The sequence below is a fragment of the Saccopteryx leptura genome, chromosome 2, assembly GCF_036850995.1.
Source record: "Saccopteryx leptura isolate mSacLep1 chromosome 2, mSacLep1_pri_phased_curated, whole genome shotgun sequence".
Taxonomy (NCBI): Eukaryota; Metazoa; Chordata; class Mammalia; order Chiroptera; family Emballonuridae; genus Saccopteryx; species Saccopteryx leptura.
The window spans coordinates 231,068,678-231,320,291 of NC_089504.1; the positions used below are offsets into that span (position 1 = coordinate 231,068,678).

Consider the following 251,614-nt stretch of genomic DNA (forward strand, 5'->3'; position numbering starts at 1 on the left):
TTATCCACTGTGCCACCACAGGTCAGGCTGGGGTATCTATCTTTTGATTGTGGATGGATTCTATCTGCTGTTGTCATATTTGGATATTTGAAAATTCTTAAGTTAGACTGAACTATATATTTAGTGCTGTCTTTGTCAGGTTTTGTCATTCAAGTTATGCTGGCCAGCTTCGTAAAAAGAATAAGTATCATCTCTGGCCCTGTTCTCTGTATCACACTTTAAAATTTTTCTCTTTGGGGCCCTGGCCGGTTGGCTCAGCAGTAGAGCGTCGGCCTAGCGTGCGGAGGACCCGGGTTTGATTCCCAGCCAGGGCACACAGGAGAAGCGCCCATTTGCTTCTCCACCCCTCCGCCGCGCTTTCCTCTCTGTCTCTCTCTTCCCCTCCCGCAGCCAAGGCTCCATTGGAGCAAAGATGGCCCGGGCGCTGGGGATGGCTCTGTGGCCTCTGCCTCAGGCGCTAGAGTGGCTCTGGTCGCAACATGTCGACGCCCAGGATGGGCAGAGCATCGCCCCCTGGTGGGCAGAGCGTCGCCCCATGGTGGGCGTGCCGGGTGGATCCCGGTCGGGCGCATGCGGGAGTCTGTCTGACTGTCTCTCCCTGTTTCCAGCTTCAGAAAAATGCAAAAAAAAAATTAAATAAATAAAATAAAATTTTTCTCTTTGGTTTCTTCTCCTCTCTGTTCCCCTCATGCTGAGCTCCACGCAGCCCTGCAGATGAGGTAGCCTTAGGCCTTTTCCCTGACAGTCTGTTAGGAGCAGTGATTTGGACTCTAGAGTTTGGCAGAAGAAGGAGTTTCCTGGGTCCCTAAGTTCAGCTCTTACTAGTTGTCTCTGAAGCCCCCTCACAATTTGAGGCTGCAGCCACACTCCTCAGCTGCCTTAGGGGTGTCTCCCTGAGCCTTTGCTCTAGCTGGGTTTCCTGGCCTAAAATTAAGTCATTCAGTACCTACTAAGGAGCATCTACTCTTATGTCAAGCACTGGGGATGCTACAATGTATAACACAGACAAGATCCCTACTCTTAAGAAGTTCACAGCACATTGGGAGTGGAGGAGACAGTCAACAAGTAAAATGCGTGCTCTGCCAGATGGTGCCAGAGTGCAGTGGAGGAAGAGGAAAGCAGTTTGTTGGTAGTTTTCTAGCATGTTTGAGCACATGCAGGTGAAGTTCATGTCTACCACACCCACCCCACCCTGTTCTTCTTTTTAAGAATTGCATTATCTATTTCTTGTGCATTCACTTTCCCATGTAAATTTCACAATCAGCTTGTCCAGTTTTTGAAAAAGATTGGTAGAATTTCGACTTGGACCATATTGAATTTGTAGATTCAGAAAGACCTGACATTGAGTTTGCCAAGCATGGAGATGGCATCTTTGCTGTTAACTCACGTTTTCTGTATCATTCAGTAATGTTTTAGAGTTTATCTATGAAGACCTTTTGGATCTTTTTTGTTGGATGTATTCTGAGGCTTCTTATGTTCTATATTGCAGAATCTTTCTGTTCCATTTTCTATTCAGTGATGCTGCTGGATAGACCATTGAGTGTACGCTGATCTTGTGTCATGCTGGTCACAGTGGTTTCTTTTTCTTTTTTTTAAAGATTTTATATATTGATTTTAGAGGAAAGAAAGGCAGGAGTGGGAGTGGGGGTGGGTTGGGAAGCATCAGATCGTAGTTGTCGCTTCTCATATGTGCCTTGACTGGGCAAGCCCAGGGTCTCAAACCGGTCTTCTCAGCATTCCAGGTTGATGCTTTATCTACTGCACCACCACAGGTCAGGCCACAGTGGTTTCTAAAATGTCAACTAGGTATCACTCCCTATTCACAGTTATGTCTGGCTCCACTCCAGGCTCTTTGATTCCTCACTTTGTCTCAGTGGACTGCCCTTGGTCACTTCTGCACTTTGCCCATGCAGCCCATCCCCAACCTGGCAGATCCAGTCCATTGCCCCTGGGTCGGGTTTATCCTGGGGTTGCCTTACCCACTCACCTTCTAACCAAGGAGAGCTGCCCCTCCAGCCCCTCCACTGGGACTCACTAGTGCCTGCCTCCAGCCAGATGGGAAAGCAAGACCCTGGGAAAGAAGGAGTTGTGCGAGGCCAGCCTGGATCCCACAGCACCCACTGTTGGGACAGATGCAGTGGGAAGAGGATCCACTGGGCTAGACCAACTGCCCGGTTGCTAGAGATACAGTTGCTAGGTTACCATTGTCAAGCAGCTGTGTAATTCACCAGAGCAGGCCTTCCCTTGAAGATGGTGGTGGACCTTAGCTTGTCAGGAGACATCTCAGGTAAGGCTGTGACCCCATCCCTAGGTGCTGACTCAGCCCTTATATGTTTGTCTAAAAAGCCCTTTCTGGCCCAGACCACATCCCACTATGTCTTCCACCTCCACCCCACCACATCCCTCCCCTCCCCTTCAGACCAGCCTCCTGCTGCCTGCTCAGAGCAGGCAGAATAAAGCCCCACTGAGCAGAATAAGTGCCTGTGCTCTTCCCCCATGTCACCCTGGCTGTCTGTCACCTGTTCTCTTGCATCAACCCTTCTCCACCCAGTCAGAGAGATTCAGGGACAGGACCATGGAAAACTGCAAATCCAAGGTTTTTATTACCAGTCAGAAGGTGCTCACCACAAACAGTGTTGAGAAGCGGTACACTGCACAGCTCTGCTGCAGGCCTGCTGGGGCTGCCTGCCCCCTGGCTCTCCTGAGGGGCACCCTAAGGCATTTCTTAAGTTGGTGTTTTCACTTTTTTTCCTTATAAAAACAAAACCAGTCCTGGAGTAGAAAGGAAACCCTGTGATGAATTTTCAAACCGAAGTGGGAAGGGTTGGAGTGGGCGTACTAAGGGTTGAGACAGTGGCCACAGTGGCCCAGTCCCGTACTGTTGGCAGAAGCCTTTGGAAGGGGGTCCATGGATAGGGCAGGGCACAGCTGACAGGAGGGCCAAACTCAGACAGGAGTGCCCTGTCTTCATCATTTTTTCATTTCCACATACCATAGAAATTTAAGCAAAATAGCTATCTTATATATATTTATATATTATATATATAAATCAGGCAAATAAAAGAGTTCAGGGGTGTTGGGTTGGGGCACCCCAGAGGTGCTGAAGCCAAGGCCAGATGCTAGGTCTCTGGTGCCCAGGGCACCAACCAGACTGAGCTGAGGGTTTGTTCTTATTGCTGATTTGGGGCCTGGTTCTCAGGCGTGGAGTACCTCAGGCCCTGCCCCCAGTCCTTCCTAGCCTCTTTGGAGCTGGGGAGTAGCCCCTGCATGGCCAAGGCTAGACTGCCCTCAAATCTACATGGGGGCCCCTCAGTGGCCCCCTCGCCCATGGTGGCTGTAGCCCCAGAGATTACTTGTGCTCTCCTGAGCCCAGTGGCCCCTCTCAGTCCCTCTTCTCTGGGGCTCTGGGCTCCAGGAGGCAGTCTTGCTATGCTGAACTACAAAATGCTCTGGACTCAAAGGGTGTCTGGCTTCCTGATGTCTTAAAAAGAAGGGGCTCTTGCCAGGACACTTTTGTGGCAAGAAAGCACACTTAGAAAGTTGTTTACTAAGTGCTGTACTAAAAATATTTACTAAACATCTTGGCTGGAAAGAGGTGATCATTTTTCTAAAAAAGTCAAAAGCAGCTCCCTAAGAAGGGTCAGTTCTTCCCTGGGTGGGGCTGGTGATGGGGACGGGGGCAGTCCAGAGCCTGGGGCCAGCCTGCCTGAGTTGTGGTAACTGGGAGCTGGGGTCCCGATGGGTCCCAAGTCTATAATGAAGAAGTCCAGGTGGCCCGGGGCACCTGGGGGCGGGAGAGAACCGGGTCAACCTCCTCCTTCCAATGTGGGAGCCCAAAAAAAGTGTTAAAAAAAAAAAAAAGAGGGAAGGAAAAAGGTGGAGGGAGAGAGGGCCATTAAGTATACTAAATTGAGTGTTTTCAATAAAAAGGGGCCTGGCTGTGCCGGGCCTGTGTTTGTAGGAGGGGGTGGCGCTCAGAAGATGTTGGGGCACATGTGCCAGTCTTGCTTCTCCTTGGCCTCCCAGTAGCCGCCCTTGTACATGCAGGCCATCTCCCCTGTCAGCGGGTCCAGCCTCTTCTCGAACCACAGTGGCTTGTACACGTCGGCCTCCTTCTCTGCTGGGCAGGCACAGTAGGCAGGTGGACTCCCGAGTCCCCAGGCACCCCTTCCTGCTCCCTGACCCGCCCCCGCCCTTCCCGGCCTCACCGTCCTCGGCGCTGCAGCCCCGTGCGCAGGCCTCCAGCCGTCTGCGCCGCGACAGGCGCTGCTTCTCCTCCAGCCGCTGCTTCTCCGTGTTGGCCTCGTCCCAGTGCCCCTTCTCCATCAGCCGCTGGTCCGGCCGCAGGCGGCTGTCGGTGGGCGCCACTCCCTCTTCGTGCTCGTTGAGGGTTAGGGCCAGCTCCGAGAAGTAGTACATGTTCTCCGCGTTCTCCCTGCATTGGTGGTCACGGCATGAACAAGTCCCCCCACATCCCTCCGAACCCAGAACCCCCCTGCCCCAGCCTGACCTCCTCTTCCAGCATGAGCATCCCAGGAGCCTCAAAACCCAACCGCTCCGTTCAACTGCTCTTTTCCTCCCTGCACCGCTATCTGCATCTGTTTCGCTACATTACACTTCTCTGGGAATTCTCCCATTTCGTGTACTTTTTCAAATTTGTTGGTGTAAAGTTGTTTCATAATCTCATTATTACTGTTGTGATGTCGGTGATATAGCAGCATCCCTGTTCGTATCTGTGATATTGCTTATTTGTGTCTTCTATTTTCAACTGTCAGGTTTATCGATTCTCTCCATTGGTGGAAGGTGAAAATTTTGTTAAGTCCTGTTTTACGTTTTTCTGCTTCATTGAGTTTGCTTTTAGTCTTCCCTGTGTTTTGGCTTATTTCTCTGTCCTTTTTCTAACTTCTTGAGATGGATGCTTAGCTCATCTCAGCTTTTCCCCTTTTCTGGTATGTGCATTTGAAGACTACATTTCATTTCCAAGTTCTGTGTTAGCTGAATCTGGCAGTTTTTGATGTCTTTTGCTTTCAATATCACGCAGTTATAAATATTTTTTAGTTTCCATTATATCTTCTTTGACCTATGGATTAGTTGGAAGTAAATTTCTTAAATTTATGAACTTACAGAAATTTTTCTAGTCACTTTTATTTCTAGCATAATTGCCTTGGAGTCATATAGTATTCTTGGTATAATTTCAGTTATTTGAAATTTGCTTTATGGTCCAGTATTATGGTCAATTTTTGTGAATTTTCCATGTGTAATTGAAGAGAATGTGTTTTATAGAGTTGTTCAGTGTAGTGTTATACAAATGTCTATGGCTCTATTGTTTACATTTATCCTTCATTATTATTTATTTTTGCTGTTTTTATCCCTCTCTAAGAGAGGTGTGTTAAAATGTCCCATGTTGGTTGTAAATTAGTCCATTTCTCCTTATATTTCTACCAGCTCTTGCTGTATATATTTTGAGGCTGTGTTATTAGGTATAAGGTACATTCAAATTTAAAACTCATCTTACTGGTGAAGTGAACCATTATCATTATATCCCTCTTATCTCTAGTCTTACTTTTTGTTTTAAAGTTTGTTTTTCATTATTAATATAGGCTACAGCAGCTTTTGTTTGGTATTTCTTCTTTTAAGATTTTATTTATTGATTTTAGAGAGAGAGGAGAGAGAGAAAAAGGCACGGGGTAGGGAAGAGTGGGAAGCATCAACTCACAGTTGCTTCTCATGTGTGCCTTGACTGGGCAAGCCTGAGTTTCAAGCCAGCGACCTCAGCATTCCAAGTTGATGCCTTATCTACCGCGCCACCACAGGTCAGGCTTGTTTTGTGTTTCTATGGATCTATCTTTTTCTATCCTTTCATGTCAATCTTTATTTTTTAAGACCTATCTCTTGTAAACAACATATAGTTGGACTTTTAAAACTTGTCTGAAACCTTATGCCTATAACGGAGAAGCGCTTAATTATACTACGTGTTGGATTAAAATCTATCTTGTTTTTTTGTTTTTTACTCCTTTTTTGGACCTCAGGTGCACAGTTGTGGATTAGTCATAGTCCTTGGTACAATACTCTCTCTTTACTGGTTCTTGTATGGCCTGCTTGTATTAATGAGTCCTCACCACCCTAAACAAAAGATAATCCTGACAAAACCTACATCTAACCATATGGAAAATTCACCAGTCCATCCCCTTCTCAGGTAGCTATCAGCAAGACTCCTGGGTTCATTAGTCCCTTGCTTTCCTTTTAATATAATTTTGTTGCACCTTTAGTTGTAAGTGTGTATGTGTGTAGAGGTATATTTTACATACTTACTTTTTTTTTTTGACAGAGAGAGTCAAAGAGAGGGACAGACAGGAAGGGAGAGAGATGAGAAGCATCAATTCTTCGTTGCAGCATCTTAGTTGTCCGCTGATTGCTTTTTCATATGTGCCTTGACCTGGGGGTGGGGGGCTGCAGCAGAGTGAGTGACCCCTTGCTCAAGCCAGCGACCTTGGGCTTCAAGCCAGCAATCCATGCTCAAGCTGATGAGCCTGCGCTCAAGCTGGAAACCTTGGGGTTTTGAACCTGGGTCCTCCATGTGTCCCAGTCCGACACTCTATCTACTGCACCATCGCCTAGTCAGGCTACATACTTACTTTTAATTGTATATAAAGAATATCATGCCTGACCAGGCGGTGGCGGAAACCCTGAGGTCACCAGCTTGAGCGCGGACTCATCTGGTTTGAGCAAAAGCCCACCAACTTGAACCCAAGGTTGCTGGCTCCAGCAAGGGGTTACTCAGGTCTGCTGAAGGCCCGTGGTCAAGGCACATATGAGAAAGCAATCAGGAACAACTAAGGTGTTGCAATGCGCAATGAAAAACTAATGATTGATGCTTCTCATCTCTCTTCGTTCCTGTCTGTCTGTCCCTGTCTATCCCTCTCTCTGACTCTCTATGTAAAAAAATAAATAAATAAATAAAGCATGAGCTTCTTTAAAAAAAAAAATCATGATTTTTTTTAACCTAGGATTTTTTTTTTTTTTTACTTATGCATTGCCTTAATTTATATTGTTGCATGTTGCTGTGGTTTGTTTCAACTACTGTATAATATTCTCTCTGTGAATTTACCACAGTTATTCAAGCCCTGGCCAGATAGCTCGGTTAGCTGGAGTGTCGTCCTGGATTGCCGAGGTTGCTGGTTTCATTCCCTGGTCAGAGCACATGCAGGAGAAGCTTGAGGTTCCTGTCTCTCTCTCCGTGCCTTGCTCTCAAAAAAAAAAAAAAAAAAAAAAAAAAAAAAAAAAAAAATTCCAGATACCACAATTATTCATCCAATAAATTTAGGCTGTTTCCAAGTTTTTGCTATGGAGTTATCTTATGCATGTTTCCTGCTGTACATTTACAGGAGTTTCTCTTGAATACATACCTACAAATGGAACTGCTGGACTATAGAGTCTGTGACATTCTCTTTAGGAGGTAAGGCTGACCTGCTTTCCAATGTGGTTGTACCAGTTAACACTCCCCCCAGCAGTGTCAGAGAGACAGCAGATCCACGGCATCTTCAACACTCTATACGCTCAGACTTTTATGGTATCTCATTGTGGTTTTGATTTGCATTTCCTTGATTATCAATGATGTTGATCATTTTCATATGATGTCTGGCCGTGCATGTTTTTTCTTGTTCATGACTCTTGCACTTTTTCTTGGATTGTTTTTTATTGATTAGAAATTATTTATATATTTAAAATTATTGTTTTTAATTGTGGTAAAATACTTTTTATGTATATTGATACTAATCCTTTATCAAGTATAAGTATTGTGATTACCTTCTTCAAGTTTATATATTCTTTTCATTTTTTATTTTGTTTTATTTATTCCTTTTCTTAAAAATTAGATTTGATGGGGTGACACTGATTAATAGGATCATATAGGTTTCAGGTATACTTCTCTATGGTACATGATTTGTAATTTGTGTTCTGTGTCCATCACCCAAAGTCACAACATCTTCCATCACTGTACATTTGGCCTCCTTCACCCCTACCCCTGTTCTTTTCACTTTTTAAAATTGTCTTTTTTTTTTTAAGAGTTTATTGATTTGAGAGAGAGAGAGAGAGGGAAAGGAGTAGGGGAGGAGCAAGAAGCATCAATTTGTCATATTTGCTTCTTGTATGTGCCTTGACCAGGCAGGCCCAGGGTTTCAAACTGGTGACCTCAGCATTCCAGGTCAATGCTTTATCCACTGCGTCACCACAGGTCAGGCTAAAATTGTCTTTTAAAGAACAAAAGTATTTTTTAATATAGTTGAATGCATCAGTGGTTTTTGTGTGTGTGTGTGCCTTGGTTAAGATATAATTCCTTATGGTCTAAAAGGTATTTATATTCATCTATATTTTTTACTTACAGTTTAACTTATTGTTCAACAGCAAGTCAAACAATTCTTACCGGGAATCTATTTTTGTTATAACATAAAGAGATTCAGTTAATCTTTTTCAATATGGATAAACATTTTCTTCTAGATCCTTTTAGTGAACAGAGCCATCTTCCCACATCAGCTGATATGCTACGTATTATATTCCCAGAAATACCGACATCCATGGTTGTGTTTCAGGGCTCACTATTCTGTTCCACTATAGCTACAAAATAAGTCCTGAGAGTTGGTAGAGCAAATCCTCTTTTCCCCATTCTTCTTCTTCCTGGCCCTTTATTCTTCATTATAAATTTAAAAATAATAATATCAAGTTCCATGTAAATCACTATTGGGATTTTTACTTGATCTACTGACTCCGGATTATGAGATCTTTATAATACTAAGACTTTTTTTTCCCATGAATGTGGTATCTTTCTTCATCTATTTAGCTCTTCTTTGCTATCTCAGTAAAGCTTTACTTTCAATGCAGAAGTCTTGAATATATTATACATTTTGTTAGATGGTCCTTGATGTTCTCTGATAGGATAATTGATGTTTTCTCAAGTTGTATTTTTTAGTTGTTTTCCTTTACTGTGTAGAAATGCAAGTGACTTTTGTATATTAATCTTTTATTGAGGCACCTAAGATACTTTTTTTCTGAGTCTATGGGGAGCTGTTATTGTCATGAATTAATTTATGTATTTTCTAATATAAAATCATCCTTGTATACATAGGACACATTCAACATAATTGATGAATGTTATCTTTTTTATGCACTTGGATTTTCTGATTTTTTTTTTTTTTTTTTTTTTTTTTACAGACAGAGAGAGAGTCAGAGAGAGGGATAGATAGGGACAGACAGACAAGAACACAGAGAGATGAGAAGCATCAATCATCAGTTTTTCATTGTGGCACTTAATTGTTCATTGATTGCTTTCTCATATGTGCCTTGACCGTGGGCCTTCAGCAGACTGAGTAACCCCTTGCTCAAGCCAGCAACCTTGGGTCCAAGCTGGTGAGCTTTGCTAAAACCTGATGAGCCCATGCTCAAGCTGGTGGCCTCGGGGTCTCAAACCTTGGTCCTCCGCATCCCAGTCTGTCGCTCTATCCACTGCGCCACCACCTGGTCAGGCAAGTAGTTTGCTTTTTAACTAGTGAGTTTCATCTATTTATTCTTAAATCTATTTCTACTATATTATTTTACCATTTTTGTCATACTTTTTAATTTCTTTTATTTAAAAATAATCTTATATCTGTCTCTTCCTTCTAATAAGAACTAAGCATTCCTTCACATCCTGGTGTCCTCCTCCATCTCCCCAAACCTGTCATGTTAACATCTATACTTTCAATTTTGGATTATTTATTTATTTTTGTGAGAGACAGGAAGGGAGAGAGATAAGAAGCATCCACTCATAGTTGTGTCACTTTAGTTGTTCATTGATTGTATCGCATATGTGCCTTGACCGGGGTGAGGGTGGGGGAACTCAAGGTAAGCCAGTGATTTCTTGCTCTAGCCAGTGATCTTGGGTTCAAGCCTGTGACCCTGCCCTCAAGCCAAATGAACCCACTCTCAAGCCATTGGGGTTTCAAACCTGGGACCTCAGTGTCCCAGGTTGACGCTCTCTTCACTGCACCACCACTGGTCAGGCAGTATTTTCTTTTTTATTTAGTTTCAGTAGTTTCACTGTATAGAGTTATGTGGAAATGTTCTGCTGTTTTCTTTTCAGATAGGTCTCTGGGTTTCTTCCCTTCCAGACTAGATCCCACTTTTAACTGGACATTAGTAGGGATGCCCTAGGGGTCTGATGGAGATTGTCACTCCCACAATAACGCTGCTCAGGCCCTTGCTCTGGCTCTGGGTCACTAGGTGGTAAGCCTTCTCACAGTAGCTTCTTCTCTTTTTCAGGTTTTATCTCTTTATCTGGTTTTTTCTTCTGACCTATATTCAGTTGATGGATTCCATTAAACCTTCCTACAGAGTTCTCAATTTCAGTTATTTTTCCTTTGTAGAATTTCTGTTTTGCTATTTTTGGAATCTGTTGTGCCACTGTTTATAGTTATCTATTTCTTGTTTTTCATTCTTTGGAGTATGGGGACTCTGTCCCATGAACCATTTAAGTCTCTGCATAGGACTTGCTACCACTGGGTAATGTCACTAATTTTATAGTTGGGTGTTTGGCTCTCGGTCTGGGATGTCAACGACACACCTCTCCTTTTCACCCACATGTGGGTTGAACCCTTCTGACCCCTATACCTCTTGTTTCCTGCCTGGCTGGGCTGGGTCCCCTGCCTGTTCTTTACCCTGCCCCAGTGCACTCAGAGGTCCGTTGCAGCCCCACTCACGGCAGCGGGTACTTCTTCCACAGCAGCTTGGCTGGCAGAGTCTGGTACACTGTCTTCTGCTTCCCGTCCAAACTGGGGCTGCTGGGGCTGCTTTGCACGATCTTGGCGCACTCCATCTGTTCATCCCATGAGCCTGACAGCACGTAATGGGCCTTTCCCTGGCCATCACTCACCACGCCTGTCACCTGTGGACGTTGGCAGGACTACCATAAGCATATAGGCCTGCTCTGGGCTGGCCCCCAAGGCTCTGAGAGGTGGCCTCGCTTACCTTCCGGGCCACCTCTTTGGAGAAGTAGCTATAGGGCAGGAACTTCAGCTGGCACCGGTCCTTGGTTTTATGGTTCACAATCTCAATGTCCCCTGTCTGCTGAGGGAGAGAGTGGTCGGAGGCTGATCCCCGGGCCACACCCCCCACTGCTAGGCACCCTCTGACCTGGTCGATCCAGAGCTTGCCCACAATGATATTATGCACAGTTGAGGTGCTTTTCCTCCACACGTAGTGATTCCCACTGTCCTGGAATTCCAAGTGGATGGCACCTGGAAGTGATATAGAGGGTCAGACGTCATAGTGGGCCCACCATGCCGGGCCCCAGGCAGTCTCAGGTTCCTGACAGTTGGAAGTATTTATACAGACTGGGGAAGAGACACACAGGCCAGGGAGGCATCCAGGAAGCCTGAAGCAGGGGGGCAGGAAACATACCTGCAGAGAAACTAATGCCACCTCTGGAGGGCCCAGGCCAGCTCTGAGGTTAGTAAAGCCCTCCTCCTTATCCAGAAAGTCTCCCCGCCTTGGGAGAGCGCAGTGGCCAGCTCACCTAGCGGCATGATGGAGAGGTATTTCCCCCGGAACTTGCTAGCGATGGTGATCTCCTGCCAGAGGCTCCAGCCATTCTTGGAGAACACGTAGTGCGCGGCTGATGGAGGGTGGTGGCTCACCTGAGAGCAGACCCACGGGATGTGTCTGCTGGACACAGGCCCAGGCCTGCACCCAACCAGCTGGGGACAGCCTACCCTGTGCCCAGTAGAGCAGTTCTGTGGCCCTGACAGCAGACCCATGGAAGGCCCCCCAGGAAGGACAATGCTCCAAGGGGAAAAGCAAGGGCATGGCAGTGGGCGCAGCCTGGGTCGCTGTCCTGGGCCTGTCCCAACGCGCTATGGTTGTGAGACAAGGGCTGAGGCGTCTCTACGTCTAACTCTTGGGCTATAAAATGGGGGTGATAGCAGAGCCTGTGCCTCAAGGATGTCATGGTACCTGTGATAGGCTGCGCTGAGGGCTGATAACGTGAAGGTGTTCCTCTCTACCAAAGCTTCTGTGCCCACTTTCTAGTCAACCTCCCCACTCCCCCACAAAGGGGCACATCTGCTGGCCATGTTACACTGATGAGGCCCGACTGAGGAAGCCATTTTAACTGAGCAGAGTTGGGCCCTGCCTCCTGGCTAGCCTGGCTCCAGGGTGGGCGTCCAGGTGGGCGACCTGTTCTGGACCTGACTGATGGTGCAGCGAGCTCTGCTCATGCCAGGGCTCCCAGCACTTCCACCCCTTCCTCTCACACCACTGGGCACCCCGATCTCTGTCCCTTGCCGGACACCATCAGCTCTCCCAGTCTGTTCTTCCTTGTTTCTACGGCTCCTTTGGTTGCAGGGTCCTAGGGCTCCGCCACTCCCCAGCCCCCTCATTCCCCGGGGCACCCCGTTACTATCTCATGGCATCAGCCAGGCCCCTGCCCAAGCCTTTCCCCAGAACTGCCCACTGGACACCTCCATTTAGACAGTTTCTCAGACTGACCAGAGCTCCTGATGCCCCACCTGCATCTCTCATCTCCGTAGTGGCACCTCCACTTCCTTCCTGCATCTCAGCGCACAGGCCAAACCTGCCACCTACTCCTGTGCAGCCAGTGAGTGTCCTGAGCCTGCCCGCTGCCCAGCTCGGGGCACCCCCATTCACACGCTAGCACACTCAGATGTGACCCCAGGGCTGGCCCTGGGTCTCTGTGCCATTGCTTCCTTCTCAGGTGGCAGCCTGCTCTTTCCTGCTGCTCACCCCAGATGCCTCAGGGTCAGCCCTGGCCCCGTTTTCTCAGGTTCCTAATTTAATCCTAAGAAAGTCCTAATTTAATCCTAAACAAATTCTTCAGAACGCCTCCAGGATCTGTCCCTTCCCTACCCCCTGTGACCCAGGTCACAGTGCATGGTCCAGAGGCCTCCCTGTTCCACCTTCACTGTGGCAGCCGGGGGACCCCATAAAACAAGTGAGGGTGTCATGCCTCCTCCAGCTGCCAGACCCCTGGCTGCTTGCCCAGCTTCCTCTCTGCCCTCCCTCAGCCTCTGTGGTCAAAAACAAATAAACAAATAATTCCTTGACCAGTCCCTTGCAAAAACAAGCAGGAACCATCCGACATACACAGTATATGTGCCCCACCTGGCTCTCTGCCCATGAGAATAGTCACTTCCCAGCTGGCTGTAACCTGAGTGCCTGAATAGCACCTGGCACATTGTGGGCACTTGATCAACTCTGTTGAACAAAGTAATGCATTCACTCAGTAGTTCAGGCCAAGAAGCTGGGACCATCCTGCTGCCCTCCCCTGCCCCGCACCTCTCCCCCACAAGCAGAGCACCCGCAGATGCTAGGCTCCGCCTTCTGAACATGCCTGGGCTCTGACCTCCCCTGTCCGGCCAGCACAGCCACCTCTTCCAGGGCCACACTGCAACAGAGCCTGCCTTTTAAACTCGCCACCAGACTGTGAACCATCTGCTTTCTAAGCTCAACCCCAGGCCCAGAGTCAGGCCCAGCACACAGGAGATGCTCAGCGCAGCCCAAGCTGGAAGCTCTATCTGGGGTGCCTTTCTGCACATCTGTCTGGGTCCACTCGGCACCCACTGAGGTGCTAACAGAATCACCCCTCTTCCCACAAGGACCCCATGGATCAGTTTAAGGTGCTGAGGCTCATGGCCTGTAGGCCAGGTTTTGGCTCTGCCCCATAGGGAGACTGTGCCTCTGCTCAGAAGGCATGGAGAGGATGGCAGTGAGCTGAGCCCATGCCTCAGGGAAGGACACTTAGAGCTCCTTCCACTCTACGCTTCCATCAGTGAGCCTAGGGCTCCTCTCTGCCAGCTCAGTGGTGACCCCACGCTCCAACCCCGTCGGACTCCCCAACAGTGCTCTGCAAATGTCCCCTGACCACTGCTCCTCAGTACCTGTCCATGAGAGGCCTCCCTGCCCTGCGCACTGTCCTCGCCAAGTCTCCTCCCACGGTGTCCCTCACCATGGCCAAGAGGCCTGTGGGACAGCATGCCCCTGGGCCTAAACCTGCCCCTGTTGTTGGAGGCCCAGCTGCCTGACAACACCACTGTTTGACGGCCCCTTGGGCATGGGCACATCAGGATTAGAGGCTGCATCCCATCTGTCTCTTTTTCTTTCTTTTTTTTTTGTATTTTTCTGAAGTTGGAAACGGAGAGGCAGTCAGACTCCCGCATGCACCCAACCGGGATCCACCCGGCACGCCCACCAGGGGGCGATGCTCTGCGCATCTGGGGCGTCGCTCTGTTGCATCCAGAGCCATTCTAGCGCCTGAGGCAGCGGCCTTGGAGCCATCCTCAGCACCCGGGCCGACTTTGCTCCAATGGAGCCTTGGCTGCGGGAGAGGAAGAAAGAGACAGAGAGGAAGGAGAAGGGGAGGGGTAGAGAAGCAGATGGGCGCTTCTCCTGTGTGCCCTGGCCGGGAATCGAACCCGGGACTCCTGCACACCAGGCCGACGCTCTACCACTGAGCCAACCGGCCAGGGCTCCATCTCTCTCATTCTGACCCCCAAGCCTGGCAGGAACAGCTTGGCTGGAGTCTGAGCATGCCTCACCTGCTCGCAGAGGGAGCGCAGGCCCATTTCATCAATGCGGTCCAGCTCGAAGGTCTCTCCCAGCATGGGGTTGAAAGGCTTGGCGATGCGGTGCACAGTGGTGGAATAGGAGGACACAGAGAAGGCAGCCACCAGGCACATCTGCTCCACCGAGCTGGTGCAGTGCACCGCCTTGTCCAGCAGGTGGTGGTACTCCAGGTCCTCTGTCAGCCGCTGGAGCATGGACAGGGGCTCATTGAAGTTGACCTGTGGGAGGGCTGGCATCAGGCTGGGGTGTCTAGGTGAGTGGGCTGCTCCTAGCACAACCATGGGCTCAGCACAGTACCCTTCTTTTCTTAGATGCTCAGGGACATTGCTGTTCAGGCGACACCTTCAGGGAGGTTCCTCTGACGACCTAACACCACAGCCCTGCCTGCTTGCCTCCCCAGCTCCTCTTATTTCAGTTTCCTCCACAGCCTGCACTGCTTCCTGGCTTGCTGTGTCCTGCACACTTGTATTATGTTTGCTGTCAGTCTCCCATCCAAGGATGTAAACACCAGGAAGGCCAGGGGCTTCTGACCGTTCAACACCGAGTCATAGAGTCAGGGAATGAGTGAATAATGGACAGAGTGGGTCTTTCTCAGATTCTGAGCTACTACACGAGTTCTCTCTTGAGAGCTCCGAGGAGAGGGCCCCATCTCAGCCTCTGCAGGGCAGAGTCACCTGCCCCCTGTGGTGCTAGGCTGTGACTCTGGGCCAGTCATCCATCATAGTCTTCCCTGACACTCAGAAGTGGGTGCTCTTATTTCCCCAACTTTGCAGATATGAACAGAGGCTGGAGGTGTGAAGGGACTTGTCCTAGGTCCCACAGTGAAACCCAAGTCTGGCCTGGAGCGCCCAAGCTCTTCCGGTCTGGAGATGCCATCGTGGCCTGGTAGCAAGAAGATGCCAGCTCTGCCCTCAGCCCACTGTGTGACCCTGCTGGGGGGAGGGGACCAGGGACAGCTCCTAGCATGGAGGAGGGTCTACCTGTCTACACATAGAGCCAAACTGCCATTCCCCACCTATGAGGTCAGGACGGTCAGGACATTGTGAAGCCCTGTCAAGTGCAGTAGCACTCTGGGGGGTCCCCAAGTCTCTGATCAGTGCGGAGCCCCTCCCTGACACCTTCCCTCAGGGCCTGAGACCTCTGCTCTGGGGAGACTGCATCAGTGCCAATAAATAAGACTCAATAATTCACTACATGCTCCTCAGGAGTCATTAAGAACATGACACCTAGGGCTGCTTGTGCTTCACACAGGGCATTACTTCTTGTCTACACGCAAGAAAGCCCCAGGGGACCAGTGAGGCCACCTCGCCTGAGCCCCTACCGGCATGGGGATCTTGGAGAGCTCCCGGCCAATGCAGTTCTTCATGATGCTCCAGAGATTAAGGCTGTAGTTGGGCTTGTCAGGGATGCGGACACGTCTCTTAACTTTGGGGGGGTCCTTGGGCACAAGTGAGGCACCATCCAGCACCTGCCAGAGAAGCAGAGTACGTGCATCAGCTGAGGCCAGAAAGCATATGCTTGGCCCTCCAGACCTCGCGTCCTCGCCTGACCTGGGGAAGTCTGAGGACCAGCTGCTGCTGGGACCCAGAGGCAGCCAGAGCACTGGGCCCGCCCCAGGCACCCGGAGCTCAGAGTGCCAGCCTTCCCCCTCAGCCACCCTCAGGGTCTCCCCCTCACTCACATGGTCTGACGAAGGCCAGTCCGCAGAGCCTGTGGTCCCACTCTCAGGTTTTCTGCAGGCAATACAAAAGGGGAGGCAGATCACTTATAAATTCCGAGGCCTCCCCAGGGTCCAGCCACCTTCTGTACAGGCCCTGCAGTGAGGTCCAAGGGGCAGCCCACCCAAGGCTGCCTCTCTGATATCCTGGGGGGTTCAGGTACAGGAGGGGTGGGCAGAGAGCCTGAGGAGGACCCCTCTGGCTGCAGAGCCCAGAAGGTGAAACTGCTGGTGATAATCAAGTGGAAGGAAGTTTAGAATGGCCAAGGCATGATCACTTTGAGAGCAATGTAAATAATTTTAAAATACTGGCAATTGAAAAATTATTCCAAGCTGGAAATACACTGCTTATGGGACTGGAAACCCCCTGAGGGGTAGAAGGGATAATAGCCCTTTCCCTAGAAGAAACCATGACAGGTAGGTAGTGAAGCATCCAGGAGACAGCAAAGGAGTGGCTAGGTTCCCACCAGCCTCCTCCCCTGGGCTGGGCTTCAGGGGCCCATGGAAGGTGGGGGGGGGGGATGGCTTCTTTCTATCAACAGAATAGACATGGGGAGTGCCTTGCTAGTGGTGACACAGTGGATAGAGCATTGATCTGGGACGCTGAGATCTCAGGTTCGAAACCCTGAGGTCACCAGCTTGAGCTGCAGGGTTGGCTGGCTTGAGCAAGGGGTCACTGACTCAGGTTGAGCCCCCTCCCTGGTCAAGGCACATATGAGAAACAATCAGTGAACAACTAAAGTGGTGCAACTACAGTTGATGCTTCTCATCTCTCTCCCTGTCTCTCACCAAAAAAAAGAAAGAAAAAAAAATAGATGTGGGGAGTGAGGCCACTGGGAAGCCTGCAGTTCCTCATCCACTCCCGGACAAGCATGGGAGGTACTGAGCCCACGAAACGCCCCATGGGTAGAGGTGGCAGTGACAGCACAGGCTGTGGTTACGTCACTGTTCCCAGGACTCAGCTCCTTCTAGGCATAGCAGGGGCCCCTGCCATCCTTATCACCAGCCCTTCATTATTAGGACCTTGACCAATTTGATGAGAATAAAGATCTTAATAAGAACAGAACTCCCAATTATGTTAAGCTGATATTCCAGCCCCAGTGTGCTCCCCTCTGGCCACAGCCCAGCTGCAGGTTAAGCCCACCTGCCTCCCTCGCTAATGCCTCCGCTGTGCACCAGCAGGTCCCCCATAGGCACTTCCCGAGGTCCCCAGAGTGTCTGACAATGTGACTTTCAGTGGTAGTCAATGTCCCAGTTACCACTGTGTGTTCTAATGTGCATTTAGAAACATCCTGAAAGCAGGCTTTTATGAAAAATGAAACAGAGGCTTGGACCTAGAAAACAGACTTCCTGTGCCTCCGATCTGTTCTAGAATGCTGCTGTGGTAGAGGAGCAGTTGGGACCCTGTGCAGCCCTGAGGTGAGACTCGTGCCCCAGCCTTCCAGGCCTCAGCCCTTAGGTCCCAGGCTGGAACTGTATCCAGCCAGTGCCCTATTTCCCATCCCCATTTAAAGTGAAACCCTGATACAAACTCGATTTGGGCACTTTTGATTTAAAGAACAGCAGAACTAATCTAAGCAAAGATAACATCTGAAACAAGACTAAAAAAAACCCCATGTACAAAGAGGAACAGATGGAGCACAGGATGAACAAGGCGGGATGGCTGACCCGGGAGAGGGTCCTTCCAGGGCAGGCCGCCCCCACCGGAGAGCCTACCTGTCCTCCTTGGCCTCCGTGATCACAGTGATGAAGGACGTGGAGTCTTCCATGGCATCGAAGTACTCGGTATCCTCATCTTCCTCACTGTCCTCTCTCGGAGTCAAGAAGCTTCCTAGGGACGCACGCGGAGCTGCTGGTGCCTGAGCAAGTCCAGAGCCTGAAGGGAGCCCAGCCCCACACTCTGACACTGCCCTGTCACCCCGCCCTACTTCAGTCACCTGCTCCTGATTAACCTGGCTGTGGCTGCCCTCACTCGATTTTCCAGAATGTACTTTCCTATTGGCGCTCTGGCTCAGAGGCCGCCTTCCTTCCAGAAGCATCCCTGATCTTTCAACATGCTGGTCAGTCTTTCTGTGGCCTAGCTGCCCTTTCTGCCCTTCCCAGGGTACCCAGGACTCCTAGCCTGAGGTGGCCATCTGGTAGCCCTGCCACCAAGGGCATAGTTGGGCTCATGAAACTTGCCTTTTGAGACTCGGAACCTACGAACAGGAAGACTGCCCGACTGTGGCAGGCATGGGAAACAAACCATGGAGAGGCCAGCCAGAGCTAGCCGAGGCAGGCCCCAGGTGGGCACGGTGAGGCAGAGCCTGCTGGCCCGGGGGGGGCTGAGCGTGGCGTGGACAGAGCACTAGCAGATGGACAGAGGCCACGGGCCTGGCTCTCACCCTCGCTGAAGCTCTTGCTGGGGTTGGAGGTCCGGCCGGGGGCGCTGCGGAAGGCCCGCTCGAGGCTGTTGTGCTGCTTGGCCAGCTGCTCGATGGTCTCCTCCAGGTGGACACGCTGCTCTTGCTCATACTGCAGTGCACGCTGCCATTTCCGGCTGTGTGTCTCTGCTAGTTCCAAGAAGTCCCTGCAGGCCTGGAGAGGGGAGCAGTGGTCTGTGAGCACAGGCCCTGTCCGCCCCCCCCCTCTTTCTGCAGGGTAGTGAGGAAAATCCTGGGGTACTCTCTCCCCCCTTCCCTGCGTAGTTGGAAACACCTCTGCTGCCCCCTTTGGCTTTCATGGGGACATGGGGACCCTGATTTTCTCAGAGCCAGCCTAGGAGCTGTTCTGTCATCCCATAGTCACCATGCCATTTTGAGAGCACCAAACCCAGAATGTTGCTGGCGACTGGGGATGCTGGCTTTTCATTACAACTGAGGCCCAAGCCTCACTCCTGCATCCTCACTGTGTGCTAGACCTGATATCTGTCACGATCCTGGTCCCCACTGGACCCAAAGTGCCCCAGGCAGCTCAGGCCAATCCCTGGCTTTGGCACAGAAGGAGGGAAAGCCACCACATTCTGCTATACTGCCCAGAACTAGGACTGGAACTTTCCGCCAAGTTATCTCAAAGTCTGTATCATACAATTCTGCTTTTAAGGTTCCCTCTTCAAACTCGTGGCTTACTATGACATCCAGATTCTCTTCAGCTTCCACCACACTCTTATGAAACAAGGATCGGTCATTTTGCCTGCCCCTGTCATCACAGTGGAGAGGAGGACCCAGGCCTCAGCTGTCCCTAGAGGCCCTCGAGGTCCAGCCAGGGACCTCTGGATTTGCACTTTGTGAACTCCTTCGCTGGGTAAGAAGAGACTTCCTCGGCCCAGCCTCCTGTGTCGGTGGTCCTGGTGGCTGCCCCCTAGCACTCCCTTCCCACTCCTGTGCACCAGCCGCTGGACTCCACACACATCACACACTGTCTGACCCTGAGGGTTAGAGACATGCTTTTCTGGAATAAGAGGCACCCAGCCCCTCACCTGTGACACAGGGACAAATGCAGCAGCACTATCTTGAAGGAAGGTGATGTGGAGATTCCATTGTCAGTCTTTCGGGGGCCACCACCAGCTGATGCTGGTGGTACAGCACCCGGTGCTCATGCCTATGCCTGCCTGCTACCTCCTGCTGCTCCTCAGACCTCTCACATGCCCCCCCCCAGGGAAGCCTTCTGATCCCACTCAGGCCCTTAGATACTTGCCTCCCCTGCAATCTCATGTCGGCAAGTTAGCTTCTCTAGTGACTGCCTGTTTTTCTTCATCCCATAGAATTCCCAAAACTCAGCAGCTGCTCCAGCATATCTGCTAGATGCCTGAGCACCCAACCAGGGGTGATGTCCTGGGATGGGCCAGCACCCACCTGAGCGGCAGGCTCCTCATGCCTCTGCCAGGCACCTGCCAGGGCTCGGCTGGCTTTCCCACCCCACGGGGAGCGCCGAGTCCCAGTGGCCTGATGGCCTGGCTTAGAAGAAAGGGCCCCCCAGCACAGGACTCGAGAGGGCTGGCTGCTCAGCTGGCCCAGACATACCTCTCCTTTAACAAGTCCTCCTTGGGGCACCTTCCTTCCATCACACATCTCACCCCCCAGCACCCACACAAAGTGTGCAGTGCAGGGGCTCCTCGCCCTCCTTCCAGTCTGAAGATGTGGAAATGGAGGCCCAAGGAAACCAGCAAAGTACAGCGGAAAGGGCAGAGTATCAGGTGTCGGAAGGCCTGGGTTCCTGCACAAGCCACCCCACCCTTCTAAGCTGGGTGCTGTCTGAGACAATGGTAATGTCTGACATACCCTGTGCTCATGGCGCCCGTCTCACCTCGCCCAGCAAACTCCTCCAGGTAGGAGGCGTGGGATCGTTCCTATTGACAGATAAGGAAACGGAGGCTCAGTTCCTAGCAGCTCCCCTGCAAGACCCTAGGGAGGAGGTACCTTCACTCCATCTCAGATTCAGGGGCCTCCCCACCCTCTCTAAAAGGTCAAGGTGCTAGTCCCCGTGTGGCTACACCTAAGCCACCATAACCCGCTTCTCAAGAAGGGGCAGAGATTTATACTGATAGGTGTCCTGGTACAGGTTGGAGGCAGAGAGACCTCAGGGAAGGAAATAAATCTCCTTATGCACTTAGATTCTGGGTCCACGGCAGTTGCAAGTCTGGGGCTATTTTGAGTTTGCAAATTATAGATCTGTAAGGCTCACCCGCTGGTGTGGAGCCGCACTCACTGACTACTATGCAATTTGGGGACCCCCGAGGTGGGTCTGGGTGAGTCCAGAGAGACCTGGCTCCAGGCCTCACTACTGCTCTCTGGCTTGTGAGCTGGATCCAAGCCTTTATCACCCTGGGTCCTGCAGTGGCCTCTACCTGCTCCCAGCCCCATCCCTTCCTCACCATGGCAGGCCTCAGGGCGGGGGCCCCGACAGCAGCCGCAGTGACCACCTACCTAGTGGCGCAACTAGAAGGCACCTCTTTGCTGGGTCTGTACCAATGTCTGTAAGAGGCGGTAGAGGGGAGGCAGGCAGAAAATCACTCTGGGCAGACACATTCCAGACCCTCATGGGAGTCCTGGGAGATGGGCTGGCAGGGACCCCCAACTGCATTCCACAGACAGTGAAACCGAGGCTCTGGGGTCACACAGCAGGAGGCAGCCAACCCAGAGCTTGGTCCATCCTGAGCTGCCGCTTCCGCGAGACTCGTGTCCCACATCCCCCTTGTTTCCCAGAGCCTAGTCAAGTTAGCCTTGGTTCCTGCTACCTGTTTGCTGACCAAGGAGAGATTCCTAATACTGTGGGGCCGCTGGTTGGCTCTACTGCTGGCCCAGGCAGCCCGCCAGGCCAGGTGCACAGTGCATGTCAGAAACTCAACAAGAGGCCTGGCACTGGTGGAGGACAAGCATCCTCACGTCCCTAGGCAGGCACCAGGCACCAGGCACACTGCTTCAGGGAAGCTCCTTGCTAGGTCCTCCTGTCTCCTCTGAGATGGAGGCCCGGGGAGAGGGACTGCCCAGGCCAACAAGGGGCAGGTGGATGAGATCCTGGGTCTGTCTGTCCCCGGAACCACGCTCCTCCCACATAGCCAGGTCCTGTTCACAGAAGGCATGGCCCCCTTGCCCACCTGCCTTGTGGTGAGGTTGCAGAGGCTGGCCAGTGTCACACACCGAGTCTTAATACAGGTGAGACACATGACGGGTGCTTCCTGGTTTTCCGGTTCTTAGCAGTCTGTGAGTGCCCTGAAGGTCCCCAGACTGGCCTGGCAGAAGGTTCCCTGCTGCCTCTACCCTTGCCCTTCCTTAGCACCGCTCCGTCGTGTCTGTCGCTATCGCTATCACTACCTCCCAACCCTCCCAGCTCCTGCGGTCGTGTCAGTGATTTTAAGATATAGGTGCTTTGCTTTCACACAATTCATGTCATTTAAAACAAGACTTTGTAAAAGAGCCACAAACAGCAGTAGAAAATAATAGTCAAAGGTCATGGTAAATAATTTCCATGACCTCCTGTCAGAGAGTGCAGTACCTCCTCTGGGATTCCTAGCAACAAAAGTGAAGCGGGAAAGACGATTACACTGTTAGATAAAACAAGGGTCTCAACATCTGGGCAGTTTTAAATGTTCTCAGTAAATGTTATTCTGCCTAAATATTAAAACTAGCACAGTATTTTGCAGGTGCAGCTGTAAACAGGATGAACTTGACAGAATTCAACCTGGAAATTTAGGGAAAAAGAAATCAACATGTAATTGACCAAATACTGTACAATAAGCAGTGCGTAGGCCTCCCCTCTGGAAGACAGAAGATTGGATGTGAATCCTATATCCTTTACTTGCTGCAAGTAATAAAACTACCTTGCGACAACCACATCTCATCTTTGAATAAAGCACCTCAAGCAGCAAACTCCTGGAGTTCAGTAATGCCACAGAGATGCATTACGTTCTCTACCTCCTACCCTCAATGTTCACAAGCTTTAAATACTTTAGAAATGACCATTTTCTCTTCCAAGGGAACTTGTGTTTGCTGTATTCCCAGCTGACAGCCTCTCACAGAACTGCCCCTAAATCCTCCTCTCCAGCCATATCTCCTAGAGCCCCATCCGTCCCCACACCCTCAAGTATGACCCAGGCTTACTGTCTTCCTCCCCTTCGGCTCAGTCACAAACACCCCTGCTTATTCTGATGCACCTGCCGTGGGTCAGGGCTGTCCGGGGCATTCTCACAAGTGCTGAGGTAGCTGTTTTCACAGTGTGACAGAAGAGGGAATGGGGGCTCAGGGAGACCAAGTGACTTAGCCAGGGCCACAAAGCACTATGTGTAGCACCCAAGTGCAATTCCCCATGGATCCCACCGGCACGTCTCCCAGGCCATGGGGCCAGTGCTGTCACATGTGGCTGGGATGGGTACACGAAGATCACCCGGTTGCTTGAGGAGGGGGGCAGGGCTGAGGCTGCTGTACCACAGTATCTAGGAGCTCGTGTGGCTGGCCCAGGGCCTTTACCACTGCCACGGGGGGGGGGGTCATTTGTGGCAGATGGAGAGCCTGACTGTCCCCTCCACCCCAATGCACCTACCTGGTGGGTTTCCTCTGGCGCTGCCACTCCTGTCCAGGCCCCATTCTAGCCACACAGCAGAGAGAGGAATGCTGAGCTGGGCTGTGTACTACTGTTTGCTCACTAAGCTGGATTAGGCCTGGGGCCCAGCAGGGGGGCTGACAGTGGGTGGCTCCCAGGGAGGCCTGGCTGATCCAGGCTCTGAACCCACAGTCACACTTCCCCTGAGCTTCTCCCACACTCTCAGAGAGCTCCTGCCTAGCTCTGAGCGGAAGCAGGGTCCAGGGCACTTGGAAGCCCCCTACCCACCACTATACTTGCTCCTAAATCATGCAAGGGGCAGGGCTCAGGCAGAATAAGGAGCCAGTATCTGGGCTCCTCATTGTCACTGCCCACTCTGGGCAGGCCTGTGACCTTCTGGGCCTTGGCGTCCTCATGGGACTCCATAGGAGTCCCCGATTCTATGACCTGTCAGGGTGATTGTCCGTAGGCTGGGAACAGGGGTCCAGGCTTCTGGCCCTGCCCCTTCCTCCCACCCCCAAGGCTATTGAGAGGGTCCTCCAGGTGAAGAGGTGCAGGCAGTGCACTCCGCCTCTGCGGGAGAAGGGGAGCCTACTGAGCCACCCAAGCCGAGGGAGGACCAACAACCCCAGGACAGAAAGGTGGCCCCCACACTGGGCAGGCCCCACTCAGCAACAGGCTGGGGCCAGCAGGCCCTGCCTGCCTGCTGGGGACTCCCCTCCCAGAAGCCTGGCCTGGGAAAGGGGGCTGTGAGAACTGCCCACCCAGAGGAAACTGTGTCCACAGGAAGCTGCTGCTGGTCACCCTGACGGGTGTCCCCATGGCATAAGAGCAGTTTCCCTGAACTGGAAGCCTTTGCCCAGCTGTGCCCAGGAGGCAGGAGGACAAACTCTAATCGCTTTTGCAGTTCCTAATCCTAATCCCAACACTGACCTTGCTGCTCCCCAAACATGGGCAGGCGAGCAGGGCTAGGGGTCAGCTGGCCTAGGTCCCCTGCCCATCCTGTGCGTGGCCTGGGGAAGCCCCTTAAACACTCAGGATGGTTTGCAGAGCGAGGACCCCTCCAGTGGCTGCTTGGAAACCATCAGTCACTCTCCTGCACTGTCCGTGCCCTCTTGGAGGCATGAAAAAGGAGCTAGAGAGTGGCTGGACATGGTGGTGGGCAGCCCTGGGACTCACAGAGGAGGTGGGAGACAGGGTGCCCTGAGCGACAGGACCAGTTCAGTGACTGGCTTTATGTCCAGCCATCAGTACAGCAAGTTCCAGTTACCCTGGATGCAGGGAGGATGGGAGAAAAGGCTGTGTTTCCACCTGCAGCCAGCCAGGACCTGCCAAGGTGTCCAACCAACACACATCTGGTTTGCAGTGACTCTCAGGCTTTGGGGATCCCAGGTGGGTGCGTGGCTGGACCCTTTACTTTCTCCGTTGCTGGGCTGAGGTTGCCCACCCACCATCCACCCCACCACACTGGTCCTCAGGTGGCCAGCACTACTGTGGACCCGCCCACCCCTCACTGGCCAGTGGTCCTAAAGGTGAAAGATTTGAGGAAATTGTGCAGAGTCTCCCTGAGCCTCTCTCTCTCCATGGCCAGAAACTTACATCAGGGGTCACATTGGGGTCAACAGGGTCTCTCCTTCCCCACCCACTGAGGAACAGCACCTGGCCTCAGCACATACTCCTCAACGCAGGAGGGGCGGCATGCTGATCAGGCCAGGACTGCCTGGCTCGGAGGCTGCCACACTAGAAGTACAGCCATCTCAGGCCTCCAAGACCAGCAGTGGGGACCCCTGAAGCTGTGATGAGTGCTGGGCTCAGATGGGCTGATCCTCTGACTCAGGACCAGCCAAGCCACCATAATGCTTATCTGCCACCCTTGAGGCCCCTTGAGGCTGAGCAGCTCCCACGGCTGGGCTGGACATCTACCCGTGTCCACTCCTTACATGGCATTCAGCATAGGCTGCCTGGCACACACAGGGGCTAGCCAGCCCTTCCCCAACACTGAGGGGACAGTCACAGCTTCTCCTTGATGTGACTCACAGTATCAGGGAGGCAGCTTTTCATTTTGAATCAAACTTTAAAATAGCCCTTTCCACGTTCAAAATAGCCTACTTCTTGCACACAGGAACCAGCACCATCTGGCTGCTAGTTTGCCAACTGACTTTAGACAGTTCTAGAATCTATTTTTATTCTTCTCCCCAGGACCCAAATGAGCAAGTTGTCAGCAGCATACCAGTGGTCAGCTGGGCCGGAACCTGCCCACAAGCCCGGAGGAACGAGGTGGGGCCGCTCTGGGGCCCTCACCCCTGCTCTGCTTGTGTAGGTGCAGGGAGCCCCATGTGATTTCCAAATGGGGCTCAGAGAAGCCTCGGGGTGTTTCTAGCAGTAAACAGCTCCTTCTGATCTGGGTCTTTATTTCTCTGGTGTCCCACATCTGAGGCCTTGGCTCTAAATTACTGCCTCTGCATCTGCAAACTTGTTACACCTGTCCCCAACCTGTCCCCACCTGCCCGTGTCCCACTCTGGCCTCCGCACCTCCCCATGCCTCTGGCACCCCCACTAGCCTTGCTCTGCGGCTCCCTTCCACTGGAGTGGCAGCCAGCTCCCTCCCAGCCTGGCTGTGCTGGCACTGCTCCTGCACAGGCTCTCCTGAGTCTCTGCTGCAGGCCCAGCCCCCCTGTCCAGCCCAACCGGCACTGAAATGTGGTAAACCAAGGGACCTGGAGAACAGTGTCTGTTCCAACTGGGCCCTTTGAGGTGGGCCTGGTGGGCACTCTCCCTCTGTTGGCCACCACCCTTGCTGCTTTCGGTCCCCACTGGGCACCTCAACTGTCTTTGGTCTCTAGTGGGGCTTGCCCACCAAACAGCTCTGCTCACCGGTTAGCTGTACACAACCGGTTCCTGGGAAAGGCCCTCCTGCATCCTGCCTGAATGCGCTGGACCAGCCAGTGCGCCCACATACAGCGTGTGAGGGCTGGGCGGGGTCAGACAGCACGCCCAGCCCCCCTCTTCCAGCCACCAGGCCCATATGTTGCAGTCCCTTCCTGGTGACCCTGTTCTCTCACCCCCCACAGCAACTCCGCTGACCCTTCCCTCAACACACAGCAGTGGACACCGCTTCTCCAGCTCCTCTCTCCCAGGCCAAGCTACCACTTACCCTTAGGTGACAGCAGGGGCCTCCTAAAGGGGCTCCAATTATGGGCCCTGCCTCACAATAGCCTGCTTCCCAATCAGGGATGAGCTCTTGCTAAAATGTGCATTGGACCGTTTTTCTTGGCTGCAGGAGCCTCCCCAGAGTGGAAGTGAAAGTGCTCTCAGTGACCACACGTAAGGTCTCCTGTGCCCCAGCTCCTGATTCCCCAGGTCTCCCTCTAACAGCCACCCCAGCCTGCCTGGTTCAGGCTCTTCTCCCCACCTTCCTCCAGGTCCCCCTCTCTTCTCTCCAGCCAGTCTGTGTCCACGAACTCTTGCTCCACCCCACAAGCCTGCTCTGTTCCTCTGAAGGTCTTTGTGCCTCTGACATACCCTATCATCTCCATGGTGACAGCATCCCAGGCTCTGCTCACTGTGCACCCAAGGCCTAGACCAGGACCTGCTGGACCATGGTAAGCCTCCCATGCCTCAGGGTCCCCCAGCAACCACATGCTGCCCTGTCACAAAGTGCTTGTGTGGGTGGGCTGACCTGAACTCACGGCTCCTAAGGGCCATAGGGATCACGTGGTTGGAGGGACCGAGTCCTGGGCCCTGCACGTGTCACCAACTCTGAGGAGCCTCTCCCAGCGCCACTGCCGGGCCGTGTCAGGAGCAGTCTGCCTCGCTCAGCCCCACCACCTCCAGGGCCCAGAGGAGCTCCTGGGGGGAAACAAGCCTACAGGCTGCCAGCCCAGCAGGGGGCCCAGCACTGCACAGGGTGACAGCCACCACCACCTGCCACACAGCCCCCGGCGCCTTCTAAGTGCGGATATGGCCACCTCCCCCAGGCTGGGCACAGAGGAGATGTGGGGGAGAGGGCTAGGGAGGTCCCAAGGGCTCAGGGGCAGGAGAGTGGAAGTGAAAGTCACAGAAGCAGCACTTCCCTGGCCAGGCTCGGCCACCTGGGCCTGTAGACAGAACCTTCCACAGGTCAGGAAGGGGACCCTGGCACGGGCTTGGGGGTACACCCACATCACCCCAAGAAGGCTTGCCTCAAGAATGACCATGCAGTACCATGGGTTCTTTTGCTCAGGGCAGAGGCCATGAAGCCAGAACTCAAGGGCAACCCTTGGAGAGCCCAGGCCACCCAGGAGAGCCCCCATATGCTGGGTCTGGTGACAGGTGATATGACCCCGGTCCATTTACACAGACACTGTGACCAGCACTGGGTATGACCCAGGTGCCCATGGCTGTGACCCCAAGTGCTCATGCAACAGCTTGGCCTGTGACCCCCAGCCAAAATGACCACTCTAGGCCTCAGGGTGGCACTTGAATGATACAAATGACAAGGACAAGAAAGCTGTAATGACACCAACCTCATGTGGCTGTTGCGAGGAGCAAACAGAGTCATGGGAAGGAAGTGGGGCAGGCTGCTGTCACATCACCAAGGCCTGTCCTTCCATGCAGGTCGCACTGCTTCCCCATAGAGCATGTGATAGTGATACGTGTCAATTCAATCATGCTTCGCCTGACCAGGTGGTGGCGCAGTGGATAGAGCATTGGACTGGGATGCAGAGGACCCAAGTTTGAGACCCCAAGGTCTCCAGCTTGAGTGCGGGCTCATCTGGTTTGAGCAAAGCTCACCAGCTTGAACCCAAGGTCACTGGCTTGAGCAAGGGGTTACTGGGTCTGCTGTAGCCCCATGGTCAAGGCACAGGAGAAAGCAATCAATGAACAACTAAGGTGTCGCAACAAAAAACTAATGATTGATGCTTCTCATCTCTCTCTGTTCCTCTCTGACTCTCTCTCTGTCTCTGTAAAAACAAAACAAAACAAACAAACAAACAAAAAACCTATTCAATCACACTTCACCTCAAGCCATGTGACTGAGCCAATGCTACATCAGCCATGTCCTGGTTCCCAGGACGGCGACACAACTGTCATGGGTGTACTACGGTTCAGGCTCAGTCTAGGAACCAAAACCATTTCCAGAACTTCCTCCTAAATGACAGGTTAATTCACAGTTACCCAAACAGTAATCCAACCAGGGAACTGCTGGGCTGACTTTGATCAGACTCACAAAATCACCCGCTAGGGAATTCTGCCAGACACTAAGCAATTCATTTACCGCTCCTGTGTTCTTTCACAACCCGCTCGCGCACTCTCTCACTCGTTCCCTGAGGCATGGTGCCAGGAATGGAAGCTCCAGGCTGATGAGACTGCAAGTGAGACTGTCCTGTTCTTGCAGGGGGCAAGGAGGACCCGCCAAGATGCTGCAGTACACACAGTGACGGCTCCGAGAGGCCACAGTTAATACCTTCCTTCCCCGCAGGGGAGGAATCCTCCTTACCCTTCCAGACCCAGCTCTGTGGCACTATTTCTGCCCCCAGTAGGCTGTGCCCTGGCTAACAGGACACACAGCTCGCACCCCAGCTGTGTCATTCTCCTGCTGGGCTGTGGTTAGCTCAGGCTGCAGACCTGAGCCCACCTCCTAACCCCTCTAGAAAGTTGGCCTTCAAAGGTGGGTATGAGCTGTTGCCCTTGCATAGCTACACCTTGAAAAGGCCACCCCGCTGAACTCACATGTGATGGAGTGTCACTATGAGACTCCTCTGGACTGTGAGCTCCAGGGACAGGGCCAAGTCCCTGCCTGGCATGGGCCTGGGGCAGCTGCTCGAGTCTGGGTTCAATTCCCATCAGGCAGAACCCTCCTAACTGCATGAGCCATGTGGTCATGGCTCTGCTGTGTGAGGAGAAGGGACGGTTGCCCTGAGCTCACTTCTTTGCTGTTGACCTGCTCAGAGGCCACCCCCAGAGGTCCCATCCAAGGCCACCAGCTGTCACACTCCAAGTCCTGCCAACTAAAACCACAAAGGAGGGAGAAGGCCAGGGCTCAGTACAACATTCTCGTGAAAAATGAAATCATGATTTAATTTCATAAAAGCACTGTTCCTACTTCTCAGCGACTAGGCTGGGTCACTTCTCTGCAAGGCAGGGTGGCCAGGGTGGTGGCTCTGCAGCCTGGGGCCATGTGCAGAACCTGTGCTTTCTCACTGTTCAGGTGACAAGACGGAACTGGAATGGCTCTGCAAACGGTAATGTAGCAGCAAATATGAGATGTGGATTACTTAGATGTTTTTCTTGAGAGAGGAGACCCGCTATAAAATATCACATACTGGGCACTCCCACTGGGCCACGGCTATGGACACAGAGAAGACCTGAGCATGACCTCAGGGGGCAGAAAGCCTGGTGAGAGGACAGGTGTAAAATAACAGGCTAAACGCCACATAGTGGGCTCAGCATAGCACAGCAGTGCCCCTGGGTTCCAGGGATTTCTAGCCAAGGGGACCGGCTTCCTGACAGAGCTCAGAGAGCCTCCAGGCCACGGTGACGATCAGGTGGTGTTTCTGAAGGATGAAAAGGGAACCTCCAGGTATCTGAAGGGTGAGGAAAGAGTGTCCTAGAAGACACAGCATGGGCAAAGGCATGAAGGGATGAAACACTTCAATATTCCTGATCCAGAAACCTCCTGGGTGCATATTGTTTCCAAAAATACCTACAGAGGGCGCCACCATCCTCTGCTCCAGATGAGATCACCACACAAGGAGCAGTGGCCCTGCAGCGGCTCATTGCTAACCCTTCTCTGCTGGGAGCCAGGGATCTAAAGGCTTATGAATAGACAGCCCTTCCTAAATCTGAAGGAGGTTTAAAAATCGTCCCTCTTTTCTCTGAAGGCTGAACAGCCTGATTCCTGGCCGTCTCAGGAAGAAGTGAAGATGAAGCAGCCAGGCTCTCCCATGTGGGAAGGGTGCTGTTTGCCCAGGGCCCTGTGAAGGATGCGTGTCCCTGCAGGCTCTGGCTGGCCAACAGTCTCTCCTTTTCTGTTCTACTTGCATGACCCAGGCTCAGTTAGAGCCCGTGAGGTGCAGAACCCATAGTCATTCACCATTCACAGGAGGCGGGGACCCAGAGCCTGGTGGGGATAGATATTCTCCAAGCACAGGTATGGGGGCTGCTGGAAGCTTCCCCACAGTTGGGGGCTGGGGGCGTTCAAATGGTCAGGTGGGGCAGGGGTGGAGGGGTGTGGTTGCTGCCAATCTGACAGTGGGAAAAGCAGCTCTCTCTCCTTATAATGAGACCAGGAAGGATCTAGGATCTGACTGGTGCCTTCTAGGGACAAATGTGGGTGGCTTTCCCCATCCTGCATTCCCAGCTTCCCCGAAGGGGCCCTGGTGGGGCTGCAGCCTAAAGGTAAAAGGCATACCAGGGACTCAGGTCCCTGCAAGTAGAGGTTCCTCACGGCGGGCTTCAGGCCACCCCTCTGTATGCAGACCTCAAAGGGGGGAGGGGCCTCTGCATCCCTTGGGGGTCTCACCCTCATCAGCTCCTCTGGAGAGTGTGGGGGCCACACAGACCTGGGCTTGCATCCAGGCTCAGCCCCTTACTAGGTGACTCTGGGCAGCTTGGGTGATTCCTCTGAGTCTGTTTCTACTCCGGCACTAATAACAGCTAATGATACTACGAGGTTGAAGGGAAGACAAAGTGGTCCTGGGTGTAAATGCGCTCTCTCTGGGCCTGGGGTGGCAAGTGGAAGCCATATTGTTGCCTTAGTTACAGATCCCCGGTCCTACTCCCTGTTTGTGTCAGGGGTGGAGGTCAAGGCCTGGCCAGGGGTGAGGACACTTTGCCTCAGTAGTGTCTGACAGTTGTGCAAACTGCTGCCCTCAGTACTGACCTAATTCCTTCCAGGTGAGTAGCAGCTGTCAGGGCGGGTGCCCAGGAGAAATGCTGGCCGCTGCACTCACCGGGGCTACCAGCATAGCCCATCAGGACCAGCACCTAACTTCTGAGCACCTGTGCCCCAGTGGAGGTGAAGGGGGAGAGGTGCCCACGGCAGCAGGTGGGAAGAGTCCAGCCCAGAGCGCCACTCTCCGGTCACCCGTCTGACTCTCCTGATGCCTGAAAACAGGTGTCCTCATCAACCCCAGGGTCTGTGCCTCCCATCAAACAATTCATTATGCACTTAGATGGTGAGCTGTTTTTATGGCTTCAAAAACACAGATGAGCCTCTGATGTCTGATAAAACACTCTGCTCGAGACACCAGCTGAGAAGCTCATTATCTGGGAAAAACCAAAACCGTTTACAAACGGTTGTAAACAAAGTGGCTTAAGTCTTGACAGGTAGGGAACAGTGCCAGGGAAGCTGCGGGCGGCATGGCTTCTGGGATGGATGGGGAAACATCATGACGTCATTAAATGCTTCATATATGTGCAAGGAAAGCAGGGCCCTGCACCCCTAGAGTCCGGGGGCTGTGAGGTACTTACGTTGATCATAGCATTTGACGTGATGCGGAAGAGGGTAGCCCGCTCGTTCACCGCCTTCAGCTTCTCGCTGCTGTCGTAGGGGATCCTGAGGCTGTCCAGCTCGTTCAGGGAGCGCTGGAGCGCGGCGCCATGTTTGGCGATGAGGTCATTGTACGTGCTGAGGTCATCTAACTTTAACGAGAGGTTCTTGATGGTGCTATGGAGTTCACTCTTGTCAGCTGGGGAGGCAGTCTCGTCGTCGTCGTCCCCAGAGTCATCTGTGGAGAGGAACAGGGTCGCCATAGTCATTACTGACGGCATGAGAGGCCTGCCCGGCCGGGGCCCAGGAGGAAAGAGTAGGTAGCACCACTCAGAAAGGAGAAAGCCCTACGGTGCCAGTTCCCGCTTCCGAACACTGGATCATTTCTGGGGTGAGCTGTCCACCAGCCTTTCCCCCTGACCCCCCTGAGACCAGTGGGAGGGTATGGAAGGGGGACCAGCTTGAATGACAGGACCTGGGCTATGCTTTGGGGAGAGAGGCCTACAGGGACTCTTCAGCAGCAATGTGCAGGGTGAGTTGTGCTGTGGGAGGTGGAGACTGCTGTGTGGGAGCAGCTCTCATCCAGGGCCAGAGACCCCGAGTAAAGACCAGCTCCCTTCCCCACACTGCAGGCCAGGCCCAAACCGACCCACACTTCCTCGCCAGCCTCACTTAGCTCTCTTTGCTTTATGCCTATCCCCAGCCACACCTACTGCCCCTGTTACCTGCAAACACGTGCGCGCTCAGAGTGCTGTACGTAGGGCCTTTCCCTCTGTGCCCCCTCCCCCCTCTGCCTGGAACCTCCTCGTTTCACCTCCGCTGGACTTGTTATTAAGCAGTCCACTTTAGTAAAGCAGCTCTTAGGGTCCAAGTTCCAGTTCAACTACCGGGGACACCTTCCTTACATCCTCAAGAGGTATCACCTCTACCAATGCCATCATGTTTTCAAACCCTGCCTGAAGACCCCAGGCCAAAGTCCTGGCTCTGATCTGCCCAGTGGTCCTGCTGCCGGTCATCCCCCACCTTCCCTGCAGGACCAAGGCCAGTCTCCTGCATCGAATGCCTTCTGTTTGTACACACTGTCTGCGGCTTCTCACTGGCCTTGTCAATGTAGGGACTGTGCCATCCTCATGGGAAAGATGAGGTCACTAAGGCTCAAAGAAGTGAAGTCATGCCCCCTGCCACCCAGCTAGTCTGCTGCCTTCAGAGCCACCTTCTTCACACCAGGCTGCTGGGGCGTGGCCAGCCAGCCAGTGGCTGCTCACTCTCCTCCCCTTCCCACCTCCTCTCACCTCTTGCACAGCTGCCTGGGTGCCCTCAGTGTGCCCCTTCCTGGGAGGCTGGGGTACCTTAGATCCTGGCCCATGGCCAGCCAAGCAGTCAGAGTGGGGGCCTTTGGGGGGTTCAGTGGGCAGCTGGTCGGTCTGGGCCCTGCTGCTGCTTTAATGACGAGCATGGAACGGCCAAGAGGCTCCACAGGCCTGTGGGTGCCAGAGCCGGTGACTGTTGAGGGGTTTCTGAAATGCCTTGTTTCAGAAATAATCAGGAAGGAACTTTTATTTTAGATGAAATAAATTTGTAACCCAAGATACAAAAAAAATTTTTTAAAGTACATATTGTGAGAGAACAGATTTCTTCCCACGGTGGGCAGGATGTGTGGGAGTGGCCACAGCTGAGTTGCTGCTTTGAGCATGCCCTGAGCTGGTGGCAGTGCCAGGCCAGCCAACTGAGGGGGTGCTGGGGGTTAGCATCCACTGCACGCCCTGTCCCTGCCGGCCATAAGGAGCCTTGCATCCAGGCTGGGCAGGAGCCTCTCCCCCAGGCCAGCCCAACCACAGCCCCGAAATGACCCAGTGTTTAAAAACCACATGTGTGGAGCCAGGCTCTGGGCAACTGGCTTGAGCAATGTGAATGCCGAGTCCCCAAGTCTTAGTTTGGGGTCAGGGGTTCTTGCAAGGAGCAAACCCACACTGGCAAGACAGGTGAAACTCAGTATTAGAGATGCAAATAAAACTACTTAATGTGACCTTCCTCAAACTGGAATAAAGAATGGGTGGCATTAAATTAGCTTATGCTTTCTGGAGGATAACCCAGCAGATTCCCATCAAGAACCATGAGAAGAGCTCCTCGGCTTCCTCTGCCCACTTTCCCTCTGGCAGGGACTCGACTGGCAGGAGATTTAGTGCAAAGGAAGGAAAACACTCCTGTGTATGGAAGTTGTTAAGGCCTGCAGTTTGCCAGCTTATGGCCTTTGGGTTTCTGGAGCTTTTATCATCCACTCCCCACTGGGAATAAAATTCAAGGACTGTGAGCATCTGAGAGGAACAAAGAACAATCCACACTGCAACAACACGGCAGATACGGATCGTCCCCAGAGGTAAAATCCTGCAGAAAGTTTGCAACTATGTTAATACAAGAATAGCAGCAACTGAATCTAGGGCTGAGACAAAGCCACACTCCCAGGCACAATGGAGCTCTTCTCCCCCAAAGCCCACGTGCAGGCTAGGATTTAGCACACTGAGCAGTGCTCAGGGAGGGGGCTGCCAGGCTGCCCCAGGGCGGGGCGGCATAAAAAATGAGGCAGTCAGAACAGGCTTGCGCGCCCAGTGCCCAGTTCACCAGAGCTCTGCTGCTGTGTGTGGCCTCCTTCCTTCTCTGAGCTTCAGGGTCCTCACGTGCACAGCAAGAGCACCACCCACCTCACAGGTCTGGGAAGGACCCAGGTGCCAGGCAGCCCCCATGAGGTGGGATTAACAGCAGCAGAAGAAGTAGCCGCAGCCACACAGAGGGATTTCTGTGCACCTGTCCTGGGAAACCAGCTCTAATGCAGGAAGAGGCACACCCTGGTTTTCACCCACTGGCTGAACTCAATGCCTCGTTAGAAGATGCTGGTCCGTTAAAGACACGATGGAGGCAGGAAGCCTACCTGAGCACCGGGCGGGTGAAATGTTTCATTGACTGGGACCCAGGTGCAGGAGGGGGCCTGGCCCCAGCCACATTTCAGTGGAGACTGGGAAGGAGCCAGCAGGTCCTTCTCAGGTGGCACCTGTGCGTAAGGGAGGGAGGCAGGAGTGGGGGCTGGGAAAGCAGCTGAGTGCTGAGGAGTGGAGGGAGCCCTGCGGGGCGGTGAGAGGCGGGCTCAGAGCCCTGGCACCCCCAGTCTCCCCTGCCCACCCTCAGGGCTGCTGGGGAGAACATCAGAAACCGTTCCGCGGCCTCTCCTGGGTCCTGGGGCAGACCATCCCGATGCCTAGCCCACCGTCCTGGGAGGCGAGTAAGCAGGGTCACCACTCCATGTTCCTGCCCCCAGAGCCTCCCCCCAGGTGGTGGGCGGCTGACCCCGGGAGCCTGCTATCTGGGTGCTGTGGGGTGCTCGGGTCTGAGGGGGCAGACTGCTTTCCCTCCAGCATAGGGCCAGGGCTCCTGGAAGGCAGGAGCAAAGGGGACGCCAGTCACCTTTGCTGGGAGCGTGAGCCAGGAACTGGTCGGAGGAATTCGAAGTGCACACAGCATCTGACTTCTGCCTGGTGAGGACTTTTCCACCCACAGCCTGAGCATCTCCCCCTCTCCAGGACACACACTGCCCAGCCAGCCCGGCAGACCCCTCACCACCCGCCTTCACTGAGGTCCCTGCAGGCAGGTGCTCCACCTCACTTGTTTTGGGCCCTGGCCAGCCCTGCACCCAGCTGGTGCGCCCTGGACATGCTGCGTAAATCACATCCAGACCCACTCTGGGCCTCAGCGGCCAGAGGAGGCGCTCTGGAAGAGGCAGCTTCCCACCAGTCGGTGACGGAGCACGGGCAGGACAGCAGCGCAGCAGCAGCTGAGGCTTACGCGAGGGGCAGGCACTTTTTAAAGCACTGGACTAATAACTAATTGAATCCTTGCACCCTTAGCATCCCCACTTTACAGGCGAGGAAACAGGTTTAAAGTAGGATGGGCCCTCAGTGAGGGAGTGGTGGAGCCGGGCCCCTCCCTCCATGGCAGCTGTTTGTCTGCAGGGCAGACCACACTGAGGGGATCTTTGCGCATCTGACCTGGGAAATAAGCTGTAGGCCGGGAGAGGCACACCTGGTTTTCCTAAGACTGTGCAGTGACTTCCCGCCAGGGAGTGAGCCCCAACTCTCACCCGACACAACAACTTCTCTTTCCCATGGGATTTATGGGAGTATCTCATCTGGCCCTCTCTCCACTGGCCTGTGTTGTCTCAAACCCCACTGCCACCAAAACTGTCAGCCTCAGCAGGAAAAGGGGAGAATGTTTGCACTGGAGGGGCCTGCAGACACCAACCCCCGTGCCCTCATCTTAGCAGGAGGACTGCGCCTCAGAGCAGGGGCATCTGGGCTGAGACCGCTGGGCAATCAGAGAAGAGCAAAGTCAGGGTGGCAGTCCACATTGCCACACGGCTGATCTTCAAGGACGCAGCCCTGAGAGGGCAGTGACTCCAAGGAACTGTGATGGAGGAAGGACTGGAGATCTGAGGGGCAGGCAGGGGCCTCTGCATTCCCATGCTCCGGCATTGCTGGCCTCTCCTCTGTGAGTTCCAGCCATTTCCCCACTGTGCCTCCCAGCAGGGCTGCCAGTGCCATCTTCCTCAGGGCCACTGGCCTCCAAGCCAGGCCCTGAGCTCGAGATAAGGTACAGGTGACCCTTGGGATGCTGGGACCACATGGGGCAAATGAATATTTATTAGAATATTCTCAGACACAACTATTTCTAGAAAAGCAACAATTCCTAAAATACCTATCCATTTTCACCAACTATATGCAAGAATGAAGTTGTCTTTTCATTAGAAGAGAACAAATCCATAAAACTCAGGTTACCAACGTGTCACAAGGCACCAGTCACAAGAGGGCTCTGTCCATCCTGGCTGGGCTAGCAGTGTGGCAGTGACTTCTCACGTATGGTAAGCTTCCCAATTATATTGAGTTTCCAACCCTTAGTGGTTATACTAGGTTGGTTACTGTTCCCCCAAATTCTGTCCTTCCTGGAGCTTTGAATATGACCTTATTTGTAAGGGCTGATGAAATGTAATTAGTTAAGATGAGGTGATACTGGAATAGGGTGGGTCCTTAATCCAATATGACTGATGTCCTTACAAGAGAAGAAAAGACACAGAAACATGTGATGGCACAGATGGAGACTGGAGTGATACATCTACAGGCCAAAGAACGCCAAAGACGGCCAGCAATGCCAATAGCTGAGAAAGGTTTGGAACAGATCCTCTCTGGGTCTTCAGAGAGCATGGCCCTGCTGACACCTTGCTTTCAAACTACTGACCTCCAGAACTGTGAGAGAATAAACTTTTGTGGTTTTAAGCCACTGGTAATTTGTTATGGCAGCCACAGGAAACTGTGTCTAAAACAACACACTTATTATCTGACAGTTGTGGAAGTCAAAAGTCCTCAAATCAAGTTGTTGGCAGGGTTTTGTTCCTTCCGGTTCTTTGCCTTTTCTAGCTTATAGAGGCTGCCTGTACTCCTTGGCTTGTGGCCCCTTCCTCCAACCTCAAAGCCAGCAGAGTAGCATCTTACAATCCCTCTCTGACTCTGACCTGCCTCCCTCCCTTCCTCCCTCTTATAAGGACCCTTGTGATTATATTGGACCCACCCAGATAATCCAGAATAATGTCCCCATCTCAAGCTCTTTAATCACATCTTTATGGTCCCTTTACCATATAAGATAACTTATTCACAGGTTTTGGGAATAAGGACATGGACATCATTGGGGAGCCCTTATTGAGTGACCACACTGAGCTGAACACCAGGCTGCTTCTCACTCTGTCATTGATCATTACACTTGATTACATTCTGTGATCAAATTCAGGCAGCTTAATAAACCTCCTGAAATCTAAATAGAAGTCACCAAACCTGCTGTAATTAAATGTATAAGGTACTAACACTGCAGATTGGAAATGGCTGGTTTTTGCCAAGTGTGCAGCACCCACACCGTTCTCACCTGCAACCGACACCTGCCGTGTTTGTGTCTCCTCAGAGGCCCTGCAGCGGGGGTCTCTCCGCACAGCCAGGCTCAGGGCTCAGGGCAGCTGGTCAGTTGATGTGACCAGTACCGGGCTTAGGGGAGCAGCCATCTTCCAATGAGAGGGGAGGAGGAAAGAAATCAAGGGACAGCGCAGAAGTGAGAAAGCACCAGGACTGTGGGGTCTCCACCTGTGTCACCGGATGGGCTGAACAGCCAAGAAGCTGAATGATGAGACGCTGGCAGGCACTGTGCCGGCCTTGTTGGGCATGGGGTACGGGGTCTCTGCCTTCTTGGCACCCAGATGTGGATGGGCCATCTAAATGTCCTTCCCTGCTCAGGACCCCAATGGGGCTCCTGTGCTTCTCCCCCTACCCCCCACAGGCCTGTCCTTCTGTCAGGACCCATCTTAGCACAGCCTCCCCCCCCCCAAAACTTGTCCAACCCTGTGCTGGGTGTGGGTGCAGAGGGAGGGGCCAGCGCGGGCTGGCTTCCAATGGCTTTGACCTTGTCTGCCCCGAGGCTCCCCATCAACCAGGGCTGTTCTCACTCATCTGCCACGGTGTGTGAGGGGAGGAGACCCCCCAGTCATCCTGTGTCTTGAACCCTAGGAGGTGTGGGCAGGTGAGGGCAAAGCAAGGTTCCTCAGAGAAACAAGAAAGAGACAGTGCAAAATGGGGTGGCCACAGGGCCCCTGACTCCCACCATCCTGTCACCTCCCTGCTCCTCTCCAAAGCCAGTCTGTGCAGGCTTTTGGGTTCTGGGTTTCAAAAAGCTGCTCCCTGACAGGACTTCCCATCCAGAAACCTGATTCATTTTCCTCCAAAGCTGTAAAAAAGCTCCACTTCTAAAAATAGCTCACCTGGCTCACTGAGCTGGTTGTTTCCATAGCAACCACTCCTCCCCAGAAGTCCCCCCATGAAAGAGGGTCCCAGCCTTGGCGCAGGTGCCCTGTGGGCTCTTCAGACAGAGCTGGCTGTTAAAAGGTTCAAGGAGAGCCCCAAGCGGGAGCAGGGGTGCAGGCACAGCAAGCTCACCGGGGCTCCCTCTGGTTCCAAGTTTCTGTGATTTGAAGTAAATTCAAGGCTGGTTATGTGCAAAAGTGAGCTGCGCCTACAAAGGTGACAGGGATGTCGATGGGCTGATGCCAATAAGGCCCCGCTCTGCAATGGCCGTGCCCTGGGTGCTTCATGTCCTTTCCAGAGCGGGTGCTACTGTCCCCAGTGTACGGACAAGTGCACTTAACCACAGCCACATGGGGCTGAAGCTGGACTGCCGGGCCCAGAACCACCTGCTCCCTGACCAGTCAGGAGGCGTGTGTGCCAAGCTTTGAGGGGAGGACAGAGGGACGTGTGAGGTCTCTCTGTCCAGGTAGGAGTCTCCATGAGTAACTAGGGAGCATCTGGAGACCCCGCTGCAGGGCCTCTGAGGAGACATAAACATAGCAGTTGTCGGTTTCAACGAGAACAGTGGGCACTGCACGCTTGGCAAAACCAGGCCTTTCCAATCTGCAGTGTTAGCACCTCGACCATTCAATTACAGCAGGTTTCATGATTCCCATTTAGATTTCAGGAGGTCTGTTAAACTGATGGAGTGCGATCACAGAATGCAATCAGCCAAGGGCTGAGAAGAGACAGAAAGAGGAGGAAGGGCAGCACGGAGAATGAAGGCTGGTGCCCAAGACCCCAACGCCCCTAAGTGGCAGAGCTGGGATTGACAACATGGTTTTTACAGAAAGCCTGGTGGCACTGGCCACCGCATGGCCTTGGAGGTCAAGAGATTACAGCAGCTTGCCCAGCCCCAGCCCTGAGAGAACCTGACCTGGTGCGGGTGGGCGGGTAGGCAGCCCCACCCAGGGGCCAGTGTGGGTCCTGGGGCTCCTGCACAGGAGGAGGTCTCTGCCTCACTCAGGCAATGGGGACAGGGAGACTGAGAAGTCTTACAGGAGCTCCCGAGAGAACAAGGAGCCCAAGACCATTGACAGGGAAGACCACTGACAGAAAAGGGGCTCAGAGAGGAGCCCCCGGGGTGGGGGTGTCGGAGAGATGACTTCAGGCTGGGGTGGGGCCTCGAGAGGCCTCTGGGAGAAGGTGGTTGCCTCATGGATGCTCACTATGGGAGTTGACACGGTAGTGGCGGCATGGGACGAGGGCGCCGGTCTGGGCGGCGGGGCAGGAGCACCTGGCCAGAGCGCTGAGCCCGGGCACCCCTCAAGTGCAGTGCCTGAGGCAGGTCGGAGGCCTCAGTGCTGGAGCAGGGAGCATGGGGACCACCCAGGGCCCTTGAGAACAGGAGCGGCTCCCCTGAGGCCCTGCCAACCCTTCTTGACTGGGAAACCCAGAAGGAAAGCGGTCTGCCTTCCTCAGAATAGGTCCTGTGTGATGCCAGTCCTGCAGGGGGTCATGCAAAACAGGAATCCGTGATGAAAACAAAGCAAAACAACTTTGGAAAACAGGAAGATGCCGCTCCCCCCAAGGAGGTAGGTGAATTAATGCTGAGAAGCTGGGTCTTGTGGACACTGGAAGGAATGTCAGGATCTAATCTGGTGGAACATCAGATAATAATAAATAATAAATTGTGAAACCCTGGCAGGCAGATGGAAAGCACAAGCCAGAATACCAGCGTCATCTTTGACCTTCATGGCCCCTCTGTGCCCCGTCCCCTCCTCTCATTGGTGGTGGGCACAGGCATGTCGAGGGCATCAGGAACCCCGTGTGACCACACTGGGCTCCCTAGCCTACCCTGCCAGGTGTAAGTCTTCCCCAAGTCCTGAGGTGCAGAGGTGGGCTGCTCCCTAGCCGACCCAACGCAGGTGCAGGAGGGCCAAACCTCATGCCAGCTGGGCTTAGGCCATGATACTGCACCCCACTCTCCGGTGTGACACTGCTGCTCTCACCTGAGCCCTCACTGAGTGGGCACGGGAGGGGCTGGAAGCTGGAGGCCTGATGCTCCCCTTCCCCTGACCAGCTGACCCGAGGCCAGCGAGTCCCTCCCTCCAGTGCCCTGTGCTGCCCCCTGGGTAACCAAAGAAAAGGAAAGAGTTCTCTCCTTGTCCTGACTGTTCAGGAAATTAAATAATTTCTTTGTTTCTAAGTTGAAGACTAGCCTTTGTCCACATAACACACATTTAGTTTTTTGTTTTGTTTTGTTTTTTTTGTTTGTTTTTTTTGTATTTTTCTGAAGCTGGAAATGGGGAGAGACAGTCAGACAGACTCCCGCATGCGGCCCGCCGGAATCCACCCTGCACGCCCACCAGGGGTGAGGCTCTGCCCACCAGGGGGCGATGCTCTGCCCTTCTGGGGTGTTGCTCTGTTGCGACCAGAGCCACTCTAACGCCTGGGGCAGAGGCCAAGGAGCCATCCCCAGCGCCTGGGCCATCTTTGCTCCAATGGAGCCTCGGCTGCAGGAGGGGAAGAGAGAGACAGGGAGGAAGGAGAGGGGGAGGGGTGGAGAAGCAGATGGGTGGTTCTCCTGTGTGCCCTGGCCAGGAATCGAACCCGGGACCCCTGCACGCCAGGCCGACGCTCCATCACTGAGCCAACCGGCCAGGGCCAACACACATTTAGTTCTGTGTGTTGCTTTCTCACCTACTGTCCCTAAGCCTTGTTCCAGTCTCCGTGACTTGGTTACTTGTTAGCAGCTGTCCTATACCCCTTTGGGTTATGAGCTGTGGCCTCCCCGTGGCACCGACTGTTGGGGCCATGGTGGGAACATGGCCGGAGGGCTTCTTTCTGCCTTTACGGGCACTTAGGGAGGCACCACGCCTCACTCAACTCCAAACATGGCAGCTCAGAAACCATTGAACCCACCTCCCACTTCTCCCATCAAGTCACCAGGCACCTCTGGGACCCCATCACTGGGCTGACCAGGCGGGGCCAGCGAGCCCAACCTGTGCCAGCGTTTCATTTCCCTCAGCACAAACATCTGTCTCAAGGCCACAGCAAGCAGGCCTGAGTGCTGCAGTGAGGTCTAGCAACACATATGTAAGAACCTGCTGACCTGCCCCAGACAGCGTCAGCGCTGTTGAGCAGGTCACTGGAAACTGCTAATATACATTTTCCTGGCCTGAAGACAGCCATGGCTGCTTATCCTTGGAAATCATCTGATAGCCATGTAATCACACTCAAGAACTTTCCACGTGCAGCTGCCTCTTGGCATCAATGACAGAGGGAGCTGAGGCGGCAGGGCCCCCGGGTGGGGAGAGGGCTCTCACCACCAGGAGCTGTGGGGCCCTGCGGGGCCAGGGCTGTGTCTGCCTGGTCGATCTTCACATCCCGAAGCCAGGCATGCAGGAGGTGCTGAATGAATGGATGGCAGGAGAGAAAGGGACAGCAGTGTTCTGTGAACAGCAAGGCAAGGTACAGGTGTGAGCAGTGGGGAGGGGTAAGGTGCTCTGGGGTTAGAAGAGTCTGGGTTCATAGCTTTCCTGGTGCCATCCCTGACTCTTGAGCTAATACAGGAACCCAAAGTGAAGAGAATCACGATCAAATAATGTGCGACATGTCCGCCTCAGCCCGACCTGGGCCACACAGTTGCTGCAAAGAATTTCTGTCACCCTGCAGACTCTGGATGCTCTCCAACCTCTTCCTGCAGCGTGGTGGGTGGAGTGTTGGTCCAGGCAGAAGTCTGTGGGAAAGGCAAGGAGGGGGGCCCCAGTCCCTCCTGAGGTGGAATCTCCCACTTTGCTCCACATAAGGCAGACATGCAAATTCGTGTCTTAGAGAAACAAGGGGTTAAAGCAGCCCATTCTGTTTAACAAGCCGTTAGAGACTCTCTCCCCCTTTATGAGTCAAGCAGCCCTGGAAGGTCCACTTCACTATTTATCACCCCTGTGACCTTACACAATCACTGAATATCAACCTTTAGTTCTTCATCTGTAAAATGGGTTAATACACCTGTAAAGTGCTTCACCCCGTGCCTGGCCTGCAGTGAGACCACACACCTCGGCCATTACCACCTGGCTATGAAAATGATCGTGCCGAAGGCAGCAAAATCGAAAAGCCCTGTGGAGAAAAGCTAATAGTAGTGAAGAAAATCAGCAACAGCCCTCCTCAAGATAACCTCATCCATCTGTCTGATGCCAGAGGCAACGCTTCCCTGCCCCCTCGAACCTGCTGCACAGGGTGGGGACTGCCTCCATTGTCCCAAATCCATAACTGCCAGGGAACCAAGAACACCCAAGTAGGCGATCTTTCTGGGGTCAGGATTCCTGTCCCTTGAAAGGCAGGTGCCCCGTGATCCAGGAGCACCAGGGGCCAGGTTAACACAACTACCTGTTCGCTGCCAGTCTGAGCCCCTGCAGTCAGTCCCTGAGCCCTGTCCCACCAGGCCTGCAGAGACAGCCATCTGAAGTTCCACTTATGGACAACTTGTCCCTAATGGCTACACCAGTAAAGTTGGCATAATGTGTTTAAAGTGAAGAGGCCCAGAGTGAGGCCATGAGAAAAAGGGCAGGGGTGAGAAGCCTTTGCGGAGGCTGTTTTGGCTCCTCCTAAGCCCCTCCCATCCCTCTCCTAGTTCTGGGTCACGGTCCCTGAAGCTGGGATCCTGGCACATGCTTCTGAGCAATCTTTCTGGAGGGCACTAAGGGCAGTGGGCAGTCCTCCCTCACGACCCATCATCCTCAGGGCGGCAAAGTGTCCTCAAGCTGCTGGGGGCTGTGAGCCTCACCCCAGAACTGATTGGCAGAGGCCGATAATGAGAGTCAGTGAGGCCAAGGAGGGCATTCCTGTGCCTGGCAGACTTGAAGGCTTTTTCAGGTCCCAACCTAGTCCTTTATTGTCTGTTTTCTATGTTCCCAGGCCATCAGGGAGACTGCTGGGTGGGCAGGTCCTCAGCTTAGGTGCTGGGTCGGCCACCACCAGGCTGTGTGACTGAGCAGATACCCTCTCTGCTCTGGGCCTTGGTGTTTGCCCTGTGAAAGGAAAGGCCTCTACCAGGCGGACCCAGACTCCCCTGCAGGAGAGGCAACCAGCTGTGGTGAACAAAGGCACACACTCAACCCTGGGCCCGGGCTTCCTCACCTAGTCACACTGTGAGAGGGGGAGCAAGAGGAAATAATCCTCTGACCATGTAAGCAACCCCCCTATCTGACAGCTCAACAGAACTGGTCATTTATAAAGAAGCCTTGGAAGCCGGGATTCACGGGACACTGCCATGGAGCAGAAAGCTGCCTGCAGGAGTAGCTGCACCTGCAGAGCAAGCAGAGCCCAGAGCCGTCACCTGGGAACCAGGACCCGGGACTCGGAGACAAGGTCGGGGGGAAGGAGAAGGAAAGGGGCTGAGGGGCTGCAGTGGAAAAGACTCAGGGAGTCCTTGGCCAGCACCCCTGCACCCCCCACCCCCGTCATCAGTCAGCATGGAAGCAGCTCCCGGGGAGGCTGCACCCCCACCCAGGCCCACCATCGTCTCCCTGGCCTGTCTCTTCGTGTCCGTACCTGTTGACCTGCGGTCACTGCCCACAGCTTAGAGGAAACCTATTAGCAGGACCAGTGCAAACACCACTAAGGGTGGATGGCTTCCGAGGCTGGGGAAGAGCTATCTGAGCAGTTGCTGCTAAGAAGGAAATCAATCTGAAAATAATGAAGCTGCAGAAAAGTCCATCTTCGGCAAGGCAGCGGCATGAGAGGAGCCTGGGCGAAGACAAATGCAGTGGAACTGAGCCTGCCTTTCCCCACGAGGTCAGCAGTCAAGGCCGGCCACCTCTCACAGTCCCGCCCAGACCACCTGCTCGCCCAGCCTCCTTCAAAGGACAACTGCCCTCCGCTGGGTCAGGGGCTTCACTCTCAGGCTCTCTGCAATCACGTTTCTTACTGTAAGTTAGTAAATTGGTTTATTTTCTAAAAGAAATGGAAATTCCAACATGTGGTAATATGTGCCAAGAAATTAAAGGTGACTGTTCCCGAAACCTCAGAGGGGCAGTTCAGACTGCCAAGTCTTGGTGACTAGGAGCTTGTGCCCCGTCAGGAAATACTGCCTCAGGAACCTCAGTGGGGAAACGTGGTAGAGATGAGGGCCACAGAGGCCAGGGGAGAGAAGAGTAGGCTGAGATAAAGGGAGCAGGAGGCAAGAGGGTAAGAATAGGAAAGGAAGAACCTTATCTCACAGCAGAGCCTGAAAAGAGGGCCACTTGCCCACCTTGGGCTGTGCCAGTGGGCTCTCTACCCCAGAGTGGGGACCCCTCTCCTCAGGAGCCACTCTGAGCCCACAAGGAGGCTCCTCACAACCTGAGCAGCAACACCCTGCTGGGTGTTGAGAGCCAGGCTGGGACCCTCCCCTCCACTGTGGGGCCACTTCATGCACAAGGACTTCTGACATATGCCACAGGGCCAAGGAAGAAACCTGGACACACCCAAAGACACACACACCACGCAGCCTGTGAGGCTGTCAGAACATGATCCAGCAAAATCCGAAACCCCGTAGTCAGGTAGGTGGGCTTGAATTACAAGCAGTGTGCAGAGATCCAACATCTTTGGGCCAAGTTTCCACCTAAGACCCATTTCAGGCTGGCGCCATAGAAGCTTGGTGGGGCTTTCCTTACACAGGCCACCCTGTGGCTGAGAACTTTCTGGTGCCTTTGCACCAGGTCCATCCATGCTGGAAGGGAGGGGTGGGGCTGACTGAACAGGAGTGGGGGCTGTGCTGAGGAATATTAAAGGCCATTCAGGACTAGGGGGCCTCAGGCCTTGCAATGGCTATGTCCTACAACAGGCCCCTTTTCTGGAGCAGTAAGCCTGAGGCAGAGACCCAGGCAACAGCAGCAGCCACTGTCTGGTGATAACCCAAAGCCACGTTACCATTCATTAAGCACGCTACCCAACAAGTTCCCATCAGGGTCATCACACCCCTGTGCTATGGAGTCCGCTTATGTCCCTCCCAAATGTCAAAGGTGCCCAGGTTCTGTGAGGTGAGGTGCCTACCTACAGTCATCTGGAGGGCAGCTCTGACCTGGACTTTGGCTACTGGGGCCCTGAGAAAGAATGTGGGGGCAGTGGGCATATAATTCAGAAGACAAAAGAACAGTTTCTTTACAGTGATTGGGGGGGGAACCCACCCAGAATTCTATTTCTCATAAAAATGCCCTTCAAAATGAAGGTAATAGAGCCGGTCTCGTGCAGAAACAGACAGTGGGGTCACAAATCTAGGTGCCAGAATTCAGAGCCCCCTCACATCAAACCCTTGCCGCTGTCTGGGCTGTTGCCCCCCGAGAAAAGTCACGGGACCATGTTGAATATGGAGAAACACCTATTTACCTTGACATTTGCTGCAAAAGAACTTAATAGGAATGCCAAGAAATGCTATAAAGAAGAAAAGGCTGAAAGGGCCAAGATTTAAAAGGCTATTCAGAAAGGCAGTACAGAAGTTGCAAGAATACATGCTGAAAATGCAATCCGCCCGAAGAACCAAGCAGTTAGTTTCCTGAGAATGAGTGTTAGGGTCGCTGCTGCGGCAGCCAGAGTCCAACTGCAGCCCCAGTGGGCAAGGTGACCACGCCCATGGCAGGCGTGGTTAAGTCTATGGTTGCTACATTGAGGAGTATGAACCTTGGAAAGATTTCTGCCCTGATGAACAAATCTAAACACCCATTTGAAACACTGGGTGTTCAAACACAACCAATGGAAGGAAGACACAGTGAGTAGCACTATAACCCTAATAATAACACCACAAAACCAAGTAAGCATGCTGTTTCACGAAATGGCAGATGAAGCTGGACTTGATCTCCACATGGAACTACCATAGGGTCAGACAGGATCCCTGGGCACCAGTGTTGCTTCCACGGAACGGCCTTGATTACCATTTACATTTTCTTAGGATTGTTGATTGTTTTTTGAGAATCTAGGCCTACATTTTTAAACCAACAAACAAAAAAGTAATGAAGGAAACAAAACTGAATCAACTCAAGTGACAACTACCATAAGCCCCAGTTAAATGTGTTTGTCCTTTTATCTTAGGCAAAAACTCTTTAACAGCTGGAAGAAATGAAGTAGAAATAAATGTTAGAATAAAAATGTTTTGCCCAGCCAAGCAAATAACATCCTGACCAATGGACATGAAATGGGGTGTACAGCATCAGGGGCGGGGACACAGAAAAGCCCTCAGGTCAAAAGACAACAACTCTGGAAAGCCAGGATCCTTGGGGAAAAGCATCTGATGGACAACTGTACGACTTTCCTTCTGCCCAGAAATAGCTCTGTTTAACCCAACAGAGTTCATTGTTTAAAATGAACAAATGCCTGACATTTTCTGCTATAACAGTTTCAAATGTGGTATATATTTTAACTAGTACTGCATATTACTAATCTAGGTTAGGCAGGGAAGGTGTTTTTTATTACTTATTGCATGATTCATCCATGAAAGAATTTTAGCATTGCATTAGGTTCTGTTGAAGAGCAGATCGGTTCAGAAAATCCTTCCATTGTTAAGTCATGAAGGCATTCAAAGTGCAATGATGGAGACATTTTTGCTTAAGTATTCACTATTCATGTATGTTTCCTACTGTAAGTAAGAGTGTGTATAAATGAAGATTATTTTCACTGGTTAATGAAGTGAGAAATAACTCTTTTTGCTAAGTTTCAGTTAAACTTTTTCAACATTCTTTGTACTTGACTATATGGTATGACCTCAGTGTAGTAATCTTCTTTCATTTTGTTTATAATTGATGCTCTACTTAAAGGGTAAATTTGTTTATAATGGAACATACTAGGGAGGCCGAGAAGAGATCATTGCTGACTAATAGAATAATCTTATTTTCCATTGGTAGGAATTTATAGCTTTTTTTCTTCTGAATTCAATGAAAAATGTTAAATCGTGAACGTGGCTTACTTAAATCTAGAAATATAAATGGTTCTAAAAACAACTGTTCATAGTTTTAACAGCCATATCAGATTTGTTTTTTTAAAAATATTGCTCTTTGAAGCCCTGGCCGGTTGGCTCAGCGGTAGAATGTCGGCCCAGCATGTGGAAGTCCCGGGTTCAATTCTCAGTCAGGGCACACAAGAGAATCGCCCATCTGCTTCTCCACCCTTCCCCGTCTCCTTCCTCTCTATCCCTCTCTTCCCCTCCCACAGCCAAGGCCCCATTGGTGCAAAGTTGGCCCAGGCACTGAGGATGGCGCTCCATGGGCTCCGCTTCAGGCACTAGGATGGCTCCAGCTGCAATGGAGCAACACCCCAGATGGGCAGAGTATCACCCCCTGGTGGGCATGCCAGGTGGATCCCGGTCGGGCACATGCAGGAGTCTATCTGCCTCACCGTTTCTAACTTTGGAAAAATACAAAGTGTGTGTGTGTGTGTGTGTGTGTGTGTGTGTGTGTGTGTGTGTGTGTGTGTGTTAGTGTTAGAATTCATGGGAGTCCGAAAAGACCAGAGTAACAGACTTTATTGAAAGGAAGAAAGGAACCCTGCCGGGCTGACTCGTAGAGTCATGGGGCCAGGCACAGCCTGGGACTGGGTTTTAAGGGTTTGGGGGAGGGGGAGTGAGAAGGGTCGTGGGCATCATTTAATTGGCTGTTGGACAAAGGATTGTCTTTTATGGGAGTTTGCCAGGACTTCTCGGCTTGTGACGTCAGACATCCCTTTGCGGTCAGTCATCTGCTGCGAGCCCTGAAACAGACTTACTGGCAGGGTTAGAGAAATGAAACCTAAAAATATGTTGCTCTTTGATAGTCACCAAATTTTACTTTGGATTTATTATCTTATAAGTATAATAAAAATCTTAAAGTATATAAAGGTAAAGTAAAGATATGTTCAGGCACAAAAAACCTGAGGGAATTGTGGCTGGCTGACCTTTAACAAGATTGGTTAAAGGGAGTTCTTCAAGCTGAAAGAAAATGATACCAAATGGAAACTCAGATCCAGACAAAAAAACAGAGTGCTAGGAAAGGTAACTCTATGAGTAAATATAAAAGACAATGGTTTTCTCACTTAAAATTTCATTCAAAGATAATCGACTATATAGAGCAAGAAAAAAGTGGGGTTCATATCATCTTCAAAAGTAAAACAGGACACAGTAGAAAGGGTGGCAGAAGAGGAAAAGTACCTCGTTGTAAGACTCTTACATTATAGCTGAGATGGTATATATTTGAAGGAAGACTATCAAGAGCTAAGGATGTGTAATGTAAACCCAGAGCAACCACTGAGAAAAGAACGATGTATAGTTATGAGCTAATAAAGGAAAGAACATTAAATACTAAAAATAATACCACAGATGGCAGGAAAAGAGAAAATACACATACCCAAAAATAGATTAGACCAAACAAATAGCAAAATGGTAGATTTAAACTAAACCCAGCCATATCAATAATTACATTGACTTAAAAACTGGTCTCGAATTAAAAGTCAGAGACTATTAAACTAAATAAAAAAAAGCAAAGACTCATTATATTCTATCTATAAACTCCCTGTAAATAAAAGCACAGATAAAGTACCAATCATATGCTTTTTCTATGAAACACACTTTAAATATAAAGATACCAATGGGCTAAAAGAAAAACATTAGAAAAAAAAACCAATGGCAAACAGCAATTACAAGAAAGCTGCACTGGCCTTATTAACATCTGAAAGAAGGTCTAAGGACAGAAAGAAAGAGGGAAATTTCATAATGACAAAAGAAGTCCATTCATCAAGATGACACAAATTCCTGAATGTGAATATATCTCATCACTAAGCTTGAAAGTACATGAAGCAAAACAGAAATAAATGGAGAAAGAGAAATCTACAATTATAGTTAAAAAGTTCAATACTCTCTTAGCAATGAACAGAACTAGACAAAACGGACCTGTGGTGGCATGGTGGATAAAGCGAAGACCTGGAACCCTGAGGTCTCCAGTTCAAAAACCTGGGCAGCTCAGGTGCTGCAATGAAGACTTGATGCTTCTCATCTCTCTCCCTTTCTGTCTGTCTGTCCCTCTCTGTCCCTCTGTCTGTCACACACACACAAAAATACAAGAGTGCATACATATGGAGACTAGTGGCCGGGTATGTGACTACTCACTAAGGCTAGGACCCACCAACTTCTGTCTGTTTCTAAGTCTCAGCTCCCACATTTGCAAAATGAGGTGGACGGACCTCAAACTACCTGGGGCTCAGGATGAAAGAGATCAAGGAATCATACATGCAGGTGTATTGCACCGGTTCTCAATGCACAGTAGCTATTATTCGTGGTTATATCTGTGCAATAGAATTATAGGTACTTTTTATTTTCTTCTAAATGTTTTTGTTTACTAAATTTTCAACAATGAGTATGAATTATCTCTGCAATCTAGAAAAAAAAATCAAATTATTTTAACAGCCAAATGGCAATGACTGGGGATTGTGTGTTTGGCTTTCTATCCGAGTAGTGAACAGCTGGCTTGGTGGCCTCCCTCTGTATGACTAACAGCTTGGCATTCTATGGCTACATGATTTCCCCTCGTGTGGGTAACTGAACCCTTGTCAGATCAATGTGAGAACTTCCTAATTCAAACTCGGAAAAATGTGGGAAAAACCCACAAGTGTAATGCTACATTTCCCATGAGGGTAAGAGCTAAATCAAGACAAAGGCCATTGAAGAAAACTCCAAACTTGGTGCAATTCATGGGGAGAAACTCCCAGAATGCCCGGCAAACTGGGCAGTCAGCCCCAGATCCCCTGCACAAAGCCACCAACACCTGCACCAGGGGTAATCCCCCCTCCTTCTCCAGAAACCCTTCTAGCTCATTCAAAATGCTGCCATGTTTCAGAGCCCCCTGAAAAGTTAACAGTCCCCGGGGAACCTCTGCTGTTTGGAAGGGAGCGTGGGGAGGGGAGACAGCCTGGCATTTCTAATTAACAGCAAGTACAATCAGTCCTTACTGATGGCACTTATCTGCAACCCACTGAGTTACCAACTTCTCACCATACAAGCAGCAGCTCCTCCTAGCCCTGGGCTGGCAAGGAGCAGGTATGGGAAAGGGAAGATAAAAGTGGGTGAGACAAAGGTGAACTATTCCAGGCAGTGAGATGTTTGCTCTTCTGCCTGGCCCAGGAGAAGAGCCTGCTCTCCACTAGAAAGAGCCACCGGAGGTCAAGGTGAGGGGAAGGTGGGCACAGAAATGCCATGGACTAAAAACAATTAACTGCAGGGCTGAGAAAACCAGGGAGGGCACACAACCAGCACAGGATAAGAAGAGCAGGAGCACAGGGTTCTGGTAACCATAACCAGCCCCACGGCAGAAGCCAGCCCATGCCGGGATCTGGAATGGTCCCTGGGAAAGCTAAAAGGTGGACAGAACTCAGTCAGACAGCCACTGCTAAACTCTGTCCACTTCCAGCTAGATGACTCCAGGAGATGGAGGGAGCGTGGCCATCCCATGCATGTGACCCATGCAGTCACACAGGGCTGAAGTCAGAGGGGCGCCAGACTTGGTTTAATACTTAGCTGTCTCTGTCTTGAAACCCTTAATAATTCTTTTTTTTTTTTTTTTTTTTTTTAGATTTTTTTTAAAAAATATATGTTTTAATTATTTTATTTTACTTATTCATTTTAGAGAGGAGAGAGAGAGAGGAGAGAGACAGAGAGAAAGAAGGGGGGAGGAGCTGGAAGCATCAACTCCCATATGTGCCTTGACCAGGCAAGCCCAGGGTTTCGAACCGGCAACCTTAGCATTTCCAGGTCGACGCTTTATCCACTGCGCCACCACAGGTCAGGCTCCTTAATAATTCTTTTTTTTTTTTTTTTTTTTTTTTTTTTTTTCCCATTTTTCTGAAGCTGGAAACAGGGAGAGACAGTCAGACAGACTCCCGCATGCGCCCGACCGGGATCCACCCGGCACGCCCACCAGGGGCGACGCTCTGCCCACCAGGGGGCGATGCTCTGCCCATCCTGGGCGTCGCCATGTTGCGACCAGAGCCACTCTAGCGCCTGGGGCAGAGGCCACAGAGCCATCCCCAGCGCCCGGGCCATCTTTGCTCCAATGGAGCCTTGGCTGCGGGAGGGGACGAGAGAGACAGAGAGGAAAGCGCGGCGGAGGGGTGGAGAAGCAAATGGGCGCTTCTCCTGTGTGCCCTGGCCGGGAATCGAACCCGGGTCCTCCGCACGCTAGGCCGACGCTCTACCGCTGAGCCAACCGGCCAGGGCTTCCTTAATAATTCTTGAACCAGGAACCTAGCAGATCCCGCTGGGAAATGACAGTTTCAGGGACCACTTAGCTGAACCCCACCCACCAAGCAAAGTGGAACGGTTGCCAGGCTTCTAAGAAGTTCTGTCTGGTTTGGATTCCAGCCATATCCAAAATAACACCAACAACATTCATAATACTTCCCTTTGGGTTTCCATCTACGAGCTGAAGATGCAGCTGATGGGCTATGGAAGGACAACCACAAATTACAATGACTTGAGGAGAAAATTCGTCCTTTTTGGTTAGTCAAATGCAAGTAAAAACACTAACAAGGCACAACATTACGCCTGGTCAAAAACACTGTCAGGACAATGAAAGTTTAATGCAGGGGAGGTATCCACACCCAGCCCCTAGAGCAACACGGACCAGAACGCTTTGGCCAAAGGGCGATAGGTGCCACAGGAAAGCAGTAGCACCCTTTGACTCAGTGATCATACTCTTGGGAATCTGTCCCAGAAAGAAACACCAAAGAACATTTTAAATGCCAAAGATGCTCAGGCAACAGCTTGGCTCTGACAATCTGGGAAGAACCAAAATGTTTAACAGAAGGAAAGGCAATCCATAGCCACTCAGTAGATACAGAGTAAGCCTGCGATAATGTGGGAAAGCGCTTGAGATGTACAGTCATGTGAAAATGGCAAAACTTCTCATATCCCAATGATGTAAAAAGGATGCTCACATAAAGGAAAAATACCGACTAAAAATAGAGACCTAAAAACAGTGACCTGTGGGGTACTGGAGCTATGAAAACACCACGATCTTGAACATCTGGAATTGTTGCCTTAATGGTAAATAACCCTTAAAAATATTGAATGTAAAGGGGGCAGGAGGATTGGCCACGGCGAACCTCAGAGTTTGACCAAGAACAAAGCTCGTGTGCATGCATGTGGGTGGGTGGGTGGGTGTGTTGGAGGGGGGTGAGGAGTGGGTATGAGAAGAGAATTTTATCAGGCAGATGAGCCTCTGCCAAATGGTAAATGAGCTCACAGTCCTGCTCCAGGGGTCCCACCCCATACAAACTGTTCTGTTTCTGATGTAAAAATATCCTGGGGGGGGGGGTATACCCAGGGGGCTTGGCTGGCTGTCAGTTCTAGCCTCTCAGGAAAAACATCTGGCCTTTAACCAGAAGTATGCTGGGCATGCCAGGCCCTGGAGGACTGCCAAAGGGCATTGCCAGGTGGGGATCTGTTCCCCAAGTGGGGCCTCCTTCCGCCTCACCACACCGCCCAGCCTGAGCAGCTACTATTTCTGAAGATGTGCGTCAGGCATCATTATTCAACACACACGTCAGAGGGAAGCAGTACATAAAAGGAAATTTATCTCTGGCAGCCCAAAGCCCATTACTTCATCTTTATTCATATTGTTCATCTATTTGATCAGATGCTGCTGCCAGTCTGAGCTGACTGGCACTTGACAGGAAAACCAGGTGTCCGCAGAGGGCGGTGCTACACAACACTCCTTGAGGAGGTCAGAGGGAGCTATACCTAGAGCAAGCCTGTCAGTCCTGGGCTCCAGCCTGACTTTACACCACCAGACCCAGGCTGCCCCGCTCTCCACACAGGCTCTGAGGCTCCTGTCCCCACTTCTGCTGACCACCCCGAGGCCTTCCTACCTGGCTTCCCAGGGCCTCTCCATGTCCTGGTCCCACTTTGGCCTGTGCCAGGCTCCCTGTAGGGTCATTTCTCTTAGCTTGGCAAATGGTCAGCTCTCTCTCTCTCTCTGCCTGGAGGTGACAGAAGTCGTGGATAGTCCTCAGGACCCCACTAACCACTGCTCCTGTTAAATGTTTATCGTTAATAGGGCTATTATATATGGTTGGGCAGGTTACACAACCCTAGCTGGCACCTTTCACAATAGGCACTGTAGATTTATATATATATAAATGTGTCCAACAAATGAAAGAACACTGTTCAGACAAAGTTGGTATATTAAAAGTTTCAAACAGGTGCAAGTAAAGGGTTTTGAGGAAGGAGTACGCTTTTCTAAAGATGGGCACCAAGTGGGCCCACTGCAGCCCTGCACACCAACCTGCCAACAAATGAACCAGCTCCCCACAAAGCACACTACACCCGCAGGCTCGCCGGGCCTCTGATGGCAATAGATCCCTGGCCGAAGCCGCCCAGGGCCTGTCACAGCCTCGCCACCCCCACACCGCTAATCCCCTCCCCATTGACACGCTGTTGCTCAAGAGAATGGCTGTGAACGCATGACCTGCTTCTCCTCTCTGCTGCGCCTGAGGCAGAGGTCACTCCTGAAGTGCACTCGCCACCCGGAGGCTCAGAGTTGGCGCAGACATGAAGCCTGTTGCAGAGGTGAGCTACAGCTCAGCTAGCCCAAAGCACTGGGGAGGCCTGCTCAGCCTACCTGTCCTGCCCCTTCTGTCTCTCCCCTGCCTTTAGCTCTCCCCTCTCCCTACACAGCGACACCCACAGGCACGCACGTGCATGGTCCCCCTCGGTGCCCCCCACATGCTATTCTCCCAATCCCGGACACCCTTGCATGTAGCCCACCCAACCCACCCCCTTAGGTACTGCCCATAGAGGGCCCTCCGTGCTGGACTTTGCTGCCCACCTCTCCACCCCCAGGCAGCTCCCTGCCTCAGAGCCCGTGGACTCTCACGTCCCTCAGGCTGTGTGTACATTCTCAGATCTTCTCTCCATGGCATGACTGGCACCTCCTGGGCTCTGCGTTCCACCAGCCAGGGTCGTGGCCCATCATCTGCTAACAGTGTGGGAAAGATCAGAAGATTGCTGGCCAGGCTTCAGACCTTCTGGGTTCCTGTCACCTGGCTGTGGACACTGTGTGCCCCACACAGCTGCTAGGACAGTTCTCAGCACAGAGTGAATGACCAGATTTTCTGCTAAACAAAAGACACTAATTACTCTGTCTTCTCTTACCGTTTATTGCTCTTCACTCGACTCAAAAGCTTCAAAATATTTGAAACTTCCCTCTGCTATTTAGCCTCTTTCAGCAAGAACCCCCTCCCCATCACCACACTCAACATTCCCCGGGTTCCACCCCAGAAATTGAGCCCCCAAGCCCCTGACTGTGGCTTCCACTCAAGCCGGGCTCCTCGAGAGTCCAGCATCTTCTCAGTCTATCACCCTCCCTGCCCTTTGACCCTCGATTCTGTTACTGTCACATGGTCAGTGCTGGCAGAACGTGCACGCTCTGGTCCTGCTTCTGCCTGTGTGATCTTAGGAAGGTCACCTCTTTTCCTTTAGCCTCAGTTTCCCCATCTGTACAATGACGACATAGCTAAGAGTCAGTGTATCTGCTGCCCCTGATAAAGCCCCTATGTATACATACCAAGGCCTTCCCATTTACCCCTTATTTCATGCTCCACCAGGTGGGGATGCTGGAGTGGCCTCTCCCACATCAGCCCCGGGTCTCATCTGGCTCTGAAGTCTAGACTTGTACCACGCACAAAATCCCACGGATGCCTGGCAGGCTGGCTCACTGACACTCTCCTCAGCCTCTGTGAAAATTACAGCAGTGAAACATGGCTCCCTGACAGGTATCTCCTTGTGAAACAGTATGTATGCATGTAAGTATAGTGGGAGAGATGCACACAGTAATAATAATATTAATACTACTAGTAATACACAGCTACCGTGTGCCAGGAAGAGGCAAGGGCTTTTATATATTATGGCTGTCGGTTAATTCACCAGGTGAATTCTTATCTATAGAATCCTACAGGTAAGCAGACAGAGGGTCCACCAAGTGACATGTCTATAAGAGAATGTCCTATTTTCATATAGCACACCAAGTAACAGCGAACTCTCACAAGGCCAGACGTCCTTCCTCTCCTTGAGCACAGGAAGGACTTAAATGAGGTAGGTGCTACCCTGAAGCCTCCTTCACACCACCTCTAGAGCCAGCAGATCGTACGCCCCTTCTTGCCCTCCTTTATGATCCAACCCACCAGTGGGGCCCACTCCCACCTCTCACCTGTCATGAGACCCCAATGCCTCACTCAAACCTGAGCACTTGTCTGCCCCCATTCTTCACCTGCCTAACCCACCCATCCTCATCCTCCCATACCCAGCTGGGTATCACCTCCCCCAGGAAGCTTTTCATGATGCCTCAGGTTTATCTAAGAGCCTCTACCTCCCACAGCTCTGACCTTTTCCTGTTGTTCCAGGGTAGGCACTCACTATAGTGGGACTAGGAGGGGGGGAAGCGGGACAGACTCCACCCACTGCTCTATCCTGAGTCGGGAGAGTGCCACTGAATCAGGAGAAACCCCAGAGGAAACACAGGAGGCTAAGGACCTCAGCTGGAAGGGGAAAAGTCCAGCTAAGTATGCACTTGCCACTTGGCCTCAGACGGCCCTTCCCTCTGTTCACTTCTATGCTGGTAGGTTGGTTATGGAATAGCAATTATGCAAAAGTGCTGAGTACTGGGGGTGGGAGGGGTGCATCAGACACAGGTGAGACCCTGCCTCCACCTGTGGGAGCACACAGCCTCAGAGGAGACAACTTGTACTCAAACAACCTGGGCTGCAGCAGAAGGGACCCCCAGGAGAGGTCTGAGGAAAGGGGTCACTGCCAGCCTTGGTGGGTGGGGGAGCTTCAGGAAGAGCTGAAATGGGCACTGGGCCTGCAAGGATGAACTTGATTAAAATGTGAGGGATAGGCAAGGACATCTGGCCAGTGGGCAGAGCAGAATGAGGCTGTACCGTGACGCCAGGCCCAGTGAGGCAGAAGATGCGCATCCCCTGGCACTAGGAGGCTCATCTGCACACGCATGCGCGGTGACTGGAGCAGAGAGCCTCAGTCCTTCCTCCCAGGTTCCCCAGCAGACACCTTGGCAAGCCATCCCCAAAAGACCCTGACTGTAACTTTTTTTTTTTTTAATTTTTAAATTTTTTTTATTTTTTATTCATTTTTTTTTTTTTTTTTTAGAGAGGAGATAGAGAGAGAGAGGAGAGAGAGAAGGGGGGGAGGAGCTGGAAGCATCAACTCCCATATGTGCCTTGACCAGGCAAGCCCAGGGTTTTGAACCGGCGACCTCAGCACTTCCAGATCGATGCTTTATCCACTGCGCCACCACAGGTCAGGCCCTGCCTGTAACTTTTTGAAGGACCCTACACCCTGAGGCTTCTTTGAGAATGGCGCCTGTCCTAGGCTTCAAAAATGCAAAAAAAACCCCAAAAAACCCCTCAAAACAAGCCCTCTCAGAACATTCAAGTACCTGGCACTCACATCCCTGATCCCTCCGTTTCCCTGCCACATCACCCAGTCTCTGCCAAGTACAGTTCAGCAATTGACATTAACAAAAAGTGCTGCCAGTCAGAAGATGGAGGCTGGGTGGTGGGCATGCAGGGGCTCTCGGAGGTCCCAAATGAGAAAGTGACAACCTTAGAAATGTGTCAAAGGCAGGGCTGCCCAAGGCCACCTGGCCCTGACCTCTGGTAAGGCCAGAATGAGAGGTCTCTATTTTCTGCAATTTCAGAGCTTTACATTCTGAAAACTACATCTTTACATAAAGAAAAGATGCAGAGGGCCTATATACATTTGTGTGTGCACATGTGAGTGCCAAAGGCTGAGAAGTGAGCTGCCAAGGGCTGAATTCAGAGCTTATAAGACTAAGTGGACATTTCCCCATTTGTGGCACCTGGCCATTTGAAGCAGAGACACACACACACACACATAGATAAATAGATAGAGATACATTTCTAGGTATAGGTACACAGAGTATCTCATTTCAACCTCCCAAACAGGTAAGTAGCCTTCCTATCATCTTTTAGATGAGGAAATTGAGGCTCAAAAAGGCTAAGAAGCTAGCGAAATGTCAAGTGGTAAAGGAGCAATCTGCACATGGCACTGCCCACTGAGGAGCAACCTCCTATCAACAGACCTGTCCCCAGGGCCCCTTTTCATGTGCCCACGTGAGAGAACAGGGGGGAGGCCAGTCTTTCTCAACCCACACCTCCCCTTATTTATGGGGATGGGGACAACTAAGGCCCACAGAGGGGCAGGATTTGCTCATGGCCACCCAGCCCAGTAGCTCTCAGGACAAGAACCCAGATCCCCTGATGCCCAGCTATGCAGAGGGATCCCGAGCCCCAATGCTGTCCTCCACTGAAATGGTCACTTAGTCCCCCCCCTCCCCCCAGGGCAAGCTGCAAGCCCAGCTTGATACAATTTCTAAGGGGAAATTTGACTGGAGTGACCTCTCATTTCAATACCTTTCAATGTGTCTATACACAATGGAATACTATGGGGCCATGAAAAAGAAGGAAATTTTACCTTTTGCGATAACATGGGTGGACATGGAAACTATTATGTTAAGTGAAATGAGCCAGGCAGAAAAAGAAAAATATCATATGACCTCACTCATTTGAGGAATCCAATGAACAATGTGAACTGAGGAACGGAACTGAGACAGAGGAGGGATCAAAGGGACCAGAGGGAAAGGGGATGATAGGATGGGATAAACCTGAAGGGAAGGGGGGAGGGTGCTGTGGGGAAGGGGGCAAGGAAGATGTTGAGGGGAATAGGGGGGAGGGAGATGCATTCGGGGCCACACTAGAATCTATGTAAACACAATAAATTAAAATCAATAAAAAAAAAATACCTTTCAATGTGTCTGAAAAGAGGCCAGTCCCACCCCATGCCTGTCACACCCACAGCAGGAGGGACCAGGAGGCTCCCACCTCTCATGCTGACAGCTAGCCACGCCTCCCGCAGCCCCCAATTCTGCCTCTCTCATGCCTCTCTCTTTAGCTGCCAAGGTTCACAGGCATTGTCCTGCCTGAGTGTTTGTTAAAAAATGTATTTTGGCCAACATTTAAAAACTGAGAGAGTTCCAGTTTCTCCTGAAAACTCCGTTCTGGCCTTCCTAAGCTCACTATTACAAAGGGCACCCAAGGGAGACACACTGTAGCTTGCCCCCGGGGCTACTGACTCTAAGGCTGAGTCCTTGATACTGCTGACCACTGCACTGGCTCCTGGGCCTCCCTGCCAGCACAGCAGGCTCTGCTCCAGGCCCGGCTCTAAGCACCATGCCCAATACACCACCTCCCTGAATCCCCCACCCCCGGGCCCACTGCACAGAGTGGGGCACTGACAGCAGAGGAAAAAGAAGGCCTGGCCCAGAAGTTCTGGCAAAAAACTTGTTACCCTGTCACCACTCTTGAGGTGCAACTGCTTTGGTCACACCTGACAAAGGTGAGCATTCATCCCACAACCAGGCAGAACACAAGTAGATACCAAGCCCAATGCTGCCCTTTAGCAGCAAATCTAGAGAATGACAAACAAGAAAAGCATCAGGCAGGCCAACAGAAGAAAAACAATTTAACTCCTAACTGATGCATATTTTCTTTTCACTATTTTCTACCTCTAAACTTCACCCTCAGAATAAATCCATCCAAACTAAAAACAGGAATATCATTTAAACTAGATAAAGAACATAACTGCATTAGAAATGACACTATATCCAAAATGAAAACTGGAAATGAAGACCAATCACACTTTGGACAAATTCACTTGCAGTTTCTTTAACGGATTCTTAAGACAGAACCATAGGGTCAGCTTCCCATGAAATAAATTTTCAGTGTTTACAATTACAAACACCCTACGACTTCAGGTGGTTTTTTCAGGAGAATTTGCATGGTTGAACCTGACTCCAAGGCTGAGGCTGCAACTTCTAGGATGCCTGCACCAGGGCCTTATGAAGCCATCAGTGTGACCAGTCAGCAGGCAAAGTTAATTGCAAAGTTTATTACAGTTCAGAAGGTGTTCATTTCTAAAAGGAGATGTTTCTAATAAATTAGTAGTAAGGAAATTAACTGCCACTATGTCTTTTAGGTCTACAGGGTCAAAGAATCCCACCCACCCACCACACAAACTTTCAAATTATAACAGAAACACTCATTAAGGTATTCACAGCAAGTTTCACTCATGCATAATCTCCAGTAATGAAGGTTCAAGCATCAGAAATTTGAAGCTAGAGCTTAATGAGTTTGCTTTCAACAGCTAAGCCCCACCCCCACCCCCACCCCCAATGCTGCTAAGGAGCTCTCAGGCAATTGTGCTCGCACACCCTGGTGCTGTCATTCAGGACCACCATCCCTGGGGGCAGCAGCCTCGGGGTTGGCCATTGCTCGAAACCAGGAGGCCATGTACAGTGACTCTCCTGACCTGTCACAGCTTGCTCAGAGGGCAAAGGGGAGGGCCATGACTGAACACAGCTGACACCTTATGTAGCCCCAGGATGAAGCCATCGTGGGCAAAGCAGCAATTCTGCCCAGGCTCCAGGACATGAGGGCCCCAAGCAGACTCTGGACGTAGGTAGGTGGATTAAACACGGACCGTTGCTTCCCCCTTTTCAGAAAGCTCTGGATTATGTTTCAGTTCCTTATTACAGAGGTTAATCAAACGGACACCTCTTTAGCTGCAGCCCACTCTCTAAAAATGCCCCGCGCGTAAAGCGAATCCGGAGAGCACGCCCGTGGGGTACCGAGACAGGGGTTTCCCGAACCTCCCGCGCTCCCCACGCCGCGAGGGAGTGACATCAGAGGCTCGCGTGGATTGATCATGCAGCAAGCCCGGCTCCGGGAGTACGTGCGCAGGGAGCCGGGCCTCCGGGCAGAAGCCGGGCAAAACTGACCCTTCTTCAATTTATTCAGACAGCCGGAGCTGCAGAAGGAGCGCACGGAGGCCGTCTCCCAGCAGCCGCGTCCCTTCATCCCCGCGGCGGGGCGGCCTCCGAGTAGCGGGGCGCTACATGGCTCCAGGCTCCGGGGGCTCGCAAGGACGCACGTACAGCTCGGTGGGCCGCCCGGCGGAGGCGGCGGGCGCTCACGGGTCCCAGCACTGCGTTACCACAATGCACCACTGCTGCCCGCCCGCCACCCGGTGCACGAGCCCATTAACCCCGTCTGTGCCGTAGAAGCAGAGTGGAGCTCGATCTGCGCGGTGTCCGCCCCCTTCTCCTCCCCTGAGAGCGAGAGCGTGGCCTCCTCCCCCCGCCCGCTGGAGCGAACCCCAGGGCACCCTGGGCACCGGGCGGGCTCCCCACTTAAATGTCATGTTCTAATGGGAAAATCCAAGCAAAGGTGTCTCCCCCCTTCAACGTCAGGCTTGGCATTTGCTTTATTTCAAAAGGAAAGTTGCCCTTGAGAGCCGACGGACACGTGGCTGGGGCTCTGAGGATGATTCCAGGAAATCAGGATCACCTCTGATTCTGCTGCGGTGGCAGGTGCACCTGTGACCAGCCACCTGCAACTACCTGTCCACTGTCCCAGAAGAAGGCAACAGGCAGGGCCCCAGGGAACCAGGCTCCCTTGGCACTGCTACCATAGGGCTGCCAGCAACTGGAGACAGACCTGTCTCCTCCGGGACCTCTGTGAAAACAAGAAAACAACTTGCCTGTCCAGCTGCCTACCGGAGTTCTCCATGGGATGTCTGATGGGCATCAAAAACCCAACTCACCAAATCTGAGTTCCCCATGTGCCCACTCCCTTCTGCCAGTCCTCTCCACCTCACCTATTGGCAGTGCCATCCTCCTACTTGCTCCAGACAGAATCCTTGGAGTCATCTTTGACCGTTTTGTCCTTTAGACTCACCTCCAAGTTGGTCAGCATATCCTGACAGCTCTACCCTTAAAATACAATCAAGATCCCTTCCCTTCTCGCAACCCCCCCCCCCACTTCTGCCACCTAGGCTTAACATACTGTCATCGTACCTGTGGACTGGTCCCAAGCCTCCCATCAGGTTTCCCACTTCCACTCTGCAACCCCCCCCCCCTCTATGCTCAGTACAACAGCCAGAGAGACCCTGTTCCAAAATATGTCAGGCTTTGTCACTCTTTTCCTCTGTGGTCTCCAAGTCCCTACAAGTAGGCCCATCCTGTCCGTCCCCCCCACCACCTCTGGTCTAACCACACTGACATCTTGGCTTGAATATACAATTGCTGCTGCAAGGTAGTCCAAGCTGGGACCAGCCCCACTCCTTGGCCTCCGCCCCCACCTCACTCTGCCCTGTTTGTGTCTTTCTGACTAGATTAGACTCTGAGCCCTGGTATTGGGTCCCAGTCATTGCTCCATCCCAAAAAATCTGCCTGCTTCCCCAGATAACCCCTCCCCACCTCACAGGAGGCTCAGTCAACAGAATTTATGAACTGTAATTTACTGAAACTGAATCAATCAATTTTCACCAATTTAAAGGCTTTCATATATACAATGAGCTCCTGTTATAAATGTAACAGATTCAGACAAGATAGTGCTGGGTCAATACTTTCCTTCTGTGACTCTGAAGTAACTGAGTGTTCTTTCCACCTACAGAAATAATTCTTTGCAACTGTGTTAGATTCATTGTCCCAGGGGATATAAGGCAGTTAGGCACTCTAGGCCATGTTTTTTGTTCCTTTGTTTTTACTACAAAATAAAGACCATTATAATGATGCAAATAGCCACTAATGATAAACTACTGATTGAGTGCCAAGTGCAGGGCTGCAAGCTTCACCTGTAGTTCCTCATTTAATCCCCACAGAATAGCTTTGTTTGGTAGGTTCCACCAACACCCTCTTTTACAGATGAAGAAACTAAGGCTCAGAGGTAAAGTGACCTGCCCGGGATCAACATGCTTATAACTGGCTTGTCTGGCTGACCCTGGAGATCACACTAAGAGCCATTCTCTGCAGGGGTCCCTTAAGCAGAAAGTTGCTCCTTGGGCTGCCAGCAACCTCGTGAGGAAAAACGGAAAAACGAGGTGAGACTGGACTAGTGTATTCCATGCTTTGGGGAATGCTAGAGCACATACAGATGACTTTTACAGGGCTTACCTATGCAAGAATAAACCCGACCCAGTGTATTTAATCAGGCACTCAGTATGATGGGATCTAAAAACTGGGAGAATCTTTCTAATTCTGTCTCAGAGCTGAGGAAGAGGAGGGCAGAGGAGCTGAGTGCCCTGTGTTGTTCTCACAAGTCAATGCTGGGGTCGCTGACACTGTTTCCTTTGTCTCCCCACCCTCACCTAGAGCCATGACTGCCTGCCTGCTGTGGCCTGGAGAAAATAGGCAGCAACAAATAGCCAGGAGTAAACTAAAATAGTAAAGAAAAACATGAAGGATCATGTGGTCTTGCTAAGGCAAACACACACAATTTCTCCTATTTGTAATTACCATAATTATTTTACGCTATGTCACCTCAAACAATGATCAGATTTTGTTCATGTGAAATATATACTTAAAAATCTACAACCTAGCTTTTAACAGGTACCCAAACAGGTGCCAATTTGTCCTTAAAGAAGAAGATACATTAGCTGGAAAGCTATCCAGCAGCGAGAAAGCCAAGAGACCGAGCATACGATAACTGGGGGGTAATCCCAACTGTTCTGCTGGCTGCCCCAGGCCCCATACAAGTTTCCTTCCCATCCACATGCAGGTAAGGCTGAACCCCATCCCCCTTCCTGCCCCCATCTGCATCCATGCATGGAGGGCATCTTTTGAACAGCTCCAGGAAAACAGCCCCTAACGCTCTAAACATGACTTTCTAAAACCGAGTGTACCAACTCTGCAACCTTCCTGAAGTCCACTCACCCCAAATACCCTGTGCTGGCAAATGCAAAAACAGCTGTGACCCTCCTTCTAAGGTATATCTGACTACACATTCAGACAAGCTGATTTGGTCCCTTCAAAGTCCTTGGTTTCCTCTCATGTTTATAATGACCACTTCCTTGGCCAGGTCTCACCTGGGTGTTGCAGCTTCCCTGGAGACCGGCCTCCCCACTTCCACTTGCTACCAGAACACTGTTGATCAGACTCAGTTTCCAGGATCTTCCTTCCTTTGCTTAATAATATGGCACACACACAAACTCAAATGAAATTCACATATACATATGTGTGTGTGTGTGTGTTCGGGGGGGGGGGGGTGTATCTGTTGCCCATCCCAGAATTGGAAACTAGTGTGAGGCTGGCCAGGGGGTGGGAGGCACATGAATGCCCCAGAAGAACCACAAGCATGTCCATTCCCTCCAGCCCAGGGTACACAATGGGGAAGGAACACGAGTCCCTGCGTCCAATGTCATTTGTTGCAAAAACCTAGAAGCAACCTAAGAGTCTAACAGTAGGTGAATATTTATTTCACCAACTTTATGAATGCCACAGAGTCATTTAGACTTACATATATGATGGCTCTGCAGAACTAAGAAACTGTGCTTAAAAACAAAATATGAAAAGGAAAAAGGCAAATCATGCGATATAGCAGGGGTCGGGAACCTTTTTGGCTGAGAGAGCCATGAACGCCACATATTTTAAAATGTAATTCCGTGAGAGCCATACAATAACCCATGTATGTTACGCATTATCCAATAAAAATTTGGTGTTGTCCTGGAGGACAGCTGTGATTGGCTCTAGCCACCCGCAACCATGAACATGAGCGGTAGGAAATGAATGGATTGTAATATATGAGAATGTTTTATATTTTTAACATTATTATTTTCTTTATTAAAGATTTGTCTGCAAGCCACATGCAGCCATCAAAAGAGCCACATCTGGCTCACAAGTCATAGGTTCCCGACCCCTGTGATATAGTGTAGGTAATTATATGAAAACTATGCATCTACAGAAATGTTCAAATAATAGGATCACTGGCAAATTTCCTTGAGTCTGGGCTCCCAGAATGCCCTGGGCTTCTTTCTTTCCCAGGACCTAGCATGCCTGACTGTAGGTTCCTATTCATTTGTCAGTCTCCCATGCCAGACGACGAACTCCTTGATGGCAGAGATTGTGGTCTTTCCTCGCTATGCTTAACCTCCAGTGTGGCCCAGCACATGAATGAATGAGCATGAGAGCAAACAAATCAATCAACTGATTAATGAATCGATGGATGAAAGCTAGTTAGTTACTCACCAGAAGCCCCATTTGACCCAGCCTACACACCCAAGGACCTTCTTGCCTCCCCAAGCCTTCTCTGTCACTGCCCCCATCCTAACCCTTCTTGTCCATAACACCACACAGCTCCTTCTGCTCTGCACCACTGCCCTTGACTGGACCTTCACTGGACCACACAGACTTGAACACAGGCTGAGGAGTCCTGCAGGGCCAACATCTGATGGTAGCTTCCTGACCAGAGCTGGCCACAGCTCTCAACCATTGTAGGAATTAAAGACCTTTGGTTCCCCCCTCTGGGCCTCAGGCTTATCACTAATAAGGGGTTTGGGCCCACATAAGAGGCGCTCGCCTTCTCTGTTGTCTAATGAATCAAATTCTCCGAGTTCTGTCTAGCATACAAGTGCCTTGTGGGGATATCTTAAGAATGAAGCCCTTTGAAACAGCAGTGTTCTAAGAATAGCCATACATAGATGCCGACTGCCATCATCATTAATAAATGATTCTGCACTAAAGCCAAAGAATTAATTTGAGAGCAATTTATGATAATGTGTTGCTAGGCAATTAAAATAAACTTCCGAGGGCAGAGAAAGGTAATTTTATCATTGACTACTTTAGATCAGAAAAATGCAATGGGGAAGAGGCACCATTCTAGTGAGTTTGAAAACAGGCAAAAATGAGACAGATTTCACTAGGGATGATGCCAGGGCCTGATTCTGCCCATATGTGCCCTCTGCTGCCAGGGGCAATTGGAGAGGCAGAGGGCACCTCTCTGGGAGCAGAGGCTGGTAGGCTTTGTCCTGGAGCCCTGCACATGTGACTGGAAGAGGTGACCTACCTGAGAACCGGGTCACCTGGAATGCCCCGCAAAGAACTGCCGTCAGGTCCCACCAAGCGGCTCTGAGGACTTTGGCCTCTTCTCAGCCCCATCTGCTCCCAGAAGTGGCAGGCCCAGCTGGCCCTACCTGATGGCTTATATCAGTTATTGACCAAAAGCCATTTTGCTTGTTGAAGTCTAAATATTAAGTTTCATCAACAAACTCCTCAAGATAATCAAAAAAGCTAGGATCGCCCTGGCCGGTTGGCTCAGCGGTAGAGCGTCGGCATAGCGTGCGGAGGACCCGGGTTCGATTCCCGGCCAGGGCACACAGGAGAAGCGCCCATTTGCTTCTCCACCCCTCCGCCGCGCTTTCCTCTCTGTCTCTCTCTTCCCCTCCCGCAGCCAAGGCTCCATTGGAGCAAAGATGGCCCGGGCGCTGGGGATGGCTCTGTGGCCTCTGCCCCAGGCGCTAGAGTGGCTCTGGTCGCAACATGGCGACGCCCAGGATGGGCAGAGCATCGCTCCCTGGTGGGCAGAGCGTCGCCCCTGGTGGGCGTGCCGGGTGGATCCCAGTCGGGCGCATGCGGGAGTCTGTCTGACTGTCTCTCCCCGTTTCCAGCTTCAGAAAAATGAAAAGAAAAAAAAAAAAAAAAAGCTAGGATCCCCAAGGGATAACTATCCATTTGTCACTGGGTGACTTGAAGCAAATGCAGGAGCCTCTCTGACCCTCACTTCCCTGATTCTCATCCAGACACAGTGCTATCTCTCTGTTATGGGCTAAACTGTGACCCCAAAATTCATATGCTGAAGTCCAAACCTGCAAGACCTCAGAATGTGAATGTAGCTGCAGACAGGGCCTTTGCAGAGGTGATTAAGGTAAAATGAGGTCATATAGGTAGGTCCTAATCCAATATAACTGATATCCTATAAGAAGAGGCAATTAGGACACAGACCAAGTGATGACCACATGAGGAGACAATAAGAAGGCGGCCACCATCAGGCCATGCAGAGGCCTCAGAAAAAAACAAACTTGCTGATAACTGGTCTTGAATTTCTGGCCTCCAGAATGGCGAGAAAAAGCATTTCGGTTGTTAAGCCAGCCAGTCTGTGGTGTTCTGTATGGCAGCCCAAACAAACCGATACACTTCCCTTTGCAGAGCCATGAGGTGACTCCAGCTCAGGCAAGCACTCAAAAAACACCTGGGGAAAGTGAACCACGCTTGGGACAGGGCACAGATGCCCCGAAAACCTGCCCGAGATAACGCCTGTGCTGGAGGAGTGGATCTCAATGTCCATCAATAAATTTACTTGGTCGTGAAGTTCAGGATGGCTATGAGGCTTTGTCAAAGCTTCTCCCATGATCCCTGTGGCAGATGGGGGAGAAGCTGGGCAGGGTGGACTGATATGGTTGGCAAAGCTGAAGATCAGTGAAGTTAAGGAGTTTGTTCAAAGTCAAAGAGCAAGCACAGACCAGACAACGGTAAAGAATGCAACATTTTAAATCTCCAAGCCCCATATTCCCCCACTACTAAGAAATAAGCCTCTGATTGGCATATCTTATAATATAAACGTTTAGAAACCCCAAAGCCCCACATCCACCATAAACAGAGTTAAAAGATAAAGCAACAAAAAGAAAATGCTTGCAAAATATATAACTGATGGAGGAAAAATAAACAGAACTTAAAATGAGCTTCTACAACTCAGTATAAAAAATGCGAATATCTAAACAGTAAAATGGACACGGATATAAATATATCAGTCACGAAATTGCCTGGTCAATAAACAGATAAAAGTATATGCAGTCTCAGTAGTAATAAGGGAAATGGAAAACAGAGCAAGGAAATGCCTTTTCATTCACCCATCAGAGTAACAAAGAGTAAAAAGAACGATGGGATAGCCTCTATTGACAACCTACACTGTTGGGAGCGGTAAATTTATGCATTCTGTTTAGCTGACAATTTGATAGTGTCTGCTGATCCCTGTCATGGGCATGCCCTTGTAAGCAATTCCACGCCTAGCAATCTATGCTATGGGGAAACTTACGTGCACAAAGAAGCATGTCCAAGAAGGTTCATTAGTGCACTGTCTGGAACAGTAATAAAATGGAAAGAACCTAACTCTCCATCAAAGAGGGAAATGATTAAATAAATTACAATGCACTACAGGATTGTATGGAGTTGTTTTTAAAATGAGAGCGGTCTATTTGTAGTGACATGTAAAGATCTCCAGACATACTGGTAAGGGAAAAAGCAAGCTCCTTATCCACATGCATGATTTGACTTCATTTACATATATGTAAGTTACGTGTGGGGGAGAGGGTGTGTACTCACATGGCTTTGTAAATGTACGGGGAAGGAGCTGGAAAAGCACCACTGTTAAATGGTGTATGTCTGTTGGGAGGGGAGTGAGGTGGAAGGAGGTGTGAAAAATGACTCATTTTATATATTTTAGAATCACTTAAATATTTTACAACCTTGTGTTTCTTAACTAAAGTAATCTCTTAACAAATTACAACTGGAAAGACAGTGCCTGAATCAACTCCTGCTTAGGTTGAAACCTATAAGACCCTATAAAAGACTCCAATGGTGGAAGGGTAGGCATGAAGGGAGGTGCATAATGGGTGAGTTTTGGGGTAGAAGAGTCCAGAAGTCACATCAGAGAGGCCACCACATCAATGCACACAGACCAACCTGGCAGGCAGCAATCAGAGAGGGGCTGGATCATTTGGCGCACCCGTGGCACAATCCCCATGAGGCGGGGGAACAGAGCCGCCCATGGTGATGGGCCCTGCAAAGAATGGATACAGCTGCAGCCAGGTGTGGGGTCAGGAGGCGAGGGCACCTGTCATCAGGCCAGCTACAGGCCTCACCCTACCCTCAGCCACCAGGCTGCTGGCAGACGCTCATAGCCGTGGACGCCAGTGACCTGGAGAGTAACGGCAATGGCTCAGGGAGGAGGCCTAGGAGAGGCCACTGCTCGGGTGTCCAGGCATCCACCTGTGCTCACCTCACCAGCTCTGCTCTGGGCTACATGGTCCAGACAGATGTCAGGAGAGGTGCCAGAAAAGGAGAGACTGTTGTAAGCAAGTGTAGACAGGAGACACAGATGCAGGAAGTGACAGATGCGCTGCTTCTCAGGAGCCACTCCTGAATGCACAGCCCTGTCTGACACCTGCCGGAGCGCCTTTGCTGTGGGTGGCCTGACTCACGCCAACTACCCCTCTTTGAAACCCCTGCTTCCTGGTGCCGCTGCTGCACACCCATCGTCCTCCCAACTCCTCTGTCCCAGCTCCCAGGCAGCAGTCAGTTCCACTCCCAGGTCCTCCCACTCCACGCTGGGGCCAAAGTGATGGTGCCGTGCCCGTCGCTCCAGGCTCGACCTCCCTCTTCGTGCTTCCCCATCTGCACCATCAGTACAGTCCTCCCCTCAGAGTCCCAGATCTCCACAACCCCCTGGGTGCCCCCGCACTCAAGCTGTTCCCAACGGAGCCCAGCATCTCTCCTCTGCTCCCTCTCCAGACAACTCTTTCTGCCCGCAGGCACCAGGCTGGAGACTAAGGGTCAGCTCCTGTGGTTTCTTCCTCTCCTTGGGCCCCTACATGCAATGATTCCCTAAGTTCTGATGCCATTACAATCAAAACAGTTTGCAAATCCATTACCCTCTTTTCCACCTGGGAGGAACCACTCCTTGGCTCACTTACAAGTTTTCAGCTTCTACTTTTACCCCTTCTGATACATCCTTCATGCCAACATAAGACAGTTTACTGAAAATACCATCTGCTCCCTGTCCCTTCCTTTCCGTGGTTCACTGATACCCATAGCAGCAAGTTCAAGTCCAAACTCCTTGGCAAATCACAGCCCATAAGAGCTAAGCCTGTGAACCTCATTCACAACTCACTCCCTATCCTTAGCTCTACCTGCTGCTCCTCACCCCCATGCCTTTGCTCACCTGGCCTGGGATACCTCCCTTTCTTACCCTTGGCTGGCTCCTGTCATCTTGGGGCACTGGGGCGTGGGTCTCCCCTTCCTAAGGGAGCCTTACTTGAAAACTGCCTCCCCAGAGAGGGGGTAAAAAGCTACTTGGGGGAGGGTCCTTCCTCAGGGTTCTCATCACACTCTTGCATATTTCCTGTTACACTCATTACACGGACTCATAAGGATCTTGTCTGTTTCCCTGCACATGGTCAGCACCCTGAGGGTTAGGACTGGGTTGTAGTCACTGCATTAGTATCCTAGGGCTGCCACAAACAACAGAAATTCATTCTCTCACATTTCTGGGGGTTAGAAGCCCACAATCAAGGTGGGGGCCACGCTCCCCACCTCCAGAAGGATGTAGGGAAGGACCCTTTCTCTCCTGTTCTAGCTTCTGGTGGCCTCAGGCATTCTTTGGCTTATGACTGCATAATTCTGATCTCTGCCTCTATCTTCATGTGGCCTTCCCCTCTGTATCTTCACATGACCTTTTCTCTGTATGTGTGTCTGAGTCCAAATTTCCCTCTTCTTATAAGGATAACAGTCATATTGGATTAGGGACCACCCTCAAGACCTCAACATGATTACATCTGCAAAGGTCCTCTTTCCAAAGACACATTCATAGGTACTGGTGGTTAGGATTTCAACATATCTTTTGGGGGGACACAATAAAGCCCACAGCTCTCACTCTGGCGTTACCGATACCCAGCACTGCACCTGACCCGCAGCAAGGCTCAGCTGGTCCCTGTGAATGAATGACTGAGCCAGTGTGCTCTGGGTCCAGGCATGGGGGATGGGTATCAGAGGGGGAGGCAGCTTGGAGGAGGCAGCTCTGCAGCTGGGTCTGCAGGATGCGGGAGAGGGGAGGGACATGTCCAGGGGGAGAAGCACTGCATGGGAGAGGAGGGAGAGCAGGCTGCAGGAGACGCCCTGGCTGTGTGCTTTGCAATGCAGGGGTGCAGGGAACTGGGCCAGCCTGCAGAAAGGCTTTCCAGGCCAGGCTGAAGCATCTGCCCTCATGCTGGAGGCAGCAGGAGGCCAGGGCAGGTTTGTCAGGAGAGCAACGACAAGCACACAACCAGTGTTCCTGAAAGATGAATCTGCCTGAGGCATCCTGGAGCAAGTCTATAAGAAGCCTACCCAATGCCGATGCCTGGAGACAGCTAGGTCAGAAGATATTGCAAAAAGTCAGCCTATAATGAGGAACTGAGTCAGGGTTATGGCAGCAAGGCCTGGGGGGAAGGACAGAATCCAGAGAAAATGTGGTAGGAAAACAGAGAGGGCATGGTCTCAGGAGGGAGGAGAGGAAGAAGCTGAGGTTTGCAGGGGCTGGGGCTCAAGGCAGGAGACAGATGGAGGCCAGTGACTGAAACGGCAGTCCAGGGAGAGCAGGGTGCCTACAGAAGCAGCGATGAAATGCTGTTCAATTAAAAAAGCAAGTACTCACAGGTACACTCATTAAGTAACCATTGAGGCTCGCCTCTATGCAAAGCAGCTATAAGAGATCTACATGCTTCGTAAATAATTCAAGTTTATGGGTAACAAGCACGTCTTTTTATATCAATGCCTTGTTCCCAGGCTATTAGCAGCAGGCATTTTTGGAGAAAGGTCTCCAAACCAAGGGAACTAGAAACTCAACTGAACAACCTTTAAATTACCTCACTTCCCCGGGGAAATGGAAATCAATGCAGTCTGCAAATGTAACCTTGTGCCAGCAGAGGCCAGATGTTGCTGAGTCCTGGGTAGGGAAGTCAGGGGCAGAGGGAGCTGTGCACCTCAGGGGCATCTCTGAGATCCACAGAGGTCCCTGGATTTAGAAAGCCCTTTCTGACAGGACCACCAGCAACACCTCAGGCTTCCCAGTGAGGCATAGCTGGAGCAGTCCATTAGGAGGGGCTCTCGCCTTGGAGGACAGCATAAAGACCCTCCCCCTCTCCCAACCCACCATGAATAAGTCATTCCCTTTCTGGGCCTCAGGCTCTCCAAATCCTGAGAGGTCAGCCTCATTAGTTTCCAAGGACCCTTCCACCTTCTAGCTCTGCTTACAGCTGTGGCTGCTGTCCCTGTTGCTGGACCACAGGCTCCATCCCTGTGTGAGGGTAGGGTAATCAGGCTGGCCCAGAAGGGAGGATGCTGTCACCTCAATGTGAGGATGGAGCTTTGAAGTGTGGGCCTGGAGATCAGGGTGCTGCATGGCTGTGCCACTTTCTGTGCCGTTGGCTCATCTGTGAGGCCCTCTCCTGTGCTGGAGAGGCAGGTGCCCCAGTCAGACCTTGGGTACATGTGCCCTAAACTCTCTGAGTCTCTGTTTCCTCATTTGTGTCATAGGGATTGGATGGTAATGGCTCATCTCCCAGAGTTGCTACCAGTATGTAATTACTACAGGAAAGTCTGTCCGGAAATAAGCTCTCACCCAGAGCGACCTGCTATTACCACGAATGTGTGGGGCAGAAGAAGACACACATTGCTGGAGGAAAACCCAGCATCAGAGAGAAAACCTCAGGAGAGATGGTGGCAGCCACTTCTTGCTATAAAACCTCCCCTTTTTTGGAAGGGGTTTCTCTGAACAGAGGCCCCTCATGGTCTTTGGCATTTGGGCTCTATTTGTTTTGAAAGGAATAGTCACCTGATCCGTTTGTGCAAACTCTGCTGCTAGCCAGCCAATCCCGGGATGGCAGAAGACCCCAGGACAGTACCTACCTTGGGAACACCAAGACAAGCAGGACCAGGCTACTCCAAGGCAAATTACTGAGTCCTCTTATGACTCAGGTTTGAGTATAAACACCAGTGTGTGTGGATTGTGTCTTAAAACGCTCACATTCCTCTAATCACTAGTGTTGGTAGACTGTGGCAAGAGATATTAAGAATAACCTTGAGTCTGACCAGGCAGTAGCGCATTGGATAGAGCGTCGGACTGGGATGAGGACGACCCAGGTTCAAGACCCCAAGGTCGCCAACTAGAGCGCGGGCTCATCTGGTTTGAGCAAAAGCCCACCAGCTTGGCCCCAAGGTCACTGGCTCGAGCAAGGGGTTACTCGTCTGCTGAAGGCCCATGTGGGAGGGCGGTCAATGAACAACTAAGGTGTTGTAACACGCAACGAAAAACTAATGATTGATGCTTCTCATCTCTCCATTCCTGTCTGTCTGTCCCTGTCTATCTCTCTCTCTGACTCTCTCTCTGTCTCTGAAAAAAAAAGAATAACATTAGGAAGCCCTGGCCAGTTGGCTCAGTGGATAGAGGTTCAATTCTCAATCAGGACACACAGGAGAAGCAACCATCTGCTTTTCTTCCCCACCCCTCCCTTTTCTCTCCCTCTTCCCCTCCTGCAGCCAGTGGCTTGATTGGTTTGAGCATTGGCCCTGGGCGCTGATGATAGCTCTGTTGGTCCTAGCACATCAGCTTTAGGCGCTAAAAATAACTTGATTGATTGGAGCACCAGCCCCAGACAGGGGTTGCCAGGTGGATCCTCATTGGGGTGCATGCAGGAGTCTCTCTCATTCTCTCCCCTCCTCTCACTTAAAAAAATAATAATAATAACATTGGGCAACTATAGGCCTGTACTCAGTTTACATACCAGTCAGCTCTTACTTTCTCTATGTTACAAATGACAAAACTAAAGCTCAGAGAGACTAAATCATAGCATAGTTACCAAGAGGTAAAATGGGAATTTGAACCCAGGTCTTTCAATCTACAAAACTGAGCCTCTTTTCACTCCTTTACACAATGCAGCTGTTGCCACCATCCCTAACACCATTCTACTAGGAACCCAAGATTAATTGCTTTCATCAAAAGGAAATTTGCTCTATTGCTAACTATTCATCACCATATCTATATTTTTTGCCTTGGCCTTGAGAAATCTGGTCAGAAAATTTTTGTTCATATTTTTCTTGCATATTTTACAATTGTGCGTGGATGCAGTTTGCATGTGATGCAGCCAAGTTCAGGACTTCTGCACAGAGACTGTGAGCTGAATCTAGGACTGTGTATCACCCAGTCAACCTCAAATATTATCTTTCTCAGTTACACAGGAGAACTTGAGCTCACCTCAATTATTGAGGAGGTTTTAAGTTGCTCAGACTATAAATAAAAATAAAGAGCTTGATTGTATTACAGGTGTGGAACATGCTATATATATATATATATATATATATATATATATATATATATATATATAAATGTCCATCCCAACTTGATCTAGTTATAGAAAACTTTTTGCTATAAATATATTTTCACAATAAAGAACAAGCAAAGCTCAAAGACATTGTTTTCCAAACCAAAGAAATGGCCTGCTGCTTAGCTGGCCTGCCATTATACCTTTTGGACTTTACAAGTCAGCAAGGATGTCAAAGTACAGTTATGAGTCAGACCTCCTTCCAGACAACTACTCTCTAAAGTGATTTATTCATCTGGCCAAAATACAAAGTGTTTACATGACAGGTAAAAACTTACTCATCCAAAACAAAAATGCTTTTCTTGAGCACAAAAAAAGTGGTCAACAATAACATGTCAAGTATATGTCAAAATGCAGTTATTATACTTTCACCTTTTGACGTTTCATCTCCACAGAACATAGGCCAGAGACCAATGATACCTGGGTACCAAGTGGTCTGCTTTATGCAGGTAAAGCTAGCACATTCTTGGCATGCATTTCCATCAGCACTGCAGCACCATTTACCGTTCACACTGACCCTAAAATCAGCACAACATCTTTTCATCTCTCTCTCATTTCATCAGCACGATCAGACATCGATGATCTAAGGAAGCTGTCCACCAGAGTCATATTTGATGCCCACAGCTTAGTCTAGACAGACAGAACAAAACAGAGCCCCAGTCCTTCAGTAGGAGCCTGTTAGAGATTCAGAAGCTTCATTTACATCCATCAGGTTAGAACAGGCACCTCACAAGGCTTGGAGTCTAGCACAATGAGACCTCTCCAGGGCTTTGGAGGATGGTCCCTCCACCTCCACCCCCCTTCCTTCTACCCCCTTACCTCCCAACACATCAAAAGTCCTTCATCAAGGTAGGAAAAAACCCCAACAGTCTGCCCATCAGGTTCTAGGAGTCAAGAGGTCTAGCTCTGACCTTGCCAGGTGATGGAGATGGGAACCGAATGCTGGTGGGATCGAAGGCAGAGGTGACCCATCAAGTTTAAACACATCTCTCCCTTTCAGTGGATGGCTCAAGGCAGGAGGGGGGCAGCTTTAGGGACCCAGGAGTCCCAAGGTTCCTCTGGCTGGGTAGTTGCCCAGTGTGACCCCAAAGTGCTTACTCAGAGGCACAAGCTGGCTGGAGAAGGGCTTTTCCTGTGACAGGCGCTACTGGAGTTTAAAATCCCTTTTGCGTGCTGAGAAAACACACACACACACACACACACAGGGAGTGCCTGCCCAGTCTCCACTACAGAGCTCCTCTGCCTGAGTCTAGTTCAGTCACAACAACCAGGTGAGTGAAGTGACCCTCATTCCTAAAGCCCTGGTCATGGCAGCTCAGGTGTCTAGGAGACTGGAGGAAGGCAGGAAAAGGGATTTACCTCTGGATTGCAGCCTCAGTGAAGATTCAAACCTGCCTTCCCTGCTAAAAGATGGCTGGCCTCTGGGCTGAAATACCAGCGGGTGGGCAGCCCCCTGTACTGAGAAGGGAAGGTATTTCCCTCATGACACCAGTCTGGGCAAAGAGCCTTTCCCAGTGCCATGCAGTGGGCTGCACTTAGGGTGGGGAGGAGGATATGCCTTATGACTGTCCAGACTTCTGGCTAAATCCTTTGTCCCTGGCTTGTGAGGGCAGAACGGCCTGTTCCCTGTCCCAGGACTGGGGAAGTACCAAGGCAGAGATGTGAACCCTACAGAATGCTCAAGATGAGGGCTGGAAGAAATTTACAATGAGGAAGGAAAAATTTAAAGCCCAAGAGATCCCATGGTCTAGGACTGGTCCAACCCTGCTCCGCCTGCCCCAACTCACCCCAGGGAGGGGCTCCCGGGTGTGGAAATGGGTCCGGCCCCGAGGCTGTGGGGACTCTTGCAGCTGCCGCTGCCGCCGCCGCCTCCTTCCCGTCGCCGCGTTCTCAGTCCATTTCGGTGCAGTGCCGGCTGCCACCGCCGTGCCAAACCCGGGAGAAGGAGGGCGGTCCCCGGATTGGGTGTGTGCTGCCCCGCGGCCCCGGGCCCGCCTCCCCGCCGCGGCCGCCCCTTCAGCACCGCGGACAGCGGCCAGCCCGCGCGCTCGGAGCACAGCCAAGCTGAGAGGAGCCTTGTGCCCAGCTGAACTCGCGGGTCGGTCAGCCTGCGCGCGGCAGGGGCACCGCGTGCTGCGTCCTCATTCCTCTAGCCTCCTTCCCACCCGCCCAACGAGGCCGCCTCTGTCCCCCGGGGATCAGCTCCAAGAGCAAAGGGTGCTGCGAAAGGCCACCTGCCAGTCCCCCGGACTTGCCTCCTTCAGCCCCGTCCCAAGCAGGGATAGCGCTCTTGTCCCGCCCTGCAGGCTAGACAAAGGAGAGCTCTCCGAGGCAGGACAAGGGCGCACCACAGCTCAGCCTCTTAAAATGCGTGAGCATGCCCGAAACCCGACCCAACACTAGGGCGCTATCGTGTCCCAATCGAGACCAAAGAGGGCTGGCCCTGAGCCTGGCCCGGCGCAGAAGCAGCCCTTAGGTAGCCCTTGGTCCCCGCCCTCATTTCTCCACTGTCTTACACCCTGGGGTTGCAAGGAGTTAACCAATTAGCCTGTCTTAGGAGCTAGGGTGGGAGGGCCCGTTGAGATCCCGTTCCCACCTGAAATTCAATTCCTTCCCCCACATCCTTGGTGCCAGAGTGTCAATGAACCAACAGATGGGACTGCTGGAGCCTGGTGACATCATGCAGAACCACTTCCACGTTTTTCATTTCTGTCAAAATCCCTCCCACTGCTCCTCGCTTCCAACCAGGAGAGTCCCAGACTAAGATACAGCTCTGGCTCTGACTCTGTCTCTGCCTCTGCCACAGACCAGAAACAGGGTCTGGGCCACCTTCATCTATGTCCTCAGTGACCCTCAGATTCTCCTCTGAGACCTAGGGGGTGGGATGAGGCACCCCCTGCTTCCAGAAAGGAATCCACAAACTGGACAGTACACTTCATGGCCTTCCCTCAGGCCTTTCTGCAGTCCAAAATGAGGAGACCCTTCCCTTCCTGAACTGAACTAGCAACTCCTGCCTAATTCTTTTTAAAACAACCACAACTTCTCATTAATTAAAAGATACCTTCATTTTTACCATTTAGCTGAGTCCCCAGTTTGACGGGGAAAGGCCAAATGTAATGAGCTCAAGTCGAAGTTAGTAACTGCTGCTCAAGCAGGCATGAAGGACTCTACTCAAAGACCCATGGATCGTGGCCACTACACAAAGAGTACAAGAGCTGAAACATCTATGAAGGGCACAGTGGGAATGGGAGAGGGCATTTGCGGTTCAAGAGACGGGGCAGGGGCTCCTTCAGTTTTATGTTAAGGAAGAATAATCATAATCTGCATGTGGTGACTTAAAAATAAACAAAATCAGTACCTCTATAGCCTTTTACCTTAACATTTTTTCTCCTTTGAAAATTACTTCCAAGTACTTTTTTTTTTTTTTTTTTTTGTATTTTTCCGAAGCTGGAAACGGGGAGGCAGACTCCCGCATGCGCCCGACCTGGATCCACCCGGCATGCTCACCTCTGGGGCGTCGCTCTGCTGCATCCAGAGCCATTCTGGTGCCTGAGGCAGAGGCCTCAGAGCCATCCTCAGTGCCCGGGCCATCCTTGCTCCAATGGAACCTCGGCTGCGGGAGGGGAAGAGAGAGGCAGAGAGGAAGGAGAGGGGGAGGGGTGGAGAAGCAGATAGGCGCTTCTCCTGTGTGCCCTGGCCAGGAATCGAACCTGGGACTCCTGCACGCCAGGCCGACGCTCTACCACTGAGCCAACCGGCCAGGGCTCCAAGAACTTTTATTTTTAAGTAGCACACCATCAAAATCCAGAGACAAGAACTAAGCCAGGTGCCAGGAGCATCAGCTATGTGGACTTCTTGCTGCAATGGCCCCACGCATCAGACAGGAGAAGGGCATGCCACCTTCCAAACACCCAACATTTGCCAAGTAGACATGTTGATACTTATAAGGAGGGTCTCAAATCTTTCTTTGTGCATTTTCTCATTTGGAATAGAATTTCTTAAGAATTTGATGATAAAGGATTCCTTCCATTTAATTCCAATTAAAGGAATTAAATGGCACATTCAGCAATCACTAGCTGTCTGCATCCTCACCTTCCAGGAGACCAGTGAAACCCATTTCTACACACACACACACACACACACACACACACACACACACACCTCACTAGCTTTGTGTTGATTGTCAGAATTTCTACTGATATGATATGCCCACATTTATCCTGAAGACCTCAAAGGATTCAAAATTTGGGACAAAAGCAAGCCAAGCCATACAGCAAGATTTTTAATTTCAGCTCAGTTATTCAGTTATTTTCCAGGGTCTGGAAAAACCTAAAAACTGAAACACATTCCATTGATTCTCATCCACAAAGGTAGGAAGACACTTCTGCCCCATGGCTCAGGTCCAGCTAGCTCTATGACCTTAGTACTCTCTTCCTGATAAGCAGACTATGACTACATTGATGCTAACAACTAGTAAACGACCTCTGACCTGCCTGGAATGCCCCCTTTACTACCAATGCTGCTCTTAAATCTCATCCAATCTATCCTGTGTCCACCCAGACCAGCTGTGCTTTGTCCCCTCTGTTACGCCCTGAAAACACAAGCATGACCCCTCCTCCTCCTCCCTCACAACCAGCTGGCCCCATGTTCTACAAGTGCTTCCTTAGCCAACTTTTTCTTCTGACCCTGCTAAGCACCTGGATGGCTACATAACTCTTCCTAAGACAACTGTTACAGCCTGTTGCTGCTGCTGTTATAAGTGTAAAATGCCATCACTCTGCTTCTGACCAAAGTTCAACTTCCAAGCCTAACCTCCTCTACCCCAGCTCCCAGGCCCCCCTAATCACACCTCTGCCCGCTTCCCATGATATCTCAAGTCTTTGCCTCATGACTTAGTCCCTTATCGAGCCTCTCTGCTCCACTATCTCTCACCTGGAAACCAGGTTTGCTGTCCATCCACTGGAGCTAGAGCTACAGAACCCTTAATTAAGAAGTTCTCTCAAGAGCTGCAGTGCTGGGCCTGGTGCCATGGGCACTTGTGGAGAAGCTTACCATCCTGGGACATGGCTCCTCACCTTGTCCTCTGCCTCTACCTCCACGTCTTTGAGCCTCCAGAACACTCCCTGTCAGTACAATGCACCGGAAAACCATTCTAACCATCTACACGGCTACCTATCTGCTCCATGCTCAGGCATCCTTTCTCCCTAGGAAGTCTACAAGAGTTCTTGTGTTCTCTTTTTGTTGGGGGCCTGTCAGTTCCCAGGAAAGTGTTCATAATACTATTGAGAGGCACACAATACTTTTTGAATGAGCAAATCCAACACAGGTACTATCAGGAATGGCATAATTTTAAATCTACTTTGGAATTTTATCTAATTTATACTCTCTCTCTCCTCACCCCCAGGCCACACCCTGCCAAGCTGACCTTGGGATGGCAGGCAGGGGAGAAAGAGGCTCTAAGCTGTCAGAGAACCCACAGAACAAGTTCCTTGCCAGTAGGCAATAAACACAAGACTGAGAAGGCATTCTGCGGTATGTTATACATAATCATGTTCAGGATCCTCCAAGTAACTTTGCAAACCAAATGACAGGGAAAATCAGAACCACCGAACAGGCTCAGTGATCTATTCTCACCATAGTAATTCCTCAAAAACACAGCTCCTGCCAGTGACTGCTCCACAGCAGTGAGGGGATGAATAAGCCAAAATTCATTTTCTGCCTAACAGAAAATGTGTATTTGCCGCTTTCATCAAAGTGGTAACTGGTATAACTTTATTCTAGGAACAAAGCAAACTAGCAATTGGCTTTTAAAAAGCATCAGATGTAAAGTCAGAGCAGGGATGGACTCCCAGCTCTGTCACACACTAGCTATGAAATCTAGGGCAAGTTGCCTTCTTGTTTTGGGTCTCAGTTTATTTCTCTGTAATAAGAAGGCATTGGATGAATTCCTGCAGTCTCTTTTAGCTCTAAAAACCCAATGGCTTTTCAGAAATAAAGCAGGACCTGGAAGAGATATTTGTATACCATGTTCATAACAACATTATTCACAATAACCCAGAGGTGGAAGCAACCCAAGTGTCTATGGACAGGTCAATGGATAAGTAAAATGTATATACCTATAGTGGAATATTATTCCATTAGAAAGAAAGGAAATTCTGATGCATGCTACAACATGAATAAAACCTGAACACATTATGCTAATTGAAATAAGCCAGTCACAGAAAGACAAATACTGTATTATGCCACTTATAGGAGATAACCAGAGTAGTCAAATTCATTAAGAGAAAAATAGAATGGTGAATATCAGATTCAAGAAGCTCAGTGAGCCACAAGAAGAAGAAATAGAAAACAAACCTTACCTAGGCAGATCATGGTCAGTCCTAAAAATCAAATACAAAGAAAAAAACCTTAAAGGCAACTGGAGAAAAAAATATTATTTTAAAGGAGAAATACGATTGTTGTCTTTTCAATATAAAATATAAAAGAAGACAACAGGCTCTTTAACTCTTAAATTAGAAGGGACAGAGGGAAACAGGGAAGGAGGGGGGAGGGGAGAAGAAGGAAGAAAAGAAGGAAGGAAGGAAGGAAGGAAGGAAGGAAGGAAGGAAGGAAGGAAGGAAGGGAGGGAGGGAGGGAGGGAGGGAGGGAGGGGAGGGAGGGGAGGGAGGGGAGGGGAGGGGAGGGGAGGGGAGGGGAGGGGAGGGGAGGGGAGGGGAGGGGAGGGGAGGGGAGGGGAGGGGAGGGGAGGGGAGGGGAGGGGAGGGGAGGGGAGGGGAGGAAAAGGGGAGGACCGACTGCTAATTTAGAATTCTATATCCAGTGAAAATATCCTTCAAAAAGTAAGGGAAATAAAAAATTTTTTTTCAGGCAAAATAAAAAGCAAAGAATTCACTGTGAGCAAACATGAATCACAAAAAATACTGAAGGAGTTCTTTAGACCAAAGGAAAATAGTCCCAGATGAAAGCAAAGAAATGAAGAAAGGCATAAAAAACATTAAAACGGCCCTTGCCGGTTGGCTCAGCGGTAGAGCGTCGGCCTGGCGTGCAGGAGTCCCGGGTTCGATTCCCAGCCAGGGCACACAGGAGAAGCGCCCATCTGCTTCTCCACCCCTCCCTCTCTCCTTCCTCTCTGTCTCTCTCTTCTCCTCCCGCAGCCGAGGCTCCATTGGAGCAAAGATGGCCCGGGCGCTGGGGATGGCTCTGTGGCCTCTGCCTCAGGCGCTAGAGTGGCTCTGGATGCAACAGAGTGATGCCCCGGAGGGGCAGAACATCGCCCCCTGGTGGGCGTGCCGGGTGGATCCCCGTTGGGCGCATGCGGAGTCTGTCTGACTGCCTCCCGGTTTCCAGCTTCGGAAAAATGAAAAAACAAAAACAAAAAAACATTAAAACTGTTTTTAATGTAGTTAAATATAAATATTGTGTAAAACAACTATTGCAATGCTCTTTAGAATTTTTAACATAAATGAGTAAAATAAAGAACAATAATAATATGAAGAGTGAGGAAATAAATGGAATTTCATCTGTGTGATTCTTAAATTGGGAAGTGGTAAAATTATTAATTTAAAGAAGACTATAATATATCAAAGATCATATTATAATCTCTTATTCAAAGACTCAAAGAAGGTACAAATAAGGATAGAGGAAAGAATAATTAAAAATGCTTAATCAATAATTAGAAAATGGAAGAGGAGCATCTCAGTTGTGATATTTGTCAAATTTCCTTTCTTTTTAAGGCTAAAATCTATTCCATTGTGTGGATACACCACACTGTGTTGATCCATTCACCTGTCAGTGGACACTTGGGTTGTTTCTATCTTTTGGCTATCATGAATAATAATACTATGAACATTGCTGCATAATCTAAATCACATTTAAATCAACTTTGCACCTTAGTGACTTTTCCTTCAGTTTTCAGACAATGTGGTAGACAGAATAAAGCAGAGAACCTGGAGACGAATAGATCTGGGTTCAAAGCCAGGCTCTGCCACTCACTGACTAGCTCCGTGACTATGGGCAGCTTACTGGGAGCATGTAAAATTCCCATGCACACAGAAGTCACATATAGCAGGGATTATTAATGTTATCATGAGCTCAGAGTACCTCTCTGATGTCAGGTGGGCTGGGGAACATTACAGAGTCCAGGCCTTCAAAATGCCAGTGTAGAAAATAACTGAGGCTTGTGCTTTTCACATTGTTTTCACCCTAAGAGACAAGAAAACAACCCAAAACAGCTGCCAATCAACATTTATATAAAATATATTGTCAACCAATGATAATTGGCCAGAGTATTTTACATTTTGTTTGAAATATTGTTTCCTTTCATCTGATTTTAGCTGCCATGTGCTGGTGGCAAACCCAGGTTATGAATGATTCATGCACAGACACAATGGCTAATTAAACTTCCAAAAGGGCCTATTCATTAAGATATATAAATGCAAACTTTTTACTCATGGGCCTGCAAGTAGATATCAGCAGGAAGGTTTATAACCTCAGTTTCTTCAGTAAACAATACTGCAGATGGTCGATGAAAAAAATATTTATAATCATAAGCTATTTCTTATCATGTAGACCACAGTGATTGAAGATTCTCTATGTGGTACCTGAATACTTAGTTTTTTGCTTTTTTTGATAAAGGCTTATGGATTTTTTTCAGTCATGAGCCCTCTGACTATTTTTCATTTGTTCTATTGCTATATTTCAGTGATGTTTATCTATTTACCAATTGACCTAGGGACAGAGTAGGAGGCTAGCTGGGTTCTCCATCAAACTATGTATTGCAAAGGCTCCTGAAACCCTCCCCACCCCCCACCTGGACACAGCCCTGGGAGATGACTGTGACCCTCTCAGTCTTGCTATTTTGTACTAGCTAAGGCACTCTGCCATTCCACAATTTGTTTTTCCCTATGCATAAAGTAGAATTAATTAAGATTGACAATGTATTTCAAAAGACAGTGGCACAGATAGGATAAAGAGGCAGGACTGATCGTATCTAAAACAATAGATATAAAAACTCTTACAACCTGGAAAAGGGTAGTATTTGAAACAGGAATCACCTTGGCCTTCACAGTCAAAGTTCTTCCAAGCAATGGAACTTAAAAACTATATAATTAAACACCCTGACCAGACAGTAGTGCAGTGGATAGACTGTCAGACTGGTACGCATAGGACCCAGCTTTGAAACCCCGAGGTTGCTGGCTTGAGCATGGGGTTGCTGGCTTGAGTACGGGATCGTAGACATGACCTCACAGTCGCTGGCTTGAGCCCAAAGGTTGCTGGCTTGAAGCCCAAGGTCGCTAGCTTGAGCAAGGGGTCACTTGCTCTGCTGTAGCTTCCCCCAGCCCATCAAGGCACATATAAGAAAGTAATCAATGAACAACTAAGGTGCCGCAACGAAGAATGGATGCTTCTCAACTCTCTCCCTTCCTGTCTGTCTGTCCCTATATGTCTCTTTCTCTCTTTCTCTGTCTCTGTCAAAAAAAACCTAATTAAACAGATCCCATTTCCCACTAGCTTTTGGGTGGCCATGTGACACAATGAGGCAAACATAACATACAGATAATGGAAGAAACATCCCTTAACTGATTTTAAATTGTTAATCCAAGAGCTCATCAATCTTGAAATGACCCTCAACCACATTTGCCAGTGGATTCTCAGCACATTACATCTCAAACAAAAACACTTTAATCTATAAAGTATTACCCAACATTTCTCTCTCTGTAAAATATAATTTGTTACATCCCTTTGGGGTTGTTTTTTGCATTTTGCTTAGAGTCTTAGAGTCTTGATGAAATATTGCCTGAAAGCTACGGGCACACAGATTATGAGAGCAAGCAGCGGTAGAAAATGTTTGGAACACACACACACACACACACACACACACACACCCAGGCTCCAAATCCAGCTCCCAAAGTGAGATCTCCTGGAAGTCTCAAGACTAACATTGAGCCTCTGGCTTTGTCCTCTTTTTTCTGTCATGGATCACGTGTTTGTGGAAACTAGACAAGCAGCCAAAACTGCTAGAAAATGGGTGATGCAGTTTCAAGCTATCAAATCTTTTCTTTCTTTCTCTTGCTCTGTCTCCCTATAAACGGGGGGTCAACAGCAGTGCCATGTATTTTCATGGGGCTACATATCCAAAGTCTTTCCTGAACCTGGGAATGCCTGCTGGCCGAGGGTGAAACTTGAGAGGACACAGAGACTAAGCCCATGTGTCATCCAGCCAACCATTTCTTCCAGGGAACCCACACACGATGCAACAAAACTACTTGTCTGCCAACCACAGGGGCCCAGGTCCTCCTTCTGCAGCCCAGTCACTTTGTAGCATGGAGACAGTCACCCCCCCCCTTGCTGCCACCCTGCTTCTTTCTGATGACAGCCATCATCACATGCATAGAGAGGTGCACAAAAAAACAACACATGCTCCCACTAAGATTCGCATTCCTCTTGTCCCCAAATAACATGGCATAAAATAAAACTGAGCTGCACTCTAAAACGGGAACAGAGTTTCCACTGGAGGAGGAGGCAGAGCTGTCACAGAGAAAAGACTCTCAAGGGCAGACCCTGTTCTTAGAGCAAGTGTCACCCTTGTGCTCTTGGGATGAGAACTGAAGTCTGTCCACTTTCTGGTCATTCCTGCTGCCTTCTGGAAAGGCTGCACCAAAATCATCTCCAGTTAAACCATTTCTCTGCCCTTAGGGTCCTCCAGCAGACTCAGGAGCGGGAGCAAATGCTTGTTGCATGTGGTGAACACCAGCGGTAGTGGGTTGTCCTGGGGCTCTTAGGGGTTTTTCCTGATTTTCATGTGCTCCGTAAGTTGATTTTTCTCTCTGCAAGTATCTGAGCTGCACTGGTGGGGTTGGTGGAGAGGAAACCTCACTGACTTGTGTTAGCCACCGGCTCCTGGAAATGGTGGAATATATGCAACCTGGAAAGGTTAGCCAGAGCTGTTTTTAGGAGGAGGCCAAGTTCACTGCCCTGAAATCCTGGCTTCTGAATGAGCAGAGGACGTGGCCCTCCTCCCCGGCTGCCAGACTCAGGCCCTCTTCCTCTGGTCAGGGTTGGACTTCCTTCTAGCACCTCTGCAACCTCCAGGATGCACCTCAGAGATAGCACAGTAAATCCTCCACGCACCTTCATTGAAGCTGAGAAATAGTGCAGTGTTTTCCAGGAGGGTGCAACCATCAAAAGTCACGCTTCCACCTTTCAACATCAGAAGCCAACACTTTGCATCCATGCCTTCCTTCATGGCAGACCAAGATGGTACACCCCTAAATGGGTAACGCCCAGCCACTCCTTCAGTCCTTTTATGCTGTAGATTTGTCCAAAGCTATTAACAATTACTTATTCACCCCCCAAAGAAGGCCTGGATCAAAAATCAACGTTTACAACTCATTAATTAACACGGACCCCGGAATTAAAGACTCATTACACTGAAGCTACAGTGCTAATCTAATTTTACATGAAAAGAGACATGTAATTGTAGGAGCTCTGCAAGTCTGAGCCAAGCAAAATCGTTTTATGCTCCTTTTGAATCAACCAAATTAAATCATACCAAAGGCCTTGGCTGGTTTGTCAGCCACCCCAGAGCACATCTAAGGGTCCCAGGTAAAAGGGAAGTCACTCCGCTAAGAGGCCAGGGCTTGGCTCTGTGCACACCATCCACCACCAGCTCTCCATGCTGTGAAGGGCTAGGGTCTCTTCACTGAGGAATTATCCTTGGAGGAAAATCTTCCATGGGAACTAGGTGGGATTCTGGGCTCAGTGCCTTGGCAGCAAGTTCAGAGTGATTAACATGACACCGGGGAAACAGCAGATAAAGGAGATGGAATCACTCCCCTCCCCTTTCTCACTCAGCATAAGGGGACACTTTGCAGCTGATCAAACTGTCACCACCCACCACCATTACTAATTGTATTGATGCCACAAGGATAGGCACTGGACTGACCCTTTGCATATCCTTGCTACAGCCAACTTCTTCAAATAAAGGAAATGAGAGGGACCTGATCTGTGGTGAGGCAGTGGGTAAAGCGTCCACCTGGAACGCTGAGGCCGCCGGTTCGAAACCCTGGGCTTGCCAGGTCAAGGCAAGTTGATGCTTCTTGCTCCTTCCCAACCCCTTCTCTCACTCTCGCTCTCCCCTCTCTAAAATGAATAAATTCTTTAAAATCTTAAAAAAACCTAAAACCATGAGATGGAAAAGGTGGGTGTGGCTGGAACATGACACAGCTGAGATCCCAGTCTGGCTGGGTTACATTACTGCAGACACTATCGGGAACAAACCAGGTACAGTGCTTGGCTGTGTCCCACGAAACTCCCTCAAATCGTGCTGCTTCTCTCCTTCCCCACTGAGACCACCCTCCAGCAGTGCCACCTGTCACCTGGATCTGCCAGCCTCACTCTGACAGTCTCCACCCTGTACCCAGAGAAGCAACGCTGAGAGTACCAGGCTGCAACTGGCAGCCCTTGGGGTCCAGTGAGAATCTGGCTAGGAAGGCCTTTCATGGTCTATGACCTGCCCTTGCTGGTCTCTCCAGCTCATCTTGGGACAGTCCCAGCCTACCCCTCCCTGCTCCTGCTACCTTTGATTGTCTTCAGCTCCCTGGACAGCCATGCTCTCTCCCGCCTTCAGGCCTCACAGTCACCAGCCCAATTCCTTCTTGCCCTTCTTTCCCAAGTGATCTGAATGACACCTTCATCACTAAGTGAATTCCATAAATATACAAATCTATTTCTAGAGACACCACTCTGTTTTTAAAAATGAAAACCAAGGATTTTCATCTAACCACATTTTAACAGGCAACCACATGCTTGGCTCTGTGAGGCAACCCACTCAGATCATTTCTCGGCCTTGCAGCTAAGATCAAGTATAGTGGGGACAACCCACTCAGGACTGAACCTCAGACACCTTCTGTCAACTCTGGAAACACTGTCCCTGCTTCTGAAGGCTCCTCATGGTACAAAATAGTCATTCTATAGATATTCACGAGCTAAAAACAACTTTCAATTAACACAATACCAAGTGACAACAGGGGACATTTCTGAGATTCAAGCTCTCCTCTCCATCACTTGTCTGGCATTGCTCAGGAAGTTTCCGGGGCGCCAGGGGCAAGGTTGGTGAGAAACACCAGGTTGAGAGGAGGCACATTTTGTGTAAAGATGTTATGGATTTTCTACTTCCAAAAAAAAAAACTCTCCAAAAATTGCTTTCTTCTGCAAATATTCCCCAAGGCATATATTTTCCATTATAAGTCAAGACTTGAAGATCAACAGTATTAGCAGTACTGTGTGTTATTCCTTTACCTTTAGACAGAACTATGTTCTCAGAATGAGCCTCCCAGCCTCTGAGATGTGGTATTTCATGTCCAGGAGGGAATGAAAACAGGCAGAACCTGTGTCTGCAGTGAGCTGTCTTCACTGATTCCCCCGGGGGACCAGTGAACACACAGGTTCCCTACTTCTTGTAACAAAGAGAACATATAAGGCCCTGGCTGGTTGGCTCAGTGGTAGAGCGTCGGCCTGGCGTGCGGGAGTCCCGGGTTCGATTCCCGGCCAGGGCACACTGCTTCTCCACCCCTCCCCCTCTCCCTCCTCTCTGTCTCTCTCTTCCCCTCCCGCAGCCGAGGCTCCATTAAAGATGGCCCGGGGGCTGAGGATGGCTCTGTGGCCTCTGCCTCAGGCGCTAGAATGGCCCTGGTTACAACAGAACAACGCCCCGGATGGGCAGAGCATCGCCCCCGGGTGGGCGTGCCGGGTGGATCCCAATCGGGCGCATGCGGGAGTCTGTCTGACTGCCTCCCCGTTTCCAACTTCAGAAAAATACAAAAAAAAAAAAAAAAAAAAGAACATATAAGAAAGTAATATCTGAGGAAACATAATCATTTTTTTACTTTTTTATTTATTTTGTGACAGAGACAGAAAAACAGAGAGGGGAACAAATAGGGACAAACAGACAGGAAGGGAGAGAGATGAGAAGCATTAATTCTTCATTGTGTCACCTTAGTTGTTCATTGATTGCTTTCTCACATGTGCCTTGACCAGGGGGTGGGCTTCAGCAGAGCGAGCGACCCCTTCCTCAAGCCAGCGACCTTGGGCTTCAAGCTAGTGACCTTTAGGCTCAAGCCAGCGACCCTGGGGTCATGTCTATGATCCCATGCTCAAGCTAGTGACCCCATACTCAAGCCAGCGACCTCGGGGTTTCGAATCTGGATCCTCTGCATCCCAGTCCGATGCTCTATCCACTGCACCACCACCTGATCAGGCTACAATCATTTTTTAAAAGGCAAAATCAGTACTTGTTCATCAGGAACACCTGTGTTGAGCACGTCCTAAGGTTGCCCTGGGATGGCTGACTTGGTGTCCCCCAGTCCTGACTCCCACACTGCTGGTGGCCACATATGCTGTTATAGCCACTTTGGAAGATAGTTTGGCAGTTTCTTTAAATGTTAGACCTATGCCTGACCAGATAGTGGCGCAGTGAATAGAGCATCAAACTAGGACATAGAGGATCCAAGTTCAAAACCCCAAGGTCACCAGCTTGAGCACGAGGTTGCTGGATTGAGCATGGGGTCATAGACATGACCCCATGGTCACTGGCTTGAGCCCAAAGATCACTGGCTTGAGCCCAAGGTTGCTGGCTTGAGCAAGGGGTCACTTGCTCTGCTGTAGCCCCCCAGTCAAAGCACATATGAGAAAGCAATCAATGAACAACTAAGGTGACACAACAAAGAATTGATGCTTCTCATCTCCCTTCCTTTCTGTCTGTCCCTCTCTCTGACTCTGTCAAAAAAAAGTTAGACCTATATCTATCTTCTCTATGACCAGCCATTCCACGCCTAGGTATTTACCCAAGAGAACAGAAAGAATCATGTTCATACAAAGGCTTGGACACAAATATTCATATTTGTGAGGCAGGTGAGTAAGAAACTAGGAAAGTTCCCTGACAAATGGAATGAGGAAACAGACAAATGGTTGAACAAAAGTTGAACAATTAACAGCCAGCTAATAAATCACAAGGCCCTATTATCCCAACTGAAGTGCCTATCAGCAGATGGCTTAAATCACTTTAGTCAGGAAGATAGATAACCAAAAAATACAATTAGAGCTAGACTAATCCAAAACAGAGGTGAAACTAACCAGAGAATGACCCCTGACCCCATTAATATATGCACTTTAATACATCACATCCTAAAAGGCACACCTGGAGACCTAATGAATACTCTGTTGAGAGCCTCCCCTGGGAACTCCCCTAAAATTCCCACCTGTAGTTTCCAGAGGGAGGGGGTGGGGGTAGGGGAGCAAAGGGGGCCAAATATACTGTGATGGAAAGTGTTTTGACTTTGGGTGATGGGCACACAGCACAATAAATAGTTCATATGCTACAAAGAGGTATAATTGAAACCTATGTGTTCCTATGGACCAATCTCACCTCATTAAATTTAATTTCTAAATTAAAAAAAAAAAAGATTTCTGAAGCCACACATCAAACAAGACCCAATGGTTGACTCCATTAACAAAGAAATAGAATTGGGGACAGCAGACTGGGTGGCATTTTGATTTTTATTTTGTCCCCTTCTATATTGTTTGAATTTTATCATGAGCACGTACTACAGTATGTCCGTAAAGTCACGGTGCACTTTTGACAGGTCACAGGAAAGCAACAAAAGACGATAGAAATGTGAAATCTACACCAAATAAAAGGAAAACCCTTCCAGTTTCTGTAGGATGATGTGGCAGCATATGCGCATGCGCAGATGATGACGTAACACCGTGTATACAGCGGAGCAGCCCACGGCCATGCCAGTTGAGATGTGGACAGTACAGAGGAGAGTTCAGTGTGTTCTGTGGCTCGCTAAATTAGAATCCGTGACCAAAGTGCAACATGAATATTGCGTGTTTATAATGAAGCGCCACCACACAGGAATAACATTACTCAATGGGATAAGCAGTTGAAGGAAACCAGCAGTTTGGTGGAGAAACCCCATTCTGGTAGGCCATCAGTCAGTGACGAGTCTGTAGAGGCTATATGGGATAGCTACCTAAGGAGCCCTAAAAAATCTGTGCGTGAGCCCACATCGAACTGCACTGAATAGGTATGAAACTGGGAGAGTTTTCCTTTTATTTGATGAGATTTCACGTTTCTATCGTCTTTTGTTGCTTTCCTGTGACTGGTCAAAAGTGCACCATGACTTTACGGACACACTGTATTATAACGCAAAGCTTAATAACAACAACAAAAGAAAACAGATAAAACCCTCAGAACAAAGAACATCAGTTCAAACTCTTCTTTGAGCATGACCACGCCCACCCGCAACCCCCACCCCCACCCCCATCCTTCCCCCACCCCCACCCCCTGTTCCCCAGGCATGTACTTTGCTTCTTCTATCCTAAACTCTAACGGTTCCCACAAGACTTGCACCCAGAGGAGCAACGGGAGGTGGCAGCTTGTCCCAGGCTTACCCCCGATCCTGTCTCCAGGGCCCCTTCCTTTGCCTCACTGTCCCAAGCTTTAATAAACTTACTTTCATTTTCATCTGGACTTGTGTCTTGAAATTTTTCCTGCACAGTCAAGAACCCAGAGGTCGCCTGACACAATGAAAGTTCCAGGCCTTGTCAGGGCTGGGCCAGCCCGCCACGCAGAATCAGTAGGATAACAACAGCGGCTATCTTTAATAGCTAAAGCCTGGGAAAAACCCAAATGACCATCAACAGGCAATGGGTAATGTGGGGTGCAACCAGCTGTGGAATATCACTCGGCAACCAAAAGGAACAAGCTGGTGATACGAGCAACAACATGAATGAATTTTGGAATAGTAATGCTGTGTGAAAGAAGCCAAACAGAAAAAGTATATACTGTACAATTCCATTTCTATACAATTCTAGAAAATGCAAACTAATCTCTTGTGCCAGAAAGCAAGCTAGTGGTTGCCTGGGGAGGTGGGAGAGGCTGGAGAGAAATCAGGGAGTAGCATAGGGAGCCTTTGGGAGTGATTCTTCTGCCCGTTATCTTGATTGTGGTGATGGTATCACAGGTGCATAGGTATGTCAATACTTATCAAACTGTATTCTTTAACTATATAGACAGTTTATTGCATGTAAATTAAATTTCAATAAAGATTTTTCTTTTTAAAAGACATGTACTGAAGACAAAAAAAAGGAGTTGTCTATCAAAAAACTGCTCCACACGTCCTTCAGTTGGAATAGCCACCAGCCACTGCAAGCCACCAAAACGATAAGGCCTGGGACCATCCTGTGGTCAAATCCTCTACCTCCTGCTGAAAGCCAGCTATTTCCTGGCTCACTTAGGCTGACATCTTCCCCCACTGGCCAGATCCTGCTCCCCAGTTAGCTCATACAAGCCCAGTGCACAGTCCCAAGGTCCAAGCAGAACACCACTCATGTTCCCCAGGGAATCCCTGCCCCAACTGGCTAGGACCTTTGCAGGGGCAGAGGTGTCCCTCAGACAGGATTCCATTTATGACTGCAGACCATCTTCTCCAGCTGCTTTTAGGCAGAAGGGCACCAGTGCCAAGGCTAATAAAAATCCAACTCACATGCTTTATTTCCCTCTGAGGGTCAATGTTATAAAACAGCTGCTATTCCAAGAAAGCTGAGAGCACCTGGATTTTTGCAAAGCTACATTAACTCAAGCTATGGCCTAGAATTCTCCAGGGTCACCCTCTGAGAAAACTCCCCCTATTCCTGGGTGTCCCCTACCAAATTATAAACAAAACAAGCCCAACTTGTTTCCATCTCTCACTATGTTCTCATCCAGGGAATGCAGCAAGGATAAACTTTGAAGTTGCAGAAGTCTGTTTGGATTTTGGTGCCACTATGCATTCACCGGACATTTCCTGAGCAACTCCTGTGTGCCAGGCCCTGCACTTGGCACTCTTTGGAGCAGACAGACTAGTTGAGATGTCAATCAAAGCATCACCATTTCCTGGGTAAGGCACAGAGGTCCTCCTCTGTGAACAGGGGTAATGCTTGCTATCAATATGTATATTCCAAACTGCCCTCATGATGTTCCGCTTATCTGTCAGACCTCACTCTTACCGGACTATCGCCCCTGAGACAGAGGAATTCCAAAAGGCTGACAAGCTGCCCCAAGGAGGGGCTCCAGACATACCAGGACTTTTGATTCAACACCCACATGCTCGAAGCCCCCCAAGGAGGAGCATTCCGGACATACCAGGACTTTTGCCTCAGTATCCCCTCAGGCTCTCGCAAACACTATATTACTCGCCCCTAGTCTGTAACCTGTGCTCTTCTCCCTGGGAGAAGTGCCTGGCAGGGTTCCTTTCTTCCTTTCAATAAAGCCTGTGACTCTGGTCTTTCAGACTCCCATGGATTCCAATATTTGGTGCCAAAATCCGGGACAGGGTACTAACTGCCTGGACAATCCCTCTTTGCCGTCCAAACTTACAACCAGGGAAGCAATGGGCAGCGGCAGCTCGTCCCGGGCTTACTCCCTGATTCTGTTTGGACGGGTAATTGTAGGTCAATTGGCCGGCAGTCTAACCCTGTCCTGAACCCCTGCTGGACCAAAAAGGTAAGGAGTTTCTCCCTTCTCCTTCCCCGGTTGGCCTCCAAATTTCTCTCTAAAAACATCCCTTCCTGGTCGGACGGTTTTGTCTGACACGCCTCATGTTTTGAGGGGTTTGACTTTCAGTCTCAGTGGACTGCATGGAAGACTAGGCGCCTAGCCAAACCTCTCCACTCTCTCGGACTTCTCGTCCTCGGAGCTCCCTGACAAGTGGTGACGACCTCTATCAGAGACCACTTCCCCACACAGAGATTCTCTCCTCTTGGGACAGTGACAAAAGGTGGGGACGCCCCCTGTTGCTCACCTGTCTCCACTATGGGCTCTTCAGAGTCTAAGCCTTCCGACTAGACCCCTCTAGGATGTCTCATAAAAAACCTCACCAAACTCGGTCTCTCAGACCTCAAACCGAAGAAATTAATCTTCTTCTGTAATATGGCATAGCCTCAGTACAGACTAGACAATGACTCCCATTGGCTTGAAAACGGGACATTCGATTACAATATCCTAAGAGATCTTGACAATTTCTGCCACCAGACGGGGAGGGCATTAGAAATTCCTTACATGCAGGTTTTTCTTCTCCCTTCACTCCTGTCCTTAATTTCTGTGCCTTCTGTTCTACACGCAGACCGTTTTGGCCAAAGAACCCTCACCTAAAACCTCTGCTCCTAATCTTTCCTTCTCCGCGGACTCCCAACTCTCTCCCTCCTGCCTGACCCCCGGGGCACTCCTCTCTCGGGACCCCTCTCTAGTCCCTCACCAAATCTTTTTTGCTGGAGTCTCTTCCCTCCAGAAAGCCCCCTCCCTTCACTAAATCCTGTTTTCTCATTCACCAGTCTCTCTTTCTCCTCCCCTGCTGGCCAGGGGCCTCTCCCTTCTCCACTGTGTTCTTCATCCCCTCCTCCCTCCTTAGAAGCTGTGGCTCTGGCTGTGGTGCCTGTCTCATCTCTGACCTCTCTTCCCTCCTTACAAACTGCAGTTCTGTCTGTCTCCTCTCTGACCCCTCCTCCTTCCTTACAAACTGTGACTGTGCCTCTTTCCTCCTCGCCCCCTCCCTTTTCCTCAAAGCTCTAAATCCTTTTGACTCCTCTGACCACGTGGCGTGGCGCCACACCAATACTTTAATCTCCTCTTCCTCCTCCTGCAGATTCTGACCCTCCTTCTTTCCATCCAGCTGCTCACACTGTCCATCCGTCTGCTTTCTCTCTTCCTCACCTCTATGCTGGCAACTCCCTGCCATCTCGAAAAATTTAAAAAGCAGAATTATATTAAGCTGTGTGAGTAAGTAATCTGTCTTGTCTCTTCGTTTGTCAGAAAATATCTCTAGTATAATTTGAATTGGAACAAGTAAAGCACGCTCATTTAAATTCCTTAATTCAGCCTGACCAGGCGGTGGCGCAGTGGATAGAGTGTCGGACTGGGATGCGGAAGGACCCAGGTTCGAGACCCCGAGGTCATCACCAGCTTGAGTGCAGGCTCATCTGGCTTGAGCGGAAAAAAAAAAAAAAAAAAAAGCTCACCAGCTTGGACCCAAGGTTGCTGGCTCAAGCAACAGGTTACTCAGTCTGCTGAAGGCCCGCAGTCAAGGCACATATGAGAAAGCAATCAATGAACAACTAAGGTGTTGCAACGAAAAACTGATGATTGATGCTTCTCATCCTCTCTGTTCCTGTCTATGCCTCTCTCTGACTCTCTCTCTGTCCTTATAAATAAATAAATTCCTTAATTCATAATGTGTATCTATCTAAAGTCTTTGTTTAATGTGTTACTGTGTCTGTTTCTAAGGCCTTAAACCAATAATTACCCACCTCTTAAACCAGGCTTACTCATCTCCACGGACTCTCCCTGCAATACCCCCACCCTTCCTGTTCGAAAACCTTCAGGGGCTTATTGCCTTGTACAAGCCTTAAGACTAATCAATGAGGCAATAGTTCGCCTCCATTCAGTAGTCCCTAATCTCTACAAGTTACTGTCACACATTCCCTCAAACACCACTCACTTCAGGGTCCTAGACCTCAAGAATGCCTTCTTTACCATTCCTCTCTTACTTTCTGTTTGCCTTTATCTGGACACTAATGCAGCCCAGCACTTACATGAACTGTCTTACCCCAGGGGTTCAAAAACAGCCCACACCTGTTTCCGCAGGCACTAGCTCAGGATTTAGCAGCATGCAATCTGAAAACTAGTACTCTCTTACAATATGTAGATGACCTACTCCTCTGCAGCCCCTCCCTGCCTGCCTCAAAGAGACACACCGCCACCCTTCTTAACTTCCTCGCTATGAAGTGATATCGTGTCTTCTCTGCTAAGGCTCAACTTTATTCTCAGTCCCTAGTCTATCTAGGCATCACCTTAACCCCTACCACCTGAAGTCTCACCCTAGATCAAACTCAGACCCTCCACAGTATCCAACCACCTACCACCACAGATCAAATCTTTTCTTTTCTCAGTCTAATAGGCTTCTGTAAACACTGAATTCCCAATTTTGCTCTTAGTCAAGCCCCTCAGTGAGATCTTCTGAGCATGGCTTTTAAGGTCTATAATGACCAAGGAAGTAACAGAAAAGGCAAATAAGGCCCAAAAGAAGTCAGGAAATACCAGCTTTTGGCTCCAGTGCCCTAAAGGGCTTCATAGAATTCCATCAGGGCCCTACTTCAAGAGTGGAAAGAAAGGTCATTGAACTGAAGCCTGCCAGGCTTCCCGGCCCCATCAAGGGACATACCTCTGCTGTGGAAAGAGGGACACGAGAAGGTAAGCTGCCCCCTTGCTCCATGGAGGGAGGGTTCAGTCTCTTCTAGCCCTGCTCCAGCTACCTGTGACCTGACCTTGCCCAGCATGCTAGGAATTGCCACTGAAGGCCCAAGGAGTCATTCACGAGCCTAAGGTATTTCTTCCAAGTAGCAGATAAGCTAATCTCATTTCTGTAAACACAAGGGCCATCTACTATGCCTCGCTTGAATATTTAAGTTTTATTTATCCGTCAAAGATCTCTACTGTGGGTATTGACAGTCTGAGTTTGTTACTTTATTTAATGTATAGTATCTCCTTTATTCCTCTTGTCTCAATGCCCCATGCCTGTTGTAGGCTGGGATCTGCTGCTAATTCCAGCTAGAAGCAGTGGTCACTAGGACTTAAACTCTAACTGCAAAGTGTAGAAATGTAACCACCCTTTCCCTAAGTACTTGCAGGATTTACAGGTTACTCAGCAAACTGTTCAAAGACTGTCCAAGAGGCACTTCCAGCATTACATCACCCAAGGACTGACTTTCACATGGACAGGTCCTCACACCATGATCCTGACAACTCCCACTGCTGCTAAAGTAGAAAAACGGCATGCCTTACTCCAATCACAAACCTGAAGCTGGTTGGTCTACGTATGGCAAATATGTAAAAAAACTAAGGACTCTTTTAATCAGGCTTTGGGAAAAGGGAAACTAGGATAAAAAGAAAGCCAACTTAATTGCTACTAAAGGTTAAAGAATTTTAAATCAAGAGTTCTGACTAGAAAGGAATTGTATGGTTTTGATAATAGAAGGTATAAGGTATGGAAATACTTTTGAAAGAACAAGGAAAAGCAAGTTGTTATGAAGGCCAGTTATTTCTGGATAAGAAAGTGCATGAATGCTGAAGGTTTATGTAAGTTGTAGAAGTTTTGTGCAGGTTGTAGGAGATTTGTACCGAGAAAAAAGAATTTGTACAGTCAGAAAACTGGTTTTCAAAGAATGTTTAATCAGTCACCCTAGCTAACAATCCTCTACCCTCCCCACTTATTAGGATGACTCTTTCCTCCACCCTGACCATCTGGAGCTCAGAAACTGACTCCTTGTCCTTCTATTCTCTATTTACCTCTCAGCCTGCCTCACTCAATCAGGGGTTTTCTACTCGTATAGGATCAACACCTATATATATCTCCCTAATAATTGGACAGAAACCTGTACCCTAGTTTATCTCACTCCAAATATTAACCTAATCCCACCACATGAGCCTCTTTCAATTCCTAGTACACTACCCATCAATCTAAGAACCAAATGAGCTATACAGGTAATCCCTCTTCTTATTGCTTTAGAAATTTCTATAAAAGTAGGTCTAGGGCCTGACCTGTGGTGGCACAGTGGATAAAGCATCGACCTGGAATGCTGAGGTTGCCGGTTCAAAACCTTGGGCTTGCCCGGTCAAGGCACATATGGGAGTCAAAGCTGCTTCCTGCTCCTCCCCCCTTCTCTCTCTCTCTCTCTCTCTCTCTCAAATGAATAAATAAATAAAAATAATAAAAAAAAAAGTAGGTCTAGGGGCAGGGGGACTTGCTACTTCCCTGTCTTATTCCTATTCGCTCTCTCTCTCTCTGAAGCCCAGTGAATTCGTATACATGGAATCAGTGGTTTCGCACAACCTGAGTATCTTGACAATTGCCTTTCATTAGTCCACTCACTCTCCTATTTATTTTTCTAACTTTTAGACCCTGCCTCTTACATTTGTTCACTAGTTTCTCACAGAACCGCATGTAGACTGTCACCAATCAGAAAATTGGAAAAATCTACCTAACCCTACACACTAACCCTTAAACCTGCCCTTGCGAAATAGAAAAATCTGAAACCCTATATCAGCAAACCTCCTAAATCCTATCTTTCAAACCCCTACCTTAACCCTAAAGCTCTCCCGTATACCTGAAGAACTAGGAGAATGAATAGCATTCACCTCTTAACGCTTCTCAGTCTTTTTACCCTTCACATAGTAAGGGGACAAGATCGCTGGGTCTTCTTGGCTGAAGAAGAGCCTACAAACAGACATGAAACATTTCTTTTAGCTCAAACTAACTGCTCTCTCCAGGGCTGCCAGGAAAGAATATCTCTAACTTTACCATGGAAGAACTTTCACCCCCGCTATACAACCCTCCTTATCTCTGCATTCCTAATCTCCAAATACTTGCCTCTTTTTTTTTTTTTTTAATCAAATTCCTACAGGCCCGGATGAGAGAAATCTCTAGGATTTCCTACAATCAAATGCTCCTACACTCCTATTCCCCAATACCCCAAGGAGAACTTCACGAGGGAAATATCAAATAGGTATGGATGACAGCAGGAAGAAGCCGCCCCTCAGCCCGAGAAGTTCCCTCCTGAATATTCTCCAAACCCCCTTCCTTTTAAACACACATAATCCTTCTAAAACTTACACCAATAGGTTCCCTGTCTCTAAAAATCTCCACATGTCCTCCCATTCGAGAGGAACCAGACCAGCACGTCTCATGAGGCTCATCCAGGAAACCATGTATCACCATGTCACTCTGTCCACTTGGCATTCACAGCAAACAATTCACAATTATTTCCTCGCAAAATTTTTTTACTTCCTCAGTCAGGTTTTCAGAGATATCGCCTGGTTCAGACCTTACAGCATGGAAATTGACGACCTCCTTAACTGGATGAGGGACTTGGCTTGGCAAGGTTCCCTTCTTGAGTTCTCGCCAGAAGAAGCAATAATTTTCCAATTTTTTCTCCTCTTTCTCCTCATCACCCCTCACCGTATATTATAAAATTAATAACTGCCTTTCTTTTATATGTAACCACAGAGTTGAGAAATGATAGATATGTGTATTCCAAACTGCCCTTGTGATGTTCCGCTTATTTGTCAGACCTCACTCTTACTGGACTATCACCCCTGAGACAGAGGAATTCCAAAAAGCTGAGAAGCTGCCCCAAGGAGGGGCTCCGGACATACCAGGACTTTTGATTCAACACCCACATGCTCAAAGCCCCCCAAGGAGGAGCATTCCGGACATACCAGGACTTTTGCCTCAGTATCCCCTCAGGCTCTCTCAAACACTGTATTACTTGCCCCTAGTCTGTAACCTGTGCTCTTCTCCCTGGGAGAAGTGCCTGGCAAGGTTCCTTTCTTCCTTTCAATAAAGCCTGTGACTCTGGTCTTTCGGACTCCCATGGATTCCAACAATGCTCCCACCCTCTCAGTGGACGATGCAACTCACTGAGATGTCCCAGATGTGCCCTACACAGAACCCGTGGTCAGCCTCAGCACCTAGGTGCAGGCAAAGGATATGGGGTACATCCTTTAATGGGTCTCCTTACCTCCAAGCAGCCCAAGGTCAGAATGTTTCAATCCACGGTAGGGCATTTTACACAAAGAAACACAAAGGGTCAGCCTGTCTCTGGGGAGTTGAACAGTGGGCACCCTGGCAGAGAGACCTTGAGGCTCCCACACTGGCCTCTCCACACCCACAACTCAAGTTGGGGCTTGAGCCACAGGACAAATGACTTAGGGTGTTGCAGGAAACACGGAGTTAACCAAATGCAGGAATGGCTGATGAGAGAGGAAGGGTGGGGGGCAAACTGCTGCTTTTCAGTATAATACCGCTCTCACTCCTATGTGTGCGGATCAGTGGGATAAAAGAAACACTCCTAATATTAAAATTAGTTCCTCATTTTTTTTACTTTTGGGTCGTTTGAAATGAGGTGAATTGACAAAAGTTGGATCCACAAATGCCAGAGGGATTAAATAAAAAGTTTAAGGGAGGCCCTGGCCATTGGCTCATCCGTAGAGTGTCAGCCCAGTGTGTGGAAGTCCCAAGTTCGATTCCCGGCCAGGGCACACAGAAGAAGCACCCATCTTTTTCTCCACCTTTCTCCCTCTCCTTTCTCTCTATTTCTCTCTTCCCATCCTGCAGCCAAGGCTCCATGGGAGCAAATTTGGCCCGGGAACTGAGGATGGCTCCGTGGCCTCTGCCTCAGGTGCTAGAATGGCTCAGGTTGCAGCAGAGCAACGCCCCAGATGGGCCGAGCATCGCCCCCTGGTGGGCATGCCGGGTGGATCTGGGCAAGGCACATGCGGGAGTCTGTCTGTCTGTCTGCCACCCCTTACTTCTCTCTCTCTCTCTTTTTTTTTTTTTTTTTACACAGAGACAGACAGAGAGAGGGGGGGATAGACAGGGACAGACAGACAGGAACAGAGAGATGAGAAGCATCAATCATTAGTTTTCGTTGTGCACTGCGACACCTTAGTTGTTCATTGATTGCTTTCTCATATGTGTCTTTACCGCGGGCCTTCAGCAGATTGAGTAAACCCTTGCTCGAGCCATTGACCCTGGGTCCAAGCTGGTGAGCTTTTGCTCAAACCAGATAAGCCCGCGCTCAAGCTGGTGACCTCGGAGTCTCAAACCTGGGTCCTCAGCATCCCAGTCTGACGCTCTATCCACTGCGCCACCGCCTGGTCAGGCCACCCCCTACTTCTCACTTCGGAAAAATACACCAAAAAAAAAAGTTTAAGGGGATCCTAGTGGCCCAGGTACATGACAGGGGAATGTGGAAAAAACCACAGTCACAACCCCATGGCATTTATCCCCATCTCACAAGTATTGGGTTACACATAGGCTCTGAGTAAAACTCATGGATGAGATTTTTAAGAACTATGCCACTCACTGGTGGCTGAATCTGTCCCCAGAAACTGCTACTGGAGCATCACTTTGCCACACTCTGAGAGGAGATGGATCATTATGGTATTTTTGCTGCAGAAGCACCAGCACTGGGATTCCAACAACAATACTGGGTGACTTGCACTTTCCCAATAACCACGCCTTCCTGCTCCCCCAAGGCTGTAAGTACTTTAAGGACTGAACATTCAGCCTGAATGATCGTTCAATTCAGTCATCTCCATTTGATTTTCAAGAGACTACAAAGAGATTAAGGGCTTTTGCTTTGTACTGAATGATAATCAACTGGCACACATGAAATACACATCTAAAAAAAATGATGAGCAAAGGAATACTGAAGAGCAGCAAGCGAGCCCGCGGCACAGGGACAAGCTGGTTTCTGTGTGACAGAGGAGCTGGGATGGAGAATGAGGGAGAGAGGAGCAGCAAGGGCAGGGCCGTGCAAGTGGCCGGGAGCTGGCAGCAAGGACAAGCCACTCACAGGGAAAAGAGTGTCCAACCACCAAAGGGGCCACAGTCCTTCTGCCTCGGTCCCCATCACTCAAGCATGAGACTGAACCCCTTACTGGTCCCCTTGGCTGTTTATGTTCCATTCTGGAAAGAAACGGGGAACACTAAATACATTTTTTAAGTGCTTCCTTTCTTTCTGGAGCTCTCCCAGGAAGGGCTGGGTGGAGGTGGTTCCTGTTACTAAGAAGCACTTCTGTCCAGCTCCTATGGCAGTAAGTGTACCCAGGAAGCACAGGGAGGCCAAGGCAGGAAGGCACTGTTTCCTGAGTATGCTGAGGCCCACCCAGTCAGGAGCAAGCAGGTGGCAGTGCTGCCCAGGGCCATCCTTTGGAAGCAGTTGCCAAACATCTGTGAAACGTCACTCTGTTCTGGGTGCTGGGCACAGAGAGTGAGTAGAAGGTGGTGCTGGTCCTCCAAGAACCCACAAGCCAGGTGTTCATGCTCTCAGGATTCTGTACTCCATCCAAAAATAAGTTTAAGCATGTGCCACAATAGATGAATAGTTATTTCTAGATAATACACAGGTTGTGCTACTCAACTTAGGCTTTATGATCTTGTGCCCTCCTAGGGGTCACTCATCTCCGTCTTGAAAACAAGTAGGCTGGAGGACAGTATCTAAAGCTATAATACCATTCACACCTCCTACCCAACACATCTTTCCTAGGAAAGTACCAGCGGAGAGAGGGGAGCTACACTCATGGGCACACGGGGGCGTTATATTTATAACAGGCCATAACTGAAAGCTGCTCAAATGTCCAAGCAAAGAAGAGCAGGGTAAGAAAACTGAGGCCCAACTCTCAACAGGACAGAAGCATAAATGCGACAGCCAAGGTTGCAGAACAGCCTGGAACACTGATGCTGTAAAGCCCAGAGAAAGAAGACCGCGCTGATGGTCGCATGGTGTCAGGTGTGTGTGAGTGTGTGTGTGGAAGGAGTGGGGCTCCGAGGTTGGGGCAGTGGCTGGGATCATGGCAATGTTTTCATTTCTTTTAAATTTCCTTTAATGTCGCTATAATGTTTTTAATAGCAAAGGAAATCAAGTGTAAGTGAATCGTGGAGGATGGTTTTTCTCACCAGTTCCTTTTCCTCCCTCTCTTCCGAAAGACAGAGCATCAATTTCCTCCCAGCAGCATCCCCGGCTCCCAGACTGATGAGCATGTCTGCGAAACAGGCCAGCTCCACTAACTGGGCCTTCTGTCTACCTGCTCTCAGAGGCTGCCGCCATCACTCTCCCTGACAGCTCTGTGCCCTCCCTCCGCTGAACAGCCCTGCGAGCTGTCACTGTGGGCACTACCACATTTTTCTCCCATGTTCAGTTACCAATTGACGGCCTTGAGCTGTGGTAGCATCTGGGAGACCCGGAACCCGGTGTGACAAATGGAACAGTAGTAGCACATTTACATGAGCTATGGAGAAAATATTTCCAAAGAGTACATTCCCTTAACCAAGCCATGCATTTCTGCTAAAGGGAAGTATGAACTGGAACAACCTTTGTTCAGGATAACTTGGCAACAGTATCAAAATGGGAAGCATACACTTGACCCAGTAACCCTTTTCTAAGCTTTTACCCTTAGGAAATAATATCATACCAGTGCAAAAACAACAAAAAAGGTCAAGCACAGAAATGCCGTCCCAGTGCCTTTTCTGATCAAAGCTGCAAACAACCTAGTTTTAAAATGTTTAATTAAAATACACTATTGCCATTAAAAATGACATTATAATTAGATATTTAAACAGGTGATGATATTAAACATTTGTTATTTCAGGTGTCATAGTGGTTTTGAATTTTATGAGTCCTTGTTTTTTAGAGATATAAACTAAAATGTCTGCAGATGAGGTTGCTTTATTTTTTTATTTTTTATTTTTTTAGCGAGTGAGAGAGACAGACAGGAGGAAGAGAGAAGAATCAACTCGTATCGTAGTTGTGGCAGTTTAGTTGCACATTGATTGCTTCTTGTACGTGCCTTGACCAGGGGACTTCAGCAAAGCCAGTGACCCCTTGCTCAAGCCAGCGACTTTGGGCTCAACCCAGCAACCTTTGGCCATAAGCCATTAACCATGGGGTCATGTCTATGATCCCACACTCAAGCCGGCAAGCCCGTGCTCAAGCTGAATGAGCCCACACTCAAGACAAAAACCTTGGAATTTCAAATGTGTTTCTTCAGCATCCTAGGCCAATGCTCCACCCGCTGCACCACTGCCTGGTCAGGTTAAAGCCTTTTTCTTAAAAAGCAGGAATGTTTAGGAACACTCTTTTCAACTCTAGCATTCTGACTGAATGGTCTTAGGTAATGGCACATTCCTAACTAAAGCCACCTGGCTAGCTTGGCACCTGGCACTTACTCCAATGACCATCACACCATGGAGGAGCTGAGGACGGCCTAACTCTATATTGGACAGCCCTGCCAACAACAGTAACCCTGGCAACTCTTTCTCCTCCACACACTCATTCAGCCTCACAGGCCAGGACTGGGACTGCGAAAGCTTTAGCAGGCAAAGGGAGATGCGGTAGGTACCCAGGAAGATGTCCCAGCCCCAGGTGCCTTGGGTTTGGTCATGCATTCTGACCCAGCCCCAGGATCCTCCGCCTGGGGAATTGGCGACATAGAGAGCCCACAGCCTTGCCTGCATGGCAACCTGGAGCTCATGCCTGCAGATCCACAAACAGGTTAACCTCTAAAAGGAAACAAAGCATAAGCTTTTGGAATCTGGTAATTACAAAGGAAAGTGCTATTAGGCTCTTTATTTACCAAGGAAGCAATTAGTCAACAAGGTAATTGCTCTGGCTGGAAAATGATACTTAAACCACCTTAATGGTAAGAATGTATCAAATGTAGACTGACCCTTTTGTCTACTTCTCCTTATCAAATAATTCTGACCTACTGATCCTACTAATCCTCTTGTGAAAGACACCCTGCCAATAAAAAAAAAAAAATTCAGAATGCCTATTTTTCTACTGAAATTAAGGGCCACCTCTGGGCTGGCTCTTGGGCTTAGCAGGAAGGCAGAGGGTCAGAACAGGAAGAGGTGAGGTCAGAACACTGCCTGTCACTCTCCTTGTGAAAATCCAACTCACTTTCTATGAGAACTGAATATCAATCTCCTCGAATTCTGCACATACAGTTGAACTCGCTGGTGACCCATTTACCCTGAGCCTTCAGCTGCCACTGATTTATTTATATGGGTCTCCCAGGGGCAAGCTGCTGCCATCTGTATGGGTCACAGGATCACAGCTAAATCCAAATTGTCAACAACACCTCTTACAGAACAAAATTTCATCACTTTGCTAAGTTCCTTTCTGGTGGCTCTTGCCTTTGCTGATGTGAATACTTGAGAACTGACGCCATGGATGTCTCATCCTTGAGCCCGCAGGGCCCCTGACAAGGCCAAGCCATCAGAAGCCTCCATCCTTCCATGAACTCCTGCGCCCTGCCAAGCCCTGCTTCTTTGGGCAGACTTCTCTCCCAGCTGAGGGATGCTAACTTCCTCTTTGGTTTTTCTGGGCTCGGGTAAAGCCCAGCTTTTCTCTGCTGGAGGCAGCCTGTGCCTCCTTCCTCAGCCTCCACTCCCTTTCCTACTTCCCTTACATCCTCTAGGGCAGCAGGGAGAGTACTGGTTCTTTTCAATAAACCTCATTCCAATTCATGTTAAAATTTTAAATGTAATAATAGTCCTATAGTTATGTTAATTTTTTAAAGGAAGCTTTATCTTTTAAAGATATATCCTGAAACACTGACAAATGGAATGACATGATGTCTGCAACTGGCTTCAACATGAAACAGGATGGAAGGAGACGGCGGAGGCATGGAGACAGGACTGAATTGATAACTGGGTGACAGGTATGTGCAGGCTCCTGAGATGCTCCCGTTCCACTTCTGTTTATGTCTTACATTTTTCCATAACAACAACAAAAGTTTTTAAAATCCCATCCCCAGGTTTTGCAGCATCCTTGAATCCAAATGTCCTACCTAAGGCTTATTATACCTCTTGACCTTTTTCAACTGACATGTTTACTAAGCAACGACGACACACAAGGTTTTGCTGAAGCTGCAAAGTAAAAGCAAATGGTGATACTGGTATGAGTGAGGACAGATAAGAGTTTGAGGAGAAGAGAGCCTGACCCATCCACATGTTAGAGGGTTTGGGTGAGGTCAACCCCTCTGTCGTGCAACCTAAGGGCCCAGGACCAAGGGCCAGGACGTGCCATGCTTCTCACACCTGGACCAGAAGCAGGAAAGAAGTGCTGAAACTGAGACTGGCCAGGGGGCTCCAGGCCTGAACACCTACCTGCACACTGAGTGCTCCCTAATGCAAATGGCTCCAAACCAGAAACTAACTTCCCCTCCAAACTAGGCTTAGAGAACATTTATTTGTTCTGAAGGCTGTGTAGCAGTCTTGGAGAAGCTTAAATTCACAGCCAAAGTGGGGAGGGAGCATCCACCTTGAGCTGCTGACTCATTTACGAGCAATGGCTGCCCTTCTGGGTACCATTAAATGTCCAGCCCTGGGCCACCTTTGCTCCTACTATCTGCTTCACTGAGCAATAATTCACACCCATATTCCCACTCTCTCAGTTCAGATGAGGACCACGAATAGTCTGTGATCCGTGGAGAGTATAGCACCCCCAGTATAAACACAATCCCTCTTCTTAGGAGGAAAAAATGACTGCAACTACACCAGGAAGACAGAGGCCAAGACTTTGGGTGCAAACGCACCTGGTGAACACCCTACACTGTGCTTTTTGTCTCCCTGCATCTAGTGCATTAAAAATAGTACGTGACAGCAAAATAGAATAAAACTCCCATTACTCCATGGAAAGCATGGGATTTATAAATAGGAGAACGAGCTAGCTGCAGCAAGCAATCCAGGGAGTCTAAGCAGATCACACTTCTCCAAATGAGATCCATAGGGGGTTGGCATGAGCCCTGCATGAAATGCTTATTAAAAATGGGGGTTCCTGGGAGCCATCTGACCATCAGATCAGAATCCTGGTGACCCTCACACACCTAAGGATTTTAACATGCACCCCAGGGGACTCCATGCCCACCAAAGTTAGAGAAAAGTTATTGTGTTGTTTAATCCGTGCCAGTCAATCTTTTACTAACTTAATGAGCTCACCAGAGACCTCATTACTGCATATCTTCTGACAAGCTAAGCAAATGGGGCTTCTCCTTGCGATTGAGGGGTCTGAGTGTTCATAGTTTGCATGGGGATATGTTTTCCTTTTGTCCTGAGAAGAGTATATACCGTGTCCCTGCTCAGCCTAGAGAGTGAGGACTAAGGAGGTGGCCACAGAAGAACTCACCATGGCTCAGTAATTGCAGCCATTTTCCAAGTACTAAGGGTCAACTCCCCCCAACAAATAAGAAACCCCACATTTCCGGAAGCCATTCCTTCATAAAGGAAGAGAACAATGTTGGGCGGACCAAGGAGACACCACCACATCTCCAGGCTAACTGCATCCCAAGGCACAAGGCAGCAGGTCTTCCAGGATCTGTTCACAGAGAGAGCCTTAACAACTGCACACTCCCCAGAAATTTATTTCCACCTTGGAGGACCACAAGCAACAAGGACAGGAAGAAAGCCTTCGAAGTCTTACCTTTTAGAGGATTCTCATTTTAGAGTAATAGGATGACAGGCTGCCCAGATGTTCTTCAGAGTTGGCCCCTGGGGCCACCAGGCCCCCCACCCCCACACTCTCCCAATGTCCTGCACAGACCTGAGCCTTGGGTGCTCCAAGGACAGAATCTAGACTATGTGGGAGAATTCCAAGTGCTGGGCTGTGATATCAGAATAGGGCTATGACATCAACGTAGGGGCAGGCCAGCCTGGGGGAGCATGGAATTAAGAGGAAATCCCTGAAGGGCTGGATTAGCCCTCCTCAAAGTAAGGCTCAAGACAGAGAGGTGGCCGGCCCTGTATTCCATTCTCACAACCCTCAGCACCGTGCTGGGAGGTGAACCTGGAGATCTGAAATGATTTTCAAGTATTATACTAAGTGGTATATTGCAAGCCAGCCAACTGACTGGTGCTTCCTTAGACATCAAATTCAGAAGCAAAGAAAGTGAACAAACCATCCTCTAGCTCCCTCTTGCGTCAAGTGAAAGAATACTCTATTTTCTGACTGGGAAGTTCCACTTTGGATCCCATCTGGAGTCAGGAGCAGAGCCCTCAAGTGAACTGGTTGTCAAGCACCCCCCCCAACTCCCTCCCCCCCATCCCAATATAGTGAAATGCAGAACACACTTTATATCCGAATTTCACATACACAATAAACAAATTTTAGTGTAAGCATGTCCCAACTATTGCATGGGACACATTTATACAAAAACATACTTTGTTGTATATTTAAAGTTCAAACTAAACTGGGTGACCTGTATTTTTATTTGCTAAATCTAGCAATCATACCCAGGAAGATTTATTTTTATTAAATGCAGGTGACCCGCCTGACCAGGTGGTGGCGCAGCGGATAGAGCGTCGGACTGGGATGTGGAACACCCAGGTTTGAGACCCCCAAGGTCGCCAGCTTGAGCGCAGGCGTATCTGGTTTGAGCAAAAGCTCACCAGCTTGGACCCAAGGTCGCTGGCTCAAGCAAGGGGTTACTCGGTCTGCTGAAGGCCCGCGGTCAAGGCACATATGAGAAAGCAATCAACAACTAAGGTGTCGCAACGAAAAACTGACGATTGATGCTTCTCATCTCTCTCCGTTCCTGTCTGTCTGTTCCTGTCTATCCCTCTCTCTGACTCTCTCTCTGTCCCTGTAAATGCAGGTAACCCCAATGCTACTCTCATTCATTCAGACTTATCAGGACAGGGAACCTGAGAACCTGTATTATTTTTAAGCTGCCAAGGTGACTATTACCAATAACTACAGCTAACTTTTTTTGAGTGCTTGCCATGCCATGTGCTGAGTTCTTTTTATGCATTATTTAGTTTAATCCTCACAGCATCTCCAAGAGGAGGTTCTATCACTAAGCCTGTTTTACAGAGGAATGAGGCAAAACACAACTTGCTCAAGGGCACATAGTCAGGGAGCCATGGCTTGAACCCACACAGGCTGGCTCCCACTGACCTAGAAATCTTTGAACTGGAAGGATCCTAGAGGCACATAACCAAAGCCGCCAATGGACTGACAAATGGGGAATCTGAGGCTCTGGGAAGGCCGTGTTCACACTAATCACTATGCTACCATGCACAAGGGGCTGAACCAAGTTGCAGAGGTGATTATTTCTGGGCTTTATTTCCTGTTCTAATGATCTACATGTCTCTGTTCTTCCATCAACAACACACTGTCTTAATTAGCTATACAGTAAATCAACATTAGAGTGATTCCTTCCACTTCATTCTTTTTCAAAATTGTTTTAGCCATTCTAGTTCCTTTGTGTTTCTATATAAATTTTAGAGTACGTTACACAAAAAAATCTTTCTGGCCTGACCTGTGGTGGCGCAGTGGATAAAGCATTGACCTGAAATGCTGAGGTCTCTGGTTCAAAACCCTGGGCTTCCCTGGTGAAGGCACATATGGAAGTTGATGTTTCCTGTTCCTTCTTCCCTTTCTCTCTCTCTCTCTCATCCTCCCTCCCTCCCTCCCCACCTTCCCTAAAATAAATAAAACCTTTAAAATAAATTTAAAAAAAAATCTTTCTGGGATTTTGACAGAAATTGTGTTAAACCTATAGATCAATTTGGGGAGAACTGACATCTTTATTATATTGAATCTCCACGGATATGGTATATCTCTCCATTTCTTCAGATCTTTGATTTCTTTTCATCAGCATTTTGTAATTTTTAGCATACAGATCCTGTACATGTTTTGTTAGATGTATACCTAAGTATTTAATTTTGAGGGAGTGCTTATAAGTGGTACTGTGTTTTAAATTGTTCCCATATGTTCTTTGCCAGTATAAATAAATACATGACTGATTTTGGTGTGTTGCTCTTATACCTTATAAACTTATTAAATTCACTAATTAGTTCATCAGCTTTGGGGGCTGTTTGGTTTTTTACCGCTGAGTTGTGAGAATTCTTTATATATTTTTGATACAAGTCTTTGGTTGAATATACGTCTGTAGCTGGTCTTTTCATTCTCTTCAGTGTCTTTTGTAGAGTAAAAGTTTTACCTTTTTGATGAAGTTTACTGTACCAATTTTTTCTTTTACAGATTATGCTTTTGGTGTCATGTTTAAGAGTTCTTGTTTAAGAACTCTTTGAGCCCTGGCCAGTTAGCTCAGTCAGAGCATCGTCCAGAAACAATGATGTTGAAGGTTCGATCCCCAACCCCCAGTCAGGGTACACACGGGAAGCAACTAATGAATGCACGACTGAGTGGCACAACAAATAAATGTTTTTCCTCCACCCATCTCCCTTCCTCTCTCTCTCTCTCTCTCTCTCTCTCTAAAAATGAATCAATAAGTAAAAAATAAAGCCCTGGCCGGATAGCTTGGTTGGTTGGAGCATCGTCCTGATGCACAGAGGTTGCTAGTTCAATCCCGGGTCAGGGCACATACAGGAACAGCTTGAAGTTCCTGTCTCTCTCTCTCTCTCTCTCTCCCCATGACTCTCTTCACAAAAAAAGAGAGAGAGAGAGAGAGCACGAAATTTTTTAAAGAACTCTTTGCTTAATCTCAGGTCACAAGTTTTCTCTTGTTTTCTTTTAAATGTGTTACTCTTTTGTGCTTTACATTTTGAGTTAATTTTTATGTAAGTGAGAAGTCTAAGCCAAGGTTCTTTTAATATATAGATGTCTAATCACTCCAGCATAACTTGTTGAAAAGACTATCCTTTTTCAATTGAATTGCTTTTGCACCTCTGTCAAAATCCAAATTTGTGTGTGTCCACTTCTGGACTCTGCCTTGTTCCATTAATCTATGTGCCTGTCTCTTTGCCAACACTACATTGTCTTGACTATCATTTCTTTATAATAAGTCTTAAAGCTGAGTAATTACTTCAATTTTATTCCTCTTTTTCAAAATTGTCTTAGCTCTTCTAGTTCATTTGTCTTTTGGTATAAATTTATAACAAGCTTGTCTATATTTAAAAATGTTTTGCTGGAAGTGTTATTGGAATTGCATTACATCTATTCATCAATCTGGGGAGAAATGACATCTGAAAGGGGCATGAAATGAAGGAAGGTGAGCCTGAGGCTACTCCCTCAGGGGCCCCAGCCACTCCTGCAGCAAGTCCAGGCTAGCATTCCCCAGGACTGCCTGGTGAGTTAACAAGCATTTTTAGCCAGCTGTAAAAGAAACCCCTCCCACTGGCTGTCCCAGATACTTGTTCCAGAATGACGGATCCAATAAATGCTACCTACTACATTATTTGCAGGACTTCCTAGAAGATGAAGCGATTCATTATTTATTTACAATAGGAGAAGCTAGAAAGAGGAAGCTAGTTCTTCCATGAGCAGCCATGCTCCCACACTTAGCCAACGGGCTGCCTTGAGCCCAGTCACGCCACCTGCCACAGTGGCTTTCCACAGGCATCTCAACTGAGACCACTTGTCCCATGCCTCAGAGATGGCCCCAATATCCTCCTGCACCAGGAAATTGAATGGTAACCTGGGGAGCCCTTGCCAAGCTCAGCATCTTATATGAGTGCTGACCCCAAGGAAAAGAGTCACTGCAGCAGGGGGAACCCATGCTCCAAAGGGGTGAGACTGAAGGATAAGGTCAGATGACATTCAATGACCTCCGATGTACATTGAGAAGTCAGTGCTGGGGGAGAAACAAAGCAGGGGGGTTGGGTATGGGGCGTAGTGACCAACGCCATTAGCCCCTCATCCTGCTTTGCCTTGGGTCTTTCCACAGGACTCACTATCTCCCAACCAGCATATGAGATAATCCTGGAGAGCTGGGGCTGTGCCTCATTCTCACCTAGAGTCCTGCCTCACTAAAGAGAACATACAGGTCTGTGGAAACATACACTATTTTGTTTATAACTTCAGAAGGATCACAGCTTCCCCATCCTTTCTTCTCTATCTGTGTTGACTCAGTTTTCACCCAACAAACACATCTGCTCTGTTGCTCTGGGCAGGCAAGACTGTGGGGAGGTGGGCATCTCACACACTGCTGCAGGCATCTAATGGATCAACCCCCATGAAAGGCAGCCTGACGATCCCTCGGAATTAGAAATGCACACTTCCACTGACCCAGCAACCCTACTTCCTGGAACGTATACTTCATTTCTACTTGTACACACATGAAATAAAATGCAAGGTTCTTCACTGCAGAATAGCAAAATAAAGCAGCTACCTAAGTGATCATCACATCAACAGGCTATCAGTTAAATAAACTATGGTATATCCATACAGTGAAATACTGTACTATTGTAAAAACAAAGAGGAAGCCTTTTAGGTACTGATTGGAAAACATTACAAGATATATTGCTAAATTGAGGGAAAAAAGCAAAGTGGAGGACTGCATTTATTTTAAAATAAGTACGTATTTGAATACATATGTAAAGACACAAGACACTGGTAGCCCTGGTTGGCTCCGGGTAGGAGAGTAGGGTGGGCAGCTGGGCATAGAGCCAAAGGGAGAATTCACTGCATACACTTTTGAAGCCACTGGTTTATGAATCATATAAAGACATTATATATTTTTTTAAATAAATGTATTAAAGCAAAAAATAAAATGTCTTATACAGGCTATCTGAGCTGGCTACCCACTTTGGCAAAGGCAGAAGCTCTGGCTAAATGTTATTCAATCTCCACGGTGGGCCTGGGAGAAAGTCTGGCCTGAGGCACAGGTGCCCAATCCTAGATCCCCACCCCTGACTGCTGCTTCTGGAGCTGACCCACCACAGCAGCTGAAGGGTCTCCTGAAGTCCAGGAATTGGACTCTTCCAAAGAAAGGGACACAAGCCTTGTCCACCACAAACATTTCCATCCTTAGACCTGCCAGCCACCTCAACCACACAGGCATCTTACTTCTGAGGACGCACGAAGCTGAGTGGGAAGGGTGAACATACACCTCAACCTTCCAGGGTTGGTCTGGAGTAGACTGGGTCTCCTGGTCACCACCATTGCCCAAATGCTTTCAATTCCCACTTTCTCCAGACCTACCATATTGCACGTCCACCCACTGCGCCAAGTGCTCACTACCTGAATGGCTGCTCATCATGCGGACAGCCTTGGCCTTGGCCAGCTCCAGGGCGGTGATCCACTGTTGCCGCTCCACCTCCGAGCTGGCCTTGAGGTGGTAGGTCCTTGCCCCACTGGTCAGCAGGATACCGCAAGAATCCTCCGTGTCAAAGTGCGCAGTGGACAGGTTGATGGTGCCACGGCAGGTGTGGGCCATTTCACCATGATTTCTGTAGGATGCAAGAGAAGGTATGGGTTGAGCCTCCCAAACTCAATAGCTCCAGACTGAAGAAAGCCTCAGGGCAAATCCTCAGAAACTCAGACCCTTGGAGCTGGAAGAGGCCCTGGATTCAGAGCTGGGAGATGATGCCTATTGGGGCTGACTGGCAGAGACTTGGTTGAGGGGCACTCAGGGGACAGAGAGGCAGAAGGAGGAGGGCCTTCAGTGATGCCACATGCAGGGCGTGCCTGCTGTGGTCTGAGCTCTGGCAGACACCAAGAAATGAAAAAGGGTGCCTGTCTATGGTCCTGCTAGGCAGCACAGACCTCTAACTCCATTTCAGGCTCTTTCCACTAAGTCTCAGAGCCACAGAGATGGAGCAGGGTAGGAACCTGCCGCTGAAATTGAGATTAAAGACCCAGCACTCCCAAGGGTGGACTTGTAGGCATCCCCTGCCAGGAGTGACCTGGGAAACAAGATCCACAGAGCCATGATGCCACCATTCTCCTCTTAGCCCCACAACAAAGGCAATGACTGGGCCAACACATGCTGCCTTGTGGTAGGGGACTGATGACCCTTTGCAGGTTACAAGATTATGGAGCTAATAGTACCAAAGTAAGGGGAAGTGGAGGTGACCAAAATGTGGGCCATTTCCAATTTTGACCAGTGCCTAAAACTGAGATCCAACTATCACTACTTAACTCACTCTCCCTTAAAGACTCAAAGGAAATTCAGAACCCCCAAGATATACCAAATCTCCTTCCACAAAGGGCATTAGAAAAGAGCAACTGATCACCGTGTGACACTGTCAGCGGTAGGAGCCCATCTGACAGTTCTGATGCCCTTCAATGCTCATTTATTTTCCCTAACTGTGACCATCTGTCATTTTCTTGATCCTTCTACCAGTTCTAAAGTCAAACTGGCACTCAGTGAGACATTCGTCTTGCATTTAAATGGCTGCTGCCTTTTCTGATTTCCTCCTGCTTTGGTTATATTCCTTAGAGAAGATGACATGGTTTATACCTGAAGAAAGGTCCAGTTCTTAGGTGCTGACATCTCCTACTTGAAGGAAACTCATTCAGTTTACAAAACTGGCAATGCTGGGCATGCCTGTTAGAAGCCTGCTATTTTAGATATTTCAGACTAGAAATTGTTCAGGTGTTAAATAGTATCATGACTAACCAGAAAGGACACTATGGCTTACCTCAGAAAGAAGAGGGAGGTGGCGGTGTTCCAGCCAGAGGGAAAAGCAGGGGCAAAGACTATGAGGCAAGGAGGAGTTTATCGCTTTCAAAGAACAGAAAAGCTTCTGTGTCCCTGGAGCATTAGGAACAAGAGAATGGATGAGAAAAAAACAAGGAAGCTAGAAAATCAGCCAGGGACCAGATGGAGTACCATGCAGGCCACAGACTTTTGATCCAAAACTAAAATAGTGAGGCTCCTCTCACTATTAGGAAAAAAACAGAGATGACCAAGAGTTCCAGAAGTTTCTACAGAAAATGGAGAATAAAAGTGCCTTATGTAAGGTGGGAGATGGAAGCCAGGCCACGGTGTGAAATCAGCGCCGTGCTGGAAGTCATCCAGTGGCTACTGTTCTGGATTACAACTCGGCGACTAAAAGAAATACCCATGAGTCCACACTGACTTAAGTAAATAATTGAAAGACTAAATAAATGGGGAAGAAGGGACAGATCTTCTCTAATAAGATTATATGTAATGGAAATAGAAAAATTCCTAAATGTGACATGGGATCCAGAATTGAATTATAAAATTTTAAAAAGATATAAGGGAAAAACTTATGAAATACAAATAAAATTTGAAGTTTAGTTAACTGTAGTATAACAATGTTAATTTCCTGGTTTTGATCATTTTACTTTAGTGAAATAACATGTTAACATTAGGGGAACTAAATGAAGAGTTTATGGGATACTCTCCATACTATATACAACTTTTCTGTAAGTCTAACTTATTTCAAAATAAAAATTAAATTTAATGCTGCTATCACTTTCTGCTCAGGGTCATAAATGATATGAAGTTTTATGGCCAAAACTTGAACACCGCTGCCCTCAGGCTCAGTGACTGAGCTGGAGATATTTCCAATGTCACTGAAGGACAGAAGCCACAAGCCTCCATCATAAAGCCTCATTCTGGAGTGGGCTCTCCAAGGTAGAGGCGCTATAAAAACCACTGGACTTAGAAGAGTAAAGTGCTGGGTGAGGCTGGGGTGGGAGCGGGGGGGGGGGGGGGGGGGGGGGGGAGGCAAATCTCCCAGTCAAGACAAGCCTGGAAAGCAAAATTCAAAATCCCTGAAGCAAAACACGGTCAATCCTCAGAGAATGAATCACTTTAGACAGAACAGAACTATCAGAACAATACGGAAAAGAATGAATGTAAGCACACTTAGGATTCTTAAAGAAGAAGAATATCCGGCCCTGGCCGGTTGGCTCAGCGGTAGAGCGTCGGCCTGGTGTGCAGGGGACCCAGGTTCGAATCTCGGCCCAGGATGGCCCGGGCGCTGGGGATAGCTCCTTGGCCTCTGCCCCAGGCGCTAGAGTGGCTCTGGTCGGGGCAGAGCCATGCACCGGAGGGGCAGAGCATCGCCCCCTGGTGGGCAGAGCGTCGCCCCTGGTGGGCGTGCCAGGTGGATCCCGGTCGGGCGCATGCGGGAGTCTGTCTGGCTGTCTCTCCCCGTTTCCAGCTTCAGAAAAATACAAAAAAAAAAAAAAAGAAGAATAACATCCACTAAACAATAACTTGTGAAACAAAAATAGGTAAAATGAAACAAGAACAGGTACACATGAAAAAGTAACAAAAGAATTTCAGAAAATGAAAATATAGCAGATAATCTTTAGTATCCAAATCTAAATTTAACTTGAACTTATTGTAATTAGAATTACTTTTCATTTAAAGACTTTAAGAGCTCAATTTTTCAGTTTTGCTTTTCTGTGTTATTTGGAAGAATTTTATATAGAGGCAGATATGAATTTTGGCTTAAAGCCCTCTTAAAATGATCAATGTTCAATGCACTTGCTTGTCTTAGAATTTAGCTCTGCTCTTTTTTCTTTCTTCTAGATGTTTTGTAGCCAATCCATTTTCTACCAGTAGTCAAAGTGATATATTTTGTCCTATTGATTGAGTTAAAAAAAATTTTTTAATGGCTCCCAACTCAGTCCTGAAAAGATCTAAAATTCAGGGACATATCTTAAACTTGAGGTTATTTCGGAGTGGTGCACCTGCCCATGTTGCATGTAAAAGGTTCTGTGTCCCCCATTGTGAGCTATGGCTGAGGAAACACAATGAGCATCTACCTTCCAGAGCCACCGCAAATCTCAGATGGTAGAAAAGTTCAAGCCCCACTCATGACTCACTGTAAGCTGCAGTGGCAACTCCTCTTCCTATGGGGCCTTTGGAGGTGCACAGCTCAGAACCATCTATTTTCATTGAGCCCTGGGCAGCTTCAGTGCCCTCACTACCACAAGACAAGCCACCCTAGGTACCCTAGGGCCTCCCTGTTACATCAGAGCTCTTCTATGCCCCCCCCCCACTCCCTTCCCCTTTGGTAACTGCCATACTATTGTCTGTCTCTATAATTTTTTTGTTTGTTCATTTGTTGCTTTCTGCTTTATATCCCACCTAAGGAGTGAAATTATATGGTTGTTTTTTTCATCTGATTTACTTCATTTAGCATGATATTCTCAAGACCCATCCATGTTGCACAAATGGCATCTTTTATTCTTTTCTTACGGGTGAGTAGTATTCCATTGTACACATGCACATTTTCTTTAACCAATCATATATCAAAGGACACTTGAGTTGTACATGTCTTGGCCACCATGAATGCTTCAGATGCTTCAATGCAAGGATTGCTGAGATGTGTTTGTGTGCTGAGCAAGGATTCCCTTGTTGAATTATGGCTGTCCTACTTGTAACTTCAAAAGGAGAGACCTGGAGGACCTCTCATGCCACCATGCTGCTCTCTTCTGCCATTTTTTTTTTCTTCTGCCATTTTTTAAGGAGAGAAGATCTGAGGCATTACTTTACACCTGGTTGCCATAACTAATATCCTTCTACATGAGTCACAACCACTCTCAACCCCAAAATACTCAGCAGTTCTGATGGCCAATGTCCTTACCAGAGACAAGGCTATAACACTGGCCTGGATCCTTATTCATTGGCCTGGACTCCCATACAACAGACCTTCAGACCAAGTCAGCCATTTCAGCCAAAGAGGTGCACCAGTGGCTCCTGACTGGTCTCACGATGAACCTTGCCATCGCTGAGCAGCAGCGAGTCCAACAGAACAATGAAATGGCCTACTGAAGACTTAGCTGAGGCATTGATGGGGGCCATATCTCATGGGCTTGAGCTTCTGTCCTCCAGTATGCAGTATGTGCCTTTAACTGACAACATCCTTATTGCTGTATCTCGTATAACTGCAGCAGATGAGGCCAAGAGTGCCCCTGCTCACTGTCCAACAGAGTAACCCCTCGCAGAGTTTGTGCTTCCCATTCCCATACACTCAGCCTCAGCTGGGTTAGTGGTAGTGGTTCTAGAATCCAGGGTGAGGGGAGAATGTGACACAATAAGGCTTCCCACTGAACCAAAAGTTCTCTACCACTTGGTCATGTTTGACTCCTCATACCAGTGACAAACAGGTCAAGAAAGGAGTCACTAGCCTAACCAGGCAGTGGCACAGTGGATAGAGCATTGGACTGGGATGCAGAGGACCCAGGTTTGAAACCCCAACATCGCTGACTTGAGGATGGGCTCACAAGCTTGAGCACAGGGTTAATGCCTTGAGCATGGGATCACAGACATGACCCTATGGTTGCTGGCTTGAGCCCAAAGGTTGCTGGCTTGAGCAAGGGGTCATTTGCTTTGCTGTAGCCCCCCCCCAAACTCCCACCAAGGCACATATGAGAAAGCAATCAATGAACAACTGAGGAACCACAACAGAAAACTGATGCTTCTCATCTCTCTCCCTTCCTGTCTGTCTGTCCCTATCTATCCCTCTCTCTGTCCTTCTCTCTGTCTCTGTCACACATAAAAAAAAAGAAAGAAAGAAAGGAGTCACCATACTGTTGGGGTCACTGATACTAATTGCCACAAAGAGTTAGTTAGTGGGTGATAGATAAAATGACTACTACATATGGGTGATAGATAAAATGTCTACTCAGCCACCATCTTTCTTAAGAACAATGCAAGCCTGAAGGAGGAAGAAGGCCTTGCCTACTCAGGAATCCGGCTCAGACCTTCCTTGTAGCTGGATGCTGACAGGGACAATTGGATCAGGGAGCAGACAATTTTGAGGAAATGTGGCGCCACTTCCAACCACAAAAGGAAGAAGTTATCTTGCAGCTGCCTTTGTCCAAGGCCCTTTGACAAATCCATATGACACCCCCCACCCACCTCTACCCACTCCCACTCCCATGTCCCATCCTTCCCTCGGGGCTGACACCCTTTGCTGGTGTCAGCCCACCTGCACCCAGGCATTTTTTAAATAACTTTTCTTTTGGAACACACTAGCCTTATGTTTTTGGCTCGGTTAGTAGTTTCTGCCTGTGAATGGGGATAAGAGAAGAATGTCTGAATAGAGCCTATGAGATGAGTTGGGTCCTCCCTTAAAACGTCCATGTCTGGTAATGCTTGTTAATGGGCAAGGCAACAGGCAACTCAGACACCTCAGGGTAAAAACTTCATAGACCAGCCAAAGTGCTAAGACAGAGTGAAGAGGATCTAGACTAGGTGGTGAAGAAGGATGATAACGAATTATCAGTGACAGTGTTAGGACACAGCAGCAAAGAATGAGCTTGTTTCACAACCTTCTTGTTTCAGTTCTCCAGGCAACCCCAGCGGGACACCAGGAAGGGGACTCTGATTTGTCTTCTCAGGAGAGTGCAGGTCCCCACACCGCAGTAGGAGAACTGGTACCATGGGAGGGCACGAGCGGACCTGAGTATAGCAAGGTGTGGGGAGTACTGGACACAGACCTTGTGTGCTTTCTCAGCTTCCCTCAACTGCCTCCTTCTCTGTCTCTCTCAGTGGGCGCCTCATCCTCGCCCAGCTGTCACTCTACTACTGGACTTGCATATAATGTCACAGTGAGAAATGGGAGATGGAAGTGAATGGGGCAGGTAAACTCCCACTCCCTTCTTCCCTCTATGGACTGACTGCTCAGAGTATACCTTCTGAGCAGCTGCACCAGACCTGTACTCTGTGTTTCTCTCCAGCTCTCTGAAACAACATCCAGTGAAGTGATGCACTGTGCTGCCTTGTCACTTATCTTTTGTTTGCTTAGTTTCTGTTTCTGTCTCACCACCTTGGGATTGCCTTTCCAAGCAAACATTGCCTTAGGCTCTGTTTTCTAGACAACCTTCACAGAAATGTGGATGGGGAAAAAAAAAGAAGAAAAGAAAAATTGACAGGGCAGCAAATTTGAATCCAGAAACGTGGAAAGACAAAAGCTATTAACTGAACACAACCAACAAATGGTGGTTTATCCATTTGGTGGTTTCCAAATGGCGGGCTATTATACAAGCAATGAGAATAAACGCATTAGAACTACATATAACAAACAACCTGGAAGAACCTCTCAAATACAATGTTGAGCAGAAGCCAGACACAAACAGAATGTATTGTGTGGTTCCACTTATAGAAGTACAACAGACAAAACTAAGCCCTGGGTGAAAAGACAGCAGTTACCCTTGAGGGAACAGCAACTAAAAGGAGCTCGTGGGGGGCTGGTCATGTTTTATTTCTCTAATAGGGGTGATGGTTATTCAGTGTGTTCACTTTGTGAATACTCCCTGAGCTGCACACTTACTTGCCTACTTTTCTCTATGCATATTGTACTTTGTTAAAAGTTTATATTTAAAAGATCAGGGATGGGGAGAATTCTTTCCTGGCCATGGTGGCAGCAGCAATGACTGGTTCTCATGGGCAGCAGAGGTAGTAGTGCCTGGTGACATCAACATCAAGTGCCTGGGTAGCAGCGTCTCCTCCAGAGTGGTTCTGTGACATGACTTGAGTCATGGGTCTGACTTCCCAGCCTGCCTTGTTCTTACCTCTCCTGTAAGAGCTCTGTTCACCTGCCTTTTCAGGGAGCCTGTGAGCTCCTGATGAGCCTTCCAGTCATACATTGTTTGCTTAAAATATCCAGAGCTGGTTTTCTGTTGTTCTTGACTAACCTCCTGGCACACATAGGCAGTGGCTGCAGAAGGGATGTCAGAAGGCAGGGAGGGCAGTGAAGAAGGTCGTACAAAAGACACAGGCAGGAGAAGCAGCAGTTTTCAGTTCTTCTACATCTCAGGCCACAGGGATGCTGTTAGGATCCTTCTGGGTCTAAGTCATGATGCTTAGTTCATTCATTCTAACTACTACATCCTGGTGGCTTACCTTAGAGGTATCTCACATGGATTAACCATTTAAGATGTGCTAAGAAAGGTAGGAAGGTTACCTCCTTGTGCCAGATGCAGAGGCTGACGCTAGGAGATGTGGACAGCTCACTGGAGGTCCCAGAGGGGACCAGACTACTAGAGCCAGGCCCACGCAACCACCCTCAACCCTGCCTCTTACCACTAGTCTGCATGGACTTGCCCCCCAGGTTTTATCTGTACTCTCAAAAGTCATCAAAGCTGGTTGGATGGCGGTACCATTCAGAAAATGCTCAACATCAGAATTGGCCTGTCCAACAGAGGCATCTACTGTGCGGTGTTTGCTCTAGAGATGAGACTGTCACTATGAGACCTGACACCATTTTATTTTGCTTCTGGCCTCATTCTTTGCCACTTAACGTTTCCCTTGAGAAATGTTAAGTAAATGCCACTATAAATTCTACAGGAAGGATTTTTCTAATGTAATTTTAAACATAAAAATTTTTAAAAAAGGACTTTGGAGCCATCCTCCAGTTATTGAAGTTCATGTTGCTACATTTTTTACACCAATGGAAAATGATCAACAGTAATTTTTAACCACAGTATACTTGTCAATACAATTTACATCTAGGTAATAAATACTTCACTTTGTATAAGAGTCTGTCACAAACATGACTCTTTGATCCTCACAGGGGCTTGTAAAACGGGCAATACATAGAGAGGATAAGGTAGATATAGCATGTTAACAACTGGCAGATCTGAAGGACACATAGGAGCTCTTTGTACTATTCTTGTAACCCTCCTCTCAACTTCAAATCTTTTCAAATAAACAAAAGGTTTATTTTTAAAAATCTGAGGAAAAACAGCAACAATTACAATGAATAGACCTTAACTGGATCCTGATATCTAGAAACTATAAAAAACAATTTTTTTGATCAATGGGAAAATTTTAATATCAACAGACTGCATATTTGATAATATTAAGGAATTATTAATTTTTAGAGACAATTATGCCATTTTGATCGTTTTTTAAAAACCTTCATATATAAAGAGATATATACTGAAATACTTAGGTCATTGTTAAAATTATTATTTTTAGCTTAGTTATTAAAATTAAAGATATCTGAGATTTGCTCCAAATTAAGTGAGACTAGAGAGGCCACAGACTGACCCTAAGGTGGGACTTGCTGACACTGGGTGATGGGGACACAGGATTCATTATACCAACATCTCTACTTTTATGTGTTTGAAAATTTCCATAATAAAAAATAAAATCCATTTAAGATCCCAGCTGTTTTGAATTCTACCTTGTGTATAGCCAACAGCCAATAGCAGTGCTGAGTGACTTTGGTGACAAAGGGGTTTCTTGAGGCCCAGTGAGCCAGGCACAGGAATGAGGCTGCCTCAGAGTAAAGAAGGAAGGATGACAGGTCCCTAGGCCACAGGGTTGGGTCTATAGAGCATAGCCGTAGGCCTGTAAATCCAAATTCTCCTGCACAGAACAACTCAGGAGACTTGAACAGATTTTTTTTTTTAAATCATCATATAACCTCTAGAGCTGCAGCCACAATCTACAGCATGTTCCAGCAACCTTGATTCTTCCTTTCACAAGGGAGCTGTTAACTTAAAAACCCAGCAGCACTAAAACATACCCTTCAAAAATACTATACTAAGAAAAGGAGATTCTGAAAAAGAAAGTCAGTTCCTAAGGCAAGCAGAAGACAGAAATGCCATGAATTAGAGGTTAATTAAGGAAACACTTGAGTCAAAATTGAACATACCAAGACTGATTACAAATTTAAATGCATAGATTACGCATTTACAGATCGGTTGGCAAGACCCATGATTCATTCAGGAATTCTACTCTTTCTCTTCATGGCCTCTAGTATTGTAGGCATTGATATTAACATTAGATGAAATAATCTTACATAAAAGTGACTCAATCAAGCCTCAACTGAAGCAGAAATGGCGGCTCAATTCCTGTCAGAACATGACAGCAGCTGCAAAACCAAAGGCCTCACAGCACAAGTAGCAGCAGATTCCCAGAGCAAAGCCTGTGTTAAAAAGAACCATCATCCCTACTTGGCACGTTCATTCTTTTGTTCAGTCAACATGGCAGGCCAGGCACTAGGTTCAGATCAGTGAAAAGACAGATGAGGTCCGGGCCCTCATGGGGTGATAGCTCTCTTGCGCAGGCTCGAGCCAGGGTGCTGTGGGCTGCAGTCACCTTCTGCCACATGGCCCAAGAAGAAAAACAAAAAGTCTGAACTACAGGACTACAGAGAGGAAAAGAAGAAGAAGAGCTGACATTCAAAATGAAGAAAGTGGGCCCTGGCCAGTTGGCTCAGTGGTAGAGCGTCGGCCTGGAGTGCAGGAGTCCAGGGTTCGATTTCCGGCCAGGGCACACAGGAGAAGCGCCCATCTGCTTCTTCACCCCTCCCCCTCTCCTTCCTCTCTCTCTCTCTCTCTCTTCCCCTCCCTCAACCAAGGCTCCATTGGAGCAAAGTTGGCCCGGGTGCTGAGGATGGCTCCATGGCCTCTGCCTCAGGCGCTAGAATGGCCCAGGTTGCAACAGAGCAATGCCCCAGATGGGCAGAGCATCGCCCCCTGGTGGGCGTGCCGGGTGGATCCCGGTCGGGCGCATGCGGGAGTCTGTCTGACTGCCTCCTGGTTTCCAACTTCAGAAAAATACAAAAAAACAAACAAAATGAAGAAAGTGTGCAAATAGCTGGGAAAGCTTTAGAAAACTATTCTGTATTCTCTTGAAAAAGCCTTTCACCCTTCCTGCTCTGATTGCTCTACCTTGGTCGGCAAACTGCGGCTCGTGAGCCACATGCGGCTCTTTGGCCCCTTGAGTGTGGCTCTTCCACAAAATACCACGTGCGGGCACTACCGCGATAAGGAATGTACCTACTTATATAGGTTAAGTTTTAAAATTTTGGCTCTCGCCTGACCAGGTGGTGACACAGTGGATAGAGCGTCGAACTGGGATGCGGAGGACCCAGGTTTGAGACCCCCGAGGTCGCCAGCTTGAGTGCAGGCTCATCTGCTCTGAGGAAAGCTCACCAGCTTGGACCCAAGGTCGCTGGCTCAAGCAAGGGGTTACTCGGTCTGCTGTAGCCCCACAGTCAAGGCACATATGAGAAAGCAATCAATGAACAACTAAGGTGTCGCAACGAAAAACTAATGATTAATGCTTCTCATCTCTCTCTGTTCCTGTCTGTCTGTCCCTATCTATCCCTCTCTCTGACCCTCTCTCTGTCTCTGTAAAAAAAAAAAAAAAAAATTGGCTCTCAAAAGAAATTTCAATTATTGTATTGTTGATATTTGGCTCTGTTGACTAATGAGTTTGCCAACTACTGAGAGTCTAGAAGGTTTCTGCTACATGCAACCAAAAGACCTAAAAAATCAAGACAACTGTCGACCTAATTCCTGGGCTCAATACGTCCCATGTTGATTGTTGATTCAGGGGTAAAAATTACTAGAAATATTTTTAGCTCAATTCTTGATCCAGTGATTAAAAACACTACTGCTGAAATTGTTGTCTCTGAATCAATTCTGGTCCATGCACGTCCACCTTATTCTCTTGAGATGCTCACTCTGAGGAAAGCCAGCCATCAGGTCAGTCTGGCTGTTTGAAGCCCAAACCAGCCCACGTGGACAGAACACAGGGAGGAGCCCACGTGGACAGAGCACAGGGAGGAGAAAGAGAGATGCTGGGTCAGCCTCTAGATGGTCCGGCCCCTGTCATTCTATCCCAAACACCATCTGACTGCAGCCCCATGAGAGGGCCGCAGCCAACCCCTTTCTGAATTCCCAACCAGCAGAAACAGTGAGCAATAATAAAATCAGTGTGGTTTTAAGCCTCCAAGTTACGCAGCAATAGATAACTGATCAACCTAGTGCACCTGGGTAGTCGATCCTGCCAATTGTTTGAGTGTTTGGCCAGCGTGTGATTCCCAATAGGAACAAAACTAGCTCCTCGTGAACCCTCCAGAGCAAGCACTCCTCCTGCATGGTCACATGCACAGCCAGTCCTGAAGAGAGGCGAGTCAGGCAGGGGATCTCCTGAATTAAGATAACAGGTGGAGAACCAAGAGCAAGGGCAGACTTCCCAGCTAACAGCGGTGCATGTCCAAATGACATAGCACACACAAGAGGGTCAGAGGAAGGATGGTTCCACCAGCCCAGTCATTGCAGGGGAATCCAGGCAGGTCCATGCGGAGACGACCTGGAATTAAAACTACCCTGGTAGGATGTCTGCAACAATGAAAGTCCCCTGTATGAGGGGATTGCAGATGCGGAGATCTGGAGAGAGAATGAAAGGTGTGTGGTTTGCAGAGGGAGAATGAGGTGAGTTGGGCAGAAGAAGGATCAAGAAAGGGGAAGAGGAAAGATAGGGGAAATGAGGAGGGGGGCCTGACTGGGAAGGGCACAGTGGTGAGCCCAGAGAAGCCATACACTGGATTTTAGGAAGACAGCACCTACTGCTGCTTCTAAGGACATCACTATTTGGCAGTTCCCTATGCAAACTCAGCAATGCCATCTGCCCTCTTCTTTAGGCAATGGCCCAGCAATGCAGATCAAATGGTGTGAGTCAAGACTGTTAAATCGGTATTAAAAGCACAGGGCTGTGGCTGAGCATGTGATGAGGTGTCAAGAAGAGTGAAGCTAAGTGATCAGAACTCTGAGAACTCTTAAAAATGGATACAGAGGCGGGAAAGAGTCACACTTAAAAGGAATAAACATACAGCACCCAGCATGACCCAAAACTTACTGACAGTTTGCCTCGTGTGTGTGTGTGTGTGTGTGTGTGTGTGTGTGTGTGTGTGTGTGTGTGATTAAAGCCACATCTCTGTGTGGCGACACCTGGTATGTGATTCACCACACACCAAGCTGCCAATTTCAATTTGGTTCAGAGTGTTTCCTGCCATCTCCCCCCTACATGTTAGTATCATGTAGTTGTCCAGGAAACAGGCCCATTTCCTCCATATCCCCCTTGAAATAAGCAGATATTGATCTTCATTTAAGAAGACCTTTTCACAGGTCTCTCTTTATTGACTTAGTTTGCCAACTACATCCAAGAAGACTACAGGAGGCATGAGAGCCGCATGCTTGAATACCCAGTTCCTTGGGAGCTCCCCACAGCACTTCAGCGATTTGCCTGAACCTGCTGGCCTCTTACTAAATGGCTAGGATGAATGCAGACTTCCCTTCCCCTCCCCCTCCCCCTCCCACTCCCCCTCTCCTCCCCACCTCCTCTTCATCCTCCTCCTCCATGCAGTGGTTTGATGATGGCATGTATATCTGTCTCCCACACTGCCTTGTACATTGTTGGCCCTCAATAAACGATTCAACCAAAGCTGGTATATTCTCACTGTCACATGTTCCACACTGCTCAATGGGCCCCAATCTTGGATTAATAGACCCTCCCTAAAGAAGGTGCAAGGGTCAGTAGCAGCTAGAAAACTCATACCAGACATTTTACCAAAGTCACAAGAGTACCTGCAGGTGAAGAAGGTCCATTTGGCGAGTGTACCCCAGTAGTATGCAAAAACCGAGCCATCAAAAGCCTTGGGGAAGGTATAGATCAGAAAAGTAACTCTGAAGCAAAGGGCCAACTACATGGCCAGAAAGCTCCATGGAGAAGCCCTCGGCACATAGAGCAGCAGACCCTGTGTGTGATGTGTTAGACACCCCACCCTGCGAGACTGGCATGTGCTTCCTCTGATGGAAACTGGAAGCTAAGCCACTCTGCCACTCAAAGCCAAGTGTGAGCACTCACTCTCCTTGAGCCGCAGTGAGGGTCAGCCCTGACCCATGATTGACATCACTTTTCTGACACTCCTGTTTTCAGTCAGCAATCTCCATTTCATCTTCCCCATCTTATTTCAGCAAACAAGATTTTTTTGTTTGTTTATTTTTTTATATTTTATTTATTCGTTTTTCAGAGAGAGAGGAGAGAGGAAGGGGGTTGCAGGGAGCATCAAGTCCCACACATGCCTAGACCAGGCAAGCCCAGTGTTCCAGGTCAGCGCTTTATCCACTGCACCGCCACAGGTCAGGTAGCAAACAAGTTTTGAAAATTGAAAATAAATGAAGAAAAATCGAAGTTGTACTACCATATTTGGCTTTCTGAAATCCCATAGAATCACAGGCCATGCTTATAATTCACTCACTCATCCATTCAGACTAACCAAGCTACTGAGGGCTACTAGTGGCAAAGCACCTGCTAGGCTCCATGTAGAATACAAAGATGCCGTTGAACTTGACCAGTGTCCCTTTGACACAAAGCTGTCTGCAGAGATGCCCCAACACTCCCTGTAAACACACAGAGGTCCCTGGATCAGTTGGGGGCCACTGTGGGTATTTCAAATGGGAGAAATCCAAGCCAGAGAACTGTGAACACAGGGCATGGAACTATTGAAAGAGTATCCTGGAGAAGAGGAGGCAACTCTAGGGTCACTGATGGGGAGCTGGCACCAGAGGGAAGATGCACTGTCCAGGGCAGACGCTGGAAGCTGGGACACCAGTTAAACAGAAGGCAGACCTGAACCACGATGTGGCACCAGGAATGGAGAGGAGGGACCAGAGGAGAGAGACAGGCAGGGAGTGGCAATTCCATCCAATGTGGGAGGAGGGAGGGAGGAGGCAGCAAGCGTGACTCAGGTTTTCAGCTGTTCATAGAGAGAAGTTAGAGGGAGGAACAGGTTTTGTGGGAAAATTATAATTTGTGTCACTAGCCCTGGCTAAGAACATTGTTGTGCATTGTGCTCCTCCAAAATATGCTGCTAGTCTACTCACTAGCAACACCTTTGTGTTATATTCTAACAAAATATACTTCAAACAAATTCATATATTATCAACCTCTGCACTCATTTCAGCCTCCTAATGGTCTCATCATATACAACACTGACCAATATTTCAAATTAAAGCTGAATCCAATCTAATAAGGCCACTATCTAGGGTGGAGACCCCAATGGCTTAACCTGCAGACTTGCAGGTTAAGTGTTCACATTTTCAGGAACACTTTCCATCTCTATCCGTCAAAGATCACTGATATTGAAAACACTATTTCCTGGCACCCAGTCTCCATGAGAGTTTGCCCTTGAGAATTGGCCTCATTGGAGGAATGAACCATCCTAGAGGCAAAGATGTCTTGGAGTGCCATCTCCGTTACCTGGCCAATACCCCAAAAAGGGTCCAGTTCGCCAAATGTTCAGTGGTCTTCCTTAGCCAGAGGACTTCCAAAAGTTCCTTTCACTTGACTTCAGCCTTCTTTCTTATAGACTCAGACTAATTCCTTTGAGGCCTTCCTTGATAACTGGCTTAGCCATTCCTACCATAGATCCTTTTGAACAATACATTAATTAAAACAAATGTTTCTGTTTGAAATCACTTCCTGGTAAACAAATGTCATGCATAATGTTATCAAATAGGCAACTGCTATACAACGAAACAGAATTTTGCTTAACCAAATCAGTTTTGTTATTAATATGGATAAAACTTATGTTTGGCACACTCTTTCCATAAGGACTTGCTAAAGCAAATCCCTTTTAAAATTCCACATCATTTATTATTTTTTCCCTAATTTTATGTAATTACAAGTTCCCTATGAGATAAGTACTGGGAATGAATATTTTAAAATGGGAACTACCAAAAAAGAAGGGAGGGAGGGAGGAAAGGGAAAGGGGAAAGGGGAAAGGGAAGGGGAAGGGGAAGGGGAAGGGGAAGGGGAAGGGAAGGGAAGGGAAGGGAAGGGAAGGGAAGGGAAGGGAAGGGGGAGGGAGAGAGGGAGGGAGGAAGGAAGCAAGGGAGAAAGGAAGGAGAAGGGAAAGGGAAAGGGAAGGGGAGGGGAGGGGAGGGGAGGGGAGGGAAGAAGACTGAGCACAAAACTGTATTTTCTTTATTGGTATCCAAACAGAGATGTGATTAAGAATGCCAAGCATGGAATAAGAAACTGATCTCCTGTATTTATTTATGTTCCTACCACATTGTTGGGAAGAAGTAAAAACCTGCTAACAATTACTCATATCTCCCAGAAATTCTTTCTATATGTGACAATATTTACAAAAAGCCTTTTTATTCCTGATAATATAAATGTTACCAAGCCCAGCTATTTAACATTATGTACTGTCTCCCTTAGAATAAGCTTAAGTGATGAAATGAGCTTTCCAAGCAAAATTGGCAGAAGTACCTGAGGAAGCCACACAGTATAGGTAGAAAGCCTAATACAAACTCCCAGTGATTTTCTATTAAGATAAAAATAATGCAGGCTGAAATGCAGGTCAGGACTGTGATATGCCACAGTACAGTATATCCATTTGATTTGCAAAGTCAATGCTGACAATATCAAGTTTTACAAAGGCTACAGATCCACAAAATCTCTTATTAATTACAGGTGGGAGTCTAAAGTACTACAAGTACTTAAGAAAACAGTTTAGCATTACCCAAGGCGAACATTCACACTGTCTATATCCCAGCAATTTTGCCCAAGCCACATTTCAACATTTCATAGTCATCCATCAAGAGAAATATGCATGGATAAAGAGTGCTACACTCCCATTCTGGACTGTTTATAAAGCAGTCAAAATAAGTCCCCCAAAATCATGCTGTAAAATACCTTTTATAGTTAAAGATTGAAATGAAAAATGTTTTTTCTTAATGGCATGTAGATGAGATAATACTAAATAAAAAAGAGAGAAAGTAGATGATGACTAGGATTTGGGATGGTGGTTATCCTGGAGGGGGGAAGGTGGGAGGATGGGGAGGAAGCTCAGGAAATGTGTGCCCACATTTTCTCTGAACACATTAGTTTTAAAAAATATATTAAAGTGGTCTTTCCAAAAAGACAGCCTGTAAGAGAAACGCCTCTCTGCCAGCCACAGCATACACCAGCAGGTAAACTTGACTCTACCTGGCCCCTAAGGAAAGATCACGAATAAAACTTCTTTCACTGTTTTCAGCTCACAGGCACCTGAGTCTTGCCTCTATCCCAGCCACACACACTTGAAGAGCTACTGAGAGCTGGAGGGTCGGGGAGAGTGGGAAAAAAAATAACACATATGCCTGGTGCAGGGCACAGAACAGGCCCTGGATAACGCACCCTGCTGCTGTCAATTATGAGCGACAGGCCTGGAGGGCACTCAGTCCTTGACCCCAGCAGGCAGGATGGCCATGCCTGGTCTAGAAGTCAGGATTCAGATCAGAAGCAAGGACAGGAAAGTGGTGTCAAACATCTAGAGTGCTAAGAGGCATGAGGAGGGGCCGACCAAAGTGTTTTCCAGAAGGCAGAACTGGAGCCCATGGAAGAAGTGGGAATTCTGACTCCGCGTCCAAGTGTCTTTCCTGCACAGAGAGACTTACTCATCTCCAGCGGCATTTAGGCACAGCCTGAAGCTGAGCGTCTCTGAGTGAGCCTCTTCACTCAGCCTTAGTTTCCTTCTTATAAAGTGGAAATGAGGACATTTTCATGGCCGGCCTCACGTGGGACTAAATGAGAGCACAGGGCTGTACAAATATCAGAAATAATCATTCTTCTCAGGTGAATCAAGCAACAATTCTGCCCACCTTAGAACCTACAAATGTCCAAAACTGAAAGCTACAGAGATGATCTGTGCAAGCACACACAAGAAACGTGTTCCCACAGCTTCCTCCCCCCAAACCAGTCATTGTCCCCACAACCTTATCACAAACAGTAAGACTTTTTCTTAGTTACACAGAGAATCTGCACATTCGAGATTACCGTGCAATGCCAACTGTCTGTACGGGCACACATCAGAGATACTGCAGGTTTGGTTCTACACCACTACAGTAAAGGCAATATCGCAATAAAGCAAGTCATAATCTGTTAGCTGGTGGAGGGTCTTGCCTCCAATTTGTAAAGAACGCAAGAAGTGCAATAAAGCAAATCACAATACAACGAGATTTGCCTGTACAAGTTATTTTAAAGAAAAGATGGGGCATCTTTGCTCTTTCAATAAAAGTCAAACAAAAATGCATGAGGTAAAGTTTTACTTCCACTAAAACTCCCTGCCACTGTGAGACCCTGTACTTGTAAACATGACTTTGACTCCTCTAGGTTAGTAGTACCTGGTAAAATACAGATAACTCAGAAATGCTGAACTCAAGGACAAGTGGGACACATCTGGGTCAGGCTCAGATTTCAAAATACAAAAGGCCAGGATCAGAATCTCTGTGTGAGGTGTATTAGTACAGCCAGATGGGCAGAGGGGCACCAATACACCACATGAAAAGGGCACATTAGAAACACATGTCAGATTTCTCCACTGCCAGGAATTAAAGACAATGATACCCATTTTGGAGTGGGAACCATCAGTTAAGTTCAGTGGAGTTCCCAAATTCTCAGGTGCACCACAGACTCAACCATCATCTAGCCATGTTCCAAAAAGGCTAGGAAAGACCATATAATCCTATGGTGGGTGACCTGAAGGGACAGTGACTCCCCAAGTGAAGTGAGCAAATAGCAAGGCAGGGCCCTCTTATTTGCGATGAAAATGGAGCAGTGCTTCTCAGGCTACATCAGGAACAGCATCACCTGGGAACTTGTTAGAAATGCCAAAACTCAGGCTCCTCCTAGATCCACTGCATCAGAAACTCAGGAGGTAGGGCCAGGACTGTGTTTCAACAAGCTGGTCAGGGAAATCTGATGCCTGCTCAGGTTTGAGAACCAATGATATAAAAAGTGATCTGAGATCTCAGAGTTTAAACCAATCATAAAAAGGTAACACACCAAGGGAGAAAGCCTTTAGTATCTTTCTCTTATCAACCATTTTGGTGGGCAAACAGTGTTAGCTATCCCGCCACTGAACTTCAATTCTGAATCCCAGCTGCTTCTGGAACGAGGAAGGTCACAGCAGAATGCTTCCTGAATCTCCACAGAATGCCAAGACAGGCTCCTGAAGGTCAGGAGCTGTGTCTCCTACATCTGTGAGTCTGCTGTGTCCAGCCCAAGGCCTGGCAACTAGCAGGCATTGGGAAAGGTGGGAAATAGAGTGACCAACTAAGGAAGGAACCCTTAAATAGGTCCCAAGTACTGAACAAGGTTACTGTCCACCTCAATCCCTAACACAATGATTTTAGCTCCTGAACCAGAAAGCTCCTAAATCAAGGACTTGGGGGGGGGGGGGGTCTGACTCTGGCTAACTGCCCTGGTTTTCACAACTATCAAGACCAGAAGGAGGCCTGACCTGTGGTGGCGCAGTGGATAAAGCCTTGCCCTGGAACACTGAGGTCACTGGTTTGAAACCCAGGGCTTGCTCTGTCAAGGCACATATGGGAGTTGATGCTTCCTGCTCCTCCCCACTTCTCTCTCTCTCTCTCCTCCCTAAAATAAATAAATAAAATTAAAAATAATTTTAAAAAATATTTTTTTAAAAAAAGACCAGAAGGGCCCCGAGGCCTCAGATCACTCCCTCACTTCACCTCCCTGCTCACACTTTAAACCTACTTGGCTTGCCAGAGGTCGTGTCCACAGGGGGCTCCCTGCCAGAGGTCAGGGCCCCCAGCCCTAGGAGGTTGGCTGAAGCTATTACTTCTGCAGGTATGTTCCCAAATATCCCTGGGCTAGTAGTGGTGTCCTCCAACCCCAGATGCCCTCTGTCACCATCACCGCAGCATCACCACCCTCCAAACGCAGATGACCCACCGTGGCACTTTCCTACCTGTAGTAAGACAGCAGGCCGTTGCTGAGCACGAACCAGCGGCGCTGGTAACCCTTCAGGTAGTTGGTCCACTTGAGGAGCCAGCCCTTGAAGCTGTCCAGAGGCAGTGAGGCCTTTGGGCCAGTGGAATTCGTGCCAGCCCCTGACACTGTAACTCCAAAAGACATCCTTATCGGTCCTGGTCGCAGAAGAGGTGGGGGCTTGGCCACTGGCTGCGATCCTGACTCGGGTCTGATAGAAGGCATGTTCCCCGCTACTGGCCCCAGCGCCGGTGACTGTTCAGGTGAAGCCTTGGTGGATTGCCCTGACCCTATACTTGAGTCAAACTCCTGCCAGGGCGCCGACCTCGGCAGCAGTTCCGATTCTTGTTTGTATCCTGGTCTTGGCGAAGACGTCTTCGCCGACTCAGGCTGCACTGGTTCCGAAGCTGGCTCCGACACTCGTTCTGCCACCGCCTCCCGCTCGGGCTGGGGCAGTGGCTGGGGCTTCGGCTTCGGCTCCGCTCCGGAGCCGGACGTGGAAGCGCTCATGCTCGGTGCCGCCGTGTGGCACGACAGGCAGGGAACAACCGTGAACAGCGACGAAAGCCCGCGGGAGCGGCCGCCGCAGCCGCCGCCTCGGCACAGAGCGGCCGCTTTCCCCATAGAGCCAGCCGACCCGAGCGCCGCCGAGCCAGGGGGGAGGGGGCAGTGGGAGGCGGGGGCCGGGGGCGGAGCCGGGGGCTTCACGAGCTCGCGGCGCGAGGCGGGGACGCGCGCGGGTCTCTCCTCGGTGCCGTGCTCCTGTGCCGCCTGCGTGCGCTGGTTGTTATCCTCCCGGCGTTCAGCTGGCGACACTTAGACCGGAGTCCCTCTCTGCCGTTGCCAGCGCTCGGCTCAGGGTCTGGCAATTGGAAGGCGCCCGGAAACCACCTGTGGGGCGAGAGCGTGGTGGACGGGCGATGTGGAAGGCACGGCGCTTTTCAGGCCATCATCCCTGCCTGCACCCCAGTCCGTACCAGGCGCTGGGGGAACAATGATGAATGCGGAGCCCGCTGCCTGCCAGCGCGGCCTCTGCCCGCGGGTCCCTGCGCCGGCGCTCTGTCCTGGATGGGTTCGCTTCCGAAACGCAGGAAAGTGGAGGCAAGGGGTAGGCGGCGGGGAGCAGTGGCACGTTCAGGAACCAATAAATGCGCCCGAAACACAGGGGCCCGGCCAGATGACGCTAAAAGCTGAGGCGGTAGCCCCCACCCCCAATGGCAGCCATTACCTATTTGTGGGTCCTTCTCGCTGCGACCAAACTTAGTGGCCCGAAGCCACCGCCGCCTCTACTTCCTGGGCCAGCTGGCCTCTGGTGCATGTCAGGGCACTGCAAGTGGCGACATAATTCAGGCTCTCCATAAGCTAATACAGAGTTTTTGTCTAAAAGCGGATTCTTAACTTGGACTTCCTGAGATCCCTAGGTAATCTTGGCTGGTGGACTGTGATGCTTCTGCAATAGTCTCAGAGTTACATGTCTGTGCATTTTTTCTAGGGAGAAGGTCCATAATGTTCATGGGATTCCCGAAGGATCTGTGATCCTAGAAAGGTTAAACATCACTGGTTTTAAAGAATCTATCCTAAAGGGAAAAGTCAATGGTTACTACAAATAATCAGAAATTCAAGTCGAAGGTTAGATATTGGGCTTCCATCCAGACCTTTCCAGCTCTAGACTTCTGGGCAGGCAGGCTCCCCTCTGCTCATTCCACGTGTCTTACCCTCCCCTTTTCCAGTGTTTATTCCTGATCCTTGCTCCTGACAAGACAACCTGTGCAGTAACCAGCCTCCCACAAGAAGTGACTGCAGGAGCAGAACAGACTGGAAGATCCTAGAAACAGGAGGTACAGGCACTCCCTAAGCAGAAGTCCCTGACGCCTTTGATGGTGACTCTGGACCCCCTTCCTGGGGCAGCTGCCCCTGAATGGTGGTCTTACCTGCAGCTTGCTTTGAGCTCTGTATATGTACTATATATACTTCAATTTTCTGATAGTTATGTGTATTACATTTTCAAAGTTTTAGAAACTAGTTAAATATTTTAAAGGAACCTATGTCCTAACACCTTGGGGAAGTTGCAAACTCACATAGCTTTAGGGTCCAGAGGGTGAATGCACTTGGCTTTAGGACTATAGGCAGTGGTGGGAGCTGTGGCTTGCAGACCCCAAAGTGCTTAAATTCGGTAGCATAAAAACATGGTATTGATCCAACTCAACATCCCTGTTGTCAGCCCTAAGAGGACTGTTAGTGAACAACTTCAGTTTTACCCTATTGTTAGCATGATAGAAATCATAAGTTTTGTTTAAAAACCTTTCTGGGGAGCGAGTGATTCCTTAGTGATGGCATATGGAGTATGCAGAATCTACAAAGCAACAGAAGGAAAAAGAAAATAGAAAACACCTTAGAAATAACATGGGAGCTCCAAAGAATATGGTTGGTGGTACAGGATGCAAATTTCACAAAGAAAGGGGTATAAGCCTCCTTTTTGCCAACTTGTCAGCCCCAGCTTAGCAGGAGTTCCCAGTCCAATGAGCAGAGGTGGATTAAGGTCGGTTGAGGCCCTGGGCGCCGAAGAAAATATTGAGCCCCTTAAAAAAAAGAGAGAGGGGCCCTGGCCGGTTGGCTCAGTGGTAGAGCGTCAGCCTGGCGTGCAGGAGTCCCGGGTTCGATTCCCGGCCAGGGCACACAGGAGAAGCGCCCATCTGCTTCTCCACCCCTCCCCTTCTCCTTCCTCTCTGTGTCTCTCTTCCCCTCCCGCAGCCAGGGCTCCATTGGAGCAAAGGTGGCCCGGGCACTGAGGATGGCTCTATGGCCTCTGCCTCAGGCGCTAGAATGGCTCTGGTTGCAACAGAGCAAAGCCCCAGATGGGCAGAGCATCGCCCCCTGGTGGGCATGCCGGGTGGATCCCGGTTGAGCGCATGTGGGAGTCTGTCTGACTGCCTCCCCGTTTCCAACTTCAGAAAAATACAAAAAAAAAATTTTTTTTCAAGTTGGGGTTTTGCGGGGCCCTTCAGAAGTCAGGGCCCAGGGCGTGCGCCCAGTGCGCCCACCATTAAATCTGCCTCTGCCAGTGAGAACCAGTACAGGTTAGTGGATGATGATGGCACAAGGTATGGGAAGGATTAAGTGGATCCAGTCTAGGAAGAAAGAGTTTACCCCAGGATGAGCTCTGTGATGAAGGTGGACTAGGAGCCTTGCCCTGAAGAGTATGAGCTGAATTTATTCAGGTGGAGATGGAGGGTTTATTTCTAGCAGGGTAAACACTAGAATCAAAGATTGCAATCTTTTTTTTTTTTAAAGGCATCTTTGGAGGAGAAGAGAAAGAACTCCCAAGATCTGGCTTATGGGAAGTAAGGTTGAAAAGCTAGTTTCACAGGATCTGACCCTCCCAGTTTACTCTTTGAACAAAGCTAAAGAACAATTTTCCCCCATGACCATCTCATTCTTGTAAAGCCTCCGAGAACTACCTGAGAAAGGCTTGGTTGGGGCCCCAGTGACCATTGCTCCATGACCAGGTTCTCAACAGGCTCTCACTAACTTGGGGCAGCTACAAGACCCCTAACAGGCTACGAATATATTTCAGACCAGCCTCCTCCTCCTAAAGGATTAACTGAAATATGAGGGAACAGAAAAGTGCACCCAGGCCCAGAGATGGGAGGTATATATTGCCCAGCGTCTTAGAGCTGAGACTCTTATTCTGGGGCTCACTCTCCTGCACCAGGCTACTTCTTAAGGTTTACACATCAACTCCCAGTACAGTACAGCACAACAATTATAATTGCCACCACAACCCATTTCACATTTACCTCCACAAGCTGCCGGGCATTATGCCAGTTCCTGACGAGCATTAGCGAACAGAGTTCTCAGAACAAGCCTATGAGGTAGACACTACAATTATTCCTGGCTTTCAAATGAGAAGCTGAAGCTGTGAGAGGGTGCAATGACTTCTCCTGAAAGGCAGAGCTGAGATTCGGATTCAGAGCCATCTGTCCACCGGGCCTGTGCACATCAAATAAAACCTCACTGTAGTAGTTAGGGATGGGGACACACACATAAAGCCCTCAAGGCTTGTGGGTAGCATTTCCAGTTACCCAAAGGTTGAACAAGGCAAATGCGGCACAGATTCTCCTTGTAGAGTCCAAAGGAGGCACCAGCTACCAACAGCCAGGGTCTTAAATCTCATTGTTTTCCCCTAGGGAGGGCTCAAATGTGAGCTCCATGAGGGCAGGGGAGTTGAATCAGGTTTGTTCACAGATTATTTCCAGCTACAAGAGAGCCTGGCCCACACAGGGAGCTCAGTAAACACATGCTAAATGAGGTACAAGGTGAGAGGGAGCCACAGGGTGACCTAAGGAAGACCCTCACACAATACTTCTGGGTGCGAGTACTTCCAGCAACTGAAAAGACGCAACTCAACCCAGTGGGGATGTGTATTTGAACGACAGTGATTCAATGAAAGAACATTTGAAGTGTTCCCAGTGAGCAGATTGGCTACAGAAATTCTATCAGGAATCATCTTGTCAAGTGATACACTAGTAAAGGAGAACTCCCCCTGAATTATCATTTTGTATAAGCCTAAAGTTTACTGGCTTTGCTCAGAGCCGGGGCTGTCGCATCCACTCAGCAGATACTTATGAAGCATTATGTGTATGGAGCTCTGTGTCACATACATCTTGGGATCTGAGAACTGGAAGGAAATGAAAAGATCAGCCACCAGCATCCACCCCAGTTACAGATGGGAGAGCTGAAGACCAGAGAGGAGAAAGAGGTAGAAGATCCCAGTCCAAGGCCTGTGCCTGGTTCTGCCCCCTCAGCCCTGCAGAACTCCAAAGTCAGCAGCTGGACCAGGCTCTGAGTATATATATACCTAGAGTAACACCTCCTGATTCAACAAGGGGTTGGGCCAGGATGTATCCCAGCGTCATGGGTTTGGGTGTTCTCCAGGAGTTAAATTACTGGGCCTTGTTCCCAGACCCTGGACGCACAGATAGGCCTGTGCCTTCTAGCAGATCCTAGCAGAGTACACAACCGTCTGCTGACCCCTTGTGGTCACTGTGGGATCTGTCCTGGTGGAGCAGTCAAGGGCCTGGGTTGCACCTCTATCTAGGGCAGGGGTCCCCAAACTTTTTACACAGGGGGCCAGTTCACTGTCCCTCAGACCGTTGGAGGGCCAGATTATAAAAAAAACTATGAACAAATCCCTATGCACACTGCACATATCTTATTTTAAAGTAAAAAAACAAAACAGGAACAAATACAATATTTAAAATAAAGAACAAGTAAATTTAAATCAACAAACTGACCAGTATTTCAATGGGAACTATGCTCCTCTCACTGACCACCAATGAAAGAGGTGCCTCTTCTGGAAGTGCGGCGGGGGCCGGATAAATGGCCTCAGGGGGCCTCATGCGGCCCGCGGGCCCGTAGTTTGGGGACCCCTGATCTAGGGTGTTCTCTCCCGGTGTTCTCACTCCTCCAAGTGCTTTCCCACCACTTATATCAGGGATAGTCAACCTTTTTATACCTACCGCCCACTTTTGTATCTCTGTTAGTAGTAAAATTTTCTAACTGCCCACCGGTTCCACAGTAATGGTGATTTATAAAGTAGGGAAGTAACTTTACTTTATAAAATTTATAAAGCAGAGTTACAGCAAGTTAAAGCATATAATAATAATTACTTACCAAGTATTTATGTCAGATTTTTGCCAAGTTTGGCAGAATAAATCTTTATAAAACAACTTACTACAGTTCAATCTATCTTTTTATTTATACTTTGGTTGCTCCGCTAACACCCACCATGAAAGCTGGAACACCCACTAGTGGGTGGTAGGGACCAGGTTGACTACCACTGACTTACATCATGGGGTCCTCCCTACAATCCAGGGAGATGAAGAGAGCCAGGATTCCCATTCTCACATTACAAATTAGTCGAAGCGCCCTGGGATGCAGTCCCAAATCCACCACTAATTCCTTATCTCACCATGGCAAATCAGTTCCTCAATCCTTGCCTCAGTTATCCATTGGTGAAATAGAAGAGGTGACATGCACAAGGCAGCTCTAAGGTTTTTCTAGCTCCCCAAACTCCCAGAGTGGAGACGTAATTTGCTCAAGGTCAGAGGTACTCCCAGTTGGCAGGCCACCGCATTTCCACCCACACTGATCAGAAAAGGTGAGAGGTGATACAACAAAGAAAATCAGGTCCTCTACCTTTGTGTTCTGATTGTGTGCTGAAGGGCTACATGGATATATGGATAGGTGAGTGGATGGATGGATGAGTAGGACAGACGGATAGATGGGGCTGATATATAAGAACTCTGGGGTCACACTTAGCTGCAACTGGAGCAGCTACCTGCCTCCCCTGCTCATTGACCAGCTGCCTAACTCCTAGGCAGACTACTCCACACCTATCTGCTGGGGACCCAAAGCTGCTGCCCCACTTGACAGCCAGGAACTGGGACCTGCCATAAGAAAAATGAGTCTTCAGTCAAGATTTCCTCCCTGCCATGTCCCTGATCACTGCGGTCAACAGCGGTAGCATAAGAAAAAGTCGGGCCAAAGCCCTAAACAGGAGGCTCGAAACATGGGCATCCCTCACAGAGAAGTTCCTATGGCCAATGATGGTTGAAATTGAGTTTGGTGCTCACAACGAAGCTAAGGATCACCGGAGTGGTTGGTTCGAATCTAGTGACTCTGAGCATGTTCCTTAGCATCTCTGTGCCTTAATTTTTCTCACCTGAAAGATGTGCCTGATACCTGACAAGTGTGAGGACTGAATGAGGTAAGATATAAAATGCTTTGCATATAACAAGGAGTTTCCTCCTTTTGTTCCAGGTCATGGAGAAATTCTGAAGAGGGAAGGGACAAGGCCCATTGTGTGCCCAGCAAGATTTTCAAACTGGGAAGTTTTTCCAAGTAACTCAAGTAGTGATGTGCATTTGGTGACAGGGAGAAAGGAATAAAATGTATTTTCAGCAAATATTAAAGGTAGGCTCAAAAACAGTCAGTCCCTTTAAAAGAGAGTATTATCCATCTGTCCTCAGCCATCAGCACAGTTCTTCAGACACAAAGGATATTCAACAAAGATTTCCTGATGGCAAAACTGAGAATATCTTTTCAGAGCTAGTGGACAATGGTCAGGACTCTTGTGTTCCCTTCTTCCACTTCTGAGGTGAATCTCTCCCTCGTCCACACCTCTAAGAGCCCAGCCTAACTCTCCCTAACAGCCTACTCATCCTGAAATGGATGACAAGCTCTTAGCCATCTGGTAGAAGAAAGATCTGGGTTCTAGACCAGCTCTTTGTTAAATAGCTGACTGCAAGTAACTGATGTTACAGCTAAGGTTTCCATAACACCATCTGTGAAATCATGCTCCAGAGGGCTCCAGATCTCAGGCCCTCCACTTTCAACTAGAGTGATAAAGATAGGGAGCTTATCATAGGGTTGTTAGGAGAAAGTCTTTGGAGAGAGACAGGCTTGATGTGGGTTTTATTTATTAGCTGCCTTAGGCAGGAAGCTTACTCTCTGAGCCTTAATTTCTCATCTATAAAACAGGATGATAAAATTACCTATTTTGTTCTTGGGAGGATTCAATGAATCGTGTTTGAAAGGAGCTGTGCTTGGCACATGAGTGCTCAATAAACATTAATATGCCAATGGTTTCGATTACTTGAATGGGCCTCCAGTTAAGATTCCATTTAAACTAAGAGTCTCAGGCATGGGTGTGAATCCACTGGACTAAAGAATCTCTAAATCCCTCAAGCTATAAGATTCTATTTCTTTTCTTTTCTTTTATTTTTTCTGAAGTGAGAAGCAGGGAGGCAGACAGACTCCCACATGCTCCCCACCAGAATCCACCCAGCATGCCCACCAGGGAGCAATGCTCTGCAATGGGCATTGCTCTGTCGTGGCCAGAGCCATTCTAGTGCCTGAGGTGGAGGCCACAGAGCTGTCCTCAGTGCCCGGACCAACTTTGCTCCAGTGGAGCCTTGGCTGCGGTAGGGGAAGAGAGAGATAGAGAGGAAGGAGAGGGGGAAGGGTCGAGAAGCAGATGGGCACTTCTCCTATGTGCCCTGGCCGGGAATCAAACCTGGGACTTCCACACGCTGGGCTGATGCTCTACCACTGAGCCAACAGGCCAGGGCCAGATTCTATTTCTTGAACAATATCTTTTCATACAGTACTCTTCCATTCTTCCCTCCCAGTAATGAAGTGGCCTCTTTTAGAATTGCATCACTTCTTGTTCTCTAGTTAAATACAATATCCTCTGGTTTTTAAAGCGAAAATGGAAGACTAAGTCCACCCAATCACAGGTGAGTTAGTGGTTTCTAAAGTGACTCATGAGGTTGACATAACGACTCCCTATGTACTCCACTCCTAGGGGTCCCCAGTTTTTTGGGTCACAGCAGGAGATGCAAAGACCCTCAGCTAAGGCCAGCCATCTAGGGGAGAAGGGTTCATGTCGCTGGTGGCTAAACCAGCCTGAGGCTCAGAGAGGCCTAGGAGACCTAGGAGGTAGAGAGTTCCTGGGGATAGTTTGAATAAAAGAGGGCCAGGGCTGCTCTGTCCACTCTCTAAAGACTCTAGGATCCCCAAAGCATTTCCTTTCTAGGTGCAGTGCCAAGGGAAAAGACTGTTGTTGAAATGAAACAAACACACTAAATATAATACACCAAAATGCTAACAGCAGTTGATCTAATAGAGGTTTTTTTTGGGGGGGGGGGTGGCAAATGTGGTCTAATTGCTTGTATAACAAAATTAAAGTATTTAAAATCAATTATTTAGCCTGACCAGGTGGTGGCTCAGTGGATAGAGCGTCGGACTGGGATACGGAAGACCCAGGTTCGAGACCCTTAGGTCGCCAGCTTGAGCGTGGGCTCATCTGGTTTGAGCAAAAATTCACCAGCTTGGACCTAAGGTCACTGGCTCAAGCAAGGAGTTGCTCGGTCTGATGAAGGCCCACGGTCAAGGCACATATGAGAAAGCAGTCAATGAACAACTAAGGTGTTGCAATGCGCAACGAAAAACTAATGACTGATGCTTCTCATCTCTCCGTTCCTGTCTGTCTGTCCCTGTCTATCCCTCACTCTGACTCTCTCTCTGTCTCTGTAAAAAAATAAAAATAAATAAAATAAATAAAATCAATTATTTAATTGCTTGTGCTCAGACAAGGAAACAGACAAGAACCTAGAAAAAGACCGTTTTTGCTCCCACTGAAAATAGCAAGCTCTAGTTCTCAAAGGAAAATCATGAAGTGGGAAAGTAGTAATATCATGAACATCTGGCGCCCCGTCCCCTGCCTGGTCCCCTGGGCTGGGGATCATGGAGATCAAGCTTAGAGGAAAGCCTGCCAGATGGCCAGTTAGCAATGCTGAAAGGGCATAATGAGGATGAGGACAGGTAAGGAGGGCTTCTGAAAGCCACCAAGAGGACTGAGGTCCTTACCTAGCAGCTGTGGCAATGCAGAACAATCACACCACAGCAGTCAGGAAACCTGCTTCTAGTTCTCTGCCACTAATTTGCCGTGTGACCTTGGGCAAGTCAGGTTACTTCTCTGGGCCTGCTTCCTCATCTGTAAAATGAGGGGACTTATTTAACTTGAAAAATATGTACCAGGCTCTCAGCCTGTGCAGCGTGCTGAAGCTATGATATAATGGAAAAAGGAACAAGATGGTCATTAAAAAACTACCTGTTGGTCCTGGCCGGTTTACTCAGTGGTAGAGTGTTGGCCTGGCGTGCAGGAGTCCCGGGTTCAATTCCCGGCCAGGGCACACAGGAGAAGCGCCCATCTGCTTCTACACCCTTCCCCCTCTCCTTCCTCTCTGTCTCTCTCTTCCCCTCCCGCAGCCAAAGCTCCATTGGAGCAAAGTTGGCCCTGGGTGCTGAGGATGGCTCTATGGCCTCTGCCTCAGGTGCTAGAATGGCCCTGGTTGCAACAGAGCATCGCCCCCTGGTGGGCATGCTGGGTGGATCCCGGTCGGGCACATGCGGGAGTCTGTCTGACTGCCTCCCCGTTTCCAACTTCAGAAAAATACAAAAAATAAAAAAAACCCAAACTACCTGCTTACTGGGTCTTGTGGTTACAGAGATGAACAAGTCAACATCCCTGCCATTAAGACATTCACAACGGTCAGGGAAACGGCACAAACAAGAAATGGCCAACTAGGCTCTGGTGGGTAGCTTAGTTTGTTAAAGCATCAGCCTGATAAGCCAAGGTTGCAGGTTTGATCCCCAGTTAGGGTACATACAAGAGTCAACCAATGAATGCATAAATAAGTGGAACAACAAAATTGATGTCTCTTTCCCTTTCTCTCTCTAAAGTCAATAAATTAAAAAAAAAAAAGTCTACTCTTACAAACTGGCCAACCACACACTTGGTGCAGACAGAGGTGTGGGCACAGGAAGAAGTGGCCATTTCTACTGAGACCAGGTTGGGGAAATATCACAGAAGAGGCCTGAATTCAATCTTGGAGGATCTCTGGTCCCTGTTCTCATAGACAGTACAATCTAATCAGGAATTTGGAACAAATACCCACACAACTACCACACAAGGCAGAGTTAAGCCACCACAGATAATCCAAGTTCACAGGGGAGGGCAAACCCAAATGGTTCAGGCAGGGTGGGGTAAGGGGTGGGCCAGAAGCAGATCAGAGAGGCTTTAAAAGGGGAACTAGCATTGCCCTGGCCGGTTGGCTCAGTGGTAGAGCGTCGGCCTGGCGTGCAGAAGTCCCGGGTTTGATTCCTGGCCAGGGCATACAGGAGAAGCGCCCATTTGCTTCTCCACCCCTCCCCCTCTCCTTCCTCTCTGTCTCTCTCTTCCCCTCCCGCAGCGAGGCTCCATTGGAGCAAAGATGGCCCGGGTGCTGGGGATGGCTCCTTGGCCTCTGCCCCAGGCGCTAGAGTGGCTCTGGTCGCGGCAGAGTGACGCCCCCTGGTGGGCGTGCCGGGTGGATCCCCGTCGGGCGCATGCGGGAGTCTGTCTGACTGTCTCTCCCCGTTTCCAGCTTCAGAAAAATACAAAAAAAAAAAAAAAAAAAAAAAAAGAAGAAAAGGGGAACTAGCATTGAGATAAGCCTTGAAGGATGAAGTTTCCTGTTAGTCCTGGGGAGCTAAAGAGGCATTTTAGATAAGGGACCTGTGCGAGTAAAGGCACAATGTGGGGGGCTCTAGGGGTGTAGTTGGGACAGTGGGCAGGCCATGGAGTGAGGACTGGCAAGTTTGGAAGCTAAGTGGAGCCATCATGACCATCATGATGGGAGTCATTGGAAACGTTGGGCCCCGAGCCAAGCATGCCACATTCTCCTGCCAGTTCTTGGAGATAGGTTCCCTAGCTACTTCCCCATTCATTCAGAGGTTCAGAATAAAGTCACACAGCTGATGGAGAAATAGCACTTGACCCAGATCTGTCTGATGCCCCAACCTGACCTCCTTACCATTGGAATGAATGCTAGGCATTACTGAGCCCTTCCCATCTAAGGCACCACTATCTCAGTATACCTGGCATGGTATTTCACCTCAGACACATGTGTACCGATGGTCAATCTTTGCTTTAACCATGAAATCTGGTTTGATAAAGCCTCCTCCACTCAAGTAACTAGGGGATATCAGGACCTCCTCCACCGGAACAGAGGGAATGGGGCAGAGCAAGGAAAATGAGAAGATGCGCTGGTTTTTGCACTCAAGTCTGCTGGTCTCGTTTATTGTTGTTCTACAAGGGCGTTGGCTGGCTAGCTTCTACACCTTCTCCTCCTGTCAGTCTAGTGTTGTCATGGCCCTGGGGCAGACCATCTGCCCTGACTAGGATGGCTGGCTTTTCTTGTTAGATGGAAGGACCTTGTGCGCACGAATGCTATTCAGGTACTGCCGGACGCCTGCAGATTCCCGTTTCCAGCGCTCCAGCTTTCTGAGCTGGTCCATCATGAACTTTTTTTCCAGGTGGTCATAATAGCGGATCACCTTTTTCTTGGTCTTTTCTAAAGCTTTTACCTTACAAAAAAATAGAGATAAGGTTAGGATGAAGAAACTCCTTTATAATAGGCATCTGTGTTGTTGATATGGGGGTGGAAAATGTGCCAGCTGGACCCAACATTCCATAATTTCACTCACAGGGAACCTCAGTTTCCCTATTTATAAAATGTGGGCATTGAGCTAGATAACTCTTATGGTACCTTATGACAGTCTGAGTGTAGGAGCCTGGTTTTGACCTTAACACGTCTATTTGAAGACTGAAAGAGGTGGGGGAGGGCGTGGGGAAAGGATACACCTTGTTCCTTCCCTTCCCCATTCTTTAATTCCTGTCACCCTGTCCCTATTACTCATTAAGTGCTTCCCACATATTGTGTGTGACATCCCCTGCATCACATTAAACGCTAGTTATTTCTTCTATTGTATCATTTTTGTCCTGTCCCCAACAAGACCGTGTTCTGGGAAGGCCCATCCTCTATCTTGTTTATTTTATTCCAATGAGCTAAGCTGTGGAAAGGATACGAAGAAAAATCAGCTCCGTGTCTTCAAAGAAATTAGAACATAGTCAGGAAGATGGGACACATGCCCAAATATTTCTAAGCAACAAAAAATGATACATCCCTTTAAAAAGCAGAGTTCAGTCCTGGCTGGATAGCTCAGTTGTTTAGAACATCATCCTGAAGCACAGAGGTTGCCTGTTCAATCCCTGGTCAAGGCACATACATGAACAGATATTTGTTCCTGTCTCTGTCTCTCTCTCCCATCCTCTCTCCCTAAAATTAATAATAATAATAAAAAAATCAGAGTTCAGCTTGACCTGTGGTGGCACAATGGGTAAGGCATCAACCTGGAATGCTGAGGTCGCTGGTTCAAGGCCCCAGGCTTGTCTGGTCAAGGTACATAAGACAAGAAACTACGAGTTGATCCTTCCTGCTCCTTCCCCCTCCCCCAACCTTTCTCTCCCTCTCTCCTCTCTCAGAAATCAATAAATAAAAAATCTTTGGCCCTGGCCGATTGGCTCAGTGGTAGAGCGTCGGCCTGGCATGCAGGAATCCCGGGTTCGATTCCCAGCCAGGGCACACAGGAGAAGTGCCCATCTGCTTCTCTACCCCTCCCCCTCTCCTTCCTCTCTGTCTCTCTCTTCCCCTCCCGCAGCCAAGGCTCCATTGGAGCAAAGATGGCCTGGTCACTGAGGAGCCGGTCGCTGGGTCTGGCTCCGTGGCCTCTGCCTCAGGCGCTAGAATGGCTCTGGCCGCAACAGAGCGACGTCCCGGATGGGCAGAGCATCGCCCCCTGGTGGGCATGCAGGGTGGATCCCGGTCGGGCACATGCGGGAGTCTGTCTGACTGCCTCCCCGTTTCCAGCTTCAGAAAAATACAAAAAATACAAAAAAATCTTTTAAAAAAGCACAGAATTCAAAATAGGGAGAGGGAAGAAAAGCCTCATGGGGAGTTGGTATAACAATTGGGGGGTTCGGTTTTAAAGGATGGGAAAGTGTTCGGCATGTTGAAACAGAACCATGAAGGAGGTAGTCCTTAAGAGTCCACACTTTAATGAATTCTCCTAGGGATTCTAAACACTGACCTTGTCTCAAAACATGCACCATGTAAGAAATGCTCTATAAAAGCCAGTCAGTGTTGCCATAATTTTTGACCCAGGGAATTAGTGCCTGAGTAGATCTTGGGATCAAAGGATAAAGAGGGAGGCTGAGTGGCAGAACATAGTTCAAATCAGTGGCGGAGCATCGGAAACCTTTGTTACTTGATAAAAATATATACTGCTCACAAAAATTAGGGGATATTTCAAAATGAATATGGAGCAATAAAAAAAAGCATTTGATTTGATTTTTTTATTAAACAAGAACATCAGAAAAGCAAACAAGTCAAAGAAAGTTTTTGATTATGCAAATGAGATGCAAAACCAACTTTTATTTCATTGGTGAAAATGCACTATACTAAAGGCTGAAAGTACTGGAGTATCTATACGTTCCCTGATCCCCTAATTTTTGTGAGCAGGTAGAGCCCACAGATTCTAGCTTAGTGGGATTTGGATGGGGCCCAGGAGTCTATATTTTTATCATGTACCAGAGATAATGCTGATATAGCCATTGAGAAGTTAAGTGGCTGCTTTGTATCACTATTTTCTGATTCACCGCCATAGTATTAGCAGGCTTTTTGGCCTATGCTAGCAATTTCACCTTGAGCATGACTTTTACTATGAATCAGGGTCTTTCAACCTTGGCACTATTGACACTTAGGGCCAGGTAATTCTTTGTGGTGGGGACATCCTTGATTATGTAAACTCATGGTTCTGTTTTACTTGAACTAGTCCAAGTTCAGTTTGTGTCACCTGCAACTGAAAGACTCCTAATAGATTCTATTTTACAAAGGAGAAAACAGTACTGAAGTAAACGTGGTTCCCCAAGGCCTGCGCATCTCCAAGTCCATCCTGTTTCTACTACAGCAGGCAACTGGAAGTTTAGCACAGCAATAAACACTCAGGCCTCTACTCTTCTCTGTGGCCCTGAAGTAGATCAGGCACCATTTCTTAAGCCTCTCCCATTCTTTTCTGCCAGAATCCCATTTGGTGCTGTAACATGGCAGGAAGCTCAAGAGTCAAGAAGGGGACAACTCTGGGCTGTCTGCTCTGCTTGAAGAAATGAATACATTTTTGGAACCCCTCATATTCACTATTTTCTTCCCAGTGCCTGTCCTAAGCAGGCCCTAAAGATACATTTAATGAGTTATCAATCAGAGTCTGCGGGGTAATGGTACTGTGGTTTCCCTCCTCTTCTGAGGGCTTTCAGCTAAGCAGGTCAAACCCTGGTTTATCCATACACAAAAAGTAGAAGAGCCTCAAATCTCATATGAAAAATGGAGGATAATCCCTAAAGGAAAAAACTGACCAAACTGTGTTGATTTCACTTCAAGCTCTAGGATTTAATACTTTTTTTTATGGAAGAAAGTAGGAATCCACTCACAGATTCCCCAAATAGAAAGGTAAAATGCTTTGAGGGGGGAAAATGCCACAAATAGTCCTGACCAGTGGCTCAGTGGATGGAGCATCAGCCCGGCTTATAGGTATCCCGGGTTTGATTACCAGTCAGGGTACACAGGAGAGATGACCATCTGCTTCTCTCCCCCTCTTTCTCCCCTTCTCTCCCTCTTCCCCTCCTGCAGCCAGTGGCTCGACTGGTCCAATGCATGAGCACGTCAGCCTCAGGCACTGAGGATAGCTCAGTACTTGAGCATTGGCCCCAGATGGGGCTGCCAGGTAGATCTCCTTGGGGGCACATGCAGGAGTCTGCCTCACTATCTCTCTTCCACTCACAAAAAAAAAAAAAAAGCCATCAAAGCCAAAACATGAAATCTTTTTCTCAGGTTCCCTCACCACAGGAACAGGTGCTGTGACACCTGGGCAAATCAGTAATCCAGAGTCTCAGTCTTCCCTATTAAATAGGAATTGCATTAGAGCATGTTGGAGGCTCCCTATCACCTCTAAGATCTGCAACCTCTCCCAAGGTATTAGGAAGAGTGAAATGAACATGGGTCAGGCCACTAACACCCTCTAACACAAAAGCTTATGAGAAATTTACCTGCATCTCATAGATTCGTTGTATACGGAGGTTGTCATGAAAAATCACCCGAGATAAGTGGCTCTTGGGTAAATACTTTGACACCGCTACTTCACTGGAATTCATTAAGCAGGAGGGGGCAGAGGAAGGCAGTACAGGCTGAGATGGCTGAGACCAGGTTTAGGACAGGGACTGACATAATGGGGTCCTGGGATATTAGCTGAATCCTCCCCAGGTTTCCTGGGAGAGGCAAAGCTGTTGTAATTGTCAGAAAAACAAGGGAGGCCTAGGTTTCTTCTTGTGGAAATGTGCACTAAAGGGGTAGTTTCTTGGATGCTAAGAGGAAAAGCGATCCCAAGAAGGATGTAGAAAGAACAGTCCACAAGAGAAATGTCAACAAGGACTCAGAACTGTCTGCTGGAGCAGCCATCTTAGGGAGAAAATGCAGGATGGAATGGAAAGTAGGGTCTTAGAGAAGAGGAACAACAGTTGTAGGGTAGGGTTCAAAGGGCTAAATTTATGAGGAGCTGAGTCAGGGGCACTTGCTCCAGAGCCTAGGTCTAAGGGGGGTCTGGGGGAAAAGGTGTCAGAGAAAGCAGAAAAACGAAAATAAACATTGGACAGAGGTTAGGTTGGTTAATAAGGAAATCTAAGAAAAAGGCATTTGGAAAAAGTCAAAGTGAGGGAAGTATGGGGTGGACAAACATTTGAGAAGACTGTGGAGGGTAAGAGGTAGAAGATGGGATGGGATGGGATGGGATGGGATAAGGTGGGATAGGGTGGGATGGGGTGAAATAAAGCCAGGTGAAACTAGAGATAACGATTTGGTCAAAATGAGGTATTAGTCAAAAATGGATAATACCAGGCACTGAGTTTTCACTTTTTGATAATTTGGTTACATCATGAAGTGGTTTTGCAATTATGTACCTTTAAATATTTTGCCCAGTTCAAAATAATTGCTTTCTAAAATTCAGAAACTAGCCTGACCAGGTGGTGACGCAGTGGATAGAACGTTGGACTGGGATGCGGAAGACCCAGGTTCGAGACCCTGAGGTCACCAGCTTGAGTGTGGGCTCATCTGGTTTGAGCAAAAGCTCACCAGCTTGAGCCCAAGGTCACTGGCTCGAGCAAGGGGTTACTCGGTCTGCTGAAGGCTCGCGGTCAAGGCACATATGAGAAAGCAATCAATGAACAACTAAGATGTTGCAACACGCAACGAAAAACTAATGATTGATGCTTCTCATCTCTCCGTTCCTGTCTGTCTGTCCCTGTCTGTCCCTCTCTCTGATTCTCTCTCTCTGTCTCTAAAAAAATAAAATAAAATTCGGAAACTAAATGTACAGCAGGGAAGCAGCTGAATAAATTGTGGTCATACAATAAAACTGCAATTATGACTAAAACAGATATTCACAGTGTATTAGGTGGGGAGAAAAGCAGGCTACAAAATAGTGAATTATTGGTGATATTTCTCCCTGCTCCCCCCAAATGTGCAAGTATGTTTTTTGTTGTTGTTGTTTTCTTCACAAAGACAGAGTAAGAGAGAGGGATAGATAGGGACAGACAGACAGGAATGGAGAGAGATGATTAGTATCAATCATCAGTTTTTCGTTGAGACACCTTAGTTGTTCATTGATTGCTTTTTCATATGTGCCTTGACCGCGGGCCATCAGTCGACCGAGTAACCCCTTGCTGGAGCCAGCGACCTTGGGTCCAAGCTGGTGAGATTTTTTATTGCTCAAACCAGATGAGCCTGTGCTCAAGCTGGCGACCTCGGGGTCTCGAACCTGGGTCTTCTGCATCCCGGTCCGAGGCTCTATCCACTGCGCCACTGCCTGGTCAAGCTGTGTAAGTATGTTGTAGTACATACATCTATGAATGGATCAGGAGTAATATACACCAAAATGTTAACAGTGATTGTCTCTGGCCATTCATTTTGCTTGTCTATTTTGTCTGATTTTTCTATAAGTGTACACTACTTTCATAGGACAAAAAGAAAATTTTTAAAAGAAAATATTTTGAAGGATTAAAAAATCTTTCATCAAGCTTGACCTGTGGTGGTGCAGTGGATAGAGCATTGACATAGGATACTGAGGTCGCTGGTTTGAAACCCCAGGCTTGCCTGGTCAAAGCACATATGAGAAGCAACTACTAGGAGTTGATGCTTCCTGCTGCTCCCCTCACCTTTCTCTCTCTCTCTCTGTCCTCTCTAAAATCAATAAGTAGAATATTAAAAAAAAAATTTTCTAATTAATTTTCAGCCAATTTGGGACCATGGTTTTATGAATGTTTTTTATATTCACAAACTAGTAGAAACAAACAAATGGCCTCAATCTCCAATTGACATTTTTCTGACAACAAAGGCACGAGGTAATGGAAAAGGTTGGTTTAGAGATCAAGATGCTCACATACAAGTCTCCCAAATCTTGTTTTTGTAAAAAAAGACAAAAATATATATATATATATATTTTGTATTTTTCTGAAGTTGGAAACGGGGCGGCAGACAGACTCCCGCATGCGCCCGACCAGGATCCACCCGGCATGCCCACCAGGGGGCGATGCTCTGCCTATCTGGGGCGTTGCTCTGTTGCAACCAGAGCCATTCTAGCGCCTAAGGTGGAGGCCATGGAGCCATCCTCAGTGCCTGGGCCAACTTTGCTCCAATGGAGCCTTAGCTGCGGAAGGGGAAGAGAGAGACAGAGAGGAAGGAGAGGGGGAGGGGTGGAGAAGCAGATGGGCGCTTCTCCTGTGTGCCCTGGCCAGGAATCGAACCCAGGACTCCTGCATGCCAGGCTGACGCTCTACCACTGAGCCAACCGGCCGGGGCCCGACAAAAAATATTTCTTAAAGACTTAAAATATTTAAAGACACATAAAACTCTCCGCCCATTCAGGGTGCAGCAAATTTACCAATACTTCCTGGGAAGGTATGCAAAGAGGCAATGACTGGAAATACTCCCTTTTAAGTAATAAATGGTCATTTTGAACCAAATTGTCTTCCAAAGTAAGGCCTCTGTGCGAGCCTGGAGAATGCTGGCAGGGGCTGTGAAGTGGAAGTGGGGAGGGGAAACGGGTTTGTGGGGAATGGGGCTGAGAGAACTGGGGGTTTTCCCAGGACCACTGGGAAACGTAGAAGCTGAGGAGAGGGGACCTGCGCCTCGCCTGGCTCTAAGGAAGTTCAAGGCTCAGCCTAAAGGGCGCTCAGGACCCCAGGGCTACCCGATGTCAAGCCTGGAAGACTACAGGGCCGGGACCTCCTTTTGGTGGATACGTGGGTTGAAGGTGGGATTTCCGGTTTATCCCCGGAGTCTGGGATGAGGGGTTTCGGGCTCCTGGCGGTGTGAGGAGCTGGACAGGGAAGGAGCTCAGGCCCAGGTTGGTGAGGAATCCAGACTCTCCTGGGCTCTAGGAAAGAGCCGGACTCTAGGAGAGACATAGCCAGGGTCCCAGGGACCAGCTGAGGGAACGGGGGTCTGAGGGAGTTCGGGCTCCCTCAAGGGCCCCGGTGTCTGCTAGTGTCTGCCGAACGCTCTGGGCACCCGGACCGCACCTAAGGAGCACTAGCGGCTGCGCGGTCTGCGGCCGCACGATGCGGATCTGTGGCCGGGTCCCTGAGTTGATATCCTGAAGGTTCCTGCGCTTTTGGCGCGGGAAGACGGCTGAGGTCGGATAAGTGCCAGAAGAGGTGGTCGTCTTGTTGGCGGCCGTACTGGCTATGGGCGAGCTTAAGTCCCGTGCGACCGAGGACCTACGCTGCTGGGTAGTCGCGTTCTCCATGCTAGGGAATGACTCGGAAACGAGAGCAAGATTTGAAGGAGTGAGCCCCTGCGCAGACGCAGTAAGCTGAGCACAACTCGTTGCTCCGGAGACGAGCGAAGAGGGAGGGACCAGAAAGATCTGACGTGAGCAGAGCCCAGAATGCTGAAGACGCAGCAAGATTGTCCCTCGGCGGTCGCCGTGGTGCGTTACGGCGCATTGCCATGGAGATGGGCTCTGAGGCTAGAGTGGGCTACCCGCGCTGTGCTGACCCTACTCGACTAGGACGGCAGTGGCCGTCGCGTGATCGTGGGGCGGGTAACTGGGTGAGTCTGGGCGGGAGACGAGGCCGGGGTTTCTCCGAAGACTCGGCACGGCGGATTCCTCCCCGCGACGATGGAGCACTACTTTGAAAATGAGAGTGCTGGGCCTCCGAAGATCGTGACTTCCGGGTCGTGACCCGTCTTTTCTCTCCCCGAGACCTTTTCCGAGACTTCGGGCGCGGTTGCTTCCTAAACGGACCTGCCCTCGCGCCAGCGGGAGAGAGGTAAGACTATGTGGGTTTTGACACCCAGTAGATGAGGAAACCCATTACAACGCCAGCTTCCCAGGAAACCTACTGGCTTTCCCCTGGAAGTGGCGCCTTGCTCCTGTATACCCGTGATCTTTGTTCCTCGCTTATAACCCAGAATTAACAAACGCCCCACGGCGTTTGCCGACGTTTCCCACACATAATGAGACCGGAAAGACAGGCTTTCAGACCTTGCTTTGTGACCCTACACACATCCTTTCTCCTCTCTGTTTCACTTTGCCCGGGACATAGGCCTTTTATGTTGCGTAAGGGGCACCAAAGGCTTTGTAGGCTATAAAACGTGAAACTAAGCAGCAGTGCAGTGCTGTTTCTACAGCTCCCTCCCCCTCACTCTAAACGTTCTGCAGATCTTTGTGTCATTTCTTCAGGCAATCTTTGCAACTTCTTAGCCCTGGACCAGAAGTAAATCCCTTTAGTCTTCACCCTTTTAATTCTGTGTATGTTAACTTCCCTAACAACAGCAACAATAGTTAGCATTTCTAGGAGGGTTTCACTCTATGCTTAGCCCTGTGTTAAGTACTTTACCTGGGTTATCTCGTTTAATGAGAAGATCCTTACAAGGTAGGCACTGTTGCCCCCTTTTCCAGCTCTGTTGCACCTGTAATTTCCTGTTTAATGCCTGTCTCTCCCACTAGACTGAGTTCTATGAGAGAGGGGGTCATGGCTCTCATGTACACTTCAGTAACCCCCATCACCTAATGAAAATGACTCCTATCACTACCCTTACCTTCAAGAGCAGTGTCTCCTCTGTAACTTTTTGTCACTGTGATAATCAGCAGTCTGCCCTATTCCTGTTTTCCACTGAGCACTGGGGGGGGGGGGGGGGGAGTCTGTCCACTTCTCTCTGGGTTGTTGGACGAGGAGGGCCCAGATAATTTAGGCTTTCAACTGGATTGGGGGAGGGAGGCTTTTTCCTTGCCCTCGGATGACCTTTGGGACAAACTAGCCCCATCTGCTATTTCTGGGATCAGCCTGATGCATTTGATTCTGGGGTATTGGCAGGTAGGATTTGCTATGCAGCCTTTGTCCTTCCTCCCTAACAGCTTAGGAACCATACTCATCTCATCCAGCCCCTCCCCCCAAATTCTAGAGAAACATAGCCAGAGAACTCTTTTTTTTTTTTTTTTTGGCACCCAGACAGGGACCAGAGAACTCTTAAGAAGTCTTCTAAGAAGGCAGAGTTGTGGTTGTTGGAAACATTCCCTCATTCAACAAATACTTACCAAGCACCTACTTGTGGGGACACAGAGCATGGCACTGGTTATACAGTCAAGATAGACAGTGCTGTTCCAATAGAACTCACAGATCCAGGCAAAACCACATCTTTAGGAAGTTATTGAAAAGGAGAGCACCTAGGGCTTAGAAAGCCTGGAGCAGGGACTTGATCAAATGTTGAGAAGAGGTGTGGTCCTGGGGGATTTCCCTCAGGAAGTGACCCTTGGCTAAGACCACAAGCTCACCAGTCCTCTGCTAAAGGTAACAGATAAGGATCTGGCCAGCCTGTAAAGAAAGGGATTGAGATTGGCAAAAGCCAGAGAGGGCCAAATATCTGTGTAGAGCTATACAAGTGGCTAAGCCCAGCTGAGGCCCTTCAGGACATTGGGAAGGCTAATAGGAGACTGGAGAGAAGAGCAAGAGCCAGGTGGCCTTGACAGCTAATCTCAGGGATTTCATCTCATCCTGACAGTGGGCAGCCACTGAAACACAGTATGCAGGGGACTAGAACTTCAGCTCCTTATTTATTTGTGCCGGATGAAGACTGCCATTTGGTTTGAGAGGTGTGCTCTGAATCCAAATGTTCCCATTTCAGTGAAACACATGAAGATGTGCTATTTTTACAGCTTTGTTCAAGACTGGGAGACTATGGGGCCCGGCATTTCTTAGGAGAATCGGGGTTCTCTCCTACCTTTGAATGCACGGCACAGTCCTGCTATACACAGCATCATGCTGGTATAGTTTGTCTACCTGAAGCCCCTCTGCTTCTCTGCATTTGTCTTCAGGGGGTGCTATGGTGCCCCTTATGCTGGCCTCCAGGAAGCTTTCAGCGACCCCCTTCTCCATCCTTAGAGGCAAGGTGCAGGAAGGTGGTTAATGATGTAGGAATATTGCTCGTGGGCACCTTTTGTCTCTTCAAAGAGATGGTTCTTAGGGGGAGCTAAGACCTTCCTCTCTCTTATACCACCAGTGACTCCTAGAGCAGTGGGCTTTGTGGTTTTGTGTCATTGGTTCAGAGTCTAAGAAGAGGAGGGAGACCATGTTAGTGGTTCCCACTTAGAGGGGCTGGAAGGAAAGAGAGGATATTAAAAAGAAGGGAGAAAAGGGCTGTGTAAGCCTACCTGGAGAGTTAGTCCAAGGCTCAACTGCGGGACACAAGGCGGCCTGTCCAGCTAGAAATGTGGGGCCCCTCAAGGGAAGCCTTCAGAGCCAGGCTCAGGAAGTGTCCTTTGTCCTACAGTACATATTAGGTTTATTGAGAAGCATGCTGAAAATGTAGATTCATGCTCCTCATCCTACAGCCTACTCAGTGGATTTACAGAAGAGCATGAGTATTTGCATTTTTAATAAGTTCCCTGGATTATTTCTACTATGATGGTCAGAGGACCACCTTGAGAAATCCTGCTATTGGCCCATCAATTTATTTCTTATAAATCTCTTGGAGTTGGCCTGCTGGCCCATCTAGGCTCCTGCTCTTATAATTTATTTATTTATTTTTAAAGACTTTATTTTTTTCATTTTTTAGAGAGGGGAGAGAGAGAGAGAGAGAAGGAGGAAGGATGCTTGAGCAGGAAGCATCAAGTCCCATATGTGCCTTGACCGGGCAAGCACAGAGTTTTGAACTGGTGACCTTAGTGTTCCAAGTCCACGCTTTATCCACTCCGCCACCACAGGCCAGGCGGCTCCTGCTCTCTAAACATTCTACATTCTCTCCCTCCTTGCAGTTTTCCATGGATACAGCCTAGCAGAAAGATGCAGCCTTTAGGTCTCACTGGCCGCTGACCACCAGCCTGATGACAGCATCTCCATGTCCCTTCCTGGTTCAGTTCCGACAGCCCTCAGTCAGTGGTCTCTCACAGATCACCAGCAGCCTGTATATCAGCAGTGGGGTGGCCGCCAACAACAAACTTATGCTCTCCAGTAACCAGATCACCACAGTCATCAATGTCTCAGTGGCGGTGGTGAATACCTTATTTGAGGACATTCAGTATATACAGGTGCCTATAGCTGATACACCTGTGTCGCGTCTATGTGACTTCTTTGACTCCATTGCTGATCACATCCACAGTGTTGAGATGAAGCAGGGACGCACACTGCTCCACTGCACGGCTGGTGTGAGCCGCTCAGCTGCCCTTTGCCTCGCCTACCTCATGAAGTACCATGCCATGTCCTTGCTGGATGCTCACACGTGGACCAAGTCATGCCGGCCCATTATCCGGCCCAATAGCGGCTTTTGGGAGCAGCTCATCCACTATGAGTTCCAGCTCTTTGGCAAGAATACCGTGCACATGGTCAACTCCCCTGTGGGAGTGATCCCTGACATCTATGAAAAGGAGGTCCATTTGATGGTTCCCCTGTGAGCCATGCCACCAGCCCCTGCACTGGGGTAGAGATGTCAGAAGTCCAGATTTGCTGTTGATCCTACACTAAGATCTGAACTTAAACATCCCACTTTTGTGATACAGAAAAAACAGATGATGCCTTTTATCAGAGTAATAGAAAAGGAAGTGTACTGTAACTTTTAATCTTATGATCCATATTGTTAAAGGTTAAACTCACTAAATGTAGGATGGCGAAGATAAGTTTTCTACCCTCTGACATGTCTTAGCAGTTGGCCAGAGAGTGAGTAAGGCAGGTAGTGTCCAGGTCAAATGAACCAGCACACAAAGCATATGGCAAGACTGGAATTCTGTGGCCTTCCCCCAGATCAACTAACTCAGAAATGAATCTGCCACAATCCCACCTTGTTCTTTCAAATCCAAAGCCAGAGCCTTAAGTATCATGCACCTCCTTGCTTTTCACAGTAAGTGCCACTCTACTGGATAAGTGACCTTCAGTGGTGCTTTGGGAGACCTAGGGGCCCCAGGCCAGTCCTGCTTCCACCTTCAACCATAGGGACCCAACTCTGGTTTTTTGATTGGATTTATGCATAAGATAATTTTCAAAGAAACCATTCCACCATATAAAACTTTTGAGTGCTGTTGTACAAAATAAGTTCTCAGAGTGCCCTTGGCAATCCCCCACCACCTTGTCTTTGTTCCTAACAGTTGTTTTAGCTGGATATAGACATCTCAATTGACAGTTTTCTTCAGCTCTTTAAAAATCTACCATTTCAGCCTGACCTCTGGTGGCGCAGTGGATAAAGTGTCAACCTGGGAACATTGAGGTTGCCGGTTCAAAACCCTGCACTTGTCTGGTCAAGGCATATATGGGAGTTGATGCTTCCTGCTCCTCCCCCCTTTCTCTTTCTCTCTCTCTCTCTCTTCCTCTCCCTCCTTCCTCTCTAAAATGAATAAATAAAAATAAATTCTAAAAAACAAAAACAAAAACAAAAAACAAAACTACCATTTCATTCTGGGCTTTACAGTTTCTTACTAGATAGAAATCAGTAGTCATTCCAATTATTGATTCTAGTTCACAAACTCTTTCCTCCATCATCTCCATTCTGCCACTAATGCCATCCAGTATATTTTCCAATTTTGATTATTATATTTTGTTAGTTTAAAATTTTCTATTTGGTTATTTTCTATATCTTATTTTCCTCTACTGGGCCTTTTTATATCTTTTCATTTCTAAAGTCTTTTTCTGATAATTCCAAAATCTGGGTCATCTCAGTGTTCAGACTTTCTTGGCTCTTTGTATTTAGAAAAATTGGGGGTTGTATACTGGACATTTGAATATTATATTATGAGACTCTTAAGTCTTGTTTAAATCCTTTGGAAATTTTTGAGTCTTTGTTTTAGGAGGCAGTTGACCCATTTAGGTTCAGTTATGATCTGCCTGCTGTGGGCTGTTAAAAAACAAGACAACAGGTCCAAAATGGAGTCACTTGTGCTAAACCCCATATTACCAAATCAAGACTTAATTACAGTTTCAGCTCTTCCAGAAATGTAATCTTAAACCAACCAATCAATAATTGCCTGATCAGCACTAGTTAAGTAACCTCCCTGAAAGACCCTGCCATCCCCAATAACCTTGCTAGCAAACCCACTTTTTTGCTAAGGCTAACTTCCTTGCTCCTGCTCCCATTTCCCTGTGAAGGTCTTTTATTTTGTACAGTTCATCAGATGCTGCTCAATTCATAAATATTTGAATAAAGCCAATAAAATCTTTTAAAACTTACTTAGTTGAGTTTTTTTTAACAGGATCAGAGTTCCAATACCCGTTTGTTTTTAAAAACTTAACAATGTACCATATTTTTCACTCCATAAGACTCACTTTTTTCCCCAAAAGCCCGTACGTCTTATGGAGCAAATGTTCTTTTTTTTTTTTTTTTAGCTGCTGCAGGTTCCCAGACAACTAGAAGAGTATTTGAACATTAAAGTCTCTTCTCATTTGTTAATAACAGTGCTAATGGTTGTTAATACTGCTGTTGAGTTTACATTGTTGAAATATTATTGTGGTATATTTTATTAAATAGTTTAACACACCATTTGGTTCAGAATATATTTTTCTTATCTTCCACCTTAAAACCCTAGGTGTGTCTTATGGTCAGGTGTGCCTTATGGAGCGAAAAATATGGTAAGTCATCTGTCCTAAGCTTGTGCCGCCAAGGGGCCAGTCTGAAATCTGAGTGATCTACCTGAAAGTTTAGTTCTCAAAGCCATTGAAATACTGTTTAGAGTCAGACCCATGCACATGAGCCTAGCAGTTCATATTGCAACTCTATGGGATCCATTTCTCAAGTTCCCTTTCCACGACCTCCCACCCCCAATGTCCAGGTTTTTTTTTTTTTTTTTTTTTTTTTTTTTTAATTCATTTTAGAGAGGAGAGAGAGACAGAGAGAGATGGTGGGGAGGAGCTGGAAGCATCAACTCCCATATGTGCCTTGACCAGGCAAGCCCAGGGTTTCAAACCGGCGACCTCAGCATTTCCAGGTCGACGCTTTATCCACTGCGCCACCACAGGTCAGGCAAATGTCCAGTTTTCAAGACCACTTATTCTCTAGTCCTCCAGCTAGAAATCAGGGCCTTGAGTCTCCCTGCTCTGCTACATACATTCTGTAATGATCTGCTCTGGGGCTAAGTGACAAGATGAAGAAAGAGAAAAGGAAATGGGGCTTCCTCCACACATCCACATTCTTCAGGACACAGTTCTTTTGGTCAGAGAAAAGGATTCCCCTCAGAATTTTAGGTGCTTTCCCAGATGCCACTGCCATTGCTGCTGCCATTAACTTTAGTAGGAGGCTTGCCTGGGGGCAGGGCCAGATGGAAAAGAAAAAAAAGGATTTTCCTCATTCTGTCTGTCCTGAAAAGAGGGGCCCTCCTTCCTTTTTCTCAGACCATAAAGATAGGGCTTCTCTTGGAGTTTTTCTTTCTGTGTCCAGTGCACAGTTCCAGGATTCACACTGCCTTTGAGACCAGGCTGGGAGATAAAAGAACAAGAAACAAAACAGGAAACTCACCACCCAATTGTTTATACTAGTGTTTTTCAACCACCAGTCCTCGAAAGAGTTAACTGTGCTGATGTATGAAGATTATAGACCCAATGATTATAGACACTGGTTTATATTTCAAGTCCTTTCCCAATCCACCTACCATTTCTTCTTCAGCGTCCTCAGCTGCTTCATGCATTCTGTCCAGGGCTTTTAGTTGTATTGGTGGGGGTGGTGGGGAACAACAGACTATGCTTACTGTATCTTACTCAGCACTAGAGCTCTAAGAAATTTATTTTTAAAAACACATGCTCATTTGTGGGAAAAGGGAAACAAATGTGGTTTATCTACAATACTATCTTCAAGCAGTGACCGAGTCAACATTTTGGTATTGTGGTATATTTCCTTCTACACATTTTTATAGTTAAAAAAATATAATTTTGGATCCTCTTTTTTTTTTATCCTCCTTTTTAAGTTATATTTTTGAAATTCAGAATTGGACCTGGTGGGCCAGGATTTCACATCTTAAGTCAAAGAGGTTGAGATGAAGGGCTCTCGAGAGGGTCCAAGTCCTTTTCCCAAACAGTTAATTTTGTTCCTTTTAGATGCAGAGTAGACGAGACGGTTCCTTTACTCAGACAACCTAGGAAAACAAGTTCATGTTGGAGTTTTAATGCAATTCTATCAGGGGAGAATAAAATGATCCTCACAAACCCAACATCCTGGCTTGAAGAAGGTATACCAGGTCCCTTTCATTTTATGAACCTTTAACATTCCCACTCCTAAAGTGTAGAATCTCTCTCTATGATGAACTAAAGTCAATTAAATTTGGTTTGAGATGTTTCTGTGAAGTTTATAATACCTTGTATTATAAAATAGGGAAGTTTATAATACCCTGTATTATAAAATAGGAACACGCTGGTGCCCCTGGTTGTTTTCCTGAATGACCTCTGTCGAGATGGTGATCACATTACAAATCCCAGTGACCGGTAGCTCTTGACTCTGAGGTACACAACCCTGCTTACCTATCCTAGGATGTTAAGTCCAAATGCCCTAAGAATTCGTCAACTTCCATCTCTGGACTGAGGACCTATATTGCCTAAAAAGGAGTTTAGGATGAGAGTTGAGTTGTGGATTCTCATCCTGCTTTGTGACTTCACACAGACCCTGGAGTTTTTCAGGAATTCTGCCTACTCTGTAAAATAGGAGTCACAATGCCATTGTGGTAGCCATGAGAATGTGCCCCTGAGGCCTCCAATTACAGGAAGAAAAAAAAAAGAAAACTGACCATGGGCCCCAAATGTGGCCTCTTAAATCCATCACCATGTTTATGCTGAGGCTAGACATCCCAAGCTTCTTCTAGCCAGTTTCTGAGTCTACTAGCATGGCAGTAGAGACTACTAGCAAGGCAGGCCCATTTTCAGGGACACATGAGACTCTTCTGATTGATTTCTTCATCTCAAGAACCTTGATGGCCTTGCAGAACCCTCCTTAGACAGCAGCATGGTCAAGAACACTTTTACCCAATACCTTCCCTCTCTCCTTCAGAGTCAGACTTGCATCATACCCTACTCCCTTCCCATTTTCCCTCACAAATGTTTGCTCTCATAAAATCCTTACACTTTCATCCCATCTTTGTGTTTGTTTCTCAGAGGACCTGGAATAACACACTGTTCTACTTGCCTCTCAGAGGTGCCAAGAGACACTCAAAAGCAAAAGTTTTTAAATTTTAAAAAGAATTTGCCCTGGCTGGTTGGCTCTGTGGTAGAGCATCGGCCTGGAGTGCAGGAGTCCCGGGTTCGATTCCCGGCCAGGGAATCCAGGAGAAGCGCCCATCTGCTTCTCCACCCCTCACTCTCTCCTTCCTCTCTGACTCTCTCTTCCCCTCCCGCAGCCAAGGCTCCATTGGAGCAAAGTTGGCCCGGGTGCTGAGGATGGCTCCGTGGCCTCTGCCTCAGGCACTAGAATGGCTCTGGTTGCAACAGAGCAACGCCCCAGATGGGCAGAGCATCGCCCCCTGGTGGGCGTGCCCGGTGGATCCCGGTCAGGCGCATGCGGGAGTCTGTCTGACTGCCTCTCCGTTTCCAACTTCAGAAAAATACAAAAAAAACAACTTTTTAAAAAGAATTTATTGATTTTAGAGAGAAAGTAAGAGAGAGAGAGAGACAGAAACATCAATTTGCTCTTCCACCCACCCATGCATTCACTGGTTGATTCCTGCATACACCCTGACTGGACATCAAACCTACAACCCTGGTGCATTGGGATGATGTTCCAACCAACTGAGCACCTGGCCAGGGCCTAGAGCAGAAAGTTTTAAACACACATAAAGTCTTTTTACAAATCTTTCTAGACTTACCCTTGGCAAAATATTTGTAATGCCTTTCCTCTGAAGAAAAATAAATGTTTGCTGACCAAGCTAGGGGATACCCAGCTGTTGCCTTCTTATGGCAGACACTCCCTGTGAGTCTAGACTGGACCCTAAACACATCCATAACTTCACACTCTGGCTCTGTTCCTTGCAGCAGAGTGAGGAGCAGAAATGGCAGAATTCCAAAAATTAGAATATAGAGTCCTAACCCTGCTGCTTCCTCTTTGTATAAGTTCATTGCTATGGTCTAAATGTATCCCCCAAAAACGTATGCTAAAAACCTAAAGCCAAGGTGATGGTATTAGGAGGTGGGGACTTTGGGAGGTGATTAGATGATAAGGTCATAAGAATGATGCCTCCTGAATTGGATTAGTGCCCTTATAAATGAGACCCCAGAGAAAGAGCTCATCCCTCCTGCCAAGTACGGATACAAACAGTCTGTGATCCCAAAGAGGGTTCTAACCCAATCATGCTGGCAACCTGATCTCCAGCTTCCAGCCCCCAGAACTGTGATAAATTTCTGTTTAGAAGCCGCCCAGTCGGGTGTGTTTTATAATAGCAGCCAGAACGGACTAAGACAGTCCTCATGGTTCTTCCTCTTCTTTTTTTTTATTTTTATTATTATTATTTTTTTTTTGTATTTTTCTGAAGCTGGAAACGGGGAGACAGTCAGACAGACTCCCGCATGCGCCCAACCAGGATCCACCCGGCATGCCCACCAGGGGGCGATGCTCTGCCCATCTGGGGCTTCGCTCTGTCGCAACCAGAGCCATTCTAGCACCTGAGGCAGAGGCCACAGAGCCATCCTCAGCGCCCGGGCAAACTTTGCTCCAGTGGAGCCTTGACTGCGGGAGGGGAAGAGAGAGACGGAGAGGGGGAGGGGTGGAGAAGCAGATAGGCGCTTCTCCTGTGTGCCCTGGCCGGGAATCGAACCCAGGACTCCTGCACGCCAGGCCGATGCTCTACCACTGAGCCAACTGGCCGGGGCCGGTTCTTCCTCTTCTTTAAGCATTAGTGTCTTCCCATGGATAATAAGGATTGAACTAGACCTATGGTTTTCAAATGGGGTTCTGGGGAAACTTGGCAGAGGTGTCTCAGGGTTGAAGAGGTTGCTGGTTTATCTAGGGCAACTCTGCATTGGTTTGTTTGGTATTAGACTCTAGTACAGTGACAGCGAACCTTTTTATAAAAACCGCCCTCTTTTGCAGTGCTGGTCAACCTGGTCCCTCCCGCCCACTAGTGGGCGTTCCAGCTTTCATGGTGGGCCAATCGCAGGGATGTTTGGTTGCTTCGCTTCCGCCCACCATGAAAGTTGGAATGCCCACTAGTGGACAGGAAGAACCAGGTTGACCAGCACTGCAAAAGTGGGCGGTTTTTATAAAAAGGTTCGCCATCACGGCTCTAGTATAAGATGCACAGACAGCCTGACCTGTGGTGGCACAGTGGATGGAGCGACGTCCTGGAATGCTGAGGTTGCCAGTTCAAAACCCTGGGCTTGCTGGGTCAAGGCATGTATGATAAGCAACCAGTAAACAGCTAGAGTGAAATAACTATTTCTCATTCTGCCCCCCCCCCCGTAAAATTAATCAATAAATAAAGTCTTTAAAAAAGATGCATGGATAAGTGTTTCTTTATCAAATAAAGTTGAAACATGCAAAAATAAATGCCGGATTCAGGTAGCAGGTAATGTGGATCCAACATCTATCCCACTGGGATGCTGGAAGTACTTAAAGAAGGGGCAGAAGGAGGTCTAGATACTGGAAGCTTCCATCAGCCATAGGAGCAGGCGTGACCTCACATAGCCTCCAGCTGGAGGGGTCACAGAGAGGGGCTTGGAGACATCAGAGCATTCAGGACTTCAAATACCAGACCAAGGATCTCAGGCCTTCTCCTGTCCTCAGAGGGGAGCAGAGAAAGAAGCCTTCAGCCTTCACCAAGCAAGCATTTGCCAAGTTCTTGCCGTGGGCCAGCACTATACAGTACTATGTCAGGGAGGATGCAGAGTGTGTCTGACAAGATGTTCAACTTTGGAGCAGGAAACTTCCAGACTAATTCCCCACGACCCCAGGCTGTGTCCTCCTCAATCACTCTCTCAACATTCACCGATGCCGTAGCCAGCCTCAGAGATGACTGCAGTGATCTGCTCCTCCTGGTATTCATGCCCTTCCATAGTCAAGGTGGGAGGACCCACATTGAATAGGGTTGATCTGTAACTAATAAGGTATTAGAGAAATGAAGATATTAGAATTAACTAATAAATGACAGTATTAGAAAAATGAGTATGACTTTTGGAATTGGGTCAAAAGGACATTGTGGCTTCTTGCTATCTGGAATCTCTTGCTCTGGTGGAAGACAACCTCCATGTCATAAAGAGCACTGTGGAGAGGCCCACATGGCAAGGAACCGAGGCCTCCTGCCAACAGACTCTAAGCCAGAACTATTCCACTAAGCCACTCTCAAATTCCTGATTCACAGAAACTGTGAGATAATTCAGATTTGGTGCTTTGAGCCATAATGTATGGGGATAATTTGTTACCCCAAATCAATAGAACCGATGCTACTATGTGCTGTCCCCATGACACTGTCCCCACTGTTGCTGCTTACCTGGACCGCAACAATAGCTCTTCCCTGGTCTCCCTCCCCCTTCAATATCTCCCCCATGTAGGATCCAGACCTAACTGAAGGTCCATTATCAAGAAATGTTTATTGAGCATCACGGCTCTTGCCTGCTCCAAACCTTCCATGGCTCTCCATTGTGTTTTGTGTTATTTTCAGGAAGTATTTGCAACCAAGCTCAAACAGTGTGAGTCTTTGGCATCCCTAAGCTGATTCGGTAGGAAAGTAGGGCCCCCGGGAAGGGGCAGGAGGGGCCCCTGGCAGCTGAGGCTGAGACAAGGCAGCAGCTTTGTTCTGAATTCACAATGGCAGGATGCCCAGTACAGAACCAGCTCCCTAGCCTCCTCCAAGGCAGGTCAAGGGGGGTGGGAGCTGGGGTAACCACCCTGCTCTGCTCAGTAAGAGCGTGCCCTAGGGGCTCTCAATGTGCCGTGGAAGGCTGGGGGTGGGGTTAGCATGAGAAGCCTTAGGGGAGGAACTGGGAGGCATCTATGCTGAGTCAGTCTACTAACATTTCTTGAGGACCTATTAGGTCCCAGGCACTGTTGTTAAGCACTTCTGGCATCTTGGAACTAGATGGAGTTAGGTTCTACTTCTGCCCCACTTCACAGAGCCACAGGATGGGAAGGCCCTTGCCCTGGATCACACAGTTTAGATATGCCAGAGATGGGATTTGAACCCAGGTCTGGCCCCTGCTCTTGCTTAACATTCACTGCTGCCTACTTCATCTGTACCAGTGCCGGGAAAACAGCTATGAGCAGGACAGTCTCAGCCTTCCCAGAGCCCAGTCTGGTGGAGAAAAGGTGACAAACCAGTTCTGAGAATGGAATGTGCACAGGGCCCTGCCTGAAGTGCAGGGAGCCCCGGTGACCTTTAACTCAGCTTGGCATGGGGCAGAGCAGGGATGGGGTAGGGAAGAGCTTCCCAAGGAAGGTGACATCTGTTATCCTGAGGATGCTTCACATCAGGGACTGGGTACAAAGATTGAGGCTCAGAGAGGTGAAATAACTTGCCTGAGGTGATGGAACTAGTAAGAGGCAGAGAGCCTAGAGGAACAGTGGCCCCTCAATGGGATTCATTCTAAGTCCTTCCTTCGGGTTATCCCTGTGATTTTTCTCTCCCAGTGGCACTGTGAAGCCAGAAGGGACTATACAAGTCACACCACGAGGAAGGGGAGTCAAACCCAGGCTTTCTGATTCCCAGTTGAGTGCTCTCTGTGTCCACTGCTGGGAGGTGTGACAGGGAGGACTTCAACTATGATCTTGGAGAAATCACCTTAATGTTGGATGGTCCTGATCTGGTCCCAAGCCAAGAAAAAACAAGATGTCCTCATTTTTCTGTGGGTGGTTAGATCAAGCATAGCTCCAATTCCTCCCTGCCCCACCCCAACAATCATCAGGGGTTAGCTTTGATCTGACAGGAAACTCACTCTTTTTTCAATTTATTTGGCTCTGGCCGGTTGGCACAGTGATAGAGTGTTGGCCTGGCGTGTGGATGTCCTGGGTTCGATTCCCAGTCAGGGCACACAGGACAAGTGCCCATCTGCTTCTCCACCCCTCCCCCTATCCCTTTTCTCTCTCTGTCTCTCTTTTCTCCTCCCACAGCCATTGCTTGATTGGAGCAAGTTGGCCCTGGGTGCTAAGGATGGCTCTGTGGCCTTGCCTAAGGCACTAAAATAGCTCGGTTGCCAAGCAATGGAGGAAGGGCTCCAGAAGGGCAGAGCATCACCCCGTAGGAGGCTTTGTGGGGTGGATTCCAGTTGGGGTGAATGCAGGAGCCTCTCTCTGACTCCCTGCTTCTCACTTAAGAAAAATTAAAAAAAAAAATAATAAATTTATTTATTTACTTTTTTTTAGAGAGAGAAGGAGAAGGAGACATCAATTTGTTGTTCCACTTATTTATGCATTCATTGGTTGATTCCTGTATGTGTCCTGACCAGCGATTAAGCTCGCAACCTTGGTGTAGCTCTAACCAACTGAGCTACCTGGCCAGGGCAGGAAGGTCACTCTTAAGCCAAGCATTCTACTTGGGCCAGAAGCCCAGGCAACGGTGCTGTAGGGAGGCTCCTGTTATTGCAGTGAGCCCCTCTGAATGGGAAAGGATCCTGGGTACTAGGAGGCTTTGCCCACCCAAAGCCGTCTATTCCCTGTCCTGTCTGTCCAAGCCACAGAATGGATCCTGGAAGTGCCCAGGCTACACTAGGATGGGGCTGAGCCATTGGCATCTCTGAGTCACAGGGAGGGTGGGTGGTAGATGACTCAGCCTGGGCCACTTCCCTCCACAAGGCCAGTGTGGGTGGAGGCCAGGGCCAGGAAACCCTACACCTATCCTTCCCGAACCAGCTAAGTCCCAGGCCTTCCCAGCCTTGGGCTCACCCCTCATGCAGCCCTGTCTAACAATGGCTGGCATAGCAGTCCTCCCTAAATTCTGGTTGTGTGAAGGAATGACTGATTCCTCCCTGAGTCCCAGGCCCCCTAGCTCCCCGCCCCAATCTAGTCTAGCTCCCATTCTCACACAAAAAGGGGAGAGTGTCTCCACTTTCCAGATGGGCCTAGCGCCTCAGAGAAAGTAGATGAGATGATAGCCCTGATGGGGGTCAAGCCAGCTGATACCATCACCCCTCTTTTTCCCTGCCCCTGCCCATTGGGCTCCTCACTGGAACCCTCTCCATGGGGTTCATCAGCCCCATTTTGCAGATATGAAAACTGAGGCTCAAAGAAGGGACGCTACCTACCTAAAGTACACAGTGAGGTGGGCAGAGCAGGATTAGGTCCCAGTTTCCCCTAATCTAGGCAGGGTCCTTATGTTTTTCTGTTTGTTTGTTTTTTGTTTTATTTATTTATTTATTTATTTATTTATTTATTTATGTATTTATTTGAGAAGGAGAGAGGAAGAGAGACAATGAGAAACCTCAGTTGCTTGGTCCACTTATCTATGCATTCATTAGTTGATTCTTGTCTGTGTCCTGACTGGGAATTGAACCTACAACCTTGGTGTATTGGGGTGATGCTCCAACCAACTGAGCTACCTTACAGGTTTTTTTTTTCTTTTTCTTTTTTTTCTTCTTTTTTTTTTTATTTTTCTGAAGCTGGAAACGGGGAGAGACAGTCAGACAGACTCCCGCATGTGCCCGACTGGGATCCACCCGGCACGCCCACCAGGGGGTGACGCTCTGCCCACCAGGGGGCGATGCTCTGCCCATCCGGGGCATCGCTCTGTCGCGACCAGAGCCACTCTAGCGCCTGGGGCAGAGGCCAAGGAGCCATCCCCAGCGCCCGGGCCATCTTTGCTCCAATGGAGCCTCGCTGGGGGAGGGGAAGAGAGAGACAGGGAGGAAGGAGAGGGGGAGGGGTGGAGAAGCAAATGGGCGCTTCTCCTGTGTGCCCTGGCCGGGAATCGAATCCGGGACCCCTGCACACCAGGCTGACGCTCTACCACTGAGCCAACCGGCCAGGGCTATATATATATATATATATATATATATTTTTTTTTTTTTTTTTTTTATATATATATATATATATTTTTTTTTTTTTTTTTTAAGAGAGTTGCATGTTTGGGTTTTCTCCCCCAAGCAAGGTTTTAACCATGAAAGGGAGAAAAATATGTAGGGACAGGACGCCAGACAGAGGGACCAGCATGTGCAAGGCCCAGTGAGCGGGCCTTAAAGGAAGTCAGTGAGGCTGGAAGGTGGGGACCAAGGAGAGAAGTGAGACAGGAGCCTGGTGCGGCTGCAAGAGCCAGATCCCGAGGACCTTGTGGTCTGGGGAATGGAAGGTCTGACTTCATTCCAAGAGCAGTATGGTGCCACAGAAGGTGTGTGTTTTAGAAAGATGCATCTGGGGCTGCATGGAAGTTGGAGTGGAGGGCCCAGAGCGGAGCAGGGAGGAGGCCACTGCTGCCATCCAGAAGATGGACAATGATACCCTGGTCAGTGGAGGGACTTTAGAGAATGGGACTTGGCTGGGGCCTGTACAGGTCACAATGGGTAAGGGAGGGTGTCCTCATTTTTCTTTGGGTGGCTAGAGGCCAGTGGGTCCATTGCTCTCCCTATATCTCCTTGGCTGTAACCCTGAGAAATTACACAGGTGTTCAAGCAAAAATAGTTTATTTGAGGACGGAAGACCCAAGATTGGAGGGCCTAGGGATGAGACCACAGCAGCTGCCAGGAATTGGCACAGATAATCCCACCTCCCCAGGGGAGCCCAATAGCATGAAGCCCCTCCAAAGGCCCCCTAGCTGCCTCCCGCACTTCCTGGAGGAAGGATTGTGCAACCGCCAAGAATCGTCATCATTGTCATCAAAACATGGTGAGGTTCTCAGAGTTTGGCCAGCGATTTTCGGCACAGTCATTGACATTAATAATAATTACTCCAACAAGCACAGTAACCGTGCCAGGCTCGGACCCACCATCCAGTGGTGAGTGCGGTCTGTGATGAGGAGAGGCAGGCAGGAACAGGTGGGTCTCTCTGGGAGGTCCCATTGCAGCTCCCAAGGTGACCTTTCCCGAAGGTGCCTCTCCCTCCTATGGCCCCAGTGGTTTCCTGCTCTCCACTTTTCCCATGGCCACTGGCCAACGCTGGATTCAGGCTGGGGCTGCCCCAGAGAGCCCATGTGCTCTTCCGGGTCTCACAGACCCTTGGTAGGCTGGTTCCTCCTCCAGAAGCCCCAGTGGGCAGCCCAGGAGGCCACGAACTCGCAGTTGTGGTAAAGGAACATTCCTGAAAGGGTGAGTGCAATGCCCACGTAGCTGAGGGTGCTGAGGCGACTGCCAAACAGGAGCCGGGACAGGACGAGGTTGCCCACGACAGTGAGGTTGCCCAGGACGTGGACGGTGAGGGCAGAGGTGAGGGCCAGCAGGGAGAAGCTGGCCAGGTTGTAGAGCACAGACAGGAGGCAGCTGAGCAGGATGCAGGCCCAGAGGCGGGAGTCAGTGGGAGCAGGCGACAGAGCCACACCAGCTTCCAGCACCAGCGCCGCGCCCGCCAGCAGGCAGAAGCTGGGCAGCGAGGTGGCATACAGAAGGGTCACCGCATCCAGCCTCTCCTCTTGCAGCAGGGCGCCTGCAACCAGGACATCAGCCATCATCACCCAGTGGGGAGAAAACCACCACTTCGCCAATCCAGCATGACCTCCAAGGCCCATCCTCCTGGAAGCCTGCCCTGACCCAAACCCTCACGCAGAGTTACTGGCTCCTGCTATGTAACGTGATAGTCAAAAATCTGGAACCCGATTGCCTGGGTTGTGACTTGTATCCACTTCTTATAGCTGTGACCTGGCATTTAACCTCTAGAGGCCTAGGTTTTCTCACCTGCAAAATTAGGTAATAATAAAACCTAATATGCAGGGAGTTTTATAAAGATTAAAATGGATAACATACATAAAACCCTTTATAGCCTGAGCAGGCGGTGGAGCAGTGGATAGAGCGTTGAACTGGGATGCAGAAAGACCCAGGTTCAAGACCCCGGGGTTGCCAGCTTGAGCACAGGCTCATCTGGCTTGAGCAAAAAGCTCACTAGCATGGACCCAAGGTCACTGGCTCGAGCGGGGGGGTTACTCGGTCTGCTGAAGGCCCACGGTCATGGCACATATGAGAAAGCAATCAATGAACAACTAAGGTGTCGCAATGAAAAACTGATGATTGATGCTTCTCATCTCTCTCCGTTCCTGTCTGTCTGTCCCTATCTATCCCTCTATCTGACTCTCTCTCTCTGTCCCTGTAAAAAAAAAAAAAAAAAAAAGTCTCCATAAAAAAAACAAAACAAAAAAAACCCTTTATAAAGTAAGTGCTCAGTAAATGCAAAAAGATAGAATAAAATAAATAGGCTTGTTATCTCCCACTTCAAACTGTGTTCCATAAGGTTAGAGCAATTACCGACTATTGATAACCAAAGGATCAATAAACATAAAATGTGGCTCAAAAAAAAAATAGAAAAGAAAAAATCTTCAGGGGCTCCCCAGGCTCGTGGGAACAACATTCCAGGTTCTTAACCAGCTTTGAAGGCCCTCCACTAAGTTGTCCTGAGCCACCTTTCATGATCTCAGCCCTTATCATCCCCACTCCCCCACAGCCTAGCTCCCACTACCACAGCGGGCACAGGCCAGCGTCAGTTTCCAGCTCTGCCACTTACTAGTGAAACAGCCTGTACATTAACAACAAAAACAAAAAAGAATTTTAAAATAATAAATTGTTCGAGTCAAACGTTGAGTCTATTCATTGCTTCTTTCACTTATGACCACTGGGATGACAAGAGAACAACAAAAAGTCATTGTTTGTGCTTGGCTGTCATTCACTAATCAGCATCTTTTGCTACCGACACTGGGGCTTGTCGAGAGCCATCCAGGACTAAGGGGAAACCTTTTAGCTTTGCAAAGAAAGAAGGCCGCCTACCACTTTGCAAATGTGTGAATATGAGCCTGGGTGTGTGTGTGTGTGTGTGTGTGTGTTTGCATGTGTACACGTTACCACCCAGCCAGTTCACAAAGGAAGTGGCATCCATCATCAAAGTCAGACACAGCTCAGGTGAATGGCAGTATTTGCACAAAGACAATGGTGATTTTGGGCCTTGTCCAAGTTTTAGTGGAGAGAGATGAGTAATTGATCCAGGGTCTCTCCGAGCCTCTATGCATTTTCTGACAAAGAGTTTCCAAACAGCCACAGAGGACCTTACTCATAGGCTATGCTTGGAATAGGAAATCTCTCTATTTCATTCTGATGTTTTGGCTTTGTTCTCTAGGCAACAGTCCCTCCAGCTTGAGCATTTCTAGAAATGAACAGATAATTGGAATACCTCCTGCTCATTTGCTCCAAATTTAGCACTGTTACAAGCTGCCTGTGGCCTGCATGTTAAAAGTCCAATCATCTGAAGGTGTTTAGGATTTGGGGTGAAATTTACCTCTGTGAGACAGGCAGGAAGGTCCTAACCTCATCCAGCCTCTGCACCTGTTCTGCATCCCACCCAGCCCTCCACCTCACCTCCCTGCAGCCAGGTAAAGAGTGGTAATCCTCTGCCAGAGCTGCCTCACCCCACCTGAGGCCCCCAAAATGCCAGTTTGTCATCCTGCCTCCGCAGCGACCCCTCTTCTGCCAGTAATCCCCCCAAACCTTCTGTTTCAACCTTTCCTTCTCTAAAGGAATTTTTAAAAATTTATTTATTTAATTTTTCATTTTTTTTGGTATTTTTCTGGTGAGAAGTGGGGAGGCAGAGAGACTCCCCCATGTGCCCCACTGGGATCCACCCAGTAAGCCCACCAGGGGGCGATGCTCTGCCCATCTGGGGTGTTGCTCTGTTGCAGCTGGAGACATTCCAGTGCCTGAGGTGGAGGCCATGGAGCTGTCCTCAGCGTCCAGGCCAACTTTGCTCCAATGGAGCCTTGGCTGCGAGAGGGGAAGACAGAGATAGAGAAAAAGGAGAGGGAGAAGGGTGGAGAAGCAGATGGGTGCTTCTCCTGTGTGCCCTGACCGGGAATCGAACCCGGGACTTCCACACACTGGGTCGAAACTCTACCACTGAGCCAACTGGCCAAGGCTAAAAAATTTATTGATTTTAGCAAGAGAGGAGGGAGAGAAAGAGAAACATCAATCTGTTCCTGTATGTGCCCTGACCTTTGTGCTTCCTGATGATGCTCTAACCAACTCAGCTATCTGGCAAGGGCTCCAAAGGCATTTTTGTTTCAGCATCTGAACATGCCCAAGCTTCTGCCACATGCACACAAACGTCCGCTGGCTACTGGCTTATCCTGCCCTCACTCCTTCTCCTGCTGTGCAATATCAAGCAAGCCACCCTCTCTCTAAGCCTGTCTCAGAGCGTGGCAGGTGCCTCAGGGGAAGGAGCGTGACAACACACCCCTTCCAGGGCCATGTGAGATGCTGAGCACAGGGCCTGATGCCCAGTGGTAGATGCTCACCACGGCAGCTGTCTCAAACCCCCACACCCGGATCCTGCTGGCTGATACCCTATGCCCTGCCATGGCCTGTTTCCTGCTCCCAGAATGCCCTTTCCTGCTCCTGCTGTGTGAAGAGCTGGACACAGCATGGGCAAACAGTGAGGGCTCAGTGAGTATTTGCTATTATTATATTATTGTTACTGTCATCACTGCATGCCTCTTCCCTCAGGCAGCCTTCTCTGGTCTCCCTTATAAGTAACTGCCCCCTGATCACACCTGTGTCCACCTTGGCTCTGGAGTTTCTCTCCTGCCATTGTGATCTCTGTTTCTGAGGTCTCCCCACCAGCCTGAGAGCTCAGAGGACATGGATCAGGTCAGGCTGCTCCCTGACGCAGGTGAGTACAGCTGAGAAAAAGCTCATACCCCACTTCCCAGCCTTTTTGAGAGTGGGAAGTTGGCATCTTTCCTCTCCCCATGTAGCCCCCTGGGCCTGCAAGTGGCCCAGGTAGGAGGAGGCTGCTGGCCCTGCCTGTGGCAGCCTGGGTGCTCCTCTTCCTGGGCTATCACCCTCTGCTTCCACGAAGTCTGCTCTCACGAAAGGAGCTGGTGTTGGCTGTTTACACTCTAATCTGAATCTGGTTCTGATGCCTTTCCTGGAATTTCTGGAAGTAGAAGCCTCCTCTTGTCCAAAACCCATGTCACATCCCTGGCTCCACTCTCCCTCCCAGTGCCTGCTGGGTGCTGTGGGAACCTGAAGCAAGCACCCAGCCCACCACAGGGGCCAGGCAGTTGACACAGGAGAGATGGAAGGACCTGGCAGAGGCCAAGAAATGGCCTGATACCAGGCACCTGCCACTCTGTGCCTGTGTGCCCGGGACTTGGCCAGCCATAGCCCATTCTGCAGGCTGGGGCTCCTTCAGGGTGAGGAGCTCTGGACCTCACAGGCATGATGTGGGCCTTAAGGCTGCAGCCTTCCCAGCCTTGTGGCCCTGCCTGGGTTGGAGGGTGGCGGGTGGGGGTGCCCATGGGGTCAGGTTTCCCACTGCCGATTCGTGCCCAGAACTCAGGCCTGAGCTCAGTCACCAGCTCTCATATAACCAGAGGGCAAAAATAGAACTAGGTTTCGGCCCTGCCACAGGCCTGGGAGGATGCGGAAAGGGCCTCCAGGTCCTGCCTCTGAAGGGCCAGGGCAGGGCTGAATGCTGACTTCACATGGCTGCAGGCCACCCCCAACCCCAGCCTAGTGCCCTTGGAGCACCCCTTTCCTTTTCACAGGTTTGGGGCACAGGATCTCAGAGCTGGAAGGGAGGAAGAGCAAGAAGCCCCTGGGATTCCATCAATCTCAATACTTCTCCACCATACAGATGGGAGACTGAGGCCCAGATAAGACCCGGACCTGCCCAAGGTCACTAGTATGAGCAAAGGTGTGGTCTCCCTGTCCCGAGTGGGTACCCTGGCCTCCCCAACATCTCCCTTGGGCTTAGGCAGAAAGAGAGTGGGGTTGTAGCACAGACTCCCCTCAGAAGGACAGGCAGGAAGGTAGCCTCCACCCCCCTTCTACTCAGAGACCCCTGTCTCCTTTCATCAGAGGTGAGGTAACCCTGGGCAAATCACTAAACCTCCCTGGGTCTTGGTTCCATCATCTATAAAATGGGGTGAAGGTGTTGGTTGCCCTGATGACTCAAGGTCAACACCCAGCACAGAGCCTGTTACACTACAGTTCCCCATAAACATGAATGCTTCCCAGACTTGGCCAAACCCCTGGCCTTCCAAATCCCAGCACAAGCCCTCCCTGCTTTCTCTCTCCCTGGTCCCTCTCTCAGGTCTCCCTCTGGGGCCACAGCCTTATGCCACATCTTGAATTGTATGAAGATCGACTTCCCTGGGTTCAAGTCTTACCTTTGCTGCTCACTGGCCACATGGCTCAGGGCAACTCCCTCTACCAGTCAAATGCGGACAATACAGTGATTTCCTTGGTCAGGGCAGTATGGGAGATCCAGTGAGATACTGACACAAAATATGGGACACAGATCAATAGCAACTATTATTAAACACTAGTTGGGCCTCTAGAGACTAAATTTGAGGCCAGGAACTGAGTTGTTGGCTCTTTCTAAGCCTCTGTTTCTGCCTCTTCCAAAGCCATGAGGCTCAGTTTCTTCATCTGTAAAAGGGGATGAGCCATATCCCTTAGGGCCATCCAGGCCAAACACCCACCCTGATCCCCACCTCCTCGAACAGTGTCCCAGGCACTCACTCTGCTGAACGGACTTGAGGCCTCGGAGGCAGGTGGCGGCCAGCAGGAAGCCACAGCCAGCTGGTGGTGTCCGGAGCTCACCCGCCAGACTGCAGGCAGCCCCCAGGCAGAGCGGACCCATGGCAGCAAACTGCAGTGGGTGGTGGCGACGGCCGAGCAGCAGCGCCGACAGGGCCAGTGTGATCAATGGCGTGGTAGTGGTGGCCAGCTGTGCCAGGTCCAGGGGCACAGAGCTCAGGCCCACATTGCCGCAGGCCATCGAGGTGCCAAAGGTAAGGCTGAGCAACAGCACTTGGCAGTGGGTCCCCCTGGGCAGGGGGCGCTGTGCTCCCGGGTGGCATGCCAGCGCTGCTGCCAGCATGTGCAGCGCTGAGAGCAGCAGGGGCCGCCCGAAGCCATGCACCGTGAAGATCCACTTGTTGAGGCTGGACATGCTGGCTCCCGCCAGCAACCACACCAGTGCTGCCACAGCCACCCGGGCCCGGCCAGGCCGCCCAGGGGCCGGGGGAGCATTGGGGGACCACTCAGGGGACCCAGCCACCCGAGCACTGCCAGCCACTGCCACTGCCTCAGCAGAGGTCATCCTACCATCATGGTGCTCCAGAGGACAGCGGCACATCCGTACCAGTGGGGCTGGGGCAGAAGGCCAACTCCCCAGTGACCAGCTCTGAGCCACCAGAGACCCCCACTTTGGGCCAGGCCGGATTCTGGTTTCTCAGAACCTGACCTTCTTTTCAGAGAGGTGAGATAACTGCTTCTTCTGCCAGGCCTGTGCCAGTCCAGGTCCAGGAGCAATGCTGTGTTCCCTGGTCAGACAGGGCAGAGCTCAGGTCGTGGCTGCTGAGATGTCCGGCTCTCTGGTGCTCAAGCCTGGCCTAGCAAGCTCCGGGCACCTCTGCCCCGTGCCAGGTAAGGTCTCTACTCTTCTCCCTGCCTGGTGCTCATGCTATGCTTAAATGGTATGAATCCTCGTTCCTTTTCCTTTTGAGTCCAGACTCCGGGACCTCCTGTGTGTTCAGGCCACACCGGGGCCTGGCACGGGTGATCCAGGTTCCCGCGCCTGGTGGTGTTCAGTAGTGCTCAGTAGTCGCAGTTCGTTGACTCCGACAGTGCCCAGACCCGCGCTCCGGCCGGTGCCAGGCGATGAGCTCGGCTCGGCTCGGCTCCACTCCGGCAGAGCCTGTCCTCCAGCTCTCGGCAGTTTCGGCTGCGGCTCGGTTCGGGCAGCGGCTGTGAATCCAACAGTAGCTCCCGTCCGGCTCCAGCCCGGGCCGGGCCAGAGGGGCGAGGCCCTACGCTCTTGGCCCCGCCTCTGTCACCGCCTCCCGCGCCCCACCCGGAAAGTTGGGCTGAACCCCTGGCCCCGCCTCTGACCAGGCTGCGCCCCCGGAGCCATAAGGGATGTCTAGCCCCGCCTCCACGCCACCCTCCTTCGTTGGCCTGACATTCCCTTCATCAGCTGACGCTCCCCTCCCCAGTTGAAGTGATTAGCCTGTCAGTGCCACAGGCCCCACCCCATCCAGAGCCAAGGCCCCTAGAAACCAAAACAGGGAGGGAGATATGGGGTATCTTTCTGAAGGGGCATAATAAAAAACCCCAGGTTCACAGGAGACTCCATCTTATAGGACCGCCTCTCCCCCAAAGTCTTCATCCCAGGACCGTTCTAGGGACCTTCTGATCTCTGGCCACTATTATCCCCTGGGACCTCAGCAAACAGAAGAGTTGGACCATGGGGCCCCTGAAGGTCTCTTCAGCGCCCCTCCCTAATCTCAGCACCTCCTTCTTGCCCCAGCCCAGGGCGGGCCCCTCTAGGCAGGCAGAGGAAGCTGAATCACCAAGGCCACCACAGCTGCGGAAGCAGGGTACCGCTGGCCAGCATCCATTCCTGACCAGCCCCTGTCCCATCTCCTGCCACTCAGAGCTGACTCATAATTGGACTTCATGGGGTCCACCCTCTGCCCGCAGCCGTGGCAGGACAAAGAGCGTTTGGTTGGCTGGGAGGCAGAGCAGCTGCTACTAAGCCTTTGCCCTTTCTGGGGTCTCAGTGTTCCCCAGGGCAGGATAGGCTTGATCTAGATTCCAGGCTCGGCTCTAATCTCTCTGAGCGCCTAGACAGTTGCCCAGTGGCAGCTGTCAGCGTCTTTCCAAATGCGACTCGAAGCTTTCTTCTCAGCGGAAGCTCCTTCCCACTGGATATGCTCATTCATCCCTAGCTTGTCTTTGATGACAGCAACCTGTCTGGAGGAACAAGACCACAAAGGGCGACCACTTAGCCCAGTCCGAGGCACCCTCTGGTGGTCAGATCACAGAATTGCTGCAAGTGTTCCCAACCTCCCATAACAATCCTTGGATCCGGATTTAAAAGCCCCAGCCTCACAAGAAACAAGCTCAGTGGGCTCAGGAATCTGCATTTTTACATTTGTCTCTGGTGATTCTAACACCTGCTGGAGTCTGCAAATCACTGCTGAATATTCCAAACTTTATGGCAGGGGATTTCTAAGCCAAAGACAAAAATATGAGTGTATTTGGACAGAGTCTCTCCAGGAGGGGTTGTAGGAGGAAAACTGAGCCAGACAAGGTGGTGTGTCCCTCATCCACGTTTCCTGAATGAGGCCCCTTAATGGTTATATTCTTTGTGGGAGTCTGCCAGTTTTCCAGTCAGTTCCCTTTAATAAAAAATGATGTGTGTGTGTGCATGCGTGCGTGCGTGTGTGTGTGTGAGAGAGAGAGAGAGACAGACAGAGGGTCAGATAGGAACAGACAGGAAGGGAGAGAGATAAGCATCAGGTCTTCATTGCAACTCTTTAGTTGTTCATTGATGGCTTTCTCATATGTGCCTTGACGGGGGGCGGGGGCTATAGAAGAATAATAGACCCCTTGCTCAAGCCAGCAACCTTTGGGCTCAAGCCAGCAACCATTGGGTCATGTCTAGGATCCCACGCTCGAGCCAGTGAACTCGCACTCAAGCTGGTGAGCCCATGCTCTATCCAGATGAGCCCACATTCAAGCCGGTGACCTCAGGGTTTCAAACCTGGGTCCTCTGCGTCCCAGTCTGATGCTCTATCCACTGCGCCACTGCCTGGTCAGGCAAAACAATAATGATTTTTAAAAACAATAAATACCCTGGCCTTCTCAGAGCTGAGCTGGTGGGAGTGGTGGGCAGTAAAAATCTCTCTACACCTCCTCCAAGACTTCCACAAAGTGGTTCCCACCTGCCCTGCCTGGTGAGGGGTGGGCTATAGTGAAGATTAACCAAGATGATGCCTGGGTACTCTGGTGGGATGGAGAGCTCGGGGGTGGGGGCAGGGGGAAGGCTGAGGACAGAACCCAAAGCATGTGACCCAGCAGATGATCCCAGATGGGGTCTAGAAGGGCCAGGGCGCAGAAAGATGTAACACCATTGGCTGCCAGAGACAGAGGACTGTATCCCAACCACTCTGCAGTTACTCCTGGAGCTGGGTGTCACAGAGATCTTGGTGAAGGGAAGGAATTGAGGTGTACAGGGCTGTGGTGGGGGAGTTAGACCAGATTGGTCTAGCTCCAGAGCCCGTTTTTAATCTGGGCTCTCCACAGGATATTCCGGATCAGGGCACCCAGCTTCATGGAGGGCATCAAAGGACTCCCTCTTATTCTTTGATGTCACCTGAAAGCCCAAAACATCCCAGAGCACCCTTCCCTTGCTCATAGGTTCTCACATGCCCCATATTTGAGTGCTGCCCTTTGGGGGCCCACACTGCTGATACAGGGAGGGACTCTGGGAGATACCAGGAGGGGAGAAGAACCCATTTCCAGCAACTGGGTTGATGAGGCTGTGGAACAGGCCTCCCTCCTCTTGCTGCATGTCTCTGGACAGATCACTTCACTGCTGGGGCTTCAGTTTCCCCATCTGTGATCTATATATGATGAGCTCACCAGCATAAAAATGCTGTGCAAACCAAGGCACCATCCCATACCTGTGAGTTAAAAAATAGGCTGAGACAGGGGAAGTAGTTTGTCTGGAGTCATCCAGTTCTAAACACAAGCTAGATACAATCCTGGTCCCTGGGTCCCAGGGAGGGCCTGTTTAGCAGACTGCATCACACCTGACTGCTCTCTCACCCATACCATCCTTAGGGTCCCAGCTAATTGTGCCAGACTAGACACCTGACTTAGTGTCTATGGGTGGGCTATGCTGGTCAGACTCCACTCCACGCTTTGGGACACACACTGAGAAAATTAAAATGGGGCTAAGGACTTGAACTGAAAGGGGGCAGAGTCACTGCTGGGACCACATTCAGACCGAGGGTGAGGACATGGAGAAGGCCTAAGGATAGCGGAGGTGACAGAGACCCAACTCCCAGTTCCATTTTCCTACAGCTCTTGGCTGCCCCCAAGTTGGTGATCTGGGTCTTTTCAGCCAAAATCCTTTGATTTGAGCAAGATTCAGCAGCTTTCTGTTCCTCAGAGCCAAACACACCCTTCCCAAGACAGTTCCTCGGGAAGGTGGGTCATACCCAGCTCATGGACCCTTGGAAGCCCAGTGTGTGGGGCGTTCCCAATATTTACCACCGACCTATCTCTAACCTGGCCCAAGAGCAGCCATGGCCATTCTGAATCCTCCTGGGAGTCCCCCTGGCCGTGATGAAGGAAGGACAAGTGAACAAGTACTCTGGGATCTGGGCACAGACAATTCACCTTAAAAACAGAGGCTGCTTTTTCATTTGAGTTTTCTGATACTTTGATGTTTGTTTCAATATAAAGAAAAAATTTTGATTGTCTATCTCCCTACCTGCCCAGACCCTACATATTTGAAACTGGTGTTCTAGGAAGAGGTACCTGTTTAATCTGTGGTTTCGAGGATTCTTTGTGTATCACCATAAAATGTGCCGGATGTGCTGCCAATCAGAGGGCCCCTCCAAGGGCAGGCCCCCTTCTGAACCTAGGTGGATGGGGTGTGCAGTATCTCCCTGGTCTGAACCTCACTTCCCAGAGGGTAGCCCAGAGCCCAGGACCTTCCCACTGAGAGGCTGGGTCCCCACACGCAGGCTGGGGAGGCCTGAGGTGGCGTCCTGACTGCATGGGGGAAAAGCCAGCAGTGAGAGCCCAAGCTCAGGGTCCTGGGCCTCCAGCTGAATCTCATCTGACGAGTAATTATAACAATCATTGAAGACCCCATATTCAGCATTTGAGTGAAGGAGCCAAGAGACCACGCCAGGTCAGGTCTGTCTATCTCCTAAGCCATGCTTGACACTGTGGTGAGTCAATCCCTCTTTGAAAACTAGTTTCCTTATCTGTAAAGGAGACAACAACACAAATATCAACAACCTCAGAATTATGCAGGATCTAGCCAGTACATGCTCCCTGAACAGTAATCAACATCGCCCCAGGCCCCAGAATACTCACCCACCCTCTTCTGCTCCCTGCCTGGAAGCATCTCCCTTTTCTCTGCTCACAGTACCTGCACTTGCTCTCTAGCATGAGACATCAGGACGCTGGGGCATGTACATAATCAACATTTTAATCATTTTGAAGGTAGGCTTTGAGCAGCCCTTCAGGACCCTCGTCAGCTGCTATGTCACCTCACTCTGGGGTTACTTCCTTGACAGTGGACTGGAAAGCTGGCTGCAGAGGTTTCCTTGTAGGACCCCAATCCAAGAGCAGGAGGTGCTCACAATGCCAGTGCCCAGCGGACTTCTTGTGTTAAGGAGTCTGAGATGCTTCATGCCCTTCAGACTATGAGTTGCCTTCACAGGATACCTGCAGGGCCAGGCCAGACCCAGGCAGACAAAAATCCCGGGGAATGCGCTTGGCTCCCTACTTCCAGGTGGGCAGTAGTTTCAGAGCCTGGCAAGGGTAGTGGCTGGGTGATCCAGGGACACGCTCCAAGTACACAAGGTGGCAGCAGGGTCAGGCATGTGCCTGTTACAGAAATGTCTGGATTAGAGGGCAGAAGTACAGAGATTGTTCAAGGTGGCTGGGGGCTACCAGAAAACCAGCCTCAGCTCGATGGTTTCTCCATCCTTGGGTCTGTAGTCAGCAATACCTGCAGAAACAGGTTAAGCAAGGGTGTTAACAGGGCAAAGTGACCCACCCCCATCTCATCTTCTGAACCTCCACCCCGAGGCCAGTGTCTGTCAGATTTGCTCAGCACTTGGTGGTAGGAAATGGGGGGCTGTCTAGAGCCAGCATGGAGCCTCTGAACTCAGCTGTGACCGAGAGGGTACCTGAGGCCCACAGCCTCATTTTGCAGTGGGGCAGCCCCCAGAGGATGGGGGTTGGGGAAAGCACACTGGATTACCAACATAAGGTAAAAGGAACTAGAGACCCTGACAACACCTGATGGTCACTGTCTTCACAGACCCCGAGGAGCTGTCAGGAAGAGGGACTTGCTCAGTGTGGTCTGGAGGGAGACGCAGGACCATAAATGAAGTCTCTCAGGAGCCAGCCTTTGCTTACTGGAGACAACCTGGGCTCCAGCATGACACCTGGGTTCAAGCCCCAGCTCTGTCACTCACTGTTGGTATGAATTCGGGCAAATTAGTTAATCTCTGGGAATGCTGGTGTTCCCACTTCTGAAATGAGGATCATGAGTATAGCAGTACTGGGCCCTCCTGCTTCCCATGGGTGTGGGCCTCTTGCTAGACTGGAGGGCGAAGGAGGCACAGAGGGGTAGAGGACACGCCTGCCGTATCTGCCTCACGGATGAGTCTATCAGGCTCTCCCTCTAACCTACATCCTCCGGTCCAGTCTTTATTAGTAACAGAAGCTGGATCTGGGGTCTTCATCTGCTACCTCTTTGTTTTATTTATCAATTTGTTTAGAAGCCAAGCAGGGAAATAGGATACTTTTTATGAGGCTTCCTCAGAAAACTTCTACTTTCCATAAAGCACTTGGTCCTATGGCTGCTACATAGTAGATGCTCAGAAGTTCTAGGTAGCAGAAGCAAGAACAGATGACCTTAAGAGTCTGTCTGGTGAGTGGGCTGTCGCACAAGGATGCTCATGACAGTTTGGGGTGTAAGATATAAAACTGGAGACAACCTAGAGGTCAACCCATCCCCCCTTCATAGTACCCAGCACCAGGGTGGGCCCTGATTGGTCCAAGCAAGTAATGTAGTGATACCCTAGCAATAGGTACGGGCCCAGGAATGTGCCTGTGTCCCCATTCCACTTTTGAGACACCAAGAGAAGTTTGTTGGGGAGTCAGACAAGTTTCTTCAGTCCTAAAAAAGAAGAGTCCTGGGAAGACACAGAAGGACCTCTCTAGAGAAGGAAGCCAACAAAGAGAGGGAGACGGAGTCCCAGGGAAGTGGGCTGGAGCCCAGGTTATACCAGCCCTGAAGTCCTTGCTCCCTCTGGACTCTAGTCACATAGGCCAACAGATGTCAAATAGTGGAAGCTAGTTTGCATTGCACTTCTTGTTACTTGCAGCCCAAAGCACCCTAGTGGATAATATATCCTGTGTGGCCATTACAAACAGGTGGGAAGATCCATACATACTAACATAGAAAGATGTCTATGATATATTAAAAGAATGAAAAATATAAGTTGCAAAAGTGAACCGAGCTGCACCATCTGACATGCTAGCCCATTAACTATATACATGGCTGACCACTTGAAATCTTAGGGAAAAAAAGTAAAATAAAAATAAAAAACAATATGCCATTCATAATTTTACATTGATTTCATCTTGGAATAATAAGATTTTGGATATACTGGCTTAAATAAGATTACATTACTAATATTAGTTTCAACAACTAGAACATTTAGAATTACACGTGGGCCTCATATTTTATTTCTATTGAATGGCACTGCTGTAGAGTATGGTTCCATTTTTTATAAAATGACAAACTTAATGTTTAAAAACTACCTGGAAGAAAATACACCAAAAGTAAAAAGAAGTTATTTCTGTAGCAAATTACAAGTGACTTGAATTTTCTTCTTTTTTTGCCTGATTTCCTAGAGTTGCCACACTAATTTACATAAAAATTCCTAAGAATTCAGTAAAACAAGCTATGCAACCTTGAGCACCAGTGATTATCCCAGGGGGGCCCGGGAAGGTTTGGGGGAAAGCTGGGGTGAGTTGACGAAGCCTCTCCTCTGGGACAGGGCTGGAGTGGGGCACACACCCAGCGGTGGCTGGCCACCAGACTCACCTTGCTGCAGTGGGGTGTTGGGGGCTCGGATTAGCTGCCAGAACTCGTGTTCCCCTACTTCCTTCCCCATCACAGAGGTCAGATAAGGGCCTGACAAGGAGGCCTGTGTTCCATACCTACCAAAGGGACAAGGAAAGAGGGAGAAAAGGTGAGGGAAAGTGGAGCTCACCCACCGCAGGAACTCGCCCAGTGCTAGCCAAACTCTTCCTGGGCCACCCTGCCATGGGTCTCACCTGCACCCCTCCTCTCCTGCCCCACTGACAATGCCCATTCAGGTGACTTCGTCTTCTCTGTGTTGACCATGACCACAGCCTGCAGGAAGGAGCACCTAGTGCACCATCACCCAGCAGCTGCCCCCCTCTGAGGGCCGAGGTTGTAAGGGTGAGAATCAGAAGCTGCCAGCATTACACATAAAATGCCCATGTCCAGTGAGAGACGGTGAAGCCAGTGTGCAGAGAGAAGCTGAAATATGGGTGACAGAGATAGATGGTGGCAGCACTGGGTCCCTGGTTCTGGAATTTTCTGTGGTTCAGTGGCACTCCCCTCTTCTCGTGGCTGGGTTGCTCAGTCTTCTGACTCCGCATACACCATGCTCATTATTTGGTTGGCCTTTGCAACCAAGAATCTCCTTACTCACACCCCCACCCCTGAGCTTCTTTGCTTCCAACTTTACATTTCTCCAACGCATCTGGATGCCACAACCAAAGGATGTTCTTAAAACTCCATGGGTCCAACAACAAAAAAAGCCTGACCAGGCGGTGGCGCAGTGGGTAGAGCTTCGGACTGGGATGTGGAGAACCCAGGTTCGAGACCCCGAGGTCGCTAGCTTCAGCGCGGGCTCATCTGGTTCTAGCAAAGCTCACCAGCTTGGACCCAAGGTCGCTGGCTCCAGCAAGGGGTTACTCAGTCTGCTGAAGGCCCGTGGTCAAGGCACATATGAGAAAGCAATCAATGAACAACTAAGGTGTCGCAACGAAAAACTGATGATTGATGCTTCTCATCTCTCTCCGTTCCTGTCTGTCTGTCCCTATCTATCCCTCTCTCTGACTCTCGCTCTCTGTAAAAAACAAACAAACAAAAAAAACCCCCATGGGTCATGTCCCTCCTCTCTCCAAAAGGTTTATCAATGGCTCTGGTCTTAAACAGGGAGGGTTTTTATAGTTTTAAGGAACAAAAACCCATTCAGGGTGACTTACTTAAGGGGGAATTTATTGTTTTAGGAGGTGTCACAGAGCAGCCCCTTTCCCTAGGTATTCTCTAACTCTGTCGGGCCATGTGGTCCCTAACATTGTGGGGGATCACATGGTTTCCTTTTTTTCTTTTTTTTTAGTGGGGGGGGCAGAGAGACAGACTCCCACATGTGCCCTGACCAGGATACACCAGCAAGTCCACTAGGGAACAATGCTCAGCCCATTGGGGCCCTTGCTCTGTTGCTCAGCAACTGAGCCATTTTTTTTAGCACCTGAAGTAGAGGCCCCGGAGCCATCCTCAGGGCCTGAGGCAAACTCACTCAAGCCAATGGAGCCTTGGCTGCAGGAACAGAAGAGAGAGAGAGGGGGAGAAGGAGGAGTGGAGAAGTAGATGGTCACTTCTCTTGTGTGCCCTGACTGGGAATCGAACCTAGGACATCCACACGCCAACACTACTGTTTAGCCAACCAGCCAGGGTAATCACTTCTCTTCTACACTGTTTGCCTCTGTTTTTCTCTCTTCTCTTTCTGTCTCTGTCTCTCTGTCCTGAAATTTCCTGGGCCCAGACGACCCCAAGGCATCAGCCATGGGACTTCCCTGACTGCAGGAGGCTGTCCTTTGAAAAATTCAACTGGGGACAGAAGTTGGAGCCCTCTCAAACTGAGGCATATTTTCTAGAAGAGAAGTCTGGGGTCTGGGTGACCTGATGGAAGGCACTCAACCGGGATGTGGGGTCAGATAGGGTAAGGGCTGGGAGGTAGGGGTCTCACGTGAATCCTTCTAGCTCCTGGGCCTTTTTCAAGACATCTTCCAAGGAGGATCCAGCAGGGACAGAGATGGAGTGACTGTATGGTGGCCAAACACTGGGGACCTCCAGCATGACATGGATGATCTCTGGGACTTTCTGTGAGGGGGTCACTGTAGCTGGTTCCAACATGACTGCACCCAAGAGAGAAGAAGTGTTGGCTAATGTGAGGGCAGGGGAAAGTTAGTCCTTTTTTTTCCCCTTGAAGACACTGTGACCTATCAGGACCTCTCTTCCTTCATATGGTCCCATCTCAGTCAATACCACCACCACCTGCTCAGCTTAAAACTGGCTGCCACCCCACCCTAAGAGACCCCTGTCCCTTAGCCTCCTCATCTCCAGCCAACCAAGGCCAGGCCCCTCAGTGGTTTCTCTGCGTCAGTTTACCCCCTCCCACCTACCTGCTACATAGCAGCCCAGAGGGCTCTCTCTCAAGTGTGCATCTGCTTCTCTCTCTCCCCTGTTCTGAGGATCTCCTCTCCTTTTCATCCCCCTGCCTGCCGCTCCAGCTCATTCTCCCAGACTCAGCTCTGTAGCAAGACCCTTCACACACACTGCAGTTCTCTACACTTCTGTGCCTTTGCTCTTGTTGCCTCTTCTCTGCTCTGCCCTTCTTTCTCTCTTCTCCACTGGCAAATCCCACTCAGCAACTCAAGTCCCTCTCCCAGAGGAAGCCCTGATTCAAGCTGTTAACTGGGACTCATTATGATGTATAAGAGCTTACCAAGATGTGCCATCACTCCTCATTCATTCATTCAAACATTTCTGTACTAAGAATCACAGAAGGGCTGAAGATTCCTGGTCCACCCATAGCACTTCATTTGGTGTCTTCCTCCCTGCACTCTGAGCTTCTAAAAGCTGTGACCACATCTTAGCTACCATGTGTCCCATGAACAACTGTAAACCCTTGTTGACTCAGCAAATCAGGATCAAACAACCACCCCTCACTGGGCCATGCAGATTTCAAAGAGTGCCCTGCAGATTGAAAACAGCCAAGATTCTATGAAAGGCTTCACTACCTCTTGGTGCCAGGCAGTCGGGGGAGATGAGATCTACATAGCTCTTGTGGTTCAGGACAGGTAGCAGCTGGGAAATCATGAGAACATTCTGGAAGGCCCTGTTTTGCAGGCTGGTCAACAAAGCAGACCTTGCGTTGAGGCATGCTGTGCCCAGCTCCACTCCAGGCACAGGGGAGCTCAGCAGCAGCTGGTGACAGAGTGGGGGAGAGAAAGGGAAGGTAGGTCAGCCAGCAGAGAGAAACCAAGTCTTCCAGCCCCTGATCAGCCCACCTCCCACCAGCCACCAGGGTGGACCACATTCCCAGAGTCTCTTTCCCACCTGCAGTGCTAGAGGGGTGCTGTAGACATTCCCAAAGTGGCCCTCTGGGGTCTGGGCCCTCAGGATCTTCTCTTGCACAGTCCTGGTGGCCAGGATGAGTCGGTTTCTCAGATCAGGGTTGAGATTGGAGCGCTCCAGACAGGTGAAGGCCAAGCCTGCCATGGCTACTGTGTCTGCAGGGAACAGAACCAATTTGGGTCAGCCCAAGAAAGCGGTCAACATGGTCAGATTAGCATTTTGGAAAATTTCCACCAGCTAGGGGGACCAACTCAGCTCAGTTTGCTCAAGACTTCCCAGTTTGAGTATTCTAAGTCCAGTGTCCTAGGAAGCCCCTTAGTCTGGGCAAACTGGGACAGTTGGTTATGCTACCTCTGTCTACTGCTTGGTAGTTAGAGGTGAGGGAGAGACTGGAGGACAGAGGCCCAAAAGGATTTTATCCTACACCCCTCATTCCCAAACCTGCCTGCACACTGGAATCACCAGGCTTTTTTGCTTATTTGTTTTTTATATTTTATTCATTTTTTACAGAGAGGAGACGGGGGGGGGGGGGGGGGGGGGGGGAGCAGAAAGTATCAACTCCCATATGTGCCTTGACCAGGCAAGCCCGGGGTTTCCAACCAGAGACCTCAGCGTTCTAGGTCGACGCTTTTACCCACTGCACCACCGCAGGTCAGGCACCAGTCAAGTTTTTTTTTTTTTCTGAAGCTGGAAACGGGGAGAGACAGTCAGACAGACTCCCGCATGCGCCCTACCGGGATCCACCTGGCACGCCCACCAGGGGCAACGCTCCGCCCACCAGGGGGCGATGCTCTGCCCATCCTGGGCGCCGCTCTGTTGCGACCAGAGCCCTCTAGCGCCTAGGGCAGAGGCCGAGGAGCCATCCCCAGCGCCCAGGCCATCTTTGCTCCAATGGAGCCTTGGCTGCGGGAGGGGAAGAGAGAGACAGAGAGGGAGGAGAGGGGGAGGGGTGAAGAAGCAGATGGGCGCTTCTCCTGTATGCCCCGGCCAGGAATTGAACCCAGGACCTCCGCACACCAGGCCCACGCTCTACCACTGAGCCAACTGGCCAGGGCCACCAGGCAAGTTTTAAATGGACTGATGTCTGGATTCAACCCAAGGTGATCTGATTTAATATAAGGTCCAGGTTGCTGTATGGGCCCTGGAGGTTTTTAAGCTTCCTCACCCCCAAAGTGATTCTAATGTGTCCATAGTGGTTTTTCTATAAACTTCTGAGGCAGAACAAGCTCCTTGCTGGTAGAAGCCCTGCTGCCTTCTCTCTGGGCATCTAAAACACCCCCTAACCTAACCTATCCTTCCCCACCCTATGCAAGGCACACACATGCACTCACAGAACCAGGCCTTGAATTACAATAAGAAAGGGTACTTACTGAAGGCCCAAGGTCACACAGTGAGGAATCAGATCCAGGTCTCAGGCTTTCCATACAATGATCACACAATGACAGATCACATACAATATATCATAATACAATGAGAGATCATAGCTATATATCCAGAACTTTCTCCACACCAGGCATTATGCTAAGCTCTTTAATTATAAGTTTCTTGAGATGCTGCTGGGAGGTTATGTTATAGGAGAAACTGAACCAGAAAGGCTGGCTGACTTGTCCAGGCGTCCTGCAAAGGATGTGTGCCATGGAGCTGAAGTCGGGATCCCAGTTCAGCTCCAACACTGGCCATAGCCGCTGCACCACACACAAGCCCTCACCATTTAGCTCCTAATGGACTTGATAAGGAGGAGTCCCAAGGAAAGGTGAGCATAGGGCCAGAGGAGGAGGCCTTCAGTTGGGGCTGAGGGCTTGAGAAGTGCCAGCCTGCCCTTGTGGGGTCTGGCCCACTCACCCACAGAGCGGTGGCCCTGGTGGAGATGGTGGTCATGTTCCATAGCATACAGGAGCTTGCCAACCACACTGTCATGGACTCGCTTTTGGTGGACGCACAGGGCCAGGATGCTCAGGCCATACTGGTAGTAGCTGGTGCGTGGGTAGCCCTTGTGATTGTGCCCTGAGAGGGAGAAAACCAAGGGGCAAGGTTGTCACTCCAGACCTGAGAGGCTGCATCTTTGTCTCCTCCCAGCAACCCATCCCACCAGCACACAGGACCCTATGGTCTCTACTTTCCGACACCCTCCTTTGGGGCCTGAGATCCTTCATTCCCTCAACCCATACTTGCTGAGGCCCGCTATGTGTCAGGTGCAGTGACTGGAGGTATGATTACAGTGACAACAGGCCAGGTGAGGTATAGCTGGAGCCTCTGACAATAATACAATCCACACTCGTGAGAGCAAGCCTACAACTGAAATGTGACGGAGGTCCGTGGCGCTGCGTAACAGAGGTCTGAGCATCTGTGGAATCAGGGCCGGAGTCTCCAAGGAAGTGGTGCTGAAGAGTGAGGTGGGAGAAAGCTACGAGGGGAGGGAAACCTTCCAAGTACAGTGAACACAATGGAGACCCTGATTTGGGAGCTAAGAGAAGGCCTGTGTGGCTGGAGCCCGTGTAGGGCTGGATAAGTGGGCGAGCCAGAGAGGGGGCAGGCAGGGCCTGGAGAGGAGGAAATGGCAGATAGGCCCGGCCTGTAGGCTGTGAACACAGCAGTAAGCAGCCCCCGTGGGGTTTAAGCAGCACTGAAAGATCAGATTTATATTTAAAATGTTCGCTCTGTGTGTGCTTGGTCGAGTCAGGAGGCAGGAAAGTTAGCAGAGAGAGCCTGAGGAGTGAGTAATAAGGCTGTGCTGATGTCCCAGAGGTGGACAGTCAGGTCAATCTTGATGGCTGAGCAGTAGAACTTGCTGACGCAGTGCATGTGGAGTGCAGGAAAGGCTTGATCAAAGATGGCTACTGGGGAAGGCCCGAGCCTCTAAGTGGATCAAGAGACAGGCAGAACGGAGAGCAGGGAAGAGGCCAAGGGAAAAAACCCAAAGTACTGATGAACCCTCGCCACCCCAGGCTGACTGTGTCCCCTCACCAATGGCCCTCTTCTCATCCTCCAGGAACCGCTTCAGCTGTGACACCAGCCTGTCCCCCTTCTGGCCTCTGACAAACTCACAGTTGGCCCTGAGAGCGAGCATGTAGAGAGCCAGCTGGCCCATGGAAGACTTGGCCTGGAGGTCACTGTTGTCATCATTGGAGGCAAGCCTAGGACAAAGCCAGTTAATATTTCCAGGAGAAAATGCCACCCAGGTAAGCCTGGCTTGAGGCACGTGCCCACCAACATTACAAAGTGGAAAAAATCCTAGTAGTGGGAAAACTTGCTAGAACCTCCCAAAAGCAGATATAGTCAGCCATGTAAGTTGTGAGGTGTATGCCACACGTTTCAGAAAGATAAAAATTAAACTCAAGGATACACTTTGAGGGTTCTCTCACCCAAATGACCTGTGCTCGCCCACCATTCAGGTCTCCCTTTGCCCATGTACGCTTCCCTTTCTTCCTTCTCCTGCCCCGCATCCACTTCTCAAGAGGGAGTCCAAGGAGATGCTCCATGGTGTTCCTGATTCTTTATCTCTCATTCAAATGCCCACCTTGGACCTCAGAACAGGCCTCCCCTTAAAACCCCCTCAGCCTGACCAGGTGGTGGCGCAGTGGATAGAGCGTCGGACTGGGATGAGGAGGACCCAGGTTCGAGACCCCGAGGTCGCCAGCTTAAGCATGGGCTCATCTGGTTTGAGCAAAAATTCACCAGCTTGGACCCAAGGTCGCTGGCTCAAGCAAGGGGTTATTCGGTCTGCTGAAGGCCCCACAGTCAAGGCACATATGAGAAAGCAATCAATGAACAACTAAGGTGTCACAATGCGCAATGAAAAACTAATGATTGATGCTTCTCATCTCTCCATTCCTGTCTGTCTGTCCCTGTCTATCCCTCACTCTGACTCTCTCTGTAAAAATAAAATAAAATAAAATTTAAAAAAAACCCTCGAAGGGGAGCACAGAGTCAGATGCTGCTTCTGAGCTCAGTACGGAAGAGTGTGGTCATGGGTTAGTGATGTCTGCCTCAGGTACAGGAGGGTGCAGTAGCATCACAAGGACCCTGTACTGGCATTTCCATTCTAGACAAACGAACTCCATTCTACTGATGGAGACAGGCTCAGAGATGAACCTTGTTTAAGGTCTCCCAATCAAACAGTGAGAAGCCCAAACCAGAACGCAGGTCTCCTGTCTCTTAGGATGTGGAGCAAGACATAGGGAAAAGAGAAGAGGGAGCATGGCAATACCCCAGGAATCTCTGCTGGTAATCGAGCTTGAGGCTGTGCAGGTAGAGGGCCTCCTTGTCCCTAGCCTCCAGGCCAGAGAGGCGCAGGCCCACGTAGAGACTGGGGTTCATGTGCTCCAGAGAGAGCTGGTCCATCCATGGCAAGAGGCGTTGGCCCAGACTCTGCACCAGCTCACTGTCCACCTCTGGTATATCTTAGGGAAGAGAACAAGCCAAGTGAGGTTGCAGGGGCAGGTTACCAGCAAGGAACTTTTACCTTACCAAGGCCTTCTTCAAGGAATAAATGCCCCCCCCCCCAGAACACACCCTATTCATATGGGGAAATCTAGCCATAAAAAGGCAGCAGGGTACAGGGGGGAAAGCAGGCATCCTGAAAGAGCAGCCGGAGTGGGCCATGGAGGGGTGGTGTGCAGAGGGCAGAGGAAGCTGGTGCCAGGCAACAACTACTCTGCCTATCAGGAGTGACAGACCGGAGGCCAAACCACGTGGTATACCCCGGGCACCATGCCTGACATCACTAGTCCTCATGCCAGCCCCATAACATAGGTACTGTCATTATGGCTGTGCACAAAAAAGGAAACAGAAGTTCAAAGTTGTGTCTCACACGAGGCTGATGAGCCAAGGATGGACCTGCCTGCAAAGCCCCTGCTCTTTGACACTCTGCTGATTGTTTGCTCTACCAATTTACAAAACCTTCAACCCATATGTGGAACGTTACACATCCAATTTTAAAACACTACCCCTGTACCTGGTGAACTTCCTCTGTGCAGGTCTCAAAACAACCCTTTTCCTGCAACCTCTGTTTAGGCCAAGAGGACCCAAGATGGTGACGTGAATTGTTAGCAAGTCATCACGTTTTCAACTGTTCATCTGTGTGCTTTGGGATTTACCTAAAACTGTGTAACTAAAATATGAAAATACCTGAAATACCCAGGAAACAAACCTCAGGAATATTTCCCAGCTGCAGCTGACCTATTTCCTGCTGACCTCCATCCACCCTTGTCCCTTAGGGAGGGAACCTGAGCTGAGTAGGCGGCTTTCCAGTCACCTTGGACTTTCCCCAGTCTGTTGCCTTCAGGTCTCTTCAGGGCTCCAGCTGTGTCCTCTGTGCCCTGTCCCAGCTTTGTACTGGCTGCCCCTCCCAAAGGAACTGCCTGGCAGAGTGCCTCCTGGGCCTCTCCTCACATAGTCCCATTTCTTCCGGTTTGGGTCCTACTAGCTTATGTCTGTTTTCCCCAAAGTCAGATATCTGTTGCTATGAAAGCAGAAAGGTAATAGGAGTGGGATAAGGGAGGCAAGTGGGAATTGCTCATCTTTCTCTGTGCCTGTCTCCATTTCTGTCTGTCTGTCTGTCTGCCTCTCTTTCTGACTACCTTCATCTCTACATCACTCAGCCTATCTTTCTGGTCATCTGTCCCCTCCACATTTCTCTTACCCTCTTCTCTCTCTCTCTCTCTCTCTCTCTCTCTAATTTTTCCATCGATTTGAGAGAGAAAGAAAGCAGGAGAGATGAGGGAGGGAGAGAGAGAGAAGCATCAAGTCGTTTCATTTAGCTGTGCGCTCATTGGTTGCTTCTCCTATGTATCCTGACTGGGGATCGAACCCACAACCTTGGTGTACTGGCATGACACTATCCACTGTGCCACCCATTCAGGGCCACCATCTCGCTTTTCTTCAAACTGGTAAGGGAATGCCTGCCTCCACCCTGGGCTCTGAACTCCAGCAGGTGAGTCAGCCCTGGGGTTAGAAGTGATAAGATGAGACACTGGAGCTGTAAACAACCTCCTTAGAAGGAAGAAGCCAGGCAGATTCACTCAGGGTAATAAAAAATGGCCCCGGGTCAGCAACCTTTCCACTGGAACCTGCTGCACACAGGGCTGCCCAGATCTGCCAGCTGAGGCCTTGACTGAAGCAGCTAAGGGTCGGCGGGGCCAGGTGACCCGCTCCAGGCTTTCCAGGACTCCGGCTTTGCCAGACCCAGTTCTCAGAACTCCAGGACAAGGTCTTGGGCACCAGGAGCCTTCCGCCTGTGTTCCACAAGTGCAGCCAGACCCCTTAGCTCTTGGCATTGACATTCCGAAACACCGGGGCCCACCTGGCACAAGCATTAGTGCAGCACCCGTAAATCTCAGAGCTTTAAGCTGATAAAGCAGATGCGTGGGACCCCACCTCACACAGAGGAGGAAGGCTGGGGAGCCTTCCTAGCCCCTCCTGTAGGTGAGGGAATGAGGCTGGGAGCGGCCCTGGCCGGTTGGCTCAGTGGTAGAGCGTCGGCCTGGCGTGCAAGGGGTCCCGGGTTCGATTCCCGGCCAGGGCACACAGAAGAAGTGCCCATCTGCTTCTCCACCCCTCCCCCTCTCCTTCCTCTCTGTCTCTCTCTTCCCCTCCCACAGCGAGGCTCCATTGGAGCAAAGATGGCCCGGGCGCTGGGGATGGCTCCTCGGCCTCTGCCCCAGGCGCTGGAGTAGCTCTGGTCGCAACAGAGCGACGCCCCGGAGGGACAGAGCATCGCCCCCTGGTGGGCAGAGCGTCACCCCCTGGTGGGCATGCCAGGTGGATCCCGGTTGGGCGCATGTGGGAATCTGTCTGACTGTCTCTCCCCATTTCCAGCTTCGGAAAAATAAAGTTTCACAACCAGTGAGGCTGAAGGAGTCTATGGCCATACCACCCTGAAAGTGCCCGATCTCGCCTGGTCTTGGAAGCTAAGAAGAATTGGGCCTGGCTAGTACTTGGATGGGAGACGGCCTGGGACAATCAGTGAGGTTGAGGACCAGGTCTCAGGTCTTCCCTGAGGAGCCAAGAGCCAAGGGATATGGGGTCTGGTTGAACTTATGGAACACAGGCGGAAGGTTCCTGGTGCCCAAGACGTTGTCCTGGAGTTCTGAGAACTGGGTCTGGCAAAGCCCGAGTCCTGGAAGGCCTGGGGAAGGTCACCGGGCCCCCCAAACCCTTGACTACTTCATCTATCACCTGGACGTGACTGAATCTGCCTCTCAGTTTCTCCAGGGATCACAAGAACCTGGTGGTGAAAGTGTACTGCAGAGCATAATGCTCCAGGCAGAGCACAAGAGGGTAGAAGAGAGGTGGGTGGCTCTGAGGTCAGAGACTTCCTGTCCTGGCTTCTGCTTCCTGCCTGGCCCCAGTGCCCAGGTAGCCCCAAGCCCGTGCACTCAGACACACACAGGTCCTGAGAGGGCCCTGCCCTGAGACACAGGGCCTGGGAAGCCACACCCCCGTGCAAAGAATATAATGCAAATGTCTCATCATGGCCCTCTCTGCCCCTCTGGGGCTCTTCTCCCCACCAGGGTTTCCATACTCACTTCCTTCTGCTTGAGAGGCCTGTCTGCCACTCCTTTCCTTGCCAGTTTCTTTTCTTTCTTTATGTTTCAGTTCCCACGTTGCCCCCAGATCCTTGGAAATTCTTCCCCAACCTCTCTCCCAGAATCAGTGGCGTTCAAGCTTTCCTTTGGCACTCACCTCAGCCCCCTGACACAGCACTGATTGACCTCCTGACTTCCTTTGTCTGTCCATTCACTCTAACAAAAGCTTTAGGACAGGGACTGGATCTGTCTTACTCTTTGTTCTTTCCCCAAACCCTAACACCATACCTGTCACAGAGAAGGCTCAATGTGTGTTGAGTGGATAAATGAACAAATGGCTGAATTAATGAAGGCAAGCGTGTCTTGTTGAGATGTGCTCAACTCTGAGGTCCAGCTAAGCCCAAACTGCTGAGGGAGGTCAAAGGGGCAGACAGATAAGTGGTACCTCCCCCCACAGTGGCCCTTTGGTTTCCCCAGCTATATTATGAGGGGCTTGGACAAGATGGTTCTCCTTCATAAGCACCCAGGAGGAGAAAGGCACAGAGTAGGTCCATTTACTTACTGCAGACATCAGCGAGAGCCCCCAGGGCCCCCAGCAGCAGGAAGAGGAGGGTCCCAAGGTGCCCCATGGCAGCAGCAGGTGGGTGAACAGCAGGCAGGAAGCTGGACAGACTCCTAGGGCTGGCCTTGCAGAAGCTGTCCTGACCACGGCTGGTCACCGCTCCGAAAGAGGCAGCTTCCTGTCACTGATTAATCTCTCCACGCCTGGTAGTGTGCTGCTAAGTCAGCAAAGAGAAAAAGAGCAAAATGTTTTGTAGTTAAGGGGAAAGGAAGGACAAAGAATAGAGGAAGGAAGGGCAGAGTGGCTTCCTGCAGGTAGGGGCCAAGTAGGAATGATGTGAAACGTTCTGAGCCCAGCTACATTCGGCCCTGCTGCCGAAGAGCCCACCATCAGATCTGCAAGTCTGTGTGACTGCACCTGTGATCCCCTAACTGTTACAGAGGTGCAGGGCAGTGCTGGGGTGCCTACCTCTGGCCCCTCACAGAAGGAGTCCCTGGAAGTGCCTCTGGTGTCCTGGGAGCAGCCAGGAAAGCTGCAGAAGTCACATGAGCGAGACTGCTGGAGTCAGCTGTTCGTTACCCACCCACTCAGAGAGGTGGGGCTGGCTGGACCTAGACCAGACAGGCTAGTTTTCTTACCCAACCGGAAAACTGGGAACCCACTTGAAACAAAACAAAACAAGTTCAGGAATAAGATTTAATCATTTGAGATAGAGGCCATGCGTAGCAGAGTTATTTCTCAGGACTAGAAAAATAACCTTAAAAAAATCTCTGCAAATAATTATTTAATCTAACTCAAAAGGGAAATTTGAGCAAAGAGGCGGTAAGATGCTGTGGTGTTAAACATTTATCAAGAGATAACTAAAGAAATAAAAGCATGGCCTGACTTGTGGTGGCACAGTGGATAAAGCGTCGACCTGGAAATGCTGAGGCCGCCAGTTCGAAACCCTGGGCTTGCCTGGTCAAGGCACAAATGGGAGTTGATGCTTCCAGCTCCTCCCCTTCTCTCTCTCTCTTCTCTCTCCCTCTCTGTCTCTCTCTCTTCTCTAAAAATGAAAAAAAAAATCTCTGCAAGAAGAAAAAACAGGAATTTCTCCTCTGCCCAGCCCCTGAGAAGAATCAAGGTAACAGAGTTTACTCTGGCTGTGCTGTGTGATCTTGGCCAGGTCACTTACCTTCTGTGAATCTGAAATAGTTTCTCCTGTGTGAGATGAAGGAGTTGGACAAAATTATTCTAACTAAGCTCCCTTCCAGCTCAACTTGCAAAGATGTTAAGCCCTTAAAACACCTCTAATCATTTCCAAATAAGCTTTTTATTGCACTCATATTATGGCAAATTGCCCAGATTCATTCTTCCAAGAGAATCTGTTGTTGTGCCTGACTTATCACAAGTCAAGCTCTTGATATAGATAAATACAGTCATATAACAACACATAATGACATTTAATCAACGATGGACTGCATAATGGAGGTCTCATAAGATTATAATGGAGCTGAAAAATTTAACCTGGGTGTGGATGAGAATGACATTGAGGAGCTCCTCAGACGGGTGGAACTGGAACAGGAATGCATAACTGAAGAAGAGGCAGGGAAAAGGACACTTCAGTAGAAGAAAAAGAAGACCACCCCCCAAGAAAATTAAGAGTGAAGGGTGAAATCTGAAAAGCTTTGTTTTTCAGACCTCAACAAGCTCCTGAAAAAGTTTGAAAACATGGACCCCAACATCAAAAGGTTTTCATCAAAAGAGAAGAATGCTCACTGTGTATTATCTGCTTACAGGTCAATTTATCATGAAAGAAACAAACCAAGCACACCAGCACAGACATATTTCTGAAAAGAGTGCTACCTCCCCAAGAAGAGCCTCAGACAAGTCTTTCAGGAAGTATTCCAGAAGAGGCATGGTTATCATAGGACATGACAGTTCCATGTGTTTATGCCCCTGAAGACCTTCCAGTGGGACAAGGTGTGGAGTGGAAGCAGGGATATTGATGATCCTGACCCCATGTAGAACTAGGCTAATGTGTGTGTTTGTGTCTTAGCTTTTTTTTTTTTTTTTTTTTTTTTCATTTTTCTGAAGCTGGAAACAGGGAGAGACAGTCAGACAGACTCCCGCATGCGCCCGACAGGGATCCACCCGGCACGCCCACCAGGGGCGACGCTCTGCCCACCAGGGGGCGATGCTCTGCCCATCCTGGGCGTCGCCATGTTGCGACCAGAGCCACTCTAGCGCCTGAGGCAGAGGCCACAGAGCCATCCCTAGCGCCTGGGCCATCTTTGCTCCAATGGAGCCTTGGCTGCGGGAGGGGAAGAGAGAGACAGAGAGGAAAGCGCGGCGGAGGGGTGGAGAAGCAAATGGGCGCTTCTCCTGTGTGCCCTGGCCGGGAATCGAACCCGGGTCCTCCGCACGCTAGGCTGTGTCTTAGCTTTTAATAAAAAAGTTTTAAAAGTTAAAAAAATTTTTTTTAATAGAAAAAGACAGCCTGACCAGGTGGTGGTGCAGTGGATAGAGCGTCGGACTGGGATGCAGAAGGACCCAGGTTCGAGACCCCGAGGTCGCCAGCTTGAGCGCGGGCTCATCTGGCTTGAGCAAAGAGCTCGCCAGCTTGGACCCAAGGTCGCTGGCTCCAGCAGGGGGTTACTCAGTCTGCTGAAGGCCCGCGGTCAAAGCACATGTGAGAAAGCAATCAATGAACAACTAAGAAGTCACAATGCGCAACGAGAAACTGATGATTGATGCTTCTCATCTCTCTCTGTTCCTGTCTGTCTGTCCCTGTCTATCTCTGTCTCTGTAAAAAAAAAGAAAAGAAAAAAAAGAAAGGAAGAGCCTGACCAGGTGGTGGCGCAGTGGATAGTGTCAAACTGGGACGCAGAGGACCCAGGTTCAAAACCCCAAGGTCGTCGGCTTGAGCCTGGGCTCATCCGGCTTGAGTGCAGGCTCACCAGCTTAAGTGTGGGCTCACTGGCTTGAGCATGTGATTACAGACATAACCCCGTGGTCCCTGGCATGAGCCCAAAGGTCACTGGCTTGAAGCCCAAGGTCCCTGGCTTGAGCAAGGGCTCACTCTGCTGTAGGCCCCTGGTCTGGTCAAGGTACATACAAGAAAACAGACATATTCCTGGCCGGATAGCTCAGTTGGTTAGTGCATTGTCCTAAAGTTTAGAGATTGCCAGTTCGATCTCTGAACAGAGAACATACAGGAACAGATCTATGTTCCTATCTCTCTCTCTCTCCCTTCCTCTCTCTCTAAAATCAATCAATAAAAAAATTTAAAAAGAAAAAGACTTATAAACTAAGGATATAAAGAAAGAAAATATTTTTGTATAGCTGTATAATGCGTTTGGGTTTTAAGCTAGGTATTATAAAAAAGTCAAAACATTAAAAAATTTTTTTAAAGTTTCTAAAGTGAAGCAACTACAAGTTGATTTTCATCTCTCTCCTCCCCCTCTTTCTCTCCCTTCTTCTCTCTCTCCCCCCAAAAATAAAAAATAAAAATAAATAAAAAGGAAATTAAATTGTATTTACAATAGTATCTAAAATAATAAAATGCCTAGGAATAAATTTAATCAAGGAGGTAAAAGGCTTGTACACTGAAAACTGCAAAACATTGCTGAATAAAATGAAAGAAAACTCACAGTTCACCACAAGATTTTCTCAAGAAAGAGGGGAGAGGAGAGGAGAGGAAAAAAGGGGGGGAGGAATAATTTCCTTTTTAAAAAATTTTTATTTTATTTTATTTTTCTTTATTTAATTATTAATTTTTAAAAAAAAAACAACTCTTTTTGATTTTTTATTTTTATTTTTTCAACTTTTTATTCTTTATTAAATCTCATTAATACTATCAACAAAACCACCCTCAGATGACATTAAGGAAGAGAAAATCAAATATCAAGGATACAAAAGAAAGAGAGGTAACACAGATAGATGAGGAAAAATCTATGGAGAAAAAATTTAATATATTGGAAACCTTGGAGTTAAACGACAGAGAATTTAAAATAGAAATCTTAAAAATACTCAGAGATATACAAGAAAACACAGAAAGGCAATTTAGGGAGCTCAGAAAACAACTCAATGAACACAAAGAATATATTTCCAAGGAAATTGAAACTATAAAAACAAATCAAACAGAAATGAAAAACTCAATTCACGAGCTGAAAAACGAGGTAACAAGCTTAGCTAATAGAACAGGCCAGATAGAAGGTAGGATTAGTGAAATAGAGGACAAGCAACTTGAGGCACAATAGAGAGAAGAAGAGACTCAAAAATTAAAAATAAATGAGATAGCCCTACAGGAATTATCTGACTCCATCAAAAAGAATAACAGGTATATCAGAGGGAGAAGAGAGAAAATGGAATGGAGAACATACTCAAACAAATAATAGATGAGAACTTCCCAAGCCTGTGGAAAGAACTAAAGCCTCAAATTCAAGAAGCAAACAGAACTCCGAGTTTTCTTAATCCCAACAAACCTACTCCAAGGCACATCATAATGAAACTAAACTGGCACAAACCAACGGCAAAGAAAAAATTCTCAAGGCAGCCAGGGAAAAGAAGAATACAACATATAAAGGAAGGCTCATTAGATTATCATCCGATTTATCAACAGAAACTCTACAAGCTAGAAGAGAGTGGACCCCAATATTTAAAGTCTTGAAAGAGAGGAACTTTCAGCCATGAATACTATACCCATCAAAGCTATCCTTCAAGGCCCTAGCCGGTTGGCTCAGTGGTAGAGCGTCAGCCTGGCGTGCAGAAGTCCCGGGTTCGATTCCCGGCCAGGGCACACAGGAGAAGCGCCCATCTGCTTCTCCACCCCTCCCCCTCTCCTTCCTCTCTGTCTCTCTCTTCCCCTCCCGCAGCCAAGGCTCCATTGGAGCAAAGATGGCCCGGGCGCTGGGTATGGCTCTGTGGCCTCTGCTTCAGGTGCTAGAGTGGCTCTGGTCGCAGCATAGTGACGCCCAGGATGGGCAGAGCATCGCCCCCTGGTGGGCAAAGCGTCGCCCCTGGTGGGCGTGCCGGGTGGATCCCTGTCGGGCGCATGCGGGAGTCTGTCTGACTGTCTCTCCTCGTTTCCAGCTTCAGAAAATACAAAAAAAAAAAAAAAAAAAAAAAAAGCTATCCTTCAAATATGAAGGAGAAATAAAAAATTCACAGATACAGAAAAGATGAGGGAATTTATCATCAGAAAACCCCCACTCCAGGAATTACTAAAGGGGGTTCTCCAATCAGATACAAAGAACAAAAAAAAACAAAGCCACAAGTAAAAGCTCCAAGAACACAATAAAACCAAATTTAAACTGTGACAACAACAAAAAGAAGGGGGGGGGGGGAGAGGATGGAGATTAACAGTAGCAAAGGAGGATGGAGTGCAAAAGTACTCACAAAATAGTGCACTACAATGAACAGGGTAGGAACCCTTTTCATTACTTAATGGTAACCACCATTGAAAAAACCACCACAGAAGCACATGATTTAAAAAAGATAGCAACAGAGGAAAGATGTATGGAATACAACCAAATAAAAACAAAAGATAGAAAAATGAAAGAGAAGTAAAATGAAAGAAAACTTAAATGAATGAAAAGACATCCCATGTTTATGGACTGGAATACTTAATATTGTTAAGACAGCAACACTGCCCAAAGCAATCTACAGATTTAATGCAACCTCTATCAAGTTCCAATGGATGTTTCTGCAAAAGTGAAAGAGCTTATCTTCAATTCACGTTAAATTGCAAGGGGCCGTCGGCCTAGCGTGCGGAGGACCCGGGTTCGATTCCCGGCCAGGGCACACAGGAGAAGCGCCCATTTGCTTCTCCACCCCTCTGCCACGCCTTCCTCTCTGTCTCTCTCTTCCCCTCCCGCAGCCAAGGCTCCATTGGAGCAAAGATGGCCCGGGCGCTGGGGATGGCTCTGTGGCCTCTGCCTCAGGCGCTAGAGTGGCTCTGGTCGCAACATGGCGACGCCCAGGATGGGCAGAGCATCGCCCCCTGGTGGGCAGAGCATCGCCCCATGGTGGGCGTGCGGGTGGATCCCGGTCGGGCGCATGCGGGAGTCTGTCTGACTGTCTCTTCCTGTTTCCAGCTTCAGAAAAAAAAAAAAAAAAAATTGCAAGGGGCTTTTTAACAATCAAAACAATAATGAAAATGGAGAACAAAGTTGGAACATTAATACTCCTAATTTCAAAACTTATTATGAAGTGATTGCAAGCAAAACAGTGTTGCATAAGGATACAGATACAGACCAATGGAACAGAATTGAGAGACCAGAAGTAAACTCTCACATATATGGCCAAATGATTACTGACAAATTACGTGTGTGTAGGATTGATGCTGGACATGGCCCTTTCACATCCCCTGGCAGAAGACCCAGGGCCCAAGAGCTTTCTGCTCTTGAATGTACGTCATGTTCTGCCAAGGAACAAAAAGACCTTGACAAAGGCTTCAGTTCCCTAAATTCCAGCACAAACGGCCCCTGCCTTTGGCTTTGTGCCACTATTGTTCAGCTGCTTTAGAAGCCAGGCTGCCTGTGTGGCCAGTGCAGATCTTGCTTGCCCAAATAGCCGCCACTGGGTCTCCCCTGTAATGTGAGAAATCAAGGTTATGCCTGCTCCATTCGGTCCTCCTTTTGGTTTATTCAGAGCATCTGTGAGACACGTAGACATACGTGGTCTCAAACTCCTGCGTTACACTTGGTGTCATCTCCATCTCCTCTCTCTCCTGTGCTCTTCTGTAACGTTGTAAAACTGTTAGACTGCTTTGTCACATTCTGCCTTCCATCCTGGGATCTCACTGATCTCCCTAGGTTATTTTTGCTAATTTGCATACAACATCTACTCTTTGTGCTGTGATATTCTATAGGTTTTGACCAATGCATAGAGTTACATATCCTCATACAGTATAATACAAAATGGTTTTACTCAACATCTTAAAAACCCCTGTGCTGGCTGCATGATTCGGGGCTGAAGAATCCTGTGTATGCCGCCGGCTTAATCAATAAAACTCCTCAAAAAAAAAAAAAAAAAAACACAAAACAACCCTGTGCTTCATCTGTTTAACCCTCCATCCACAGTAGTACTGAACTCTGTCAACCATTGATCTTTTAACTGTCTATAGTATTCCTTTTTGAGAATGTTGTAAAATTGAAATTTTATATGTAGCTTTTGCAGACTGTCTCCTTTCAAGTAGCAATATGCATTTAAGATTTATCCATGTCTTTTCATTCACGGTTTGATAACTCATTTTTTTTTATTTTTCAGCAATACTCCATTTTACAGATATATCAGTGTTTACCCATTCACCTACTGAAGGACATCTGGGTTGCTTCTAAGTTTTACCAATTATGCATAAAGCTGCTATAAACATTCATGTGCAGGTTCTGTATGGACATTCATACGAAGCTATAAAACATCCCCCAATTTTTGTGAGCAGTATAGGATTCACATCAGTTGAACACTAGAAGTGCATTGTTGGAGTGAATGGTAACACCACATTTAGTTCTGCAAGAAATGACCAAAGTGTCTGCCAAAGTGGCTTTATCATTATTATCAACTGTTAAAAGAAATTTAAAAATATTTAAGTTGACAACATCCTATGTAGTTGGTGTTCCCATTTTACAAATAAGAGAGGTAAACTGGCTTGTCTACAGCTTGAAGATAAAGCCATTTAAGTTGACAACATTCTATGTAGTTGGTGTTCCCATTTTACAAATGAGAATAGAGGTAAAGTGGCTTGTCCATAGCTTGGAGGTAAAGCCAGGTGTGTCTGCCTGAAGAACCTGGGCTCTTCACCACAATGGTGATGGAGATTTGGTATGCCACAAAGCATCGAGCGGATGACTCTGATGGTTAAAAACTTCTTCCCTTTATGGAACTAAACTGCCTCGCATGGTCCCAGAGTCATACAACAGTTTCCAAAGACAGAGCGGCAGGAGCTAAGTGTTGCATGCCCAGGCCTATCCACAACTCATTGAGAGGTACAGTGTGGTTTCAGCAGCAGGCTCTGGAGCAGGGCTTCCTAATGAAAGTTCCTTTTCCACTACTTAGTATCTGAGTGACCTTGGGGTGAGTTTCTTTACTTCCCTGAGCCTCAGTTTCCTTATCTGTAAAATCTAGTAGCTACATCCTCTAGCCTGAGCTCCAGACCTGAACGTACAAATGCTTTTCCTATACACCTCTACCTGTGTCTTCCGCTGACCCCTCAAAATCAATGTGAGCAAAACAGGGTCCCTCCGGTTCAGGACCAGCTAGAGAGGATTTGCAAGAGACGGTCAGAACTGAAAATGCAGGGCACCTTGTTAAAAAATTGAGCATTTCAAGACAGTAATAGAGCACTGGATCAAGCACAGGGCTGTGGGTGACTGCCCAGACCTCATGCCTATGACACTGGCCTTGCTTCCATAATTCTTTCATGAAATTGCCACTACTGCCCTCTCAGATCCATCCCTCTTCTCTTGTCCAGTCACACCCACCACACTCATCATAATGGATTTCTATCATTCTCTGAATGCCCGGAAAGTTTGCCTCTAGCTTGCGTGGTCTCCCCCTCCTTCCTCTTTACCAGCCTGACTCCTCTTGTCCCCACTCCTTTTTGAAACACTCTCAGTCTTCCTGTGAACACCATATGCCACTGGTTTTCCTCACACCATTCTGGCAACTTCCTTCAAAGCCTTTGCCACTTCATCTTCCCCGACCTAGTTTTCATTTCATCTCATTTCATTTTTCACTGTTTGTGGCATTGCTGGGTTTTTATTTTATTTTAGTTTAAAAATAGATAATAAAATTCACATTATTCAAAATAAGCATTGGCAAATGTCTGTATCTACCTCTTAAGTTCTATGACCATGCCTTTGGGCTGGGTCACATTCACACGGGCCTCACAGTTAAAATTTTAAGGTAAATTTCAAATGAAGTTTGGAGGCCTGAGGAAGAAACCATCAAAGAACTTAACATTTTCATTTACTTTCCAAACCACACCACATCGGTGTGAATATTTCTATAAGTCTTTTAATTATGCCTTGAGGAACACAATACAAAATCCATGAGTACATATTAAAAGTTCAAACGTGTTGCCTGACTTGGCTGTGGCGCAGTGGACAGAGCATCAGACTGGGATGCAGAGGACCCAGGTTCGAGATCCCGAGGTCGCCAGCTTGAGCGCAGGCTCATCTGGTTTGAGCAAAAGCCCACCAGCTTGACAAGGTCGCTGGCTCCAGCAAGGGGTTACTCGGTCTGCTTAAGGCCCACGGTCAAGGCACATATGAGAAAGCAATCAATGAACAACTAAGGTGTCACAACATGCAATGAAAAACTAATGACTGACGCTTCTCATCTCTCTCCGTTCCTGTCTGCCCCTGTCTATCCCTCTCTCTGACTCACTCTCTGTCTCTGTAAAATAAATAAATAAATAAAATTAAAAAAAAAGTTTTTGTTTTTGTTTTTTTTATCTTTCTGAAGCTGGAAATGGGGAGAGACAGTCAGACAGACTCCCGCATGCGCCCGACCGGGATCCACCCGGCACGCCCACCAGGGGCGACGCTCTGCCCACCAGGGGGCGATGCTCTGCCCCTCCGGGGCGTCGCTTTGCCACGACCAGAGCCACTCTAGCGCCTGGGGCAGAGGCCAAGGAGCCATCCCCAGCGCCCGGGCCATCTTTGCTCCAATGGAGCCTTGGCTGCGGGAGGGGAAGAGAGAGACAGAGAGAAAGGAGGGGGGGGGGTGGAGAAGCAAATGGGCGCTTCTCCTATGTGCCCTGGCTATGTGCCCTGGCCGGGAATCGAACCCGGGTCCCCCGCACGCCAGGCCGACGCTCTACCGCTGAGCCAACCGGCCAGGGCCTAAAAAAAAGTTTAAACGTGTTAAATGTACATTTAAAATACACTGCTAGTTCTATAACTCTGCTTGGCCTTTCATCATTTTTCAACACACTGCTAAGGCTCAGAAATATAAGTGGCCTCTCAGGTTTCTCTACCGCTGTAGCATAAAAGTCTGCTTTTGCTTTATTTTATTCCCATAACGGCAAAAGAACTAAAGGAAAAGCTGATAACTCGCAGCGAACCAAGCGCAACAGCATTTAGTATCCCTGCTGGCCACTTTTTAGCGACGGGTGCTAAGTTCCGACACCTCCTAGCAATCGTTATTGTGACCACACAACTCGTGCTCGCTCACCTCGGAGGGAATCGCAAAAGGCACCGCGCTCTCTTTAAGCCTTCCGCCCTCTTCCATCCCAACATGCAACGGGGCTCAGACGTCATGCGCTCGTCATCAGGATAATTACAGGAATGCCTGAATATGCTTCTTCGTTTAAACATTAAAACTATCTGTAATAGACTCTTGGGTGGGGAAGCGTTCAAACAGCCGTCTTAATGATTTTTTCCTTCTTCAATCTTGAAGAGAAAAGCTCCACCTGTATTCCTACACTCGCTCAGGCACTTTGTTGGGCAGCCGTTCAGGCCAGTAGCGTGGGGGCCTCGGGGCCTTAGGCAGGGCCGGTACGGGAGGAAGTGGCGCTGTCAGACCGCGCGGTGCCTGTGGACCCATCAGCGTGGAGCCATGGGAGGCCTGGAGAAGAAGAAGGTGAGCAGGGTAGATCCCGGAATGCGATGGCGAGGGAGCTTCGGGAGGTGGCAGATGGGCACGACGAAGCCTGGGGACTACGCCTTTCCCCGGCTTTGTCCCCTCGTCGGACAGAAATGATTGGGATCAACGCGACGGGAAACAGCCATCTCGAGGATGGGCGAGAAAGGCAGTGTTTGTTCGGTGAAATCCGGGAATGAACCCGGAGTAGGGCCGTGAGAGAATTGATAACCAAGCGCAGGTTCATCTCAAAAGCAGATCTAGCCGAAGGACAGCTGTTGACGGCGTCAAGAATTGATAAACATTACGTAAAATTCTCTCTTACGTCGAATTCATCTTCTCAGAAACTTGTTACCCCTTTTCTTTGGAACCAGGCCCTGTCCTGGGCACGGGAGATGGAGTCATAAACAAGCAGATGTGGTCCCTGCCTTACCCTAGCTCATTTTTCTGGTAGGGAAGATGAACACTAAAATAACCAAATAAAACTATCAAAGGTTGTTAAATGTGCCGAGAAGGAAGCAAACGAGGGATAAGGATGAATATAAAAGGATACTTACTGCAGTTAGCGCTGTCTTGGGAAGTCTCTCTTGAGTCATAACACATAAGTTGAAGTCTGAAGACCAGAAGACCTCAAATAGGTTCTGGGGCATAGGAGTGCTTACTGAACAAGCCTGGCAGGGGGAACTGAGTGCCAAGGCCCTGAGGTGGGAAAGGCTTGCTGTGTGCAAAGAATTGGAAGGACAGTGATCCTGGGGTATAATAAACCAAGGGAAGAATGGCATCTGCTGGGGTTGGGGTTCTTAAGGAACCAGATCATGGAAGGCCTGTTAGCCACAGAGAAGAGCTTGGGTTTTTTGTTTGTTTGTTTGTTTAGTGCACTAGGACTAAACTAAAAGGAGAGTAACAAAATTGGTTTTTCAAGGAGTTCTTATTGCTGTGTGGAGAAGGGATGAGGCTGAGGAAGATGTGGTTGCCTTTAAGTGTTTCCTTTAGCTTGAAAGTTTCTTTTGCCAGTTTGCATTTAATCCAAAACACTGTTGAGCACCCAGTAAGTACAAGTGATTGGAACTACAAAGATATAAAATGGAAAACCTTCCCTTGTGGCTCAGATGCAGACGGATAAACAAATCATGACAGTTTTTAAAGCTGAGATTCACAGCCGTTTTGAGCCTGATACGCTTTGTTGTGAGAAAGGCTGTTCAGTGCACTGTGAGATGTTTAGCAGCATCCGTGACATCTTACCCCACTAGATGCTGGCAGCACTCAACAGCTCAAAATGCCTAACTCCCACCACACACACACACACATCCAGGAAGAACTGGGCAATGGAAAGCACTTCTAATGAAGACAACTTTTTGAGACAGTTTGAAACTCATCTTTGTATCCCCGGATTTGGCATGGGCCTGATCGCCAATAGACAATAAATGTCTGAAGGAAAGAATGAATGAAGGGTGTGTTTTGTGATTGTGAGGTTATTCATAAACTTACAGGTTTATCTCTTTAGAGTTGCACCTGGCCATTGAGTCTCCAGCTATTTGATTCCAGAGGAAGAGCATGTTTAGAAAGGGCATACTTGGTTAGCATTGTGTGGTGCTTGGTGTGCTGAACTACTTACTCCTCTTTATCAGGGTGACAAAGATGTGAGTGTGAGGCAGCATCTTGGCATTATAGACCTCCAGATGGTTGCTCAAAACAGTAAAGACAATATGCTCCTTGGGAGCAGGTAGAGACTAAGCCTTTTTTTCTTCTTTTTTCTTTTTTAATATTAGGTTGGTGGGGGCATCCATTTGTTGTTCCACTTTATTTATGCATTCATTGGTTGATTCCTATGTGCCTGGCAGGGGATTGAACCTGCAACCTTGGGATATTGGGACTGCCAGGGCTAGGTCTTTTGTTTTGATTGCGCTCATAGCGTCTAGTTTAATGCTTGAAACATAGTAGAGGTCCTGGTATTGTCTGTTGAATGATTGAATGGGGAAGAGGGGGATAGACTTTGTGGTTTAGAGCATGTGTTCTCAACCAGATGCTCTCATCTCCTTGGTGGAGGGGAGGGGGTGTCTTAGATATGACAATGGTTTGTGGGCTTCTAAAGGACTGTATTAAATAAACATATCCACAGTATATCTATGATATTAACATTACATGGGGCTGTGAGAGAGCGCAATTAAGGGAGGGAAGGTGTAAAAAGGCTTTTGCTAGTGGTGAGGTAATTATAATGAGAAAAGGTTGAGACCATTGGTTAGTGGATTAGGCATTCAAGTTCAGGACTCAGAACTAGGTGTGACTCCCAGCCCTAGCCCTTCAAAAGCTATGTGACCTGGATTCTTTTACCAAGACGTCTTCTCCCACATGAATCAGGAGTTCTGATGGCATCCACCTCACAGTCTTGTGGGGATTAAATGAAATAATGTGTGGAAATTGCTAATCAAAATGGCTAATACTTAGAGCTACTACTACTAAGTGCTTGGCACAGCATCTGATCCGTGGCAACCTCATGGTCCCCAGCACCATGCAGATGTATGTGTCCTTTATGTTGACCACTACAAGGACTGTGCGGGAGAGCTCGTTTAGGTGAGTGGGTTCCCTTCCTACAGTGTTTCTTATCCAGAAGCCTCTCAGCCATTTATCCAAAGTGATGTTTGCCTTTGGCATGAGACGTGCCTAGAAATTGATGTCAGTCACTTCAGTCATTGCTAATGGACAATTGGTGTTTTTCTCCCCAAGTATGAACGAGGCTCTGCCACCAACTACATCACGCGAAACAAAGCCCGGAAGAAGCTGCAGCTGAGCCTGCCCGACTTCAGGTGAGGTTGGAAAGGAGTGGAATAGGGGGATCTTGACTGTGCTTGGGGAGTGAATCACACAAGGAAAACTCAGCTGCATCCCTATATTCTCTGTGCTGCTACAAACTGCGTCTGGAATTCTGACATCCTTCCTGTTTCTCACCTGGCCTTGCTCTAAACTGTGCTTTGCCAAGTGTGGTCTGTGGGGAGCTGGAGGAGACCTGGGTCACACCGCCCTGAGTCATCAGAATGGGTCCACCGGCATAACACACTGCTGCTCTCTATTTGGGTCTTTGTCACCCATCCCCTCCCTGCTGACAATAGAGACTCCAGGCCCTAGAGCTTGGGGTACTCCTTATCTAGTCAAATTGAGATTCCTGCATGGCCTGGCCCTGCCAGCTAGCCCACTTATAGTCCTTCAGGTGTGCTCAGCACTTTCCATCCTTACCACCTTTGTCCTTCTCAGGATGCTCTTCTCACTTTGATATGACTGAAATGTTGGTTTCTCAGCAAGGCCTTCCCTGACTACTTTTGCTAGAAGGGGTACCTGCCGTCCTACCCCTCCCAACATCCTGCTTGTTTCCTCTCTGGTGCTTGTGACAATCTGTATTATGTGATTTGGGGGGGACTTGTGATTGTCAGACTCCTCACTAAATGTGAGCTCTCCAAGGTCAGTCCCTCTGTGTTCCCTGTTCAGTGCTGTTTTCCAGGCCCGATGTGGCCAGTGCTCAGCACGTTAACTGACAGAAGGAATGGCCTTTGTCTTCCAGGCGGCTGTGCATCCTGAAAGGCATTTATCCCCATGAACCCAAACACAAGAAGAAGGTTAACAAGGGCTCCACAGCAGCCCGGACTTTTTACCTTCTGAAAGACATCAAGTTCCTCCTCCATGAACCCATTGTCAACAAGTTCCGGGAATACAAGGTGATGCTTGGGCTCTAGGGTCTGTGTGAATGGGCCCATTGCAGCTCTACGACCCACTAACTATGACCTTGGGCAGTTGTTTAGTCTCTGAGCAAGCCTGTACAATGCGTGATGTAATTTTATCTGAAAGGATTGTTCTGAGGATTGACTGAAATCATGTGTAGAAATCATTTGCACAGAACCTGGCAGATGATTAATGCTTTACATGTTGTACTTCTCCCCTGGTTCTTTTGAAAAAGAGTAAATTTATTGCCTTTGAGTCAACAACGATGGGCTATTTCAGGAGCTCTCAGGTGTGTTCTTTGCCCAAAGACACCCTGCTATTCAGATTCTTTCTAGCATTGCTCCCAGGAGACCAAGCTTTTCATTCCACAAAGAGAAACCATTAAATGCTTAAATACCACAGGGAAAGTAGAAACCTGTTTATATGAAATGCAAATAATTGAAAGTAGACTGCTGTTATTGAAAGCTTTGTAGAGCAGCGGGGCCAGGCTGAGGCTCTCAGTGGGAGGGGCAGGGTGCCACCTGGTGGCCACAGCTAGCTCCTGGCCCTCTTGTTCAACCAAGTCCACCGAGGTGGGTGGCTGGCTCTATTTTGTTGCTAGGTTTTAAAACGACAGTCATGATCACCCATTGGTTCATTTCTTAGGACATATCCTCACTGTTAGGTGATGTCATTATTGTGTGAACATCATAGTGTATACCAGGGGTCGCCAAACTACAGCCTGCAGGCCGCATGCGGCCCCCTGAGGCCATTTATCCAGCTCCGCTGCACTTCCGGAAGGGGCACCTCTTTCATTGGTGGTCAGTGAGAGGAGCACATTGACCATCTCATTAGCCAAAAGCAGGCCCATAGTTCCCATTGAAATACTGGTCAGTTTGTTGATTTAAATTTACTTGTTCTTTATTTTAAATATTGTATTTGTTCCCATTTTGTTTTTTTTGTTTTTTGTTTGTTTGTTTTGGTATTTCTCTGAAGCTGGAAACAGGGAGAGACAGTCAGACAGACTCCCGCATGCGCCCGACCGGGATCCACCCGGCACGCTGCTCTGTCGCTACCAGAGCCACTCTAGCGCCTGGGGCAGAGGCCAAGGAGCCATCCCCAGCGCCCGGGCCATCTTTGCTCCAATGGAGCCTTGGCTGCGGGAGAGGAAGAGAGAGACAGAGAGGAAGGAGAGAGGGAGTGGTGGAGAAGCAGATGGGCGCTTCTCCTGTGTGCCCTGGCCGGGAATCGAACCCGGGACCCCCGCACGCCAGGCTGACACTCTACCACTGAGCCAACTGGCCAGGACCCCATTTTGTTTTTTTACTTTAAGATATGTGCAGTGTGCATAGGGATTTGTTCATAGTTTTTTTTTATAGTCCAGCCCTCTAACAGTCTGAGGGACAGTGAACTTGCCCCCTGTGTAAAAGGTTTGGGGACCCCTGGTGTATACTTATACAAACCTGGATGGTATAGCCTACTGCACACCTAGGCTGTAGGGGATAGCTTTTTGCTCCTGGACTACAAACCTGTACAGCATGTTACTGTACAAAATAACACGAGATTAAATCAAGCCCACGAGAAGTTGATGCAGTCCAGAGACACAGTAAACATGAGATGTGTGAGATTGCTATCAACTTAACAGCGTATTGTTTTGCAGCAAACTTTTTTAAGAAGTAGAAAGAGTACATTCTAAAATAACAAAAAAGTATTGTATAGTAAATACATAAAGCAGTAACACAGTCGTTTATTATCAAGTAATAGGTACTGCATCTAGTGTGCTGTGCTTTTGTGTGACTAGCAGCCATGCGGTAGATTTGTTTCCTCCAGCATCACCACAAACACGTGAGCAGTGCATTGTTCTCCAATGTTAATGATGGCTGTGACATTAATTGGTGATGGGAATTTTTTGATTCCATTATAATCTTATGGGGCCATTGTTGTATATGAAGTCCATCGACTGAAATGTTATTTTTGGGTTCTGCTCGTTAGTGGGGGTGTCAGTTTTGATGTTTCTTAGAGTTGGCTGTTTTATACATTCTGGGCTGAGGAAGCAGATGTCACAGTCAGACAGCTTCAGGAGACCTTAGGAATCCTCCCACCCCACATATCCCTTCTCCATAGAAGAGGGGCCTCCAGGAGCCTTTGGTCCCAGCATCAGGTGTCTCTTTTTCTCTCCCAGGTGTTTGTCCGGAAGCTCCGGAAGGCCTATGGGAAGAGTGAATGGAACACTGTGGAACGTCTGAAGGACAACAAGCCCAACTACAAGCTTGACCACATCGTCAAGGAGCGGTAGGTTGGGGACTCAGTCTTAGCACTAAAGGTACAGTGGGGAATAAGACCAGGACCCTGCCAAAGCTGCTGGTATCCTTTTAGAGGAAGCAGACCAAAACCTAAACTGACAAATTGCTATAATGATTGCAAGTCATAATGAGCATCGTGAAGGATGCTGTGGGCACAGAACTGGGGGACACAAGTTCATTACTGGCTTGTCAGAGGAGGTCTCTCTGAGCAGAGAAGTTTGAGCCAGCCAAGGGAACCATAGTCCAAGTGGAGGCAACAGCCATTGCAAAGACCCTGGGGTAAGAGAGAGCCAGAGTTCTGGAGCATGCACAGCAGGAGTATGGTCAGACCTGGAGGATATGGCCGGACACCTGATCTTAACCATTCTCAGCCTTCTCAGCAGTCCCACTCATCCATTGTCTAAATCAGTGGCTCCTAACTAGGGGTGGTGATTCTTAACCAGGGTTTAGAATGACTTGGGTGAGAGGATCTACTGGTTTTTAATGGGTAGAGGCCAGGGATGCTGCCAGTCACCCTACAGTGCATAAAACAGTCCCCACAACACATAACATCTTGGCTCAAAATGTTAGTAGTGGTGAGATTCAGGGCTAACCGAATGTCCATCCTCTTTTGGGGGCTGATGGCGTGGGAATACTTAGCTTTTAGATGGACTTGGCTTCATTGAGCCAGCCCAGCCATGGGCTAATACGGGAAGAGCCCTGGCATAGGAGCTTGACAGTGGGTGTTCTCACCCCAGCCCCACAGCCCACGAGCTGGGTGACCCATGAACAGTTCCTGCTCCAGGAAAGTCCTCCTGTCCTGCCTGTGACACACAGCTGTTATGTGAAGCAAATGAAAAAATGCACAAAAAAACAAGTGTCTGGATTCTCTACACACCTGGTGATGGTATGGTTGTGTGTTTCCATTCCATGTCATACACCCACACCTCCTTAGCCATTAGTTAAGAAAGAGAACCAGGTGGCTCCGAAATGGTGCTGTTTCTACAAAGGGCCTGGGTTGGTGGGTTTGTCTGGAAGGTGGAGAAGAATGCCTGAGGCACTGGCCTCTGCACCAGGAAACCTGATGCCTCTCCTCCTGTTGTCTTGCTTGAAGTTCCTGCAGCCTTTCTCCCATCTTGGTTGGGTTTTGAAGACCTAGCAGGCCCCTCCTGACTTGTTTTTAGTGTGTGATGCCACCTATGGCAGGAAGACATAGGCCATCTCTGGTCCTGTGGTTTTGAGAGTCTCTTTTTGAAACAACAGAACCCTGTCTGCAAAAGGAAGCTTCCTGGAAGGCAGTGTGGATGCTAGAGGCTTTGGTAGCTGCTCTGGCTAGAGTGGGGAGATTTGAGGCCCTGTCTCTTCACTTGTCCCCAGGTATTTTCTGAAAGCTGCAAAGCCCAGTTTTAAAACAGCAGTCTGGTCAAATCTTGTCATTTTCCAAATGAAACCACTAGGGTTGAGTGAAACAAAGGGAATCACCCCGAGTCGCACTGGAACTGGAATTCAGGTGGCAGTACTTGTACTCCAGTGCCTTTCCATGGCCCCACAGCTCCATCCCTCGGCAGGGCAGGCACACTGTCGTGGATCGTGGATCCTGCTGAGAAGGCTCGTTCTCATTGGTGTCCTGATTTACCATAGGATCCCTGGGAGTACTTCCTTGCTCTGGCTCTTCCTGGCCCAGGACCCAGTTCCAGCGTTCTTACTGTCTGGTTCTAATTGGTTCTGTAAACTAGACAGAGGTCTGGGTGATGAGAGACAAAACAACCCATCACTGGACCTGGAGCTGTAAGTGCTGCTGAGAGCAGACATGCTCCCACCCTCCACTGTGGTCTACTAGGGCAGCGTCATATTTTTTTGCTTTCTGTCTTGGACCTCCAGATAGATTTTTTGGTTCTGAAGTTTCCTCCTTAAGAAAGAGAGAGCCATTGACTTGGCCTGCCCTCTTTGACCACAATATATGGAAGTGGATCGAGAACAAGTCCTTGGTTTGCAGGGGGTGTCTTGGGGACCCTGTCAAGATTTCTCTGATCCTCAGTACTAAGTGGGCATGTGCTGATTCATGGCTCCTCCCAAGGCTGTGGGGAAGCTGGCACCACCAGGCCTCTGGGCACTGCCTGACTTTCTGGTCAGGAGGTGGCAGTGGCAAGACTTGGCTTTGGGTATGGGGCCTCCGGGGTGGTCCATAACCGAACCTATGAGTGCTGCCCTTCTGGCCATGCAGATACCCCACGTTCATAGATGCTCTTCGGGACCTGGACGACGCCCTCTCCATGTGCTTTCTCTTCTCCACTTTCCCCCGGACCGGCAAGTGCCACGTACAGACCATTCAGCTATGCCGCAGGCTCACTGTGGAGTTCATGCACTACGTCATCGCCGCCCGGGCCCTGCGCAAGGTGAGCTCAGGGCCACCTGGCAGGGCCCCACCTGCTCTCTCCTTCACTGCCCCTTTGATTTTAACCGTACTCTCTACCCTTCCCTCCAGGTCTTCCTATCCATCAAAGGCATTTACTACCAGGCCGAGGTGCTGGGGCAGCCGATTGTTTGGATCACACCCTATGCCTTCTCCCATGATGTGAGTGTGCCAGTGGGGAGGGGCCTGTGCTGGACTGTTCTCCCTCTGGCTCCTAGACATATACAGACCTGAGCAAAGAGGGTGTTTCCCTTTGCTGCAGAGTACAGCATGTGCTGGCTGGAGATGTGGGCTCAGGTGGGGAATGTGCTAGGGACTCAAGCCAGCCTGGCCCCAGCACTCCCCGGCTGGTTGACCTTGAACATGTTCCTTCACCTCTCTCTGCCTCTGTTTATGATATGCTTCCACTTTCTAAGCATTGTAGTGAGGATTTAAGAGTTTTTCAAAGTATCCTTTAGGGTAGCTGAATGAATAGTTAGTGGCTGCTGGCGTCAGGACGTGGCCAAGCTCAGCCCTACTCTCTGAGCCACTGGGATCTTCATCCTGCTCTCTTGCTAGCAGCTTCCAGACCTGGGTCAAGCTGCTTTGCTTAACTCCTCAGCTCCCCCCTCTCCTGTCCCCCACGTAGGGCCAAGGCCGGGGCCAGGGGAGATTGGGGCAGGTGAACACAAGGAAGGCATCCAGCACATGGCACTCCTTATTTGTTTTTTTAATTTTTTTTTTTTTATTCATTTTAGAGAAGAGAGAAAGAGGGAGAGAGAGACAGGGGGGAGGAGCTGGAAGCATCAACTCCCATAGGTACCTTGACCAGGCAAGCCCAGGGTTTTGAACCGGCGACCTCAGCATTTCCAGGTCGACGCTTTATCCACTGCGCCACCACAGGTCAGGCCCTTATTTGTTTTTTTAAACTGGTAACATTTGGTAGGGATCCATGAAAATCCTGGTTTTGACTCCTTGTGGGGCATCAGTGGCCTCTAGTCTCCCACAAGGTCTTGGCCAGGCGCAGTACCTGATTTGTCATTCTATGTGTTTGGCCCAGTTTCCTGCTTGTGCGTTGAGTGGGAACTGGCGTCCTGAGTGGAGGCGTCCTGAGTGGAGAGCAGCTGCATCAGCCTGGCTGGACAGTGGGTCTGCTACCAGGTTATCAGGTGCTCCAGGGTAAAGCCAGGGGCTGGACTCCTCTCCTTTAACCTAGGCTGGAGGGGTTCGAGGGCCACAGCCATTCTGACTGGAACAGTGGTGACGTTTGGTGGCAGGCTGCAGTCTGTTTGTGGGTGAGAGGCGGGCTTGGCCCTCAGCAGTCCCTATTCCCACTCTGGGAGACAGGCTTGTGTGCCAGAACCCGTGGGTCTTTCCTCTTCCCTGTTCTGTCCCTCCTCTTCTCCTCCTTCCTTCCTGCCTTCCCTCTTTCCTCTCTGGCTCTCCTGCTCCTTCCTCTTCTCTGATATCCCACCCCCGTGCTGCTCAGACTGGGCTTTGTGTGCCCTCCCGGTGGTGAATAGGGCCCTGTGGAGGCCAGCCTCCACACAGCTGGCCTGGGGGAAGGGAACGGCCACTCGTTCCTGCTTCCTCCCTGGCCAGCTCACTGCTGTTCCATCCTCTCAACAGGAGGACGGAGGACCGGGTCGTAGGTGAGGCCCTGGTGTGCCCCCTCCTCCTTAGTGTTTGGTGTTGGTTCCCTGAAAGTAGTACCCACACAGGTGGGGGGAACCCTACTCAACACTGCACAATAGGAAATGGAGTTGGTGCTCAGATGCTCGCCAGGCCCATCAAGGGTCCTATAGATGAATTTGAAAGGATGGAGATGTGAGAGGGGGCACAAATAGGGTACCTCTTGGCCCCAGCACCCCTCTCCAACTCCCCACCCCAGGCCAGGTCACTGCTTGCTGGCAGGATGGAAAAACAGCTCAGAGTCGTAGGCATGCCCAGCACAAAGTGGGTGTTGTGATCATTACCGATTCTGACATTACCCAGGTTTCAGGGGTCAGCAGGGCTGGGTTAGTGTCCCTGGTTGTGGGGGACAGTGCTCCTCAGGAGTTGAGGTGCTTTGATTTAGCTCTCAGATCCTTGCCTTGTTTTGCTTTATCATCTTCTCTAGGGCCAAGATGAACCCTTTCCTGTCCCCTGCTTACTGGGCGGGCAGCTCACAAGGGTGGCTCTGTGCATTTGTCCTAAGCAAGCAGCTTTTCTGCCTGTCATTTCTCCAGGGCTCCCTGGAGCCAAGTCAGCCAGCCTCCCCAACCTATCCTGTATCCTCAGGTCTTGCCTTTATTTCTGGCTGGGTCTGAAGCCGGGTCGCTTAGTTCTGAGTGTTTGTCCCAAGGTTCTTGCCAGGGTTTGGAGTTTCTGAGTGCTGTCCACCCATTGTCCCCAGTTGGGCCAGCGATAGTGCTAGGCTCTGGGAATTCTGGTACAAGCTCTGACCAGCCTGGTCAGGGAAGGTGACCTCTGCAAGGATAAAGTCTCAGCAAGGATGAGGGGTGGGGAAGATTGCTGCCAGTCCTGGGAACAGTGGGACAGAGGTTTCCCTTGCTCCCTGCTAGCTCCCCCTGCATGGCTTGGGGATCTGCCACTGGCTTCCAGGACACCCCTAACCCTTCTGACCCCTGTCCGGAGCCTCACTGGTGCCGAGAATACTCCCAGGTGGGGACATGCCACACAGCCCCTTTCTATGGGGCAGGGCTGCCTTGGGGGAGTTCCTCACCTCACGTGAGTTCTCACTGTCTGCACCTGCCCTGCTGATGTGTCTCCTGTTCCTCCCAGCACCCAACAGATGTGGACTACAGAGTTATGGCCACCTTCACTGAGTTCTATACCACCTTGCTGGGCTTCGTCAACTTCCGCCTCTACCAGTCACTCAACCTGCATTACCCACCCAAGGTAGGGCCCAGCCCACTGCCTCCTCACAGTGCAGGGGTCACAGCCCTTCTCTGTCCACATGGAGGCGGGGGCTTGGGCATCCTCTTCCTCCGACCTTCCTATGTCTCTTAGCTCGAGGGTCAGGCCCACACAGACGCAAAGGCCCACGAAGACAGCTATGCATTGGACTCTGAGAGCTTTATGGAGGTGAGAGAGGCTTCCAGAGTATCAGCCCTGCATCCCCCAGATGGTCCCTGGCCCAGGGGTGATTGTGGCTACATATGTGGTCTTGGGGTTTCCCTCAAAACCCAAACCCGCTGATGTCCAAGAACTGTCACTGCAACCCCTCGCCTCCTCTGGCCACACCCCCAGGTAAGGCTTCCCACCTGCAAGCAACAGCCCTGCGGTCTTGCTTCTTTTCTGTAGAAACTGGCAGCCCTCAGCGCCAGTCTGGCCCGTGTGGTGGTGCCTGCAGAGGAGGAGGCTGAGGTGGACGACTTTCCTGCTGATGGGGTGAGTACTGTGCTGCCTTCCACAAGGGCAGGCGGGGCAGGGCTGTTGGGACTGAGGGATCTAGAAGGAAGCACAGGGGTGGGAGGGTCATTTCCAACCCCTGCCCTGCATTGGGGCTGTGGGCAGGACTGACAGCCTGGGCCCTTTCTCTGCAGGAGATGGCAGCACAGGAGGAGGACCGCAGGAAGGAGCTAGAGGCACAGGAGAAGCACAAGAAGCTCTTCGAGGGCCTGAAGTTCTTCCTGAACCGCGAGGTGCCCCGTGAGGCCCTGGCTTTCATCATCAGGTAAGGAGGTCAACAGCACTCTGGGCTGGGTCTTGCCCCCACAGGGTAGCCCTGAACACCCATTGGTAACTTTGGGATGGTGTCAGTATCCACTTCTCAGGGCTGTTGTGAGGACTCAACAAAATGGGTGTAGAAAGTGCTCGGCATACCCCAAGCACACAGGAAGTGCTCGTCAGGGGGCTGCTGGTATCACTTTCTCATCACCTTAAGGCAGAAGGTCTCCACTGGGCCAGATTGGGGAACCTAGGGTGGGGAAGGGCAGTTGTGTCCTAGGAAGGTGAGCTTGGGGGCCAGTAAGTCCCAGGGTCAGAACCTCATGCCTGAGTACTTTCATGGGCTCCCCTTGTGCCTGTAGGAGTTTTGGGGGGGACGTGTCCTGGGACAAGTCTCTGTGCATCGGGGCCACCTATGACGTTACAGACTCCTGCATCACCCACCAGATTGTTGACCGACCTGGGCAGCAGACTCCTGCCATCGGCAGGTAATGCCCCCAGGGTCCTCATCTCCCTCTGCCTGTTTGGGGTTCTGAGTGCAGAGGTCTGTTTCAAGGCCTCTGCAGAGGGGGAGGTGACCTGTCTCTGCTACCGCTCTGTGCCAGGTACTACGTGCAGCCGCAGTGGCTGTTTGACTCTGTGAATGCCCGGCTCCTCCTCCCTGTGGCAGACTACTTCCCCGGGGTGCAGCTGCCCCCACACCTCTCGCCCTTCGTGTCAGAGAAGGAAGGCGATTACGTCCCCCCAGAGAAGCTGAAGTTACTGGCCCTGCAGCGGGGAGAGCACCCCGGTGAGTGGGAGGGGCTGGGCAGTGTCAGCAGGCTCCTCTGTACTAGTCTTGGCTCCCTGGGCCTCAGCTGGGCGTTTCCCTTCTTGGTTACAAAGGTGGCAAGATCCAGACAACAGGGCAGCAGAGGTACAAAGCCCCCTCCCCTTTTTTCTTATGTGACAGAGAGAGGGACAGACAGACAGGAAGGGAGAAAGATGAGAAGCATCAGTTCCTCATTGTTCTTAGTTGTTCATTGATTGCTTTCTCATATGTGCCTTGACAGGGGGGCTACAACAGAGTTAGTGACCCCTTGCTCAAGCCAGCGACCTTGGGCTTCAAGCCAGTGACTTTTGGGCTCAAGCCAGTGATCCAGTGATCATGGGGTCATGTCTATGATCCCATGCTCAAGCTGGTGAGCCCGCACTCAAGCCAGCAACCTTGGGTTTTGAACCTGGGTCCTCTCAAAGCTCTTTTACTGACCTTTGGAATAAAGTTTAGGAGAAGGGCACATCTGTGGTCTACAGTCAGGTGTTCTTAATGTTCAGAGTAATGTAACTGAGCAGAAGAATGGTTTGGAAATTGTTATCAATGTTTATATAGGAGGCAGCAGAACTCAGAAGGAGGTTGGGCTGGAATTTCCTCTGATGGGATTGTGATGAGAGGTGCCAGAGGAGGCATGGTTGGGACAGCCCTGCCCTGCCTCTGGAATGTCCCCAGAGCTGAAGAGGCTGGGGCCTGGCACTAGTTCTGACCTGGCCAGGGAAAGTGCAGGCTCCCTGACCACTCAGAAGTCACTGGCTATTTATAGGAAATTTGAATGAATCTGAAGAGGAGGATGAGGAGGAAGACAATGACGGTGGTGAAGAGGAAGAAAATGAAGAAGAGGAGGAAGATACAGAAGCTGGTTCAGAACAGGAGGAAGAGGCCCAGCTGACAGCTCTGGAGGAGCAGAGGATGGAGGGGAAGGTACCAGGGAGCTGACCGGAGTGCGGCCTGGGAAACAGCCCCACTGGCCATCTTGGTGCCAACCCTGGCCCAGAAGGGGTGGGGGTGGGGACCTGCATCATCCACAAGCACCCTACCCTGTGTTCCCAGAAGCCCATGGTGATGGCAGGCACTGTGAAGCTGGAGGACAAGCAGCGGCTGGCTCAAGAGGAGGAGAGTGAGGCCAAGCGGCTGGCCATCATGATGATGAAGAAGCGGGAGAAGTACCTCTACAACAAGATCATGTTTGGGAAGAGGCGCAAGATCCGGGAGGTGAGTCCCTACCACCTGCCGGGTGTGGCTGCACAGGTGAACCTTGAGGCCAACTGGCTCTTTTCTGCGCAGACTGGGCTCTTGTCCTGGCCTCTTTGTGAGGTTGCTCACCTGGCCCAGCCTAGCTTCTGAGGCCCTCACCCAGGCCTGTATGGGCATCCTGGTGTCAGGGGCTTTCAACTAGGCTCTCTTCAGGGCTTCAGTCTGCTTCATAGACTGGATGTTTCTGAGTCTGCTGGGGTCTGGGGACAGATCTGTCTCAGAAGACTCAGCACGCTGTTATGAAGGACCATTTAACAGAAGTGCCTAAAGCTGGGGGGTCTGCAGGAGGTTTTGGTTAAGCTTCTATTTTGTTTCTTCTTGTTCACAAAGCCACATCTGCTCATTGTGGGGAAAAAATAAAAACCCTAAACAAAAACTAAAGTTCTGTGCAGACCAGAACACTGTGATGGAAGAAGCTCACGGTCCTGCCCTGCCCTGGGGTGATCGACAGTAACAGCCCCCAGGTTTCTTTTTTTTTTTTTTTTTTGTATTTTTCTGAAACTGGAAACGGGGAGAGACAGTCAGACAGACTCCCGCATGCGCCCGACCGGGATCCACCCGGCACACCCACCAGGGGGCGACGCTCTGCCCATCCGGGGCGTCGCTCTATCGCGACCAGAGCCTCTCTAATGCCTGGGGCAGAGGCCAAGGAGCCATCCCCAGCGCCTGGGCCATCTTTGCTCCAATGGAGCCTTGGCTGCGGGAGGGGAAGAGAGAAACAGAGAGGAAGGAGGGGGGGGTGGAGAAGCAGATGGGCACTTCTCCTGTGTGCCCTGGCCGGGAATCGAGCCCGGGACTTCTGCATGCCAGGCCAATCTCTACCACTGAGCCAACCAGCCAGGGCCACCCCCAGGTTTCTTTAGCGCATGTAGTAATAGACATTGTTTCTGGGGCATCAAGCTGCATAGTATTTTGCGGGGTTTTTTATTTAACCATTGCATGAATATAGAACACGTCACATGTTCCCTGCTGATAGGATTAGATTGTTTTCTGGGTTTAGTCATTTTTAGAAAAGACACTGAGTTGTACCTACCTACCCTCCAATCTCTGTAGGGTTAATTCTTAGGAGTGTAATAACCAGGTTGACAGGCCTGCCTGTTTTGTAGTAGATATTGCCAGATGGTCTTGGGGGAGACTGTTCCAGCTTGACCCCTCCCCAGCAGCTCCTAGTGAAGTTTGAATGGTACCCAGCTTTCCCAAGGGGAGGGGGTAAGCGGGGAAGTGCCTCCAGTTCTGGGAGCCAGGGATCCTCCTAACCTGCTATGGGCCCATAAAATGATAGTTTTATTTATTTATTTTTAATTTATTTTTTATTTTTCCGAAGCTGGAAACGGGGAGGCAGTCAGACAGACTCCCGCATGTGCCCGACCGGGATCCACCTGGCACACCCACCAGGGGGCGATGCTCTGCCCATCTGGGGGCGTCACTCTGCCACAATCAGAGCCATTCTAGCGCCTGAGGCAGAGGCCATAGAGCCATCCTCAGCGCCCAGTCCAACTTTGCTCCAATGGAGCCTTGACTGAGGGAGGGGAAGAGAGAGACAGAGAGGAAGGAGAGGGGGAGGGGTGGAGAAGCAGATGGGCACTTCTCCTGTGTGCCCTGGCCGGGAATCGAACCCAGGACTCCTGCACACCAGGCTGATGCTCTACCACTGAGCCAACCTGCCAGGGCAAAATGATAGTTTTGAAGGCAAACGTGAAGGCTTGTTTCTTCATCTGAGTTTGTTCAAACAGATGTTTTTCCCTGTGGTTTTTCTGGAAGCTCTGCTTTTAAGGGATGACTTCGAGTAAGAGAAGGGGAGAGTCTCCTTCCCTGCTGACTTCCTCCCCCTTGCTCCCCATAGGCCAACAAACTGGCGGAGAAGCGGAAAGCCCACGATGACGCCGTGAGATCTGAGAAGAAGGCTAAGAAGACAAGGCCAGTGTGAGTGGTGGCAGCCTCTTGATGGGCCAGGCCAGCTCTGGGCAGCTGGACTTGGCACAGGCAGGCCAGAGGACCCAGGCTTGATGGCAGACTGGAGTCCCAGACTTTCTCTGTTTTCATTCCCCTCCTCCTGCTGCTGGCCCTGGCCTCCTCTCATGCTCTCTGCCTGAGCCCATGGGCAGCCCCAGCCTCACTTGGATGGAGCTGTAGCAGGAAGAAGTGATTGCCCAGTCCAGCTGTATCTCCCAGGAGTCAGCAACATGGGGAGCAGGGCCCCAGCAGCCCTTTGCCAGCTGCTCCCATTCACCCTGGCTTTCTGCAGTTCCCTACACACACAGTCGGACCCATGATTCTCCCGATGCTGTGATGTGGGAGGGTGGGAAAGCACTTATTATTAAATGGCTGGAGTTTTGCAGCCAATTAAATTCTGTATTCATGAGCCTTCTTGATGTTAGAGAAGGGCCACCTAGTACCCTGTGCTCCAAGCTGGACAAGCCTGGCATTTACAGAGAAGGGCCTGGTCACTTGTCAGAATTCTCTGGATGTCCAGGGACTCCTTTGGGCCCAAGGATGTCAGAAAGTAGATACAGAGGTTCTGGGCTTGGACTTTGAAGTCAGTCAGCCCCTAGTTCACAGTCGAGCCTCTATACTTTTTTTTTGTATTTTTCTGAAGTTGGAAACAGGGAGGTAGACAGACTCCCGCATACGCCCGACCGGGATCCACCTGGCATGCCCACCAGGGGGCGATGCTCTGCCCATCTGGGGCGTTGCTCTGTTGCAACCAGGGTCATTCTAGCGCCTGAGGCAGAGGCCACAGAGCCATCCTCAGCGCCTAGGCCAACCTCACTCCAATGGAGCTTTGGCTGCAGGAGGGGAAGAGAGAGAGAGGAAGGAGAGGGGGAGGAGTGGAGAAGCAGGTGGGCGCTTCTCCTGTGTGCTCTGGCCGGAAATCGAACCTGGGACTCCTGCACACCAGGCCAACACTCTACCACTGAACCAACCGGCCAGGGCCCAAGCCCCTATACTTTTTATACTCTGTGATTCTGCTCCCTTGTGTGTAAATTAGAAGTAGAAATTCTGGAGCCTGCTTCCCAGGGATGTGTGGAGGTATTCCATGATAGTTATGCAGACTCAGTAGTATTAAGTGTCTAATAAAATGGTAAATAAACCCACTGTGGTTGTCATTACTTCCTGCTTGAGTCAACCCAGATGGTAAGAGCCAGTGCCTGCAGAATCTGTGGGGCCTGTGTTGAGGGAACAAGTTTTACCTTGTGGGATTCTGGGCAGAACTGCCAAGTAACCCCCAGTGTGGATGGTTTTTGTTTGTTGTTTTTTTTTTTTTCATTTATTCATTTTAGAGAGGAGAGGGAGAGACAGAGAGAGAGAGAGAGAGAGGAAAGACAGAGAAAGAGAAGGGGGAAGGAGCTGGAAGCATCAACTCTCATATGCGCCTTGACCAGGCAAGCCCAGGGTTTCGAACCGGCGACCTCAGCATTTCCAGGTCGACGCTTTATCCACTGCACTACCACAGGTCAGCCCAGTGTGGATGTTGCAGCAGCCTGACTTGTTACTCTTGCTGGGCTGTCCTTATGGCTTCTCACTGACCGTGACATTGCCCTTGCTGAGGCCCAGGAGGACAGGCCCTTGCCTGTGACTGCCAGTGCCTCATGGAAGAGCCAGGGCTAGAATGTGGGGCTCAGAATGGTCATAGCCTCTTCCAGGTCAGGCAGGGAGTTTTAGAATGGTCTCTCCCAGGGTGCCCTGGTGGGCTGACTGCTGTAAGGAACAGGGTCCAGGACAAGGAAGTGTTGATTTGGTACTGGGCTCTACCTTCCCCACATCAAGGCATCTGAAGGAAAGCCTTGGCTCTCTGCTCCTCTGTGCTCAGGCTCTGTAGATGTTTTTTGAGCAGTGGCTACAGGCCCAGCCTGTGGAGAAGGAAGGCAAGAGATTGGGCAGGCTCCGGCTGAGGGAACAGAGGACCCAGGACCCCTGTCTCCGCTGCTTTGCTGTGGGTGCAGGACAGGACTATATTCCATTCTGACATGCACATAATGGTGGAGCGCTGCTTCCAGGGGCAGGGGCAGGGCTTCTGGAGCCAAAGCCTGCTACCCTTGGGGATGACTGGGGCTTGCCTGGGTACATCTGCATCTTGAGGCCATGGCAGGAATGCCAGGGCATGGCTGGAGAGCAGGCCCATCAGATAGGGGGAAATCCAGAAGCCTTGTTGATGTGGAATTTTCCCCATTCCAGAGTTGCCAGTAATGGCGGGGGTAGTGGGACTATGACGTGCCTGTCCAGCTACTTTGTCACTACCTACAGCTGGAGCTGAGCATTCCGGGCCATAGATAGGCATTAGTCCCCATCCTTAGCCCTCTGGGGTGAAGGAGGGAAGCCCAGGACTGGAAAAGGGTGCATCCTGGATGGGGTGCACTTGCATGCTGTGGGCACTGTGCTCAGGCCTGCTGGGTGCCCTGGAGAGGTGGGGTCCGCTGAGACCTGCAAGTGGCTGACCAGCTGGAGATGGGTCTCCTGCCTGAGCTTCCCTCGGAAATTCTGGCACCAGCTCTTATTCCACTCATCTACATTTTGGAACCAAAAAGCCTGTCCCTAGCTTGCACTGACTCCGGAGCAGGGGACCAAACCTTTCATTGAATTATCAGGGCTCCAGAATCCCCAATAAAAGTTAATCAACTAGCCTAGCCTTCTCCCCCCCCCCCCCCAGCTGGACTGCCCTCACCACCACCACGCCACCCTGTTTCCCAGGCACCCTCGAATCAAGGGCTGGGAGCTCAGCCGAGCCTCAGGGTCCGGCAGCGGGACAATAGCCTCGTTGGCGCGTCCGAGACAAATGCGCCTTGTTGGGCTGCTGGCGGGGGCGCGATGCTGCCCCGGACGTGCTGAATGCGGCTTCTGTGCGTCCAGGGAGCGCGGAGGGGTCGGGAGGGGCCCGGGGTCCAGGGTGCCCATTGGCCACGGTGCCTGGGGCTGGGCGAGGCTGACGGCCGCACCTGGCCAGAGCGGGCGCGGCAGCGCTGGAGGCGGGGCGGGAGCATGGGCCAAGCCCGGCGGAGCAGGGGGCTCCGGCGGGTACGCCCCGCCGCCGAGTAAGGGCCCGGGCGGCGTGGCCCGGGCCGAGCCATCAAGCCAAGCCCGAGGAGGACGGGCACAAGGTACGTCGTGGGGGCCCAGCACCCACTGCCAGCTGACACCTTGCCTCAGTCTATCCCCTTGCGTCCCGACCCACATCATTCCAACCTCCAAATTGGACCAGACTCGCAGACCTCAGTGGTATGGGAGTGCTACAGTACAGCTCCAGGGGTCGGGTGCTCCTTTCTGCTGATGGCGGGTGGATGGGCAGCTGGGACCAAGGAGGATCCAGGTTGGTTCTCACACTGCCCCAGGGTCCCCATTTCCAGAGTTTTCCCAGTCACTGGACGTGGGGTGGGAGGGGCTGGAGCTGGGCTGGAGCTGGAAGTTCATTAATGATTAATCTTGGACACAGCAGCCTGTGCTCTGGAGGAGGAGGGGCAGGAATCTCCCTCTTCCCACTAACCCTTCCCAGGAAGGTGGGCTATCAGAGCAAGGGCTAGGGGCCTGGGAAGGAGTGGATCCTCTTGGCTTGGGGAAGGCCCTATCTTGTATGGCAGAGGAAGCAAGGCCACCAAGGAGAGGCTATGGGAATGGGACAAACCCTGGGATCCAGGAGGGGTCCCCTAGGAAATCCATCAGTTCCCTTGTTTCCTGGACCATTACCCAGGAAGAGGAATCAGCTTGGTAACAAGCTAGCACTTTGGAACAGCACAGAGCAAGACTAGTTCCCTTCCCAGCAGAGACCCTCTTCCCATCTGCCCAGAATAGGATAGAGGTGATGGGTGCACATCTGGCTGTAGTAACCCACACCTGTGGGAGGGAGGGAGGGTGACAGGCCTGACACCTGATCACCTGGGTTGCCGAGGTGACAGGGGCCATGGAAATCCTCAGAAGGACAGTACAGTTGGGAGAATCTAACCTCTTCCTTTACCAAGGGGGTGACCTGAGGCCTAGAGAGGGTAAGGCTGTGGGCAGGCCTGGGCCAGAGCAGCCCCTATGCTGCTGCATGTACATTACCCTGCAAAGGACACATTGCTACTATCCCTGTTATCCTGAGGGGAAACTGAGGCTCAGGGAGATTCAGAGATTTGGCCAAGGTTACATAGTTAAAGGTGGCTGAAAATTATAGGAGTCTTCCCCCAGCCTGCATCTTAGGATCCCAGCTCTGCCCAAGACTTCTATGCTCCTCTGGGGTCCTACCCTCATGGGTCTGCCTGGGCTGCCCCAAACCCCCAGCTCAGGATCACACACCCCTTGCCTCCCTAGCTCCCAGCTCTGCCTGACACTTGGGGGGTGAGCAGGCTGCTACGCTGGAAGCAGAGACAACAGAGCCCTGTTCCCAGCTGCCACCTCAGGCAGCTTTATTCCCTGCTTCTCTCTCAGACAGATCCCTGCCTGAAGGAACCTCCCTGTGGACAGAGAAGCCTGCCTGCCTTCTGCACGTGCACTTGGCCAATGGGCATGGGTCTGATGTTTGAGAGTTTGGATCCAATGCCCTTATACCACCCAGCAGGGGAAGAGTGTGTCCCCAATGGTCCTTTCCTCTCTCTGGGGGTCTAAGGTGCCACCCCGGTGAGAGAGGTGATTAACTGGAAGAATGATGCACAGATGGTGGAATTCCAGGCATGGCATCAGGCTCTTGAAGGGCTTCTTGCTTTACTTTGACTAGATGAGGAACATGGACAAGCCCTTTCAGGAGCCCTGTGCTACTTCAGACAGGAAGGACAGGACAGAGCAGAGGTGCCCATGGGGATTAGTAGATTGGGGGCTGGTGGAATTGCCAGGTGAGAAGTGATAGTTGGGAGGTGGTGGGGTCCCAGAGGATACCTTCTTTCCCTCCTGCTGGTTCCAAGGCAAAGATGAGGACACCCACCCCCGATCCCAGAGACGTCCTGACTTATCATGTGACTTTAGCTGGATGCTTTCCTATCTGTACCTCAGTTTCCGCAGATGTGAAATCTAGGGGTTAGGAAACTTGGGTCTGGAGCTTGGGAAGTATGGGTACTTGGATGGGGAGTGTGGCCTTCCAGGAGTCTGCACTGGCAGATCCTGCTTCTCCAGCCAGGAGTGCCTGGAAGGATCATGATAATAATCCGAGGTGAATGCAAAGGGCTGCGCATGTCTCCTCTCATGTGATCTTCGCAGCCACCTCCTGAGAGGGTTACAGCATCTCCATTTTTTAGGAACCAGTCTCAGAGAGGGGAAGTCACTTGCCCAAGGCAGCCAAGCAGGGGAGTGGTGGAGCCAGGATGTATAGCTAGAGCATCTCAGCCACTCCGGAATTGGAGAGGCAGGTGGATGTCAGGGCATTATACATAGCAAGTGCTCAGCACATTTTAAAAACTTTTATATTGTTTCATGTTTTTATGCAAACAAGGGCATGACATTCCTTTAAAAAACATTTCAGTCATGCTAGAAGGTCCAGAGAATGATATGACCAGCTCCCACATACTTACCTCCAGCGTTCTCAGCAATTTTAGAGCTAATACAGAAGCGATTGACTTCTTAGTTAACCTGTGTTTTGCCATTCTGCAATTAAAGCCACTTTGGGGTGACAAATCTGCCATCAGGAGCGGTGGTGACTTTGCCTACACAAAGCAGTATAGTAGGAAGAGCTATGAGCTTACTCCTAGTTCTGACTTTAACATTTAGCCCCTCCTCAAGTTTCTGAGCCTCAGTTTTCCCAGCTGCTTCATGGGCTAGTAAGTGACACTGGGTCTATAGAGGTTGCAGATGGGGTTGGCATTTGAAAAGGTAGGCTAGATGGACCTGCAAGATCAAAAATAGTTTCCGAATCATCAAAAAACATTGGCTTCTTCTCAGTCAGGTCTGGTACCCTGGTCAAGGGGGCAGTAGGAGCAAGATGTCAGGGCTGACAGTTTGGATGTGGTCCTGGGAGCCAGAAAGTTGGGGTCCAGGTGAAGTGTCCCTTGGGCTGATCCTCCCCATCTTTACTCCAGCAACCCACTCCAGAGGGGCTCAGAGTGAGGAAGGTCTTGCAAGTCACTGCCTCAAGTGCTTCTGTTCTGATGGGGATCCAAACCTTCAACAGTGCAGCCCACACTTCCTACCTTCTGCTGTGTCCCAGACTCTGCTGCCTCTTACTCATTTTAGAACACTGAAGTTCAGAGAGGGCAGCATGCCTGCCATGGTCACACAGCAAGGTGGGGTTCAAACTAGCCACTTTTCCCTGCTCCCACAGCCAGACTGTACATCTTAATTTTTCATTTTACTTTTTCCCTAAGTAATACAGACTCTTGATGAAACAAAATTATATATGTGTTTATCTGTGTACACATATATGTTTATATATATATATTTCCACTTCATATATCGTGGACATTATTTTAATGAATATATAACAGACCATGACTCGTTAACTCACTTAATATTTTTAACTATCCTCTACTATCCCCTTTGCTAAATACTGCAAGGAACATCTTTGTGCTCCATCTCAGATCTTTTGCTAAATTATCTTCTGTGTGTGTGTGTGTGTGTGTGTGTGTGTGTGTGTGTGTGTGTCAGACACAGAAAGAGACAGAAAGAGGGAGAAATAGGGACAGACAGATAGGGAGGGCAAGAGATGAGAAGCATCAATTCTTTGTTGCGGCACCTTACATTGATTGCTTTCTCATATGTGCCTTGACCAGGGGGGCTACAGAAGACCAAGTGGCCCCTTGCTCAAGCCAGAGACCTTGGGCTCAAGCTGGTGAGCCTTGCTCAAACGAGATGAGCCCATGCTCAAGCCGGCAACCTCAAGGGTTCGAACTTGAGTCCTCCTTGTCCCAATCCGACGCTCTCTCCACTGCACCACCACCTGGTCAGACTAAATTATCTTCTTTGAACAAATTCCCACAGGTGGAATTGCTGTGTCTGAGGATGGGCATGTTTAGAACTATAATAGTTGCTGTAAAATATGCACTCTGAGCACTGTAAGGAGAGTCTTATTGCTCAACTCCTTTTTAAAAAAAAATTCCATTGATTTGAGAGACAGAGGGAGAAAAGGGAGAGAGAAAGTGTGTGTGTGAGAGTGAGAGAAGCATCAACTCATTGCTCCACTTAGTTGTTCTCTTTAGTTGTGCACTCATTGGTTGCATCTCTTATGTGCCCTGACCAGGGATTGAACCTGTGACCTCGGTACGCTCTATTTAATAAGCCACCCGGCCAGGGAATTATTGCTCTACTTTTAAAGGCTTCTCCAGTGTCCCTATGTGATTATCTCCAGCTACAGAAAACAGCCCTAGGACTCTCCTCCCACCACTTTCTCTGCCAGGGCCCTGTTCTTATGTGCACACTGAGCTAACAGCACGGATGCCTGACAGGGAATGACTCATGAGGACAGTGGTTCCACAGAATTTTCTGCAGCCAATGGCTTTGGAAGCTCTTCATCTTTAACTTCTAGGGAGGATCTTCCCCTCCTGCTCCCCTAAGTGCAGGTTCTTCTCCTTCCTTAGCCTTTCCCTGTGCTCCTCTAGCCTCAGTTCCCACCTCTGTGCCCATGGTCCCTAATCTCTGTCCCCTGAAATCTTCCTCTTGTGCCACATGCAGGGGATCCTACTGCTCTTGCATGTTCTACACAAGTATCTCACATATCATCCAGACTCAATGTGTCCTTAAACTGAAACTGACATTGCTGATTCAACCCCATACTAAACCTGCCCCTTCCTTAGTCTCCCCTACTCAGGGACTAGCTCCACCTCCAGCCAGTGACCCCAGCAGGGATTCTTCCCTCCCATCCTCCACATCCTATCATCTACTAAACGCTGCCCATGCTATGGTTCCAGTCCATTCCCAGCCTCCTCGTTGGCCCAGGTCATCTCACACCTGGACTGCCAGAACAGCCATTGTCGAGGCCTGCCTGCTTCTCCCACTCCTCTATTTCTACAGCTAATTTTCTATCTAGCAGCCGGATGGGAATCCCATCTCCTCACTCCTCTGCTGAACACCCCCCGCCCCTAGAGCCCCACGTTCCCACAGGACCCGGGCCAGATTCCTTGGCATGCTTCCTGAGTCCCTGCTTGTCGTCCTTGCCCCTTTCTCCTTTCTGGCTGTGTCTCTAATCTTCCCTGCCTGCCCCACAACCTCTGACATGCATGCATACTAGACACTCCAACCAGGCTAAGCATTCATTAGGTTCTCAACTGCCCTGGTCCCTTTGCACGTGCTTTTTTCTCCCTGCCTGGGTCATTCTAGGTACATAGTTCATGCCAGCTGCTGTAACAGACAAATCCCAAGTTTGAAAGGCTTAACACAATGAAATCCAATCCTGTATTTGGTGAGCAGTGATGCAGAGACCCAGGCTCCTCCCATCTCATATCCTCTCCCACTTTCAGATCCTTAGACACCATCCCCATTCATCCAGCAGAGAGAAAAGAGCACAGAGGTCTGCCCACTTAACTTCAATAGCTGTCTTTATGCTCACAATCAGAGATGGGCCAATCAGAATTCAGTGACCTGAAGATACCGAATTGGAAGGGGAGATGGGAAATGTAGTTTAGCCATGTACCGAGGGAGAAAAAGGAACTGATTGCCTTTTTGGAAAACATACAGCGGCATCTGCCACCAGAGCCTCCTATCCCAGGAAGCCTGCTTGACCATGTCCCTCCCTCCTTCCAAGTTGAATGAGGTGTTTAGTTTGTGCTACCGCAAGCCCCACCAATGTGTCCTCCATCACAGCACCTGCAGTTATCTGCTTCTCTCTCTGATTCTCTGAGCTCCGTGCACCTGGCATCATGAACCCCAGTGCTGGGCACAGTGCAGGTGCTCAGTAAATACCTATGGAACAGATCAATTTAAATTTTATTGTGGTCACAAAACTATGTTCACGATCTATTGATATGAGGTTTTTAACCCCTTGTGACACTGGGCTTGTCACCCCCCCCCCCTCTACCTTGAGCCTCAGCTCCCTCCTCTATAAAGTTGGGGTGATAACAGAAACTTCTGGAGAGGATTATGAGGGTGCATGATGCAGGGGAATTTCTGAGCATGGGACTGGACTCTGTTTGGTCCACAATCCATGGTTATAAACCGTCATCCTGGCTATTTAATGCCAGCTCTGCCCAGACTCACCCCATACATTTATCTTCAAGCTCACTAAGCCTAGAAAAGATAAAACAACTCTACCCCATACCTGGACTCAATCCAGCGCTTAGATCAGGACTGTGGGCCTATCCTTGTGGCTGTGTAAGCTCTGGAATTTCATGGGTGCTTGGGGAAAGGGGGTTGCTGCTCCCAGGCTGGGCGGGACTTTGAGGGAAAGAGTGATCATAGAGAAGTGTCGGATGCCTGCTGGGAGGGACTGGCAGTGGCTCAACCTATTAAAGTGCTCAGTGTGGGATAATGATTATTATTAATTGATGCTGACACTTGGGTACCTAGAGCCCTGTGCCTGAGCTGTAGTGGGGGCTGTGGCATCAGTGCTGAAGGAAGGATGCAAGGGAGCTTTTCTGAGCACCCATTGTCTGTGGGCAAAGCTGAGAGAACAGACCTAAATCCAGCTTACAGTGGGATGTGAGAGATTCCAGTGCCTGGGCTGAGCCCATGGGCCCCTTGGGTCTAGGGCTAGACCCCCTAAAACTGCCTCTTCCTTTTAAGATATTGGGAGGATCAGTAGCATCTCTGATTGGCCCGAATCTCTCAAGGTTAGTCCAAGCTGTGTGCCACCATCCCTCACACAGGGGTGGAGGCAGGACAGGCAGGATTCTGTACTGTTCCTTTTTGATGAAGAATTTGGAGCTCAGAGAGGTGAAGTCTCATCAGACCCATCCTTTCAGCCCCAGTCAGGTAGGAAGCCTTCTGGGATGACTTGCTCACTCTCTGGGCTCCCCCAGACTTTAGACAAACCTTTGTCTCTGGTCAAGTCTCAGCATCTTTGAGCCCCAGAGTTTGGCAAGTCCGCATTTGGACTCAGTCTGTCTGTCTGCCCTCTGCTAACTGTGTGACCTTGGACAGGTGAGTTCACCAATCTGAGAATTGGTTTCTTTACCTGTGGAGTGGCGTAACGGTGGTGCTCGATGCACAAGGCAATGTTAAATGAGATGTGATTCCGGGAGCAATTAGCTTCCCCGCCACGGTTGTCTCCTTGTCCCTCCTGTGGCCTTCGAGCCTGTCCTATGCTCTCTGCAGGGCTTTGCAGCTACTTGTGTCCTTGGCCCAAGGACACCAGGGACCTTGCTGAGCCCTTGGATGAAGGAGCTGCCCAGCTGCTGAGGTCTAGAGAGGGTCAGGGACCACCCACAGGGCAGAAGGTACATCTGCAGGGTACACGGACATGCCACCTGCTATCCCCAGGGAGGGAACTCATGAATATTCACACCCCTGGAGCGGGAGGGAGCCAGCCAGCATACTACTGGGTGTCATTGGAGCGTTCCCGTTTCCCAGTGACCGCAGAGACAGCCTGGGAGTTAGACGTGGCTCAGGCAGGGAGAGGAAAGGGATAGCCAGTCAAGGCTCAAGGTAAGTGTGTCTTCTTCTGTCCCCACACAGAGGCGTCTGAGAGAGCAGGACACCCTGGGACCACGAGCTGCCTGGTGGTGATGCTCCAGGCCAGGAGGTTTACCATCCTGGGTTTAATTTCCTGTGTACATGCTGTGGGCATAAATTCTATTTCTCCTTTGTTCTCTGGTGGGTGTTAGTCCAGCCAAACTGGAGGATTGCTGGGCCTGGCCTAGAGCCAGCCATTGGCACAGATGGAAGACAGTGTGGCTGGAATAACCCAAACGGGCAGGAGTAGATGGGATGGGCTAGGAAAGGGAAACTGTCTGCCCCGAGTGCCTGGGACTGTCACCACTGTAGGCAGACAAAGAAGGAAACCCAGGTTCAAGTCCCGTCTCTGCTGCTGTGCTAGGTGACCTTGAGGGTGGCCCTGCCCTCTCTGAGCCTCAGCCTTCCTGCTGTGCTGTCTTCCAGAGTGGAGTCTGTGACGCTAATGTCACACTGAGATTGTCCTCAGTATCCCATGATCTTAGACCTGGGGCTGTCAGTTGTCTGCAGTCTCCATCCTGGGCAAGTGGGCATATACTTCAAAGGGGGCATGACTGGGACCCTGGGAAGGTGATAATAACAATGGTGGCAGCCTTTGTTCGGAGTGCATCTTGAGGTATGCAGAGGATTTGCACGCTACCCTGTGATGAAGGGAGAGTTGGTATTATACTTTTGTGGAGAAATTAAGGCCCAGAGAGAGGCACAGACTTGCCTAGGATCTAGCAAGGAAATAGCAGAGCTGGGATTCAAACCCAGGACCCTGACCTCAAAGTGCTGACACTATGTGACTTTCACATGTGGCATTCACATATATTATCAGCCTTGGCCATGTTCTGCCCTGAGGGTCATGAGGGCTCATTTAACAAACATTCACCAGGTGCCAGGCTCAGAGAGCTGGGGCTGAATCACCATCAGGTTTGGCTGCAGCTAGGTACGGTGTGTGTGTGGGGGGGTTCCTCCTCTAACACACCTGGACCTGTAAACCAGGACTGGGCCCTGGTCAATAGTGATAATAATAAATAATATATATTGATTTCCGCCTGTGTACATGCATTCTCTCATTGAAATCGTAAAGCCTTGGCCCTGGCCGGTTGGCTCAGTGGTAGAGCGTCGGCCTGGCGTGCAGGGGTCCCGGGTTTGATTCCTGGCCAGGGCACACAGGAGAAGCGCCCATCTGCTTCTCCACCCCTCCCCCTCTCCTTCCTCTCTGTCTCTCTCTTCCCCTTCCACAGCGAGGCTCCATTGAAGCAAAGATGGCCCGGGGGCTGGGGATGGCTCCTTGGCCTCTGCCCCAGGCACTAGAGTGGCTCTGGTCGCGACAGAGCTACACCCCGGAGGGGCAGAGCATCGCCCCCTGGTGGGCAGAGCGTCGCCCCCTGGTGGGTGTGCCGGGTGGATCCCAGTCGGGCGCATGCGGGAGTCTGTCTGACTGTCTCTCCCCGTTTCCAGCTTCAGAAAAAAAAAAAAGAAAAGAAAAAAAAGAAATCGTAAAGCCTCATAACTATTTTCCCTCCAGCCAGGCTCCTGGCTGCCAGCCAGCCCATCTCTGGACCTTAGGCCACTCAAGGGCTCTGCCTGTGGTCACTAAGGGTGCTCTGATCTTGCAATTGTGTGTCCATTGTACTCAGAAGACTGAGGCTTGGAAAAGGTGAGCTTTGTGCCCAAGTTTCCAGAGGTCAGGCAGGAAGGGAACCACCAGCCTTGCATGCCTCAGGCTGCTGAGACAGGAGGGACCAGCCACGGGGCCCTCTCTGCTACTTCACCCAGAGGCAGATTAAGGTCAGTTGAGGCCTCAGACGCAGATGAAAATATTTGGCCCCTTAAAAAAAAGAGAGAGACAGAGAAAATAAAAATACATATTAACCATATTTTTAAATAAATAAAAAATATTATGTACTATTAATGTTAAAATTGCACATATGAAACCAAACTTAGTGTCATTAGAAAAAAATTGGGGTTTTGCAGGGCCCTTCAGAAGTTGGGGCCCAGGGCACGTGCCCGGTGTACCCACTGATAAATCCGCCTTTGACCTCACCCCTCATCCTGACTGCCCTGGCCCAGCCCACACAAGCCAGACCCTGCTGCACTGCTAACACAGAGGTCCACAGACATGCCTCGGCCTTCTGTGATGGAACTTCCAGATGCACACACCCTTCTTCCTGCAGGCTGGTGTCTGGGCCTGGGATATACCAGGCAGGGCCTGCAGTGGGCAAAGCTGGAAGCTGCACATTAAGGGCTAGCAAGCCTGGGTTTGAATTCCAGCCCTGAACCCTGCCTTGCTGAGTGACCTTGCTCAAGTCACATCACCTCCCAGAGACTCAGTTTCCCCATCTGCAAAAGGGGGTGATAATGGGGTCTGCCGCACAGGATAACCTGAGTGGAGTCAGTGAACACTCTGGAGAATCCCCTGCCCAGCACCTGGTTCATACTAGGGGTCAGAAGTAAAAACAGAAGGTGGGACGGCCCCCGGGCCTAGCACCTGGCAGGGCCCAGCATAGTTTGAGGAAGCCCAGTGGGAGAATGAATGAATGGATGAATGAAGCAGTGGTGGGGGTTGGGGAACATCCTGGGCGGGGCCAAGCAGAGCCTGATTGATGGCTCTGGGAGGCTGGTCTGCCCCCTGCTGCCTGATCTTCACTCCAGAGCTTCTACCATTAGCTTCTCAGACTTACAGCAAGTACCTTGGTGAGGCTGCTCAGGTAGGGGTGGGCCCTGTGGATTTTCTGAGGGTAAGAATCCTAACTTTTCCCCATTTTAAAGTCAGAGAAGTTGAGGTTCCATTCAGGGTTTGGGCCCAAGTCTGAGGCTCTGTCCTGCCCCAGGGCTGTACCCTGTTTTCCCCTGAAACTCCAGTGAACAGGAGGCCCATGGGGGCCCTTGAGGCATGGTGCAGCTTTGTGTTTGTGGGAGGAGGAGGTCACGGGGGCCAGCAGTCACTCCTTGTTCAGGGGGCACACCCTGAGGGTGACAAAGACAGGCCCAGAGCAGGCCTCAGAGGGGCATAGGTAACACTCTTTGAACAATAACTACCCATTAGTCACTTTGCCTGCACCATCTCAGGAAGAGCCAGTGAGAGGGGCGACCAGATCCACATTTTACGGATGAAATCTGAGGGTCCAAAGGGTTCCTGTGGTTGAAACACAGGACCTAGGCTTCCAGAGCCTGAGGCTGGCATCTCTCCTTCCTGGGGCTCCTCTGTGACCAGATCATCCTAGCTGGCTGACCCTACCTCACAAGCTTTCTGATCTATTATTTAAATATATGAAATAGATATTATTGCCTTTTTCTGATTAAAAAGGTCGTACATGTTCCTTTAAAAATGCAACCATTGCAGAAATGCAAAATATAGAAAAATATTTCCTCATGAACCCCTCCCCCAGCTTTGAAGAGAGGACCACTGTTAAAATTTAAAATACTGCCTTCCAGTTGTTTCTTTGCCTAACATGTATATTTACTTACATACATATGTGAATTTGTGGTGTAGTGTTCTGGAACTTTTGTTTCTCACATTAATAATAGATTATTGTGTGTTTTTTTTAGTTAGTTCTCTTAGCTTTGCCTTATCTTTTTTTTTAAATTTTTTTTTTAATTCATTTTAGAGAGGAGAGGGAGAGACAGAGAGAGAGAGAGGAGAGACAGAGAGAGAGAGAAGGGGGGAGGAGCTGGAAGCATCAACTCCCATATGTGCCTTGACCAGGCAAGCCCAGGGTTTTGTGGAACCGGCAACCTCAGCATTTCCAGGTCGACGCTTTATCCACTGCGCCACCACAGGTCAGGCTTGCCTTATCTTTTTTTAATTTTTTTTTTAATTTTTCTGAAGTTGGAAACGGGGAGGCAGTCAGACAGACTCCTCCCGCATGCGCCTGACCGGGATCCACCCGGCACGCCCACCAGAGGGCGATGCTCTGCCCATCTTGGGGTGGCGCTCTGCCGCAATCAGAGCCATTCTAGCGCCTGAGGCAGAGGCCACAGAGCCATCCTCAGCGCCCGGGCCAACTTTGCTCCAATGGAGCCTCGGCTGCCGGGGGGGGGGGGGGGGGAGGGGGGGAGACAGAGAGGAAGGAGAGGGGGAGGGGTGGAGAAGCAGATGGGCGCCTCTCCTGTGTGCCCTGGCCGGGAATCAAACCTGGGACTCCTGCATGCCAGGCTGATGCTCTACCACTGAGCCAACCGGCCAGGGCCTGCCTTATCTTTTTAAGCGGATACAAATGACTCCATTTGGAAATGGGTTGTAGTTCATGTAATGGTCCCTACTGATGGACTCTAAGGTTGTTTCTAATATTTTTGTTTTTCTGACCAAGGTGCCACGAACACCCCTGCATGTGTGATTTTTTTTTTTCTTCTATTTTTCCAAAGCTGGAAACAGGGAGGCAGTCAGACAGACTCCTGCATGCGCCCGACCGGGATCCACCCGGCATGCCCACCAGGGGGCGATGCTCTGCCCCTCCAGGGCGTTGCTCTGTCGCATCCAGAGCCATTCTAGTGCCTGAGGCAGAGGCCACAGAGCCATCCTCAGTGCCCGGGCCATCTTTGCTCCAATGGAGCCTCGCTGCAGGAGGGGAAGAGAGAGACAGAGAGGAAGGAGAGGGGGAGGGGTGGAGAAGCAGATGGGTGCCTCTCCTGTGTGCCCTGGCCGGGAATCAAACCCGGGACTCCCCCGCACGCCAGACCAACGCTCTACCGCTGAGCCAACCGGCCAGGGCCACATGTGTGATTTTGCCCAAGCCTTTCCATAAAATAGTTGGAATTCGGAGAGCTTGTAGTTTCCTCCTTTGATGGAACCGCCCTCCAGAAACTCTCCCACATTCTGTCCACCTTGCCCACCTGAGTGAACAGGGATACTTCATTGTCATGAGGGAGGCCAAATTCCCTCTTGGATAGTTTCTTCCTCTGCAGATTGCTTCTTCTTTTTTTTTTTTTTCAGAGACAGAGAGAGAGTCAAAGAGAGGGATAGCAGGGACAGACAGACAGGAATGGAGAGAGATGAGAAACATCAATCATCAATTTTTCATTGCAACCCCTTAGTTGTTCATTGATTGCTTTCTCATATGTGCCTTGACCGTGGGCCTTCAGCAGACCGAGTAACCCCTTGCTCAAGCTAGCGACCCTGGGTCCAAGCTGGTGAGCTTTGTTCAAACCAGATGAGCCCGCGCTCAAGCTTGTGACCTTGGGGTCTTGAACCTGGATCCTCTGCATCCCAGTCCGATGCTCTATCCACTGCGTCACCACCTGGTCAGGCTCTGCCGATTGCTTCTTTATGTTCTTTCCTGTGTGCAGAAATTTCTAGATGATGAGCAGAAGACTCAGGGACTGTTGTGGCTGGTCGGGTGGGCCAGGACTGTCCCATCTCTGGAAATGGTTTGTGGGGCCCTTGTGTAACTTTTCCAGGAGGAAGTATGTAGGGTTCTCCTTCAGGCAACTTATTTCACCTCTGCCCCCAGAGATAGTGGTTGCGTGCCAATGCGTATAGTTATAGGGCAGCACACATGACCTCTTGTGGCCTCAGGGGCCCAGGGCCCGAGGCACATGAGCCAGAACAGGAGTGGAAAGTTTTGTGCCTTGGCCTTGTAGCTAAAGGGTGGCGGGAAAGCCCCCTGAGCCTCAGCTCTCTCCTGGGCCCATTACAGCCCCTGCTAAACAGGGTGCCACCTCTCCTCAAAACCAAACAAAAAACCAGGACACACACATCTGATTTTTAGTTAAACATTGAATACTTTTTAGTATAAGTATGTCCCATGCAATATTTGGAACATACTTATACTAAAAACAATTTTGTTGTTTATCTGAAATTCAAATTTACCTGGGCCACCCTGCTTGCTGGCACTTGGAAAGGGGGTGGGTGTGTGTGGGCAGAGGCCTGCCTGGCTATTTGACCTGAGCCCTCTCCTTCCTCACTCTGAACCTTAGATTTTCCATCTGTCTCCCCTTGGCCTTTCACTGGGTAGCTGAGGAGGGTGGCACAAGGGAAAGATGGGCCTGGCTGGGCTTTTGAAAGGTGAGGAATTCATGGCCTGTAGACAGCCCTGACCCCAGGGCTGGACACGCAATGGCACAGGGTCTTCTTTTCCTTTGATTTAATTATGAAGCGAAAAAAGTGTAAGAAATAAACTAATGAATACCCATGTACCCACCCCCACCACTCACCAAAAAATTAAAACTAAACTAGGCAGTAGAAACTTCTCCCTGCCCCACTCTCCAAATTCTGTGTTGGCTTTGCCAAATGTCTGTCTGCAGCCCTGTCATTGTGTATCTCCCGTGTCTGTCTCTCTGTCTGGACCTTGCTGGGGGGCCACAGAGCTGGTGAAGACAGGGCCCTGTATCAAAGGCTGCCCCTCAACCTCGCTAGGCCTGGGGCAATGTTTGACCTGAGCACTCCCTGGGGCCGGCCTCCTGATGCGTGCCCTGCTCTGTGCCCCCTGCAGGTGTCTGAGATGCCGCTGCCTCAGAAGAAGCGCTGGGAGTCCATGGCCAAGGGGCTGGTGCTGGGAGCACTCTTCACCAGCTTCCTGCTGCTGCTGTACTCATACGCAGTACCCCCCCTGCACGCTGGCCTGCCCTCTACGTGAGTGGTCCTCCTGAGTGACCAAGGGGTGGGGGGTGGGAGCTAGGGGGCACCCTGTACCATGCCACGCTGGGCAGAAATTCCACTGAGGGCAGAACTCATTCTGTAACCCTGGGCCTCAGTGTCCGTATCTGTGAAATGGGTATAAGAACAGAGAATTCCTTATGCAGCATGAGTGTCAGATAACACCGTCTGTGTATAGGACTTGGATTATCATCATCTGAGCTTTCAGCAGGGCTGGGAGGTGGGAGTGACTTGTCCAAGAGCACTCAGCTGGCACAGGGCCTGGATTCAAATTGAGTTCTGTTTGCCTCCAAGCCTGGCTCCTAACCATGAGGCTCTCCCATCTCTCCTTGGGGCTGCTCTGCCCAAGCCTGGCACAGCCCATGCCCTTAGTTGGGTGGTATTAAGTTGAACAGGAGGAAATTACTGATAATTGACTATTTTTGGTAAAAACAAAACAATTAACCATTGTTGGCCTACAATATTTCATGTGGTTCAACCTAATGCCAATTTATGAAAATGTGCAAGGAAGCAGAGGCCACAAATGAGACAAGAAGCAGCATGCTCTGTTCATCTCACTTTGACGGTACACCAACACCATGAATAGAGTCTGTCATTTTCCCCATTTCATAGATGAGGAACATGAGGCCAGAGAGGCCAAACCACTGACCCAGCCATTGCAGCCTGGATTAAAGCCTGTCTGGTCCCCATCCTGGCTCCCCTGCCACCATCATCCCCCAACAATTCTGCTGTTTAACACCAGGGCCTAGGGGGTTCTGACACCTGGGGACCCAGCAGCCCCTGAGGATCTCCCCACCACTCTGTGCCCAACAGGACCCCAGAGGGCACAGCATCCTGCTCCCCAGCCCCGAGTGAGCCAGAGATGGTGACTCCTGCCAACGGCTCGTCAGGAGGAGGGTGCCAGCCACGGCATGACATCGTGTTCATGAAGACACACAAGACGGCCAGTAGCACACTGCTCAACATCCTGTTCCGCTTTGGCCAGAAGCACAGGCTCAAGTTCGCCTTCCCCAATGGCCGCAACGACTTCCACTACCCGACCTTCTTTGCTCGCAACCTGGTGCAGGACTACCGGCCGGGGGCCTGCTTTAACATCATCTGCAACCACATGCGCTTCCACTATGACGAGGTCCGGGGCATCGTGCCACCCAACGCCACCTTCATCACCGTGCTTCGAGACCCCGCCCACCTCTTCGAGTCCTCCTTCCACTACTTTGGCTCGGTGGTGCCCTTTACCTGGAAGCTCTCAGGCCGGGACAAGCTGGCCGAGTTCCTGCAGGACCCCGACCGCTACTACGACCCCAACGGCTACAACGCCCACTACCTCCGCAACCTGCTCTTCTTTGACCTGGGCTATGACAGCGGCCTGGACCCCGGCAGCCCGCAGGTGCAGGAGCACATCCTGGAGGTGGAGCGCCGCTTCCACCTAGTGCTCCTGCAGGAGTACTTCGATGAGTCCCTGGTGCTACTCAAGGACTTGCTGTGCTGGGAGCTGGAGGATGTGCTCTACTTCAAGCTCAACGCCCGCCGCTCCTCGGCCGTGCCCCGTCTGTCAGGCGAGCTGTACCAGCGTGCCACTGCCTGGAATGTGCTGGATGCCCGCCTCTACCGCCACTTCAATGCCAGCTTCTGGCACAAAGTGGAAGCATTCGGGCGGGAGCGCATGGCCCGCGAGGTGGCCGCCCTGCGACATGCCAACGAGCGCATGCGGCGCATCTGCATCGATGGGGGCCACGCCGTGGATGCTGCTGCCATCCAGGACTCGGCCATGCAGCCCTGGCAGCCGCTGGGCACCAAGTCCATCCTGGGCTACAACCTCAAGAAGAGCATCGGGCAGCGACACGCGCAGCTCTGTCGTCGCATGCTCACGCCCGAGATCCAGTACCTGATGGACCTCGGAGTCAACCTGTGGGTCACCAAGCTCTGGAAGTTCATTCGAGACTTTCTGCAGTGGTGACTTGCTGCCCGCCCAGTGGCCCCCACCTCCCGCCTGCTCCCTCTGTGAGGAGGGGCCGGGCAGGGGCCTGCTGGCTTTCCCCACCCCCTCCTGGTGCCACCTCGGTCCCTGGGGTAAGGTGGGGCTGCTGTGGGGATACAGCCAGGTCTGGGCCCATGGCATACAGAGAGTGCCTGAGATCAGCATTTGATTAATTACCCTGTTTTTTTAAAGTAAATCCCCTTTCCTGTTCTACTTCCTGCCTCCCCTTAAAGGGGAGACCTCAGAAGTAAAGGCATTTGATGTTGTGTTTTTGTTAATCAGCCTCAGTAGTGGTGACTGGCGGGGTCCAGGTTGGGGGAGGTGATCAGTGGGGACTGGGGACCCAAGAGAGCATGGTGGGTGCCTGTGTGAATGTATCTATGGGACAGAACCCCGTGGTGTGGCAAGAACTTGGTGTGCACAAAAATTTGGTATGTTATATGCTGAAGCCCTGTATGTTTGAAGGATTCCCACAAGCTATAAAGACCCGGAAGATTGTGTGTGTGTGTGTGTGTGTGTGTGTGTGTGTGTGTGTGTGTGTGTGTGTGTTCATCCAAGGGATGATCTTACTCCAACTGAACACTGGTTATGTGCCCAGCACTGGACTAAGCACTTTGTGAGCATTATATTAATTCATCTTCATCAAAACTCATAGAGACTGTTATTATCTCATGCTAGAGATGAGGAAGGAAGCTCAGAGGGAAAGGCACTTGGCCAAGATCACATAGCAAGTAAGTAGTAGGACTGGAGCAAGGGCTGGATCTGGCAGAGTGTGTGGCCACATGGGGATAGAGTCCAGTGTGTGTGTGTATATATGTGTGTGTAAGAGAGATAAAGAGAGAGGGAGAGAGAGAGGGAGAGAGAGAGAGGGAGTTGTGGAGTACTCAGTGGGAAATTAAGCAGCAGGCCCTGGGCCCAGGCTACAGGTTTCTTATATGATACAATCTCATTAACCCCACAATAACCCTTTGAGGCAGGCACAGTAACTGTCCCATTTTGCAGATGTGGGAACTGACATTCTGAGAGGAGAAGGGACTTGCCTATGGTCATGTATCAAATCCAGACTAAACCATCTCCCTGGGATTCTGAACCCCTTCCATCTCCAGTGCCTATTTACCCCATCTCTGCCTGTCCCTTCTCCGCCACTGACCACTCCAGGCTGCCTAACCCTCTGCTTGTGCTCCAACCCTACCTAGGCCCGAGTTTCCTGCTTCTACTCTGGACTCAGTTTATTATTCCAACAACTATGTGGTATCTGCTGTGTCCTCCAGACTCTCAGCTGGCCCCAAGCACACAGCAGTCCCCTAGTTGGCCTGGGATTATATCTAGAGAGGAAGATGGTGGCCAAGCAACCACGGCATGTTGGGAATGACCAGCCAGGGTGGGATGCATCTGCTCTAACCACTTGCATCCCTCAGCTTCCCCAGGAGGACAAGGGCCCTTTCTGAGACACTCAGGTCTCTAACCAGGAGCCAGCAACTACATGTGAAAGGCAAAAACCACAATGTGATTCTATTAGAGACCTGTTTGTGCCAGCCTCCAAGACAAGAGCTCACACACCTTATTGAAATATTTACAACATTCCAGCTTTATAGAGCAAAGTTCTGAAAGGTTATGTGACCTACCCAAGGTCACACAGCTAATTAGTGTCAAAGCCAGAATGCAAAGCCAGGTTAGTCAGCTCTTAACCCCTCCCTGAGCTTGAGTCAACCTTTCATCTGGAGTGAACTTCTGGGCCAAGCAGGGTGGGATGGGTTAGGGCAGTGGTAGTCAACTTGGTCCCTACCACCCATTAGGGGGCATTCCAGTTTTCATGGTGGGCGGTAGCAGAGCAACTAAAGTATAAATAAAAAGATAGGTTTAACTATAGTAAGTTGTTTTATAAAGATTTATTCTTCCAAACTTTGCGAAAATCCAACATAAAGTACTTATTATTATATGCTTTAACTTGCTGTAACTCTGCTTTAAAAATTTTATAAAGTATAGTTACTTCCCTACTTTATAAATCACCTTACTGTGGAACCGGTGGGCAGTTAGAAAATTTTACTACTAACAGAGATACAAAAGTGGGCAGTAGGTATATAAAGGTTGACTACCCCTGGGTTGGGGTGAGTGAGTGTCTCAGTTTCCTGGGACTGTCCCAGGTTTAGCCTGAAATCCCAGGAAACTCCAGGGCAACCAGGATGGTGGGCCAGCTTGGGAGCAGTTTGACCCCACCAACCCCCTGGAACCACTGCCTGCTCTGTCATAATGTTCCTTGCAGCAAGAAGTAAGCATACCCTTGAAGTCTGATTTAATTCATATGGAGAGAACTAAGCAAAAATGAATAAATAGCCCTGGCTGGGTGGCTCGGTTGTTAGAGCACCATCCCGAAGCACAGAGGTTGCCGGTCCAATATCCAGTCAGGGCATATACAGGAACAGATTGATGTCTGTCTCTCTCAAATCAATAAAATAAAAATTAAAAAAACAAGTAAACAAATAAAGCTGACAATAACTTAAGACTAGTTTCAGGAAAGGATGTGAGTGACCCCAGACTCATGAGATAATTTTTTTTCTCTTTTATTAAATAAAGATAGATGTGACTTACTGCAATATGACAACATCCTGGGTTTGTGGGAACCCTGTATTTATACCCCCTTGGATCCCTAAGTGCCTAGAAATGCCAATAATAATATTAATATATATTATTTTAAAAGACAAATTTAATTAAAAAAATTAAAATTCACCCATTTCTCCCATCTCCCACCCCCACCTCTGGCACCACCAGTCTGTTCTCTGTATCTGTAAGCTTATTTATATATAGTATAAACATATATAGGTTTACATTATTTATTATTATCAATACTGGCGCTTCTAGACCCTCAGGGATCTAAGGAGAACAAATCTGGCAGGTAGTAGATGGCAAGAATATAAATTACTTCATTAGCACTTACCGTCTGCCTGGTTTAAGAACATTATAGTTATTAACTCATTTATTAACATAATTAATATTGTTTTAGTAAGTAGTTGCCAGGTACTGTGCAGTGACTCTGTGCCCAGAGCTGTGCCCTGTGGGAACACGCACAATCCCCCTTGTTCCCTCCCAGGGCAACAGAAATGGAAGCCGAGCAGCCAGTCCAGGGCCAACCCACCCAGGCAGTCCTTGAGGCAGGATGCAAAACCAGGTCAATCAGATGCCAAGGCTGATCGCCACAGGGGTCCCCAAACTTTTTACGCAGGGGGCCAGTTCACTGTCCCTCAGACCGTTAGAGGGCCGAACTATAAAAAAAACCCAACTATTAACAAATCCCTATGCACACTGCACATATCTTATTTTAAAGTAAAATAACAAAACGGAAGTAGTACTGTACGTGAGCGACGCAGCGCTTTGCGGCACTGCCACATACAGTACTCCAGGAGCACAGAATGTGAATGCATCCTGTGCTCCTCTCACTGACCACCAATGAAAGAGGTGCCTCTTCCGGAAGTGCGGCAGGGGCCGGATAAATGGCCTCAGGGGGCCGCATGCGGCCTGTGTGCTGTAGTGTGGGGACCCCTGCTCTAGATCTTCAGCGCCACTCCAGTTGGCCACCTCAGTTTCAGGACTGAGGGCTCTTCCATGGCCAATAAAGTCTGAGGTCTCTGAGAGAGCATGGTGGACTCTCGGCTGCCGCCCAAGCAGGGACCCTTCTGTTCCACGTGGGCGAGAGCTAGCAAGGCCCGGCTCCAGCTCATCCTCAACCACCAGCTGCCAGCCCCGCCTCGGGCTCAGGAACCTGAGCTGCTGGGGAAGAAGGCGGCTGCGGTGGTGGCTGCTAGGTGTCACACAGCGGGGGCCCTAAGGCCCAAGAGCGTGGTCCCAGCCCGACCCCGGATGAGGAACCCGCCCTGAGTGGCCCCCAAGCCTCCTCACCCCACCAGTGCAGCGGGCCGCCCCGGGGCCTGCAGTTGCTGTGGCTGCGGTTTGAGCAGGGTTTTACTTTTAGCAGGATCTGTCCTGTGACTTGCCTTTATAGCCAGGTGCAGGTGTTCGGTTTTACCACTAGCCACGGCCAGCCTTCCCAAGATGCCTTCTCTACCCCCACCTATCCATGGCTCAGTGTAGTGCACTTCATTACTTGATCTTAAGAAAAGCAAGAATAAAAAGGGAACCCAGAACTTTGTTCAGATCTCATCTTAACCCAGAGGACAGATGTTGGTTGATGAAGACTTTTTCTCCTCTGTGTTCCATTGTGCTGCTAGAAAATCTTGAAAACCTCCGCTGTAAACTTCATAATCAACCATTCAAGTTTATCTTACATTTTCATACAAGGGAACTCACTTTCCAGATTAACTCTGAGTATTTGGCCTTTGTGGCTGTTGGCATTAGAAAAAGGGGGAGGGGATGGCCTTTGTTTAAGTGAGAGTGAATGTACTTTCCACCCTGGAGGAGTTATCACCCTCTCTTGTGAGGTTGTCATTCTGGTTTGTGGATCTCAGGACACTGGAAAGGCAACATTTAATAGATACTTGATTAACTAGTTGTTAAATATTATTTCCTATATTGACTATTTAGAATGTGATCTGGGACAGACAGAATTTATTCCTCCAGGTTGCATTTCTTTGTTTAACATTACAAAACCAATTCTAGGACCACCTTTCACCCACCAGAGGACACCACAAAAAATTGGTATATTTTGGGAAACCTACTTGTACAAACAACTATGAGAATTACATTGAGACGATAAAGTATGTGTTTCAGCTCCTACAAGAGAGTTCCTTCTTATTGGCCACACAGTAGGCTGGGTGACAAACAAGGGCTTTTGCTTCTCATTGATCTGATCCGATTGCTGTCTCCCAGCCATGTCGTTTAGTTCAGTTCTGACCGAAGTAACTACATGCCAAACCTTTCTTCTGATCATGTAGATGACATGGATGGTGTGTACACACACACAAAAAGCCAAAATCAGAAACAAAGATTTCCACCTGGCAGAATCTGCAGAGAATTTGGAATTTGCTGCTAAAGAAAAGAAAAATCTGGTTGTATTTATTGGACATAAACTGATGTGCATCCAGTTAGACTTTGCGTTCAGAAAAACTACAAGAGACTCACATAACAGAGCTCTTCATGACTCAGCGGTGTTAGGTAACCTTGACCAGCTGAAGCCCCCCAGTGCCCAAACCACTTTATCCCTTACATAGGCTGACATTCTATCAGGTACCTTTTTTTTTTTTTCTTAAATTTTTATTTATTTATTTATTTATTTTACAGGGACAGAGAGTCAGATAGAGGGATAGATATAGTCAGACAGACAGGAACGGAGAGAGATGAGAAGCATCAATTATCAGTTTTTCGTTGCAATATCGTAGTTGTTTATTGATTGCTTTCTCATATATGCCATGACCGCGGGCCTTCAGCAGACTGAGTAAGCCCCTGCTCGAGCCAGTGACCTTAGGTCCATGCTAGTGAGCTTTTTGCTCAAGCCAGATGATCCCGCGCTCAAGCTGGCAACCCTGGGATCTCGAACCTGGGTCCTTCCGCATCCCAGTCAAACGCTCTATCCACTGCGCCACCTCCTGGTCAGGCCTATCAGGTCCCTTTTAATGCAATTGCTCTCCGGATTATTCATGCTGATGTTGCTCCTACACATATCCTGTATGCTGAGAATGCCAGCTGGGTTGGTTTTTGTAAGATCCTGGATGATGTTAGAGAACATGCAAATAGGCCCATCCTGCTTGCCCAGACTCCAACCTGTAATTGTTTGAGGTTTGGAAATTATAGAGGGACTGACATGGAGAAGAGGCTTTACCACATTCCCACTCCTGTGCCCCAGGAAGATCTAAGAAACGGGAATTGTCTACTGTTTGGAGCCATTTCTATTCTACAGTGTGTCTTCAACAGCCAGCGTGGGTTTAAGGGGACAATACCTACGTTGTGATAGATTATAATCTCAAACTTCCTGGAGCTCCAGGAAAAATTGAAGCAGAAGAAACTAAGGAAATGTGTAAAGAGAAACTACACCCAAAACCTAAATTCTTTCGAAAAACAAACTGATGTTTTTAATATGGGAAGGAACTTTTCTATCAGAAAGCTTGACTTTGTCTCCAACTTAACATTAGCAGACTGATGGGGTTTTGTGGCTGCAAAAGGCACCCTTACATAGCAAAGAGTGTTACATAACTCGTGGATGTGTTCATAGTAAATTTAAGTCACTTCTTAAATCTACATGACCATGTTTTACCCTGGTCTGCTATATACTTAATCATACAGCAGGCTAGGGTGATGTTTTATTTTCTAAAGGGATAAAGCATTATGGAAAATGTTGTATGCCATTGAAACAAAGAATACCATTGATGCCTCAAAATTATTTTTCGAGGATCTGGTTGTTGGAATCTGGATAAAAATAGGGAGACTGGAACCACAAAAATGTACAAAGGAGGGAGGAAGGCTAGCCAGTGGGACTGGAAGTGTAACAGGATGTGGAACCACACCTTGGTCTTCGTCTAAAGATTGCTTGATGGGCCTGACCAGGTGGTGGCGTAGGGTCGTCAAACTTTTTATAAAAACCGCCAACTTTTGCAGTGCTGGTCAACCTGGTCCCTACCGTGCAACCAAACAGCGCTGCGATTGGCCCATCATGAAAGCTGGAACGCCCACTAGTGGGCGGTAGGGACCAGGTTCAAAACCCCGAGGTCGCCAGTTTGAGCGCAGGCTTATCTGGTGAGCTTATTTTATCTCACCAGCTTCTATTTTTTTTTTTTGGTTTGTATTTTTCTGAAGCTGGAAACGGGGAGAGACAGTCAGACAGACTCCCGCATGCGCCCGACCGGGATCCACCCCACACGCCCACCAGGGGCGATGCTCTGCCCACCAGGGGGCGATGCTCTGCCCATCCTGGGCATCGCCATGTTGCGACCAGAGCCACTCTAGCGCCTGAGGCAGAGGCCACAGAGCCATCCCCAGCGCCCGGGCCATCTTTGCTCCAATGGAGCCTTGGCTGCGGGAGGGGAAGAGAGAGACAGAGAAGAAGGAGAGGGGGAGGGGTGGAGAAGCAGATGGGCGCCTCTCCTGTGTGCCCTGGCCGGGAATCGAACCCGGGACTTCTGCACACCAGGCCGACGCTCTACCACTGAGCCAACCGGCCAGGGCCTCTCACCAGCTTCTTATCTCGCTGGCTTGAGCAAGGGGTCACTCAGTCTGCTGTAACCTCACAGTCAAGGCACATATGAAAAAGCAATCACTGAGAAACTAAGGTGCCGCAACAAAGAATTGATGCTTCTCATCTTTATCCCTTCCAGTCTGTCTGTTCCTTTCTCTGTCTCTCTCTGTCTCTGTCACAAAAAAAAAAAAAAAAAAAAAAAAGATTGCTTGATGGGAGCAGAGACCACACCGGTGGGGGCCACCTGTTGCTGGTCACAACCTCGGTGGTCATGAGATCATGTGATGCTATCTAAAATTTCTTCCACTCCTGTGGGTCAAGTGTTAAAAGATCATCAGATGAAAATTTGGACTCAAGAGCCCTTCATTTTTTTTTAATCCAATGATTTTACGTGGAAAAAATGTTCTCAAATCCAGGAAGCCTCCTGGGGCCTCTTTAAAACTAGATTTGTCCTTCTAGATTCTCATCTGAGACTAAAGTCATGGCCTGGGCAGAGCTAGGCACTAGACTGTTTGGAAGAAGAACTCATAGGGCAGCTCTCCTGAAAAAGGCCTGTTCTTGCCTTTGGGCAGCTGGACCTGAACTTGTATAAATGGACAACTCGGCATCATTTAGCATTTTCTCCTAGGTGTACAGAAGGCTGGTGAAGATAGCTTTGGGAGAAAACAATGGAAATCTATTCTTCCTCTTTTCCCTGGTGGTCACAATTCCTTATCCTCCAAGATTGGACGTGGTTTTGGTAAACAAAGATGATTGGTCTGGGTTGTACTGTTTCTGCATTGAAGGTGGTGAGATACTTATTGAGGCAGAATTTCAAACAGTATTGTGAATTCCAGCTTCTTAGCAGGCAACATTGAAGGTTATCAGCATGTATGTTTTTTTTGTTTTTTTCCTTATAGTTCACTAATTGATGGAAGTAATTTTTTTTAAATTTTATTTATTCATTTTTATTATTAGAGAGAGAGGAGAGAGAGAGAGAGAGAGAGAGAGAGAGGAAAGAGATAGAGCGAACAGAGGAGGAGCAGGAAGCATCAACTCCCATATGTGCCTTGACCAGGCAAGCCCCGGGTTTTGAACAGGCGACCTCAGGGTTCCAGGTCGACGCTTTACCCACTGCGCCACCACAGGTCAGGCCATGTATGGGTTTTAACATCCATATTCATTTAAATTATTGATTATCATTGTTTTATGGTACTCAGCCTCTCACAAACCCATGGACTTCTCACAGGAATACTTGTCACCTTCTAGGCAGTGGTCAGCAAACTGTGGCTCGTGAACCACATGAGGCTCTTTGGCCCCTTGAGTGTGGCTCAAAGGCCAGCTTAGGAGTACCCTAATTAAGTTAATAACAATGTACCTACCTATATAGTTTAAGTTAAAAAAATTTGGCTCTCAAAAGAAATTTCAATCGTTGTACTGTTGATATTTGGCTCTGTTGACGAATGAGTTTGCCGACCACTGCCTAGGGTGAGTTTTGATACCTTAGAGACCATTTAAGGTCTAACTTCTTAGTTTCCTCTTATTTATATTTAACGTGCGTAAATCTTTCTATCTTGGCCTTGCAAAGAATTTTAAGACAATTCACTGTCATCATCTTTTCCCTCGTTCCCCACCCAGTTCCTTGTATATAATAATATTCATTATAGGTCATTAGTAGCAAGTCTCAGAATGAAAGTGCTGCTCTGTCATTTGCCTAGAAAAGGCAATTTCCTGTAGGTGTTTAAAGATGCAGTCTTCAATCCCTATCTTTACAGAAAACAAAACATTGCCACTAGAGGGAGCTGTCAGCCATTGATCGGAGGGCCAGGCAGGTTAGAGTTGGCTGAGGAGCCTGTATATATAGATTGGCCTTTCTCAGGGATTCAGAGGTCCTGGAGACATGGCTCTGTGGTCAGCTCCAGGGTGTGCTGGTCAGATCGGAAACAGTGCTGTTGACCTTGAATGCCCATTTGATTACCAATGTTGGTGGTTTGGGCTTGTTATTTCTACAGATTGTTGTTTTTCAGGATGGGTAGAATGAATCTGCATTGAAGTTAATCATTTGTGTGTATAGTTTCCAAAGCAGTATATGCTTATTTTAAGAAAATTAAAGAAATATGTGACTTAGAATGTGAAAACCCTTAGTCTCCGATTTTGTGATTCTTTAAAGTCAGTACTTTTAAAGAAATTTATTTATAGGAAAGGTAGATATGAAAATAAATGACAAGATTCTCAAAAATAAAAAAAGGTATGAGGTTTGCAAGGGTCTCTGCTGCCCGTAGCTTGCAGAAGTCAGGTTGCTCTTGCTACACCTGGACAGCAAGGGGTGTTATAGTGCTAAATTTGGTTTTGGTCTGTCCAGGCCAGGTTGGGGCACCCACAGCGACCAGTCATCTGTAGGTCTGACATGTGAAAGCCATAGCCAGTGTCATGGCTGCCCCTAGGAGAAATTCAGTGCAACACCTGTTCCTCTATTATGGGTTGAATTGTATCCCCTAAAAAGATATGTTGAAGTGCTAACTTCCCCAGTTCCTTATAACTGACCTTATTTGGAAATACAGTTTTTGTGTATGTAATCAAGATGAGGTCATGAGGGCAGGCCCTAATTCAATATGGCTGGTGTTTTTATAAGTGGAAATGCCATGTGAAGACAGACACACAGGAATAATGCACCTGAGTAAAGGCAGAGCTTGGTATGATGCAATTACTAGCCAAGGAATGCCAGGGGTCAGTGGCTCCCTCTAGAAGTTGGAAGAGACAAGGAAGGATTCTACATACACTTTCAGTGGGAACATGGCACTACTAACAGCTTGAATTCAGACTTCTAGCCTCCAGACTGTGAAAGAAGAAATTTCTGTTGTTTTAAGCCCCCCGAACACTAACCTGAAGCAGACCCTGGATAGTAATACACTCTCCATGCCCTCTCCTTGCTCTGGGTCAGGCCTCTACCCCTCACCCATACCCCCATCTTGCTTCCCCTCCCCATATGCACCCCTACAAGCCACCTACCCCTGCAGCCAGAGGCCATCCTCTGCTTGGAGCCCTCCATGGTGCCCCTCACCCTTGAGGAGAAGTCCTGCAGCTTTGCACATGCTGTTCCCTCTGCCATGAGTGCCTCTGCAGCTTTGCACATGCTGTTCCCTCTGCCATAAGGCTCCCTTCTCTTTGCAGGCCTACCACTCCTATGTGTTTTCAAAGCAAGCTCCGCTACTTCCTGGGCATCATTCCCTGACACCTCAGCCCTAGGCTAGTGTGGGGCTTCCAGGCTCCCCCACCTCAGTTTACTCACCCAGGACCAGAACTGTGGAATTGCTTGTTGAAAAACAGATGATAAAAAGGAAGGAAAAAATAAAAGGAAGGAGGGAGGGGGAAAAAGAGAAAAAGGAGCCTGAAAATAGGGGAAAAGGGCAAGAGGAAACAGTTCCACTCCTCAGAGCCTTCCAGAAATCCTTGCTATAACTGACTGGGGCCCCATAATCCGGGAAGGGAAACATGTTAGCCAATGCACACAAGTGCAGAAATGAGTTCATGGAGTGAAAATCTGCATGACACTGAGATGAGACAAAATGACAGGTAAGTTGTGCCAGGATAGGTAGAGCCCGGGAGCCTGGGTAATGCTTGCTCGTGAGAGTGGGCAGGCCCTGGGCAAGCTGGAAACACCGGGAGGCACCAGAGAATGGTAGGAAAACTAAAAAAGGAGCAGCGGCTCTATAGTTTCCCTTGCCAATCACCTCTGGTAAGCTGTTGCTGAGCACCTACTGTGTACAAAGCGCCATGGTGGCCGCTACAATGTGCCATGGAACTGTACAAAGACGAAGCAAACCCTCAAGGAGCCTAAGGGTGGACTTGTGAGGTGCTCACAATCACTTGGCAGATAGAAAATGACAATAGGTTGTAGGATTTCAGGGAGGGAGGGCCCACTTCCCAGCAAAGAGTAGCAAAAGAGTAGGTATTGAAATAAGCCTTGATGGAGGCATGGATTGGGATGCAGGTGGTCACAAAAAAAATGGCATTTCAGGGAGAGGGGAGGGCATAAGAAAAAGCTAGACAGGCAATGGTGGAGAGGTAAGGGGCCTGGAATAAGGAAGGGGAGAAGGAGAAATCAGCTTAGGAAGGACCCCAAAAGGCCTTGAACTCCAGGCTAATTCTCCTGAGGAGGACAGGAGTCAAGGGAGCCTTTGGAGTAGGACAGCGATATAACCACAGGCAGGTTTCCAGAAGATGGACCAGAGGTGCTGGGGTGGGGCAGCAGGGGGAGGGGACCAAGGCCTGGGCCAGGGAAGGAGCAGAGGAGGGTGGCCTGCATTTGCCCCTCGTGCCTAATGCTCTGGCCCGTGGCTCCGTGGGTCTGCGGAGGCCCATCCTGCAGGAGACGCAGATCTGTGTCATTTACCCCCCACACAAGGCCAACGGGACACCATCGTGAGGCTCGGCCAGGCCACCAGCTGAGTGCTTTGTCTGGTGCCAGGCACATGGGATACAGTGTCCTGAGCAAGTGGAGGTTCGGACAGTCCTGATTGTCACCCAGGGCTGCATGGCCTTGAGCATGCTGCTTTCCTCTTCCAGGCTCAGTCAGATGGGGAGGAACAATCTGGGGCTCACAGAGCATGGGGAGCCTTTGGCCTAAAACCAGGCACGATGCCCAACACATGGTCCTCAGTCAGAGCAAAGCTGCTGGGGCCTGGCCCATGTCCCTTCCTCATCACTTCCCAGCTGGCACACATGACTTTCTCTGCCCAAGGCCTTTCCCAGCCTCCACTGGCCTGTGCACAGCAGGCCAGAAGTGCCAGCACAGTGGACACCCCCTGCAGCAGTCCTCACCCGAAGACCATTTGGAGCTGGGGTGTAAATACCCAACTCCCTCACCACCCAGGTGGGAACTCTGATGTGTGTTTCCCACACTGTCTCCCATTTGTCCCCAGTGGGCTGGCACTCTTCCTTTCTTCCTTGATTACTTTCCCTGCACAGCTACCTCTCGTCCTCTGTCTCACTTCCTTACTCCCCTACCTGTGTTTCCAGGATCACCTCCAAAATCAACTCCTTGTCCTGCAGTTCTGGTCCCAGGGTCTGCCTCTGGGGGAACCGACTAAGATGCATACCTACTGTGTTCCAGGCCACATGCACACAGCAAGATCTTATGTGTCCTTGTCTCCGGCTCTGGATTTCTGCTTGTCCAGGGGTTGCGGGGAGGGGCAAACTACAGCCAGGAGTCCCCTGTCACCTCTCACCCACAAGCCAGCTGTGGCCCAGCTCAGGGTTGCACGTTCACCTGATGGGCCTGGGCCTGGGAAGTCTCTCCACACCCTTGAAGCTGTGATGAATCATGGGCAAGTTGCTCTAGATGCATCAGGTGGTAGATGGGGTCTGGGACACATTGGGACACGTTGGGGCACAATGATAGTGGGTTCCAGGCCTCTGTTGAGGGTGAGGACTGGCCTTCCCTGGCTCAAGGAGGCATCTGGTCGGACCACAGTAATAGAGGGTAGGGGACTGAGAGGTAAGACTAAAAGCAGCTTCTGTGTGTGTGTGTGTGTGTGTGTGTGTGTGTGTGTGTGACTACAGATGGTGTCATTTTCAACATGCCACATCAATGCTGTGAGGCAAGCATCACCATCCTCATGTCACAAATGAGGCTTTGTACCCAGGGCAGTCAGTCCAGGGGCCAGTGCCCTGGGCACCTAGCAAGGAATGGGCCCTGCCAGTCAACTGGAGGTCGGGACTAAAGGCCTGGCAAGAAGGGGCAGGGCTTCTGGACAAGGATAGGGGTGGGCAGGGCTGCCAGTGAGGCAAAAAGTAGGAGACCTGGAGGAAGTGGCAGAGATGGGGCTGAACCAGGAGCAGCAAGCTGGACCCCATCCCCATCACTGGGGGCAACATAAGTGGACAAGTGGGTGACCTGAACTTACTGCAGGAGAACATGCTGGTCCAGGTGGATCGGGGATGAAAGCCCTACACTCGCCTCAGTTTCTCCTTCTGTCCCAAGAGAGGTAGCATCCAGGGCCCCTGAGGTCCCTCTGAACTCTACAGCTCTGGGTCTCTTCTCAGCTTTGAGAATCTTGGTTGCCAGAGGCTACACCAGTTATATCCAATAAAAGTATAACCTGAACTACAAATACAAGCCACATAAGTCATTTCAAGTTTTCTAGTAACCACATTTAAAAAGTACAAAGAGCCTGGCCTGTGGTGGTGCAGTGAAGAGAGCATTGACCTGGAATGCTGAGGTCGCAGTTTCAAAACCCTGAGGTCACCTGGGTCCTTGGCTTGAGTGCAGAGTCATAAACCTGACCCCAAGGTTGCTAGCTTGAATCCCAAGGTCACCGATTCGGGCCTAAAGGTTGCTGGCTTGAGCCCAAAGGTCACAGGCTTGAGCAAGGGGTTTCTGGCTTGGCTTAAGCCTGAGGTACTAAGTTTTTGGAATCCTTTGTGTATTCCATACTCACAGCAGATTTCAACTCAGGCTAGCCCTGTTTCAAGTATTAGTGGCTCTCATATTGGACAAGGCAGGTGAGGACTGCTGGCCCAGTGTGGAAAGGCTGGCATGTCCTTAGCCAGGACCCCAGGGGGGCAGCAGCACTCATGAGTTTTCCCTCTGGCCTGTGAGAATTTCTTTCTGGGGTTCTTAGGGTCTCTTTCTCAGGGTTGCTCCTGACAAGTGTGGGCTCTGGGGAGATTTACATACCTCCATGAGCAAAGAGGAAGCAACTAGGATAGTGAGGCCCCGAGTCCTGCCCTCAGAAGGTTCTTTAGATTCCCTCCAGGTTGGGAATAACTCCTCTCACAAGAACTGGGTTCAGCTCTCAGCTGAGCAAATCATGTCACCAGTTAGATAGAGCCTGTTTCCTCACCTGGGGAATGAGTATAATGACAGTATCATGTCAGGATTGATTTAATGCATAACTTAGAGCCAAATACTCCTTCGTGTCCCCAGAGACAAAGGCTACGAAGCTCATTGGGGATGGGGGTTGCAGAGCCAGTCCTTTGAGCCCCCATTTGGAGGCTGAGGAGACTGAGTCACGGAGAGAGGGCAAGTGAC

General features: G+C 49.5%; 7 protein-coding genes and 2 pseudogenes across 14 annotated transcripts; 5 read left to right on the forward strand and 4 right to left on the reverse strand.

The window, feature by feature from the left end:
- Positions 1-2,581: 2,581 nt before the first annotated feature.
- Positions 2,582-131,234, reverse strand: OSBP2 (oxysterol binding protein 2). Of its 3 annotated transcripts, none has more exons than XM_066370483.1 (14): positions 130,574-131,234; positions 111,318-111,526; positions 31,799-32,055; positions 18,712-18,904; positions 18,044-18,158; positions 16,292-16,343; positions 15,932-16,078; positions 14,583-14,828; positions 11,546-11,666; positions 11,164-11,267; positions 10,999-11,094; positions 10,731-10,915; positions 4,209-4,435; positions 2,582-4,120 (listed from the first exon to the last, which is right to left on the reverse strand). In XM_066370483.1, exons 1-14 carry the CDS (start codon positions 131,215-131,217, stop codon positions 3,975-3,977), a joined length of 2,742 nt encoding a protein of 913 aa, XP_066226580.1. In that variant the 5' UTR covers positions 131,218-131,234; the 3' UTR covers positions 2,582-3,974. The 3 variants fall into 3 exon arrangements, with proteins under 3 accessions (XP_066226580.1, XP_066226581.1, XP_066226582.1); XM_066370484.1 differs by having other exon boundaries at positions 2,582-4,117; positions 130,574-131,233; XM_066370485.1 differs by lacking the exons at positions 111,318-111,526; positions 130,574-131,234 and adding an exon at positions 60,547-60,730.
- Positions 46,020-46,586, forward strand: LOC136393971 (charged multivesicular body protein 1B2-like; annotated as a pseudogene).
- Positions 131,235-142,377: 11,143 nt separating the features above from the next.
- Positions 142,378-152,524, reverse strand: C2H5orf52 (chromosome 2 C5orf52 homolog). Its single transcript, XM_066363758.1, has 4 exons — positions 152,429-152,524; positions 149,667-149,940; positions 146,141-146,250; positions 142,378-142,566 (listed from the first exon to the last, which is right to left on the reverse strand). Exons 1-4 carry the CDS (start codon positions 152,522-152,524, stop codon positions 142,378-142,380), a joined length of 669 nt encoding a protein of 222 aa, XP_066219855.1.
- On the forward strand, positions 150,037-155,800 carry DUSP18 (dual specificity phosphatase 18). Its single transcript, XM_066370466.1, has 2 exons — positions 150,037-150,418; positions 153,403-155,800. The coding sequence occupies exon 2, from the start codon at positions 153,472-153,474 to the stop codon at positions 154,036-154,038; it is 567 nt and encodes a 188-aa protein (XP_066226563.1). The 5' UTR covers positions 150,037-150,418; positions 153,403-153,471; the 3' UTR covers positions 154,039-155,800.
- A 10,327-nt stretch (positions 155,801-166,127) lies between these two features.
- SLC35E4 (solute carrier family 35 member E4) lies at positions 166,128-173,474 on the reverse strand. The gene is made up of 2 exons (XM_066370467.1): positions 172,178-173,474; positions 166,128-167,099 (listed from the first exon to the last, which is right to left on the reverse strand). Exons 1-2 carry the CDS (start codon positions 172,794-172,796, stop codon positions 166,666-166,668), a joined length of 1,053 nt encoding a protein of 350 aa, XP_066226564.1. The 5' UTR covers positions 172,797-173,474; the 3' UTR covers positions 166,128-166,665.
- Positions 173,475-177,658: 4,184 nt separating this feature from the next.
- On the reverse strand, positions 177,659-201,971 carry TCN2 (transcobalamin 2). 4 transcript variants are annotated; one of them, XM_066370468.1, is made up of 10 exons: positions 201,909-201,971; positions 191,751-191,964; positions 187,870-188,062; positions 186,627-186,796; positions 185,505-185,666; positions 183,645-183,817; positions 183,326-183,512; positions 182,272-182,440; positions 180,312-180,427; positions 177,659-178,199 (listed from the first exon to the last, which is right to left on the reverse strand). In XM_066370468.1, exons 2-10 carry the CDS (start codon positions 191,815-191,817, stop codon positions 178,138-178,140), a joined length of 1,299 nt encoding a protein of 432 aa, XP_066226565.1. In that variant the 5' UTR covers positions 191,818-191,964; positions 201,909-201,971; the 3' UTR covers positions 177,659-178,137. The 4 variants fall into 4 exon arrangements, with proteins under 4 accessions (XP_066226565.1, XP_066226569.1, XP_066226566.1 ...); XM_066370472.1 differs by having other exon boundaries at positions 191,751-191,967; positions 201,909-201,925; XM_066370469.1 differs by lacking the exon at positions 201,909-201,971 and adding an exon at positions 192,219-192,348.
- Positions 201,972-202,069: 98 nt separating this feature from the next.
- PES1 (pescadillo ribosomal biogenesis factor 1) lies at positions 202,070-219,510 on the forward strand. The gene is made up of 15 exons (XM_066370473.1): positions 202,070-202,316; positions 205,041-205,120; positions 205,870-206,023; positions 208,189-208,298; positions 210,513-210,684; positions 210,774-210,863; positions 213,465-213,581; positions 213,693-213,767; positions 213,987-214,073; positions 214,229-214,359; positions 214,715-214,840; positions 214,958-215,142; positions 215,930-216,087; positions 216,217-216,378; positions 218,264-219,510. The coding sequence occupies exons 1-15, from the start codon at positions 202,293-202,295 to the stop codon at positions 218,345-218,347; spliced, it is 1,755 nt and encodes a 584-aa protein (XP_066226570.1). The 5' UTR covers positions 202,070-202,292; the 3' UTR covers positions 218,348-219,510.
- Positions 219,511-221,339: 1,829 nt separating this feature from the next.
- GAL3ST1 (galactose-3-O-sulfotransferase 1) lies at positions 221,340-237,738 on the forward strand. 3 transcript variants are annotated; one of them, XM_066365956.1, is made up of 4 exons: positions 228,835-228,891; positions 230,435-230,566; positions 235,341-235,480; positions 236,318-237,738. In XM_066365956.1, the coding sequence occupies exons 3-4, from the start codon at positions 235,350-235,352 to the stop codon at positions 237,459-237,461; spliced, it is 1,275 nt and encodes a 424-aa protein (XP_066222053.1). In that variant the 5' UTR covers positions 228,835-228,891; positions 230,435-230,566; positions 235,341-235,349; the 3' UTR covers positions 237,462-237,738. The 3 variants fall into 3 exon arrangements, with proteins under 3 accessions (XP_066222052.1, XP_066222051.1, XP_066222053.1); XM_066365955.1 differs by lacking the exons at positions 228,835-228,891; positions 230,435-230,566 and adding an exon at positions 221,340-221,516; XM_066365954.1 differs by lacking the exon at positions 230,435-230,566 and having other exon boundaries at positions 228,818-228,891.
- A 3,377-nt stretch (positions 237,739-241,115) lies between these two features.
- LOC136391874 (polynucleotide 5'-hydroxyl-kinase NOL9-like) lies at positions 241,116-243,497 on the forward strand (annotated as a pseudogene).
- The last annotated feature ends 8,117 nt before the right edge of the window (positions 243,498-251,614 follow it).

Bases quoted from the DNA above. Each gene is read 5' to 3' on its own strand.
- OSBP2 (XM_066370483.1), bottom strand. From the start codon at position 131,217: ATGGGGAAAGCGGCCGCTCTGTGCCGAGGCGGCGGCTGCGGCGGCCGC. The intron at 16,344-18,043 runs GTAGGCTCTCCG...TATTGCCTGCAG, and splicing joins ACGGAGGCCAAGGAGGACAG to AAAACCTGAGAGTGGGACCA. The intron at 11,095-11,163 runs GTCAGAGGGTGC...CTCCCTCAGCAG, and splicing joins GCAAGCTCTGGATCGACCAG to ACAGGGGACATTGAGATTGT.
- C2H5orf52 (XM_066363758.1), bottom strand. From the start codon at position 152,524: ATGGAGAAGGGGGTCGCTGAAAGCTTCCTGGAGGCCAGCATAAGGGGC. The intron at 149,941-152,428 runs GTAGACAAACTA...GCGTCTGCGCAG, and splicing joins GAGAAGCAGAGGGGCTTCAG to GGGCTCACTCCTTCAAATCT. The intron at 142,567-146,140 runs GTAAATTTCTCA...TTTTTTTGTAAG, and splicing joins AACGAATCTATGAGATGCAG to GTAAAAGCTTTAGAAAAGAC.
- DUSP18 (XM_066370466.1), top strand. From the start codon at position 153,472: ATGACAGCATCTCCATGTCCCTTCCTGGTTCAGTTCCGACAGCCCTCA.
- SLC35E4 (XM_066370467.1), bottom strand. From the start codon at position 172,796: ATGTGCCGCTGTCCTCTGGAGCACCATGATGGTAGGATGACCTCTGCT. The intron at 167,100-172,177 runs GTGAGTGCCTGG...TCCTGGTTGCAG, and splicing joins CCTCAAGTCCGTTCAGCAGA to GCGCCCTGCTGCAAGAGGAG.
- TCN2 (XM_066370468.1), bottom strand. From the start codon at position 191,817: ATGGGGCACCTTGGGACCCTCCTCTTCCTGCTGCTGGGGGCCCTGGGG. The intron at 182,441-183,325 runs GTAGTGAAGCCT...TCTTGGGTGCAG, and splicing joins CGACTGCCTGGCACCAAGAG to TCATGTTGGAACCAGCTACA. The intron at 180,428-182,271 runs GTGAGACCCCTA...TCCCTTTGGTAG, and splicing joins CAGGAGCTAGAAGGATTCAC to GTATGGAACACAGGCCTCCT.
- PES1 (XM_066370473.1), top strand. From the start codon at position 202,293: ATGGGAGGCCTGGAGAAGAAGAAG. The intron at 202,317-205,040 runs GTGAGCAGGGTA...TTTCTCCCCAAG, and splicing joins GAGGCCTGGAGAAGAAGAAG to TATGAACGAGGCTCTGCCAC. The intron at 206,024-208,188 runs GTGATGCTTGGG...TTTCTCTCCCAG, and splicing joins ACAAGTTCCGGGAATACAAG to GTGTTTGTCCGGAAGCTCCG.
- GAL3ST1 (XM_066365955.1), top strand. From the start codon at position 235,350: ATGCCGCTGCCTCAGAAGAAGCGCTGGGAGTCCATGGCCAAGGGGCTG. The intron at 235,481-236,317 runs GTGAGTGGTCCT...TGTGCCCAACAG, and splicing joins CACGCTGGCCTGCCCTCTAC to GACCCCAGAGGGCACAGCAT.